The sequence below is a fragment of the Dermacentor andersoni genome, chromosome 4 (assembly GCF_023375885.2).
Source record: "Dermacentor andersoni chromosome 4, qqDerAnde1_hic_scaffold, whole genome shotgun sequence".
NCBI lineage: Eukaryota > Metazoa > Arthropoda > Arachnida > Ixodida > Ixodidae > Dermacentor > Dermacentor andersoni.
The window spans coordinates 119,775,181-120,046,137 of record NC_092817.1 but is presented as its reverse complement, the minus strand read 5'-3'; the positions used below and the strand labels follow the sequence as shown (position 1 = coordinate 120,046,137).

Here is a 270,957-nt window from a genome sequence, read left to right as displayed (position 1 = left end):
ATCATGGTTTCAGAGGCAGCACACACATACGTACGTAGTGCAACTCGAATCCATTCTATCCGCAACCAGCATTCACTTCACCGTACAGCCGCGGATACGCGACGGCGAGCGCCATCTGGTAGTGTTTCAAGGAACCAAACGGCGCGCGTGCTCCGCAGTGATTGGCTGGCCTATTCGGCAAGGGAACAGCCAGTCCGCATAGTCCACAGTTACGAAAACCGGCGAGGTCCGCAAAGTTTTGCTTTTAATACTACGCCAGATACGTTTACCGCATTTCAAATTTTAAAGGGAAGCTTTCTGTGTCGCCTAGAGCCCGGCGTGACTTCAGACGTGCGGAAGGAGAGTCATCGCGTTACCGAAAGTGAAGGTGGGCGTCTCAGAGTATGCGTTAGTTGAAGATGATACAGTTTCTGCGTCATAGAAAGCTACCAAATTCACTCTTCTAATTGTGCGCTCCTCTTAGGAACGCAGGAACACACCGCGCGCTCTTGGTTCTTGTGCCGTCGAGAGTAAACGAACTGAGCTTTTGGCAGTACGGTCATAGCATGTGTGCACGCCTCAGTGCTATCTGATACCACGTGACCAGTGAAAGAAGTTTCGTTGACGTGATAAGCTCCTCTTTCACGTCCGAAGCCACGCTGCACTTGCGTTTTGAACTGTTCCTACAAAAAGACAATCTAATTAATTATGTGTTGTGCTTTAAGACTCCACAGCGTAATTACTTGGTCCACAGCTATCTAGCAGTTAAGCTTAAAGAGGACAAAAAAGTTCCTCTCAGTACTCCTTCAGTACTTCTCAACATGCGCGTCGGCTCACGTTTAATGCTGCCTGCAAGTCCCGCAAGACGTCCAATCAGCATGCAAGTAATTGCTGCATCCAAGTCGCATTTCATGAGGTCATGTGAACTTGTGTTTACGTTTGAGGGCAACGTGTAAGCTATGCCAAAAATTGGGAATAAAAGACAATTGTACATATCATATGTAGAGAGACAAATGGACATGGAAAGTCAGGCATGTTTACAAGAGGGGACATCACGTGTAACTTTTCGCAGCATCAACTGAAACGATTTAAGAAAGCTTCGCTTAACCCAAACTCCGGAAAGTGGCTTAAATCTGCCGTATTTTATTTTTATGCTCTTAGGCTGAATTCAAAGAGCGTTTTTCCTTGCAGCAAGTATACGTCACCAGAGCACACATTCCTTTGATTAAGTAAACCTTCCTAACATTTCTATGCCTACTTTCCTAACGATTAGGTAGGCACAAAACGGCAAAGTATCACTATCTCTAGGGTTTGCATGATGGTGATTGCGTCACACACGCGGACGGGACTGAGTTGTGGTGGTGCCCGGCATAAAATCCTGACATGGTAAAAGCTCCCTGTATATCGTGGTCACGCACGCACTTTTACTTACCTCGAAGTGTTCAAAATAGACATCTTGTATTTGAATTGTATATTAACTAACATATAGTGTATGAAATCATTAAACTGAAAGTATTGACACATTTAAATTGTTTATTTTCTTAGGTGACTGTCTTGGCCGTCACTTAAAGGGGACAGTACCCTTTCAATTCTTCCCGCCACTGTATTTTTGTTTTGACGGGTATTTCTCTACTGCGTTCAGTCGCTGCCTCAAAACTAAACACGCAGTTACTGCTTTTAAAGATATCTTCGCCGCAATACAACGTTGTTATGCAATGAAGTGTATCAAGTGGCGAATGGTGCCACTGTGAAGGGACATAGCACGTGTTCCTATGGACAAGTCGATGAGGAAATTTCTTCGCGCCAATGTGACAGGCCTACCCCAGTCGTAGCGGCAAGCACGACATCGTGCATGTGTCTTGACACTACGCTGTACTCGAGAAGCTTACTTGAACCAACTAGCTCAACAACCAGTAATTATATTCAGCAACACTCCGCTGCAGTCCGCCGCAAGGACATATGGACGCGTTTTTATTGATTAGCATTCTTGTGCGACATTTGTGACTGGTTCGTACTTCTCATATTCCACTATCTTCTTCAGCTGATTGGTTCATTTGTCTGAACACTTACGTGTAGGTACGTCGTACGATATGTCTTGTCGTGCCCGCTACATTGCGCATCTCAAGCGCGCTGACGCGAAGTGCTCATCATAGTGTGCGTGCGTGTGCTCTTATTTGCGCATTTCTCTGTGTCATTTCTGTGTTTCATTACGCAATGAAATACCCACCGTGGCTGTTTCGTGGCTATGGTGTTGGCCTGCTAAGCACGAGATCGTGCCTTCGAATCCCAGCCACGGCGGCCGCATTTCGATGGAAGCGAAGACACCCGTGTACTTACATTTAGGTGCACGTTAAGGAACCCCAGGTGGTCTAAATTTCCAAGGTCCCTCACTACGGCGTGCCCCATAATTAGATCGTGACCTTGGCGCGTAAAACCCCATAATTTTTTTTTACGCAACGAAATAAGGTGGAACATCTAGTGATGCAAGTTACTGTCCAATATCACCAAATAAACCAAGTCAAATCGGCCCAGCGAATAATGCTACGCGACTCAAGACCACGGCTCGGAGGAGTAGCCATTACAGCCATACACAGCTAACCAAGAAACGAAGGAGAGATTTGAATTTGATTCGAATTGGAGTCGAAATATATTGAAAGCGTAAATCGTGTGTTTGGTTTGCCTGCGGCGCCTCCACGCGCGTTCGCACACGCGCACTCGCACACGCAGCTCTACCTCGAGCATTTCTTAATTTCTTACCTCAGCGAACTAAATAAGCACAAAAAGAAGCTTGACTGCAACAAAAGATGGCAGTTAGTGTTACTCTCAGTCTTTCTGCCGTCCTCTAAAAAATCCGAGCGTACCGATACGGCCTGTCTGCCACCGCGGCCTGCCAGCCGCGGGATGGGTCGAGGCCTCCGCCCGCAACGACAGGCAGCCAATTAAGCGCTCCAAGAGACGACAGAACAGAGATGCCAATCACCGGGAGTCGATCGGCAGCCACGTCTGGACACGACACCGACTGATGCATCGATCGGCGTATAACAACAACTGAGGGGGTGCCCACCTTCCCTCCCCCGATTTGATTTTTTCTTTGGCCCACAGCGGTCGGTTGTCGGGAGATCGAAGGCGACCCCGTCGACCGCGGGTCGGCGTGTCTTCCTGGCGCTGCTGCGGCCTTCCCTTTCTGTGTTACCGGGGGACAGACGTGACCGGGATGGATACGCTCCATCGCGCCGCTTGGCCGCGCTTGCATGGCACTCCAGCCCCCCCCCCTCCCCCCCTCCCCTTCGAACGATACGCCCTCGGTGCCTTTCGCAGTACGCCTCTGCCCGTGTATCGCCGCTGGTCCACAATAACAGCCGGTCCGTATGACGCGCCCGAGCACTGGCTTTCCCACTCCTTCTTTCTCCCCTTTTTGTTTCTTTCCCTATCGTCCCCCTCCCCTCTCTCTCTGCCCGGCTCGCTGAATTAGCCTGATACGCGACAGCCTGTATAGCATGTCGGATGGCCAAACACTGCTGCTCTAGTTTCGTGTAGTTCTCGGAACCACGTCCATCCCGTACGAGAACCAAAGGCATCTGAAGTCCGTTGTTCAAATGTTTAGGTTTGAAATCGTGGTTAGAAACCATGGTGCCTTCCCATCTCCCTGATGGATGCGTGCACTTAGTCCTCAGTGGTGTTCGCCTTAAGGGAACATGTGCCAGGCTTTATAGAATCACGCTGCGCCCGATGAAATCAGAGGTGGGTTTAGCTTCTTACGACTTGCACACATTCTGTAGTCCTATAACAATAGCGACGCCATGGAATCGTCCGATACGATAAGGTGCTATGTTAAGACGAGTTCAACCAATAGATAATTGTCGCCTTGAATCTCCCCGAAGAAGAACGGTCTTTCTTCGCGTAATACTATGGTAAACACCCCTTTCTTTAAAACTCACAAGCATTATAGAAACAAAACCCGAGGAAACCCATCTCACGATGAACGTCGCCGTTAATGCGTATTAGCATTGAAGCAATGTAGAGACACGCCGTATTGCCAACGCCGAAAGATGTCCGCAACCGGGCTCCTCTCGCGCGCTTCTTGCTGCACAAGCTAAGCCATCTAGCGGTGCCGCCGTAAAGTTCGCGTGCTGCGTGGATTAGGTTCCGCTGCGCATCGGAGAAATTCAAAGAATCATTTTTGTCATTATAGAGCGGCACATATCCAGTGGCATATAACTTGTTATCCAGAGAGAGAGAAAGCTCTTTATTGGAACGCAGAGAACTCTGCCGGTGTGCGTAAAGTCACGTACATGCTGCTCTGCGTGGGGGAGTGGTTGAAAGATTGAAAGGCCCTAAAAGAGAGATGGCGGAAGAAAAAAAAAAGTGTGACAAAGATGGACTTGGTATTTGCTTATGTTCACTATGTTGCTTTCAAACGGAAAGCTATGCGAAAATTAAGTTTGGTCATTGAAATGTGATTGTACTAAATTTTCTAAAGCTTGCCAAGCAATCCAATATCCCGAAAATAAGCAAAACAACAAGCTTAAAACATGCCGCTGCTTAGACGGACAAGGCATAGGGCCTAATGTGCTTCTTAGCATTGAGGTGCCTGACTACTTTTGCCCATTTCTGCCTTTCTATGAATCATTTTCTCTCTCTCTTTCGTCTTGATAGATATCCTTTCATTTATATTGGCTAGACATTCTAACATGGTACGCTCTACTTCACCATCTGGAAGCTCAAGGACCTTCTGCAGTCTCAATTTGTGTGCCGGTTCATAGGCCAGCTGCCGCATCGATATAGTGTGCTGCGTGCCACCCAACTGTTGGTACCTGCCGAACCTATCTTCAAGGCAGTCTGACTGAAACTTTCCTAGCAGAACGTATCTTAAACCAAGCTCTTCAAGGCAATAGTTTGCCACCTGAGCCAGAGTGCTAGATGTGTGGCGCAATACGTTACGGGTTTCATGAGTGAAGTGACTAGTGTCGTGCTTGAGGCTTTTCCAGTAGTCTAACCAACTGACTACGTTGTTCAAAAATTCGACTTGGGAGAAACACGCGGTCCTTACGGGTTCTTGGAAGTCGTCTCGAAGACGCCTTCCTTTGTTTGGCAATATAGCGTTCACTATCCGCGACCACATCGAGATAGTGCTGATAAAATCAGCCGGGCTTTTCACATGCTGTAGTTCTGCTGCATTTGCCCTGTTGAGTGCTGCGACTTCAAAATCGTTGAAAACATTGATAACAAGTTTCATATTTTGTCTTTTTTGTGTTTGCAGATCTTAGTGCATTCCAAGACAATGGCGGGGGAAGTCTTACAAGCTCATTACTCTCTTTCTCGTAAAGCTCTAGTAGTGTGCAGAACGAAGCGGTTGGCACATATGGCTTGTCGGGCATTTAATCGATGTCAGGGAAAAATATACGCTTTCCACTGTTACGCTGGTTTAATCAATTGTTCCTTATGCACTTCAGCGTATCGACAGACTCCAGAATAGAAAAACGGTGGTCTTGAGTTGTCATGGTGGATGTTTGTACACCGCGTGAACGTACGGTGGCTGTGAATAAAAATGACATTGCCTTCCCTTTAATAGAGTTGTCTGAAACAACTGCAATGACTCGAAATCCTGTAGCCTCCAGGTAGTTAATGAGCTCACGAAGAAATCGATGTAGCAGCTTTGCGCCTATTTGCGCCACTGGAAGGATGGGCAATACGTCTTTGTTTGATGACAGGAGGCTCTGAATCATAAGCGCATATGCAGTCTTCGCTGCGCTTTGACTGTTCGCAGCCATTCCCACTAGACCTCTATCCTTGTAGTCAATGTACGGCTCAGGGTGAATTTCTTCCATATCAAGTGTCACAGCCTTCTCGTCGACACCCATTGCTGCAGCCAGTCTCTTCGTTTAGGACAGAAATAAAGAATCTTGCTGTCCAATGCATGGATTCACGTGGGGCGACCAACAAACACGTCTTGTGGTGTCTGAATACAGAAGTTTCCGCTTCGACGTGCTCCTAATAAATCTGCACGCGTGTGGAGATATCGTGAACACAAGTATCCGAAATACTAACAATTACTACAACAAGGTACAACAACAAGGGTACAACAAGGGTACTTTGAAGTTCTGCATAGCTGAATATTCACCTGCTGTTTTAGGAACTTAACAATTTCCACTTGCCACTCTTGTCGGAAATTTTGTGACGATAGTTTATCCAGTATTGCCACTGTCTTCTTCAGAGCAATCTGCAAGAAGTTGCAAAGTTTCTTGCAAACTTTGCGCTACATTAAGAACATTGTCGAGCCCCCTAAGATCAGACACACAAAAAGGAAGCACGAGGGCACCAAGCTTGTCGAGCTTGGTGCCCTCGTGAAAGAAGCCCGCGAATATGCGCAATATCGTCGCGCGACTGATCGCTCGAGGCACTACTCTGCGTGTATTCGCAGGCTTCTTTCACGCTCGGAAAAACACTTTTGTCTAGCACGTATTCAGCAACAGAAAACTGTTTTTCGTGTTGCTCTAAAATTTTCTCATTGACGCTTTTAATATAACTATAATAATTGGAAGTTGATCAGTTAGTTAAGACTAATTATCTAATTAGGCGGAACGCAAAAAGAAATATTGGGTTTTACCTGCCAAAATCACTATCTGATTATACGGTGCGCCGTAGTGGGGACTGCGGAAATTTGAACCACCTGAGGTTCTTTAACGTGCACCTAAATCTAAGTGCACGGGTGATTTCGCATTTCGCCCCCATCGAAATGCGACCGCCGCGGCAATGAAAAAAAAAAGAGATAATCTGAATATCTCCAAGCGGCGGCAAACAACGTTACCTCGGTTCTGTCCAGCTACGTAGCATTTGCATATCTTTAATTTTTGGCTTGAGTTAAAAAAAATTAAATTATGGGGTTTTACGTGCCAAAACCACTTTCTGATTATGAGGCACGCCGTAGTGGAGGACTCCGGAAATTTCGACCACCAGGGGTTCTTTAACGTGCATCTAAATCTAAGTACACGGGTGTTTTCGCATTTCGCCCCCATCGAAATGCGGCCGCCGTGGCCGGGATTCGATCCCGCGACCTCGTGCTCAGCAGCCTAACACCATAGCCACTGAGCAACCACGGCGGGTGGCTTGAGTTAAGTGAAACACTCTCTATATCCGGTGTTTCTTAGCACTACGTTCTGTAGACGCCAATTGGGCTACCCTATATTCGCACTATATTTGAACTATGTCCGGCAGCGGCCAATTGTGCAACACTGTAGCCAGCAGACAGCAGGGATGACGACTACGACGGCAGAACGACGGCATCACCTTTAGTATTACTCACGTATTCGGCAAGAGCTATTCGGCAATACATTACAGAAAAAGTCGATGGAAGAGGCGATGAAAGCTTCGCTACAAAATAAGTTAACACGCACATACAGCACACGCTGGATATTACTAGCTTCCATGTAGCCTAACTGTCCACGCGCCTGTCATAGTAAGCTCGCTAGACCGTTTATAGCGTCTCCTGCTCACACTTCCAAAGAAAAACAAAAGCATGTGTTGAAGTTCGGCTCTGCTAGCAGAGATAACACTAGTTAATGGATGTTCGGACTTCGAGAGCCACACAGCTGTGTGCAAAAAAAAAAAAAAAAAAAAGGTGCGCTACTTTTGTTCCTCAGCGTGCGTGCAAAAAAAGTAAATATTGGTTTGGCGAGATAAGCAAAGGTGCAAGTACAGATCAGCATCAACGCAAGAACGAGCAGATGGGTGCCAGAGCACGAGGTTTACACTAATGGCAAGAACCGTTCCGGCCTCCTAAATGACCCGTGGTGACTGTAACGATCGAAAGAGGCCCACTGTCATTAACCCCAAGCGGTGAGATATCCAGTAGCAGTGCTCCCCGACGCCGTTAAGTATTTAGATTGTATAAATCAATGTTTCAGGGATTCTGTTAACAATTTATTAAATACGGTAGTCAATTATGGTGTTTTTAAATTGACATAACATGTGCCGCAGTGATAAATGGCATGAAACTGGTATACCTGGAGATAAAAAATAAATGAGAAAGGTTTGGAGATAAATATTGCATGTTTGCCGTTATGTTCCTTGTTGTGAGTTGGCATGGCGACGAACGCACCACCACCGTAGGGCTATCAGCTCCCTGTGCGCAAACAACAGACTTCTCCCACTTCGTCTCGGAGGTGCACTTTTGTAACGCTTCCAGAGTGGTTCCCTCCTATATAGTCCTTCTATTAGAAGGCGATAGCCCCCTAAAATGTCCGTCATCCAGCTTTGGTGTCACGTGTTCCAATTAACAGCACGAATATTCATCATCATCATGTTTTCTCGGCTGTGTAGTCGCCATTTATTTCCTTGGCATCCTTTCCCTTCCCCATGTCTTCCCCATGTCTTGGATGGCCGACGGGGGCGCGGCTCGATCAGCGACGCATGAGCCGTTATCATGCCGTCGTCTGAGTTGTCTCCGTCGTTGTGTTGCCATTGTCCTTATCGCCGTTGTCATAGAGACAGTTACGCGTTCCCCTTAAGGCTTTTGTTTCTAGTTATATGAGCAGTTAAATGACAGCAAATGGATTTTGCTGTTTCCGTCCGTCGATACCGCTCGCTGTGGTTCCCGCATGCCCAGCTTCATCCGCGCCATATCGTGAATAAGAAAACAAAAAGAACTTCATACCGCCGTCTTTACTTAACGTAGAACTACCACAGCCGAGGATGGGGGCGGGGGGGGGGGGGGTGCATTTGCGAGCAGCCGGACACTTTAACGTTAATCTGAGCTGTACCGCGTATCATTCGCGTTCGGTAATGCTTCCGGACTTTTGAGAACTACTCGTTCACAAACAACCACAATGTGACCCCAACACCATCACCTTCGTCAGCTACACTATTGCCTAGCGGGGCCTCCGAAATATGTGCACCGACACCACGAATCTTCGATTCCACGTGACGCGCGCAAACGCGGTAGCGTAAAACATCGTGCGAATCATAGCAATGGCTATATTCGTTTTTAATAAATCAGCGTATAGAGCAGTTTGGCATCATGGGCGATGCCGGCTGCAGCCTTCTCGCCTAGGCAAGCGGTACACAGCAGATGTGCCGATGATGTGGCACGGTAGCTTTGCGGCTAGCGCGTCCGACTCTCAAATGCGAATGGCCCGCAAAAGCAGGAGTTCGAAACGCAGTGCCTGTGAATATACAGTGGGAATGGTGTCCTTTGCCTTCGCAATAAGTGGTGCCTTGATCCACGCCCAAGCAACAATTACCTCTGAGTAACACGTACATATCCTAAAGCCTACGCTTTTGCAAACTGCGTGCGCCGTATACAAGTCAGGGCCGCCATGTTTTGGCCGTCACTCATATGGTGAAGGTGAATATGAGAAGTGCCTTGTGAACGACAGCGCAACAGAAAGGGCGGAGTCACTAAAACCCACTTCGGTCATCGTAACTGCTGCAAATGAAAAAGAATGCATTAAAACTTTTGGTAGCTCCTTTCCTGACTGCACACGCATTTCCGACCTTCGTATTATATTATGGGTAACAAGTCTCATACTTTGTAGATCAGTGGCAAGAAGCTTTTATTAACTGTGAGCTTCTGCCGTGAGAGAAATAAAAAGAAGAAAGAGGGATAGAGAGATTGTTCAAGGTTGCGCCCCTGTCGGCCACTTAAGACATGGGAAATGGTAACGTAAAGGGAACACGAATACAAACGCTAAGAGTGCCCACAGCTCACAGGAAAGCGCTCGCTGATGCAGCCATAGGGGGTCGTAGAGCCATATTGCCCTCCCCTCCCCCCGGAGTCTCGCGCGACGGAATACTTCCACCTCCCTTCTCTCCCTTGCGTGCGCGAGTTGAGCCGCGATCGCCGGCTCACCCTCGCGCGCTTTCAATGACGCCCTTGGACTTTACGATTAGGATTAGGATTAGGATTAGGATTAGGATTTTTCGCCCATGGACTTTACGCGGAACCGCAGGGTGACGCCGACGGCAGAAACGCGCCTGGATTGTCCACGTAATTGCTTTCGCACTAAAACTCAATCGCGACTTGGCAGCCTTAACCATACACGAGTAGGTCGATCAGGGTCCCAGAATCCTTTCTTCCGAAACCGGTTGAGGGGGTGCAGAAATTCTAGTTCACCGTGTACGGAAGTGCAAAAGGTGCTCTTTAGTTTCGTCCCACCCACTAGCAGGTCGATTTAGAAGATTGCCCCCCCCCCCCAAAAAAAAATGGAATAATAGCATAAAAAACCGAAACAACGCTATAAGAATCGACAGGCTAGGAATGTCTTATCTGCAATGTCTCCTCAAGCTTTACTCGAAAACCTAACGCACTGTGGCATGTGGCACACTTATTCCCTAAACAGACCGCATATTCAAGATACATTTCGAAAGACGCTATTCTTGCGTATCCTTAATATAATAATAATAATAATAATAATAATAATAATAATAATAATAATAATAATAATAATAATAGTATTAATATTTATTGCCACAAAATATACAAAATAACACAAGCAGGCCGGTCTAAGCCTCAGTTGGCTTGTAGGACCGTGCCTATGAATGTAATAGACAAAGCAAAAAAATATATATATATATTGCCTTTTTTAATAATGTAATAATAGTTATTATTATTATTATTATTATTATTATTATTATTATTATTATTATTATTATTATTATTATTATTATTATTATTATTATTATTATTATTATTCGCTTAATCTGTTGTTTATTTTACGTGCCCAGGAACCACCCGGAGGTCTGAGTGCAGGCGCACGGCTAAAAAAATTCAATAAAAATACAAATGCTGAGGAAGAACATGAAATAGAAAACGACAATTATCAAAAGGCACCGTTTACAGTAAACAAAAGACAAGACAAATCCACAGAAGAAAGACGGAGAAAAACGCGAACAATGCGTGAGGGACAATAAAAATAAATAAATCCATCATTTAGACTAGGTGCTCAGGAAGAAGCATGAGATGTACAGCTTACAATGTACAGCTTACAAAAACAAAACGAAGGAAAACATGCACATACAGAAAAGCTGAAAATGTAATAAACCACACGGCGACAGAGAGCCCATATTTTACGAAAAAAACTATCACACGACAATACGAAGGTATTAACAGAACGACAAAAGTGACTGACTAAAAAATATCAAGATCAGCGAAATAGGTATTATACAGATCTTGAACTCTATACACAATAGAATGTTTGCGGTGACAAACAGGAACGAAGAAGAGTGGTCGGCGTTCCCCTGTGACCTTTTGCGGAATCCGAAGCGCAACATAATTAAGTAGCTTGTCGCAGTTCGAGGTTCCGTGAAGGAGCCTGTACAAAAACAGGTCTGCACGAATACGCCGGCAGGTAAGGGATGGTAGTGAGGGTGAAGTGCAGGCGCTACAAGATTAATTGGCCAATGCCAGCGCAAAAACGATGGCGGTAAATTTCTGCGAACGTTTTATGAACTTTTTCTATTATATTACTGTGGGATTCGGAAGTTCCATTACACACCACCGATGCATATTCGAGTTGGGGAAGACATATCGCCTCATACAGCATTAAGAAAGAAGGGGGAGATTTGAATTCGCGTGAGAGGCGGCAAACAGAACCTAGAGAGCGTTGACCACGCATAGCAATGCGTTCAGTATGAGATGAGAAGCTTAGCGATGCATTAAATAGTACGCCAAGTTTATTGACCTCAGCAACCTTACTCAGAGGGAAAGAATGCACACAATAAGAAAACAGAATACTTTCAGTTTTACTGGTAAAGGTCATAATTTTGGTCTTAGGAGTGTTGAGGCTGAGACCATCATATTTGCATCATTCTGCAAATGACAAGAGGTCAGACTGGAGAACTCGACAGTCATCAAAAGTGTGAATATATTTGAAAATCTTGATGCCATCGGAATATTGAAGAAAAGACAACTTCCGGATAACAGAAGACACATCGCTGGCAAATACCAAGAATAGGAGTGGTTCTAAGAGGGATCCTTGAGCGACACCGCTAGTGACTTTGTAGACAAAAAACGACTGTTCGTCGGCGCTAGCATAGCCGGACGCCTCCAAAGGATAGCCGCGAAGGAGAGCAATAACGGAAGTATCAACATGATAACGCGTAAGCTTCAAGAAGAGCATTAGATGGCTAACCACATGAAGAGCTTTGCTCAAGTCGCAGTGCAAGGTATCCACTTTTCCCCTATGGAAAACTGCTACGACTACTACTACTTCGACTACTACTACTACTACTACTACTACTACTACTACTACTACTACTACTACTACTACTACTACTACTGCTACTACTACTACTGCTACTACTACTACTACTAATATTAATAATAATTGATTGATTGACCTTAGCACGGTACCGAGCGCTCCCTTCCTCCCCTTCTCTAGCGCACACGAGAAGGCGGCGGGCATCGTGCCGCCATCCTTCTCGGTTACAGCATACGGCGAGCTACGGCTTACGAGCTATAGCATACAGCTACAGCATACGGCGAGCTACAACTTACGAGCTATAGCATACAGCTACAGCATACGGCGAGCTACGGCTTACGAGCTGTAGCATACAGCTACAGCATACGGCGAGCTACGGCTTACGAGCTATAGCATACAGCTACAGCATACGGCGAGCTACGGCTTACGAGCTATAGCATACAGCAACAGCATACGGCGAGCTACGGCTTACGAGCTGTAGCATACAGCTACAGCATACGGCGAGCTACGGCTTACGAGCTATAGCATACAGCTACAGCATACGGCGAGCTACGGCTTACGAGCTATAGCATACAGCTACAGCATACGGCGAGCTACGGCTTACGAGCTATAGCATACAGCTACAGCATACGGCGAGCTACAACTTACGAGCTATAGCATACAGCTACAGCATACGGGGAGCTACGGCTTACGAGCTGTAGCATACAGCTACAGCATACGGCGAGCTACGGCTTACGAGCTATAGCATACAGCTACAGCATACGGCGAGCTACGGCTTACGAGCTATAGCATACAGCTACAGCATACGGCGAGCTACGGCTTACGCGCTATAGCATACAGCTACAGCATACGGCGAGCTACGGCTTACGAGCTATAGCATACAGCTACAGCATACGGCGAGCGGGCCTCGGTAGACTGCTATCGCATTTGAACTTCATATGCAATATCACGGCGACGCTGACGGCGAAAATTTGCAAGGAATGTCCATATAGTCGCTGTCGCAACAATAATAATAATAATAATAATAATAATATATCACGAGCTTGTCAGCGTCCGTGTTTCTCGAAATGAATATACAGCGTGTTTACAAACGGGGTTTCATCCCAATAGACAACATGTACAATTATCCTTGCCTGCGGGAATACAAATCGAACCTCAGGAAATCATGCTCACTAAATGCCATATTGTCATACAAGGTATTGTGTGAAAAAAAGGAAAATTCAAGGACAACTGTAGCTCGTATTCACCCAGCCCCCGGGGGAAAGGTAGCTGCACGCTCAATGGGCCATCGGCCTGGCGCACAAAACGTTCTTCAGCCTTTCGTTGAGGGCTGTAACAGCCACAACGCTGGCGCTCATATTGCATTTTGCGACGATTCCCCGCGTTGCCTTCAACATGCATACTTTAGGATTATTTATTAGGTGACGCAGCTCAGCGGCTTATCAATGACCCGGCACAGCTCAGCAACATGGATTCAGCTCTTGGACGGGAGAGTCGGATGTGGATGACCCAGGAATGGAGATCTCACAACCTTCGTCGACAGTGTCATGGCAGCAGGCGTCGACAATGTGACAGGCAAGAGGGCTCACCGAACCGGTGGCCATGCTACGACGACACTTGCATTGTCGTTCGAGGCCCTTTTGCATCTCTAGCTCAGCCATGGAGTGAAGTCGCTTTTCAATGAAGTTTTATTCTTCATTTTTACATCCACGTAAACAGCACGCGACACCGTTGGTCATGCCGATAATGAATCAATAAGCGTTCGTAAATTCGATGCTTCAAAGACCCGCAACACAATAAAGTTGTTTCAAGACGGGAGAGTCACGTTGGCAAGTGACGTCGCCAGCAATGGTCGAACGGTCAACAGGTGACATCGCACAGACTCGTGTGTCAAAGTAATGTTTCTACACCTCGCATGTGTTTCGCGATATGGGGCACGTTGGGACGCGATCGCTCGCGCCCAACGCACTTGGACCTTTCTGTTAGGTACCTCCAAAGTGGGCAAAAGCTACCCATGATGCAATAATGAACATCTGTCTTCCAGCACAGCAGCCCAATGCTCTATCCATTAGGCTACGATCGTAAGCAATCTTCTCTCGTGTCAAAGTCGCTCTTTGAAACACCTGGCGCGTGCTTCACTGGCGAATTTATTGCATTCTTGCCTTGAAACGCATCGGGAACAGAAGTGCAAGCGCTTTTCACATTTACACTCCCTACTTGATATCCACGAACATGGTATTAACAATGTGAGGTGAAAGGTAGAAAGATGGAGAGATATGGCGCTTTGCAGGAGCTCAGCAAATTTTATAAAGACGCTGACACCCTTGAGTGGCATAGCAGACGCCTAAACATTGTAATACACGAAGCCCCAAAGACTGAGGGTAAAAAAAAAGTGCTAGGTGGGGTGAATGAATTCCCACAACAGCTGAATATAGCTCGCTCGTCAGAAGAGGAGTTTTCAGCTGTCCACACTCCACAGGCTCCTAGCTGAGTCAGGAAAGATGCCTGGTATTATTGTGCACTTCGCGCGTTTCGGAGGCCAAGATCTGCGCAATGCCTGGATGGCTAAGAAAGGCCTACTAAGGAACATGATGCTCGACCAAGATTTTTAGCGAGGATGAGTTCCGCGATATTACTGAGCCATTCCTCTCTTGATTCATTTGTTGTGTTTTTTTTTTCTGATCTCGAACTTGCTATAATATCCTGACACACTTAGCGTCACTTACTAAACAGGAATGGTTTGAACCCATTGAAGCGAATCGAAATGAAATTAGTTGCGTACACATAAATGCTCATTCAGTTAACAGTAAAATAGAAAAAGAAATTGAGACCATTTTTGTTGTCATCAATAAACTTTGCGATATTGTAATGATAACTAAAAAGTGGGACACGAATAACAATACCGTATTTCCGCTCACAACAAACATTTTATCTCAGTAGGCTGACAAGAAGAGGGGAAGGTGTCTCCTTGTTGATAACTGAGCCCGTATCTTGTGACGTACTTAAGAACTACACCTGTACTACGGCTTAATATGAAGTGTTGCGTGTCAATGCTCAGGAATGAACATATGCACATATCCTTGGCAGCAGGAGATCCATATCGCTAATGGGATTTCATTACTAAAACGTATCATATTTAAAGAAAAAGGTGGAGGTGCTGGGTATCGATCCCAGTACCTCTCGCATGCTAAGCGAGCGCTCTACCATCTGAGCTACACCCCCGGATGAGAAAAAAAGGGGCACTCGAACTGCTTTTCAAACGGCAAACGAGATCGAAAGGGTGAGTGAAATAACGCGCTTTATTCGTTGTCCTTGTTCGAAGGACGCGGATGCCAACGAATGCCCGCTCGCGCGCGTTTTCAAGGACGTCCGGCTGAATGAGGAGTAGTAGCGCTCGCTACACTGCTCTATTAACTGAATACTATGGTTTCAGGTGACGACACGACAATATGGTTATGAGGCACACGCCGTAGCAGGGCACTCCATATTGTTTCGACCAGCTAGAGTTTCCTCAACGTGCGCCTAAATCTAGGCACACGAGCTTTATTGCATTTCGTCCCCGACGAAATTCGGCCGCTTGTATTTATCGCATTGACGGTGTATTTGGCAAAATGGCATGAAGGCGTTTTACGAAGATCTGTTATTAGGGAGCTTTTAGGTTCTGCGCACCCAAAGTTTGGGGAGGGGGAGACCCAAAACACCACACGCATGAAAGAACGCTAATATGTGTAAAGGAACGAAAGAGCGGCGTGGAGCTTTGGCTACGCAAAGACGCCGTTGTGTGCTGTTTCTAAAACTCCTTATTTTGTGTTTCTTTTTTTTCGTTTTCTTCTGCCTTCCTTCACTTAGGACCTTTACTGCCCTTGCAGAGTAGCACTGAAAGCATCTGCGCCGGCAGACCTCGCTGGTTTTGAATAAAGAGCTCTATCTCTAATAAAAATGTGTATATACAATGTTTGCTTAGCCGTTATATAATCCCCAAAGGATATTAGCAGTGGTAATCAGAGCGAAAGACACGAACAGCTTTCCCGTGAAGGTTTAGCGGTAAGTGCGAGAGGAATGGGTGAATATTGCGTCGCACCTGTTTGAGGTCACGAATCCGTGATTTAAAGCGTGTTCACCACGCTGCAAAATGTCGTTCAGGAGCTCACTCGACACACGTCCTGCATCTTCGAGGAGAGAAGCGCAACTGGCGGTGGTCCGGAGCAGACCAGCGTCGGTGGCCCTATATAGTATATCCACCACGTAACCGGCTTCCCACAACTTCACGCTTTTTCCCCACTTAGACGCTTTAGTATGCTAGCGCCCTCCCGATTGTGATGTACGTTAATTTCTGGATTTTCTAGAAGGTCTTCTGTCACTCAAGAAAGAAAATGCACGAAATGTAATTCTCGGGGGAGATTTTAAAGTTAAAATGGCCTCTGACACAACCCACAGTGTCCGATTTCGAGAGAGTATTCGCATCAAATGGATGAATTAACAGAATTCTTTCTAGCACTAGAAAAGAGCCACTACGGAGAGTTCTTGATTTGTTTAATACACATTACTCTCCACTCAAGGGCTTTGTTAAGCTGTGCCGTAAGTAACGATGTGCCAGTTTTCATGTTAGTTCGGAGAGCCTTGCACATAGATATAAACAGAACCTTCCAGCACATAACTAAGCAAACCATAGCAGCATTCCAAATGAAAATCACGCACATAAACTGGGACGATATTATGGAACAAGATGATGCTAAAATAGCTGATAATATGTTTCTTAGCAGGTTTCTTGGTGTGTATAAAAAAGCAATTTGTTTGACAAAGCCTACAAAAAAGGGCTAAGGAAATCATGGTTAATGAGTCCTTTCCTACAAAATTATAAAGCGTGATAAACTATCTGAAAAATTCATGAGAACTCGAGAACCTCTCGATCTGAAAGCACTTAAAATAGTTCGTAAATAATAATAGTTCGCCTGTCCCGTCTCGCTTGCTGTGTGTTGTCTTTTTCGGCGCTACAACCCTGTTCTGGAAACATGCACCAACTAGCCCCCCAACAAGTATTACTCAATTAACCAGGAATTACGGAATGTACGAGATGCCTATTACTGGCTGGTATTCAGTAACGATTCAGTTAATAAAGTTAGTCTCAATGGCCCTTTATCGGCAGGTGAAGATCTAGCATTCAAACATACCTGACTGCCTCTCGCACTTCCCAGCAACTGCAACTTATGTAACCGTAATGTTTACCCGTAAAACCTGGCGGTGAACGCCATGCACGAAGGCGAGCTTTCTGGTAGAAGCGCGGCCTCTTTCGTGGGCCCCTGATGCGCGGAGGCGAGCACCATCTGGTTTGTGCTGCTAGGAACCGGGTGCGCCGGTCTATGAATGTTAGAAACGCTGGAAAGTGGGAGTGTTTGAGTTTCCGGGTAACCGAAACATGCTTTCTCGTGTATTCAAATTGCAGTCCGACGCTCTATCATGTCCGTAGGTTGTGTGTAAAAGTCGTACTTCGCGATTTTTCTGACTCAGTTTACTTTGAGAAATTCAATTAGTTTGACGGCTCCGTGCTACGCGGAGGGCCTGCATGGTTGGGTGTGGTGGTTCGGAATGATGTTTCGCTCACAAGATGGTAGACGCAGGACACGGGACGCCGACACCGGATTTTCTGCAACACGGGGCCCTTAAAGCTGGAACCGCATAACGCGTTATGCATAACGCATAACGCATAACGCGGAGGGGCCCATGCGTCGTTTCGACGAACGCGCCCAGGAAAATCGCGAAGCCGCGGGGTGCAGTTGGCAGTAGAAAAGAACGCGTCCTGCTATCGCATTAATATATACCATTGATGGCAGCAGCGGCAGCTGCAGCAAGAGCAGAAAAGGTATCGATCCAAGGAAACAAGCAAGCAATTTGAATTGTGCCTGTCGTAAGTGTGAAAAGTCATGATGTTGACTACACATCCATGCTTTTCGCTGAAAGTGTTCAGCGGAATCGCATAAAAGACTTACTCTTTGTACGAAATGCTTCGATCTGTTTTCTTCGTTGGCGAGGCTGATAAGCGTTATGGAAGTTACATCGAAAGTATCATTGAGAAATGCTGTCCGAGGACGGGGTTTGTTTGAGACAAGATGAAGCCATGGTATGTGAGAATTTGATATGAAAAGCAGTACGTGGTGATGAAGTGGAATATTTCTGTAGGTACGGCTTGGAAAACTATCACTTTCCTAAAAGTTCACGCAGCGAGTTTGTAAAGTGAGTTCAGCGGCGTCGCTCTGGCCGCTGAAAAAGAATGCGAGGTCCAGCAAGGTCTGCCGGCGCCGATGATTTCAATGCTACTTTGCAAGGGCAATAAAGGCCCTAAGTGAAGGTAGGCAGAAATGAAAAAAAAATGAAAACAAAAGATGGATAGTTTTAGAAACAGCACACAAAGGTGTCTTTGCGTACCCAAAGCTCCACGCCACGCTTTCGTTCCTTTGCATATATTTTAGCTTTCTTTCATGCGCCTGGCGTTTTTGGTCACCCCCTCCCCCACAAACTTTGGGTGCGCAGAACCTAAAAACTCCCTAATAACACAGCTTCGTAAAGCGTCTTCATAGCGATTTGCCAAATACACCGTCAATGCGATAAATACATGCGGCCGCATTTCGACGGGGACGAAATGCAATAAAGGTCGCGTACTTAGATTTAGGCGCACGTTGAGGAAACTCTAGGTGGCTGAAACAATATGGAGTGCCCCGCTACGGCGTGTGCCTCATAACCATATTGTCGTGTCGTCACCTGAAACCCCAGTATTCAGGTAATAGAGCAGTGTAGCGAGCACCACTACTCCTCATTCAGCCCGACGTCCTTGAAGACGCGCGCGAGCGGGCATTCGTTGGCGTCCGCGTCCTTCGAACAAGGACAACGAAGAAAGCGCGTTGTTTCACCCCCCCTTTCGATCTCGTTTGCCGTTTAAAAAGCAGTTCGAGTGCCCCTTCTTTCTCGTCCGGGGGTGTAGCTCAGATGGTAGAGCGCTCGCTTAGCATGCGAGAGGTACTGGGATCGATACCCAGCACCTCCACTTCTTTTTTTAAAAATTACGATGCGTTTTATCTATGAAGGCCCATTTGCGATATGGTCTCTTGCTGCCAGGAATATGTGCAATATATGTGTGTGAATATGTGCATAAGCTGTTCGAGAGATATTGATAAGCGTTCCGTGGAATTATATAAACGACTTACTTTTTGTACCAAATGCTTGGATCTGTTTTCCTTGTTGGCGAGGCTGCTACTCAATATGGAAGTTACATTGAAAGTATCATTGACAAATGCTGTCCGAGGACGGGTTTTGTATGAGACAAGATGAAGCCATGAGATGTGAGAATTTCATATGAAAAGCAGTACGTGGTGAGGAAGTGGAATATTTCTGTAGATACGCCTTGGGAAACCATCACACGTACGAGGTCTGTCCTAAAGGTTCATGCAGTGAGTTAGCAAAGTGAGTTCAGCTGCGTTGCTCTGGCCGCTGAAGAAGAACGCGATCGAAGTGCAGTACAGGCTGGACTGCTGTACGACAAGGCAGGATTTTATGCGTGCACTTGTTGTGCGACCAAGTGTTCGTCTTTGACGAAATGCACTTCGACGAATAGATTAAACACAGAATCAATATCAAATTTCTCGGGAGCGTGGGCATTCATATTTGGGCAACAATGGATAAAATTTACGAAATGTTGCGAAACGCCTATGCCCAACCAGTTTTTACAGAAATTTCGTAAATGAAGAAGGTTTCCGCCAAAATAGTGCTGAAATTGTTCACTCCAGAGCAAAACTTGCAACGAAATAAATGTTGCTTTGATTGGCAAACTTAAGACGAAAGCGATAAATTATCGCATATGGTCGTCACCGGCGAAGTAACTTTAATAATTTGCGAATACCACAACAAGGAGCGGAAAACGAAAATTCAGCCAATGCAGTGGGGAAACAAAGAAAGAAAAAGGGCGCAATTGAACAATGCAAAAACTAAATCGTCAATATTGGTGGCGCTTTTTGTTTCTGTTTTGTTTTCTTTTTTTCTGCCGTGAAATTGTGCGCCCCGAATCTGTGCCTAAAGGTCAAACTGCCAGGGCAGCTCTCTCGTGGAGGTCCTGAAGCGTCCGAGAAATCGTGCGTGCCGCGCTTGAGCAAACTTGCAGAAAAAAAAGTAAAGCCAGTTCCACGCAATGAAAGCTATGGCAACAACAAAGGCGGTGGTCGTTTTCTCGAGCTTGAACTCGTGTGAGCGGCAGCACCGACGTCTCGCAAATCCCGAGCTTCGAGAGCGAGAAGCACAAGCAACGCGCCAGCGAAGGGAAGCCGCTACCGCCGAGGACCGAGAACGGGAAGCGAAAAGCCAATCTCCTGTGGACGCAACCCAACCCCCACATTTAAGAGAAGGCAGCCCAAACCAAGCGCCAGCAGAGCAAGCTAACCACCAACTTCGAGAGTAGGAGGCCGAGCGGAGACGTCGACGCAGAGAGATCCTCCCACGGAGGGTGCCGATGGACGGTTCAAGAGAGAATTCCTTGTGCGGTCATAGCTGCAAGGTGTCTGATAGACTGTGGTTTGATCACAAGCTCACGCAACCGAAAAGTGAGCGCAATACGGAGCCGAAGCTCGAATATAGCAAAACTACGATAACGAGACAAAAAAACTTTCATAAAAATGACGCTTAACACGAGTTCTAGCTTGAGAAAACGACCACCAGCTTCGCTGTTTTGACAGCTTTCACTGCGTGTAACTGGCTTTACTTCTTGGCTACTGGCTTGACTTTAACAGCTCCGCTGTTAAAGGGGCACTGGTTTCTCCGTAATGATAATGCCCTACAAACACAGCATTGAAGGTGCGTGAGTTTTTGGCACCCAGTTTCATCAAGGTGTTGGAAAACCGTCCCAACTTGCCGGGTTTAACCCTCTGCGAAATTTTTTTCTTTTTTTAATATTGTTCTCCGGATGCAATCTGGTGCCCTGAGTGCGGGATTGCGGGGTTGTGATGAAAATTCAAAGCGAACAACACCGCTGCTGAAGCCTTAAGCAGAAAAGGACTTTCAAGGCTGCTTCCCAAACTGATATGATAACGATAATGCTTATTGAAATCCAATAGCGGCATCCAAAAGCGCACTCGACAAAGCCAGACGAAGGATTCAGTACCAATAGCCAGAAGCAGGAGACATGAGGACGCAGTAAATGAAAATGAATAAAAAACAGGTTTAAATGCAGCAAAGTTTCAAAGGTTACTTCTTTGCATATGAAGGAATATACACCTTCGCTGTAAAAATATTGTAAATATAGGGGGCTGTAACATTCGCGAATACACTTCTTGTACCTTGGGCCACGCGAGGAACTACCAAATGCTAGCGCGGACGGAGCTCTCGGTAAGGCCTATGAGCAAGGCAAAACTATTTTGTCCAGATATACTTTAATACAATTCCTTCTTTAAACAATACCTCAAAATCAGACATCTTCAAGTGCGAAAATACACCGAATGCACCGATTATGTTTGCGGAAGCCATGGAAGATGATCGTCAATCAAGTGCACACAATAGCAATACTTCCGAAGTTTACCTCTGGTGTGTCGATGAAGGGTTGTTTGCTGATGGTAACACCAAATCTCTACATGTATTGGACGACGGCGGCGGCGGTGGCGGCACCACAACAACTGTGTGACGACGACGTAATGAGGTCGATGAAGATGACAGCGCAGCAAAAGCAGAGGTGGAGCAATGGCAGCGGAATCACGACCGTGTGACGACGTCGCCAGGTGGACGTGGTATAAGGAGGGCTGCGGACCTGCGGTTTCTTCTCCGCTTGTTTACCCCAAGGAGGTCAGATACCCCTCCAATCATTTCCTTTGGGATCACACCGATAAGACGCGCTGTGGGAGTTGGTCTCAACAAAACTTTGGCGGGACGGCGGGGCGAAAAGGTTCATCTCGACAAGAGACGCGCAGGGGACTTCGTTGACGAACGCGCCCTGCAACCACGGGCTCATATGGTGGTAGAACGCGACACAGCGCCACCATCCACCATAGCATGTAAACCACAAACCTCTCGCGTGACAGCATGTGCATATCAAAATTGGCGCATATAAACAAAGTCAACAAGAGCGGGCTCGTGGCAACAGGAAGCATAGTGTCAACGCCCACCTCCGGATGACGCGAGCTTGCAAAAAAAGAATGTGAAAGGAAGTTAAAGTACTTTGTTTCATCTTATTTTATTCCTTCCCGCTAAAACCAAGAAAGGTTTTGCATATAAATGAAGTTATAATTTGTGACATTCTTTCTTTTTTCTTTACCTCGCGGGCAAGCCAATCAAACGCCAGACATGCGCCATGCGCCAGACACGCCACCGAAGCCAGCAAGGCTGGCTGCGGCGCTGTTTTGAATGCACGCCAAGCGTGCTCTTTTTAATGCACGTCAAACGAGTCAGTCTAAAAAATCCCATGCGAAGCCAGACAATCCCTTTCCTAATACAGGGCGAGAATGCGCTTTTTAAGCCCATTGCATGCGTGCTTGATAGCTGCCATCCGGAGTACAGTGACAAACGACCCACTGTCCGTGATAGCAATAGGCGCGCCGGGGCAAAACATTTTGTGAGCCCGTTCGCTTTCGCTGTTGCCCATACGCCGTAGGTAGAAATGAGGGGTTAAACCTAGGCCATGAATGCCTAAGCCTATACTAAATAGGGATAGCAAGCACTATGAAACACCCTGGTGAACACTTGGTCAGTGAGGAAGAACCAAAAAGGGCCCAAAACAAGAGGATGTTCCACTCAAGCATTAATTACGCATGCGCGCGCAGGCGTCCTGCCTCTGCTACCTATGACGGCCTTAACGCAGGGGTATTTCACCGAAAGGATATCCACGGATATTTAAGGATATCCACGGATAAACCGAAGGGATATTCATGCCTTTGCAGTACATGTACAAAGGATATCTGCTCACTGCGGCTTTTAGGCACTTTATCGCCGCCTCAAAAATATCCACTGCTTGTGCATCGTTACTTATTGTGATGCCGATTTTGTGCATATTGTCTACGTCTCCTGGGCAACGTCGCTATATCAGCTCTCCAATGGTCGCCTTTGCTGCGCCCCGGCTGCCCGCTTCCTTGCAGTGTCAGACAATGTTTCCAATTATATTACTCCTATTCCACCAGCGTTGCACCACGCAGTGTGGCCCGTTCTTGGCTTGAGCTGGCTGAAGCCGCGATCACGCAACCACTGAAGTCACGTGCTCCCTCCGCTGCACACGTGCCCCAAGGCCCGTCAACGGTTTATTCGAATCGGCACCTGCTCTTAATTCATTGTTTCTATTTTTCAAGCACCTTTTTTTAAGAACGCAGGAAAGAGTAGACAAGTATTTGTGTATAAATAAATAAAATATCTCAACCGACAAGCTGGCGCCAAGCACAGCCGATGTCGCGGCCATCCGTGTTCGGCTAAAGACTCAAAGTATAGAGGCTGCTCTGAGCACACATTCCTGTACGATGTTTTTTTTTTTTTTTTGTATTCGATTCATTGTCGGTGTCAACGCATCTACGCGATACCAATTACGTGTTCTTCCCAAAGCGGCCAAGTTGGAGTTTGGATGCACAGATTGACCTCAGTAGTCAGGTATAGTTAGGAACAGGAAGTGGCTGGTGTTCAGGTTGGGAAGGCTGTCTTGGCATCTCGCGTCGCATTGTTTTTGTCTAACATTATAAAACAATTCGAGACATTGATATTCAAGGAATAGCTTTACACGCATGTACCTGCGGAGGTTATCTGACTGATACTTATTTCCTTATTTTTGATGTAACCATAACATAGACGGGTGTTTCTCGGTGCGGAAATGGAAACAAAAATATTTTTTCTCAGTAGTCGTATTCAAAAGTGCAAGTTACGATGATGTTTTTGTTCGTACCTCTGTTCTCGTACTTCTCACATAGTAAAGTAGAAAACTTCTTTTAAAGCATTCAATGAGGACTATATAGCGTATGCAAACGAGTTCTAGACGACAAAAGTTTACACATATTCTAATTTTATAAATGGCACGAAAGAGCGGGGAACAAAGCGAAGTGGTACAACAGGACATGTGCGATGTGTCCTGTCCACACACGGGACCTGTGATGTTTATTTGCAAGATCCCTGATTTTACGTGCAGTTTCTAGACTTGTCCAATACCAACTCGCACGGTTCGCTACTGTTGTAACTTTTACAAGCCTTAAATGAGAATTTAAGCCACTTTCGGTTGCGTTATCATGTTAATTTATACTTTCGTAACTTAAAAATGCCTCTTTATTATATTGCATTCTACGTATCCTCAATATATTTCACAGTATTTTTAGATGTTAAACAGAATTAAGCTAATTATTCATGCAGTTTAGCTAATTATTCATACAGCTATTTAAGCAGAGTCTTTGCAAAGAATAACAACATTGCTGCGGATGAATCGATTACCTAATTGAAGTTTTTATTTTTATTTTTTTTTTTTTTTACTTAGAACAAGAGTAAGTTCCTTCAAGCTTTGGAAATTACTACTACTAAAGATGTGCAAAAGATTTAGCCCATGAGCCATGTTCTTAAGAATCTCGAAAAGGCTCTTAAAAAAACGGAAAAGTATTCGAGAGCAGTAATTCCTTAGGAGGCATGAGGGGGTTACGAAACGCTCAGAAATATGGTGACCTCAGCTGCGTAGGGCATGGCTGACTGAAGATGCACAAGAACGGTTATCGAGCTGCAGTGGACGTAAATAAAATTGTGATACTGATTAAACATTCAGGGAATACTATATTTTTATTGTGATATCAAGTGTACCACCTGCTCTGTTCTAGCAAGAGGCTGCTTAATTTGCAAGTGGACGCCTAATACAAAAAGGTTTAAATTTTTTCCAACCGTTGATGTTCTCTTTTTCTTCTTCTCTCTTTAATTTGGGCTTCCTTGGTGGCCTAAATATTGTAATTATGAACCACGTGCTCACGTCTGAGTCACCCTCAAAGTTTACTATAACAGATGGGAGAAAACCAAATACCTTTTTATGAAAAATACTCTATCTGTCTTGTGCTCTCCTTTCATCGGACCAGTGAGAAAAAAAAGCAGCGAAAAACCCCCTAAATAAGACTATATAAAAGCGCAATTAAACATAAAAGGAAATGTGTAGTGGTCATGCTGTACGAAATCACGCTTTTACTCATTTGCATCTGCTCGCGTTCGTGCGCGCGCAGTGTGCGTGGGCGTCTGTATGCACGCGCACGTGCGACTCCACCAGATCTTTACACTGAAAAAAAAAGATACCTCCCTAAACTAAATCAAACTACTTGGTATTACAGAAAAGGCATTCCTGAAAACGCGGGTTTAGGAATACAATATTGGGGCAATATATTAGGGAAGAAAATATGAAGTTCGAGGGTATCTACCAGCGAAAACTTCTCACATACAAAACAAAATAACTGAAACACCGTGCGAAAAGTACGCACTCTGGAATAGTGCTAAACAGGACCATAAAAAGAAACAAGGGGCGCTATAACGTAAAGTTATTCCAAACTTTTCTATTCCACTTCTGCAATCACCCCTCCATGATTGATCAAAAAATGTTGCCCACCCCCTTCGCCTGTGTCTCACGCGACGTCACGAAATCCGCGAAAGAAAGCGGATGTGACGTGTGCGCACACATTATGCATGATTAGACAGAACGGAAGAAAAATAATTATTTTTCATTCGACGCCTTTTTCGCCATAATATTCTGCCATTGATCAAACCTTGTCCGGCTACGCCCACTTCGCTTGTCTGTCACGCGACGTCACAAAACCGCAAAAACTCATAGCGTCAAAGTGACGTGTACGCGTTAAAGGCGCATTAATATGCCGTACAAAACCGTTTTTTTTTAATAGCCGGTGACTGCCCCGTTCCGAAAGGAATAGAAAATGGCTGCCCGCCGTTTGCTCTGGCGTATAATATTTTCTTATTTGCGTATAATAATAAACATTTTTCCAGGGAAGTATGGCGTTATCGAGTACTTTCGGCGCTTATGCGACATCACTTTGCCTACTCTTCTTTGCTGAGGATTCATTCTGGCGGCATTTTTAACGTGTCGTTGCACACCGCCTCCATTTTCGACCAGCCACCGCAAGCTAAGTAAGAGGAAGCCGACCAATCACAGGCGCCGGCACCACCCTCTGCATCCGGTTAGCTAATTTCACTGTAATGGCCCGGCCCCATCGAAACCCTCTCCATTTGAGCGTGCTCCCCGCCTCTTATCAACCAATCGGATAAAGAAATCTGCTCAATGTTGGCAATGCTATTCGCTTTCAAAGCAAAAAAAAAAGAATAATTGACCTCTATAAACGAGGAGCGCGTATGATTTGGCTTTTCAAACAACACCGCAGGTTACCGCCCAATGCTTGCGTCTCTGGTTACGTAAACTTGTCGTCAGTAGATTGGAATAAAAACCGTCTGGAAAAGTCTTACGTTATAGGGCCCGAGAACTGTGTACTTGTACTTGATAAATTATACATCAGCGATTGCGACTACGTTTGCAACGAAGGGAACAAAGTAGCGATGTGTAAAAGGGAGAAAGCAGAGAAATTATTCGCTCAATAACGCTCCAGAATGCTATAGCTCTTTATAAGCGCAGATGCCAGCAGATTGTGAAGTCACATATATTATTAGCGAAGGCAGCTGGCCATAGGCAAACAGCAATTGCGAACGAACGGCTTTGTGTCTCCGGCCCCTCAATACGAAATTTAAAGCTTTGTTGCTCTAGCTTCTCGGTAATTCAGCCCAGTCCCCAAGGATGTGTTTATAGGAATCGATAAAAGTTTACAGAAACGTCCTGGCGCATTCGTGCGCTTGTGAACGTCACTAAGCACTTCAGTCGTATCGACAGGCATGCTACTGCGAACATATAAGTGCCCGCAGGGGTCAGGGGCCAATTTTGCAAAGTCTTGATGTGCAACGTCTTTAAAATATGTCTAAGAGGTCGCTTGTCGAAAACCGCATGTAACGAAAACTTGTAGTACTATTATCTCTTACATCTCAGCAATGGTATTACCCACGCGCCTTACTTTGGTATCGTTATGTAGACAAAAGAAGCCATTACTCTGTCATGCATACATGTTTCGCACGCATAGGTGGCGTGGTTTTCGGGCCACGCATGACGCAATTGGAGCTAAATTTAGCCTCTTGCTCGGCGTTCAGAGACACATGTGGCTCCGTAATGCGTTTGTTGATCCGAACAAGAGTTGCGTTTGAGCGAGTTCAACCGGCCCTTGTAGGCATAATTCATCAAACGCAAACTTTTGCTCATCAGGAGTTATAAGGCTCACAAGTAAGCAATTTGTTGCTGAAATGTCACACCTGCTCGGCTAGTGCGCTCTGCATTTAACGCGTAGGGTCCAGAATGACGTGGAGAGAACTCGGGCAACAAGACAGAAAGATGTCCAACCCCCTTTGACTACAGCAGCAGGTATCCGGCTCCATAGGGAGCGCAAGCACAGTAGATTGAGGCAAGCACAGGAACCCCAACCATCTACGAATGTGGCGTGCTCCCGCTGCGCAGGGCAGTCTCGGGCGCCTCCAGTAAGGAAAATCATTTCGGTACTGTATAGTGCTCAATTATCCACTGCGAAACCAACGGGCCCACTACGAATAGTAGGCGAGCACGATTGCAAAATTAGAACGTAACACCCTCACTAACCGTAGCCTAAGTGGGGCGTGTAAGTTTTCTAATGCGCGAATAAATGTAACTTGTGTATTTGTTTACGCCATTTATTTCTATCCTAGTGCCCATACAGCCTCAACATCCCGCACAAGTCGTTTCACGTACTCCATTGCGGCTGCGTCCACGATACAGCGCGCCCAATTTTTCTTTTTTTTTTTTTTCGTGCTTAAGCATTCGTTGAGTGCAGTGCCATTGACCAGCAGCGTTGGACGTTCGTATGTCCGGCATAAGGATTAGCATCAGGATCATAACTATTTTGCCGCAGGGCGCGGCAGCAAGTGAAGATCAGCACGCCGTCACGAGGGCGATTCGTATAGCGAGGATATCCGAGAGAATTACTAAGAGCAACGTGGGACGTCAAAGGCGACCATTCAGAGCTGCTATACAGTTCTTGAAATGGTCTGTGCTATAGCTTCATTGAGTTGCGTTGCACGTTCGCAAGCGCTCGCTACTTTTCTTTTCATCGTGTAAAGCAATCCAGATAAGTGCATTTCCCCTGTCATGGAATTGCGAGCTTGGGTAATCGAGGAGTCAATGCCCCTAAACGAGGTCAAATTTCGAGAATTTAGCGTCTGCCAAGGCGCCAGACAGTTGAAGTTGCATCAAACCATCGAGGGAACAACTCGTGCTTTCCTGGTGCTCCTGATATTAGGTTATAGTGAAACTTGCAATAAACTTTAAAAGAGCCCTGCGGCGCTTTTTTAACGCTGTGTAATATTACTAGTCCGCTGATACTGCCACCGCGTGCACATGAGTGAAAGAAAGAAAAGTAAGAAGAAATAAAAGAATTATGAGCAGAGCATTGCCTTCCAAGGCAATGCTCCATGTCTTCCAGTATTAATTCCTATGTTCTTTAGATATTTTTCTTCCCGCTCTATTCACTCCTAGTTTCACTGAAACTATATTGGTTTCTTATTTTTTAAAGCTCTCTTCTATATCTCACTTCTTAACATACATTTAATAATCTTGTTTCGGTAAGTCTGACTACTCAGCTGTGTACTATTATTGTTTCTTTTTTCCCTTCACGCATTTCTTTCTGGCCTTGGAGTATACTTCCTTGTGTTACGTTTCCTCCTCCTGCCCAGTTCTTGACATATACCCTAATGAGAGTATATGCCATCATCATCATCATAATCATCATCATCATCATCATCATCAGACAACTATAGAAGCAACAAATAAAAAGAGATGCAAAGGTTTTTTTTTTTTTTTCACAGCTTCGCTATTGCACAACGCTATCGAAAAAAATTGTGCGGGCGATATTCCTCAGGTGCTGTCCCTTCATGTCCGAGGAATTTTATAACTTCGTTTAGAGGTGTTTCTATGTCCGTGCAAGGAATTAATACTACGAGCCTTGAATTCCTCGCCGACATGAAATGTTCTGCGTCTAGAAAGCGATGTGTGTAGATGATCACTTGCTATGCATTTTTCTATAGTGCGGTATGTGGATGCGTTTTTGGGCTTATTTGTCTATTCTTTGTCCTCTCAGATCATTAAAGCAGCAAGGCCTGTCACTCGGTCTTAAAGGAGCCAATTGTAAAGTTCCTTGCTGGACTGCCGGCAGTGAAGCAAACAGGTCCTACAAATAGTGTTTACAGGCCCAGTTTCCCGTTTACTGACGATACTGTTTCACAACGACAACACGTCGTTGTACCTGTTCTGAAGAATTTCAGGGTTTTTCATCCGTCTGTGTAGTGCCTCCAGTTCGGCGTTCCTTGTTCGTGGCACACTACAACAGGATATCATGTTACAATGTAGAGCATTGTCACACAAATTCAAGCCACAGCTTTCAAAGAATTAACGAAGTAAATGAATGTGGAATTACTTTGTATGCCAAAAGCGTTTATGATGTTCTCACTATCGCTGCAGTCACCGTGCCGCCATACAAATTAGGCGTAAGGCGGGCCAGTTTAGCACCATTACTCGTGGAAACTCAGCGAACTAACAAAACCTTTTCCTTCGTAAGTGCTTCTCGCCGTCGACTGGCCGGCTCTGCTAATAATGCGCTCGACATTATGATTGCCTGACAGATGCTTCTACCTCTTTCTCTATCCCTCTCTCTACCGCAATTACTCTTTTTGTGTGTATGAATACGGGCCCAGATTTGTATGCTGTGCAAACATAACCTTTATTGGGGGACCATGCCCGCTAGTATCCGCGGCATCCAGAAAGAAGCCAGTTAAGAAGTGAAAGATGTCGATGCCTTCCACAAAGCTGGGGACAAAGTACTCAAGCGAAACGAAGGGTGTAATCGGATCAAGAACGTCTCGCGCAAGATGCGCACGCTGCAATTGATGTGTGTACTTACTAATAGCTTATTTTAGTTATTTATTTATTTCACGTACTGCATTCCTGCAAGGGCTATAGCAGGATTGCGTGCAATAGAAGATTGGCGCAGAGAGACCATCAACACAAATGTAAATACACGAGATAACGGAACACGACGTAGTAGAATCGCCTGCAGAAATAAAATCGTTTATGGTACAAGAACGCACATTAGTAGGTAACAAATGCCAAAGGTCAATTGTTCTGTGATAAAAGGTACATCTAAGTGTATTTATGCGTGAGCAGAAAGGCTGCAGATGAAGCTCGTGGGTACTTCTGGTAGTTCCGTATATTTTCTAAATTATTTACATTCTTTTTTTCGCCGACAAGGATCAAACATCGGCGTTCTCCCCATGACATCTGTGCGTTTGACATTTGACCATGAGCATCAATCTGAACTGGGCATGTATTCATGAAAAGCTCTTACGCTATGGAATTGTTCCTAAGAGCGAATTCCAGGCAATCCTGATGCCGGACATATTAGCAAAAACATCCGGCCAAAGGCAAAGAGCCTAAATTCACAAAGCTTTTCGTTCGTAAGTTATGGAATTCGCTCTTACGAGCAATTCTACAGCGTAAGAGCTTTCGTTCGCGCTCCTTCCTATTGGGTGGCCGCCTTCGCTAATAATACGTCCAGCATCAGAATTGGCTCAAAGTTGTTCTTAAGAACAATTCTATAGCGAGTGACCTTTTTGTATATACGGGCGGGACGACGACAATGACGGGATGGGATAACGACAATGAGATGTCGATTTTTAAACTATGACGATGGTAAAATGACTGCAACGCGGCGACGACGACATTATGACAGTGATGTGACGATGACTGTAAGACGAAGATGGCGTGAAGACGACGGTATGCCGACAACCGGATGGAAGAAGCTGGAATGACGACGATGGCATGATCCCGACAGTATGACAACAGATGATACATGATGGCGTCAGTCTGACGACGACGCAACAACCAAGGTGGCTATCACGATTGAATGACGCCGTCATGATTACGGCAGAATGACGAATAGTGAATGACATCGACGGATAGACGGAGGTGGTATAAGGAGAACGGCAGGACGACAATGGGATTACGAAGACGACGGTGAAACGGCAGCGTCACGGCGATGGTACGACAAATGTACGAAGACGACTGTGTGACGACGATGGCTCACGGCGACTGGTTAACAAGAGTTGAATATCAAAGTTACAACGATGACGACGGCATCCCAATGTATGACAACGAATGCATGACGACGGCTGTATGACAATGATAGTATGACAACGGCATAAGGACAATGGGATGACAACGAACGTATGAGTACAAGGGCGTGAATATGTGTGAATATATGTGAATACAGGCGTGACGAAGACGGCATGACGATGGCGGTCTGACAACGGATGCTTGATAGCGACTGTCTGACGATGACGGCATGACAAATGTGGCATAATCATGGTTGAATGATGACAGTACGTGTAATTACAATACAATGACGAATAAGATTGACGTTGTAGCAAGGACGAAGGCGGTGTGACGGTGATGGCGTGTCGTTACTGAAGTGTTGAAAATGATAAAACGACGGCATGACGACGGCTGCTTGACGACGATAGCGTAATGACGACGGCACGACAGAGCCGGAAGTCAAAGCTAGAACAACGACGATGGAACGTGCACGACTTTATCACGAACACATACCTAGTGGTCCAAGCTAATGGACAACTTAGACCACTGGGTCGGAGTAGAAGTTGTGACGACGACAGCATGGCGAGAATCGACAATTGACGAGATGATGACGACTGAATGGCCATGATGGCATCACGACGGTGGTCCGACAACGAATGCATGATGATGATGGAGTGACTAAGACGGCATGACGAGAGTCAGATGACAGAACATGAATGACGACGATACAACGTCGACGGCGGTGTCATGGCCACGAGCCCGTACTTAGTGGCCCAAGCTATTAGATAACTCGACCACTGACTGAGCGATGAACGCTTGTGTGTTTAACAGTGCAAACTGTGAACTTCTGCTTTCCTTCTCCTTTTTCAATCCCCTTTCCCCCCAAGGAGGTTAACCAGGCTCAGCCTGGTTAACCTCCTTGCCTTTCCCTTATGACTTCTCTCTCTCTCGGCCACTAGGTCGGAGTGGAAGGCGTGACGACAACGGCATGACGAGAGTAAAATCCCGAAGCTGGAATGACGACGATGGAACGACCGCAGTGGTATCACGGCCAGGAGCACAAACTTAGTGGCCCAAGTAAATAGACAACTTGGCCCACTGGGCCAGGGTAAGAAGCCAGATAGATAGATAGGTAGTCTTAGAGCGGCCGAAGTAGGCAAATAATGCTATTCGCATTTTAAAAAAAAACACCCTGTATATAGCGGCTCATGTGCGCTGACTTTTCATTGTTACTCCTTCGCGATGGTGCTTGATTCACGTGTGCTCGCGCTACCTTTATGCATAAGTGGTGGGATCGCATTGTACTCGTCGATTGATTCCGTATACGGGATGCACTCGGCAATAGCTCTGCGTATTCGTCTGTTTAGTCATCCAAGATTGTAAAATGGATCAATGTTTAACAGCGCGGCCACGCATTTATAACGCTGCACATAGGCTTGTCGGCTGTGACACTGGGGCGTTGTGTTCTTCGATAGGCTGTTGCGTCGTTGTCATTGATCAAGAAACAAGGATTCATTAATATTAATACGTTATTCTAAAATATTCTATCAAATCGATTCAGATACATTCATTTGCGCATTTCAACGGCTGTTACACTAACGTTTCTTCAGTGCAGCCTCTGTAAAGAACATGAAAAATCTGCGCCCAAAGTTTCTAAAAGCCTCCTTTCCAACTTGAATCGATTAACTATTTCTTAACATGTTCTTTTTTTAAGGCTCAAACACAGCATTGACTACATGTAGACGTTGGTCGTAATGGACAGGTCTGTCCTTTACGATTTTTTTTTTGTCTTCTTGCCACGTGACCAGTAGCATACTCGGATATAGATCGTGATAGTTATTATGCAAGTCGGAGCACTAACGACTGTTGCAGTAACAGGCAAAATGAGAATTGCCCACCCATCGCCTTTTAACAGTGCAGTGAACGGCTTTCAGAGCATTGCGTGCGAATAAACACAATGAATGAAAGAAAACCTGGCTGACGTGTTTTCGATCACTGTCCCATGGACAGAGCACGCGTTCGCTCAAGACTGGAAGACTTTCTCTGGGTCGAAGCACGTTGCACTTAGCTTTTGTAACTTGTTGGCCGAACAGGAGTTTGTTCCAGTGTATTGTCGTACAGGGTTTGCGTTAGTTGCGTTAACCATGCATATACATAGTCAAGGTCTATGCTTTACGTCTCTTTCATGCCATTGAGACTCGGAGACGACGTAACGTACAGTGAATCCGGGCTGAACAAAACGACATTTAGCCCTTATTCGTTTGCGAACAATGAACGATGTTGTCTAACGCTCTCCCATGGCGGATCGTCAGCTATGACCAGTTTTAGGAACAGCTCTATTCTAGTTTTATTTAGTTGCAGGTATGATTGTGGTCTTCAGCCTAACCAGCAGCTGACAAAGGGTGAAGCTCGATGCAACGAACACATTCCCTCGATCATTCGCTTTCCACAAAATTTGACAAGTTTTATGCTGAAAGCAATATGCGGAGTGTCGCGACGTAATTTGTCTGTTATAAGTTTTTCTTTCTTTATCTGTATGGTTGTACGGGCCATGTTGGCGCGTTTATAAGCTTCGCCCGCACTCTTCGTCGCATGACAGATAATAAATGATAGCGTAATAAGAGCCGATAATCGCTCGGTAGTGTCAAACAATATGAAAACTTCGCCACACTTGGTTCGGGAATTAACAAAAGAAAATACAAGAACGTGAAAGAACGTGTACGAACGTGCACTGTCTCGTAAACAAGTAAAAGTACCGAAAAAGTGTAAGAAACAGGCACAGAAAGAATTTCGCAGTCTTGAAAACGAGTGAACTAAATAATTCAACTGTGTGTACTTAACATGCGTGCCAACTCTCCTGATTTCTCCGGGAGACTCGAAATTCCATCAAACCTCGCGATTGTGGGGTGATAATCATAAATCACCCCAAAACTACTCCAACTGCCCGCCAACTTTATATATTTATATATATATATATATATATATACATAGGCACTTGTAGGTTGAGGACACACGTACGAAAAAAGACAAAGCATCATTTTTTACAGCCAAGCTGTATATGGCTAAGCCATTCGTCCGTCCGTTTATCGCCTGTATGCCGAAAACTCCTCCGGGCACAACAGGCTCGTGCAGCCGAGCACAAGCAGCAACTGCATACCGAGGATCCGGCAGCCTACCGAGCCTTGGTTTAATGAACCGTCGGGATTAAGCCAGTGATAAACACCGGGGCCGCACGTTTCAGCTTCGCTGGTTAACCATCTGGGCGGAGTGCTAGGGCGGTGATTTTTTTTCTTTTTCGTACGTGTGTCCTCAACCTACAAGCGCCTGTTCAACTACCGTATCCCGGCAGACTCTCACTTTATATATATTAAAACGAAGCGTAATGAAGCAAGCATCGTAATTGTCGTGACCTAAGTATCTAGCCGAAGTTAGATTTAAATCAAAGCCATTTATGTGCAGGTAGTGTAGGGTTACCTCAGTGGGCTTCAGGCGAAGATATGCGTTGAGGAGCGCGCGTCAGGCAAAGGTCTAATATGCGTTGCAGAGTGGGCGGTACGCGTAGATTCGCTTTGTCACATTACAAGACTGTAATGCAGTGAAGCATATTATAAGTCGAAAGGGACCTCTGTTACGATACGTAGTATGCGTTCCTGATATGCACGCACGCACGCGCAGTCTCCGCACACAGTATGAGTGACGATAGGTCTAATAACTGCATACTGGCAGCCATTCAAAGCTGTTGATGACGTTGTTCTGGTGATTTGAACGTTTCTTTCGACCACCTTGCTCGTTGGATAAACACGTATGGGAGACCGTAACGGGGCTACAGTACGCGGTACGAGCACGAAGAGATCTAATAACTGCACTGGCAGTCATTCACAGCTGTTTTATACGTTGCTATGGTCAACGAAAATTTGAGCAACTTTTTTTTTCATCGTTGTCGTAATTCGTTCCGTCCAATCCCCTCCATCCCCCGTCCCCCCTATGGTTCTTTTCTTTTTTTTAGGTTCGCAGGTAGGCATGCATACATATAATTACATGTCACGCCACATAACTACATATGTTCTGTGCGTGTGCCATCAAAGGTAGTATTTAGTTCGAAAACACTCTTACTTGGCAATGTAAGTCCCCGCTTGTGCAGCCTTACCTCAACACGCACACACACGCATGCACGCACGCCAAGCTGCATACTCAAGCGATTGGCCAAGTGAGCTTCGTTAATTCGTCTGCCTGTTATGGTCATGCACGGTTATAAAAAACAAAACTCGTGTCTAACTTTTGAAGTCTGGGAAATATGTTATTCGTTTCTCTATGAAAATACAGGAAGAAAAACAATGCCCGGCACTATCGACGATACAGTCCTCTACTATACCGTATAGTACCCCAACCCTTTACCGACGAACCTCTATAATTTGACTTCTTGTCCATTCCCGCGTAGTATGCGAACGCAATTATACGTCTGAAGAAAAAGCAGGCAAGCAAAAGCAAGACTGTGGTGTTTGATGTGCGAGAACACTTGCTGCTGTCGCAGTGAATGAATTCACAGCCGAAGTTGATCAGCGAAGACAACTGTTTTTTTTTCTTATTTGTTAAATATATTCGGCTTTTGACAATTATGAGGGAAGGAAGCAGAGCCACGCACCTTACGTGTTGTAAGCGAGCAGATGTCGAGAACAAAAACACACACGAAAAAAAAAAGAACAATAGGCAGTGATGGAATTGCCTTGTCGTTACGCGTACTAACCGTCAGCTCATGCTTATATCTCGAGGCCACATAAGTTGAACATTGCTCATTCATTTTTTCTTGCTGTGAGCTTGCAATCTCCGCGTCACCCTGGAAACTTGTAGCAGATCGGCACTCCGTTACACGAAGAAAGCTGAAAGCTTTTTCTCCACCGCAGGCCTGTCATTGCTAGCACTTTAGAAGCGAAATTTTTTAGCCATTGGAACCCTTCTCGCCGCCTCCGTACATCTCAGTCGAGGCCGGGATAGTGTAACGATTCTATTATTCTATCCGAATTCTTTTTTTTTTTTCGTTTTTCCATTTCCCTCTTCGTTACTGGCCCGACCGGCTCTCCGCTCATACGGTAAGCGCTATAATGCCAGGATCAGCCGGCCGCAAGCGCTGAATGCCAAGAAAAAGTACAATCGTGCAAAAGGAATCATTTCATTACACCGAGCCATGTCGAGGCCCTGCTTTTATTCACGCCAGGAAAACGCGGAAAGGGCTGAGCGTAAGAAAACCCTCGTGAGATCCGTATGCAACAAACCCGCGCCGTGTTCTCTTCTATATGTATATACACACGTGGCCATATTTGTTCGGACTCACCTTAGCGTGCTCGACAGTGCATCCAGTAGTCGCGGCGACGCATCCGAAGCGTCCCGCATCTTCAGTGACTGAGCGTTACTGCATCCGCTGTTCGTGAACATCCACAGAACGCCTTCTTTTCGCGAGCATCGGTGAATCACCAAGCGTCGAAGTCGCCGCTGCCAGCACGACGCGCGTCAGCCGCGATTTTCGCCAAATCCGAGACGTCCGCTCTAGTGACATCACTGCACAGTGGATTCCAGAAAGTTCTTGATCGTGCGCCGCACCGATCCGATTCGCTCTAGATGTGCTTCCTCCGGTTGTTGACTCTGACGTCCTCTTTCATCCCGGCTTGTGGAAGTTCCGCGAGTTACAATAAAGCGGCGACCTCCTTTCAGGACCGGGCCATCGACGCAACTCTCGCCGCAGCGTTACAGCGGAGTCATGTTTTGACGTGACCATACGCCACTACACATGGAACTTCTCGGTCGGCCCGTCGAAGAACATCGACCGGTATGCGTTCGGAGTTATCGTAGGAAGGCGAAAACAAACAGACGCTTTTCGCGACTTGATTAACTGCGCGTATGCTACGTGCATGACTCCGCACAATGCGGCTTGGACGCAAAGCGGGGAGATCTGGACTGATGATGTTGTCCTCCGCGGGAGTGGCTCGTCATTAACGCTCGCCTCGAGCGTGTTGCGGTGCGTCCATCAACGCCGTACGTGCCGAAATGTCCAGGTGAAAGAAAAACTTCGGGGAGGGGCTCGTCCCCCTTGTCGATAGCCAACGCCGCCACCGCCGCCGTTACCCGCAAGAACGGCGGGCACGAAAAGGAATACAGAAATAAAAGGAAGGGGGGCGGGGGTAGGCAGGGGAAACGGGGAAACGCAATGAAATAAAGACGAAAGCGCCGGGGAAACCGGAGCGCGCAGCGAACGACAGCGAAGAGAAAGAAAAAAAAAAGTTGGGATCGAGGGAAGCATGTCGGGAGCGAAGGAAAATACAAACAGAAGCAAAACGAAAGGGATAATAAGGGGTGAATGAGGGGAGAGAAAGGGAAACGCGTGGAAGCGAAGGGAAGGGTGCGCCTATATATGTTGTTCGTGGTTTCCACGACGACCAACCCGGCCAGCCTATTCCTCCTCTTGCCTACTATCACTGCACCCCTCTCCCACTTTCTGCCCTCGTTTTTTTTTCTTTTCTTTTATCTCTCGCGCGGTTTCCCTCTATCTCTCCTTGGTCATCCCTGCGCGTTCTTGTTGTGTTTGCTCCTGCGTTTCTTTGTCCTTTGCGTATGCAGGTGCAGCGCAGTTCGTACGGCACGCGCTTTGCTAATGAATCGAGCTGCTCGTCGTATGGTCGCGTGATATGCCCCTGGGGAGCGGTAGCGTTTCGCACCACGGGGCATCCTCGTTGACGCGACACCGTCCCACGGAGTCATGCGTAGTAGGCACGCAGAAATAAACGTATTCCGAGAACAGTAGGAAATGTAGAAGCGCGCGATCTAAAGTGCAAACTAGCCTTAATTCGGCTGTCGTGTCAGCGATAACGAGCATTGTAGAGTCGCGGGGTTTCTGCGTCCCGTTTCGTAATCTGCGTGACCGCGCGGTTTCGTGTCTTTCCGTCCGTGCAGCTAGGCGAAATCACGGAGGCATGCTTCCCGTTAGATTAATTATTCAAATATTGCTTAATGGCCTTGCGAGAACGACTCCGCAATCATCTGTCTGTTGTTTATATATACATATACATATATATATATATATATATATATATATATATATATATATATATATATATATATATATATATATGTCATATCATGAGAAGCCAACAAACACGCGAAATGCGAAGGTTGTGGGTTCGGTTCACCCCCTTTCTTCTCGTTTATATATATATATATTTATATATATACATATATATATATATATATATATATATATATATATATATATATATATATATATATATATATGTGTGTGTGTGTGTGTGTGTATGTGTGTGTGTGTGTGTGTGTGTGTGTGTGTGTGTGTGTGTGTGTGTGTGATTTAGCGCGAGCTGGGTACTCATACATATACCGTTACAATTCTGCACCTCCCTAATACTTATTCGAACTCTCATTAAATTACGCTTCGAAACATCCTCCCGGCTTAAACAAGATCGGTAAGCTTAGTTTCGTAGAAGACCTCTCAAGCCATTTGATCGATTGTTACCCAAGGGAATGTAAAATGCGATTAATCCATTATGCAAATGCTTCTATGACGATCGGAGAAAATTTAGTGCAGTGCTGGCAGAAATTAGCGCATCCGGCATTTTTAGAAAGCAAGTCAATTAAACTTGGATGTAGCGTTAAAACTGTCACATTAAAAATATTATTTCTTTTAAGAGTACATTTAGCCTCCACAAGCGATAAAGCCGACAAACTAAAGTAACCAGAGTGGTATGTGTTAATAATAGCCGAATGCGTGTTGCAACGATTATCACGAAAGGTCAAAATGAAGCCATCCTGCGCTGTTCACCCGGGGGCGGAATTCACTAAGCTGCGCTGCTTATACGCAATTCCGTAGCCAAAAACTTATTGCGCTGGGCTAAGAGTGCAACCGAAGTGGCAGCGCGTTTAGCTTACGGCACCATATGAGAGCGAGGAAGAAGCAAAGCTCGGATTAAACGACAAGAAATTAAAGAAGTGCGGTCAACTGATAGCTTGATTGTATATCATGCATTTCTAGTAGAGGCTGTTCTACATACGGCAAATCACTGCGCACCCCTATTCGACGGCTTCCTTTTCCGGGCGCCTGCCACAACGCAAACAAGCACTGCCTCGCTCGCCCAGTTACCGCACCGCCGTCAAAAGAATCGCAGTGGAAGGTTCACGCATCCCTTCCACATTTCTGCAAGAGACAGGACTGATGGGCACACGGTGACATATTTGGCGCAGAAAGAGAATCTCAGGCGGAGTAATTGTCGGCCACGTCTGTCAGGCTGTACATACATACATACATACATACATACATACATACATACATACATACATACATACACACACGCGCGCGCGCGCGCTCGCACGCACACACACACACACACACACACACACACACACACACACATATATATATATATATATATATATATGTGCATATGTATGTATGTATGTATGTATGTATGAATGTATGTATAACCCCGCTTGCAGCAACGTCGCCCGCACCACCACCACTACCATATGATAAAGCGACTGAATGTGTTTACTTCGATAGTAATTACGAAAATGAGAAAAAGCGCCATAATATATTGTTCATATATATGGCAACAAGGCAAGTGGCCCAACACTCGCACGTTCATCGGTATGATATATGATCGCGCTGCACACGGTTGCAGCTGCGGTTCTAATGCCGCCCGTAGACTCAATACCACCTCAACCTGCTGCCGGTACCGTCTATAATGTGCTGGTCGACGATGTCGTCGACCACCAGCCAACGGCGAAACGCGCTCTCCCTTAGCATGGGATCCCTGTCAAGGACGAAAGGAGCTATGAACGCAGCCCTACAAAATAGATACAGAGAGAAACCACGGCTACCGACACTCGCATATTATGACAGCAAAATTCACTGCGTAACATCCACATCTGCAGCTTTCGCTGCTTACGACACTTCGACATCGTATCAGTGTTGATCTAACCTTGTGGGCAGTCATTGAATATATAGCACGACGCGAAGGTTGGGTGGCGGTATCCAAGCAGCTCACGACGCCGTTCTGTAAACATGCGAATGTGGCCTCGCAGTACGAAGCGAACTGCGGCTGAAGAGCAACAGTGCATTAAAATTCCTGACGAGTTTCGGATGTTGCTATGCGTCATCGGCGCATTTTCATGTTCCCTGTAGGACGAAGGCCTCTATCGGCGATCTCTTATTACCCCTGGCCTGCGCTATAGCTGATTCAAAATTATGGCTGCAAATTTCCTTCTTTCAGTGCCCCGCCTAATTTTCTGCCGTCCTGCGTAATTTTATGCGTGGCTTAGCTGCTTGCCGGAGCTTTGGACAGCGGATTACAATAAATTATTTGCATGTTCTTGAAACGGGACGACGACAAATAGTCACCTTGCCGGCCTGAGCTAATCAGCTAATCTATACATGCTTAGCAGTCTGGCGTTTCGCCTACATCTCCCTATGCTTTTCTACCTTGGTGAAAACTTCTACATCTGCCTTGTACAGCTGCCTATTCCTGTAACGGATCAGCTCTCATCAGCTCTCATCAGTCTCTTCTCTGCTTTTCTTTTTCCCACCAGCACTCTAAACGTATCGTGCTTTCTCAACTGCTGACTGGTTAATGCTTCTATCCGCTCTGAATCGTAGCGCTTCTGGAAGGTGGACGTTTCCTACGAGCGTCGTTGGGTGAATGCCTTCGCATTCCATTGGGATGTGCTGAGTTGTCTCCGTATTTTCACTGCAGCACACATTCCACGTCCCGTTGAGAGTATTTGCTCCGATGCGTTTTTGTCCTTAGGAAACCGGCTTGGACTTCAAATATGAAGGCACTGCCCTTTGTGTTATCCTTTAGAATTTCCTTTTTTCAATTCTTGTAAATCTTCATGGTCTCATTTGCCTCCATCCTTTGCGTATGATTTATTGTCTGTGTTTCGTAAACATTATTTATGATGGCTTCTGGTTATCTATTTACACTTTCAATTACCTTGCATCTGGTAGCCAATTTTTTTTACCTCTTCCTACATTCTGTGTCCATGCTATGACATATATCTGCGTACTTTAGCGGCTCATTTATGTTCGTCTATGTTCCTGAGTCTTTCTCCAAAGCAATTTTTGCTCCGCGCTTTGACTTCAGAAAACTCCCATCCCATTTAACCTTGCGCTGCCCATTTGTGCTTTTACAGTAGACCCCCGAAGCCAACCACAGCGGCCTACCAGTCTTTGTTTAACTTCCAATCCAGACAAGAAGTTTAATTTCAAGCACAAGTTGGTATTTGTGGACGTTAGCGCTGACACCATTACTCTTTTCTAGATTTCTCCAACCATGTGACATTTATTGTACCCGTTAAGTGATGTTTCATCATTGCTGCATTCCCCTTCCCTTTCATTCTTAGATTATCTTGCTGAGTTCTTGAGTAAGCCTTTCCTTCGTTTATGTATACACCCGAGTATTTATATTGTTTGACTATGGGTGTCACTTGCTGTTGAATTGATACCATGTATTTACTCGTCTCTTTACTAAAAATTATCATTCCCGGTTTCTCTGTACTAAACCTAAGGTCTCGATTTGTAGCTGCGTTGCCACACATATTCGCAAGTCTCTGTAAATATCTTGCATTGGCTGCTAGTAGCACTATGTCGTCCGCATATATCAGTCCAGTGACCTTCTGCTGCCCCATTTGCCAATGCACGCATGTGAGATAAATGATTGCCTCAATCAATGTCTTTCTATGCCCTCAACATAAAGTGTAAACAACAATAGAGAAAGGAATCATTGATTTAGTCCTTCGTGATTTTGGGCAACATCATGGTATTCCCGGCATTCCCACAAGAATGCTGCCTGCCACAGCACACAATACATATAACGGGTAAGAGGCGTCTAAGATACGTGAAACTTAGTACTTAAAACTTCTGTGAACCAAGTGAAGGCAGAACTTCAGAAGGGAGTTTTTGAAGCACAAATTGATGATACCTCGCTTAATCAACTTTGTATGAGCTGATGAATACGCAAGGATGGGTTTTTTGCCTCTCGGTTTGTAATACCAACAGATATATTTACTAGCAAAAGTGAGGGTGAGATCCCAAAACCTGACAGCCCCTTAACGAGTGCTTCAGTTGTTACAACAGGAGGCCTCAGGCATTCATTAAAATTATGGGGTTTTACGTGCCAAAACCACGATATGATTGTGAGGCACGTCGTAGTGAGGAACTCCGGAATAATTTGGAACACCTGGGGTTCTTTAACGTGCACCTAAATCTAAGTACACGGATGTTCTCGCATTTGGCCCTATCAAAATGCGGCCGCCGTGGCCGGGATTTGATTCCGCGACCTCGTGCTTAGCAGCCCAACACCACAGCTACTAAGCAACTACTGCGGGTGAGGAATTCATTGCAAACGATTACAAACCATTACAAAAATTCATTACAAACGTCGCAGCTGCAGGCGTACCATTGTCGCAGTCTAATAAAACCAAGTAGGCGTCAACATACCAGAATATTCTGGTTATTCCTAGTTCCTCCAATCGAGTGCATACTTTTCTGTCTTGGTGAGCCCGAAACAAGTCGCTCAAATAAGGTGCGATGCAAGAACCTATGCAAACGCCTCTCTCTTGTATGAACTTAGAGTGACACCAAGAGACGAATTTCGACAAAAGATAAAAGTTGAGAAGTCATAAGAATTTTCGGGAGGCAAGACCTGGTTTCAGTATGGAACTTCACTACACCATGAGGGTCAATAGTCACACGTGCACTTGTTTAACTTTTCCGGGTGACCACTTTTCACCGTCTAACAAAGGTTATCGCTAAGCGTGGGACGCGCCCGTGTGTATTGGAAGTTTCTCGAATGTTATCGATGGTTGTATCTGCGGTCTGTTGTCACCGAAGCTTGTGTAATTTGATTGCATGTGCCACGCGAATTCTGTAGAACATTCTGGAAGACACGCCAGCACCACCGATTACTCTGGAACGTTCGATGACTCATTTATAAAAGCCGGCGCGCTTTGCCGGCAGATCAGATTTTCGACGATCGCCGACTGTGTTCGCCGCTATCGTTGTTCTTTGAGTGTAGCCTGTTTTTGAGGGCACACGTTCGCCCAAAAAAACGCTGGTTTTGCCAATCACAGTTTCGCTGCCTTGTTCACCGTCGTTACTACGTGACAATACCGTTTTCCTCACACAAGAGGAGATCAGTTCGTGGTATGGAATAGAAGAAGTCCTTTATGTGCAGAGAAAAGGAAGTCAAGCTGTCCTTGGCATTGTCGTTTAAAATTCGGTATGTGGGTCAGTATGTGTCACGTGTCATAATAGTTAACGTGATGCACTAAAAAATGCGATACACTACTGTCGCATTTATGTAAACGAGTCTACTGGCTTAAATATAGGCGAACAGCGCAGTGCTTTGCGTTTTTACTGGCTATACGGCCACAAATAACTCGAAAGCTTAACGCTTCTTTTTTTCCTCCTTTCGAGATGCCGTGTTCAGTAAAGGTTTCATCCCGATTGTATGTTGTCGACAATGTTACGCTTTCAGGCAGAAATATCATTCCACGTTGAATTTGTTTCCGTGTGCTACAATCTCGGAGATGTTTCCCTCAAGGAAGGTACTTTCAAGGTCAGTGGAGAAAACGAAATCAGTTCAAGGTTTCTTGTTGAGTTCTTGAATATATTACACGCTCATGGCGAGTTAGCGCTCAATAAAACTGCAGAGGACGTTCTGCGAAACCGGTGACGAAGCTGCAAGGTGTTGCTTTTCAAACACTTGTCACGTAGCGGAAAAAATAAGGGCATGGAGAAAGAGAGAGAGACAAAAGGGGAGGAAAGACATGGAGATTAACCGTGTAAATACCGGCTGGCTACTCTGTGCTTGGGAAAGGCTAAAGGGAATAAAAGTGATAGAAGAAGCAAATAAAAATTAAAGTGGAAGAAGTTCACCCCATAACGCGATGCTACGAAATACAACTTTCAAGGACGGTCACACAATTCACGAGCCCTTCAGGCCTTGAGTGCCGAACCCGTCTGGACCAGTATTCTAGAATAGTTTTCTCCGTGAAGGGGTGATCTCCCAGTCTTTAGAGCGTGTTCACGAGCACTTTTATTGATTCATTGTAACGAGGACAGTCACAGAGGAGGTGCTTGATAGTCTCCTCGCAGCCACAGTTGTCGCAAGCAGTTCTGTTTCAATGCGAAAGGAATACACGTTCGTGAATGCCACGCCGAGCCACAGGCGGTGCAGAAGTGTTGCTTCCACTCATGGTAACCCTGGTGGTAGACGTAGTTCCAGACGTGGATCCAATCTGTGTAGTCGTGCGCTGGTGAATTGACTGGTGCTCCACAAAGTCTGCGTAATCTCGCGTACAAAGGAGCGAAGCCTTGGGGTTGGTTATCTTCTAGACAGTGGTATTGGTATAATATGGGAGCCATCATGGGCCAGTCAGGCAGCGTCATTCGCACTATGATTTCCCGAAATTCCGCAATGACCCGGTAGTCACTTGTAGATGATATTCTGCCCCTTGCCGGTTCCCTGATGGTGTAGTAGCGGAATGTCAGCACTAATTTCCCGTTAGGTCCGGAGTTGCAAGGCGACAGCAGACACTGGAGAGCTGCCTTCGAGCAAGAAAAAATGGACCGTAACTCTGATGATTTGGGACCAATGAACTCCAGAGCAGCACAGATAGCTGCGAGTTCCGCAGCCGTCGATGATGTAATGTGAGATGGCTTGAATTGGATGGTGACAGATTTTGCGAGAATCACCACTGCTCCAGCTGAACTTTTGGAGGAGACAGAAACATCCGTGTAAACGTGAATGCGTTGACTGTGCTTCTCATGTAGGAATGAAAGCACGATTTGCTTGAGGGCCAAAAATGACATCTCTGTTTTCCTTTTGATGCCGGGAATGAGAAGGAGGGCTTGGAGTGGATGCAGGCACCACAGTGGTAGAGATGTAGAGATAGCAGTTCTGCAGGCATGAAGTTCGACGTAAATTTCCGATGTTGGCGGCAATAATCCTGCTGAACGCTGAAGAGGTCGAGCGACAGGAAGGTAGGCGAAATGGCACGATGGAAGTCGGCTGAAGTGCCTGAAATGCACCCTCAAGGCGTCGACTTGAATATACGTATTGATGGGGTGGGCAGGCGCGGAGGACACTAGCAGAAGTCTTGATGTATCATCACTCCTAGAAAGCGGTGCATCCTTTCGTAGGTGATAGGCTGTCCATTAATTCTGAAAATGTACGGTCTCATTGCTTTGCGCGTGAAAGCGACCATACAGCACTTCTCGCAGGACACCTTCAGACTTCGTGCTCGAAGCTAACCTGATGTTAGTGTGGCCGGTTTTTGGAGTCCGACTGCCCCTGGGGACACATCACTCCTGATGACCAAATGCATGTATCGCCTGCATAGATCGACAAATGGGCGGATTGCAGAAGGGAATGAACCAGGTTGATGAGCACGATGTTAAATAGAGTGGGGCTCAAGACTCCGCCTTGTGGTGCGCCACGGTAGGTGTTGTATTGTGATGACACACCATTCTCTGCTGACACAAAGAATGACCTATCCTTCAAGTAACTAAATATCCATCGAAAAACAAGGCCACCCTGGCCGACCTTACCCAAGGCGTCCAGGATGGCTTAATGAGTTATATCGTCATGAGCGCCTTTAACGTCCAGGAACACCGCTGACAGTCCCGTACGGCTTCTTTTCGTACTGAACAGACAATACGAGATCAATGACGTTGTCTATAGAAGAGCGCCCAAGTCGGAAGCCAGCCATAGCGTCAGGGTATAACTTGTGATGTTCTAGATACCACTCTAGACGTGTCAGCACCATTCCCTCCATCCCCTTTCCTAGACAACTGGCCAGAACAATGGGACGATAACGCGTCACCTGTATGTGTGATTTGCCTGGTTTCAGCAGAGGCACAAGGTGTCTGGACTTCCATGCAGCAGGAACCACTCCTTCAAGCCATGATTTGGTATACACGTCCAGAAGAGTATGCCAGCCTGTTCGACCAAGGTTGCCAAGAGCTGCGTCTGTTACCCCGTAAGGCCCAGGGTATGAGGAACGGCTGCACGCTGTCAACGTCGCTTGCAACTCTTTGATGGAAAACAGATTGTCCATAAGAGAATCCCGCGAGATTGGAACGTAAAAAAAATTAAATTATGGGGTTTAACGTGCCAAAACAACATTATGATTATGAGGCACGCCGTAGTGGAGGACTCCGGAAATTTCGACCACCTGGGGATCTTTAACGTGCACCTAAACTAAGTACACGGGTGTTTTCGCATTTCGCCTCCATCGAAATGCGGCCGCCATGGCCGGGATTCGATCCCGCGACCTCGTGCTCAGCAGCCTAACACCATAGCCACTGAGCAACCACAGCGGGTGAGATTGGAACGTAATGGAGATCACGTGGGGGGAACGAAAACAGTTGACCAGAAACCTTCAAACAGAAGTCCTCCGCTACGTTGATCTCTCGACGACCCTGGCATAGAACCAGGCATCTGAAGGGGTGGCGTTGCTGCGGCGATGTTCGAAGTCCACGAACTATTCTTCATATATGTGACAGGGGTTTATGTGGATCAAATGAGTCATAGAAAGTCTTCCGTCTTAGAGGTTGCAGTAGGTTGATCGAACGCTATATCTTCTGTATACGACTCGCCTCCCTTAAATTGAGATGGACTTAGTGCGCCTATATTGTCGTCCCGCGCGACGAGGAATTGCTTGTAGCTGCTCCAACTCTGCTTCGAATTCAGAAAATTAAGAATAGGCCCAAAAATGCTCGTGGCTTTATGAACAGTGTCGTTAATTAGCTCCTCGATGTTGCCAAGCAGACAGTTATGAATCTTTTGACAGTTCTCCATGAGTAACGTGTATTTAGGCCAGCCGATGCATCTAAGAACTGTGGTAGAGTGACTTGCCTATTCCTTCGACTTTAGCATGTGTTGGAGCGTGATCGGAACGTTTCGTTGCGTTTCGTTGTCCGGAAACCCTATCACACTGGCACTGAGGCATCTTGAAACCAAAGTTAAGTCCAGACAGCTGCTGTGTGTCAATAGCCGCAGAAAAGTGGGACTGCCATCATTTAGGCAGAAAATGCATTGTGCTTTGCTGTGAACACTCACTCACTGTCATCCGAGGTTTCATCACTGTTCACTGAGTAGATCACAGTGTCTTCGCGGTCGGTGTCGCTTGGGTGACCAGACTGCTTTATGAGAGTGGCTGCTCTAGACGTGGAAGGACCCGGAATACCTCCAGGTGACACCACGTCTATCGCCGTAGTTAAGGGAGTGGCGTCTCCCACAAAGTAGCTTGAAATGCGCAGAGTCAAAAAGCAGCGTTGCGCGACTCTCCCCAACCTCGTTGAAGAATGGACACAGTGGGAGAAAAGGATTCAAAGCCCATTGTTTCAGGACCAACTAAAGGCAGTCCAGAGGGCCCATGATGTAGCTGAAAGGCTTGGCCTGACAGTGCCAACGTGGGAGTCGCCCGCCTTGTCTTAAGAAGTCGAGCCTCCGGACCTCATTACAATAAAAGTTTTCACACACACACACAACGCACACTTCGTCGTGGTCCAAGGAATGGAGAAGGCTTTGCAACAAACATCAGCCTCCGTTTGTCAGTCAGCTATTAATGCGAACAGCGTCAGCATTCTTAGCCTACTTAGCCGTTGTGAATCTATCTATCTATCTATCTATCTATCTATCTATCTATCTATCTATCTATCTATCTATCTATCTATCTATCTATCTATCTATCTATCTGTCTATCTATCTATCTATCTATCTATCTATCTATCTATCTATCTATCTATCTATCTATCTGTCTGTCTGTCTGTCTGTCTGTCTGTCTGTCTGTCTGTCTGTCTGTCTGTCTGTCTGTCTGTCTGTCTGTCTGTCTGTCTGTCTGTCTGTCTGTCTGTCTGTCTGTCTGTCAATCATCTTATGCCCAACCAATACCCAAGTTGTCTACCTGCTTGGGCCACTAGGCATGTGCTCCTGGTCATGATGCTTTATGAACTCCGCGTTCGTGATGTCTTATTCTCGTCATGCCATCTCAGGCAGTGATGCTGTCATGGTCGTTTGGTCGTCATCCTTCCAGCTTTGTCATCCAACACTCATCATGCCATCGTCGCCACACCATCATCCTCATACAGACGTTATGCATTTGTTATCACACCGCCATAGTGATGCCTGCGTGGTCGTTCAATCGTCTTTATTCCAGCTTCGTGATCTGACTCTCGTCATAGTACGATCGTCCCTCTTTGTACTCTGACCCACTGGTCTAGCTTGTCTAATAGTTTGGGCCACTAGGTATGTTTTCGGGGCCGTGATGCTATGCTGTCGTGTTCGGTGCGTCGTCGTTATTCCACCTTTGTCATCCGACTCTCGTCATCACGCCATCGCCATCACACAGTCGTTTTATCATTGTCTTCAATTCAGAAAAATCCTCCCATTGTCGTCGTGCAGTCGTCGTCATGCCGCTTTCTTTGTTCCATCGACATCAATCTTTCTTCGTCATTGTATTACAATGATAATGTCGACATACAATCATTATTATGCCGCCCTTGTCATACCTTCATCATCAGGCAGACAATATTGCTACGGAACAGTATTTGCAATGACGAAGAGGCGAGCCGTGAGAAGACGACGACGACGATTGGATGCTAGCGCGGGCTGTTGTCTGTTGGCCAAATGCGGCGTATTCCCTTGTAAATATACTTGTATATAGCTTTTCGTCTGCGTCTTCCTACGTAACATATCTGGTGGAGGTGGACGCTCCCTGTACCTCGTCACGGAGCTTCACAGTGGACGGTACGTCGGGCTTTCCTTCATGGCTCCCGGCGATGAAAACACGAGTTGGCCGCCTCCGACACCTGCTGCCATTTCGACGACCTACATCACTCTCCCCGCTCCCCGTGATCCTGGTGTATTCTCGGGCAAAGATGGGGAAGACGTCGAGGACTGGATCAGCCTGTACGAACACGTCAGCCGCAATAACCGGTAGGACCCTACTATCATGCTTGCCAACGTAGTCTTTTACCTCGGTGGCACACCTCGAGTTTGGCTTCGGACGCACGAAGATGAGGACACACGTCTTCCTATGTAACAATATTATGCCTCAGTTGTCAAACCATCATCGTATTGCCGTCGTGATTGTGCCATCATTGTCACTCCAGTTTCATCATCCAGCTCTCGTGATGCCGTTGTCGTCACACCATTGTCGTACTACAGGTCTCGTCATACAGTCACTGTCACGCCATTGTCACCATACAGTCGCCGTCATTCCAATGTACTCATGTCGTTGCCATGCCATCGCCGTCACTGCATCTTCGTCATGAACACGCTGTCGCACCAGCGTCGGAATGCCGTCGCGGTCGTTTCATCGTCGTTGGCCATCTCATAGAATTTGGATATCGACAAGAGCTCCTCACCGCAGCTCGACGATGCTCCAACAAGACTGAGGAGGCACACGTCACTCGCTGAAGCACTCCAGTCAGAGAGCTTACGACTTACGCTCGACGGGCCTCGCCTGGGAGAGGAGATGTATTGCGGTAAATGTGCTCGCGTTAGCACAAGAAGGGATTGAATCGAACCAGGAAGAAGAAGGAAGTTGTTCCTATCATTGGTAAGTACAATACAATGGCCTGAATTAACATAAACCTATTCCGATATAATATTCTTTCCTAAGAGCTTTATGTGAATTCAGGCCCTTTTTTCGGGAGCACACCTTGCTTCCACATGCGGTGCGAAATTTCCAACTCAGCATAATCGCATCGAATCGAATGCCCACGTGAGCAACTGCACATGAAGGAGCGCGCACTGTCATTGGCTGAACTGCATGCGCGCAATGTCGCTAGGTCGCTCCGTCCGCTGGTATTAAATTACCCGCTGATACGTGCATCCTTCAAGATACTGATACGTTATCTAGAATATTGATTATGCAAATGTCAAGTACTCCAGTAAATATTCTGACTATCCGAAATCCGTACGATCCACAACAAAGCAAAATTGCAGCACCGATGGAGGGCAGAACATTATCGCTTAGATATGGTGATTACTTCCGTTTGAAAAAAAAAAAAACCTTGATGGCTTTCCACGCCCTTCCTTTCTAACTGTTGTGGAGGACGAGCCTCAGAATCTTCTGTAATTCGTAAAACTTTTCACTTGCTTCTTGGGCCGACTTGACAGCTAACAAAGCGCTTTAGAGTGAGATCTTTCCAAATGCCCATTTACCTTCCGGGATTACCGGGAGTTCATGCGGCGATTGCACGCAAAGTGTACGCCGCAGCCGCACTCGCCTGATCGAGAAATATTTCAGAGATTCTTATTATCAAGTGCGACGTGGCATAGTTCGTATATATCTCCAAAGAAAAGGTTTTGTACTTAAATGCATTCGTGGAGAGACTTTGTCTCAAAGTTAATGTCGTCTCGGAAATTCGAAGCAACAATTGTCTTCTGATTTAGTAAGTGAGAAATACGGGAACGTTAGCCCCGGAATGGGCCGATTATTGAAAAAAGTTTAGCTAAATTAAAATAGCAAAACTAAGCTAAAGACATTTCACAATAGTAAGATACTGTCAAAACAAGTCTATAAGTAGTGGTGTTGTATTGATCGGGTTCCTGTAAACGGTAAGCTGGTCGCACAGAGGAAACGTCCTCTAGCGAGCAGCCTCCAAAGCATGGTTTGACCCCTTCCTACACCCGCTTAGCCAGACGAGTGCAAACGAGGTCGTGCCGGTTTGGGCCATCCCAACTTATTGCTCCACTCGCTCGTGTCACGACCATGTAGGTGAGACTAAACGAATTCTCCGCACGAGCAGTTGTCCGTATACTATATATCGGTGCCAAATTTTACTTGTTGCATGGGGACCGGCGAAAATGCTGCAGTCGGTTTCCTCACCTCCTGGGTAGGCAGCCTGAAATTGGACGTTGGAACGTGCAGCGACAGTGTACGTGGTCGATACCACAGAGCTTCCCGCAAAATTTACTATAGAGAACTGGTAACTCTGGCCCATGTGTCGACGTCAGCTGAAAGTCACCTTGCATGAGAATTGTGGGCCGAACAGGGATTTACATAAACTTCGTCCTTCTTATAAAATAACTGAGAGTCGGGCTAGGTAGTCGGGATTCGTCTTTAAAAAATAGTTTTATGCAGTAAATAAATACAGGGTCGACCGAGAAACATACACGGAAGAACACAAGTACACATTTTCCGATATGTGTACAGCCACCGTCAGACTTAACCCTGATAATGAAGACCCTCCCCTAGTGGCTTAATTTCACCAAGCGCAGGCTGTAATCAGTAAACGTCGAATACTTAGGAAGGAAGACGCATTATGTTAGCACCGTACATGGTACTCCAACGAGAAACATCCGTGCATCATGCGCAGGGGAAGCAAAATGACGATTTATACGTGTTGGGGTCAAGTATGACGGTGGCAGTACTCCTCTCTTGATCGACTCTGTCCCTTTAGGGCTAGAAAATGTTTTGATAAGATGATTCGTCCTTCTGGTTTCAAAAGACTCGGTTACTTTTTAAATTGGTCATTTCCAAAAAAAAATGACGCGTTATGAATGCCACAATTCGCAATGATTATGCATTTGTGTGGATACTTACTGCCGCGCTGTGTTTATGAAACATTATTAAATGAAAATTCAGAAATGAAAATCAATATAAAAATCTCACAAGTACGTTTGAAGCCACAGGCAGGATGATTATAAAATTCCATGTGCTTACTAACAATCCTATGGAAGCTAAAGGATCCCTTCGCAAGGGTTTCTTCCAGTAATTTTCATTGGAAACTGTTATGTTTGGAGTCGGGCAAGAAATAGATGGTAGCTGGCCCATGCCGTCGTCCAACTTATCCACGCTGAGGACGTTGTTGAAGGGAGAGACTTGTTCTCATCGAGAACGAGGAATATAGGTTTATTTACAGTATTTACATGAGAACGTTACAGTTCATCAGTTTAACATGACTGCAAGAGGAATGCACACCCAGCAGCCGCACAACAGCTGCTTATAAACACTCTGTCCTCCCTAGATCCCTAGGTGAGGCAAAACGGCCGTTCAACCTGCTATCAATTCGGAGCGTTCAAAGTCATCGTAGCCGACCCGCCTCTGAGGGGGAAGATTTACACACATTTCCGCACAGGCTTCACCACGCCGAGATGAGTGGGTTCTCGCGAACACCGTGCCTTACCCGAGCAGACGCCTCTTAATCCCCGAGCTGACCTCGCACAGCGGCCGCCGCGGCTGTCCATTGTCTGGCGTCTTCAAGGACCCGTGAGAAAGCACCGCAAACCATCTCCTTCCAGGAATTCCCCCTGCTTCAATCGAACCATGGAGGCGTTGGCGATTCCACTAACAATACTTGGTCCGCCGACCGCATTTAGTCATAGCGGCGCTGAGGGGGTTGACGCGGCACATCGTCGTGCCTACAAAACGAGTCACCGTGGCAGATGAGGAAGGCTTCCATGGTCGCTTCGGGGAAGCTCGCCACGCTCGCAGCTGCGGCTGGCTGGGAAAATTTTGTAGATCGATACCCTTGCAGGCCGTTCGTAACAAAACTAAGTGGTCGGCACAGCGTTCTATACCTTGACGTACTGCACAAAGTCAAGCTAGGCAAACAAAAATGCTTTTTCTTTGAACTCATGACCCGCAATCTTTTGAAGCTGAGAGTCAACGTGCAGTCGGTTTTGAAATTTTAGGAAACTTAACCGTGCGCCTTGAATAAACATAAGACGCTGAGTCGATTGTAAAAACGAGTACAGACTAGAAATAAGTCTTCTAGGCTGCGTCCCCAATATTCATGTAAATACAAATTCTTTTTCGAGCCTTTGCGTCATAAAGTTATGCGGACGCCTGCTCTGTCGTCGGTTCCTAGCTTCCGAGCACCTGCGCTGTTCTCATATGCAGGCACAGTATCTCGAGGCTCTGATTGAAATGTTATTTTTAAGGAACCATCCTCTAAAAGTGAAGCTTCCTTTGCATGTGTGCCACTGTGACAAAAGACGTACGTAATCCATAAATTAGCCAGATATGTGTCTCATTTCTCTGTGCATACACCCGTTATCATCATTCTTCTCTCAACAAGCCTCATACGTCGCCTTCGTCCTATGGATATATATAGTGCCATCACTGCATAGACGTCTGATAATCTATATCCTCCTGATTTGCGGTTTGTGTTCGGCAAAGCTTGTGCACGGTGTGGTATACTTAAACATAAATATTGCATGAGATTGCAGTTGTGACCTTTGTGATGCACCAATCTGAACATTACATGAGACTACGCGCTGCATAGGATGAAAGTAAACATAATTGTACGCATCACCATTAGTTGTAGACCATTTAATTACTCGCTACTCCAAAGCGTCGCTTCCAGTATGATTCGAATAAGTACGTTGGATCCGCATAATTTTCTTTTCGGCCTTTTCAGCAATTGAACTGTGTATCACGTCTGCTTGGCACATATTCTGTTACAAATTGTGCGGGCGGCTATTTCCGGAAAGCTGCAGCTGTTCTTGTTTGGCAGGGAACAAAAAGAGCAAAAATAGTATGTTTTCCCTATTTTCGAGAATTCACTTACCGAATCTAAAATTATCTGCGACGCTATACATATATAATATGGTAATCTCGAAAAAACACCTGCCATTTCTTTTTTTCATTATCTTCCTTCATAATGTAATTACTCTGTGCAAGATGTTAACTCCATCTGCTGATAACACAGTAATCAAATAAAGACGAAACAAATGCATAACGCTGCATGCGTCTGCAACTTCAACACTATTGCGGCCTGCTCACGGTTGCTCAATTGTCACCCGAATACCACCCCACGCCCGTGTCACAGAACCCAGCAGCACCAGCGCTTAATCGGCCCCGCAGCAATGCGCTAGCGCCACCTGGTGAGCCTGTCTAGCACTGAGTTTAAAAAACCATGACCTCCGAGATCAGCTCGCACGCGTCGCGCGGGGGTGATCGCGGAGACATGAAAAGATCGTTGTCGTTTGTTTTGTTCTGAATTGATAGCTGGGGGGGGGGGGGGGGGAGGTACGGGTTCTCCTTTCCTCAACACTCATACAGGGAGCTGTTTCATTCGATTTCTTTTAATCCGTTCGTTTCTTCATGGTACACGTCAGTGAAGTTACAGCACCTGACGGGGGCTCCTTTACCTGCAGTGTAGAATTGCGCACCACACAGGATGGTTTAGATAAAGTTCGCAGCACAGTGCAGCAATTATTTTAGAACGCCAATAGTTCGCACACCGCACTGTAATAATATGCACAACAACACAATACCTAATCACTGCAAAATTTCAGTTTCAGTGTACCGATACGCATATCGATACACTGAAGCTTCTGTGATTACATTAATTACACTAATACGCATATAATAGTAATATTTGCACTATACGCTGAGAAAAAAAAAGGAAGAGAATAACATCTTTAGACTACATATGTCACATTCCACCTCAGTAAGGCGTCCTTACTTCGCTTTTCAAAACACCTTTCCAGCTTCTAAAAGAAGCTTAATTGCTTATCTCAATCATGATCGATGTTGCCTGGTACTACAGTGTTTGTTTTATCTAGTTTGTTTTGGTTCGTATAGACTTGATGGCTTTGTCACAGCAATCGGCGTTTTCCTCAATCTGCATGTAAGGTTGTTCTATTGGCGGCGAGGAATAAGCGGCGGAACTGACACGATTGCAATCGCTCAGTTTGCACAGTGATGTGCTGCTATTTGCTACTCCCCACTTGCCACATTTGCCGATGTGAAATAGGCCTGGGTTTTCTTTTTCCTTGTTCTTTCTTCTAGAGCGAACATATTTTTTTGATCGCGTGGGCGATATAGCGCAATTCGTTCTGTTCAGGTGGACTATCCGAAGATGCGGATGCGCACGACAGGTCGCAATGTCCAGGTAGCGAATTTAAAATCATTTACTAAATCGTTTCTTTTTGCAGGTTGAAGAACGTATTAATTTTTGTTTCTTCGCTGGAAGAATAATATACTTCCTTTTACAAACATTCAACTGCAGTTCGTTTGCGGGTATCCAAGCAAACATTTGCGCGAGTGAGGTGTCGCATTCTCTCTCCAAGCAATGACTGTTTTTTCCTCCCAAAATTAAGTTTGTGACGTCTGCATATTGAATGACTTGCTGTGTTAAAGGAACGTTATTGGTGTCATTTGCGTAATGCAGAAACAAGATGGGTCCCAGCATCGAACCTTGCCGTACGCCATATTTTACGTCACTTGTTCGCGAATTATTTCGTTCCCTTAACTACACTGACATTGGTTGGTCAAGTCTATGTTTTGCTGAGTTATTCCTCGAGCGCCATACTCTTCTATTTTATACAATAGAATACCGTGCTTAAAATAGAATCAAACCCATTCCTGTAATCAATAAATATACATATGTAGAAAGCCGCTCATCCAAGATCCTTTCAGTGATGTCTTTTTCAGTGCAATTCTTTTTTTCGTTTTCAAAAGCTGTACTGCTCGTCTGTAATTACATTGTGCTTAAGTATAAAATTTGATAGCCTCGTGTTAATGATGTGCTCGGCGGCTTTGGAGAAGAAAGGTAAAAGGGAGATTGGGCGGTAGTTATTGAAATCATTAATATATCCTCCTTTATGGATAACAATTACTCTCGCGATTTTCGTAGAGTCTGGAAACACCTCATCACAGCATACAGTTCCATATAGGCGCTAGAGGAATGCTAATGACTGAAGCTACAGTTTTTATGGGACCGGGATTTATGTTGTCAAAACCGTTTGAGCGATTAGGTCTGAGATATGTACAGTGCCTACGAAATGAAACGCGTCAATTTAGGGCTAACTATGCGCATACTTTCGTTTCCACCGGCTGCAAATCGTGTCACATCGACGTAATTTTGGCACGTGCACTTGGATCGGAGTCCGCGTCACCTTTGGTGACCATATTCTTAGCGACACGACATAATACTATCGAGTACTTTGCACCTATCCAGGGTTCTACTAAATGCTCCCTGTTGCGTTTCATTCCGTGAGCACTGTACGTATGTGGTCGTGCATACCTCTTCCCCGACTTCGACTCCCATGCTGCCTTGGTGAAATTGTATTCTGCCGTGTACCTTACACAACAAGTGCATGCATCTGTAGCTTGGGCCGGAACGTGCAAATCCAATTCTGAGCTGATTGAACGCGTCCATGATATATTTATGTCGATTTTTAAGCGCCGCTTGTGCCGTTCTGGCAACCGTGGTTCAGACCTCTCAGGTGAACCTCGACTCGCACCTCTAAAATTGAGACATAGTAAATGAGACCTTTCGTTCCTTAACCCCTTCGCGTCCCGCGTACTTCTACAAGTAACGTACCATTTTCATTTGTAAATGATTAAAGACAAAACGCACAGTGTTTCTTGGTACGCCATTTTCCTAAGAAGGGTCTTGCGAAGACGACCGCATTGTAGTTTTTTGTCAGCTACATGATGTGTTTGATCTATTCTTCACCAAACTTGGCAAAGTGCTGAACATACCAGGTGCTGCTCTACACGCAGCTTCTTTATTTTTTGTCAAGCATAACATACGCTTATCGAAGCTGAAGTTTTCGGGTAAGGTTTAGAAAAGAAATATGTGCACGATGAACGTATGACATTACATATAGAAGACATATTTATACCGTCGCAAGAAAATGAGTGCAGGCGTACTTTCTTATGTGCACTAGGCCTATGTGTATGTTAGAGGAGTGTGCTTGATCTCGAAGCACACACGACGTTTTTTTTTTTTTTTACCTGTATTTCGTCAAAATATTTTTCCCTGGCTACAAGACCTACAGTGACTGTTGCAGGAAAGAAATGTATCTAGAATTACATCAACATTGCTATTATTTCTCCTGGTTCCTTTGTTGCTGCAGACAAAGATGACGATGCTCTTGTCTTCTCATTCAATAAAATAGCGAGCAGTGTTAGAGTACATTTAGACAAATAGAAACCATTTATATATCAAATGAAGAATATTTAAAAAGAAAGGAGATTCATGCATCCTTTATTACAAATTGGAAAATGAGTCAGAGGGAACAGAAAACAACAAAGACAATGCATATTTCTATGCCAATCGACATGAGCTATGCCATAAAGGTAGGCCGACCCAGATTGATGAACCACACGTAGACCCCACGTCTTGAAATTACTGAAAATTCTAACGAAAATGAGACCTAGCAATCATACAATAGGAATGCAATACAAGAACCCACTGTCACTGGAGGTGTCACCAGTCTCCCAAATGTTTCACTTACCACTGAATCAGACGCTGAAGGCTTTAGTTTTAAATGTCTGTATTCGTCGCGGATTATCACGTCTAGATCTACGCCAGTAATATATTTGCGTTGCGCGCGCCTCTGAAAGCAACACCAAAGCCCTTTCTTGTTAGTTGATGAAGTCATGTTACACACTTGATAAGTAAAAACACCACCACAACAAAGAATATTTCCCACTAAAATGCTATTTTTGCTGCCAGAAGGTTACGCGGGCTTACACAAAATGTTGTTTGACTCTTCGCTGCAAGCCTTTTTGTTTCTGGAAGCTCCAAGATATAGCATGTACATTTCGTGACCTGCATCAGGTTTTGCTCCCATAAAGGCCCAGCATACTTCATGAAGTACACTATTCTGGCGTTTCAAAGAATAAAGCGCCACGTCACAATGTATTTACAGTGTGAAAAGATCGTCTGACACAAAAAATCAACAAAATGTAACTGGTAGAATTTTCTTGGGCCTTCAGGGGTTAATATGGATCCACAACACCATACACTGTCCAAAGGTTATTGCTCATGTTCAATTTTCTATGTGTTGCGGTAGTCACTGTCATACGGCTTGGCTTCAAAAGACGTGTAATAAGTATTCTGCCTGTATTGACATATTACAGAGTTTACTTCCTGTGTCCTGTCATGCGAGAATAGTCACCTTCTACGTTTGTCTCCTCTTTACGCCCGCTTTTTTTATTCTCTATTTGTTTCTACACCTCACATTGTTTTGTCTTCATTTTTGTATTTTCTGTACAATGTATCTTGTGCATTACTTTTTAAGTGCGCCAGTACAAATGCTCCGTAGCTGTTCTTGGGCGCTATAATGACAATTTCATTGAATGATTTATTCAGTGATTCATTCATTTACACACTCTATCCAACCTCGTCAACAACTGAGGAACTAGTAGGGGTTGATGTTGCCCTGAAATATGTGCAAGAGGAGTTAAACGCATCGAAGATTGCCATCTAAATGGGCGGATGTATGGACTCCAGCGCTGCCCTTCTCAGATTACAACGCAGTCAGATTGATTGTCCAGCTGTGCGCAGCATTACTGACTCTGCTAACAAAATTGCATCACGTTACCCTCGTTACCTCGTTACTCGTTACTCTCGTTACCCTGTAGATACCTTCACACGTAGGGATCGCCGGAAATGAATGCGCTGATCTGCTGGCTTCAACTTGCGCTCATAACGATTGTGTCGGCTCAGAAATTTTGTGCAAGCTTGGTGAAGCTTGTCTGCTGATTCGTCGCTGCCTACTCAAGCAGCATCCATACCAGCGCGTCGGAAATTGAATGTTGCAGCCCCATGTACGCGGTCGAGGCTCGCCTCTTCACTCTAGAGCACAACTACTCAGGCTAAAGATTAACTGTGTCAACGTGTGCGAACGTTTATGCCGATAAGTGCGGGTGGAAACTCCATCGTCTGCGCCTTGCGGTTGCTGCGAGGCACTTCAGCACCTACTATTGGAGTGCCCCGCATTCAGTGCGCAGCGCATGTCGCTATAGGGAGGGACTGTCATCTCCTTGGCCTGCGGTGTTACGGCACTCGATGAATGTCTTTACCCCAGTGGTTATGCGTCTCAGCGTGATCAGGCTCATCGCGCTCTCCTTAGTTTTCTAGGAGTAACTAACTTAGGTTCACGTTCGTAGCTTATTGTTGTTTTTCAAATGACAAACGACTTCAGACACTATTTCTTGCATCTTAACATTCTTTAGTGCCGTGCACGACCTGCAGTGACCGGCCATACTTTGCATGACCTGTACTGTGTGTGCTCTGCATTATTCTTTGAAATGTGCCGTCTTGCTCTTTCCTCTCCTTCTTTCTGTCTTCCATTTATGTGTTTCTGTCTCCTGCTTTCTGAAGCGTAGGCAGGCGTTGTGCCCCTTCTGGTGGCAACGGCCAGCTTGCTCCTACTCAAGCAGCCTGTCAGGTGTATATATCTTTCCAAAATAATAATAATAATAATAACTGATTAAAGGTATTACTACCATTACAATGATGACGATAACTAATTACAAAAGAAGGCGATTTAAACCCTAATTGAGGATTAAGTGTTCTCACCGCGGCGCTAAATATAAATTATATGACCCATACACCCAATCTTCCCCCCTCCCCCTATTCGCCGTGCGAATACATTGTCTTTCATCGATTTCAACTGCACTAGACGATTATTAACCTTCCAACTCTTTCTTATCGGCTAGAAGAGACCGCATTTTCAATTTTATCAGTCGCACCATGAAAGTCGCACCTTGTAATGTCGCGCCGTATATCTGCCGGCGCCGTAAAAGAGGTCAGACAGATACCGACAGAGCGCAAGTCCTTGAAATATTTAATTAATGGTAATCGCATAAATAGTCGCGAATCTCTTTATCCCGCATGGCGATGAGCCAGAGCGGTCGCGACTCCCAACTGCTTTCTCCCACAAGTGAACTGCGTGAGAATGTAGACGTAAAAATGGTGTTACGCAGCTTTCTCTTGCGTATATTGGTATTCTTATTTACTAGGCATACGCTAGTAGTGACGCAAACAGAGATAGCTTTTTATGACCTGTGATTGCTTTAGACAGTGGCAAAGTAATTTATCGGAACCTGTGTTGGTTGCTTGCGCAACAGTGACGGTTCTCATTAATGAGATACATGAAGCGTTTCGAAGTACACCGTTGGCTCGGAGGAGCGCTCGGATTCCTTGTGATTCAAAACCTACGCGAGATGATGCCTTCAGTTTTACTCCCCTCTTAGCTTTGCCCTAACCATAGCGACGATCTTGTTCGGTCTACAGGAAAGTGTTAGCACTGACCGCATGTTGATTATTGACTTCGCTTCCGATCGGCATCTCAGTCCCTTTCGTAGCGACACTCCTAAGGCGTTCGCGTTAAGAGAAAGCTTTACCTCGGGTGCTCCTATATGAGTACATGGGAAAGGAGAAATCGTTTTTCTCGCCAACCGCTGCACCGAACTTGATGGAGTTTATTGCATTTAAAAGAAAAAAAAGTTAAAGTATGTTGACCGCCGGAAGCGTATTCCTTATTTAGGTCATTGATGTACTTATAAAAATGGTCAAAATCGCAAATTATCAGAAAACAAAACTATCATGTTTCCTCATCATCGTCAGCCTATTCATGTCCACTGCAGGACGAAGGCCTCTCCCTGCGATCTCCAAGTACTCCTGTACTGCGCCAACCGATTCCAACTAGCAACCGCAAATTTCCTAATTCCGTCGCACCATCTAGACTTCTGCCGTCCTCTACTACGCTTCCCTTCTCTTCGTGCCCATTCTGTCACCCTATTGGTCCAACGGTTATATCGTCTGCGCATTACATGACCTGCCCAGCGCCATTTTTTTCTCTTGATGTCTATTAGAAGATCGTCTATGCCCGTTTGCTCTTTGATCCAAACCGCTCTCTTTCTGTCTCTTAAAGTTATGCCTAGCATTCTTCGTTCTATCGCTTTTTGCGCGGTCCTTAACTTGTTCTCAAGCTTCTTTGCCAGCCTCCAAGTCTCTGCGCCGTATGTCAGCACCGGTAAAATGCACTGATTGTGTAATTTCCTTTTCAGTGTTAACGGTAAGCTCCTAATAAGGAGCTCACGATGTCTGCCGTATGCGATCCAACCCATTTTTATTCTTCTGTGAATTTCCTTCTCATGGTCCGGGTTCCCTGTGATTAGTTGACCTAGGTAAACGCACTCCTCCATGGACTCTAGAGGCTGACTTGCGATCTTGAACTCTTGTTCCCTTGCCAGGTTATGTATCATTATCTATGTCTTCTGCATATTAATCTTCAGCCCCACTCTTACGCTCTCCTCAATCATTTGTTGTAACTCCTCTGCATTGTTGCTGCATAGAACAATGTCATCGGCAAACCGAAGGTTGTTGAGGTATTCGCCGTTGATCTTTACTCCTAAGCCTTCCCACTTTAATAGCTTGAATACTTCTTCTAAACACGCAGTGAATCATATCGGAGAGATTGTGTCTCCTTGTCTGACCCCTTTCTTTATTGGTATGTTCCTACTTTTCTTGTGAAGAATTGAGGTGGCTGTGGAATCTCTGTAGATATTTTCCAGGGTATTTACGTAAGCGGTCTGTACTTCTTGATTACGCAATACCTCTGTGAGTGCTGGTATCTCTACTTAATCAAATGCTTTTTCGTAATCTATGAAAGCCATATAAAGAGGTTTATTTTACTCTGCGGATTTTTCGATAGCCTGGTTAATGACATGGATGTGATTCATTGTAGAGTAACCTTTCCTGAAGCCAGCCTGCTCCCTTGGTTGGCTAAAGTCCAGTGTTGTCCTTATTCTATTGGAGATTATTTTGGTACATATTTTATATAGTACTGGGAGTAGGCTAATCGGCCTGCAATTTTTTTTAGTTATTTAACGACGCCCTTTTTGAGGATTAGTATAATGTTTGCATTTTTCTAGTTTTCTGGGACCCTTGCAGTCGATAAACACTTCGTATAGGGAGCCGCCAGTTTTTCTAGCATTGTGTCTCCTCCATCTTTGATTGACTGTTTTTCTATCCTCTCCTGCCGCTTTTCCCCATTTCATGCTTTGCAAGGCCTTTCTGACCTCATCTCTAGTTATAGGAGGAGTTTCTGTATAGTGTTAATTATTGTTTCGAATAGAGTGCTCCTGAGTCGTCTGGGTACTGTAAAGATCAGCATAAAATTCTTCCGCTGCTTTTACTATATCTTCGAGATTGCTGATGATATTACCCTGCTTATCTCTTAGTGCTTAGATTTTGGTTTGTCCTATGCCAAGTTTTCTTCTCACTGATTTCAGGCTGCGTCCATTTTTTACGGCTTCTTCAGTCTTTCTCACGTTATAGTTTCGAATATCACTTATTTTCGCCTTGTTGATCAGTTTTGACAGCTCCGCGAATTCTATCTTACCTCTTGAGTTGGACACTGTCATCCTTTGACAGTGTTTGATGCAACCGAGCTTAAGACAAAGCTCAGTAAGATAATCCCGCTGTCGGCTAGGCTAGCTTGTCGCCGATAGGTACGCCCCAGAGGGCCCCGCATACGTAAGAGATCCGCTAATTTGTCCGCCCTTTGCGGGTTTATGCTGATCGGCATAGGTCGCACGACAATAGTGTCAATTCTCGGTTGCCCTAGCCTCTTGTTTCCCGCATCTTACACATGCACGCTGTCTTGAGCGCGCCTAGGTGCATGATACATTTTTGCTAAATTTGAACAGTGCTTAACACTTGTGCTTAAAAATAAAAAGGGAAAAGTTTTTTTTTGTAAGTTTTGTAACTCAGCAATGAAAAATGCTATCACAATTCTGTAAATTGAATCTAATAGCACATCTAAAGCGGGCTAATTTAATATATTATAAATGGTTCTCAAGTACACTTCCAATATGTGAGTAGCACTTTACCAAAGCTTTCGTAAACATTGTAATAAATTTACATAGGTTTTAAATTAATGTATAATATTTGTCCGCTTTGTATGTTCTGATGGGTGTCTTTTACAGAACGGCGCTATCTGTTCTGGATGCAGAGGGATAAACTCGTAAAATACGGGCTTCCATTCTTTTAGACACACAGTTATATAAAAATCTTTGTAAACATAGCAGAGTGCGGGTGTAGGCCAGTTGGTGATTCATGATTTGGGAAGAGAAGAGAAAAGGGTGCATAGAGAGGCAGGGAGGTTAACTAGAGGTAGTTCCGGTTGGCTACCCTGCACGGGGGGAAGGAGTAGGAGGGTAAAAAGAGAAAAAGAATGGAAGAGGAGATAGAAATAGAGAGACCGAGACGAGTACAAACAATCCGCGTACGCTATGGAGTGGTAGGGAACCGCGTTCTTAAAGTCTGTCATGAAAGCCCATAGACTGCAGGAACCTTAGTAACGCGAGTAAGATCTTCAGCGCGGATAAGGCCGCAGGCAGCATTTTGTACTACGATTTCGAAGTATTATACCTGCCTCCCATCAGGCTTCACCCCCGCAACTAAGCCATCGATTCCTCCATGGTGTTTGGCTCGACCCGCAGTACACCTCACCGTACCAGGAATCAGGAAAAACTCTGAGCTGTCATCACCTGCTCTTAAACAACTAACTCTGCTCCTTGTGCACGAGAGGTACGCCGAACACGTACATATTTATACTGGTGGATCGGCAACTCTCCAGTGTTCCTCTGGAGCCATGGTCTTCCCAGCGAAAGCCACCACCATCAGTTTCAAGACATGTCACCCAACGACACCGATGGCCGCGGAACTTGCAGCCCTTCGCGCTGCACTTCGTCTCGTCAGCCAAGAACAACCTCGAAGATGGTCAATATTCAGTGACTCGAAGGTTGCACTGCAATCTCTGCTATCGGCCCTGCGGCGCGGACCACACGAACAACTGGTATTTGAGATTAGAGAACTCATTCATACCTTAACTGATAAAGGACACCACGTGACATTTCAGTGGCTTCCAAGTCACTGCGGAGTCATAGGGAACGAACACGCTGATAACGCTGCTCGGTCGGCTCTTCAAGGGGACGAAGAGGAGCCGATACCGTTATCAAGGACAGATGCCGCTCGAAAACTTCGATTGATCAGCCGTGACATCACGTTCTCCTTGTGGAACGCTGGAAGTTTTCACGACTACCGACTCCACAATCTTGACTCCTCTCTACGCCTTTGTATTCCACCTGGACTCTGCCGTCGCGAAGCTACCCTGCTTTGTCGACTATGGCTAGGGGTGGCTTTCACCAAGTCTTTCGCTTACCGAATTGGATGGGCCGACGACGCCTCGTGTGAGGACTGTGGTGACGAGGAGACTTTTCAACACCTTCTTTGTGACTGTCCTCGATATAATTTACAGAGACAATCACTCGCAACCGCGATAGCGCGCTTTGACCAAAGACCTCTCACAGAGGAACTTATTTTAAAATACCGCCATCATAAGCCTTCGCAGCAGAGGGCGACGAGTGCACTGTTGCGGTTCTTGAGGGCGACAGAATTGGACAGGCGGCTGTAGCCTGAACAGATGGTGATAGTGCTGCAAGTGTCACTGTGCTGTGCGATGACAGTATTCGGTGACAGTGACCGATTGTGATTGTGTGTCTATTCTCCTTCCTTTCCTTATCTCTACTTTTTTACCACTTTACCTCCCCCTCCCCTCTCTCCCCAGCGTAGGGTAGCCAACCGGACCTTTTCTCTGGTTAACCTCCCTGCCTTTCCCCTTTCCTTTCTCTCTCTCTCTCTCAGCGCGGATATTTTTTGGGAGCACTGACCTAAAGCGTTTATAGTTCTGATAGTGGACTATTGTCCAAGCAATTGTCCAAGACTGAGGAGAGCGGAGCTAAAACTGCGAAAGAACGGGAGGCCATTTCACAGAGTGAGGTAAACCGCTTGAATGAAAGGATAGCGACGCTGGAAACATCAATCGCCAATCAACGTTCTGATGAGGTCGGCACACCCGAACATGCTCTTGGTCCTGTCTCGCAGCAGCTTTCATTAATAACATCCACGTGCGATAACGCAGGGAATCGCTTGCGACGGTGCAATCTTCTTTCTTTTGGAATGGTGAATGATCGTAACGAAGACTGGGCAGCATCTGAGCAAGAAATCATCCAATTTTGTTCAGAAAAGCTCGGCATAACTACAACAACCGCACAATTTGAGCGAGTACACAGACTAGGGAAGTATGATGATATCCTTTCATGTGCACGTAAACTAAAGGGTACTTCCTTTTCCATCGGGGAAGATTTTTCGCTCGAAACCCGAAGAATAAGAAAGAAACTTTACGCGTTTGCGAAGGCGCAAAACAAGCCTTTCAGGTTGTCTTTTGATAAACTGCACATGGCAGATAAGACGTTATGCCTAGCAATCTTCGTTCCATCGCTCATTGCGCAGTCCATAACTTGTTCTCAAGCTTATTTGTAAATCTCCAAGTCTCTGCCCCATATCTCATCACCGGTAAAATGCACTGATTGTATACCTTCCTTTTCAATGATAACGGTAAGCTTCCAGTCAGGAGCTCACGATGTCTGCCGTATGCGATGCAACCCATTTTTATTCTTCTGCGAATTTCCTTCTCGTGGTCAGGGTTCCCTGTGATTAGCTGACCTAGGTAAACGTACTCCTTCACAGACTCTGGAGGCTGACTGGCGATCCTGAATTCTTGTTCCCTTGCCCGGCTATTCATCATTATCTTTGTCTTCTGCATATTAATCTTCAACCCCACTCTTACGCTCTCTCTGTTAAGGTCCTTTATCAACTGTTGCAACTCGTCTGCAGTGTTGCTGAATAGAACAATGTCATCGGCAAACCGAAGGTTGCTGAGGTATTCGCCGTCGATCCTCACTCCTAAACCTTCCCAGTTTAATAGCTTGAATATTTCTTCCAAGAGCGCAGTGAATAGCATTGGAGAGATTGTGTCTCCTTGTCTGACTCCTTTCTTTATAGGTATCTTCCTACTTCTCTTGCGTAGAATTAAGGTGGCTGTGGAATCTCTGTAGATATTTTCCAAGGTATTTACGTAAGCGGTCTGTACTTCTTGATTACGCAATACCTCTGTGAGTGCTGGCATCTCTACTGAATCAAATGCTTTTTCGTAATCTACGAAAGCCATATAGAGAGGCTTATTGTACTCTGCAGATTTCTCGATAACCTGAGTAATGACATGGATGTGATTCATGGTAGAGAATCCCTTCCTGAAGCCCGCCTGTTCCCTTGGTTGACTAGCGTCCTAATTTCTAAAGTCATAATTTCTTTGATGCGTTGTTGTTAGCAGTGTCAAACTGGGTAAAAAAAAAGTAAGTGTATGAAGCGTGGGAAGCCGGCCATGGGGTAGAGGCATATATGTATACTGGTCCGGTTACCGTTTCCCCTCAGTTATGTTGCTGGCAGGTTTTACTTGGTTCCAAAGAGTCACAAACAAGGAAACCCCGCGGCCGCCCGATTATTTCTTGGACAAGTACTGTCACTGAGAACTTATCGGGCTAGGTGGACTCTCAGATCACATAGATTTCCGGGACATTTCCGTCATTTATAGTGGACACTAATTGTCTTCAAGTCATTTTAAACCTTAGCGGTCCCTCTAATTCAATCCTCGCAAAGCTCGATGTCCCATAGCTGTATACTATAACATACCGCATGCTGATGGAATTTCCGCGGTGGTCAAGGCTTATGAAGAATCGTGTTTTGAAAAACCGATCGATAAAGAAACGTTGGTATCCTTGTTAAAGGTGATTCAAGATGTTAACAGTCCTGAATTCAAACTGTCATTACGTTCAGATTAGTGACAGTTCAGTGTGGACGAGAATAGGCCCAAATTACGCTAATATCGTCATGAGTGTTCTGGAGAATGCCTTTTTCTTTAGAACGCAGCTCTTGCGCCCCTTCATGCTGCGAACGTTGGCGTTGTCCTTCGTAACCGACCGACCGAACGAATACAGGGAAGGATGAATGCGAACGGAGAGGGCAAGATGAAATTCGGCGAAAGTGAAAAGAGCGCGAAGAGGAAAGGTGATGAGCAGGGTATGACAAAAGCGTGTGAAAAAAAGTGTAGTGCCACGCAACAGGGGCTTCGCGACATGATTGGCTGCATTGGCGCCAGAGTATTGCGCGCCGTCTGTATGGAAACAAAGCGCTGCATGAGCGGAGATCTGTCTGCGGCGGCTGCTGTGAATCATGCCCGCGCGTCACCCAGGCGCCGCTTCTCGCGATCTCCCAATTAGAGAGGCATTCGCGCCACATTTCGCTCCCTTTGCAACGTGCCGCACGAGATATATTGTCCGCGACAGCCAATATATCGCGAAATGAAAATACGTATACAGCTGCGCTCAAATTTCGTATTAGGGAATATCGTAATCGTCGGTGAAATTTTGTAACACGAACTTTCAGCCTTCCTTTTATAAGCGCTTCACTGATGATATTTTTTTTTATTTTGACACACGGTGAGACGAGCCTCTTAAGGTTTAGAGAAGCATTTAATATTTTTCATCTTGGAGCCAAGATTTCTCAATTGCTGATCTTCTGTTCATTTTCTGGACGTCACATTCCCAATATCCCAAGGGAAAAGTCTGAAAAACTGAACCGCAAACCTACTGATAAAAACAAAATTGAGGAGCCATTCCACCCTGTGAAAGTGGTAGACCAGCGAAGCTGCTATGGGGCAATAAATTATGTTGGTATAGAGTTTTGTTGGTATGTAACTGTATATAATTTTGCATAGGTCAGTTATGCGAGATACAAAGAAATATCTGGGGGCACTACGCCACTCGCTACGTCATACATAGAGAGAGCTACCGCCGAAGCGCTTTTACGACGACGCTCTAAAGACACAGGCGATCTCGACGCAGCTGCGACGGAGCGTCGTTTAGACGCAGGTAGACGCTAAACCAAGCTTCGACGCAAGCGACGATACCCGTTGATCGAGGCGCAGTCCGATGGACTGCATGAAACAAAACAAGCTTGTTTGTAATTTATAATTGACTATACTTCCTAGTTAATTAGCTGAATGAAACTTGGAAAGACTAAAGTATTATTCTAGCGGAAAAACATGGGGCTGTCCGTTTCCCTCCCGTAGAAGCTCATGTATTTACAGCAGACGGGAATTCCCGCAATATTTACAATATCACTGTGAACTACGTAGCTGTTAAAAGTAAATAAAACTCGCCATAATGTTAGAGTTTTCTTAGCGGCTAATTGGGATCTATTTTGTTTGGGGGTAGTTTCAATAAAACAAGAGTTACAGCCGTCTTCTGTAACCATAACACCTTCCGTAGATGCCCATGTATTGACAGCAGCGAGAATTCTGTGACGTTTACAACTTCACTCTGAACTAACTAATCATGACAAGTAAATGAAACTCGGTGAGATAATAGGGTCGTCTTAGCGGCCAATTTTAGAGTCATCTTTTTCCAAGGTACCTACATAAAATTGAGAGCTACAATTTATTCCCGAGAAAGTTGGCTTAGCCGCAAGGCGTTTTCTGTTCGTCACCATGATTTCTCCTGAGTGTAGCGATAGACAGCTTCGCTGTAAAATTGACTTGCCATTCAAGCCCTGCGAAAGTGGATGTGCAGACCAGAGAAGCTGTTGAAAAGCACCTTTACAACTGCTGAGAGGGTTATTGTTGATAGGCTGGTTATTTTATATACGAAAGGCTAGGGATGTCACTCCCCACGCCGCAAGCTGCCGTCGCCGCGGTGGCTTTCGCAACAGTAATAGACAGCTTTAGTTAGACGTACGTAGAGGCTTTGCGTACGTAGGGCGTCTACGTGTCAGCAGTGCGCATGCGTAGAAAGTAACGGGCGCGCGCGCGTCTCACGGACGTACGTGAGATTCAATTCTTTGCGTGCGTTTCTTGCGCACGTAGACAGCTTCGCGCGGGAGTTCCGCGAGATCACAAACAAGCGATAGCGGGCCGCGCGCGCGCAGACGGCTTGCATCGAAACACGGCGACAGGATTCAATTGGCTACCGCCGTGTCCACATTTCCCGATAGATGTAGCTACGGGGTCCCTCTTGGCGTGCGTAGCGTACGTGTAGCTAAAAGCGTTTCAGATGGCGTGCACGTAAGGCACGTAGGCTTTTCACGTTTGCGTACGTGAAGCCTCTACGTGCGTGCAACTAAAGCTGTCTACTGTCTAATATTTAGCGGGAAACGTATGCGGTGAGAGCCACGTGCTTCGCATTGCATGTAGGTGCTGGAGCGCCTTATGTGCTCCGGATGCTTGTTTTGAGCTTGTTCTTTATTGAAACGTATGGTGGCGGTGGTGGTGGTGGTGGTGGCGGTGGTGGTGGTGGTGGTGGTGGCAGTGGCGGCGGCGGTGGCGGTGGCGGTGGTGGTGGTGGTGGTGGTGGCGGTGGTGGTGGTGGTGGTGGTGATGATGATGATGATGATGATGATGACGATGATGATGCCTAGCTACTGAAGACTCCCTTCATTGTAGCCACTGTGGCTTCTAACCTTCCAACACACCGCACATTCTATGGCAATGCGATCCAAAACTGACCCTCTTCCCCAAATCCTCATCTCTCTCACCTAGCCCTTCCGCCGAGTGGCCGACCGCCGCTACCACCCTTCAGTACCAACGACTCCTTGCGGACTTTATCAGCCTTGCGCCGAAGCGCGCTGCAAGCGACGTCCTGTACAGAAGGCATCGATGCAGTCTTCTTATCGTAAAGTCATTTGTCCCTCTCTCACTCAGAGCTCTTGCGCGACAGCTATAGCCGCGCCTCGAAGAGCTAAATTAAGGTTGCGTTCGGTGGACAACGCGCCCCGCCACTGGGTTGCGCGAGAGCACGCGCGCTTTGCATAGACGGTGAAAGTCCGATTACCACCAGTGAATAGTGAATAAGCCGAACCTGCATAGACTGCAGAGTAGAGGCATAGACTAGAGGCATGGCGTAACTTTGTTTTTCTCAGCAGAATTTTGATGGCGCGTGGAGAGTCAGTTCCCACCAACGTAAAGAACCAAGGAGAGGAGAGAACATACTCGGTGGTGCATATATGGCAGCTTATGCGCCTGTCAAAGGTACGTCGCAGTTCTGTACGCGTGGTGTCTAGTGCAGAGAAAAGCAAAGTGGTGTGCGCTAGAGTTTCGGGCCCGTCATCGCAGTTTGGGACGCCCACGCCGTGAAGGCGGTGCAACACCCCTGTATCGTCCAAACACGCCCTATGCGGAGCGGGCGGAATAGATCCCGTTCGCCGCGTTGGGAAAGCGACGACACGCTGCTCTGTCAGCTGCGAGGCAGGGTCTGGGTGGCGACGGGGGGCAAGTTTGCGGCTAATGACGCGACCTGCGACGCCTAACGGGTTTATAGATTTTTTCTTGAGGAGCACTGAAGAGGCCGCATGCCTCTCTGGGGAGTCGTTCAGCCACCTCGTGTGTTCCAGACGCCTACGTAACGATGAATCCCTTAGTGGATGACATTACAGACGCGCTCGTTGAGCACCAGCAGTTTGCCGTCAAGGGCACTCACAGCAAGAACATTTCGCTGGAGGCTTGCAAGCCGTAGAAGAGCTGGTCTGGAGTCTTTCAGAACAGCAGCTTTGATTAAGGCAAGCTCCTCCTCGGGAAGAAAGAAAAATGCAGTAAGGTTAGGTGCGTGGCCAACTCCGCCGTGGTGTATGAGGCGAGCATGCTGTAAGCAGCACTACTGGTGGCGGCAAGCCCCGGCCGCAGCTTCACTGTTGCGGAAGACGGAGCTATCTGTATGCATACGTATATGTGGAGTCTGCCAGCAAGGTATTCATGAATGGTCACGACCACCCGTTGCTGGAGCGCGCAGCAAGGCATGATTTGTTTAGAGCGCACATTCCCCATGAAGCGTGGTGTACACTCACGCTGTTACACTCACGTATCATTGTGTACACTAAGGCGGCCCTTGCTCTTACATTATCCCTGTAAGCTTTCAAGTATACTCTCGCCAAATCAGACCAAAATTTTGTGAAACACGCTTGGTCGTATATTGGTAATACGGCGAAGACAATTATGTGTACTTTATAAAAGCCTGTGCTTGTGCCCCTTGATCCGCCTGAAAGCTTCGTGTAGTATTGATTTGTCCGAAAGCCTCGAGAAACGGAAGCGGTGTGCTCAGCTTCGCGTCAGCAAGCTCAGCTGCTACGATATGTATTCCTTTCTGCAATCGAGATGTCTTATTATTGGTTCTGTTAGCTATGACGTACCTCGCGAAATTCCTCAAGCATCTGTTCTTAGCCATCTTCGCACCCTGCTCATAAATAACATTTCGTCAGTAACCCAACACTTCCTTAGTGATGACTTAAACCTATGTTAGACGGTCAACAGGGTTCACGGCTGCAGTGACCTCCAAAAAGACATTTTTTGACTCTCCAACCCGTGCAGATGCAATAAGCTATACTCTTAAATGCTTCTAAATCTATAACATTGGCTTATATACGCTGAACACATCATCATCATCAGCCTGGTTACGCCCACTGCAGGGCAAAGGCCTCTCCCATACTTCTCCAACAACCCCGGTCATGTACTAATTGCGGCCATGCCGTCCCTGCAAACTTCTTAATCTCATCCGCCCACCTAACTTTCTGCCGCCCCCTGCTACGCTTCCCTTCCCTTGGGATCCAGTCCGTAACCCTTAATGACCATCGGTTATCTTCCCTCCTCATTACATGTCCTGCCCATGCCCATTTCTTTTTCTTGATTTCAACTAAGATGTCATTAACTCGCGTTTGTTCCCTCACCCAATCTGCTCTTTTCTTATCCCTTAACGTTACACCTATCATTCTTCTTTCCATAGCTCGTTGCGTCGTCCTCAATTTGAGTAGAACCCTTTTCGTAAGCCTCCAGGTTTCTGCCCCGTAGGTGAGTACTGGTAAGACACAGCACACCAGAACACATACAATGTACAATTTCCATACACCCTTCGGGATGCTCCACTACGGTCGATGAAATGAAAGATTCTGGCGTGTGCATCGACAAAACGCTAAACTTCTTTTCGCACTCTAAACATACGAAACAACGTGCCCTTCGTGCTCTTGCAATTTTTGTCGTATATCGCATGATTTCTACTCTCCTGTTGCCTTTCTGAAATTGTATTCCACTGTGTGCCTTCCACTACTACAGTATGCCTCTGTACATAGTTTGGGCAGGAACGTGTAAATATAATTGTGACCTTATTAAACGCATTCATAACCAATTTATATCTGTTTTCAAGTGCCGCTTCTGCCGCTCAGGCTACCACGGTTAAGCCCACCTCAAATATAACTCGACTCACACCTCAAAACTCAATACATATCAAATCAGACTTCTTTGTTCCGCTATATAAGGTGTTCCATGGAATTATACATTGTCCAAAGCTTCTTGATCATGTGCAATTTTCCGTGCCGCAAAGGTATACCAGGCAGCATTCCGCATTTTCTGTTCTGCGTCGTTGTATTGAAGATTCTCCTATATTTGGCTCGACTCCAGAAAAAACATTTCTCTATCACATTCGTCTTCACTGTAGATTTTGTTTGGGGCATTACTTTTTAAGTGCACCAGTGCGAAGGCTCCGTAGCAGTTCCTGAGCGCAATATTTATTATTATTATTATTATTATTATTATTATTATTATTATTATTATTATTATTATTATTATGTTAGCTTTCTTTATTTAGCCATTATGGCGTCCACGCTCTCCACTGAAACCGCGTCTGCTGACTACTGCGCACCTCTCAAACGTCGGAGCATCGCCCATTGCCTGCAAACGCCTCAAGAGGAAGCATGATTCGTATGCCTCGTTTCACGACGGTGCAGATGAAGTCGTCAATGACGAAGCCATTAAGCGCTTAAACGACCCGTCAATGTGGCCAATGGGGTGCCTGTTCAAGCGGTTCCGTGTGGTGCTACACGACGACATGCTTTATGCTTGCTTCCTAGATCAACCTATCGAATTGGTGTGCAATTTGTACAATCGTTTACACGCTCGTGGACTTCGCAACAATGCACTTTAATTTTTCTCCAATGTCATTTCGACTTCTTTTTCCATTTCTGTCATTTCCAAAAATTGGAGCTGCAGTGAAATTTCCTCTTGCGACTTTTTCCGCCCCACCTCAACAACCTTCCGCAGTGACCGTCAGTGGATCTAAACATGAAGATGGTGGCGTACTGATTGCTGTTCACAGTTCACTCAGATGTATTCGGTGCAACGACGCAGAAAGTGTACAGGGGTCGGTCTGGCTAGAAGTGAGCCTAGTGCGCTGTGAAAAATTGTTGATTGGATATTTCTATGTACCGCTTAATATTTGCCCGGTCTTGTTTGACGAGTTCATCTCTTCTATTGAAAGTGTAACATCTTCCCATAGCAAGTGCAGAGTAATCCCTTTCGATATTTTTAATACACCTGCAATTGATTGGAACGCGCTTGAACATTCACATTACAACCATTACACAGAGAACAAATGCAGCCTGCTGTTGGACTTTCTGTCCTTCTGTTCCCTTCAGCAGCATTACCTGATCGCCAATTCCTGCGACAATGTCTTAGACCGTTACCTCTCGAATGCTCAAGTTATCGATGTCTCTCGTTCGGTCATTGCCCTTGTGCCACCCGACAAGTTTCACCCGTCATGCACTAAAGATAACCGCGTCTGCGTGAATACTGAGGCCGCGCTCCTCCAGTGGCATAAATGAATCCTCTCACTTTGTTTACAAGCTTGGTGATTATCTTGGTTTATATGACGCATTGTCCACCAGCGATTGGTAATTGCATGGTTACAGATAAGAACAATGTTGATGACCCAGTAGATAAGTTTACGGAGCTTGCCTTGAGCAGTATGCGCAAATACCTACCCCACTACTGACCTAAGCACTCTAAATGTCCGCACTGGTTTTCATTTGAACTTATAAGTGCCCTAAAGTATAAAGATCGCGCGCACCGAAAATCCAAAAGTCTTGTGCCTGAGTGGAGAGAAGAATTCCGGTTTTTTCGGACTCTCTGCAAACGCCTCTATAAACGGCATCACGACTAATATATTGCATTCCTTGAAAAAAGCGCCTCCGACCAGCCGGCGGAATTTTGGAAGTATATATACACAAGCGCTCTAGCAAACGTGAAGAGTGTTTTCGCTTGCTCGACGGTAGCGGAGTAGAAGTCGAAGCAGTCGGGGAATGTTTTGTTGCCAATTTCTCATCCTCGTATAATGCTTCATGTTTCAACGCTGGTGCCACTGAGCAGTACATGGCGGTTCCGACATCTAGGGCTGCGTTTGATGAGAAGCTCCTCAGCGAGTGCCTTAATTGATTAGAGCCTTCCATATATCCTGCAACCCTGATGGCATGCCCCTCCGGAATTCCAAAAGCTTACGGCAGTATATCTGCCCCAGTATTGACATCTATCTATAATAACTCTTTGAATACTTCCAGTTTCCCTCACAAGTGGAAAACTGCTCGTCTTTTTTTCCTTTGTTTAAGTGTGACTGTAAAACACGTCTCCAATTATCGCCCGATTTCTCTTCTCTGCGCCATCTCTAAGATTCTTGAGCTTGCTCTTCGCAGCAAGTTGTCTTTTATTGTGAAGAACTCATTTATTTCGAATCAGCATGGATTTCTTACCTGCGACTCCAATATCACAAACATGGCGAGTTTCGTGACAGAAATCTCCGCGCCGGTACTTGAATTGGGGCAAGTTGACATCATTTACTGTGACATCAGCGAAGCGTTTGATGTATTCAGCCACTCGCTGCTGCTGACCAAGGTTACGCACTTTGGTTTTGATTCGTCAGTTGTCAATCTGTTGCGCAGTTATCTTCTTGATGGTTCATGCTATGTAAACGTCACTGGTGTAGTAATCGCACCGCTGGCACGAGTTGATGGGGTCTCGGTGCTGGCGCCCGTTATTGCGAATGGGTCGCAAGCCCCAAGGGTAGCGTTGGCCTGGCGGCCTGGGGCACTGGAAGCATCCGAAGGTCCCGGCAAAGCAAGAGAAGACTGGTAACAGAACAACTTGTTTATTCTAACATAGCAAAAGAGCGGCCGGTCAGTTCGACCGAAGTGGAGAGACGGGAGAGCACGTAACTCAACAGTACAAATCGGAGCCTCTCTCCTGGCGTCCGGGGGCAGCTGCTCTTATACTCTCGGCGTCGCGGTCCAAAAGGGAAGGTCACGGGAAGAGCCCACGCGACGGCGGAGCATGAGCCCACGACGGCGCGCACGGTCGAGCCGAGAGACATGGCGAACCGAGTGCAGTGACGCATCGCCAACCCGCCCACACGACGGCGCGCACGGTTGAGCCGAGAGACCTCCTGGCTCCTCATTTGGGGAACTCCGCTCCCCGGCTGCCGCGCTTTGACAAGCGAGGGCACACACACACACACGCACACACGAAGACACGTGGCACTGAAACACGCCTGGACACGCTTGGCGGGTAGGCGTTGCGGCGGCGTTGAACGGGCCAAAATGTCCGCCGCTTTGAACAAAGCCCCGGCGTCCGTTGCATCCGCGCCGGCATTACCCCGCGTTGTAGGCGAAACGTAACAGACCGCCCCGCCGGGGGAAGGAGATCCCGATGGTCAGGGCACTGCATCCGCTGTCCGGAGGGATGTCGCTCGATGATGCTCATAACCGAAGTCGGGCGTCCTTTGGCGTTTCTTGAGCGCAGCGCACAGAGAAGGCCTCGTTCTCACGTTCAGGTGCACACAGGACACTGCAAAGTGACTTCGGGAGAGTTGACATTTTTGTTCTCGTTTCCGGCAAGCGTTAGAACTACGCCGAAAGTCAACCGCTCAGTCAGCAAGCACGGCACAACCCTCACTAAGCCCTGCCAGGCTCTTTCCCCTTTTATACTGCTGCCTAGTTCCTTACAGTAGTTTAGCAGCACTCAGAACGCGTCCACAAATCGGAAAAATTGCACTAAAAAGCACATCATCACTTTGAAACACTACACAAAAGCAATAAGTTAAAAAAAATCCTGCCTCAGGAAGAAAAACATCAGTAACAAGCAATTTTGAGGCTGATTCCCACGTTAGGGGCTTCGACTTAAGCCATCGGCGTTACCGTTGAGACTCCCCTTTTTGTAACGCACCTCAAAGGAATATTGTTGCAAAGCGAGGCTCCAGCGCAGGAGGCGGCCATTTTTGGGAGAGATGGTCTGCAGCCATTGGAGAGGGCAGTGATCCGTTTCAATGATAAACCTCGAGCCGGCAAGGTAACATGACAATTTCTGAACGGCCCACACGATACACGCACACTCTTTCTCGGTGGCGCTATACGCCTGCTCACGACTGGTCAGCTTACGACTAGCATACAGGACGGGGTGTTCTACTTCTCCATTTTCCCGTTGGCACAGTACAACGCCCATGCCTCGCTCACTAGCATCACACTGAACAACGAACCCTTTTGTGTAGTCGGGCGATCGTAGCACAGGCTGGCTTGTTAGGGCGCTCTTTAGGGCGCTAAAAGCTCTTTCCTTCGTCTCATCCCAGACGACTGTTTGCGGCTCTGTCTTTCTTAGAGCATCCGTCAAGGGAGCCGCGATATCAGAGTACCTGGGGATGTACCTCTGATAGTAGCCGGCGACACCTAAGAACGACCGAATATCGGTCTTCGTGCGCGGTTGCGGGAAGTCTCGCACAGCGGCCACCTTTATTTCAGAGGGGCGGCGACGACCCCGACCAATCACGTGTCCGAGGTAGACAACCTCGGCCTGTGCTAACTGGCACTTGGGAGCCTTGACTGTCAAGCCCGCATCGCGCAGGCGGGTTAGCACTGCCCGCAAGTGCGCCATATGCTCAGGCCAGGATGCGGAGAATATCGCTACGTCGTCTAGATACGGTAAAGCGAATTCTTGCTGTCCCCGCAACACTTTATCCATGAGGCTTGAAAAGCAGTATGGCGCGTTCTTCAAACCAAAACTCAAAACTTTAGGACGGAATGTCCCCATTGGTGAAATGAACGCCGCATACCTACTAGCCTCTTCTGTAAGTGGAACCTGCCAATAACCCCTGACAAGATCTAGGGTGGAAATAAACTGAGCGCTACTCACTCTCTCAAGGCGCTCCTCGATGTTAGGGATCGGATAAATTTGATCCTTAGTGATGGAATTAAGCCTGCGGTAGTCGACGCAAGGACGAGGTTCCTTGCCCGGTACCTCAACTAAAATCAAAGGGGAGGTATAATCACTCTCACCCGCTTCAATAACACCGAGCTGTAGCATTTTCTTTACCTCAGCCTCCATAATATCGCTCTGGCGGGGTGATACCCGGTACGCCTTGGATCGTACTGGCTCTGGGGAGGTAAGTTCTATGTCATGAGTAAGGACAGAAGTCCTACCAGGCCTCTCAGAGAACAGACCTTGAAACTCTTGTAAGAGCTGGTGTAGTTCGGTTTTCTGCTCAGGCGACAGCGATGCTTTACTTATTAAGTCACTAATGACTTGATCGGTGTCTTTCCTGTTCGTCACTGAGCCTAGTCCCGGAAGCTCGACCGGAAGCTCTTCGGGCACGTTTACCATCATGCACACCACTGCTTCCCGTTGCTTATAGGGTTTGAGCAGATTACAGTGGTAAACCTGCTGTGCTTTCCGCTTTCCTGGCAGACTCACCACGTAGTTAACGTCCGACAGTTTTTGAACAATCCGTGCTGGGCCCTCCCACTGCACGTCGAGTTTGTTCTTTAGCGATGTGCGCAATATCATGACCTCATCGCCCACCTCAAAACGACGGGCCCTGGCTGTCCGATCATAATAAACCTTGGCCCTCTGCTGGGCCTCTGCCATTGCTTCACCTGACAACTCCTGTGCCCTTCTTAAGCGTTCGAGGAGCTTAAGCACGTACTCTACCACGACTGGGTCGTCGCCCCTGCCTTCCCATGATTCTCGAAGCATGCGAAGCGGAGATCGCAGCGAGCGACCGTACACCAGCTCAGCTGGCGAGAACCCCGTAGCCGCATGCGGCGCGGTTCTTAAAGCAAACATCGCTCCAGGCAGACACAGCTCCCAGTCAGTTTGATGTTCAAAACACAATGCTCTCAACACGCGCTTCATGACGGAGTGGAGCTTCTCCACGGAATTCGACTGGGGGTGGTGCACTGAGCTGTGTAACAGCCTTACCCCGCACCTTTCGAGAAAGGCTGTCGTCAAAGCGCTAGTAAACACTGTACCCTGATCTGACTGGATTTCTGCAGGAAAACCAACTCGCGCAAATATGGACAGTAGTGCATTGACTATCTCAACTGAGCTGAGTTCTTTAAGCGGCACTGCTTCAGGGAACTTTGTCGCTGGGCAGATCACAGTCAAAATGTGTCGGTACCCCGTGGCTGTTACCGGCAGAGGTCCCACTGTATCAATAACGAGCCGTCTAAAAGGCTCCGTAATGATAGGTACCAACTTCAACGGCGCCCTCGATTTGTCCCCTGGCTTGCCCACCCGCTGACAGGTGTCGCATGTCTTCACAAAGTGGTCTGCGTCCCGAAAACACCCTGGCCAATAGTACTCTTGCAAGAGACGGTCCTTAGTTTTCTTAACTCCTAGGTGTCCGGACCACGAACCCCCATGCGACAAGCGCAACAGATCCTGACGATAGCATTGAGGCACGATCAGCTGATCGAACTCCACTCCCCTGCGGTCTAGATACTTCCGGTACAGGACCCCACCTCTTTCCACAAAGCGAGCATTTTTTTTGGCGATACCTTCCTTGATAATGCAGCGTATGTTTTCTAGGCTGCCATCCTTCTTTTGCTCGGCTATCAAAGCCGACCGGCTGACTTTTAGCAACCTGTTAAGTCCGTCTGACGTAGGCGCGATGAGCAAATCTGGAGACAGCTCTTCTAACTTTCCCGTGTCGGGAATTTCCTCTCCAGTATCTGCTGCCTTTAACGCTACAGGCTCAATTTTATTCAGTTCGGGCGTGCTCTGAATACCAGCTTGCTGCGCCTCTGACCCTTTTTCATCGTTCAACAACGTCGGCCCCGCAACTACCGCCTTTGCAGCGAGCTCCCGAACCTTCGATCTGGTTAAGGCCTGAACGCTAGCCTCACCAAACAAAAGCCCCTTCTCGCGCAGGAGGTGATCGGACCTGTTCGAAAATAGGTACGGGTACTGGGGGGGCAGCATAGATGACACTGCGGCCTCCGTCTCAAGTGCTCCGAAAGGTCCTTCAATAAGCACTTTTGCTACCGGCAGACACACGCTATGAGCTTCCACTGCTTGCTTGATCCATGCGCACTCGCCCGTGAACATATCGGGTTCTACGTAAGAGGGGTGAACTACATCCATTGTAGCTGAGGAATCGCGAAGCACTCGGCACTCTTTCCTGTTCACGAGGAGGTCTCGCATGTAAGGCTCGAGAAGCTTCATGTTCTCGTCAGTGCTGCATATAGACAAAAACACGACTTGTGTTTTTGTTTCTGGACACTGCGCCGAAAAGTGACCCGGCTTCTGGCACGTATAACAAACGCGCGCTTGCCTCGTCTCGAACCGCTTTCTGCGTTCGGCTTCGGTTGCCGCCGTCTCCTTACGTTCGGTCGGACTGCTTTCACTCGCATCCGCACTACGTGTATCCCCCTTTGCTCTCATGGGTGTGAACTTCGGCCTCTCAAACTTGGAGCCAAATTCACCCTTTTGACCGTCCTTAGCTCCGCGAGCCCGACGCGTCACAAACTCCTCGGCTAACTCAGCGGCTCTAGCCACCGTACTAACGTCTGGCCTATCCAAGACCCAGTACCGCACGTTCTCAGGTAACCGACTATAAAACTGTTCTAGCCCGAAACACTGCAGAACTTTCTCGTGGTCACCAAACGCTTTCTCTTCTTTGAGCCACTCCTGCATGTTTGACATAAGCCTGTACGCAAACTCTGTATATGATTCACTTCTGCCTTTCTCATTTTCCCGAAACTTCCGACGGAACGCCTCCGCTGACAGCCGGTACTTTTTTAGCAGACTCGATTTCACTTTGTCGAAATCCTCTGCCTCCTCTCTCTCCAAGCGAGCGACTACGTCGGCCGCCTCGCCGGGTAGCAAAGTGAGCAAGCGCTGTGGCCACGTTTCCCGAGAGAACCCCTGCTTCTCGCACGTTCGCTCAAAGTTAACCAGGAACAAACCAATGTCCTCTCCAAGCTTAAACGGCCGCATCAGGTCAGTCATTTTGAACAATACTCGTTCTCCTGCACCGTGTGCCTGACTTCCATTACGAGCGCGTTCCATCTCTAACTCGAGACGCTTCATTTCCAAAGCGTGTTGACGGTCACGCTCTTCCTTTTCTTTTTCTTTTTGTTCTTTTAGTTCGCGCTCCTGTTTCTCTTTTTGCTCTTTAAGTTCGCGCTCCTGTTTCTCTTTTTGTTCTTTAAGTTCGCGCTCCTGTCTTTTTGCCGTCTCCCTCTCCTCAATGGTCTCAAGGCATTCCGACAGCTCGTCATCCTCAGCTTCTAACTCAAGAATAGCCCTTAGCAGTTCTGGTTTTCTGAGTTTGTCTGAGACATCCAGACCCAACTCTCTCGCAAGCTCCAGCAATTTCGGTTTGCGCAACGACTTCAAATCCATGGCTGCTCTGAATGCTGCTTTCTCTACTGCCTACTATTGTCTTGCCGCAAACTAACCCGGTAGCAACGACAACCACAATTACCAGCTCTGTTTCTAACACTAACAAAAGCCTGGCAAAACTCAGAAGAAGAAAGTCCCGCACTCACCAAACCTTGCAGCCAAGACTTCAGCGCAGTCGTTCCGCTGCAGGCAACCAGTCATCACACAGGGCTCGTTGCGCTGCTCCCGGATGGTCGTTGTGCTGCTCAGCATACAGTCAACCGCATCTCTTCGCTGCTGGCCTCCGTTGTCGCGATCTCACCGCTGGCAACCAGATGTTGGAATCGCACCGCTGGCACGAGTTGATGGGGTCTCGGTGCTGGCGCCCGTTATTGCGAATGGGTCGCAAGCCCCAAGGGTAGCGTTGGCCTGGCGGCCTGGGGCACTGGAAGCATCCGAAGGTCCCGGCAAAGCAAGAGAAGACTGGTAACAGAACAACTTGTTTATTCTAACATAGCAAAAGAGCGGCCGGTCAGTTCGACCGAAGTGGAGAGACGGGAGAGCACGTAACTCAACAGTACAAATCGGAGCCTCTCTCCTGGCGTCCGGGGGCAGCTGCTCTTATACTCTCGGCGTCGCGGTCCAAAAGGGAAGGTCACGGGAAGAGCCCACGCGACGGCGGAGCATGAGCCCACGACGGCGCGCACGGTCGAGCCGAGAGACATGGCGAACCGAGTGCAGTGACGCATCGCCAACCCGCCCACACGACGGCGCGCACGGTTGAGCCGAGAGACCTCCTGGCTCCTCATTTGGGGAACTCCGCTCCCCGGCTGCCGCGCTTTGACAAGCGAGGGCACACACACACACACGCACACACGAAGACACGTGGCACTGAAACACGCCTGGACACGCTTGGCGGGTAGGCGTTGCGGCGGCGTTGAACGGGCCAAAATGTCCGCCGCTTTGAACAAAGCCCCGGCGTCCGTTGCATCCGCGCCGGCATTACCGCGCGTTGTAGGCGAAACGTAACACTGGCCAAACGTCTTCTTTTTAGATGGGAAATGGCGGCCATATAAAAGGACCTAGCCGCTAGTAGTACTAATGCTGATCCTCTAAGGATCAGTATTAGGACCACTCCTTTTTTTAATTGTCAATAATGGCATTCTTTCCGCTATTCGTATTTCTTCGTTCCTTCTATATGCCGTCGACATCAGGATATTTAAGGAAACTTGTGCTGTAGATAACTGTCTCATCATGCAGTCTGACGTGCTTTCTTTTTCTGAATTGTGCAGAAATAGTAACCTCACCTTGAACGCTGCCAAGCGAAAGCAATGACTTTCACAGCCAAAACAGCAACCATTTCTTTTTCTTATTCTGTAGATTCTGTGCCATTGTGTAAGGGCTTTGACATCAATGATCTCGGTATATTTTTTTATACAACTTTACACATTTCTACTCACACTAAACCCCTTGCAATGCGGGGTATGGGCTCTGTTGGTTCTGTTTGCAGACTATTAAGGGAATTCAATTCTCCTACACCGTTCTATAAGTTGTACACGACAATATGTCTTCCTTAACTCGAATACGTGTCGGTCGTCTGGAATGGCATTTCTATATAGATCCAACAGTGACATTGCAGATCGGGTCCAGAAAAAGTTTCTGAGCGTATATCATCACCGGTTTGTTTAGACGGACACTGGACCTTGTTCATGCAGTGTTGGATTATTGTAATTTCCTTTACTTTGCTGCCGACGTAATCGCGCTGACCTGCTGTTTCTTTTCAAACTATTTCACGGTATCCTCACCTACCCCCAACTCCTCAGTTGAAGCGCGTTTCGTATTCCGCGCAAGATCACCAGAGAACATAAATCTTTCGATGTTCCTGCCGGTCATCACCAGCACTCGACCGTCCACAGAAAACGGAGTCTTTATAACGCTTACTTGCATGACCTCGATATTTTTGGTAAGTGGCTGTCATTGATCTTTTCCGACCTTTGCTTTGTTCTGTCATAGTTTCACACATTGCTCAATCGTCCTTCTCCTCCTTTTTCTTTTGTATTCGTCTTGCGCCTTGCTGTATGTACACTCTTCTTTTCAAGACTGTTTTTGTTGATTGTACTTATATTCCCCTGTAGATTTCTGTATTTCTTTTTGCTTTTTTTAATGCATGTGTGCGCCAGCACTCGGACCTTATAGGGGTTCCAGGGCACAGTAAATAATTGATTGATTGATTGATTGATTGATTGATTGATTGATTGATTGATTGATTGATTGATTGATTGATTGATGTGCTTAGCACGAATCACTAATACGGTTAAGCCGCACTTCTGCCAGCCGCCTCTGACACCTGCTACTTGGCTCAACGAGATAGCTGGTTTGCTTATGTGAACCTAAACAGCTTTTCCAGCGTTGACGAAACATGCAGGGCTCACACCACGCAAACACTAATTGAGGTGGTCCCAGATGCTGTCTATGTATGCTTGTAATTAGGCGAGAGCATTTCGCAGGAAGTACAAGAACCAGTCTCACACGTGACGCAGCTTATTACGCTCCGAGTACACTTCGATGCGTCTTAACAGCTGGAGAATTCTTAAGCAAACTAAGTGACATGTTAGCTTTTTGATAGCGCACAGAGGTGCACAGCGCGCAGTTACTGAGTAGGTTAAGCAAGGAGTGCATTAAGCAACACTTCGTATCATGCAAATCCAACAAATGTCTCTTTTTACGTCTCCCTTTCATATATAAAGCTGTTCTGTTTATTTTGTCGTGGATATGTGGGAACGCACCAGGAGAATATATTTTGAGTACTGTGGATTGCTTCTGTTAAGACCGATTTGAGATAATACGAATACATTTCCGCGTTCCCTTCGCGTTCGTTTTTGCGTCCTCCCCCCCCCCCCCCCCCCTACACACACACGCGCGCACACACATTTGCATTTTACTTTCCCAGGCACTCATTCTAGTACAATAGTGGACCACGATTCACGTGACCTGCTCAACTTCATTTCTTCTTCCCATTGTCGCCTAGAATATCAGTCACACGCGTTTGCTCTCTGAATATCGACTCTACCGATCGGTACGGGCCATCTCCCGGTATCAGTTACAGGCTCTGCCTGCTTCGCGCCCACGCGTCGCTATAGTCTTTCTTTCCACCGCTCCATCAGCGCGTCTTGCCCCATTCGCTTCAGTTCGGCCGCGCGTGTGTTTCGCCCGCATGCAGTGGCGCCCATTGTCTGAGCAATGCACCGCTTCGGCAGCGGCGGGGGTGTATAGCTGTCAAAGCAAAACAATGGGGGCTCAGCGAACACGATGCAGGCGGCGAGTACGCGCTTACGTGTCGACGACACCCCCCCTGGGCAGGATGGGCTCGCTTCACAGCGGGGCCGCGGCGTCTAGTGTAGCCCCGTGACCCGACATCGCATCCCCAATTAGGCGACGTCTGCTCCTCCCCGAGCACCTTGCGTTCTTGCGCGTGCGGTGACGCGAAGACGGACAGCTCGAGGTTGACTGTAAAACTAAACTCGCCTGCGTCAGCGATGATTTGCGCCTCGAGCGTTGTAGTCTTTTGCCCCTCTTCAATGCGCTTGTCAGTCACGGGTCTCGCGTTACTTTTACCGCGCGTCGCCGGCAGTGTCAGGGACTTTTTGGAAGCAAGTAAATGAGATGGAGGCGTCAACCTTGAACTGACGCCCTTGCGAAAAATTTATCTTTTTCGGTAGCTTTTAGAAAGTTAATGGGAATATTTGTCTGTGAAACCTATTTATCACCGTTACGATCATCATCATATAAGACGAAGGCCTCTCCCACAATTACCTTTGTCTTGCGCCAGCTGACGCCATCTTATGCCTGCGAATTTCCTCATTTCGTTCCACTATCTAATTCTCTGCCGTCCCCGACTGCACGTCTCTTCCCTTGGCACCTATTCTGCAACTCTATTGGACTACCGCTTATCGGCCCTACATATTAGATGTCCTGCCTGAGACAGCGAGCGAGAGAGGAAAGACAGGGAGGTTAACTAGAGGCGAGTATCTGGTTTGTTACCCTGCACTGCGGTGGGGGATATGGGAGTTGGAAAGAGAACAAATAAACTCTATGTACAGACTACCACCAGCATATACGTTAAACATCTTGTGCGTGCTGCTGAGGTTGTATGGGCATGCACTAGGGCAAAGAAACCACGTAACCAAATACACAAGCTGCATTTGTTTACGCATTACGAAGCTTACATAACATACAAATTAATTACATTAACATACAAATAGGGGGTGGGGAGGGGGTGGTCATACTGTTTAATTTTGCAATCTTACTCGCTCTCTATTCGTAGTCTGCATGTCGTTGTTGAAGGTCGCGGGCTCGAATTGCCATCCGTCTGTCTTGCTGACCGAGTCTCCTCACCGTGTTTCTGCAAGTGAGTGCACACTTGTAGGCCTTATAACTCCCTATGAGCACGGATTTAAATAAGATGGAATGTACCTGCGATGGCAGAGGGAGCTTTTTCAAACGAGACCACTTCTGCTCGGATCGACAAACGTACTGCCGAGCTGCGCCTCTTTGAACGTCGTGCAAGGGGCTAAATTTAGTTTCGATCGCGTCATGCGTGGCGTGACAACAGCGCCATCTGTGCACGCGAACTGTAAATGATTGAGTAATGGCTTATTTCCTCTATACATGACGATATACTAATGTAAGCCGTGTGGACAGTGTGGTTGCAAACATATAAGCGATGAGAACAAAAGTTTTCGTTAAATGCGGTTTTCGCAAGCGACCCCTTATGCTGGCCGAACTGAGAGAAGTTTCACACAAAATTATAGCTACGCCTATAGTGACATTGAAAGTTGCGTTGCAAAACAGGTGTTAGTGTTAACAAATTGTTTTATTTTATTTCTAATCGTATATGTTATCTGTGAATTTGGCGTTATGTAAGCGGGATGGAATAAAAAATTTTTAGCATAATAGAACGGGCTGTCCAGTGCGACATACAATAGCTTAAGTGCTTTTGTGGATTTGCATGATGTAGTACTGTTTTGTGTCGAATTAAAGAATAAGAGAGGTAATTTAGGCACTATTATTAAAGAGGTATTATTATAAACGAATAATAATAAGAGGTACTGGGATCGATAGCACCGTCATCGGATGTCACGTTGTAGTGACTGTGTAGAACACAGCAGCTAAAACTGCGTATATTGCGAAACTGACTCTTTATTGGGCACAAATACAGGCTACACTCAAAGCACTACGATAGCGGCGAGCACCGTCGGCGATCGGCCAAATCTGATGAGCGGGTCAAGCGCGTCGGCTCTTTAACATGAGTCATCGAAGGTCCCAGAGTAATCGCTAGTGCCCGTGTGTCTTCCAAGGAGTACCACACAATTCGCGTCGCGCATACATTCAGATTACACAAGGTTTTTTTATTGATTTATTTATTGTACCTTCAAGGCCCGAAGGCTCAGTGACAACAGACAACGGATAGAACCGTCGATAACATTCGAGTAACTTACGATACATGCAGGCACGTACTGCGCGGAGTGATCACTTCTAACATTTCTTTAGCCAGTGAAAAGCGGTCACCAGAGAAAGGTAACCAAGTACACGTGTAAAAACGAATATACAGGTATTTTTTTTTAGGCAATACAGATTTTTTTTATCAAGCAGCTATGACCGTAAGACACCTGTCGTCTTAGCATACAAGCTCTACGGCGAGACGGAAATTGCCGCAGCTGTAGGGTACTACAGTATGGCGTATGTCTTCAAGGAGGACTCACGGCTGCCGTATTTGATACCGAAAGCCATGAGATGGACTGTCACATCATGCAGGGCTTCCGATGCGCTACGGTGCCTTGCATATATTGCGCTCATTTCTTCATCAAGCTATGCATTGCCCAAGCTGACTGCTTTGGCGAAGTTGTAAAATGACAAGCAGTTTACAGTAATCAGGAACTGCGATAGTGTGGGATGATCATTTGACCCACCTGATTGTCGGACAATCCCGAAGAAATTCTCTAATGGATCCTGGCTGAAACAGGATCCTCAAGAGAACTGCTTGAAAATGCACAGAGAAAAAGTGTCGAAATACGCATGCTAATTTTGCAATTACGTGTTACACTTGAAGAAAATGTACCAATGCAAACCTACTCTTTTGTAGGCAGATATCACTCAAACAATACATGAATATTATGCAAAGAGACTGGTTACCTTATTTCTAAGTGCCGCAGGATGAGCAATCTATTCGATATAGCAAAAGTTATTAATTACAAAATTATTTACGCAGTATGCGTGTTGCAAACCGACAGTACAGTTATTTAAATGAATTGCTTATTTAATGATCATAAGCTTTAATTACTTGAGGTATTTCAAAGTTGGAAAATGAGAATCGATTAATTAAGTAATTATTTAGACGCATTCAGCTGTTTAATTGCGGCGACTTCGCTGTGTATAAATCAAACCGGAATACCTCAGGGAAAATCAAGTCATTATTTTAAACAATGCGTTGTTTGAACTACATAAACTACAAAAGAAATCACGAACAACACAAACTTCGACGTACGCACTAGCGGTGTGCAATCAGCACAACCGACAACAACAGGAATGAGCGACGGATTGACGGATGCTTTCGGCGGCGCATGAGCGAAGTGACGTGGTTTTATTGCATATTCCGTGGCCTTACTTCAAACGCCTAAAGAAGAGAGAGAGAGAGAGAGGGAAAGGAAAAATAGGGAGGTTAAGCCGAGATTATCTCCGGTTGGCTACCCTGCACTTGGGGAGGGGCAAGCGGATGAAATAGGTGAGAGAGAGAAGGATAAAAAAGATAAAAGAAAAACCTAAACACACACACGCACGTACACACGAACTGTTTCTGTGGGCACTGTCACGCAGCCCGCAAAGGCGTTCCTAGTCTTTGTACAATAAAAAAAAAAAAAAAAAAGATCACCACGCAGCCTGTACGCTGCGAAAAAAATTGGATCAGCCGTTCCTGAACCTACAACGTAAGGAAACGCACTTGGTCCTAAGGTGAATATTACATTTTTTTAGCAATTTATCTCAGTTAACTATGCGGAATATAAAAAAATATTTTGAGGAACGCAACATGACGGCAACCCGCATATCCTTGGTTTCACCCATTTTAAAATCCTCGGTTCAAGTTACGTGAAACGTTCTGCATATCTGGGTATCTGGCCGTCACTTCCTGAGCACTTCCGTCAAAATAGGGCGATTTCAGAATTCCTAGCGCAGGTAGGACAATAACGAAGGCGTCCACATTAAGCTTGGAATGAAAAAGAAGCCCTAAGTTAACGTAGAGCCATCTACGAAACAGTAATAATGCGTGATCCAAGATCGCTCGTATGCTTTGCATTAGGTACGCGTTAACGAATCCCGAGTCTTCCATTGCTACGTCCCTCAAAATCAGATTGTGGTCCTGGCGCGTAAAACTAGGGAACTTATTTATTTTAATTTGTCGAACAAATTAATCTACATTTTCAACTTTAAAATTTCAGCGTGAAGTAAAAAAAAGAATACTTGTAGGAATGAATCGCTTGTAGATAACGTGAAATCTGAACCAGTAATAAAGAAATGAAGTGCGCGAGAATAAAGCATCGCACATCGATTTTCTTTGTAGCGCTTTTCTTTTTTTCAATTCCCCAGAAAAAAAACCACCACACGAGCCACAGCCGCGCTCGAGAAAACGAAACTGAAACCGTTCTAGCGGAGGCGGGCAACCCTGTATTTAAAGGCTCTTTCGGATTCCGTGAAGTGCCGACAGGCGGAGCGAGGCGTGTGCCGCGGAGCGCTGGTCGGATGAAGGCGTCCCTCCGTCCGCAAAACATCCGCTAGGCGGCTAGGCCTCTTAGTAGCGCGGTTGAAATATCAAGAAGCGGCAATGGTGACTGAATAGTTTGCTGGTTGTGCGTGTGCTGTGTGTTGCTTATGGTCGCAAGTGGAGGGCGGAGGTGGATACTCGATTCCTAGGTGGAAGCACGCCATCGCAGCCCACTGCTCGCCCGGGGAACTTTCGTGGACCGTCTTACACGGATTATCATCTACGCCTAGTCGGAGGAATGTGGAAAGCGACGCTTGTTATCCTACTACTGCTCGCCGTCAATGGAGTACTACTCGCAGCCGAAAAGGTACTGTGCCCGACAATTGGACGCTTCCATTGAGCTGTCGCTTCGCAAATTGGCGTGTCGCGGCAGCCTCCCTTTCACGGTAGCGTCGGCTACTTTTGACCGAAGCCGGGTTGCGCTTACTGGAGAGCAACAGCTGCGCTTGGCGCAGTTTCTTTCTCTAATGCTTTGCCAAGGTTAGTGACCGAAGCAAGGCAGCCGGGGCTCACGCGCGCGCGAGACAGTTTTCAAAGTCGTGAAGTTTTACCAGTGTGCCCTCTTGCCTTGACAGGCGATGCTGCTTTCGCGGGTTCTCGAGCGTTCTCAAAGCAGAAACCGGAGGTTGTTTAGCTGTTCCCGTGAGCCGCGCTGGGCACTCGAAAAAGCTGCTGCCGGTTTTGTTAGCTTCGGGGCGTTATCAGACGCACTTCGTGCTAGCAGTCATTCCGTTGTGGCACTGTGCCGCCGCTGATAAGCGAGCCGAGCACAGTTTTCTGTCGTGTTTTGCGGCGCTTTGGCTTCTCGTTCGACACACCCTTCAAGAGTCGTCGTTCTGTCTCACGCCTCCCTCCCTTGAAGGGCCCCCGACGGACGGGGATTGCTAGTTTGGGTCGGCGTCCTACCGGCGGCAATGCGTTGCTAGCCGTCGTAACGTAGCGTGTTTGTTGTGCGTCCACGAAAGCGCGTAGTTTTCGGTTATGTTCGAGTGCTGTCTAGGACCGTGTAGTTCGTGACAGTCACCGCGCAACTCATGACTTCCTCATTTATGTAACCCGGCTTTGTTCGAGACATTACGTTAACCTGAACTCCGCTGCCTAAGCCTAATGCCTGCTTTGCTATCGATTCAATAAGCCGAGCGCCCTTGTTTTCACTGCACACGTTTGCATGATTTGTTCGCAAGCACCGGGCGTTTCACTGAGTATTATCTAAACATTGTACGGCGCATCTGTGATGCAGCCTAGGGCTCTGAATGCGATAACGGCGCCCCCGGTTGCGTTGTTGCAATGAGCTGTCATATCCTTCTGCTGCTGTACTACACACGCCGGTGTTTGCTTTCCAACGGCACACGCTGTTCGCGGGTTGTTCGTGCTCCGCGTAAAAAGGCACTAGCGCACATGGACGCCATGTGTGCCGCCGGGAATCGTCGTGCCGGGTAGTTGGGTGCATCGCTTGCGCGCGTGCAGCAAGCCGGTCCTGCGAGGGCGGAGCAGTTCGACCACGCTGTATTCCGGCCCGGCCCTAAATGGAGCGGTCTCCTTCTGAACTGATCAAATTGGGTGCACTGGGTCGCCGCGCAGCTTAACGGTAGCCATCGGTTACCTGTCGGCTTGTCGCTTCTTCCCGTCTTTTGTTGGTTCCTACTTCACGCCTGGCGGTACTTGGGCCATAATCCTATTACCTTCTCTCGTGCCTGCTTGCCTAGGTGACTGCCGACAGGCGCGTCGGACGTAGCGCAAGCTTGTCTCGTATATCCTTTGTTGGTATTTGGCTTATGTCCGCCTTTCTTTTTTTTTCTTTGTTCGCGCTGGTAAGCTGTGCTCTCTAAAAGACGAGCATAGCAGTAGCAGACGCAAGCTTGGACGCGAGTGGCAATATTGTCACTTAAGCGACAGGCCACCTTTCCTTTGACTTTAAGACATCAGGCCCGGCAATATCGCAAGTTGTACTGCTAGTTGTGGTGCTAGAGCGTGATCTAGACGGTTTTTGCGCCTCTTTTGACATGGGCGCCTGTACTACACAAATGAGCAATATCTGAGCTCAACGGTATACGGGATCTTATACGGCTGTCGCGCAGCGCACTTTTTATCGCGATGAAGCCCGACCCAGCTCGAAGTTCTCGATCGCGATTGGTTCCTTTGCGCAAAGGAGTCAATCGTGGTCGAGAATTTCGATCCGCATCGGGCATGATCGCGACCGAAAGCGGTTCTGCGACACCGGTATTACCCACGCTTGTTTTTTGGTAGTTCTATCCGCTTTGGTCTTGCACTGTCCTTGAACTTTAAGGAAAGCACAGGTTACTCAGGCGCATGACAATGATATTCAAATCGAGCAGTTTCACTTTAAAACGGGGTTCACTCGTTATCATCGCCCATTGACGTTCATTTGGATCCAAGTGGTATAACACTGCGAGGTCTGTCCAATTGTTGAAAATGCTGCATTCGATTTCTTTTCTTTCTGCCAAGATTTATACGAATGACGGACTTAGACATTATTTTTAGTCGCCGTTGTGCCCTTCGGTGAACTAATTTCACAAACACTACTTTTATTTACGGACTTCGGAACAAATCTTGCAATTGGAAAATTAAAGCCAATTAGTGGTGTTGGCATATGTGAACTTGACAGAAATCCTGAGATCGGCACCGGTTTTGAACCATACTGTTCTCAAACTTTCGGTGAAAAGCTGCGTTCCGTTCTACGCATTACGTTTCCACAAAACATTCTTTGAAATTAATGAGAGCAGCATTCCGGGCAAGTTGGTAATCTATTACTCAAGTAATTCTTCGAGCACTGCGGGTGAAAACACTCATGTTTTCTCGGCGATCTTGGAAAAGTCGAATATATCTATAAACCGACGGTAGGCTTATCCCTGAATATCGGTATTAATATTTGTCGCAAGGCACTCCAAAAAATTGGCTCTTCAACCAACTCTGCGTTGTCATTCGCCGTATCTCCGTGATGGTGCGTTCACAACGTGCCATGTACCGACCAGCGCTATACTTTGCCTGCGATGCTTCCATAAAAAGAAAAAAACGGGGGGGTTTAACATCTCGTAATCTCTCCCAAACGTCTCCAAATAAAAATTTTTTTTCATCGTTAGCGAAGTCGTTGGGAGAAGCGGCACAAAGATGGCGTGAAATTTTTTTTAGGTCTGGGCCAACACTAGCTTCTCGCCTTCCAATTAACTGAACGCATAATCCGGGTCGTCCGCCCGTTCCTCATTGACACGGGACAGAAAGGAACTTCTCAAAAGTGATTACAGTGGGTGTAGATATATTTCAGCCACTCGGGCGAATTCTTTTCTTTTTCGCTTCCAAAATGTCAACTAACTTTAGTTCTCCGGAGCGTCGTGCCTTTGCCCTTCACATCGTGGCGTTAATTGGATTACGGCCTCCACTTAGTGCCGCGCGCGCCTCTGTTCGCGATACCAGCGCACTATTTATATGAAGGCCTGCACTTAGCGGTGCTCTTCCGAGACCAAGGCCGGGTTGGTCTTGCTGTAGGCGTTCCCAGTAAATGGTAATCTCTCAGCGAAACGATGGTCTGGTTGGTCTTTGCGCGGCCCCTATATCAGCCGGCAGTGTGGCGCATCCTTGGGTAGACGCACCGAACAAAGTTGGCCGGCCAGTTTCCAACGATGTTGTTGGGACTACCTCCCCCCCCCCCCCCCCTTGACTCTCCTCTCCCCGTGTCCGTCCGGACGTTCTCATTAAATCTATCGCGCCGAATGAGCCATGGTACTTTTTTCCTGTCCACCTTTTTATTTTTCACGTCCTCATTTGCACGATTCGAGCCGCCTTATCTGACAGTCCAATCCAATCTAGTTCACGCTCGATCAGTTCCAAGCTCGGCAACAACGAGATTTCTCGTTTGTGGTGTTTTTGTGTCCGGGGGCCGGTGCTCACTCGGTGTTGCCGCCTCTCGTGCTTGCTTTTCCGGGTCCGGCGTTTTCGGCCCCATGATTTCCTGCCAGCGTTCATTTGCTTCTCTCCTAACATCTCCAGTAACCACTGATGGCCTTGGCATTCTCCCTCATCAGCGTGTGGGCAGTGTTTTCCTGCTTGAGAAAAGCGTAAACGCATACGTAGCGGCTGTTAATCATGCATTAAAGATGAACAATATACAAGTTTAGTTTAATATAGTATTATCTCTATCTTCTTTAAGGTCGCGGTAATAGGTTCATTAGAAAAAAGAATGGACGCTAGTTTCGTATATTTTTTAACATTTCGCGCCGAATCCATGGGACGGGGCATCAGTGTGACGTCAAAGTATATTTCCTCTACTTTTAGTCGTTGTGGCTTAATAAATGTTCTTCAAGCTAGCCAAGTTCAGTCCTGGGCTGTATTGTAGAACACATTGCAGTCCGTTACTATAGATAAGCAGTTAACTATGGGCTTCACTGCGACTGCGTGATGCGGTAAAGGCGGCGGCGTTGCCACACTTCTCCCGTCTTTTCTAGCATATGTATACCATGCCCTCCCTTTATGGTACGAGCAGCTTATTTATTTTCCTATTGTAGAAGGGCAATTTACTGGTTCAGTTATTTTTTCTGTCTAACGTCTCATTAATATTTATAGCCTTTTTAAACCAATTGGCACGCGAACTTACAAGGCTCTCCAGTCTAGAAATGAGCGCGATTGACCGATGCGCACACGTAAACGGCGCCGAAGTAAGAGTGTGCATTTATAGGCACCTTATACTGAGAAATGTTGAATAGAATTAGGCTGTATTAGTGTAATGAGCTTCCGCATTAGCAAAACGGCAAATCGCGCTGTGACGGAACTTTTGCTGTAAGCAAGAAGGGGGCGTTAAGAACACGAGTGGCGCCGCCGCCGCCAAGCTCCCGCACCAACTCGCCGTGACGTCACAGAGCACTCGTCCGCACCAGGGCGGTCGAGGGCGTATTGGCAAACGCTGCGTACACTACAGCCGGCGAAGCTTTCGGAGCACTGAAGTCGCTCTATCTTGTGCGTTCTGTTGTCACGTCTCTTTGCGTATGGGAAAAACCAACCGGTTCAACGGCGCGTTCTCGCAAGAGGTTGTTGCCTCGCAACATGTCTATTCAGCTGCGAATACCTTAGGTTAACCGTTCTAGTTGCGTATACGCACAAAAAAAATTTCGACAACAAGCTTGTTTGTTGGATTCGGCGTATTCCGAAAGCTTTTCATACTGGTTGAGGAAAGCGTATACCGTGTGTGTGTATATAGTCATGCAACCGTCCTGGACTGTGTGAAATGTTCGCTGTGCCCCCACTTGACTCTCATTACTTTCTACACAGGGCAGCGCTGCACTGACAAGTTTCTCTTGTCTGAAATGGTGAATCGCGTTCACAAGAAACGTGCGTTGCGTTTTCGGGTGTGTTCGAGTTCTGTCCCAACGCGTGACTCCCGCATTCCCCCGTTTCATGACTATACACCACTACGCTGCACAGCATTTCTTGGGGGACCACCTAGAAGTCGTCGAGGCGCAATCGGCGTCCCATCAGCCGACCTCGCTCGCGCCTGTAGTTGGTGCTGATGAGTTTCCTGCGTGCTGATCGCTTTCGCGGCCCCATCTTTTCCCCCCACGTGGGTCGGCTACACTATCCGCATCTGCTGCCCTCGACGATAATGCGCAACAACTCGGTTCGGCGCCGATGCCATGACTGACCTTATCTGTTTGCTTGTTTGCTTACTCGCTCGCTCGCTGTCTTGCCGTCATCTCGTGCATCTTCGTCGCCGCCGGTGTGCTTACGCGTGCGAGATTAGAGACGTCGCGTACTCTCCCCCCCCCCCCCCCCCCCATTTTCTCTTGGGGCGCTTAGCTGATGGGCGCTCCTTACCCCGTTCGTGCGGTCTCTTTCCTGCAGCACCGCGATGACGCAATCTTAAACTTTTGGGATTTAGTTTAACTTTTTTGACTGCTGGATGGTGTGCTCGGCGGTAGTGGCAAATGCGCAGTTTAGTTGAGTAGAACGTTCTGTTTTCTTTTTCTTTTTATCGGAAATCGCGTTTAGCCCTCGCTTCTGTGCACATGGTTGAGTTACGCTATAAGCGGTGTAACAGCGTTTGGTGTACTACTTCAAGGCAAAGCATTGCTTCATTCTCAGCCCGTTTTGCCGACTGCCGGCGTTCGAATTAGGGGTATTTTAGGATTGTATACTACGCTAAAAATTTCGAAGACGTAGGAAGGGAACTTACTGAAGCAATGAGACGAACATTGCCACATTTCTTCAGACAGGCTTGCTTACTTTTTTTTTTAATATTGCAGAATATAACATTAGATTAGAAAGTTCGGCTATTCGAAAAGCCAGTTCACTTCCTCCAATATTACATTCAGTGCTGTCTCCAAGTTTGGATTCCACTGGGCGCCTTGTAAAATGCACAAATTGTGAAAGACAACTATACCATTCCTTAGATTACAACTGGCACTTGAAAAGGCCGATGGACCTTCTTTGTCACATTTGTTTCCTCGGGCTCCGGTAACTATAGTAGCCCTTGATATTCGGTTCTTATGAAACGTTGGAATGACCCCAATATCCAATTTTTCGAAATGAACTTCCAGCCGTAAAATCGCCAGTCGATTCGTACTCGCACCGAGCGTTCGCGCTCCCGTATTTCGGCGCCATTTCCGTCGCGCTGGATGTTTCTTTCGGGCCCGAGCGGACCCTTTGTTTAAAATGCTACCTAGACTGACCATGCGTCTAGATTTTTGGCCTCTGGCCGTTAAAGTTTGGAAACTGCCCCGGTGAGGAGGGGGCTGCTATAGCTACTAGCGGATCTAGCTGCCAATTGCTTGGCGTACAAGTGCCCGCCTCGTTTTAAACTTTAGGGTAAATGTGCTGCATTGTTCTGTGGTGTCAGTATGTCGCTTATCGCTGTTAAACACCCGCCGCGGTTGCTCAGTGGCTATGGTGTTGGGCTGCTGAGCACGAGGTCGCGGGATCGAATCCCGGCCACTGCGGCCGCATTTCGATGGGGGCGAAATGCGAAAACACCCGTGTACTTAGATTTAGGTGCACGTTAAAGAACCCCAGGTGGTCGAAATTTCCTGAGTTCTCCACTACGGCGTGCCTCATAATCAGAAAGTGGTTCTGGCACGTAAAACCCCATAAAAAAAATCGCTGTTAAACGTAAATGAACAAGGCGTCCAAATGCAGCAGAATTAGCATGTCTATAGGCGGCACCAAATCCAGTCTTGCATCAAGCGATGGTCTGTTATTAGGAAATACTGCCAAGCGTCGTCGCCACTTATTGTCGTTGCGTCTTTGCTTCGCAAAATGTGTGGATACTTCTAATGTACAAGGCTGGTCGGGGAATAGGTTGCCAGCTTTGTTGCACGTGGTCGTATAGCTGCGATTACGTTCGGACCGGGCACGTTTCACGCACATCGCGCTATTATAGGCGCGGGGCGCAAAGGTGGCTCGTGTTGAACGATCCTACATCGTTATAACCCGTCATATTCGAGGCATCGTTAAATGCTCTTATTTCCTTGATCGCGACGCGTTCGCTGCCGTGAACTGAAGCGAGGGAAGGTCAGTAAAGCTCTATAGGCTGAGCGAAGTCACTTACGCGGAAAGTTACTCTGTAATTGCCTATGAAGCGTCCAACGATGTTGTCGCGGTCTCTTCGCTCACGCTTGAAACGCTGCAACACTTCTATCGTTGAACTGGCGGATGTGCGTCAGAGCTAACGTCGGCTCGTTCCTTACGAAGTATTAGAAGTGTAACCGCATTTAGTCCGAACGTATAGCACCGTTTGTGTTTTGAGTCAATCGCTTTTAGGTGTTTCAGTTTATAGTGATGCAACTCCCAGGGCGACTCCTCGCTGGAGCGATGTCTCACTATTCCGTTAATCTACCAATAGCTATGGGCCTCTTCCAGGGTACGCTATTCTGGCCTTTCTCCGCATTCTTTTCCATTGACTTCGTTTTCAGGCATCTGCCTTCTATACGGGGCGGGCAGTGTCGAAAGAACCTCTGCGTGGCGTGTAACGTTACGCTCAATTTTTTTTTTTAGTCCTTGACAACCTTTCTCTCCCGTCGTATTGCTCTGCGCAGAGCACTTCGCGCGGGCCATAGAACGGGGGTGCCCAGACATACTTCAAGGAGCCGTTGCTCCAGAGCTGCTGCAAAGATGCGTGAGCTCTAGGCGTTGCCGCGCATAGCTAGCCTTTTGACTAGAGCTCCCTGTTGTGTCGGCAGCGGCAGGCAAGCGGGGGGCCCCGACGGGCGAACGCGCGGCTAGCGCCGGCGCAGTAAAGGAGACACGGAGCTAACTGCTCCCGATGAAAACCTGAACGAAGACTCCGCCGACCCGCGGCTGTTTATTACTTATAAAGGCTTCACACGCTAGATGACACCTCCCGATTGGTCCAAGCTTGTCACATGACAGAAGGGGGGTGCGCCATCTAGCTAAACAACTACAAAACATACATGTACGATGACACAGAGATCTGACAGGGGGCGACACTATACTACACTCCCTAACTACGAAGATGCAGAAGTTAATGAAGACCGTCCGATTCGGAGAAAGCTAGCGCGACATATCATCTGGATCGCATCATCGAACAGCTGGCTGCGAGCCGCAGCTATATATACCCACGAAGAGCGGCGCGTACCACTCGCGAGGTGCAGTGCGTCCACACCTGCGCATGCGCGAGCTCGGGTCCCTCCTCTCGGCCTTCTCTATAGTTTGTCTCGCTGCAGACTAACTTAAAACCCGAACGCCGGCACTCATTATTCCGCCGCACTGTTCTTACGATAGTTCTAACAGGCTCTCGATTTCCTTTTCTATTTTTTTTTTTTTTTCGACGCTCGGTTTAGTCAACGCTGCGGCTTCCCGGTGTTTCGATCGTTCACTGCAAGTCGAAACAATTCGGCACTGCAGTGCGAAAAGTGGCAAGTGGTGATGTTCCATTTCAATTCCTCGCCGCAGCTGACGCCTGAAGCTGGTCGCTTTGAGAGCGCGCGTAAGGGCGGATGTATTTTGTCAAAATAGGGGGTGTGGTCGTGGCGGGCTCTAATGCTCTTCTCCTGCGAACGTCGCTAACACGCGCACACGCACGCACGCGCGCCTGCATGCCCCTCTGTGTTTTACCGTGATTGCTTCGTCTTTCTTTTTTTTTTCTTCGGTCACTACAACGCTGCATTTTTGATCCCTCTTTCACGACGCAGCCGCCGCGTTCTTCTATTCAGGAAATGCAAAGTGCCTGTTGTTGGGGCCGTTCCTCGGGCGACCGCGCAAACCCGCGCTTTGTCCAATGTGCTTGCCGTCCCTGTCAAGTCCAACCGCGCCGCAGCCCGCGGAGCGGGCTCATGCTATCCCGGTGGACGCGTATGAAGGGGGAAAAAAGAAAGAAAAAGAAACTCTGTGCAGAGTTGTAGGTTTTCTTGCTCGCAGCGTAAGCGCCCCTGCCCCAGCTTTCGCCGCGATCTGCCAGGAGTGAACTTCTGCGAGGACTTTTTTCATTTCGTTTCGGTTCTACAGACGTGAACGCCGATTTGCGTGGTCGAAAAATTAAAGGGAACCGTGTGCTTTCGACTTCACAATTTATCGAGCCGACATAATCTGCAGCACCGCTCCCGAGGGTGCCCAGCCTTTATGACGCGTGAGAAAAGTTGTCGCGGCACTGCGCACGCACGAATATTCGTGCGCCAGTGGCCTTGCGAGCAGAGTGTGACTTTGGCTTTAGTGTTGCAGCAGTTAATAAGGTACGTGCTCAGCTCAATAATTTGCCACATCACGATCGCGGTTCGGTTTGGAAAATACTCCATACCAAATTTGATGTATGTTTAGTAATAATATAACCACTATACTATGGCCAGCAGTCCGGCGTCTGGTCCTCTTCGACATGAGCTGTTACCACGCACATGGCGAGCGAAATGGCAGCTGCCGTCTCACTTCGTAGGACGACGAGGTGTCCCGCGGACTTCCATTTAATACACTGCGGATAACTTCCTAAACCGGTGCGTGTGGCACACGAACGTGCGGACACTGCACACAATTTGAACGTGTGCGCATCGCTTTGAGCGTAAAAGTTTAAAAGAGTGCGCGTTCACGAAGCCGGCGAAAAGGAAGGTGTACACGAAACGCGACTTGTGTAACCGTTCATAGCCCAACCATATCTTCACTGTTTCAGAGTTGTTTACTCATACCAGGAAAGTCCGCGCTAAGTCACTGTTGTGCAAATTTGGGCCTCGCGAATCGTAAACTGTTCCGAATGTTCTGCCGCAACAACTCGCGAGAACACACGGCGCATGCTCGACGATCGGAGTGCGACGCCGATTGGAGGTTATTTCGGGGACGCGGTTCTCAACTGCGTAGCAATTAACCGTGGCAGAATCCGAGCGTCGAAGTCCTGGCATAATTATACGCCGGTGTCTTTTGTGATCGTCGAGCATTCATCAGTGCTCAGTGCAGTTGCCAAGTTCGTTGGTCCTGTACCTGCGTCGTTTCCCTGCCCTGCGCGATGACTCGGCATCATTAGGGGGAGCCGGCGTCCTCCAGGGCGTGTATAAGAGTGGTCGGGGACGTTGCCATGGAGGTACGTTGATTGTAAACACGTGCAGACTTTGTAGACTGTTCTCGGTATGCATTAGAATGATTGTTTGCTGGGCCTGTTATTCCATGCTTGAGGCGAGCAGCCCAGAAAAGGAGACTTCATACTAAGGTAAAGAAGACGAACGCAGCTCTTTTCGTACACTTCGCTGCTAGCTTTAGTCAGTTTGGGTCACCTGCACTAGTGGCTTGGTGCCAGTTACGTTGTTCTGTTGCACTCAAGATGGCGGTTTGGAATCGCAGCTGTTCAGATGCGTGTTCCTGTAATGTAGTCAGTGGAAAAAGATTCAAGATGCACGAGCTTCTAGATAAATTTATTTCGTACATGGGAATGGATGAGCAATGGCTGGTGGCAGCAGGGTATGAGTGCTGGTTCTTGGATCCTTGGGGGGCATAATTCAAAGCCACTGGAAAGGCAACAAGTTATGAAGAGTAACAGGTTATTTTTATTGGACTAATCACATAAGATAACAAACTGGCAAAGTAATTATTCACACATTGCAGACTGTAATATGACAGCACATTTCTCTGTATCTCTTCATACTACTCAGGTTAATTTACTATAACACAGCGCTTACTAAACGTACAAAAATAATTTCACATTCCTCACGTCGACTTAGGCTGATCGAACAAGTAACATATTGCGGGCGGTAAATGCTGAAGCTATCGCAGCTTTCTGATAAGCGGGATCGCACGGTGTTTTCGCTTACTACAAAACAAAGAACACCAGCGCGTCAATCGACTTTACGTGAAAAATCAGAACGCAGACAAAAAAAAAAAGATACGAAGCAGGGAAACCAGGGTGCAGCGGGCAAATTGTACCTGCTAGTATTCATTCTTTTCTGAACTTTTCTGGAGCCGCATAGTCAGAACAATCATACAAGCAACAAGGCTAAATGAGTGAGTTGTTCAGTTAACATTCTTGGCCTATATGCGCAGCGCGACACTGACATGTCGTCCTTTCTTTGTACCGCGTCTGTGTCGCGCTGCACATATACACCGAAAATTGCACAACAACCTTTCATGCCAGGCGTACGCATTTCAGCGTGTACAGGAGTGTTACTCGCGATAAATGTCGCTTTATTGTAAACAAGTCGAACTCATCTCTGTAAATAAGGCGAAAGGACCTCGCTTATCCTGGTCCCTTTCGGAGCCGGCCGGTCTCGTACGTCCGCACGGCACCGCGTAAAAGCTTTGCTATACCTTCCGTGCGATTTGCGCAGTTTGATGCGCTGCAACCCGTCATACTGGAATACAAGTGTCAAAATGATCTGCTTCTTAGCACTTAACCAAAGTCATTAACTTAGTATCCTCGAATACCGTACTTGCAACCCGGAGCCCATCGTTGCTACTCACGCTCGACGGTCCGCTGATTGCAATTTCGATGGCACAGACGGAAACGAGTCGGCGCCGTTTCCGTAAAGTTGGCTTCGGAGCGCGCAATTGATCATTTGACGTCATTTTTGCACCATGTGATCGCGCTCGGCGAATAGCGGTGCGAGCGGCGCCGGAAAAGTAATGAGCAACTCTGCTTGCTCCCTGCGGGAGCATATACAGGAACGCTACTTTCGCCCACTCTGCTCCGTCGAGGCACGCACATGGCATGGCGCCGCAGCCAATGGCAATGCGAGTTTAGGTGCCGTTTCACTGCGACAGACGACAGACGCCGGCTATTTGACGCTTTCGCATCAATAATAATCCGCTTCGGCCCGTCATCACATGTCAAATATTGGAGGTGTCGCCTCGGTACAGATATTCGACTTGCTGAGTCAAATAGTTCATACGCTGTAACCTTTCAACGCGCATATGTATACAAGCTAAGATCAAATAAGCAAGGCAGAGGCCGCACTTATTGCATGCGCTCAAGTGTATGCAAGAGTGTGCGTAACTTCTCGTGTTCCCTCTGTGCATTGCAGGCCTCCATCTCAATATTTTTTTTTTCAGAATATGTCACCGCCCACCAACTAACCATGCTGTGCCCCTAATGCGGAAGTAGTAAACGCTTCGCCAACGTTGCAGTTTTCGGGGAAGCGGCGGAGTGGTCGTAAACACGCAGTCTCGCGTTGACCATTAAGTTGGCGCCAGCGTGTGAATCGATAATAGTGCTCTTAGTATTGTTTTCCGAGGTGACAGTGACCGTGGGCCTCAGACTTGAAATGGTTTGTGTATAATCTATTTCGATGTTTTCAAGCATTACCGCGGTACGCCTCCTGTGTAGCCTTCTACAACACGCACAATATAGAGCGGGCTAAGAAAACAATGGCGGCTGTACAATAGTGCCGCGTGATAGGCTTTCTTCACATTTTGTTATCGCTTCCGTCCCGCCGTCATATCGTTTCGTGCGTCGCAGCTCGAGTTCTGGCATCATACCAGCTGCATGATGCGCGCCTATTGTTATTGAACCCGTGTTTGTTTTGTTTCACTTAATTACCAGGTTTTTAGAAGTGTACGACAGAATACGCAAGAAATGGAACATTGAACTCGAGGATTTGTAATTGAGCCAATGTAAAAAAGAAACGCATGTCAAGAGTTGAACGGAAGAGTGCAACGTATACAGTCCACCACAAGTTCACGGTCCACCGGACCTCGACTATACTATCTCAGCCATAGAACCTACTTCGTTCCTCATCCGCGGCTCAATAGAGCTCAAGCATTGACGCTCCGTCTACTACAAACGAATACGTATCCTAACCCGTCGCTCTTCCATAAAATCTATCCGGATACTTACACCAATGGTATTTGCGGTGATAAGGAAGAAATAGCCACGTTAGAACACATGCTCTGGCGGTGTGCCCAGTCGCGCTCTGTCATCGATAACAGCTCGGCCAGGTGGGAGGCGGTTCTGCGCAGCCCTCTTCTGGCTGACCAACTCTGGGCTGTCCAGCAGGCCCACGACGCGGATGAGAGGCTCGGCCTCCCGGTTCCCACGTGGAAGCGGCCCGGCCGCTTCGTGAAGACTCACGATCTTCAGGACTTCAATAAAGTTTTACCATACCATACCGGATCTCGAAGTGCTAAATTTCCAAGCACTCTGCAACATTAGCCATTAACACAGTACATGACAATGTTGTTCGCTGGAAAAGCGAATACCCGGCTGCGGCGTGTTTAGGCTGCGGAGATGTTAAACGTTTTCTCAGGTCCCGCGTGGTCCGTAGAATTTCGTGCTTGGCTGTACGGGCTTGGCGCAGCGAGGTAACAGTGCCAAAACCCCGTGACTTGATGTTCGGTCGGGTTGCACGCAGACTGAGTGCTGGCGCAAAGGTGTGTCCCCACGCGTCAAAATGTGAGGCTGCGAGAATTCTGACAGCGGAGGTGCAAGCAGGCTTATTCCGGTTGCTTCAGGCGCACGAATGATCTGGCGCGCGCTGTTAGCGTAATTGTATCTAATTTCGCGCGGAAGGCATGGAAGTTATTCAGGTGCGATGCTAAATTTTTCACCATGATGTGAATGGCGAAAAGGCAGAAAGTCGTTTTACCGTTACTTCAAAGAACTGGAACGGTCTTTTTCTTGACAAAGGACGTTTTTTTCTCCTGTATACCCGCCTTTTCTTATTTTTTTTTTCTATAAGCTGCGTGTTCGAAACAGAGCCGTGGATAGGCGTGGAACGGGAGACGGAAGACCAACACCTCGACACTGCCTTTTAATATAGCTAGCCTTCGTCTGCAGAGTGGCGTCCAGCAATAGGGACCCTTGAATATTTCAACGCTGTCTTCCGTGGAAAACTCTACCCGGGAGTTGCATTTCGTAATTCGTCTTCCGTTATGTATAATATACGGCGAAACTGCCGGCTTCGCAGCCACACAATTCATGACGTCGCGTGCTCTTGCAGGAGCGTCTTGATTTCTCCACTTTCGTCGCCCAGTGATTGACGTTCCCCACGCGTCGTCTTCTACTCGCGTGACATCGTGGTAACGACGCGGTGCACGTGGGCTGACGCGGAGTCTTATCTCGTGTTCGCTTTTGCTGCTGCTGGTGGTGCTTCGGCTGCTGTTGCATGGCTGGGAGGAGTGCGTGCGCCAATTTGGAAAGCCCCGACGAAATCAGACGCTCGTGTGGCGGCGCCGGTTGCAGCGCGGCTTGTTTATTGGCGACACGCTGCTGCCGCCTGGAAAGATGTTCCTTTGCATTTTTTTTTCCGCACTCGCCGTTACGGAGGCCAATCTCGTCCAAGTCTAGAGCCGCGTTTCGCACGCGTCATCTCAACTATAGAGAAATAGGGAGAGGGTGTAGTGATATATTGTACATGCTGCTCACTTAATCTGGTCTCCCTCCTGTACCCCCTCCCTTTCTCTTGCTTTTTTTCATTTCCCAACTATCTTGTCTGTGCGCTTTAGGTCTTGGCGTATTTAGCGCAATCGCCGAGCGAGCTTGCCTGCTCGCTTGCCTACTCGCGGCTGGATGTTTCGCTGACCTTGCTAAACGTTTTCAGCCCTCCGTCAGGGCTGTTTCCATCGATTACGGTGTAACGTTATGCCCGCGGTCCCTGCTATATTGTAGCCTAGCTATAGGCGTCGCGTATAGTGGCGCCCTGTGTGCTTAGCTGCGTCGTTACGCAATGGTGCTGACGCTGTCAAATTTCGCAGTATTATCAGATTCTTCAGTAGCTGCATTTGGGGCCAATTGGAGCTGAGACGACTCTCGACGATACTTCCAAAATATCCAGTAGGGGTCCAGAATAGCACCCCTGGTGGGTTCAACCGCATGGCTGCATTCCACGACGGAGCGGCTGCCGGCTAAAAACTTATCGCACCTTCGCTTTCTCGTCTTTACGTGAAGTGTACACGGGCGAACATTTCAGAATGTCTGATCTGCTGTTCAGTGTATATTCAGTGTTCACTGTGCTTCCAGTTGCCGATCAAATTGGCGTCGCTCTATACGACCTACTACAGCCGCCTGGTTAGCTCAGTTCGTAAGGTGACCACCCCAGAAATGCGTTGGTCCCGGGTTCGATCCCTGAATCAACAATTTCTCCTCAATTTCGGCGCTGTCCTTCCGAGAAACCCGTATTGGTGTCCTTTGCACCTTCGTGCTACAGTCGGGTGAAAGTTCCATTTCAAGAACCTTCGATCATCCACCTTACGGGTTTCCGCAGGGGTGCTTTGCTATCAACTATGACAGATGGAAGCCTTCGCAGCATCTGAATCGATGATTGCATAAAAGCTGCGCCGTGATATGCTGATATAGATGCAACACTTTTCCGAAACCGCGCCACCGTTTCTGTAATGCGCCGCCGTTCGCAGTCATTTTTGTTCCTTCGCTGAAAAGCTGTTCTCAAGAGTGTGCTATCGACGGGGCGAATAATGCTTTCCGCTGCTCCCGTGTTTCGCCTTAATTCTCATTACGCACAGAATTGCGCTGACTCTAGACGTCGACCCTATAGCGTTTATATATTTCTTGTTGTCGCATCCGAGCTGGCATCGTGCCAACAAGGGGCTTTCGTGCGGTATTCCAGTTAAAAATATACCTGCCTTTCTTTTACTCTCCCCGCTGTGTACCGTCATTTAATGACCCGCGATGTAAGCATCTGAGCGCCACGACTTGGGCCGTACGCATATAGTAAACAATGCGACGAAACCGACCGTGTGCTTCGATCGAAGTCCGCGCCTCGCTGTTCGAAATTATTTATCTCGGATGAGCTATTTGTTTACGGGGCTAATGACATACCAGGTCCCCGACTGGGCATAGCCGCGGACCCGCAGGGTGAACTTTGCCTGCTTGGTGAAGTTCGAATCAATCTATACATATATACGGAAGCACCGCCTTCCGGCGATTGTCTCGTTCCTTTCCCCATTTTTGTTTGTTTTTGTTTGCTTGTTTGTCTGCGTTTGTGTCGCGCGCCTCGATCATTCTGCGCCGCAGTTTTATTCACTATACCATCGCCGCTGGTCTGCATGGATTGCCCATTACTCCGCACTGTTGCCCGCTGCTTTGGGTTTCCTTTGGCTTTTCCTAGCTTTCCCTTTTTTATGAGCGCCTCGTTCATTTCGCCTTCGTCGAGTGTGTTTTTGTTAGCCGCTCTTAGCTTGGGCGTCAGCGAATGAGAATAAAATGCGAAAAAAAGTGATAGAGCAGATCGTCCTGTTCGAGCTGCCCCACCCCTCCTCCTTCTCTTCTGCGCGCGAACAAAAGCGTTCCGCCGTGGCATCGACCGCGAGGTCTGCAGTGCATGGCGGGCTGCATCTGTGGTGCGTGTACGGCAAAATAGCGGGAGTGCAAGGGCGGAAGCATGCGAGGGAAGTAGTGAATCATCGCAGCATAAGGGAAATTGGGAACGCGAGGCGAAGGCACGAGACGCCTTCTCCCTCGCCATCTTTTCTTCAAGCCCCTGCCCCCTCCCTCCCTCCGGCCTCTCCCGGAGCATATCAAATCCAATCTACTTCTCGCACCGTCTTTGGTTTATTTTCTACTTTTGGCTCCGTGCCGACACGAGTGTCGTACCCGCTAACAAATTGCCTCTCCCTATGTTCGCCGTACCGTGACTCTGGGCTTGCTTTATTGCGTAATTTTACCTTTACGCGATCGCTACGGCGGTGACATCTTGCGCTTGGAAGCGGCAATCCCTATTCGCCGTGCTAAAGCGCTATAAGTACTAAAAGATAAGCACTAGGAAGATGCCGATGGTGAAAAGAAGATAAACAAATGGTTAACTCGGTAGCTTAAGCAAAGTTCAAACGCAGGGACACTGTCGGTGCCTTGCAGTGTGTATCGGCGAATAATTTTCAGTTCTAAAAATTGTCTAACAGACAGCACAATTCTAGTCAGTGATATGGTCTACTGGAAGAGGCGGACATTACTGGCACAAGAAATTGAAATGCATAATCGACGAATTCAAATAATTGAGTAGTTAAGTTTGACTAATTGCGTAGTGACACATTCAGTTTACACATTCTAACGGGTGAGACTGCCAGGCATATCCACTTGAAAAGAACTGTTTGGATGACTCCATTTACGAGATATGCGCCATCACACTTGCAGTAAAGGAGAGCACTGTCGTTCTTTTTATTTCACAAAGCGTCGTTTTTTTTGTGTGTGCATTGAAACACGAAAGTAACGGGAACGCAAATGCATTTCTCCGCAAAGTTCAGAAATTAATGTCTCGAAACTGGTGCCGTCCTGAGAATACGTTCCAAGTGTATCCGCCTTGCGAGCTCCTTCACTAGAATTCGTAAATTTCAATATGTGTCCTAAGGTAATTCGTTAACACTTAATTAGTGAACGTTTGTTAGTAGATTATGTATTTCACGTTTCTGTGCAAGTAATGTCCGGCTCTTCGAGTAGACTGCAGCTCATGGACTAAATCGTGCTGTCTGCCACACAGTATGTACAAATTTTTGAGTGTTTGCTGAAACACCCGGTGTACATGTATGCATGAATCCTCTGCATAACCTTGTGCGAACTCTAATGCTATACTCGCAGTAACTAAATGCATCTTCTCGCGCCTGTATCGCTCCGCTAACTCTGTTATATCTGCACATCGTGCCACTACAAGCACTCGTTAACTAGAGCTATATCTCTTCACTCATTTTATTTTCTCTTGTACCTCAAGGGACACTGCATCATGGGTGCATGGGCACAATAACAGGAATTAACATAATGAGCGGAGTATTACGCGCCTTCGTTCGCTTGTTCGCCTACAGACAAAATGCGCACATACTATATACGCTGTTAGACCTTCGTCTTTAGATATGGTTCAAAGTGTGTTTGCAGATACGGTGGTAACAGGCGCCAGTGTTTTTCGAAATGGCTTCGCGCATATCGACCGGAACTAAAAATGGACGCGGAACATGGGCCTGGGTAGCGCTGGCCATTTGGCAATGCTCGTTAGTGTTAGCTCTGCGTACGTGTGAATCATCGAACGCACATACGGGTCTTATCTCGGCGTTTCTCGCATTTGTGAGGCGTATATAGGCGGTAATTAGTTATCCTCACTGGAGGATGACATTGACTTAAACCTTTAGAGAGGGAGTAAGGAGCTTGTCCACTACATGCTCGTACTTGTCTTGCTGACTATACGCGGTGTTCTTATTTTGTCGTTAGCAGAATTTTTAATAAATTGCCCGTGCCATGTCGAGCTATTCTACTTGCTGGATTAGGTTACTCTGCGGCGGACATTATTTGCACGATAAATCAATGAATATTTGACTAATTAACGGTGTTTGTTTGCTAATTATCCTTTAAACAAGTTTCTTTACGGCGCATGTTAAGATTTACGAATTGCAGCCTGTTAATTCGCAAGGCGTATCCACTTCGAGCGAATTTTCAATGTGACACAGGCTTCGAGATATCCATTCCCAGAGTGCACGATGAAATACGTGGGCTCTCCAGTTCTGTGCTTCAATGCATAAAGCGGTGGTTTGCCGAAATAGAGTATACATTTTTACCGTAATAAAGTTTCACGGCGCATATCTCGAAATCTGTGCGATCGTTGGAAGTCTTCCAGAATTTCATAATATTCATAAATTGCACTGTGTGCTGCAAAATTAATAAACAAGTTGCGCAATGCGCATCTAGAATTTCCAACAGCCACGAGTTTGTTAGTGTGTGTATATGCATCAGTTTTATCCTCGAAACGGCGAAAGGTAATGGCTCGCCGCGCTTCGCATTATGGGTGAAGCGGCAATTGTTCTTGGTTTTAACACGATTGTGTCGGGATATTGAAATCGGCTCGTTGAATCGAATTTCATAAACTCGAATTTCGTTAAATCGAATTTCGTCGTATTTGCTCCGCCATAACTGTACTTCTGAACATTCTGTACATCGATGCATCAGCAAAGTTTACGGACCACGGGGTCTCGGAAAACGTTCAATTTCCGAGCAGCCTGTGACAGTAGTCTGTAAAACCGAGCATAACGATGTTCTTCACATATGCTAGAAGAAGCTGTAAATGTGAATACTATATGCTGCGTTGTGATGCTGCGCAGATACTCGGCTTTTTTTCTTCGCAGATCTCGCGTTCCGTGAAATATTGCGGTTGTCTCTCGGTTGTGGGTTTTCTTACATTGATCGCATTACTGGGGCTAACCTAATGTGGGCAATGCTGTCTTCCTCTTTCAACGCTGCTTCGAGGCCCGTCCTGAAGACTGGTCCAGACGGCGTTATAGAAAAAAGAAAAAAAAGGAACTTTAGAAGAGCAGCGAGAGGCCACGTTGTTTGGTCATTCACTGCACACCATAGAAAAAAAAAACGAACTTGAGACGTGTCCGCTGATAGTGGAATGTGCATACGTGGTTTTACGGTCGTCGTCGGCTGCTGCAGCGGCGCGTCTGGCCGCTCAAGGTGGCTATTTTTGTTCAAACTCGCGCCTCGGTTTCTTCTCGGTGCCGCCTTCGCGTGTGCTGCCCCAGCGCGTACGCTCTCGAGGCCGCCGCTCGGCTTTTATCTCGGCTCGCTGTCTGGCGGCCTCCCTATCCTCACGGGTGTGACGCGAAGTGAGCCTCTCCGTGGTTGGTATATGTTCTGCTCTGGTTTCTTTCTTCTTTTTTTTTTTCCTTGCGATTTCGAGCGCACTTGTTCACTCTCCTATCGCTCTCGGCCGGAAGGCGTAGATCGTCGGTGCGCGTCGGCGCGTGTCTTGAATTTGCGTCCGTCGCGGAGTTCCTCTTGAACCGTCACTGTCCTTCTATAGGTTCCACGTGGGCACAAGCCTGCTCCTTTTTTTTCGTTTTTTCCATTGGTGTGAGCCACTGCAATCGTCATATGCGATTTCAAGTCGTAGCCGATTGATTGCGCTCGCTGCGTTAACCTGTTTTGTAGTGCACCGATATTCCGATGCGTGAAGCATAGCGCGGGCGTCGTGCACTGCGTGCGTGAGGCGCCAGTGGATGCTCGCTGGGAAAATCACGTGCCTCGCGAGAACGGCGCCAAGACGTGGCTTGAGCATGGGGCGACACTTTCCTAAGGTTGTGCTTAGGCCCTCCCAAAATTTATCTTTTAGTTGCCTAATGATTCGTTTCGAATGTTTGCCTTTACCCATTTTGGTATTTTGTTGGGCGTATACTTTTCTATCAACCCAGTGTGGCCACGGTGCAAGCAATGTTCTGAGGCAACATCGCGAGCTGTCATGTTCGCACACTAACTAGCCCTGCACACCAAACCTGCTGCTCAGCGTGAGATTCGTTATGTAGCTATCTTGTCTCCGGACTTTGTCTCTCCGCATCAAATCCAGAGCAATTTAATGCCGCGGGCTATGAATTTCCCCCGCATGTTTTTCTTTAAATTTTTTGCCTTCGCTAAAATTTTGGGATAGGCCATTGTATTTTACGCAAAAGCTGGTGGTGCGGATCGAATTCGGTTAAAGATCGATAACGTATGGTACAACTGTAGTGCGCTTGTCACGTGTCAAAAGCCGAATGTGACGCGCCAGAGGAATCAATGCCGCGTTTAGTTTTCCAGTTGGATTACCCTCGCCACTGCCCCTTCCATGCACGCTTCGGAAGTACTTCTGTTCGCACCGCCCAGCTGGCGTGGTCGATCAGTACCATTTCATCTGAACATCATAGGAGCAGGTTTAACTTAAGTGAGATGGGCCCTTCTTGGTCAATTTTGCTTGAGTTACCTGCGTCACTCGGTCAGAATGACATCATAGGTCATCGTCGTTGACCCACTCCGTCATCGTCCACAGCGCTCCGCCTATCCGGGGCAGGGCACCCACGGCATCTGACTCGCCCCGTTCATGCATGTTTGATCGCGAGTCTACAGCACCGCTTATAATCTACTGTTGGGCGGTGACCCGCTGTCTGCTGCTGAACGTCAATCTACGTGCCGTCGCTATTTCGGCACTGTGTTCCAAAGAGCACCCCCCCCCCCCTTCCCCCTTCGCCTCGTTGCCCTAACTTGCCGCGCAGCGCGTTATGTAAAGACAGTGGCGTCAGCGCTCACGTGACCAGTCGCCCATTCGCACTGCTTTCCTTCTATGCGCTCTCTCCCGCACCTCTGAAAGTGGTTCACTGTAGTGCGCTTTCTCTGCCGACCCCGACGTACGGGTTGCGTGCACGTTTCTCCGGTGGCTCGTGCGTGCGCCAGCGCACGTTGTGGCACCCCCCCCCCCCCCCCCCTTTTTGCCTCTACGTCTGCGACGAGCTTTTACTTGCATTTTGCTGGGCTCGTTGCGAGAGCGGCCATAAATGTCGGTGGCGGAGAGCAAGGCCCGCCAGGTGACCTTGGACGTCCTTACGGAGCTCGCCTTTCGGTCGCTTTCGATCCGTTCGCTTTTACGCTCGCAGGGAGACCACCTGCCCTGTCGGGCGTGAATTATGGCAGCGTATAGCGATTCTGGAGCGTCGTTGCGCCGGCGGAGCTGTGCGTTCGCGAGTTCGCTTGAGATTGAATGGTCCTACGTGGCAGTACGAAGTCCATGGTTTGTACGGCTATCGCTTTTAACCTGGCGTTACATATTGTCGTTGCTGCCGTAGTACCGGAGAGAAAGAAGGCTGCAGGTTTGCTCATCGTTCGTGGAGCTACACCGAGCGCGGCGAACGGAATAGAAAAAAACTGTGTATAGAGGAAGACGTTCAAAATGCACCCTTCGTTGTGCTTGTGTCCGTGTTAACGTTTTCAATTCGGCTGATTACGAACGGTGATGCTCACAATTCAGACCTCGGCCCTATTTCACGCTAACTTGTTCGTTAGATACAGCAGCGCACGAATTGTTGCCAGCTTAGTATTTTGTTCCCCGACAACAGCGTACTGCCGCCATAGAACAAAACCATGTAATATGGCTTTTCTTGTTTTCGTGCAGGTGTGTTAGGTGATCGCTGTTATCTTCGACAGCGTATCGACCTTTGAGTTCACAAACGGAGATATATGATACGCTACGTCACTTGAACGCTGGTGCAGACATGACTGCGTGGGCAAGAATACTAAGAATGATCATCGCTGTTACGAGTTGCGCTGGCTTCGTCGATTCCACGGCAGAAGCCGTGTAGCTTTTCTATACATCACGTAACCGCGGCACCGCCTCGTCCGTGTCTGGCATCTGCCACAAGGTTTCGGAATAACTGGTTGTCGTGGTGAATCGCTTTTTATTTCGCAAGCGACCATCTACAATTCTTTTTATGCCTGCGCAAAAATATTTTTTTCTACGCACCAGCTTACGCTCATCCCTCTGACTTCAAGCGTCGTCTACTCGGGCAAGCGCAGCGGCCAGCAAGTGTGCCAGCACGTACAGTTTTGACATGCAAGATCGGCTGAACTACGCCTTATTCTCTCACCGCAGTAGTAGTCTCTCGCGCACTTCCGTGCAAGCGCTATTTATCCGAGAAGCCGCTCTAGCTACGTGGATAAAAACTAGATCTCGTCTTCTCGTTACACCGACCGTAGGCGCCGCGAAAATCGAGACGTGTTTCCATAGTATCGTATACCGTTCAGGCAGCGCCGTGTGGTTTCTAGACACGAAAGCTGTCTGCCCCGTTTCAGCCGGCAACTCGCAACTCTCCTAACTTGCCATGCGCCTCACGAAATGTTACTCGGTCGTCCGTCGGCCCTCCTTCTGCCACCTCCGCGTCCCCCCGTTCCCTGCGTGTCTCGCGATTTAATGTGCCGACCTTCGGCGTCCTTCAGCTGTAGGTTCGGTTCCTCGCCGGCACTTCGCCGTCGCATGCTGCGAAGCGGCGGTCCTTTCGTTCTCGGTGCCGCTTGCCGTGTCGCGAGCTTCCTTCTCCTCCTTCGTCGCCGCTCGACTAGCTTCGACAAAGGGCGTCCTCGCGGAACGGCGGCCGTTCGCCGTAACGGCCGTGCCACGGCTACGAGTGCGACGCCGGCTTTGCTGCCGAGACAAGTCGGCCGAACGCGGGCTTTCCTCCCTTCTCTTTTCAGGTCGTTTCTCCATTCATGCCCTCGCCTGGACGCTTGCCGCGTCGTAAATATCTCGCGGCGGCGATTGCTCGGCCTGTTTATTCTCTGGCACTGCTTTTGCTCCGGGACCGTCGAGCCGAGTTTAACGGGCTCCGCTACGGAGTGAGCGGGAGTCTCCTGCACTGTGCGCTGCGAGGCCGAGTCGTCTCGCGTCAGGACCGTGGAGAGAGCGTACATTTTGTTCCTCGCGCACGTGAATGACTTTCTTGCCTGGAAACGGGAAGGGGTTGTGTTGGGTGTTTTCCTACTCGCGTTTTCTTCTTTCCTGCGAGGTTACTTGGACCACGCTACGTAACTCTGTGCCGCCTAAGAGCGACAAGCTTGTACAGGCTTATGCATGCTGCAAAAGCTACGACGCATTACGATTTAGTCCCGCCAAGTGTCGTGTTACGAAACCCGACGTTATTCTAGCTGGCGAAGCATGCACGAAGGTTTGAGAATGTCATTTCCGAACCCTAACGGCTTCCTTAATCGCTGCGTCACCCCTTTTTTTTTATGCTCACGAAAGGTATAGTCGACTTCACTTCGACGAGAGGGTGATAAACTCGAAAGACGCGTGAAATCTACGTGCCGCGAAAGCTAGAGCGATGCGCAATAAAATTCGCCATGAGCCTCGAGAGCTAGACTTCGTTCTTTGTCCACGTCTTTCAAGTCGGCGTGCGTGAATTGTTGCCAGCAGCCAGCCTATGAAACGTATGCAGTCTTAGTAAGCGTCTGCGTTCGTTTATATTGGTAGCCTTAATTTTTCTAGCGTCAGCTGGGAAAGTCCTATGATTGTTCAAAAAAATATCCATATTTGCTAACGTTGCTGTCTCTGAGATCAAGGCTCCCATAGAGCCCCCGATTTCGTTACACGTCGCACGTCTGAGAATCATTAAATCAGCGGGGAATAAAATGGGCGCTCCGCCAAGGAAGGCAAGTCCTTGCAGATAAGCGATCCATAAGGGGATAGCTGTACCATTGTAAGATGGTAATAATGCGATGCAATTTCTCACGATTGTGATGGCGGAAATGGACAATAAAGCGCAGAAAATGAACAGATGGTGGTAATCAAATCCAGGTACCTTTGTTCCACTTGCACTGTTTTACGCCAAGCAGACTTGGACGTTTAGCGAACGTTCTACATATGTTCATACCGACGCGCTCCTTTCGTTACGGTTTCACGTGAGAAATACGACCATGGACTCGGCATTCACCGTACGTACGGAGCTCAATCCTTGTCCCTCCAAACTTTCACTTTGGTTTCAGATTTATTGGCGCCTCTCAACCTGTTTGAAGCGAAACCTGATAACTCGCGAGGACCAATAATTGCTCGCGCCCTCTATTCCCGTCACTATAACAGCACGGCTGGAAGCTTTTCGGTGGTTGGTCCCGACCGCCCCAGCGTGCCCCAGCTTTTGTCATGGCACTTCCATTGTTTCTCGGCTCGAACCTGTTATATCGTACACAAAGCGCGTGCTGCGCTGGGCGGTCGTCTCGCGTGCGCGCATAGTAAAAGTGGAACACACCCGTGGCGTCCTTTTTCCGAATGCCGCCGGCGCGTCGTCGCACACAATGGCGCCCCTCCCCTTCCCTGCCCCCCAACGTCTTGTCTTCTCGTGGTGTTCTTGCTCTTAGCGCGTGGTTGTTGCTTCAGAAAACGCGCCACAACAATTGCGTCTCCCACCGAATCCTCTAACCATCTCTCGTACTACCTTTGTTTTGGTCTTCGCTGCAGCTTGAATGCGCCTGGTGAAGTGGAAAACCCCCGTAAGCTAACACTTGGAGGAATAAGTACGTGAAGCACGTGCATTGAAGGTTCTCGGAATCAAAACGTTCCAGATGCGCTTGAGGACCCTTTTTGCAACGCCTTGAACGTAGTCTCCCACGTAACTTGAGCGAAACATTAAGATATACAAATGCCACGTAGCTGGACAAAACAAAGGTAATGTTGTTTGTCTTTTGGAGATACTCACTTTTTCATTCCGCCTAATTGTCTAATTATTTAAGACCAATTATGCAACTTCTCATACATTATTATGTGAAATGTGTCGATGAGAACATTGTAGAGCAACATGACAAACTCCAGATAAGGCTTTCTGTTGCTCAATACGTGCTACATAAGTCTTTTTCCGAGCGTGAAGGAAGCCCGCGAATACACGCAAACTGCCTCGAGGGGACAGTCGCGCGGCAATTTTGCGTGTATTTTCCAGGCCCACCATGCGCATTCCACATCTGTCTGGCTGAAAGCTTCTCTGGGACTGAAAGCTTGTGGGACTAAGTTAGCACGTGACGCAATGAATGTTAGCGATCCTGTTAAGTAACCGAGCGTATATACATATTGTTTTTTTTCCTGTTTGTAGCGGTTCTTCAAGCTATCCCAATCAAAACCTCCGTGGAGTTTATTTCTCGCGTAACTACAGTGTGTTACGTCTTGGCGCAGTTTTGTGTCGTGTCACTGCACCAGGTGGCCTCACTGAGCGGTAACCGGGACGCGTACTGTAGTTACAGGTGGGTTCAACCTGACCCTGTAATTGCTCGGCGTGAGCTGCTCCTTGCACCTTGTCTTGCGTCGTTCCCTCCACGCGTACGTGCGGCGCCATTTGCGCGTTATATGTGCTTCAATTTCCCCACGCTACATGGTGTACGGTTTTGAATGGCCGTTTTCACCCGCTGTCTTCGATAAGTGGAAGAATCAAGTACAAACTTGTTAAAATAAATACTTAATAATAAATTCCTTACGGTGGGGTTCCGGCTAGCTTCCTTTATCTCTTCTCTCTGTATGCGCCCGCGTAGTCCGGTTAAAGATGTAAGGGCAGGGAAAAAAATAAGCATTAAGGAAACAACTTTTTTTTTTCAGCACAGGGAAAGGAAAATAACAATTTAAATTTCCATATACTTATACTTGCCATTCTATCCTGTGCAGCATACGATTTTAGATGCGACAAGAAAACGGCAACACAGTTATCGAGTAGTGTAATTATGATTTCCGTTCCATTTTGAACACGTAGCTTTCAACCGTACTGGAATACAGGAGCGTCCTCTAGATTGTATGCAGGACTGGTGCCTGAGGTGAAGCGCGTGGAACTGTCAATCTGGTGGTAATTACGGTATTTGCACTAATCAGCAGCGGGCACCTATAGCTTCTGGGCTATACCTTCACTATCTACCAGTTGTGAATGACACTATTTTTTGTTTGAAAATGTTCATAACAAGCTTCACAACAGGCTCGCAAGTAAACGTGTTCGAAGACTAGTCCGCGTACATCAAATTTGAATGCGGAAGCAGCCGCGATCGATGAAAGTGCGAGTGCGCCCAGCGACAGTGCGTCGGACATATTTTAAGTGATCTGTTTCTCAGTTATCAGATTTAGCAATCTTTGTTATCAGATTTAGAAGAGAATAATCTGTTCGTTCCAATCAAGCCGCATTCTGTGCGTAATTATTGCATGTGTTTGAGGATAATCTTGTATTGCTTCAATAATTTACATATAGTATTCTTGCTAGTTTAACATTTTTTCAGTGTTGAAATTTTCCTCCGCTCAAAATTTCCGGACATCTTGAGCAGTAGGAGCTGGTACCGGTGCGACGACAGCGCCACCGTTACTGCGCGGCTTCCCTCCGTCGGCGGACGACCTCCCCCTTGGTGCCATGTCGTTAGGGGTTCCTCTTCCCTCGGTTCCTTCATTTTAATTTTTTGTCTCCAAGGTTTGCGTTGTGGAGGCCTCTTGAGTAATCACTTTCACTCCGTCGGGGACCTAGAGCGCACGTGCACAGAGGGAGCCCGAACCGTCCACGACGCCTCCCCTGGCCCTAGTGAAACGGCCCGCCCATTTTTTTTTTCCTGGGAGAAGCGGGTGAGAAAGGGGGCTTAGTAGCTCTCTCCTCCCTCTAATTAACCATGACGTAGGCTAGGGTAAGGGGCGCACGTCGGATTCTCTCGAGCACGCATGCTCTCCAATCTGCACTAGAACACACTTATAAAAAAAGCAAAAAATCTCGTTTCACCCCCCTCCCTGCCAGTAGCTGGCCACGCGTTGTGCTTGGGTTCGCTGGCTGTGTAGTACCACGAATCTCATGCAACGCGGTGCGGGCTGTTTTGAAACTGGCCGACGTGCGCATATGGAGTTCCTCGGATAGCGTGCACACCTCGTCAGAAGCTTGGCTGGTCTGGTGTTTTCTTTTTTGTGTGTGCACTCGTTCTTGGTTGCGCCTGCCCCGCTTGTGCGCATCCAGATTCTTGCGCGCGGCCGTTGCATCAGAATGTTGCCGGCGTCCCGAGCCGTTTGCATAATGCTGTAGCGCCGACGTGCGTGCGGTGGTGCTGCAGCAGTTTATATGTGCCTCTGTGTTTGCGTGTTCTTCTCGGCACCGTTGCAGTCCCCGATGTTTACAATACGCTGTTCGCTTTGTAGGCCTCTCACGGTCTTCCTTTCCTCCAACGGTGTGCGTGCCTTTTTTCTTCATTCGCTGGGCTCTCCGCTCTGATTGTTCCTCGTTTGCCGTGACATTTCACTATCTTGCGCTAGAGCTTCTGTGAAGGTGCGGACATAGGGGGACTGCTTTTAGCGCCCGAAAGGTCTAAGTATCTTTCGTCGCTTCCTTATCTGTGCGGTAAGCGCGCGGGCTTTTTATCGTCGATGTTTGAGCGACTCTTACCTGGCGGAGTGAGGGGTGCCGAGCGAATCCGCGTGCGTGCCCGTCCTCACCTGAGACAGTTACTGCGCTGCACTTTACCCCAATTTTTCCTTCCAACAAGAATCTCTCTCTCTCTCTCTCTCCCGAGAGCTCCTTCAACCGTAAACTTTCGCACGGGCTCGCTCTGCGTGCCGCAGTGGCAATTATTTGCAGCTCCATGTGTCGCGATAAGGTGTCGGGGTGCAGAGTTCAATGACGTGCGGGTTGAACACCGCAGTCGTTCGAGTCGGGCACGTGCTTTAGTAGAGCATCTCGTTTTTTTGTTTTTTTTTTTTCGTTACGCTCACAAAACTGACTACCTGAGCAGTCCCACATCACCACTCGGCTGCCCTACGAGACCCAACAGTGCAGCTGTGCGTGGTTGGGTGACTCGCCTGAGAGTCACTCCAGAAGCGAACAATCTCTTACATAGTCGCTCCGCTGTGCATATGTAGATAGTTTTGTTTGCTCCGTCATCCGTTCTTGCCCGTTCACTCCCCTATCCTGCGTACAACACTAACTTGCAGATCTGTCTCCTCTGTGTCCGGCTTTTCGTTATTTTATCGAAATATGCAACGTTTATTACAGTTACGCTGGTTGGGTCATTTTCGAAGGCTTAGGTAAAGTTAAACGCAATATATGACAACGTACAAGAGCACGCAGGACGTGTCCATGCCCAGTCCCTTTTTACTAGTGAGTTTTCATTTTAGCGCCTTCATTTCCCCCAACATTCGAGTACGCCATTGTGCAGCAGCCTCCACTGAGTCAATGATCTTAAGTAAACACAAAGCTTTCACCGTGGCATTCACGTGTTTCGCACGTAGACGTTGTTTGTCACCCCGCTTCTCAAACTGCTACAGAGCAATCAAAGCGGCACGACGTACGTGTTTCGTTTAGCCTTCCTAATATGCACTTTCAGAGAACGGTAACCGTCTCGAGGCGTCCTGAATCCGAGAGATCGCGATTCCGCTGCAATGACCCCCCCTCGCCCAAACACAAGCGCACTTTCTCTCCTTTCCGAGAAGCGGCGGCGCTTTACAACCGGGGGGCGCGGCAGGGGGGTGGGGGGTGAAGCGGTACCGCATGCGCGTGTCGGTGGCAGCAGTGAACACGGCGCCACACGTGACCTCCTCGACACGTCCACACGACCGCCGTGTTGCGGTGTCCCGTCGCAATGCGCGTGTGTATGTACGTGGTCGGAATCGGGAACGTGCGACACGGCCATTTTTACGGACAGGAAGAGAGCCCCTCACCCGTGCACCAGCGGTCGCCGCGTTGCTTGCCCGTCGTGTGGCGTCGCGCGGCACGAATGGCCCCTCGCCGTCGGCTTTAGCGAAGGAACCGTACGCTACCCATATACCGGATAGCCGCATTTGAACTTTCCCTCCCGTCCGCCCACTTGGCATTCTTTTCTCTTACGCTGCCGTCGCCCTTCTCTTTAAAAGCCGGACCTTTATTTCTGGAGAACCGCTTACGAGCGCGTGTTCTGTTTAGCCTCTGCCGCCCCCCCCCCCCCCGCCTCTCCCTCCTAAACGGCGTTGCCCGCTGCAGAGCTGGTGTTTATTTTCTCCTTATCTCGACGGCCTGCTTGCCGCCGCGTCTTGGATGGACCTTTCCGTCGTTGTTGCGCGCTGTTTATCGGCGCGGCCGCTCGGTTTTCTCCGGCGCGATGTGAAAGGGAGCTCCTCTTTTTACGCACTCGAGGTGCATGCAGCCGGTGTGCTGCTCGGTCAACAGACGCATCCTTCCTTCCTTGCGCGAGAGAGAATGCATATACCGTCTCCGCCTGGAGCAAGTCACTTTTTTTTTTCGCCGAGCAAAAGTTTCAATGAGAAATCTGAAGGCCACATTGAAATATATAATTAAAGTAGTTTAAGTGTAACTAATTACCCAATTAATCGAAATACAAAACTAGTCTGACTAGCTCGAAGCGACGGCAAGCATTACCTCGGTTCTGTCCACGTCCTAAAGCCCCTCCATACAAGTTTCCGCCGACCAGGTTGCGCGTGGATTAAGGGGCTTTACACGTCCTAGCACGCGCACAAATTTTTTCCCAATTTGGCACAAGTTGTTTGCGACACCCTGTACATGGGGTGGCGCCTAACTTGGCCAACATCGCAAAACAGCGTAGATATCTCGAGAGGAATCGGTGATGGTTTTTCGGGCAACATGCGAGAAAAACGGGACTGGGCTTCTCCTGTGACGTCACTCTACATAAATTGTGGCAGACTTACCAATCCTCAATCGATTTCGTCGGTTCCTTCGTTTTCCTTTTCTTTCTTTCTTGTTTGCGACAGCTTGAAAAAGTTAAAGGAGGGCTAGGAAGTAGCTGTAAACGAACTAAGCGATTGGTGGAGGCATTGAATCTTCTGCAAGACTAGATATCAAACGAGAAAAAGTTCTAGCGAGGTATAGACAAACGCAACCTCATAAAAAGCTTTAGCGACTACAGCGCTGTGAAGCTGACCCGAAACGTTGTACAGCATCTATTAACTCGTTAATGATGGAAATTACGCGAAAACAGCAAGGGCGTATTGCAAAACTGCTTTCTGCGACACCGTCGGGTCGATCGGTTCACGCTGTCTTCTTGCCCCAGTACGGAAATACTGGGAGAGAAAGGCGGGCAAACGAGTGTGGTGCGCATCTTTTCTTACATGGCGTAAGAAGTGTGACCAGGCAGCCATCAACTATAGGCCCCTTCATCGCCCCCTTTTGAACGATACGTTTGACTTAAGCTTAGTGCAACTATTAGCAAGACCCGTGCTAACGTTTACACAGTGCAGCGGTACCACTGCTGCAGATGTAGCGTAACGGCATTTGCCTACGCCGTTAGTAGACAATTTTAGTGCGTCCAGTATTCCGGCAAGCGCGGGTGGTTCGCCATATGAGCTGGGACGTAAACGTGAGCGGCCAGATTGGTGGCGCCAGCTGGCGTTGCAAAGCCCAACCACTTAAACACAGAGCCAATTACAATATTCTTCTTAGCTGCTGGCGTAATCGTGTTTACAATTCGCCGCTGCTGAAAAATAGGACCAGCAGCTAAGCAGGCTATAGTGGGTTACTTCAATTTTAGCTGTGTTTGTCTGGTTCAGCTCTACGCCACCGGGCGGCTGCACCGCTCCGGCCGCTCACGTTTACGCCCCCGACCATCCGGCAATCCACCCAAACCACCTCCGCTTGCCGGAGTAGCGGACGCACTAAAAGTCTCTAGTCTTTGAATTGAACGGGAAAAGATTTCTCGTTCTACGTAAGACTCATTAGGTTATAGGATGGGCCGGAACCGTCGCACCTTATCGGAAAATAGTACTCCAAGGCGCTGTGTGGGGTGCTTTAGCATTAGTGTCTGTGTAATACCTGCACAGATATTTAATGTGATAGTATTACAGGCTGACCTCACACACTTCGTGTATCCGCCTGACGAAAGAAATGTGGGCTCAGATTGCTTGCTGGTGTTTTTTTGGCCACAATCACACATATTTTGGTGTGTGATCTCAGACCTAGCGGTCAGAAAAGGAATAATGCGAGACACAGGCACGGGAGAGGCTATCGCGCGATCATGGCCTAATGGTTGGTTCATTGAGCTGCTGTCCTCGAAGACTGGTTCGATCCCATGATCGGTCACAAATTTCTTCATAGCATTATAGGCACACTGTGCTATTCAAATCAATATTTTTAGTACGTTTGCATAATTATATATGTGTGTGTGTATGTGTATGGATGTGTATGTATGTATATGTGTATGTATGTAAATTGATGACCTTCATTGAATATTCTCAACGAAGTCACTTTGTTTTTGTTATTGAAATGAATATTAGAAGTTCGCGCCTTTATGGCGGCACCGGCTACTCCTTGTCACTTCCCAAAGGAAACAAATGTGCGCAAAAACGGGAAAATGTCAAGATATGGCACTCAGTAGAACGCCAGATGAATGAAAACTATACAGTACATCAATTGCAAAGTTTTGTGCATGAGTTCAGTGCACATTCGCATAGACAGATATTTTCACTAGCCAAATCACACGACACAATGTAATGAAACTGCAAGGACAGATTTTTACCCAACAATCACTAGCTTCTTTTTATTTTAAATACAGAGCAAACCTCGCCAAATCTTGTCCAGTGGTTGCCGAGAAAAACCGATTTCTCCTTTGCCATGTATTTTATATTGGAGCCCGCGAGTTTCGCTCGGGTGCTCCCATCTAAATACGTGCAAAAGGGGAATTCGTTTTTCTCGACAACCACTGCATTAAATTTGAGTTTTATTGCATTTAAAAGAAAAACTTAATATCTAGTGACTGTTGGTTTCGAATTTTTCATTCAGGTCTTCAAATTTTTGTTGAACATCGCAAAAATCGCAAATTTTCAGAAAACGACTGTCAACTTTAACTCAGAAATGAAAAATGATATCGCAATGTCGTGAATTGCGTCTAATATGACACATAAAGCGGACAGAATGTTACACTTCAATATAAAAAATATCTAGTAATAGGGGAATATAGCTTTTGCATAACCCTTCTACACAACGTAACCAATTCACGTAAGATATAAATTGACACATATAATCTGTCCGCTTTGAATGATCTAATGGATGCCGTTTACAGAACCGCGATAGCTGTTCTTCATGCAGAGCTAATTTGAAAACTTTCTGCTTTTCTTTTTAGAGCTTTCGAAATCTCGAAAATCATTGTAACAAAATTCAGGCCCTAAATCGAAATCCCGCTTTCAGCAGTAAGTAGAATTTCTTAGTCTCTCAAATGCAACAAATTTCATTAAAATCGATCCAGGGGTTCTCATGAAAGCGTTTCACATGTATTTGAATAGGCCATGTCGGAATTGGGCCCGAACTGAAGCTTCCTCTTAAATGTTTCGTTTTCAAATCAGTTCTTTTTATTATTTTTATCATTATTATACCACACTCGGCTAAAGCTTTCCGTTCTCCCACTTTAACCTGCATTACGAACAAGCTTCAACATTCTGTCAAAAGGACTGTCGCCAATGCTTGTCGGGGCTTCTGTCTGGTTGCTACTCTGCTGTCGGTTGCCCCCTTTTCAGGTGCAACGAGAACCCAGCCTCGGATCGGTTGCCCCCTTTTCAGGTGCAACCAGAACCCAGCCTCTGATCGCTTCGAGTGCCGCGAAAAAGTTGTATTTTACTGCCTAGCACTACGCGGTGACACTTGTGGAGTTACTGCAGTGGTTGTACCCGCAGTGTGTAACTTCATGACGGAACTTTACGACAAGAGGGGCAAGAACAGCCTTTGCCGAGGGAGCGGGCGGCCTTCCCTCGTCCTGTTTCGGAGCGGCTTGCACGATAATTTAATCACAAAAATAATGAATTTAAACACGCGCTCTTAAATATTCCGTAGACAACTCCTGGTCCGCACTGTAATGCGTTCTTAAATTCGTTGTTAAATGTTAGTGCAAGCCGCCCCTGGTCCGGGTGCGCGGAACCTTCGCGTCGCTCAGCAAGAAGCTGTTCTGTACTCGAAAACGGCGCAGAAAGCGAAAACGAGTGGGGGCAGACGATGCAAGCGCTTGTGTCGTCTGCTCACTTTGCGTTGCGTTTCTTCCGTTTTCCAATGGCCCTTCCAAACACCTAGCTATTCGGTTCTTTGAGTGCCTAGGTACGTACTTATCGCTTTCGCGGCGTGTCGTCGGTGTGCCAGTCGGTAAAGCCACGCTGTCTGCATCCCCTTTTCAGCTTCCCGTCACCTGAGGCGGCGGCTAGCTTTCCGCTTGCCGCTGTTTCGCTCACCTTCCCCTTCCTTTACTTTCTCCGGGGAGCCTTACTTCCTTCCGTAGGCGTGCTTTCCTTGTCCTTGATTCTTTCTTTATTCTTTACTCCCTCCACGCTGTCTGGGAGGGCGTCTCGCGCTCTCACCTGGCGGCACGTCGTCTCCGCGGGACAACAGTGCGTGGAATGGCGAAAAGCGTGAAGCCGTAACCGCTTACCATAACTCGGCCGCTGCCTGCCCTTGCTTCACCAACCTCGATGGGCCATTCTTTGCCCCGCTCCCGCTCTTTCTCTGCACCACTGCTGTGTCCGAGAGGGAATGCTATTTTTGCTTTATTTCCGCTCTGGGCTTTGGCTGCACCTCCTACCTGGGTGGGCTGAGCAGACATCGCTGCTACTTTGGGGAAACGTGTTTCCGTCGTCGTCGCGCCTTTGCGGCTTGAGAAGAGCGGTGGTTGTAGAGTAGCGCGGCCGCCGATCCTGTTTTTTTCCGGACAGAGTTTTGACGAGCGGCGTGGTGACGCGTGCCATTCTCACTTTTATAGAGGGCAAAAGTCGCATGGCGAGGCTCTAAGTTGTATGCCAGTGATCGTTCTCGCTTCCATACCTCCCCCTTTGTTTAATCAATAAAAGTGAAATAAACATTTCTTTTGTGACCAGTTAGGCCCTTGCTTGCGTTCATGGCTGCAGCCGTGCACAAAGACGTTCAATACAATAGGAAGAAAAGTAAGGGGGTCGCTTTTCTGCAAGTTGTCGACGAGCACTTCTCAACTTGGAAGGCGAGGGTAGACGAAGTGATGTATATTTAAAGGGACACTAAAGGTTAATATTAAGTCAACGTTAACTGTTGAAATACCATCCCAGAAACCTCGAAACGCTTGTTTCGTGCGAAGAAACTTCTTTTAAGAGAAAACGCGTTCTGAAGCGTCCGCGTACCTCTAGCGCAGTTCAAATCACCCGCCCTCCGATCGAGGAGTATTGACGTCATGGTCTCATAGTGACGTTGCGCCGTCGGTGAGTAAAACTGCTCCCGCAGACGGCGCTACGGCTTTTCTGCACAAAACGCAAACGCGCGGCCAGAAACAAAGCCGACAGCTGCGCGAAAGCGGAACTATGGTGGCTAGCGGAAGGAAAAGCGCACGACGATAAGCTGGTTCTTTATTTTATGACGCCAACTTCGACGCTCGTTGCAATGGATGACCCTGACACATTAGCTCGCGATGCTGGGCTCGAGTTCAGCGATTTAAGCACTGATGAACGTGACCTGCTGTTGAGGGCTCGCGCTGCCGGCGTCGTTGCGTACTACTACGACGAAGGCCTGCTTTGAAAGGCACTTCACGCGACTTCAGTAAGTCGGCGTTGAACTCGTAATCCTCTGGACGAAAGTGCAGCGAGCACACTACGTGAGTTTTCGGCGCTTCGCCAGCGCTCTGTGGCCGAGGTACGGCACTTAACTACTTCGAACGGAGAGGTTCACTCGATGGCAGACAGTGATAAGTAACGTTGGATTCGCCGCTGCAACTGCCCTTGGCCAAGTTCCGCGGACCGTTAGCGCATCCCACGACATCACATGGACGTGGCATTCTCGCTGCTTGTTCCACATGCAAGTTTCGCGAGCCAGCAGGACCACCGTAGCACGACGCGATAAAGAAACAACTGAAACTCCAAAGCGCGCGCGACGCAAAGTCGAGCGCGCAGAGTCGAGCGAAAACGAAACCTTTCGATCACCCATACTATTCAAGGGTAACGTCAAAATGTTATTTTTTCTTAGAATCGAATAAAAGTAGACAAGTAGCATTTTCTTCCGTCTCATAATCTAATGAAATGATCATTTTAATACGAGTAGTTGAGTTCTAGTGACATAAATTATGATGAGTGCTTTCGTCATCGGGCTAGTACCGGAATGTCGCTGGGGGGTCTCAAATCGTGTCGTGCATTCACCTCAATTTCTCGGTTACTGAAGCTCTGTTCGCGATTATATTGACGCCTCAGGCGTTCTAGAGCATTGCTTTATCATTTTAACTTCACTTTCTGGTAACCTTTAGTGTCCCTTTAACTAAGGGATCAACTGGAGAGGTTCGGAGCCCGTGTGTCCTGCTGCTCCGTTTCACTTGTACAGGAACAAAGTGCTGTGAATGAAAAAATAATGTAGTCTGCGGTATTTCCAACGCTTAACATGCAACCTGAAGTGACCATTCATAAATTACGTGCTGTGTAGGAGAGGTGGCGCTAACAGCTTAAAAGAATGGAGCCTCTTTACGAGCCTTCGGAGAGTTGGAGCACATATATGATATTGGAAGGTGACGGAGACAGAACAGGCTGTCGCCCCGCAACGGTGTGACCACAGATTTTGGCTTTTAACTCAATTTCGCGCTCGACTATAGTTCAGCGTATAATTCTTGTGAACGTGTATTATGATCTCGCGTTGCTCTCGTTGTATGCGCGTGGGCATTACGGGCGCGCTAGGGTACGGTATTTCGCACTTTTTTTTTTTTTTTTCGTTGTCATCAGGCCTTTTCTGTGCCACAACCCTCGCCTCGCTCGTCGGGGAGGAGCCGAGGCTGGTAGCGCGGGTCAAGCGATCCCAGCTGAGGCCTTCGAGGGGTCCTGTGGCTGGCCCGGTTTTTGCCCTGCCCTCCCGTCGCCTTCCTGGCAGCTGTTTGCCTCACGGCTCGCGGGATGAAGCGTGGTGCGCTTGTCTCCACGTGTTTTGCCCTCTGAGCGCTTCGCCGCGGCTCGGCCGATGTTCGTTTTAGTTGTGGGGGGTTCTTCTTGTTTCCAAGCTGCCCGCCCTACTTCCTCACCCGTTTGCTGGATGTGGTTCTGAGAACCACTTCGGGACGCGCGCCGGCGTTTTTGGAACTTGACAGCCCCTTCGCACTTTAAAATATAAGCCTGTTTTCCCGCCTTGCAACACGTCCTTTTCTCATCAGTGCCTGCGCTTCGCCGGAAAAAAACTGTGCGAACGGACCTTGCGGCATTGCTGGCGTCGCCTTTGGACAGTGTGAGCCTTCCCTTGTGGCGGTACTGACATGAGTGGATGGTTTAATTATAGGAATCATGACCTGCTCTATATGCAGGCGACAAAAAACGTGTCACCGTTTATTGCTGCTTATCATTAAGCAGCAGAATAATCGCGGCCGCCTTTGGCCGTTTGAAAACTCGCGGCGAGTACATGCGAGCGAGGGTGAAGTTCTCGGGCTATGTCCAATGAAGCAGCAAGCTGTACCAAACATATAGTAATTGCGACATTATACGCCTTCTGAAGAGTTGCTTTCTGCGCTCTCTTCGGGGTGCGATGGAGACCGCTCGGTCAGTTTGTCGCAGAGTGCAGTGAGCCGATCGTGGAGACTATGCAATTAGTAACCTGGGCAGGTCCCGGAGACGGTGTGATGAAAACTGGGCCGATTTCGTTGACAGTGTAATCGAACGAAGGTCGCGTGGTCCATGCGTATTGCCAAACAGGCACGTTACCACTGTGCTGCAACTCCCGGTACAGATAACGAATGGCTTTATACCATTTAATGAACAGCTTCGCGTAGTTGCTAACATCTGCGTTGGATCTGCATATTTATTTGTTTACATTGCCACTAAGTTGCCTGTACGATCGTGCTTGTGTATGCCTTATCGAACATCAATGACGATTGCTCCTGTTGTGGAGACGGTGATTTACTCCACAGCTGACTGTTCCGGACTGTTCTGGACTGAAATACAAACTTGTCAAACAACGGCGCCGATAGAAGCGGCCCCAGTATGAAGCACGTGCACTGTTATTTAAAGGAAAGATGCATTGCCACTTCGGAACACACCTAATGCGGTGCCGTGCTGTCGTAAGGCGATGAGGTGCCACCAACAGTTGTATTTGGCGTGTCAAGCTCGAGCCAAGCCTTTTTTGCTACTTACTTCTACGGGCCAACCACCTCCATTTTTGTCCTTCAACAGAAGTCACTGCCCCGTGCGCGCGCCGCCGCTTCGGGAAAGTTCTCTGGCAACGACGTATAACTTTCCCCACAATGGAAGGTTGTTGCTGCTGCTCCTACATTATACGCCTTCTACGACACGTCGTTTCTTTTTCAGAGGAAAGCGAGCTGTTTTGTGCAAGTTTGTTGCTGTCACTGCTCGGTGTTCCTTTCGTTCGTCGCTCCTTTTAACCTTTTCTTGACGAACGGCGCCAACGGTCACGTTGACGTTCCGTAGCGTTCCCCTTTCGTGTCTATTTCGGTGGCCTCGCGCTTGGTTACTTTGTAGCGCCTTGCCTCTCATACGTTATCGCCCGTGTTCGCATCGTGCCCCCGGGACGGGCCCTTCCCTTCTGCCCACGCCGCCACTTTTCGTACCACCCATCGCGTGCACGTTTTCTCCTCTCAGCCTATGTCGTTCTACCCGCGTCCGCATGCAACATCGCTATATAGCGCGAGCGTCTGCGCAAGAATGCAGGTTAGTTCCCGGACGAGTCGTGATCTGGAGTGCCGAAGAGGTGTGGCCACGGGCCCCTCTCGGGTCCCGGGGAGAAGACATCTTGTACACTCCGTCTCGCCAGTTACGTGCAGTGCGGCGAACGTTATATGGTTGGCCAATCAGCAACGACTCGGTTTGAGCGTTCTTGGGAAAGTGGCTCGCTCGTCGTGCGCTCCGCGAAGCTTTCTCTCTACTGCACGTATAGTTTGCGGGACGGAAGTATAAGAGGCCGCTACCGCGGCTTGCTTTAGTAGCTTTTCCCACCTTAATCTTTCTTGTTGTTGCTGCTGTTTCTCTTTGTAGCGACGCATGCGGGCTGCTTGCTTACTTGCTTGCTTAGTGGGGAAAATTGGCCCAATCTGTGTTGCACATTTTTTTCCTCGACGTATCTCCCTCCGCCCCGTGCCGCCTCCGGGGAAGCAGAGCCCTAATGACGACTACCTTTGACTCTGGCGAGCGTGGCTGGAGGGAGATCGGAGGAGCGAGCTCTTCTTCAAAAACAATGGACGAGTATGTAAGAGGGGGGTTGAGGGAAGTCGATCGCGGTTGCGAGTGAGCCGCGCTGTGCATCGGCGACCAGCATGCGTGCTGCGTTCGCGCTCCCCCCCCCCTCTTCCTTCTCCCCAGTCGCCGCGCTGTGTAGTAGGTCCCGAGGCCTTCACGCGGTCCTAAAGACTAGCTCTTTAATTGCTAGGTGTCGGCGTGCCTTTTTGCGGTGTGCTCTTCTTTTCCAACTTCCTCCGGTGGTCGCCCCTCCCCCCCCCCATCTTCGGCTCTGGCGGCGGCAATGCTGTAGGAATGCAAGGGGAGGATTGAATGAAAGCCGACTTTTCCGTGAGTGGCGCGACGTTGCCGCGCCCCCCAGAAAGGAACGGCGAGAAAGACTCAATGAGAAAGAACCTGCACTGCTTTCTTTCCTTCCTTTTTTTTTTTAACCTCATCTTTTCTTTGGCAGAGTATCGTTGTTGCCTGTGCCGTTTCTTTCCGTCCTTTGAGAACGGGGAGGAGGTGGTCTCGTAGCTCTGTGTTGCGAGCCCTCAAAGCACCCGTAGATCGTGAGATTCCGATCTTGCGGCGGATCTTTTCTTTGAGCCCCGTGGGAATCTCTTCCCTGGCGGAGTGGTGCTTTGGCACCGGGTCGGGTGGCGGAAAACGAAACCGCGTACGCTTCTGTCAAGTTAGAGAGTCCACTTGACGGACGCAGCACGTGTCCTTTCATTCCCTTCCTGTTCATTTGTTCGCACGTTTTTCCGTTTCTACGGTGATAAAATAGTGTTAATGCGCCGCGGAGATTTAACAATGGTTGCTGTTAATAAACTGCGGTTTTATTAGTACTGTTTAGGCAAATCGGCGTGATTGCCTATGGGATGGTCGTGCAAGGCCGTTTTACCTTAAGCGCGCGCGCGTAATATAAGCTACTTTCTTAATGCCTTTGTCATGCACGGCCGGAATTCGCCGTTCGAATCACAACCAGACGCCCTCCGCATTACCGTGCCCACTTCGCAGAACCGAACTCTGCTTAAAGGTTGTACTTTTATGCGGTATGTAGATTAAAGGTGGCCGCTAACCAGGCCGACGCGTAACTAGGCTTCTTGCTGCTGCATCCCTAATCGCCGCGCTTTCTGAACGGGTTACTGCGTCATACGGGAGCGTGCCTACATGCTTTCCAAGTGCTTTCGTCATGCTACTGAACAAGCCTCTGACAAGTTAAACCGTAATACGCGCGCACCGGTCGCGTGACGTATATAGCGGTCCGCCTTTGTAATTTTATTTCTTCTCTTCGCGGTGACCCTTTTGCAGATACGATCGATTTGTCCGGCGCGAAGCTAGCTAGCTCGGCTGCTGGTTGCAACGAGCCCGCGATGACTGCCGGGTAAAAACCGGCTAGGTTTCTCCCTTGCAACACCGCTTTGCTTGCCGTTATTTGATTTCCTTTTTTTTTTCTTCAAGTTTTGGTAGCGTTTCTAATCTTCTCGCGATGTCGCAGAACGAAGCGCTTGCTCAAACTTTTGAGGGGGTCTGCTTTCTTCTCCCGCCTCGTGTTTGTTCTTTTCTGAGAGCATCCTCCAGCGCAAGTGCGTGCCTGACCCCTGAATTATCGTGTGGCTCCCAAAGAGCGGAGAGGGAGGTGCGTCTCTGCTGAATTATCGAATATTGTTTTGAAAAAACTTCGACGCGCTATCTTCGGTTCATTTGCCTATGTTTCTCTTGCAGGGGCGCGCGCACCACGTGTGACGTTTTTTTTGTGTGAGGCTGCTTGGCTTTTGCGTAATATTTTGTGGTCCGGACTTTCTCTCTCCCTTTATCCCTCCCCTCGCTGCCTGCCTCCTTCCTGTCTGCGCGTTTCGCGGTGCCCGTGCGCCTGATTTATTAAAGCGCGGGACTCTGTCTCTCTCTCTCCCTCTCTCTCTCTGTTTAGCTTTGCATTTTGTATGGTCTGCATATATTGCGTCGCTGTCCTCACCGGCCCCGCATCAATACTGCACGAGGGCCCCCGACCCGATTCCGCGCTTGGCCTTGCAGCTTCGATAAAGGGAGTCCCCCCGCTAAGGTTCACTGTCGTCTTTCTAAAAGCGTGCAGTACTGTGGAAGCCAGAGCTGGCGCTGGGTAATTCCGGAGCCATCAGGGTGACTTGGTGGCTGTTCCTTACCGCTGCTCATCACGAGGTCGCCGGCTAGATTGTCTGCCATGAGGAAAGAATATTGTTTGCGGCAGGATGGAATGCTCCAGGGTTACGTGTACCGTTGTTTCAACACACGGACGTTCCCTCGTCGGTGTTCAAGGTTTGCGAGGGTCCCCCAACAACGGCGTACCCGGCCAATACCGGGTGCGTAGTTCGGGAGGTGCTAACTGATCCATGTATCAAAACTTCGGCGCTGCAACGCGGACACATCAAAACACCGTGATTAAGCGAGGCTACACAGCATCAGGACGCGAAGAAGACAGGCGTGTCGCAACTCCTTTTCGAAAGCGGTCGAGGCGCCAATCGCCCCTATACAGTATACAATTTTCATAGACGTTTCGTCTCGGAACTCGTGGTGTGTTGCCATTCCTGGATATAGCGCGCTTGACGGCCGGTGGCAACCAGCAAGGCAGCGACCAGTCGATATATCCATTCTTACGTCCCAACGCCCTCGTGCATTGCTCCATTGATTAGCGGACGTCGGCTGTATATAGCTTCGAGGACGCTGCACACCAGTCGTTTTGGTGAGAGGCTGAGCACAAATGGCGTTCCCATTTTCCCTCTCGGCCCCCTTCCCCCCCACCTCCAACAGGGGAACTCTGGGAATGCTTGTGCTCATCGCGCGCGCTGGGACTTCGCTAATCCTATTCCAAGACGTCCGCACAATTCCCCTCCCATCCGGGCAATCTTTCTTCTGCTAGGGAACTGAACTCGGTCGCGCAGACCTCGGAAGTCGCTCTCCGGCCGGGATCCCTAGGGACGAAGCTGGCACCGGGGGAGGCAGCGGGGTATCTGTCTCTCTCTCCTTCCTCATGCTTTTCATTTGAGATGCTTTTGCGCGTGTACTTCGCTTTTCGTTTTCGCTTCGCTCCGCTGTTGCCGTTTCTATAGCTGCCTCGTGTGAGCGCGCCATATTCAGCGGCTCAGGTGTCGGGGGAGGGGGAATAACGTTTCCCGGGTGGTTTCCCTTTATATATATATGTGTGTATATACATGCACACATTTGTTCTTTGTCGCTTCTCGAAGGTGCGCTTATTAGCTGTTCTGCGCGCATATAACCGTGACTGTTATCTGCCTCTTGCCTTACGTGGTTGTTTTATGGAAACTCCAGCTTTAATTGCCTTTCCTCGAATTGTAACTAGCGTGCGACGGCTGAACGTCCGACTGCCTCGCAGCACGTTTTTTTGTTTTTCATTCTTATTCGGGCATGCTCGTTCTTGCGCGGCAGGCTTTTCTTTTGTGTAGTTTCCAGGACAGCTTCTGACTGCACTTGGGCGCTCGTCGGTGCGGTCGTGCAGCATTAAGTTTCCTTCTGTCTTCGTTTTTATTTGTGCGTGTTCTCGTACTTGCGGAAGAGTACTTCATTGGTCCACCACGTGCTACATTATTCCTGTGCCTTCATTTGAGGAAATTCCCAGGCAATCTACAATCCTGGAAGCCAGCCCAGTTACTGCTGCGCCTTGAGAGCGTTTTTACTTGCTTTCCAGGAACAAATGACGTTTGGCGGGCTTTTTTATTTGCTTGTCTCATTATAAGACTGCACGACTTCATTGTTGCGGCAGCGATTCATAATTCTTATCTTTGTTCGCACATTGTAGCAGCGTCTGTGCAGCTTAAGTAGCTTGACCGACATGCTCCACATACGAAGGCGGCATACGACGACAAAAAAATAAAACCGGCAAATCCCACACCCTGTGGGAATCAATGTTATGCCAAGCAGTGTGCGGGGAGCCTACCAAGTTAACGAAGCGACCATGATAGCACCAGATGTAGGCGGCTGTTTCATGACCTACATGACTCGCAAGTCATGACATTCATGTCATGACCTATCATTAATGTTCGTCATGCACTCTTATACTACGCCGCTTTTGGTACCTACCAAATAATGAAACGGCCATGAGAAAAAAGAAAGAAAAAAAAAAAGTTGACGCGTACGTTGTCCGCATACTCTCCCAAAGACGTACAATGACATTCTTTAGTTAGGTACCTTTCTCTTGCCCCACCTTAAGCGCCATCTGATCAACAAAATGCATGGTGTTCCCGCCAACGAGGGTGTTAAGCAATGTTAAGAAGGCAGAAGATTGCACAGGGCATCTATATCAAGGGCAGAGAAAGTGCCTCACTTACGTGCCGGCGTTTCGGCACGAGAGCTTGTCTTCGGGGCGCCGATCCCTTTTGTTAATATCCCATAATATTTCGTGCATAAGCGCTCCAGTACATCCACCATACCTTTACCGTCATTATTGGCCAGTAGCAAGGCGGACGTCTCGGCTTCACAAAACTATAGTGTCTCTTTGTCGCAGGTATCATTCCCGTTACGTTTATCGTTCACCTGTCGCCACTCTGCATGAGCGTGTATTTACACACTTCGTCTCACCCGCTCCGAAGGTCTCTGTAACGCCGGTGCAAGGGCAGCGTATATACAAAACCGCATACGCGTTCCGCGTTGCTTGCACGCTCTGCGCGCATGCGTGGGGCGCTCGCCCTCGAGCGCACTTTATGCCCTTGCGCAGCTGCCGTTGACGTCACACCGGATCGCGTGCTGCACAGCTCACGGCACGCGTGCCTCTTCGCGCTCCTCGATTCGTTTAGCCGCACTGCACTGGCGAACCCGCCGCCTCGTACGCTTGCTCGCGTGCGACGCGCCAAAGCGCGCGTTCAAGGCGTGCTTCGGTTGATCGCTTCGCTGGCTCCGCGAGTGCCCCCAGGCGCGTCTCTTGAACCACACGAAGTGTGCGGGTAATGGTTTTCCGAGCGCGTTCTAACCTGGCCGACGCCGCGCTCGGCTTGCCAAGAAAGCGAGCTATTTTCTCGCTACATACGAAGGTGCGTGGTGGAATGGCGCCCATACTTTGCAGGCCCTGCTGCGCGTTCGTTCTATAACTTGACGGGATAACGATGACAGCATTCCTCTCGGGCTGTCATTGACACGCGTCGTTTTCGCTCGCAGCCCGCGCACGGATGTTCACTCTTTCTTCTTTCTTGGCATTCGCGTTGCTGCAGCGCTCGTTCCTGCAGCGTGAAGACGAGTATCAGTGCAGGGCACAGTGTGAACCGGAATGGCAGTAAGGGCGGGAGTGGGACGTATGCACGCGCGAGGCTCGTCCCTTGGACGGCTGCCTTCGCTCTTTTCAGCGACACGGGGACTCTTGGCAGAGCCACCGGAGAACGGTGTCCGTCGCTGATCCGTCTTTTCCGACGTCTCGTCTCGTTAGACGACGGGTTCCCATTGTTACCGGTTGCGGACGCGCCGCCAGAACGTGCGGCTCGGGTCTCGTCCTTGCAGCGACCGCCCGCCCTCACTTCCTCCGGTGACGCGGCGCGACAGTGCATTCGAGAAAGCGTTTCCTTTCCTGTCCGAGGAGCCGGTTGATGCCGTGTCGGTGGCATATCCTTTTTTTTTTTTTTTTTTCGGTAGCGGCTGCAGTATATAGTAGACGCGCAGTGCGATGCAAGCTGCGGCAAAGCAGTTCTCCGACAAAACTGACTCTTCGCGCTATATAGCACCCGCGGGCGACTGATGTCACTTTTGCCCTCCTCTCCCTCCCCCCTTTTCTCCAATAGAGTAACCAGCCGGTGAACCTGGTTAGCCCATCTTTCGTCTAGCTCACCCCCCTCCCCCTCCCCCCCTTTTTTTTCTGTGGAAACCATCACGCGCAGTGTGCAATATCCTGTTTAGAAAGACAGACGAGTTCTGTGTCGGAGAGCTCGCCGTCAAGTACGTTCCTCTACCTACAGCTACTTATACGCTATAGGGTAAGAGCGAAACGGTGGTGGCGATGACAGAGGAAGCAGGTGAAGCACGTAATTATAAGGTCTACTCAAATAAAACCTCTTAACACAAAACAATTAATAAAAAAACATTCGGCAGTATATTTGTCATTTTACACATGTGCATGGAACAAGCAATTGAGGAAAACCATTGACAGATGGGCCCATGCAAGTTTAGATAGGACTGCCCCTTACGATGGAGGGTTTAGTTTAACGTGGGGGTTAAGAAACGTGGCACCATGCCCGAAGGCAAGGTAGCATGAATTTTTAAAGTAAGGTTGCTGCTTTTGTTGCCGAAAGCTTGGTGCCTGCCAAGCCTTTGCGCTCTCACTTTGATTTGAACTCGGCCATCTACAGCGCCTTCCGATAGCTCGCGGTACCCGTACGCAGGCCTGCGTCCCCGTCTCACTGCGAGGGGCCCCTCGGAGGTCCCTTGTGGTGCTGCAAATATGTCGGCACAGCGAGGACATCATCGCTCATGTACTGCGCTCTCTCTCTCTCTCCCTCATCCTTGCATGTTCCTCCAAAAGCCGCTTGAAAAGACGCCGGCGGAAGTCGGGCAAAGCGGAACTGCGGGGAGGGGCGACCAGCATCCGTGTTCGCTTTCTGGGCATCCTCCTCCTCCTCTACGTAAGTCATGGTGGGTGAGGCCAGGGGTTCCGTCTTGCTCTCTGCCTTTACGGGCGCCATGCTGTATAGGACTGCGCCCGGCAGGTCTTCCTCGGCTCTCGCACGTCAAGAGGCGCGAAAAGTCTTTTTGTTGTTGTTGTTGTTGTTGTTGGCTGTACATTTCTCTTCGTTCTATTTTTGAGTATTTCATTCCATTTCCTGGGCACAGCCTCAGGACGTATGTGTTCCGCGCGCAGTTGCCATTGCTTGTTTTGTCGGCTCGTTGTCGCGACAGCCCTTGTGCGCGTACTCTACGTTCTGTAGCTGCATATGCCACTCTGTATACCCAAACACCGTCCGTGTTGGGTGTGATGCCTTCTCCGCTCTCTCCTCGACGTGCGGTGATAATGGCGTTGTTGCCAAGAAACGCCGGCGCGAATTAGACCATGAGACCCTCGCGGGTTCATTTTTCACTCCTTGACGTCTTGTGCCTGCACCCCCCCCCCCCCCCCCTTGCCTCAGTGCTATTTAATCTCGGATAAACTTTTCAGACATATTTTTGTGTTCGTGTTCTATGTGGTTGTTTATTTCCTTGGTGCGTGATGCGTGTCTCCTTGCCTTTTAATCTCGGAGCTCGCCGCCTGTTGCGCACTTAATTTTGAGGCGGCTTCAAAGCGACGCGCGATATTTCTGGCTCCTTCCCCCCCCCCCTCTTTCCCCCAACTATGGGAGTACATCCTGTCCTCGGCTGTCTTTTCTCTTCAAAACCAGGCGTTTCTCGTCCTCTTGTCCTCCGCGTCAACTTCATTTCTCTGTAACAGCTTTCTTCCTCGCTTTTTCAACGCCCGTTTTTCTCTTCCTCGTCCCCCACTTCCTGTATAGTGTGTAGCCTCGTCCAAATAAGTCCTTCCAGGAGCTAGCTGCTTCCACGGCCAACATATTTTCGCATCGTGCTTGAGGTAGTGGCAGTTGCTGCTGCTTTCTATAGGAGTCTCTTAGGAATACAGGATGTCTCGTGACGTCTGTCGCGCAGTGTGACTTTACAATGCGAAAGCGCCGTTCGCTCAAGCGCATCCTTCGCTGCCAAGACTCGTTTGCGCTTGCTTGTGACTGAAAAAAAGAAGATAAAAAACAACTTGCTTGTCTCCGTGGATGTTTACGCAAGAATGTTGTCAGGCTGCTCGTCGCGGGCTTTGAAATTGGTTTTACACCGGGTGCACTTTAGGCCTGCACTCAGTATTGTACTGCTCACGCGTTTCTTTACGGTTGACGGAAACGGTAATTTGCTGAAGTAGTAGTTACTACGTTAAAGTAAACGAGGCGCCACCGTTGTTGCGAACTTACAAGGGCGCTCCGACCACCGCGCGAATGTTGGGATATGAAAAGTTCTGCTTGTATTAAATTATAGTCGGGCAGTCTCCTCTTCCCTGACGGTTCCAACTATTCTGACGCGTAAAATAATTTTGAGCATACTGTCTTCTTTTTTTTTCTAAATTGTGCATCGGTCTCTTAAATAACTCCTGTTTGAATTTTTCCTTGCCCTGTGCACCTTTCAGTAACGAGAACAGGATGAGTTCGTATATCGACCTCACTTGCGACATCACTTTTATTCGTAGTGATCGTTCTTTGTTGCATAAACACTAGTAGTTTACAGCTTCCTATCGTTGTGTACACTGCCGCTGCGCGGAACTGAACTGCTGTAAACGTGTGATGCAATGAACAACCATTTCTTAATATGTATTCTATGCGAGGGCATTCTCTGTTTGCGTTTTCAGATAGCGGTAGGGAAGTTCCAATGTTTTTAGATGCATATTTGCCACTCTGAAATTCCATTTCACGATATGCGATAAAAGGAAATACGTACGTTGTCTCAAAGCACATACGAATTTCGGACATGTATTTCGATCAGTTATTTACTAAACGACGGCTAGAATTATCAGCGTCCACTCTAATTAAACAAACAAGACTGATAATCGCGTTGGCTTGACGATAGCGAGTTCTCTGTGCCACTGCTTACATGAAGAGGCCTTCACGCTTCCGTTTATACCCTATATGGTGCAGAGCGAGATATTAGAATTAGAAAAAAAAAAGCCTGTAGTCAAGTTCTTCCAGTGACGGCCTATACCAAAGATACAGGGAGTCCCGCTCCCTGCATAATCCTGCTCTGCATAATCCCGCTCTCAGTCGTTGATAATCCTGCTCCAAGCCATATATATTGTATATATTCAATCATTTTATTCAAGGAAAACCACTTGGATCATTTGTTCCTCGAATGTGGCATGTGACCCACCAGGAAACACGGTGCAAGATAGTGTTGCGTCTCAACACCACAATGGCGTTAATTGGACGTTTGTCACGTGTCAAACCACCGCCCCTCCTATCCAGACGTCAACGCAGCGTGGACCCCTGTAGGACCCCACGAAAGGCGTTCACCTCCACCATTACCTAGAAATCTGAGCAAAGGATGAAAAAGACGGAACCACGACGACGAACTCGGTGTCGCAGGTTGCTTTCTTGTCACAGATTCCAAACCAGTCTCTTCAGAGTTCCTGCGGGTTGCTTCTAGTATCGGCGTGGTATCGCAACGGAGTCAACGATTGTCCACCAGCAAATCAGTCGAGATTCAGAAGACGACGGTATTAAAAGCGGAGACTTTTCGAAAGTGGGACAGCGGATCCGGATGTGAACCGAGACCTTCAACTTGCTCCTGCGTGGAGTGGTCTCCCGTAGCTGGAGCCGTGTAATGACGTTAATAAGCCCCCTTTTCCTTAATTTTCCGCAACCTGACGTAGCAATCGATGGGCTTGGTGGATTCCATGCCCTGAACGCCACCCTAGCCGCAACAGTTGTTATAAAACCTATCGTCTTCTACCGTAAGAGGCCTTGCGATCTAACACCGTAGGCATTAATATTTGCATTTTGCACCGTGTTAAACCTTTCTGTTGAATTTTTTTTTTCCTTTGACCAGCTTGAGTAACGTTAGTTGGGATACCCTATATATGTATATATATGTATCCTGCTCTGTGTTCACTCTCGATGTCAGCACTTTGGTTTGTTTTATTTTTCTTTCCTCCGCGTTTACTGACTTAATAACCCGACCGGCCTTGGAGGGGACCACTAAAGATATCAGCTCTCATTCTTAATTTAGCTTTTCACTATTTATATTTATACATGTACCTACAGCGCCCTCTCGGGGCATTGTTGTAGGGGTGTTTACAATACAAAAGTACATTGCTAAATACAATACTAAAGGAACCAATCTTGCCGCCAGAGCAGCCTATAGTAAGCCAGCAAAAAAAGAAAAAAAAAAGACCGCGGAAATGAATCGCGAACAGTTGCGCCGCGTTGAAGTGTTCGCGCCGGATCGCCGTGAGGTCACGGATTTTGAGTCTCTGCCTGGGGCTTGCGTTCGTTCCTTGTGAACTAAGATGGACTGCATTATATACTGGCGAAGCCAAAGACTCAATTTGGTGAGTTTCGAAAGATTTTGCTTCACCACAACGGCGCCTGCGCGAAATATAGTTAGAAATCCGTGTCGACGTATCTTCACTTCGTCTAATAAGCTATTACCGTGAAATCGGCAAAAGATGTCCTCAAAGAGTAATTTATCAGTCCAAAACTGATTTTGTCCCCATCTTTAGTGCCCATTCAGTGTAAGCAAAACGAAAGAAAAGTTAATAAAAAAAGTGCATAAATTACGTCGTAGTGCGTGAGCCAATGTTTCGAAATCTTGTCGCCGAGCTGTCGCTGGTTGGTGTGACCGGGCGACGCACGAGGATTTTCGTAAATCTCTCCCGTTACGCGTCGTTTCGCATTTCGTCTAAGCTTTCTCAATGATCCAGAGCCCGTCTCGCATTCCCGTCGCCGGCCGTCTTTACCGCGGCTTATAGTTGTTCTACTTGCTTTCTTCTAAATTTTTCTTCGCGTGAGTATTCGCGGCGGTGTCCCCATTTCTGCGATATTACATTTGTTCGTTGCCGTTGGAGAAGCATCGACTCGTCCGGTGTCGTGAAAAATGACGCCGGAATGTCAGTAACGACTGCAGTGTGCGCGGGCTCTCCGAATACCCCTTAGGTATCTTAGGCAAACTTTTGTTGTTCTTTCCGGTTCTCTCGTCTTTTTTAACTTTATTTTTCGGGCTTAAGACGACGACGTCGTCTACAGGATTCCATTTGCCGCGGCTTCGTCATTTTTGTCTTTCTTTGCGGCGTTCGCGTCTCAACATTTGGACGTCCCTTTTTCTTTTTTCTTTCGCGTGGCGAATTCCCCGAGTTCGCCATTTTTTTTTCCTCTCGTTTCTTCGTGTCCTCTCGAGCCCGCGGCGCCTGGCTTGCGCTATGGTTGGCGGATCATAAAAGCAATCCCCTTTGCCTATATGCTATAGGGGTGGCTAGAACTGGCCACCTATACCTACGGCATACCCTCGTCACGTAAATGTAACGCAGTCGACATCTCGGTCCATCGCAAATTCCACAGCTCCTGCTCCATTTTTTTTTCTCCATTCTCTTGTTTTTTGGTTCAGTGTGTTCCCTTTCTTGGTTCTTCTTACGCAACATCCCTTCGCCTGTCGCAGCGTCAGTGCCTACGACGATTTTTTTTTATGCAGCCGTGCGCTACAATGCTCACGGGAGGCTCCGTACAGACAGCCGGCAGCACTTCGGGGAATTGTTTCTCCGGTATGCATCGCGCCTTCGCGCGTGTCTATAGCACATGTACAAAAACGCAGCATACGATGGCGCATCCACTAAGACCGAGTGTCGTCGGGAGGTGCGTTGCGAAATGCGATATCCCTCACCCGGCTTGTCTACCTACACTGTATATATTTTTTTCCTTCATTGTACACGCCATAAAACACAACAGCTCGTGTATAACAGCCGGCTGCGCGTACGCTTACCCGGACGCTGCACTCTTAATCTTAAGCCCGCGTACGCTTGACGCTTCCTGTCGGCATGTGTTTGTATATATGCTTCTTTCGCGGGTCTCTGGGCGACAAAAAGTTCGCGACAGCGTATGCGAAAGGCTCGCCTGTAGTAGTACTCTTTCTCGAGCATGCAGCGAGGCCCCCTTTTGGTTTCCGAATTTCCTGAGCACCTTGGAAAGCTTGTACTGAGCGTATAGTTTACTATTTACTATTCAAAAAGATGTTTCTCACACACACGCGCGCACCTTGTACTGCAATAGTAATGCGAAGTTGTACTCGGCGGAAATTGGAAACGTCCGCTGTACTTCACCCATTGTTGGTCCCAGTGGGGAATGTATTGAAATGTAGATGCACTGGGCGATGGAAACTGCTAGGTATAGCAAGCGCGCTTTTGGATCCCCCCCCCCGCCCCCGCCTGCCATTCCTTTTTTTTTTTCTCCTTCTGAACTTGTTTAATGTAACTCAGCCGGTGACAAGCTTTCTTGGGTGTTTGGAAGCACATCTGCTAGCGTTTCTTTATTTTTTCCTGAAGTGGTCTACTTCTCGTTAGCAATACGCCTCCTCGGCTTGCGTATGCAGTTGTCGCAGCCTGTATATTTTGGAACTGGTACTGTCCAGCGAATTCGTTACAAATGGATACGCCGTGAACTCAACGGCTACAATTCGTAGATTGATGTATGTGGCGTAAAGAAATTACAACACTAATTAGCGTAATTATATTAATTCAACTCAACCTTTGGATTTCTCGTGGAAGTGTTTTCAAGGGTTAGAATTGTGCTATCTGCCATAGGCAATCTTAAAAAAATTAGATGCAGCTCAAAAAAACACCCTGTATACTGTTTTGGTGTTACGAAATAATTACTTTTTTGTTCCTACAGTACATTCCGGAGACATCGACCAGCTAGACATGAAGTCTCCTGACTGCTGACTGTTCTTTGAGAATGGTGTATATACTTCTGAGTCACTGGTCGAAGTTCGCTCATTTCGTGTGTGGGTGTTACACGCACGGCCATGTGCTTAGTTCATAATGTCGTAGTAGTTAAGAGTAATAGCACTGGTCTCACTTATTCGCGTAGCTGTCTTACTTTATTTTTTTTTCGAGCACTGTCCAACTGAGGCCAAGCCAGTGTAAACAGAAACGCGGCAGTTGACAGCCATACAATAATAACATTAGCGCAACCGTTTCCTTCCGCAGAAATCGCATTCGTATTCAGTTTACTCATGCGCGCTTAGACATTCTTGCAAGTTGCTCCCTGTAGGCCATTTTCGACCTCGTGCATGATTTCTCTCATTAGTAAGTTTCTTTGCTGATCTTCTGCGGTAAAGAATGGCACAAAACTCCCGCTTGCGTTGAATGCGTGACACAGGTTCCTCGCTTAAAGGGACACTAAAGTGAAAAATGATTTCTTCTGCATCAGTAAATTACCGTTCTACACCACCAAAACACCACTCTTACAACGATAAGACGTTTGGTAAGCCAGAAAAGGCGCAAGAACGAAATATGGGTCGCGACGCCTACTTAAGTTCCCCGCACCTGGGGGCTGTGACGTCTTGGATTTTGATGGCATCTTCTAGGGCCTACTAACTATATATAGCGGTACAGATTGGCTACATTGTGTTCTAAAAGAACCAAATATTAAACATGTCAAGTTTCGGGAGCCTTTACTCAGCCAACGGGATCCACATGCGAAAGCATACTTTGGAATCCCTGACGTCACGCTGACGTACCGGCGCTGGGGTTCCGGCGCGAAATTCAAATACTGATACTTGGACCTTCATTTTCTCATCTAATAGTCAAACTATTTCTTTGAAATGACTGCCTGCAGGGTTCTCAAACAATGCTTCATTAGTCTAAACTGATTTATTGTTTCACTTTAGTGTCCCTTTAAGAATGATCCTCGTTAAAAAACGCATTCGCGCGCCGCACTTTTCCTTAGGGAATCGTTCCTATAACAAACTCTTTCGCAGACGTGGCCTTGCCGTAATCGGTGCCTACAGCGAACTGATAGTACGTTTTCTTAGATGCCACAGTAATGGTTGTTCTTCGGAGTATTTCAGAGGCGGGTGGGTTCGGCTCCCAGCCCCGGCGGCCGCATCTAGATTGGAGCGAAATGTAAAGACGCCCGTGCATGCCGTATATATGCATCGGGTGCAGGGTAAGGAACCCCCGGGGTGATCAAAATTAACCTGGAGACCCCCGCTATACGGCGTGCCTCATAACCAGATCGTGATTTTGGCACGTAAAACTCCACAACCTAATGTAAGCATGCCCGCGGCTTCAGAACCGCTGCTCTGAGCGTGCAGTGCGATGATTGTTTTGCCGCTTTTCGCGATTGCGAAGGTACCTTCGATACATTCTTTTTCTTAATGCACAACTGTCACCAATATTTGCGAGCTATATATGCTCAGACGTAGCTAACTTGGAGCACATGCGTAAACGCGGGGCACACCGCCAGAGCAACGGCGACACGTCGTCCAAATGGGAGGCTGCCCTAAGGCAGCCCCGATCTTGGAAGCACAGCTACGGGCTCTCCATATAGGGCCCGCGACGCAGCCGAGAGGCTCTGCTTTTCTGTACCGACGTGGCAGCGGCCCGATACGTGCCGACGGGACCAGAATGAAGTTTTACCATACCATACCACAACTATTGGGCTGTCGTTCTATAGGGCTGTACGCGCCTCCTGGGCTTTCGTACCGACATTCCGCTCGTGCAATCGGTTTGTCGGGCTTGCTTACAACTTACTCGTGCGCTTAAAACGGCGCGTTATAGTTACGCGCGCATTATCGCGGGACCAATCATGTGTGTGCTCGGCGACTGATATGTATATGTATCTATATATGTGCATATATATGTATGTATATATGTATGTTTCCGGCCAGTGGCTGACAAACAGGAGATTCCCCTGCTATTACGCGTCTTTTGCCGTCATTTCCTCGCGGTACGACTGCTGGCATCATTCGCGGTGCCCCGCCAGTCTGCTCGGCGCCAGATATAGATCGCGCCGATGAGCTTCCGCGATCTCCTTAATGGTGTATCCACACGACGGACGGCTCCGCGCAAATCTGTGCCGCGGACGCTTATTCCGCCGCCCGTCCGGCTGCGAAGCGCATCCAGACGACGGACGGACTGAGTAGACGACCGCGCCGGAAAAATAAAGATGGCGGCTACGCCCGAAGCGACTGCCGTACGCCTCGAACCTGTCAAGTCGTCGTCGTCCACTGTGTGGCCCGTAACTTTCAAACTGAGGATTGTATTTGGTTTAAATTTGTGTCCAGAAGCTTCGTCAGCAATGTATTCGTGATGAGTGGACACCGTTTCCGAAAGCGATACTCAGATTCTCGGCGTGTAGGCTTAGAGTGGCTGTATTGGCTGAACATGGCCTCGAAGATGTTGCGGCGGCCCGGGCGGATCTCAGTGGCCGTAAGTTAATATAATTGCTTGTTTTTACTCACTCTAGATGGCGCCATCGGTGTAACAGAGACTTTGTCATAGGTGTTTTCACTCTGAATGAAAATGGAGATCGAAAGGAAACGACGGCTGGCCGCAATGGCTGTTGTTTTGTCCGAATTGGACACGAATGGTGTCAGCAGCGATGAAGCTGTTTCAGAAAGATCCCAAAGCCGCGCTTGTTGCCAGACTGTAGAGCATGCTAAGCTAAATCCGCAGCATTCGACCCCCAAAATCCGGATGCGAAAAATAGCTCGGCATTTTCCGTCCGTGGGGGTCGCGGACGACTCGCGGACGGCACAAATCCGTGACGCGTAGTCACGTGATGCGCAGTCCGTCGCGAAAAAGACGGATTTCGTCCGTCGTGTGGATCCACCATAACCGACAGGAAAAGGGGTATTGCACGCTTCTTACATCCGAGAGCATCCGCTCGAGAGGCAATATGCGTGCGGCTCTGTCGCTTCCCAGGACATAGTTCAGTGCAGCATTATCTGGGCTGTAACTGGGCCATCGCGTCATTGTTAAACAGCGTGGACAGGAGGCGGAACAGGCGGGACCAGCACTTGACTGAAGGTTTGTTTGGAAGCCTTCAGGAAATCGCCGTTCATTCTCTGTCTCTCTCTGTATCTGTCTTTTTTTTCTCTTTCTTTCTGTCTCGTTTTTTTTCTCTTTCTTTCTGTCTCGTTTTTTGTCTCTTTTTTTCTCTTTTTCTTGTCTCTCCCCTCTCTCTCTCTCTCTCTGTTTTTGTTACCGAGGCTTTCTTTGTACCACCTCCCGGACGTTCCTAACGCTTGCTGCTGTTTGGTGCTGTCTTGCTAACTTGAATTACGCGCCCTACGGTGGGATCGAACGACCTGTTCACCAGCACTGGAGCCCCTATTTGGCAACAATCGCACGCGTACTTCTATTGCCAACGCCAAGCAGCTCTTTGAGGTCGTCGCGTGTCACATTGCGTGGCACGGGTGCGTGAGAGCACGTGGGTGCGTGCCAGTTTCCTTTACGCCAAAGGCACAGGTATTACACGGGGCATATTCGTAGCATTAGCCGCTTCACGAAAGTTTCGTGTCACATAAATTCTACATAATTTTCTTTCTTTCAGATAAATCTTTAGTTGTTCGTGAACGCTCGTCCGGCCGGTTCCTCTTCGTGCGTCTTGTTACTGCTTTTATCTTTATTTTAATCCGTCTTTTTTTTTTTTGGTATCGACACTCTCCATGGCGCAAGTTACTCGTCAGATTCTCGAATTGAGCGTTGTTCAGGCCCAGACTCCAGCTTTATAAAAGCCGCACTTGGCCCTGTGATGGGTCCGAAACTTGTGACGAGCAGTTATCGGCGGCCAGTCAGGCGCAGCTGGATGTGCAAGTTTCCTCTAAAGCACGCCGGCCGCGTGATCGAAGCACTCTGCGAAATCGCAAGGAAAAAAAACAGAGAAACTCCATGTTCCTCCTATAGCGCAGCTGCATGCGACGTCTGTTCGATGCTGAGTCGTTAAAATGACCATTCAGAGATTGGCGGATAATTACTTGCTACGACGTCAAACAAACGCGCCTCGAGTTTTTCGTCGACAGTTGCCGGAGCCAGTCGTAACGTTCATGCCAGAACTTCTGTCTGTGAACTTTTCGCTTCCGTCAATTGCAGTGGATGGCGGCTATATAGCGGTTTATTATAGCCCGGTTTATTTCTAAGTCATTTTAAACTTTGTTATTGCTTACTGCTTGAACGCTAGAATCTCGATGAGTTTACTCCTTGTTCGTCCTGCAGGCGCTAAGTTAATGTACTTTAGACAGCACTAGATGGTCCGGAGCTGCTCGCATATAATCGTAGCATAGTGCGTTGCACAACATATTCGGCAAGCTCAACGAGACGAGACGCTTGCCCTATGCCGCGCCCGATTAATTCTAAGCACATTACGCAACTTCCGTAGTTGATCCGGGTACTTTCATGAATACTGCTTATAAATCACTCTTATAAAACCATAAAGCGATAGACGTCTAGCAGGGGTGTATTTCTTTTAACCTTATAGCCTTTGTAATACTGTCGTTATAGAAACCACAAAGACTCCAATGGTCAACTGCAGTGTAACTTAAACCAGACTGATATGTATGTAAGCGAACGTAATAGAAGTCCGGTATATGACACCTTGCTTAACAGTGTAGCGCGTAAAGCCATCGTGCAAAATATATAAACGGCCGCCAGAGAAGGGCCATGGGTTTCGAGCTATTCGTCTGGTTGCCATAGCGACAGTTGATGGCGACGAGCCAATGAAGCATGTTTTTGCTAAAGTAATGCGGGCCAAAAGCACTGAGGTTGTGCTTACCTTACTTAGCTTACCTGCTTACTGCTGCTTACCTGCTTACTTACTGCTTACCCCTTACCTGTTCCGCTCTCATCATTCACATTGTTTAGATCTACCAGTTGAGCAGATACCGCGGGCTGGGACTGCGGACTACCGACCCTGGTATACGTGCTGGTGGTAGCCCAATATATATACCTTTTTTCTCCATCCATATCTGCTTTCCTTTCGTATTTAGATCTGCCTGTTTAAATTCTCACGGCTTTTCGTGTACTCTAGTCTAGGCCCTCAGCTTTTACAAGGTCTCTTTTCACTCTCCTTTTCTTCTGTCCGTGATCTTTTTGGGCATGTCTTTCCTTCCTCCTCTCCGTTTTGCAATCGTCGCAAGGGGGCTTGTCGTTGCAAGCCTATATCTACCCCACCGTTCTCTTGCATGCCGCAACGACTCCGTATCGCGGCTGACCTCACTCGGCCAACGTATAACGAACGCTCTGCAGTGCGCAGAACTGGCGGAGGAACACTGCAACGGAACGCCACGTATACGTCGCGCGCCGCGTCGCGCCGGCTTCTGAGACGGCGTCTTCTCTTTCCCGACTCGCTCCCCTCGCAAGGCCGCCGTCCTCCGATTTCAAAGTTCCTTCGTCGCGCCGTGCCACGCGCCGCTGCCAGCATCGGTTCGCGTTTACGCGCGGCCCGAGATCTTGTTGATTGCATGGCACGCAGCGCGCGCGCTATACGGAATCTGCGTCCTTGCCCAATGACTCGATGCCACCGCCGGATGCTGCAAGCCTCCCACTTCCTCTGACGACCCCCCTTCCTTCGCTGTACGCTTACGTGCTTGCCTATTTGTCACCATTGCAACGACGACGTAAAACGATCCGTAATCGGGGCCTCGCGGTTCCCGAGGCCAGATTGAGCAGACGAAAGCGCGCGACGCAAGTTTTGGTTGCGGGTCGTGTGAAATCGGACTTCCCTTGCAGCATCCGGGCATCGGCGGACTTCTCTCGTCCGCGCGCTGCAGGCGACTACTTCCTTGCTGTGTTCTCTTATTTCGGAACGCGGAGTTCCGCTTCTGTAGGCGGCCACCGCGCATGCAGCGATTGTAGGCTGTCGCTGGTCGCGAAACCGCGATCGGAGAAATTCCCGAGTGTGGGCGCTGTTTGAGTCGATACTCGCATTTACTTGTTGGATGCCCGTACGTATACTGAGACGCTATATACACACACTATACACACAGGTGCTAGATTTGCACATCTTGTGTTCGGAGTAATTATAAGGCACTAAGTGCTGACAAAATTCATTACGGGCTATTTCTCTTGACCACCGACGAGTTGTGCATGCGCGTTTATTGCGCGTTCTAAACGAAGTCGCGCAATTAAATCTTCAGCCTGTTGTAGTTGTGATATAGTAAACACATTGTCAACAATGAGTGCTGACGGCGTGTACCAATAGTATACATGCTTGTTTGAAGCTAGTGACGCAGTAAAGTCCCCTGTTCGATCAGTGCAGCATTCTGGTAGCTTTCTCTTTACGCCATGGATAACGCGTTTGGCTTGACCCGTGCACCAGTGCGTCAACGCAAGCGCGTCAATAATATACTTTCGTTTAGCGGACGCTTGCGTACGCTAGAACTAGGGGCCACGGTACTGCGCATGCGTAGACCGCTACGTCTGGGTCTGCGCATGCGCAGTAGCGTTGCCCCTAGTTGCGTACGCAAGCCGCTTGCGTCCCCTAAACTAACTTTCTAATGCTTTGTTAGAGAGCTTTAGGGGGACTCAAGGCGTTTCAGGCCACCCCTGCGCAAAGGTCCGCGCATGCGCCGTACCGTGGCCCCATGCGCCAGGTGGCCCCACAATGCCTTGCGTCCTCCTAGTTATATAACTTTGTAGTTACCTCTGTTGCGCATTGCGCCGCAAGTCGGCGCGCTTGGCCGCATATCCATCTTATTTTTGCTGTTTGCCCCTAAACCTAACCGTTACACTGTTGTTGCTCGCGCGTGTATGCTTGCTCACTCCAAGCGCGTAGCGCATCTCGTCTCTGTCTGGCAGTAAACTGCAGTACACCGTGCAGTTCCTGCTAATATCAACATGCATGGTCGGCTGAAGTTCACCAAAGTCCGCAATTTCAAAAAAAGAATAAAGACATTGGCACGCTAAAAGCCTTTGTTGCCCTTGGGACGTGATATTTATGGAGGCCTTCTATAGTCTTGCTTGTGATTGTATTTGCCAGGGTAATTAACATGTATCATGACTCGCACCAAGTGGCTCTTTGTCGTCGCACTGCCTAATACTTTTAATAGGCCTTATCAGAATGAAAGGTTATCGGCTGTCGCTTTCTTTCGCCCGGCTCCTCTTGTTAAGTACTAGTGCAGCAGCCTAAGACATTAACCAATTTATAAAAATTACCTGCGGCAGAAAACACGATTCTAATCATTCAGCTCGATTGCGCAAACAGGCGTACATTATTTGCATGAGAAATCGAAACTTGTAATTGCGTAATTAACAATCATTCACTAATTGATTTTCGGACTTGTTATTTTATTACCTTTCTTTAGAAAATGTTATTTTCTGCAATTTACTAATTGTAGCCGGAAAACTTGCAAGGCGGATCCACTTGGAACGAAGTTGGTGTAAACGCGCGGTGTAAACGCGGTGTAAACGCGCGCATTGGAAAAACAATGCGTGTTAGTCGGGCGCATCTCTAGTTGGTTGAAAGCAACATATGTTTTATAGACGCGCTACAGATTTTGTATGGCTTCAGATAAGCGACTGTCGCTGGCTCAACGACAGTACCGCCGGGCATTGAACTTTCACACCAGTAAGCGTTTCATAACGTATACGAACAGATATTTTGCTGGAGCCGGTCATGTACAGCGCGACCATATTGCGGCTTTCTGTAATGTTTATGTACCAGTAAGAGTTCCTGCGGTCTCTACCGCCTTCATCCGGACAGAACTCCTTGTTGACATTCAGTATATACTTTTCACGGAGTTACCATGGCCTTCAATAGAAAAGCTGGCGAAATTACAGCCGTCCGATTTCGCCTTCAACATTTCTGAGGAAGTCGCTCGAATCGCAAGTCCGCAATCCATTCCACGATTCCGTCCTTGGCAACCTTCTGCAGCTCGTAGCAGTACTCCCTCTAATAGCTCTTGCTTTAGGTATATAAAAGCCGAGGACCAAACAACCCTAATCTGAGAACGTCCAAAATATTTTCACCGTATGCCGAGCGTATACAGCTTGCATAATTGCAACGCGTAGCGAAGTCGCCCGGTCTGCCATGTTATGTGCCGCTCTTATGGCTTTCTATCGTATAGTGAGTCTCCTTATTAGCTTATTCTGGCAGGAAGGAGACGCACTCCCCCCCCCCCCCCCCCTCGTCTTCTATTCCGCTAACACTCGCAGCTTATCGCACACACGCCTTGCCCGGTTTGCTTGACTTAGGTTGCTCCTCGAAAAAAAAAAAAGAAAAAACATGTGCGCGAAGTGGGTGGCGATTCGGGGTTGCATGCGTGCCTCCGAGACTTAATTCTGCCCCGCTTGCCTCAATCCTCTTCGAAGTCCACTCCCAAAATGCACGCCTGCGCGTATGTGTAGACCGGATGGAGTGCGCAATGTGCGCCTATACTTGCGAGCGTGCGGGCATATGTGAAGGGCGCGAGCGCGCGCCTCTGGTTGTGCGAATTCAATGCGCAGGCTCACGTCGGCGCATGCTATAGCAGAGTACTCTTTGGTCTCCTACACAGTCGGCCACAACCGCTCTGTACCTGTGCTTAGCGCTATTGCTCGTACTAAAAAGGAGTTCTGTCATTCGTTTCGTCGCAATCTGTTCTTAGACGCGTGTCCTACGCGGGTAGTTCATATACTCCTGTATATATCCCCACCTCATCTCACTGTCGCATTTCGCGGTCGCAATAGCCTGCAATGAGATCGGGGGAAAGAAAAGGCAACGTCCTTGAGCTCATGGTAGACTAGATGTGATCCAGGTCTGACCACCTTGACTACCGGCCGACCCGTCCCGGTGGCCTATATAGTGGATACGGCGTCGCGCCGCTATGTACGCGAGGTCACGCGTTCGAGCCCCGGCTCGGCCTCATTCCGGTGTGGGGGCGAAATGCAGAAACGCCTTTGTCACTTCGATTTAGATGCACGTTGAAGAACCCCGGGTGGTCAAATTCAGCCACTATACACAAATTGATTCGTAATCGTATCTTGGTTTTGACATGCCAAATGCCCGGAATTCAATTTCACCTTGCTACAGGCAGCACGAACGTAACAGCGCTGAATCTTTGGAGTAACACCCATCCCCTCTCGTTCCTTAAACAAGTTTTTCAATCGTCTCGCGCTGGGACTTGGATTCTTCGCCGTTCGCTTATAGCTCGTTTCTATTCAGTTTCCAACGTATACGACTCGTGTGCGTGTCACAAAGACCGGATGGACTCCGTCAAAATGGATGCACACGCTCACTCCAACGCATTGCGAAGTGCATGCGTGCGCCTGCAGATGCACGTACACGTCGCTCGAGAAGGCAAGCAAAGCGCGTTATCCGCTTGCGTGGTCTCCCAGTCAGGTTCTCCCACCACCGCAGCAGCAGCCACCACCGCCAGAGTTGCATTTCCGTCCGGTCCGCTCGTTCGTTTCGTTCATGCGCGTAAATATACCTGTACCTCTCCATACAGCGTGAACTGCTTTCGGGCAGAGGCACCTGAAGCAGCAGCAGTGGTAGGGGTGGGGAAAGGGAGCCGCACTGCATAAAGCACACTCGCTCGAGTGCACGCGCCCTCGTTGCCGGCTATATATGGACCGGTCGAAAAAGAACCTTCACACCCGCGGGGCTGTACACATACGACGCGCCTTGCTGAGGGCGAAGGGTGATGGCTTCGAGCGCGGCTCGAAGCGCGCGTCGGGCGCGTTCCGGAATATATGCGCACGCTTGCGCGAGCGTGCAAGCCCTGCAGCGCAGCGCGGCGCTTTGAAATATTGACGTCCGCTGCCCGAAGGGAGGGGGCCGTTCACTGCGTTTTGCATTTTGTTTTGCATTTCGCGTTTGCATCCTCTTATCTTAAATCGGAACGTGCGCGAAGGAGTCTGCAGCTTCTGCTGCTCCCATTTGTATACTATATTTTCGTGAGTATGACTGCTGCAGGTGCTCCGCTGCTAGCTGTTTGCTTCCGAATGCGCGCGGGCGCGCTTCTGCTTTTCTATCAGCCTTGTCGGTATACATAGCGCTGGTAATATAGCCGCGAACTTCACGAACGCGTTCTTACCTTTTCTTTTTCTTTTTTTGCTATATTTACCTTTGCTATTCGCCTGTCTGTCTGCATCTCGTTTAGCATTGCATAACAGGTCCGTGCGCGCGCTGTTTTTTTTTTTCCTGAACTCGCAGACTAGTAAGCTATGCATTTGGTTTACCTGCACATCTCAAGTTCTCGCGCCCTGTCCGCCCTATGTGGTCCTTGCTTGAGCAGGAATTTCGGAACGCGCACCGAGCTGTCGCGCACCGCGTAGGCAAACCGACCGCTTTCTCTTGCTTCGTGCATTGCATAATGTGCGCGTGCCGTTGACCTTTTCCTTTTCTTTACCTTTTTCTTTATTTCATGCAAGGGTCGAGGATATTACGATTGCTGAAAACAGGAAGCGTTGATTTGTATAGGCGCGCTACCGCACACCATCCGCATTCCGCACGTCGCCACGCGAATCTCAAGCGTTCGCGAACGAGTGCAATGCAACCGTTGAGGTCTCTCGACCCCCTTAGTCTCGCGACGTCATTGAAACGAAGAAAACCGATGGATTGGTCCGGATGTTCTGGCCCACATGAATTCCTCCCCCCCCCCCCCCCCAAAGAAAAAAAAAGAAAGCCACTTTCCATCTCGGTATAACTCTCTCCGAGCTTTATCTAGCCTCCTTCGCTTCCGCGGCTTTTTGCTGTTTTTTTTGTATGCTGCATCTCCTTGCCCGGCAAATTGAGGAATGTGGACACAGAGGCATTGACGATGTGCTGCTCTTGGAGAACGCGCGCTGGAAAAACCAAACAGCGCGCAAGTGGGGCCGCGCGGTGTTTGTCCACCTCGTAAGCGTATACGACTTGCCGCGCCAACCGGCGGTGGCGCTGAACGAATCACGTGGTGCAGCAGGCGGGGAAGCGAATCTACGCAGTTGCTTCCTTTCGTTTCTTTTATTGCGGGCAACGTGACTTTGCATCGCGGCTCTCACGCCGAGCGTACTGTTAATATTGACCCGCCCACCGTTCAGAATCCCTCTTGAGCTCTACAGCGCGGTTCCTCGGAACAACTCCTTTGCGTTGGTCTTTCGTCTTCACCTGATGTCTTCTTCAGTTCATTTCTCAGTGCCCGTTGCATTCTCTGTATACGCCACTGGTACGAAGCAATCGACAAATTTCTGCGGAGGAACGCGACGGACTCGAGCGAGTCCGCAGCAGTGCATATATACCTTGCGCAACTCCGACGAGGAATGTGAATGCCTGTCTGCTTTCATTTGAGCGCAGTTTAGGGTAGGCTGCATCGCTCAGGTCAAAAGCGGAGGAAGGCTCTCTCTCTCTCTCTCTCTCTCTCTCTCTCTCTCTCTCTCTCTCTCTCTTGCGTTCGCTTTAGTAACGCCGGCGATCGAGAGCTGATGCCTCGTTTGAAGATCTGCCAACAAGCGGCCTTACTATATAGCTGCTTTCCAGTGTACCTATGCTATGACGAGTCCTTAATGTGCATTCCATCGCATGCACATGTTTAGCCAGAATTAGCGGTCGCCTGCCTCCGCGTCCTTCTCTCTTTACACATAAAATACGCGGGCTTCATTTTGTGTTTACCTTTAACCGCTGCAGTAGTGGTCGTATAGCAACCACGTTGGGCGACAGGGAAGGATTCATCTCGCGCGACCAGCACTATTCCTTAATCACTCACCGCCCACGACCTTCCGGACCTGGTAATGGCGTAGGCAGAGCGCCGCTCAAACCACTGAAGATACTGAAGTCCTTGTGACTGAGCGTGTGGACCTTGGTGTGTATGTATCCTCTGATCATATGTTGGCCTTATGAACCAAGAAGCGACACGCCTGTCCTTTCCTACATTCAAAGCTTGTGAAAAGGGCGATTGTCCACTCTTGCTTCTTTAGCGCACTGCAAAAATCATGCCATCACAAATATGAAACCAGCTTCACAAACCAGGTAACCTACCTCAGGAGCTCCGGGTATCCATCGAAGCTATTAATATCAGTTTCAAAATGCTTATTAAAGAAACGAAAAAGGCACTCGGATCCATGCGCAATTGCGAGGACCGTCAATACAAGGTGGTCATACTACACGCAATTTCCAATAATCTGCGAAAGATAGGTCAAAGGGCCGGCGTGGATGTGTTTTCCCGCACCTGTGCGATTGTAGAGCCTGCGCAAAAGAAGCTGCCAGTCTCTGTGCAGTCAACCACCGAAAGGGTCACTTGTACAGAATTGTTTATAAAATCCCTCTGTCCTGTAACAATGTATACATTGGGCAGACGGGCAGGTGCTTGAATACGAGGCTAACTGAGCAGTTATCACTACACGGCTAAAGATTCGGGTCATTTGGCCTTTCATTGCAGGGATTGTGGCGGCAAACTCGTCCTGAAAGATACGGAAGTTGTGCACAGGGAACACAATAAAACCAACACGGGAAGTTCTTGAAGCAACCGAAATTGACAAATGGAAAGATAGGTGTATCAGTTGCCCCTCAGTATCATTCTCTGAATAAGCGCGCCGCTATCTTGGACTTTGATTATTCATAGTGTGGGATTCCAAAAATGTCATCTTTATTTGTTTTTGTTTTTGTTTTACTCTGGCTCTCGTCACGCCTTACTGTCATCAGAGCACGTGCGCATCTCTATGGACACTACAAAAGACGGATCTTGGAGCAATAAAGCAGTCCAGCGCCTGTGTCTGTCCTTTCTATGTGTACGTGTCAGATGTAAGTGCGCTGCTTCAATATCATAAATACGAGTTTGTCCTCCCGGCGATGCCTGTCAGTATGCACTGCAGCTCATCTGCGAAGACTGAAAGACTTACAGCGTGCTTGCATGCCGTACATTTAGGGCGATGGGAGTTCAGTTCACGTCATCCAGCTTTTATGCGTTCGTCGCAGGTTTTCTCTTTCGCCACGCGGTACCTTTTCACAGGTGTCTTCGACCCACTCCAATCGTTTCTCGTGGCACATGCAGAGCTACTTTGTTGACTTGGATATATATATTTGGTAATTTCGCACCAGCTGATCAGGGAAGTTGCTTATTGATCTATATGTATATAGTACAGACTATATTATACGGCTTTTCTTTGACACAGGCCGCACGTGCACACCGGAAGCGCTGTGCGCGCGCCGTTTGCGGACTGGCCTCGATCCTCTGCTGCACGGAAGTATATATGACCGTCACTGTGGTGGCGTACAGAGCGCGTAGCCTCGAAAGCTTGTACCGCGGCTGAAACCCGGGACCGCACGGGTCCACGGATGAACCCTATTGGTGGGGAACCGCGGTTGCGTGCGCGCCGAGCTAATTACGTCGGCTTCCTCCGAGGCGGTGGGCAGGCACGATGACGAATGCGCGCACCCCGTCGCCACGAAGCTGGGTTACCATTAGCGAAAGGTTGTACTGCCGCGTAATGAGCGAAACTTGGGAATGGGAGAGGACCGTCCGCCTGAGAAATTCGAGTGTCGCGTGTGGGCGTATACTTTGAGCTGGCTGTGGCTGTGCGAGCCCCCTTGCGGTATGCGCTCGTAATCCTGTGCGGTCGTCAGCCCGGCCTATCCCTCCACACGAGTGTGACTCACAGCGGCGTGGAATATTTGCCGTGTCATTACGTCATAGCGCCGAGGAGAACGCGTTCAACCGCTGCAGCGCACCGCCACTCGGCCTGTTGCAGTCCTTTAATCATTCGTGTTTCTGTCGAATTCGTGAAATGCGCTTTTAAGTCCGTGGAACAAACCGTGTAGCTAGGCACCTTGTCGCGAGAAAGAGGATTTAAAGCAGTGTAAAGACGCGGTTAATGATTCAAACACTGTGCATGGAACGGCACCGCACGCACCTAATTAACATTTAGTTGTGCTTTTTCATTGCGAGTTCCGTCAAAGAGTTTGATAAGTTATGTGCTGTTCAGTTACAGTTGTGCTTGATGCCGGGTGAGCGTTTTGCTGAATTGCGTTGGTACGGCTTCCGTTCTCGATTTTTTTTTAAAATCGAGGGATTCGAAGAGGAACTCAAAGCAGTATATTCAAATGGCGCGTTAGGATGGCCTGTGTAATTTCACGAGTGTAAAATATGGCAACATTGTTGAAGTGATTGTCATGAATGCATATATAGTAGCAGTGATTGGTTCCCCCGCTCAAAGCATTTATTGTTTTGTACTTAGATTATTAGCTCGGGCCCGCAACCATCAAAAGCCAATGTACCGCTTGTGCGCCGCTGAAGCAGTGCGTTGTTATCGCCTTTTTCTCCGCTATATAGTATAACTGCGATGGGTAACTACGGCGACACAATACTTCCCTTTTTTTCACTTTTGGGGAAACTATTCATTCCTTTGTGTCCGAACGCTCACCGCAAAGCACTTTGCGCCCCCACTCTTTTGGGCGCCCTATTCTAAAGCTCTTATATGTAGCTGAAAGGGCTCTCGACACATTCGTTTCTGGTCTCGACTGCCGCACGTCGCGAATATTTGGCGCCAGCAGCTATAGGAAAGGAACAAGGAGAATGGTACTTTAAAAGGACACGAAGAGGTGAGCGGAGGCAGAGAACGCGTTGGAGTACTGCGCCTGTTATCGGTGGGACATTAGAATTGGCCGCGCCAAATTGATTACGATCGACGGGTCGGCGCTCCTGTATATTCTACTGCGTGGTCACAGGCACAGATCTAATGCCCTAAAAGCGCATGACAATATCTGGGGAAGTAGGTAGGGGAAATGATCTGATCAAGTATGGCTCATTATAGCTCATACGAAGCTCCATAGTGAGTCGAGTCTTTATCACAATAGCCCATGGCCGCCAGTCCTCAGATGTCACCGCCCTGTGTAGTGTTGCCTGTAGCAACCGTTATTTGCCAGCTGAGGTGCATGCAAAGGTCCGCCTTGTGTTTCACGGGTCTTGTATGACGTTTATTGGGCTAGCAATTATATACACTCCAGGCGCACCTCTGCCGTCGCCGTGAGGTTCCCTTTAAAGTCCAAGGGAGGTAACGTCGTTGTCGCACGCCGTATATTGTATGTGCGCGTGAAAGCGTGCGAGGGTGAGCCGGCCTTGGCGGCTCAATCTCCCGCAGGCAAGGGAGAGAGGGAAAGTGCAGGGAGCGCGTCGTCTTCCATCGCGCCCAAGGCTCCAACGGGAGGGTAGGGATGAGGAGAGGGGGTGTACCACTCCGAGTAGCCCGGGCGGCCGTGTGCTCACGCCCGAGCCTCTTTATGTTGAAGGCCATCTGCGACGGGGACAGTCCCCCGAGCGCTGCTTCCCAGGCTTAGTTCGCGCTGATGAGACGGACCACGGTGAATTCGCTCGCTGCTGCTGCTGCGCTTCTTCACTCCAGCGTTCTGATGGAGTTTCCGCAGTCATCGAGTGAGATATGTTCATGTTTGCTTGTTCGCGCGTGGCATCATGCTTCTTAATTTAGTTAGCATGTTTACGTTTAGAAGTTCATACGGCCGATAAAACTATCCTTACTTCGTATTACGACTAATTTGCTATCGCAATCGATGCCTCGCCTTTCGGGCGAAACTGCGCCTTCTTAGCACAGCGTTACTGTTACGGGTGCTGCGATATCGGAGTATCGGTAACGCCAGCGTAACAGTACAAGGCTAACGCAATGCTAAAATACTGCTTTAACGTGCATGCTATACCGCAGCCAGCTGTGTTCTCTAACTGCCGGGGCGGTGCGTTCCTTCTAGGCGCGTCTTCAGTTTCCCGACGACACGGAGCGTGATCGTATAGGCTTTCAAGTTAAACGTTTTCGTCTCCATTTTCAATGGTCCCTCAAGAACGTAGAATTAGGTCGATATTCATAAATTGACGGAAAAACATCGCTGCGGAGGGTGACACATTCTCGTTTGCAAAGAGCATTACAGCGCTTTCGCTGTAGCACCAATCGCTTAGAGTCCGATTCGACGCTGACGCGGCAAAGTAGAAATCTCGGGCGTGCACGCGTTGCGGCAATTCGACGCAGGGAATGCAGGAACGACATGCACGCAACGACATCCTGTCGTGTGATTCGTTCGCCGCCCTGTAAGGCGCGTGCCTCGCGGATGTGCGCGTGTGTTGCCAGCGCTTCATCTTCTCCCGTGCGTCTCGCATGGCGTGCGTCACCGAGCGCCGCACGCACTCACGCGGCTGCGTGCGTTTGTGCACCCGCTTGCGCGCTCGCGTCGAACATGATCCGCCTCGCGAGCCGCGCGGCCCGTTCCCATAGAGGTTTCGTTTCTCTTTTGCACATAACGGCGTTGATGACGCCGCTCGTAATCAGAACCCCCCTTCATTTTTATACTTGTTTTTGCAGTTGCCGTTCCTTCCCTTGCGCAGTAGTCTTTTCTTTCGTTCTTGCTTGTTTTTCATTCTTCCGTCGGCCGGAAGTTCCCAACCTTGAACTTGGTTCTCCGTCCCCCTCATCCTCTTTCGCTGCATGTGCTTCTAATCTGCTTCACCATATCCCTCGCCCTTTTTTCCTTCGCTCTGCTCTAATTCGCTTCCTTTCGTCTTGCTTGCGCGCAGCTGACTGCCTCTTAAAAAAAAAAAAAGACGCACAGAATGAACAAAAGCAAGACGAGCAATAAATTGTAGTAAAGTTTGCGCAGCGCCTCAGAAATCCTCCCCTTGGATCCGTCTGGCTCGGCTGGGCTCCCCCTCTTTTCGCATCGGGGAAGCCTTGTCCCAGTGGTATCGTGACCTCCGCCTCTTCGTTGTTGTTCCGCGAAATAAATTCCCGGAAGCCCGCCTTTTCGATGCTACGGCACGGCCGCGCCGAGGTCCTGCGCCTTCTGTCCACGTCTGACCGCAACGCCGCCGATATCCTCCTCTCCCCTTCATTCTGGCGGTCCCCGCCGTGTAGCTCAGCAGCAAAGCCGGCGAGCCCGCAAGGAGCTGCCTGTCCGTACTTCACGTACTTTGTCTTGCACGCGCGCCCTCTCCCGCCACTTCCTCAGTCTGCTTCTCGTTCCTACTTCGTTCGCTTCCTGTGCTCCCCTTCTGCACTGCGCTTTGTATTTTAATCTCTCACCCAAACTATGGGTGTGAACTGGCTTGTTGCCACAGCTGTTTTATGGTCCCGCTGCGCGGCCTGTGTGCGCTGCAGGGTCGGCGCGATTCCCTTTGTAGATAAACCTGCCCGCGTTGTATTAGTTTCGTCGCCGAGCCTCGGACGGGGCGGGCGAAATCTACTCGTGCGCGTTCGAGATCCTCTAGAGGGCGTTTGCAGGGCTGTATCCTAAATCTGCACCCGAGGGAGCGGTCAGCAGCAGCGACTTCCAATCTTTCGGCGTATAAGCTGCACTATACTGCACCAGCCGGCTGTCCACGTGCACGCACACGTACAGGCGCACGCACCAGAGTCGATTGGGAAGAGCTCCGGTTTCGAGCGGCGTACGCCGGTTCCTGGGTCTGCTCGTGTTGAATGCCTGCGTACGCGCCAGTTGAAATCAGGTTGAACAATGTCACCGACGATTGCGATACTCCCTAACGAGAAGTTTGAGCGCAGCTCTGTGCGTTTTTTTTTTTTTTTTTCATTTCGCGATATATTGGTTGGCACGGACAACCTGGCTCGTATGGCACGTTGGAGCGAAGTGCGGCGCGACTGCCTCGCCAATCTATAGATCGCGAGTGCCAGCGCGTGGGGGACGCGTGGGCGTGATTCACAGCGGCTGCCGCCGCCGACAGACCCCTTTGACGACGCGTGCTACTGGCGCCATCTTGTAGCCATCGTCGCCGCACTACGCTTTCCTCACGCTTTCGCCATACCCTCCTCCGCTTTCTGCCTCATGGTTCCACTGCACCCTCCTCTCCGCTTTCCTCTTCGCGTCTTTAATGCCCCCGCGTTTGCCTTTATACTTCGCAGTGCTCGTTCGCTTGGTTATGCCGCCGACGCTCACCGCAGGAACAGGCGCCCAAGAGCTGCGCTCTAAAGAAAAAATTCCAATTACAGTTGACTCGCGTTAATTTGACCTTGTGTAAACCGACGCCTTGCTTGATTCGAACACACTGGAAAGCCCCGCCGAAAAACATGCATTGCTTTGGAAACTCGTTTCTTTCGAACTCGAAAGCATGCGCCGCTTCGGTTATAGTTCGACCCCGAGAGGGCTCATGCGCGCAGCATTTACTAAAAGCTTGAAAACAGTCGGCAGACAGTGATACTACTTCCCTTGGCACCAAGCGGCTTTCGTTTTCTTTTAGTGCCTGACGCTTATTCCGCCCGTTCCCACTTGTTTCGTGTTGTCTCACGCTGAGCATGTCGGCGCTTTTCGCAATATGCAGGTTGCGCTGCGCTTCAAGAACAAGAAACACGGGTTAGACCACTTTAAGCGATAAAAGCAACTTGAATTTGTTCATTTTACAGCAGTTTGCTAATTCGACCTTTCGGATAATTCGACCAAATATTGCGTTTCGGCAAGGCCCAACTGTCAGGAGTAAAGGGATGTTAACTATCAGCACATACCCGGCAATTTAAGGGAGCCTGTAGAAATCCTACGGCTTTATTCTCTATAGTAGTGTGTGTTGAGGAATAGTAACCAGCCGTTCGGGTAACTCTGGCAGGCGAGGGGCCATGGCGGCATTTTGGGAGATGCCGTGCGAACATTCAGCCTCGGATAATCGCATAATCGCGCTTCAGAACTGACGAACAAAGGCGCGCAGACCTGTAAGTTTATGCGCGCTATTCAGGAGAGTTAATTTTACCTCCTTCCAAGTTCTGAGCACCTGGACTCGGCCACTGTGTGACGAAAATGTTTTCTGGGCTGCATTTGGTCGAGGACGGGAAGCCGCGCGCTTTGATCCCATCTCGATCATTGATCAATTTTGTGAAACTTCATTCAGGGGTATGTTGGTGCCTTTATATAAGGCCGGCGGCTCCTTTTCTGACTTAGGTCTGCTCAAGGCGATCATAATATAAGCGACAATTAAAAGAAATCGGATGACATAAATTCTAATCTTAATGTAGAAGGCAGTGTTCAGTTATTTCTAAGCTTTCCTTAGATAAAGGAAACCTTCCTGGAAGTTAACGAATATAAACATTCCTAGCAGACCGGTGCAGATACAGGCCCCTCTTTGGTGTCTCATTACGACTTCCAAGCCCAACATAAACGAACACCATACAATCTCAGAAGCACGAAAGAACACGAAAAGACGGACATCTGCCACTCGAAAAAAACAAGAACGCGGCTCAACATTCGATTCGTCCAGAAACTACTTCGCCTGTAGCGTCGTCTCGCAGTTTTTCTGTCGGCTATATAGGCCTCAGGTTTCTTCTTTTTTTTTTTTCCTAATTCGCGGGTGCTTTTCCTCAGGTTGCACGAGTCTTTTGCTTACCTTTGATAGCGAGAGACCAGGCGTCCGATTCTCGGCGGCTGTTCTGAAGGATCAATGCAGGAAAACGGCTATTCAACTGCATTGTATTTCACCTGAATGCTTCGACTTCGGAGCCTCCCATTCCAATATGCGGCATTTATACGGCGTGTCTGTAGGATATGAACTTGGTCGCCATTCTTCGGAGCTTATTGCTACGCTGTATACCACTTGTGTGTTGGTGGGCGTGCGCTCAAATTCAAAGCAAGTTTTGGTCTAACCTTGGCACGCATCAGCTCAACTACAACCTGCGAATGTCCTCGAGTAAACTATACCATCAATCAGAAATTCATTTATTTGGGCTCTCTGCATGGTCTAACTGGTAAATATTTGCGTGGCCGATCGTGGTTCGAAACACGCAGCTGAAGCTGCGACATTCAGTTGTTGAGCACCAATATTCTCGTCTCCTGGGCCGCAACTCATCGGATCCCACCCTGACAGAACGTAGCGCTTCGCTTGAGGCATGCCTGGTACACTGCAATTTCTTCCCGTAACAATATACACGTAGTAAATGTTGCTAGCCCAATGTTTATTTTGTATATTCACATTACTAAAAGTTGTTTCACTGTTCTCATCTGCGAGGTATAAATTGCCCGAAGGGAAAACGAGCGTCAACTCGGCGTACACGACTTGCATTGAGCACCGAAGCGTAGCCCTCTATTTGTACAGTGCCTACCCAACCTCTCTTCAGTGCATGGGAGGCAGTGTTCTCGCTTCAGCGGTGCCACATTCCCCAGTCGGATTATGTATACATGTTGTGGCTAGAGCCTGGACAGCTTAGGCCGGGCGATGCTGCCGTTCCGCGCCCTCGGTCTGCTTTGCTTCCGCATGACCTGCGAAAAAGTAAAGTTGACGGGATCACAACCACGCCCGACGAACTGCGACAAACCACTGGGAAAGTGGGGGCCCTCTATGTGTCCGCAGGCTTTCAGCGTCACCCGAGCTGTCATCGAAAAAAAAAAAAATGCAGAAGGCTATGGCCGAAGTTAAACCGACAGTGACGCGCGTGGATGCGGATGTATTTGTAAGGTTATGCAGATTCTAGTAATGTAGGTTTACTGTGCGTACTCTCGCTTGTGGGCGTGCATTTTTTTTTTTGCGTGTCCTGCGCTAGTGGCGGAAGTGAGCTTGTTAAGGCGCCTCGCACTAATCAGCTCACGTATCAGCGAGAGCTCGCCGCTTCGTCGTCCATCGCGTGCGCTGACCGCCGTTCTCGATTAACGACGCCCCACTCCGATGGCCATTACCGACGGCGACGCTCCTCGCACTCGCCATCTGTGTTTCGCGATGCCCCCGTATCCAGATGTTACTCTGTAACGACCACGGAGGCGGCCATCATGGCCTTGCCGACGGAAAGAGTCGCCTTGCAAGCTTCCGTGCCTCGTCGGCGCCTGCGTGAAATTCGCGTTGCTTCATCGAGCTCCCCCCCCCCCCCCCCCCGTATTTTTCCTTCCTATATCTGATACTCCCTTGTACGGTGCTGTTAAGATGTCCTTACACCGGATAGCATACAGGGAAGAAAAAAAAAATTGAATGGCCTCACATGGCAATCTTCCCAGAAAAGAGGAATTGTGTAAAAATCACCTAAGCACGTGATCGCAAGCGGCCCTGCAATAATGGCTGTCGTGTACACCGAAAAATGGATGTATATAAAACCGAATTTTTTTTTTAGCTACGGCCCCCGCGGTGTATACACTTTGAAGGACGTTTACTTTGTCGTCCCGTAATGGACCGTGTCGTGCTACTTTCGGACGTAATAACTGCATTAATCTAGCACATGCCTATGCGAGCAACAGATTTTTCCCATCTGTGAACGTCGCCATTCTTTTGCATTAGAATACGGTCTCTCCTTGCGTTGAGCCTATGTAGCAAATGGTGGGTGCAAGACATCGATTCCCAGGCCGAGCTACGTGTGTAAACGGGCGAAAGTGTTCCGCCCTGGAACCAGAACCTAACGCGTCGCCAGGTCTTCACTGTGTTGCCTATACGTCCTCGAGCTACTCGCTGTCCGACCATATACCCACCCGCCAGCCTCTTCCCGGTATGGGGGAAAAAAAAGTCCTTCGCGAAAAGGGGCGTTTCTCCATTTCGTCGCCATGGAAACGGCGGTTTATACTACGCGGTGGCCTGCAATTGAATTTCGAAAAGCTCGGTTGCGGTCGCCCGTCGCAGCTTCCCCACCCGTTATCGTTCGTGTACGCGTTTCCCTATACTATATATTTTCAACGCTCCCGTGTTCTCTCATACGGTTCGCGTCACGCTCTCGCATCAGCTTTTTCCCAGTGCGCCCGTCGTATCTATCTTTCAAAAACACTGTGGTTTGCGGCGGGGCGTCGAATCTCGTGTTTTCGTGTCCATTTTATTTCTCGCATTTGGTATCAGCTGTTGCGGCGGCGTCCACTGCCGCCGTCCGTCCTCGCTGCGTGCAGTATATTATTGCGGAGGTCTATTCGCGCCAGCTGCTCGGGATTTTCTCCCAGACGCCCTGCGTGCCACATTATTTTCCTTATTTTTTTTTCCTCTCGCTTTTTCTTTTTTTTTGGTCTGTCACATCCCTTAGTCCGAGGCGTCGCGGTTGCTCGCCGGCGCACCCAAATGGTCGTCCGTCGACGTCGTTTACGCGCCGGAATTGCCCCTTTCACTGAGTCGTGATTGCATTCTCTCCTCGGTTGCCTCCCCCTCCTCATGGTATCTTTCTCTCTCTCTCTCTCTCTCTCTCTCTACCTTGCTTTCCGTTGGGCTGCCGTGCTATGGCCTCAAGAGAGCAGCAGCAGCAGTTCTTTGTGTATACCCCCGTGAGACCCCCCGAAGTCGTGCTGCGATGGGCAGTTCCTATCTCTATACCGCTGGAATCGTTCGTGTTCTCGGGAAGTCTTGCTGCGCAGTTTCTCTCCCCCCCCCCCCCCCCCTCTTTAAACTATTGCTGCTGCTGTTTCTTCGGTGACTTCCGTGGGAGCATGTTTTTTTTTATTCGCGGCAGTCCATTGTTGAGTCCGCCACTGCGCAGATCGTTGCCTCAGAGGCCCGGCAGTCCCCTTGTATGCCTTCAGGCGTTCGTCTTTCCGAGTTCTTTTCTTTTTTTCTCTCTCTCCCTCCGTAGAGCTACGACTCTTCCGTAATCGCTCACGCAATACCCTTCTCTTTGTGTGCCCCAATTGGTTTCTGGCCTTTAACTTCTTCCGAGCCTACTTATGTCACCCTCTGGCAGTCCTTTCTTCGTTACTTCAGCGGTGCTTCCTTTTTTGCGACATTTTGATGTCTCTCATGGGCGGAACGCCAATGCGAGGTTTGACATAATCAATACGTTCGTAGATTCAACAGGAATCTGCGATAGTGAAATTTCTCTGCACATGCGTATGCCTTTTCCTTTAGGAACGCGATTATCTCGTGGGCACGAAACTGCAAGTTCCCTTCAACTAGTTTTCTATCGTTTCAAGACCCTTTTTATGTTTACAGAGCTCCCAAAGTACTTCCGGTTAAGCACTCTGAAACAATACAAGTTACAATAACTCATAACTACATAGTACTCTCCTGCTGGCACTAGTTTTGCTGCAGAGTTACAGAATGTTTGAAAAGTGAATTTTACTGATAAGTACAGCGAGAAAGCTGCATGCATGAGCTCGACACATGGAACACATTTCTTATATCTGAACACAACAATAACGTGTGCCTATAGTATACTATAGGACAAAAGACTTAGATTTGCTTGGCTAACTTGAGTGTCAAAAATGCGTGACTGGAAGCTTTCTGTTGTCATGAAAGCACTGCTGCATCAGCTCTGACCAAAATCTTGGCTTCATTGGTGCCAGCTAGTCTCTGTTCGGGAATGGCGACCGGGAATGGCGACGTCACGTCAGAGTGACTTGACCTAATTGTCCGACTTGCGTTAGTTCAACCTGCATGCAGTCCTACACCACGGAGTTCTTGCAACAAGTGAAGTCCCGGTTCCCAAATGTCCCTCCCCCCCCCCTTTTTTTTAACCATTCTTCCCTCGAGCCATTGTTTTCCAAACTTACGATCGACCGAAGCTGTATAGGGACCGTGACCTACGACCACGGCTTTTCGCACTGCCAGTCGATTTGAACGTGTAAGCGTTAATGCAGAAAAGGAGTTATCTTGTCAGAACATTGGCCCCGCAGAATAAAAGCGTGTGCCGGTAGGATTGACTTGCTAATTATCAGAACGAACGCGCATGTTGGTTCATAATGAGGGTATATAGGCTTGAATCTGGAAGTGGGACTTGACCTTGCTTTTAAGCTGAGCTCGTGCCTCTACTTCGCCTTCATTGTTAATATTTTTTGCGGTCCCGTTGTTCAAGATATATCGAACTTATCTATGCCTCGAGTTCGTGTGTTCAGTAATAGGTGGCAGCAGACTAGACATGGCAAGCGCTATACCGACCCGTAAGCAACTTGACCGCTGCTTCATGCAGTCTGTGCTCGACTCTCGCCCAGCGAGAGGTCCATCGGTAGTGCGCACGCTTAGTTTCACGTGGTGCACCTATAGGTCACTCCTTCGCACGCGCACAGGTGGCCGTTGGCCAACATATGGCTCACGTTGACGGGACATTGGGACACGGACCGTTCACTGCAGTATCGCCGCCATTGCCTTCCGTGCACACGTCGCGCGCCTCATCGGGACTTGGGTGGCACGCCCGGCGAGCTCGTCCGGGTTTCGCGGCCGGTAGCTCGTTGCCATGGGTCCTTGGGCGATTTCGGCGCACCCGTGAAACGTCGAGTTCGACGGCACTGCGCAAAAGTTCAGACTAGCTTAGCGCGATGCTTGTGAGGCTGACTCATGGGCGCGCGCGTTTCGTCAGCCGGGTTCCTTCGTCGCTTCAAGTGGTTCGATCGCGGCTAGTTGCAAGCCGGTTACAAAAGCTTACATCCATTTCTGTGTGTGCGTGTGCGCGTGTGGCAGCTCTACTTCGTGATGGATGGATGGATGGATGGATGCAAAACTTTAATAAGGTCCTGAGGTACGCGACTCAGCGCGCTGCGGGCCGCTCCCACATTAAACATTAAACAAAAATTCTCCCAGTTCGGCGATGGGAATTCGCATTTGTATTTAAACCTGTGTCCCGTTAGCTTTTCTGGCTGGCTGTGCAGGTCGTGCACCGAATCCAGAGGCCCTCGGTTTAACGCAGTGCGCTAACGGCGCATATAAATATAACAAAACATCTATTTCGAGAATTCGGCGCATAGCTGTTGCACGTGGGTGGTTTCGTTATACTGATGATCGATTCTCCCGCAGTGCGTGTCGCTGTCCAGTCGCAAGTGCCGGTCAATTCGTATTCGGTGATCGTGCTCGCTTGCACATAGCGGCCCAGTCGTTAGGTCCAGGGGCCCATCCAGTGATAGGTTTGCATACGACACAAGACTTACGGGACAAGTATGCAGCGGAGACAAACTTAACCACATTAACTGTTACCACTAGCTGCGCTCAGTAATCGCGCTCGCCGGGGCGTCAGCGTGGTGTCTTCTGTGTTCTTCTTTTGTTCTGAGGAGAATCCTGTCTCGTGCGGCCGTTCGCTAAACAAGAAAAACGATTTTAAAACCACCGTTGGCGAAGCGAGGCGAAAACACTGGTTCCGAAAGCGGTTCTCCCACCCCGTGTGCCGCCGTTAGTCTTCTGTACGTACCCCCTACGGCCGGCGCGGTCTGCATGTGACGGCCATGCTTTATCTCGCAGCCGAGTCCGCGCGCGGCCTCAACGAAGGAGGGAGCGATTTGGGGGGAGGCCGTGCGATTGCACCATCGCTCCGGCACGATTAATTTTCGCGTATCTGACCGTTCGTTCCGTTCGTTTTTGTTCCTCTTGCCTCCAACCCATCCGTGCCAGGCGCTTCGCGGCTGCGTTTCGTTCGCCCAGCGATCTCTCTCCCTTTCTCTTATTTTTTTTTTTTTTTAAATTGCCGTTTCGACCTCGTTCTCTGGGTCGATGTCGTTGGCCGCGGCTGTCACTCCGCGGACCGCGTTCGCCGAAACGCGATAAACAGTCCCACTCCTCTTCGTATTACTGTCCGCTATACCCTTATATCATTCGCTCGTTAAATTCCTTATCGATGCCCGCTGCCCTTAAATGCGAAATATGTGGCCGTCGTCGGCTCATCCTGGTTTAATCAACCGTCGCCTTGTTAATCGGTATGCATTTAACCCTGTAATGCCTAACGTATCATATATATACGCTAACTACGCTGTTTGATGGCTGAAAACGCTACGAGAGCGATAACCTTAGCTCAAAGCCTATATGTTGTGTTCTTTATATGCTGGAGGGAAGCTCTGGCTTTAGATAGTTAAAAAAAGTCGTACCGATTAAGTAATTGCCATAACTAGGTTCCAACTCGACGCATTTAATCGTGTTTTTTTTTTTTTTTTTGGTACGAATGTACTCTCCATGCACAAAACTAAAGTTGCCAAATTTTTTCATCTAGAACTGTCGGCATTACAGGGTTAAGGACCTCCGCTATCTTGTTTTCGACCGTCTATCCCGCATGTTATTCACGTTATGCCGCGAGATTATAGATACAGCTGAGGCTGTAGCTTTATGGCACAGAAAGCGCAAAATCCGCGCGTTGGGCGCGCTTGCGCGGCTCCGCGCATGCATGTGAACGGCGTTCCCTGACTTAACCGTGCAATCTCTCGCGTTCGTATTTACGTGCAATGACCCATTAGCGAACGAGCAGCCTTTCGGCCTATCAGTCTTGTAATTGGACGAGTTGTGTCCGTGAGATATGTCGTATAAACGTGCTCGCTAAAGCGTTTTTCGAAGGCACGCATAATGGCGTATGTAATTGAATTAATTAAGCGCGCGATTACACTCGGTGACAAAGCAGCGCGTTAATATAACGACCGCGGCAAACAGGCGACCGTCAATGCGTGCTTCCCGCGGCGCTGAATTTCGTGTGCGTGTACACGCTTGAACGTGAATTATTCGCGTTTGTAGGGAAAACCCTTCATCGGAGCGCTTCGCCGGAAAGCCTCGTACATTGCCCCAGTTCGATCGATGGACCCCCCGTTCGTTCCTGCTTATATCGGCAGTTCCGTGCAGCGTTCTGTGGTGAGCGACGACGTCGCGTTTGGGTGGCAGTGCACGAAAATTCGGAACCGCGTTTGCGCGTGATCGTTGCCACGCGTCTCGCTGGAGCATTCTGCCACATAAGGGCCTTGTGTAAGAAATCTGTGGCCAGTGTTTTTGCGTACGTATAGGAAGCGCGCAGAATCTTGTATAGCTGCGCCTAGCAACGGATGCTGACAAAACCGCGCCACGCGTTCGCAGGAGCTGTTATAATTGCGCTACCGCCTTGGGTTCTGCGCATGCGTACGCATGTGGTAATTTTGTCGCTCCTAGCTCGGGTTGTTTCAAAAAATTTGCACTAATTCAATTTAGACTTGACAAGTATTCATTCTTTCGAAGCTCTATATCCATTGGTTCGGTTGCAAAATGTTTATTGCTGCAGAATGAGTAACATTCGTTTCTTCTACAAAACATGCAGGAGGGTACGTCCCCCTTCCGTTGACGTGCTGTTCCCTTCAATACGTTAATCCGGAGCCCTCCAGTGCGTCGCATAGGCCCGTTGTTGATTGCATGGGACCTTAGGCCCCGTGAGTCAGCATTCACACCGCAAACGCAAGGCTCCTCCCGGTTTCGTTCACAATGCACGCAACTGCGCGCCGCGGAAGCGATGGCGAGCGCGAGCGTGCGCGTGGGCGACGTTGTTTCGTCGGACTGAGCGCGTGTCCACATTATATCCCGGTAGTGGCGATGTCGTCGCGCGACATCGTCTCTCGTTTTCCTGCTGCGTGCTAGCGCTCCCCTTCGTGGAACTCGTCTGGTGACGTCACTTTGCGACGGCTCTCCCTCTGGCGCGCTCTGCCCGCTTAATGCGAGGATAATGGCAGCCCCGAGGACGACGTGGCGTCGAGAGCGGCGAGCGTGCGGGGCGGTGTTCGCGCCGCGGTCGGCCTGCATCGCGCGGAACGCGATGGACTCGCAGCATTTCAGCGGTTCCGCACGGGTGCAGCGGCGCTTTCCGGCGCTGTGTCTGTTGCGTGCATTGGAAACGCGGCGACGCTGTCGGCCACGCGAGTTCTGCATCCCGTAGATATAGTTCGCGATTCTTCTGAGAAGGTCTCGTTTCGAAGCGGAGCTTTCTTGACAAGCCCTCCCGGCCAGTATACCTGACGGCGGCTGCTGAGCGCTGCTGCTGCTACTGCTTGCTGCGTTGCCGAATAGCTGCAGACCGCGGTGGAATCGCGAACATGCCTCCTAGCACAGCAGCCCGTCGCTTTAACCGTTGTAGATGACATTCGCATGTGTGTGTTTATATCGTGCGAACGCCTGCTATAACTACGAGATGATCGCCGCGCGCATGTGCGCGATAAGAGCGCGAGCGCGCGCGCCAATTTTATACGATAAAGACGCAGCAATGAAACGAGGGCGGATTTCCAGCATCTGATTATGGGCAGTGATCGAAGATTCCGCGTAACGATCATATTCCAAAAATCTGCGTTTGATCTGCATAATTTGTTTACTGGTGTTTCCTCTGCTGAACCTGACGGTTCAGGACGCGCGTTTGTGCAATGTTGTCGCCCGGCATTGCGGTGTGGTGCTTAATCACTGCAACGCCACTACTGTGTACTAAAATATTGCATTCTAGGCGATTCCACGGTTGACATTCAAAGTGACAGACGGGCCCACGTATGCCAGACAGGATGGCGCACTTTGAAATGCATCTCGTCTTGGCGAGTTCCCTAGCTTGTAGCTTTAAAGCTTGTGCACGCAACTCACCGTGGAGTTGGCAGGTGGCGTGAATCTGGGTGGGGGAGGGAAAGTGAGACCTGGAAGAACTTGGAAGTTATACCGGGAATTGCGTAAATGCGCCGTCGTGGCCGTTTTCGGAGAACCATGCAGAACAGAACTCTCGATGAGACGTAATATTTTCTTCATAACCCACCACTGCCGCGTACTGTTGTGAAAGCCATTGGTGGGGAGACTGCAGTCTGCTGGTATCTGATAATGCGGCCGCGCTGTTCGCGTGACTGCTTCACTGTTTCTGGTATACTTTGATATACGCATTTTAACGTGTCGTTTCACTCGGGGGGGGGGGGGGGGGAAATGCTCGGGTAGTATCTGCAGCGATTTAATGTCTGCCTACGGCCGCTTTTTCGTTTTCCTGCATGCGTGTGTTCAGAATATGCGAAGTACACTCGCGATGTGGTGGCTGGAAGAACTGAGATTACGCTGCGGTCGCAGTAACCTATCAACTGCGCTGTTCGGCTTCTGATATTTCCGCGGTGAATTACGTTTGTCGTTGTTCGGAAAGACTCGCGTTATTTTTGCTTATGGCGGCAGCACGTGTGCGCGCATACATTATCTGGCATTGGCGTAGCCAGACGCAAGCTTGCGAATCGCCTTACGTGGAATGCTGTAATACGGTATACGCTCAAGCATTAGGCGATACACAACATTCGTGGCAGAACAGGTTGCGGTTCATCGGGACTGTTCGGTCGCGTAAAGTGGCCGTCAAGAGACGCTTGTCCGCAGTGGTTGAACTACAGCGTTCAGAAGAGACTAGAATGCTCTATTGCGCAGAAAGGTTCTTTTCACTGTAATTAAACTGCGTATGCGATTACAAGGCACAGCGCAACAGGCCAATATGTTTGATACGCCGACGCAGAGCTGTTCAGTGAATCTGAAGGTTTGGCTGCAGATCGATTTGAGAGCCCATCGTGCTGTGGACATGGGGATCGATCATTAGTTGAATCTTGGTTAGTGTCTCACTCGCATGTGGCTACCCGTATACATTCAACAGCTGTTGTGCAGTTCATTGACGTGCACGAAATACTAGCACTAAAGCCAAGACTGCATCTTTGATGCACTTACGCATGCTTCAAATCCAAGGCGCAGCCATCGTTGACCCACACCTGCAGTCGGCTAATAGCCTCCAATATTAGTGGCGCGTGAACTTTTACTATATAACGGAGTAACACTAGTATTTATTTAGCCATGCCGTGTAAACCATGCGTAAAAAAATTTTACCATTCGGTAGATTTCTCTCTCCGGCAAAATTCAGCGGGAACATTATGCTGTGCTTGAGGCCGTGGGACATCCGTACGGCTAGTATACCGCCGAGCGGCGGCGGCAGGACAACTAATTTTGGAAACCTGTGCGTGCCGGATACCTCGGAGTGCATACCGTTTCGCCCACGAATGCATTCCATTTGTACCGCACTCATTGCAGCCCTGCATCGCCGAGCGCTTCGCGCGTATGCAAGGCCCCCTTGATTATCGTTCCACAAATGCACTCCACGTGCCTGGTCACCCGCGTCGTCTTTCATAAACCGGGACGACGGCAATTCATCTGGCGGTGACCTCGGGGACGCTCGCTATGTACGTCATGCTCGCTGCTACGCATCGCGTCCATTATCTCTGCAGCAGCAGCGGTCGTCGTCGGCGTATTATGTACTGGGGCGCTCCTTGTTTCTTTTCGAACCGGGCGGGCCTCCGCGGCGGTCATTCAACGCTCCTCTTGCACGCTCTCGGGCATACTTCTTTCTCGGCTCGTTATCTGCGCCTCCATCCCACGCACCTGCATACACACGCACGCACGCACACACTCGGGCACGCGCTATTAGCGCGGTGCTCAGCGATGCGACTTTTCGAACAGTACGTGGGCCGACGGCGAAACAAGCGACCAACACTGGTCCACGCATGACGAGGCCTCCACTGCGCTGCGCCTGCCAACTCTACTCTTATTTCCATTTCTCAGTGAACGCGGTGAAGAGCGACTGGCTGCCATCTTCCGGCCGCTTCGTCCTGGCCCTGCACTCTATAGCAGGTCCTTCCTTCTCTTCACTGCCGCGCGCTTATTCATCCCACTCTCCCGTCGACTTGGTCTTTATCTACACTTGAAGTTGTGGTATTTATATATATGAAGTCGTGGGCGTTTGTTGCCAAACGAGGCGGGTGGCGGCGCTGCTCCCTTCACCCTTTGTCTTGAGCCTCGCTCTTTCTTTCCTCCTCCTCCTCTTGGCTTCGTGTCTGCGGCGAGTAAACGTCCCTCCGTCCTCTGGTGGTCATTCCCGTTTATTTGCGTCGATTGCAGTCTTCCACTCTGCCTGCGCGTTGAATTGACCGCTGCTTTCGAGCCGCGCGTCTCCCTGAACCGAGTCCTTCGTGCCCTCCCATTGGTGGGTTATTCTTTTTCTTTTGGTTGGAAGGCCCTCGATTTGCATGCGCTTTCGCCTGCCGCTGGTGGGGCCGAGAATGCATCTGAGTCAAGGTTGCCGCTCTCGCGTTTTCCCCTCCCGATCCTCTCGTCCTTCCTTGTCTGCGCGATGGAGTTGCCTATTCAATTTCTCGTGCACTGCTGGTTGTATTGTTAAAGAGCACAAATTGGTGAACAAAAGCCGCTCATGGTTAGCTTTTTCCGCAGCGTTAATCGCGCGAAGTATGCCTCTCCCCCTCCATCGTTCCTTCCGTTCTCGCTAACCGTCGGTTGACGAAGAATAAAAGTTGGATAACCTTTAAGCCCGTCCCTCTGCAGCTTCCAACGCGTTTCTCGGCATTCTTCGCTCGCCACGTACTCGGCCTCGACTCATTCAAGGCTAGCGTACAGTCGTTCCCGTCAAAGTGGAAGACTCAGTACTCGCCGGCACAGATGGTTTTCGTTAAGGCGCTGTTGGAGGAATTTGCCTGGTTTTGCTCGTCTGCGGTCGGACAGGCCGTTGTCGGAGAGGAGGATACGTTCCCGCAGGGTAATAGGAACGAGCGTATATAGCTTCGTCCAGCAGCGGATGTCGGCGACAGCCGCGCGGATCGAATGTCGTATGGGCAGCTGGCGCTCTTTGGACGTAGCGGCGCCGAGGCTACGTCTCAAGTTTTTTGAAGCTCTACGTCGGGAGGGCGCTTCCACGGCGCGCGGGTGCTGTCGCCAGCGTAGTTTTCTACAGAATTTACTAGAGGAAACATTGGCGCTGTGATCCTTCAGCTATTATGGGAATGACTAGGAACACGTGCATTTGTCTAAAATTCGTGCCTTTGGCTTCAGACGTTCTTGTGCGTTCTTGTGGCATTGTGCTATAACCATAGAAATATTTTAAGAGTTTGCGCTCGGGCGCAATCGTTGAAATTATTGTTCAAAAATAACGTCGAGTCTAATGTATTCCCAATTTGCCTTCAGACTTCCGCGGCGGCCCGATAAATTTTGACTAATCCCACAGGGCTGATAGCGGATATTGAATAACAAATGGAAGGAAGGAAGGAAGGAAAAAGTGGAGAAGGAAGGCAGGGAGGTTAACCAGTTTTGCCTAACCGGTTTGCTACCCGGTAATTTACCAAATGGAAATAGTCGTAAGTATTACTGAAGCACCTCGTAATGGAGTAGCGCATTATGTTAAAGGACTTCGTTCATTTTCTTACATAATATTTGGGCTAGCTCCCGTGGCGACCGGCACCTGTCACCAGTTTCTTGCGTCGAAGTCATGGTCTGAGATTTGCGTCATATCGGCCAACCACTAGTCCACGCGTCGTCTCATTAGGTGCCATGCATGAAGGATCTTCAAGGGGACCCTGAGCCAATTTTCTGTCGATACACCATTTCACTTAAACCGAATCACGCCTTTTCACCGTCACACTTTTCTGTCGAAAATACACCATTTCGGACACTTTGCTGCAGAAAGTACTTCAATGCGTTCAGCCGAAGCGGAGTTATCGGCAATCAAAGGTCTCCTATGATCCCCTTCGCGGTGCTCCCGCTCCTTCAATGTCTTGCACTGCGAAGGCTACGGCGTAGTGGGGTTGTACCCACAACGCTTCGTACAGAACGTCACTGTGGCGCGCCGTTAAAATTTCATTTCGTGCGTTCACGTTACACGCCACATTTCCGATTTCGGCGCCTACGACGCCGCTTGCACTGCTTATTTAGTCGATTTAGCCAGTATGAAATTTCATTGCCGTTTGCCTTTAAGCGTCCCCTTATGTATAGGTTTCCAGATACAGTATTTCGCGACAACCGGCTTATAGAATAGGATGTGTGTCACGACGCGAGAGGTGATCGGAATGGCTTCTACAATCCTCCGCTGGCGCCCTTCTTGGCGGCATCGCCCGCGGCTCTGCATGCGCGTGTCCTGATTGGGTCGTCCTTGACGTCACTCTACTTCGCGCGCTGCCTGGAAGCGTGCCGCCTGGGCGATCGCCTCGTTCGGTGACGGATACGCCACGCCTTGCGCCCCTTTGCTGCCGGAAGTGCTCGGGTCTTTGGCAGCACTACCGCGATGAGTCTCCCTTCTTCGCGGGTGCACTTGTATGGCACTCTGTGGCGTCGCTCACACCTTCAAAAAGAAACGTTGCGTTGTCTTTGCACGTGCCGTCCCACCTCGGTCACAATTAGTGGTCCGTCTCACCAAATGAGTGCATGGAGTGGAAACAACTGGTATACTAAGTAATCAGCTTCGTTCGAATTTACCAAATTTCTTATGTACACGGGGAGCACGAAGCTTGTGAGGCGCTGGTGTATATACCGTAATGCAGGCACTTGGAAACCAATTGCTACGAATCGGACTCGCCTGCGGTCACTTGCATACTTCAAGTAGGGCCGCTGCGCGAGACGGCACGATCGTGAACCACTGATCGTAAATCGTCCGCGCTTTGCGTAGTCCGCTCATAAGAGGAAGCTTTAGCTCGGGCCCAGCTCCGGCGCGGCCAGTTCAAATACGTGAAGAACGCAGAAACGCTTCTTCCGAGATAACCCCTGCATCGATATCAATGAAATTCGTTGCATTTGAGAAAGTTAAATTCTAGTGACTGGTGGAAACGTTATTTCGATTTAGGGCCTGAATTTCGGCAAAGAATTTAAAAATTTTCAAACTTCGAAAAATAGAAACACGGAGTTTACAAATTCATACTAAATTCTAAAGCTGATACAGCGCAACATAGAAAGGAAGAAAGAAGCCGAGCCGGCCAGATAAAGGAACAGCGCTCTGTTCCTTTATCTGGCCGGCTCGGCTTGTTTCTTCCTTTCTATGTTCCGCTGTACCAGTTTTAGAACTCAATAGCAACGCGCCCAATCCTCAACACTTGTGAAAAAATTCATAGCTGTGCATCAAGAACAGATATCGCCGTTCTGTAAATAGCATCCATTAGATCATCCCAAGCGAATTCGTTACGTTGTGTACAAGGGTTCTGCAAAAGCTGTATTTCCATATTACTAATTTTCTGCGATTCACGTGTAACATTACTTTTGTCTTCTTTAAATCTGCTATTAGATGCAATTCACAGAATTGGGATGTCACTTTTCATTGCTGAATTACTGAGTTGTACACTTCAGTTTCATTGTCTAAAATTTGCGATTTTTGCCAAAATGTAATAAAAATTCGAAACCAACTGTCACTAGATTCTAAGGCTTTCTTTTAAATGCCTCAAATGTAAAGTTCGGTGCAGTGGTTGCCGAGAAAAACGAATTCTCCTATTACGTCTATTTAGATAGCAGCACCCGAGCTAAAGCTTCCTCTTCAAGTGACTCCTCCGATCGAATCGGGTAAGAGGAAGGGCGCGTTCGAGTGAAGTTATTTGTTGCAGACGCAAACTCACTGATGCCACATCAGGTTGGTAAAAATTTATAAGTAGCATGACGTGATATATTCCAGATTCCACCGGCGACACGGTTTTTTTTAACTTTTTTAATGTCGACACCCTGAAATATTCCCACCGCCTGCCCACCATTTGAACAGAAAACTCGCCTAAATTTGCGTATGCTTCTAATTGCTTCGAGGGAATTTCGGCAGCGATCCTGCTTGTCGCTTTTCAGTCGGTAATGGCTTTCAAAACAAAACGCATCTACGCAATTTGTTGCAAGGGCCAATGTAGTTACCTTCTAGAATACTCTTTATAGGCCCGCTGACCGGGATTCATCTGTGCCTGTAATGAATGCATCGTAAACATGCGACATCGCAGTCGTGTTTCGACGACCAGGGACAGCTTCTCGTCGAACGTGCGTCGTCTTGAGATCGACCGTGTACTACACGCCTGGGAATGGCCTCCCAGCTAGCAGTCTCGAGGCTTAACTCAAAGAGAAAATAAGCGAAGCCCGCGCAGCCACCCGTGAGTATTCGAAGCCTTCACGGTGCTTGAAACCGGGGCGCCGCGCCAAGGGCGCGCTGTTTTTTCCGGTACTATCTCAGATAAGGGTGACGCACCTCGATTCTGCGAAGGCTCCGTTCTGAGAGGAGCGATGAGCGCAGTGGCTCGGAATGCGGGCTGCTTCGCGTGAGACTCTCGCTTTTAAACAGAGTAGGCCCACATGGCGGCTTTCCTTTCTTCTCCTTCATTTTTTATCCGAGTACCACTATAGACGGTTTAAAGCATAGGGGAAATGACGTTCAATTGCAATTCAGAAACAAGGTAAAGGGCGCTGAAAGTGCACGAACAGATCACTCGATGCTGCCATGAGAGCCGCACCCTCGATTGTCGGCTGCATTACGCGTGCGGTATCTTATCCAGATATTTCGCAAACGGTTTCCGTACTGCGAGTAATGGGTTGCAGGGGTTCAAGCTTGGGCCCGTTTAGCTTTAGTGTGCGTTGGCGAATGCATTTCTTGACGGTTATTATTGCAAGCGCCTTCTCCGAGTAGCTTGAATGTATTGCAACTTCTTTCTACATGGCCCGTAGAAAGAGCATGAGAATGACACATCTGGACAGTAACGTATGCGCGCCTGTATCAACGTTTAATTTGCTTAGCCCAGATGCGTCTAGCCAAGTTCGGTCCACGGTCATGCGCTTTGCGGGGAGCAAATGCGCATCTAAATTTTAGCACGCCGTGGTGCCCAGTCAGGTTAGAAGTTGCTCGCCTGTCTCGTTATGAGCGGTGGAATCAGCTGCCGCGTAATCAGGACACGTGCTAATGGAAACTCTCATCCCCTCGCTGAAGGGTTTGTTGTACGGTACGGTTCGCGCTAGAAGTTTCAACGCTCGTTGCCGAAACCTGAGCGGTGAAAAATTCATACGTATAGGTAACTTAACGTATAGTTGTGCATAGCCGATAACATGGAAAACGGACAGGGCGAACGCGTGCCGGCCGCTCCTTTCTCACATTAAGGCCAGAGGCTTCATTTTTTTTTTCTATGCAAGGTTCTATAGTTATCATCACTGTTACTCGATAGAAAGGAATGTGGTTGTATAAACACGGCGGCTTGATGCCAGCTGAATCTTCATCGAGCAGCCGTGCGTGCGAGTCTGTATACGTATATGCTTTCGGAGCCAGGATGATGATGATGACGCAGCGGCGCTCAATCTTCGCGGCCCTCCGGTCAGACGGTGGCAACAGCGTGCTCCGTGCGTGGATGCCTCCTGCTCAAATTTCTGGTGTCCCTTCAGCCGTGGACCACGCACTGCAGGGCGCGCGCGCGTTTTCTTTTTGACGAGTAGCAGATGCCTTCGTTCGCTGTCTCCTCGTGTTTACACGCCGCACTAGCGTGTGAGTAGGCCATGTTTTTTTTTCGTAGTTATCTTCTTCTTTCATCCTCGTCGGCCGTTCTGAGTGTTACTGCGCTCCCGCCTCGGTCGGTCGTCACTCGCGGTCTCATCCCGCTGTGTCTCCGCGGCGCGCGTCGAGCGACGGAGAATTTGTGGCCAATTTCTAGCGTCGTTACACATTTCGACAGGACAGGCGCCCCGCTGGCCGGCGGCTTGTCGGCTGTCTCCCCTCCTGTTTCTGACTTGCGACCCATCGGGGAGAGGGCAGCTCGCACGTCAGTCATACGTGTACCCAGTGCGCCCGTGGGCGTTGCTTCTGCGCATCGTTCCTTCGCACACCCTTGAGGCCGCCGGCATGGTTGGCTGTTCGGATTCGCGTGGCGCATGGTACTGCTGTAAACGCCGTGACGTTTACGGCGTTTTCGTTTTTTTGTAGTTATTATTGCAGATGGTGTGTGTGATGTCGCTCACGTGTGCTACATGTGCGAATCTTTTTTGTTTCTGCTTGTGCAGTCCGCCCCGAGAGTGAGCGCCACCGCTCTTAACGCTAGAGCAAGTTAGCTATAGCTGTGGTCGCCCGCCGTGTTTCGTTGACAGCAACACAACCTCGGCATAAGTTGGTACCCTCGGTATAGAGGCAGTACAAGCATACTGCGGGTGATCACGTATACGTTTGCTCTGCGCTTACCGGCCGGTGCAGGAGAAAAGAAGCGATCCGGTGGCGAGAGCGGTACCCTTCACGCTCCTTGCATCGGATGGCATTTGGAATACTGTCAGCGTTACATGTGTACGATTGTGCACACAAGCTTTGAACCATTCGTCAATTTGTTTTGTGTTATACGAGCGGTGTATGCCGGCGTGAGTGAACTGGCGAACTTTTGCGACGCCTTTGAATTCGCGGGAATCACTCGGATTTGTGGCACTGATTGCACGCAGCCGATTTTTTCCTAAAAGAAAAATCTTGTTCGCGTGTCGTCACTTTCCTTTTTTTTTCTTCTTGGGTCCCACCGTGTTGATGAATGGTGAGTGGCTGCAATCGCGATGTTGCGACTTTGTCGTTGAACTTCTATTTGGAGCCGATCCATTGGAAACCTTAAGCAAAGCTGGAGCAGCTAGCTGAACATGTCCTGTGGTAATGGTAGCACAGTGCTGTATCCTTCAGCTGAAGCACTTCTGTGGTTCAAGCTCCTGTATATGATTAAAAAGTGTGAGCGGGGTGTAAGCACTCGGCTTCTCGTTCCGTTTAGCGCTCGTTATTTCCAGACCTGGGCTCACAGGTTGTATTCTGTCCTCAGTGTATAGCCCACTACCTGTTCCGCAACTCCGCCTCAATCTCCGCTCATGTTCTGGGTGTCAGCCGGTGAGGGATCAGTCGACTTACGCGCCACCACCATGCATGCATGTAGTCGGCAGCCCAATAACTTTTTGATCTGCCGTGGCCTAACGCCTGTTTGCTGTTTATCCCTCTGTGTTTTTCTTGTCGCTTCGCCGGCGGTAAGTCGGTGGCGCTTCAATCTCACCTCAGTTTAAGGAAACCTCATTTTACAAATATTTTCGACTAAATGTCGTTCGCGTGAGCTCCATTATTTTCGGTATAACGAAGCCCTCGCTTTCACATTCTCGGATCCCATAGTCTTCTTCAAATCGAGATTAAGCTGTAGGTAGGCAGGTAGGTTTGTTGTTCATAGCTGACGGGAAGATCAACAGATCCCGCGCTCTTTCCACCAGTCGACTTGTCTCGATTCTGAAGCATCACCAGTGTGGAGAGGAGTGTTGCAACTGCGTGCTTTGATCGGGTTTCGTAGCGTACAGCGTGCGGGAAACGCTATATGCCGCGCGTACTACGTTTAGCCTTGGCCCGTGTCAAGTGGCCTCCCCGCAAACGCGGCCCCCATGATCAGCAGAAGGTCAACGATGGAGCTCGCACACACACACGCGGGCGCCTATAAATATCGATTTGTCGTGGCAAGGAGGGCTACCGCATCGCTGCACCCCTCTTCTTTGGGTGCGTCGTCGTGACACCGGAGGCGTATGCATTTCTCTCCCTCTTTCTCTCTCTCTCTCTCAGCTGAGACAACGATGTTGGCAGCTTCATCATTTGGGTCGGTCAATTAAAAGCCTTTTTCGTACTGATAATTGATTCAACTCGTATCGCTCTTCGCCTGTCATTTCTGTAGGGTTCCATATTCCTATATCTAACAGTCTGTAAGCCAATGAGGGTAGCTTATATTGCCTTCTTGGTAGGCCTTCTAATTAGATGCAGCGCAGGCAGGACGATGCGGACATGAAAGACACGCGGGACAACGCAAAGCGCTAGCTCGCAACTATCTAGAATAAATGAGGTGTTCGATATTCGCTATATCCAACAGTCTGTACATGTAGTTGGCAACGGTGTATAGAGCACTTGCGTATTAAAGTACCAGTGCCTGTTTCAGTCCCGTCGTTCTACAGCTTGCACACACCTTGCAAGGCACAATGTCGAACTACCACAGTCTATAGCGCTGTCGCTGTGGGGGAAGGGTAGCGGCAACTTGTGGCGCGATGATCGGTATGCGACGAACAGCGATACACGTGACACCCCGCTTCTTTGTCGCCAGCCGTTTCGGGTGATCGTGAGACAGCTGTCATATTTCATCTAGCACACTCGTCCTTCGATAGAAGTACGAGTGGAGTATGTGCACATCGCACATTCGTGCGTGTCGCGCTGTTGGGAGTTGCATTGACAGGCTCCTCTGTCTTAAGAAAACGCATACAAAGCGCAGACTATCATCTGAGGATTTGTTCGTAACATTTGTTGCTTAAATAACAGTGATTGACCACAAAGCTTCCTTGAGGGGACAGCCGTGTCCACTTATCATTACATTGTCAGGAATGCGACTGCGCACCTTTGTTTGCAGAAACAAGGGTACTCTCGAGAATCGAACCCTAAGTGGCAACGGCAAATAGAAGCATTTTTTATAAGTAAATCAGCTGAAACGTGTGTCGCGAGGCCATCCTTTATGCTGCATGACGCCGAGCTATAGATTACCTAGACGTCGACCACTAAGTGACGTAGGGACAAATGTTTTTCTGACTTCTTGGAACCACGTGTCTTCCAGCGCCTCTATACATGTGTTTCTAATTAAATGATCGGTTACCACCTCGCCCAGCTAAGCACCCTCCGGGAGCTCCTGCCTGCCTAACCCAGAAACTGCCAACGTGCTCGACGGTTTTTCTTTTTCAGCCGCTCGTTGTGTGAAGCCGACTTCGTTATCTCGTAAGGACTTGAACAGTTAGCGGCGGACGGGCTTACAGGTCAGCGGGACCAACGAGCGTGGGTTTCACCAGGACGGTGCACAGCCCTCACCTCCGACCGCTCAATTCTTCCTCGTATAGCGTGCTTCGGATGGCAAGTTATCGTTCAAATGCGCCCTCATCTATTTTTCACCGCTCGCACACCGCCCTCCCACCTTCCAAATCGGGCACTTGGTGGCAGAAGAGCGGTGGTTAAAAAGCGAGAAAATAAAAAAAGGACGGAAGCTCTGGTCTCTTTCAGTGGCTCGCCAATGGTGCCGTTCAGCTGTTCCGGAGTTTCGTTGCGAAATGAGACGTCTAGGGAGGTCGTGGCTGGCCCCTTGATGCGGTATTGATTTGTTGCTTTCTAAGGCTGTCTGCACTATATTGTAATAGGGGATAACTTAATCCGCGTCGGTTCCGCTTGCGCTCACCCATGGGCCTTGGGATGCTGCCGCGCTTTCGGCTTTACATTTGTGGCATCTAGCGAGAAAGTAATTGTCGCCTAGACGACAGAAGAAAAGAACCAAGATGCGCTCCTATTCCATGGCTGTGTGTGACCGAGGTGGGGGTTGGACAAGTGTGCCTGTAATCGTGTTTCGACGCTGCGCCAACTTCAAGCCGCGCGATGCCCAAGCTAGCGACTATATGGCAGGAATGTATTTTGAGTGGCTCTGCGTGGGTAATGCTCGCGCGAAACGCAGTTACAGTCACGTCGGACGACATTAATTCGGCCACGCTTTTACGGGTTGGGCAGCGCAACTTGCAGATGGAAGCGTACATAGCGGTTTGCGGTTGCGCACACCGTTTCATGTCGAAGTTCAAAATTAGCCTTGAATACAACGCTTGCGACTTGTGATGTTTCAACAAAATCGGTCCACGACGTGCGGCTGCTAGGCAACAGACATCGAGAAAAGCCAGGCGCCATAACGGGCCTTTTATTCGCGAGCCTGGTGCCACGAGGCAATATCACTTGTCTCTGAGGCATGCGGGCTGCTTCGCCTTAACGTCCTCAACAATCTCCCTGTCCCCCCCTCCGCGAACTTTCGTACGCGGCTGCCTCCTTTTATAGTTGCCCCAAGGTTCCAAAGGGTTATAGCGTGCGCCCTTCTTGTTATGTCTATACATTCCTGACGCCGGTGTTTCGGTTATTTTCTCAAGAAGCAGTGCCAGTGGCAGCTGCCCTCGCAATATTACGCAAGCGAGCTGTTTTTCTCCTGGACCTCGGGGCGATCTAGAACAACAGAAGGCTATACTTTAAGCGTCGGTCTTTTGTTCTCCTCCGTGTCCGGCAAAAGACGAGAGGATAAAGGTTCCGTGTTCCCCCTGTTCTGCTGATTCAAGCCTTGCCACGCGGGTGCCCTCCTCGTCTGAAGCGCTCGCGTCAAGATGGCGGCGTCGTTGTCGCAGGCATCTCCTGGAATCCCGCTATATTGGCCCCTTCGCTGTCCGGGGCGCCCCTGTCGCCCCCACTGACAACAAACACTGGCTTCCTCGCGAAAGCCCGGTGGCTTTTTTCCTATTCCCTTTATGTCTGGTGGCAGTTAGCTTCTGTGTCCCTTCGCCTGCTTGTCGTCTGTTCTTGTCTGCTCCAACCGCGCGGAGCGGGAAGGGACGAGCTTTACTTGGGCTTCGGGCCGTTGCGCGGCTGAGGCGTCGGGGATTCAAAACGAAGGAACCGCGGCTCGAGGAGGTGCGTAGATGCGGCGAATGAGAACGGTGGTGGTGGGGGAGGGTAGAGAGTGCTGCGGGGGACCTCGTGCTGCTTCCTCGCTTGTCGGCCTTTCTTTCGTGTTCGCTTGTGTGGCGCCGCGAGAGATGGGAGGGCGTCCGCGTCCGGTGCGTCCTCCATTGTTCGCATCGTGCAGCTCGACGTCGTGACGCCGGAGAGAGCCTTCCCGGCGACTGCTTCTTGGGGCCTCGTGCTGGGGATTCGCTCCCCCTCCTCCCGCCCCCCACTCCCGTCTTATTGAGCGCGGGTTGCCACTTTTCACTATGGCTGCCGATCCGCCTCTCTGCACTCTCGGTGGTGAAAATCAGTCGGTGTCGCCTTTTCACGTATACACCGACCTGAAAGCCCACCCCTTCTCGTCGTATTCATCCGCCTTTTATCCGAGTTGGATCGGTTTTCAGAAACGTTTCTCTCCGTTGTTGTCGGCGCTGTCCGAACAGTTCCTCACAGTTCAGCACAAAACGTCGCACTCCCACGAACCTCGTCTTGCATTTTTTTTTTTTTTTTTCGCGCATTGGTAAGGTTTCCATAGGTTGGTGCGCCTGCGTCACCTTGTAGACTTCCGTAGTCGGTAAACGGGAACGTGTTGCTGGCGATCGATGATCACAGCGTCAGCTTTCGATCTAAATGCGCTTTGTCACGTGTCTAGATTCAAACTGACTTTGAAGAACCCGTTTCTCTTCCGATGTCTTCATATGTCTATCCTTAAGCTGAACTTGCGCATTCTTCTGCGCTGAACGTTAATGCGCTGCTACATGTCTAGACACTTCACAAATCACTGCTTGTCTACGTACTAGACGAGTAAACAATTTTTGCGCCAGCAATTAAATTCCTGTTCTGGGAACCTTTATACACATACACGGCTCATGCGAGAAACAGGGCGTAGCCACGAAGTGTTCAGATTTCTCACGCCACAGTTGAGCTTTTTTACCTATAGAAATAAAGGGCCCTCGATGTAATCTGCGGGAACTGTAATACAACTATAGGCCCGCGCCTCAGAATTGTCCATCTGCATTGGCCGCGCGCTGCGTCGTATACTGACTGCATTTTAACATGGTCGTGTGCACGAATTCGGGGACACTTCACATGAGTTTGGGGACATCAACAATTCAAAAATTCTTCCAACCAGCCACGGTACATCTGTGTGAAGACATCAAAAGTTGTCCCTGCTAAAACAAAGTGATAATACCATCTTGCCCGAAACATCGCCGCTCTTTGTGATTTACAAGCACAATATTCAACTCTCGACGAGAACACTTGGGCAGCGGAATGCCATATTTCGCTCATGTCGCGTCTGATGGATTAAGGCAGGTAGCATTGGAACTATCGACTCAGATTACATACCCAGATCGCAGTTATTGTGCAGGCAATTCTTCTATTTAAGCAGCAAAATAAATCTCATCCTAATTCATACGGTGTCAAGTGACTGCATATTCCCCGTTATCGTGGAGAGGCGGGCTTTTTGGTGCGGTTCACGATGGTTGGTCTTCTTGTGGGCAAGGGGGCGAGGGGTCCGAGGAGCTCTGTCGCGGTCGATGATTTTTTTTCCCCTTTTTCTGGAGCGCAACTTGACTGGGTGGGTGGCGCTCACAATGCCGACGGCGGGGGAGAACATCTTGGCACTTCCCTCTTCATCCTCGTCCTCCCCGTTGTGTCGGCTACTGCGCGGCACACGTCAGCCGGGTGAGGACACCGGGAGCCGTCGGGGCAGAAGTCGGCGTTGTTGCGGCTGTCGTCGCCGCCTCCTCGTATAGGTTCGTTCGGCGCAGGGAGCTAGCAGCAGTTTTTGGGGCAGGAAGTGGCTCGATTACGCAGCGCGGACACGGGCCCCCGGTGTGAAAGAGTGCGAGGGAGGGCAGGACGATGAGGAAGAGGAGAGCCCGCGGCTATTGCCCTCGATCCCGCCCGGCGCGGCGCTCTCCCAGCGGCTTTTTTGTGGGGCGAGTGAAGTTTGCGGGGGCATCGGACGGGCCAGCCTGCGCCTCCTGCTCCGCTTCTTTTTCGAACCCCATTCCAGACCCTCGCCGTTCTTTGTTCCCCCTGCACCCATACTGCACTTCTCGTGCTTCCTTCACTTTTTTTGTATGTTCTTGTTTCGTCCATCTTCCCTGGCTTGCGGACTTTACCCTGGTGTTCCTTCCTCCTCGCCCTTATTTCGCGCGGTTGGCCGTTGCAGCTTTCACTTCCGGTATTTTGTCCATCTTTCCGTTTCTTCCTTAGTTATGTTGTCGTGGTTCTCCTGTACTCTTGTTCATTTACGTCACTCTTCTTGCCGTTTCCGGCTTTTATTTATTACTTTTTTTTTTCTGTATTGTCATTCATTCTTACTAACGTTTCCGCGGCTTTCCTTTCCTGCTTGCTTGCACAAGTCGCTTATTTAGCGTAATTTTCTTTTCCGGCTGTTGATATTATTCACAAATAGTTCGATGTACATTGTTGATACGGTGCACGTAAAGATTGATTCTGATTCTGATCATTCATGTGTTGTGGGGCTTACAGAACCACATCCATGAAGCGCCCAAAGTCGCCGCACAATAAACCATTGTGTGCTGCAGTCAGTTTGCGTTCTGGTGTGCATGCGCACATGTGTTTACGTGCGCTGTTGCGTTCAGTCAGTTACAACATGATGCCTGTAGTACAAGCGCCTGCGTAACTGCATGGCAGCGCTGACACACTAAAAATTGAACTAAATACTGGAAATAGCCACAGTGTTAAATTTTTTGCTTGGCAGTACCACCATGCAGTCTCGAAGGCCTTACCATGGACCCTGTGTTTCAGCTTGCATTAAGTGCAACAGTATGTATCGAGTGTGTAGAAGCTTTGTTGTGTGCTTCACTTGTGCTCAATTTTGTGAGTGTTCCGCAAAATATTTGCCATGTTTCATTCAAACAGGGCAAATCGCTTGCCGGCTTTCATTAGTGTAGCGCATGATTAGTAAGCTTTTGTGCAGTGTTGCCACAAAATTGTGTTTTCGAGTTAACTTTTGTGTAACCCAGAACTCGTCATGTTTGTATGCACATGTGTACACTTGTCTAAAATTTTCTTTATCTTGTTTGTTTGCAGGTGCAAAGCACAACAGAAAAGCATGGCGATAACGGCATGTTCTTCATTGATGATCCCCAGGTATTACCCCCTAACACCCTTGTACCTTATAATGTGGTGTGTGCATTTTGGATGTGGCACCTTCCCACACACTTTCCAATCAACCACAAATATGGTCGATGCAATTGATTTTAGCTGAAATTGCCAGTTCACAAAATATTTCAAATCTCCAAGAACTCCTCAGAAGCAATTTACTTTTCACACACGTACAGAGGGGTCCACTGTTAAAGGGAACTTTAGGGTGCAGAGCACGTGTAGAATTTCCTCTCCCAAGCGTGGTACTTGTTGTTTGTAGTTCTGACTCCCTTCAACACACCCGTGCAGTGCGATGGCATTGCTTCCACAGCCAATTACAGCAAGGATGCCAGCAAAGTGAGCTGCACGTTTGAGTGTTTCATTTAACAGTGGACTGTACCGTGCATCCATTATGGTTGCCTGTAACGCGTTGGTACTGGTTTCAAATCTCGGACCAAATGTTTTGGGAGGCATTTAAATATAATGAAACTTTTAGAGAAGCAGTGCATATGAGATGCTTTTCATAAATGAGATTAGCAAAATTTTGCTTGGAATTCAAGACACCCAGGTAGTTAGAAGCAGACGGCAACAGATACATATTAGTTGGTGGCTGATGTTACAGCCATATATGCATGGCCAATTAGTTATAGCAGCTAAATGAACAAATGACAAGTGGTTGTTTAGATAAAATCTTGCTAAAAATATACTGGATTTCTGCACCATTTGAGACAATAAAAGCATATCCGCATATCATTGCACTGAAATGATCTGAATACTTTAATTCTGGAAAGTGTTATTGGGATGGTAATGACATTAGTGAACATAGCAAATGACCTGCTAATACCATTATGTCTAAACAGGTATAGCAGTCCAGTAAACTTTTGTGGTTGTTTGAGGGCTGTGTCATTACTTCTATGCATGTCGGGTTTTAAGGTCACATCCAAACGAATCTTTATTAATATGCTTTTTATGGTTTGTAAATTAACAGCTGCGCACTGTATGCAACAAAAAAAAAAACAAGTGAACATGGTACTTTGGCTTGTTCATAACATTGTTCATAACACACTTAAAGGATCAATTGCAACACAGAATGGAGACACTCATTATCGCAACCTTTCTTTTTGTGTGTTCTCTTAAAGCTGTCATACTGAATTTGCACCAACTAGCCCTGGCTGAATGTTACATGCTTTGACCCAAACCTGTGTGCGTTGCATAAGAAGTGCTTTATTGCTGCATTCAGTGCATTAATCCAGGCGCGGTGTTCAGTGTTGCACTTTGGAGTACATTGTTGCAGAGAACATGACCAGTGGCTTCGGAATTCTACTGCAGAAGGTTGTGGCAGCTGCATTGTAATGGGGCTAGAATGCAAAGCACTCAGTTACTTTACGTTTAGGTACACATCTGCCAACTCCACGTGGTCGATATTGTTCTGGAAGGCTCTACTAGAGTGTCTTATAACCTGGATGTTGCAATGGGACATCACGAAAACAAAGTTGTACCATGAACTGTTCCTATTTATGCGAACAACGAAATACAACCAAATTGTTACTTATATTTGTAGTATTGTTTATATTTATAGTATAGTTATTATAATATAGTATTACAGCTGGCTAGCTTAATCTCGATGGATGCGACGGACTTGAACAGTTGAGTGCTTAACTCTACCTGGCTTGCCAATAAATGCATTTCATGGGCATAACAGAGTGGGGGAGTGTGCTATGTACAATGCAGTCTACCACGGAGTCTCGACACCTAGAACTTTGCCAGAGCAGCCATCTTGCCGGTTTATTGCCAACGACCTTCCCCATGGCTTTAGGAGGTGGACAAGCTCTAGTTGTACCTGCTCTAAAGTCAACACGGGTTGCACTTTGCAGCACTATATGGAACTGCACTCATTTGCGGGAAAAGCGGGCAAAGATGTCGGTGAGTGGCTGACACACTACGCAAGGATGAGCCACTACAACTGTTGGGACCGTTACTCAGCTTGAATATGTCGTACTGTTTCTCAGTGAGACAGCACTGATGCGGCACAAAAACCACGAAGGCTCCCTAACAACGTGGGAGCGCTTCGTTGAGGAAATTAACAAGCATTTTGGTGACTCATACACCAAACGGAAACACACGGAGCGAACACTGGCTCCAAGAGCTCAAGCTCCTGGAGAAACGTGCAGTACGTACGTACAAGATATCCTCAAGCTGTGCAAAATAGTGAATTCACAGATGACTGAAGAGTCCGACATCTTTTCAACGGAATCGCAGGAGATGTCCACAATTTGTTCATAAGCAGGGAACACGTTCATTCCTTCTCGGATGTTGTACATCACTGCCGTGTGTTTGAGACGAAGACTCATCCCATTGTGCCAAAATTTGGACACCTGGCGAACGTGACAACCGTTGCCAGCATAGACGAGAGCCCGTCCGCCGATCTTTCGTCTACTATATGGCAGACCTTGCGTGCAGGTGCTTGCCTGTAATGTCATGCAACAACCTGATGCTTATTTCCCGTAACACAAGGCACCTGCAGCACCCCGCACTTCATGGCAACGGGCAGTATGTGTCACGGACCCCAACCCCAGGGGAGTGCCATGCCGACTGTTGGCATCTGCTGCAGACGTTAACTATGGAGGAGCTCCATGGCAACGTGAGGGCACATTTACACTTGAACACCGATTTGGAGAGCACCCTCTCCCCAGCAGGCTCGGCCACATCACTCTGCTACATGACCCCCCACATCTGAGCGCTTTGAAGAGCAGTTCATCAATCGTCATTTACCTGTGCTATAGCTGCGGTGACGTGAGTCAAATTGCCTGGTAGTTAGACGCAAAGGCCTTGAACAGCTGAACTCCTATCGAGATTCAGCTAGCCAGCCGCACATTCTTACTCCTTCACCTGTCTTGGCTGCCTAACATACTGTAAAGGTAAACCCATTAAGGCGTAAACCTTAATTTTTCTGCGCATAAAGTTGGGAAAAGTACTGAGGTTGCTAAAGGGATTTGTATCCATTACGTACATACTATGCAAGTTAAGCTTCACACCCTGGTCAGACAACCTTTATGCAAAGCGCAGGTTGCAACAAATCTTTCATCATTGCTGTGTCTTTAAAAGATGCCTAAAGGGACTAAATAGGTGTGACGTCAATGGCTGCATATGGTTAGACAGCTACACCTTGTATCGTTTGCAACAGGAACAACAGGAAATATGCTGCAGAGGAACACGCATGGGGAGCTCTACTAGGAAGAAGCTTTGCCTTAATAGCCGTGGAAGTTTCCAGAAATCTCTCTAACTTAAATTGCATTGCTGATTAGGTTCATATAAGTTAACTTGTGATAAGGCTTTTGGTGCTTTCTTGATAGCTGCCTCTGTCAGTCCACATACAGTGCTTACTGCAGCAATGAATTTGTGTTAAGGTAATCTCGAGATGAGTGACATGAGGTCTGTCTTCAACTTCCTGGGTAAAATGCCTAGAATCTATCATTTCTTTGCAGCACGCAAGTGTAACATGAAGCTGCAAATTGAAAATAACAATTGTTACGTCCTCAGCTTGAATGGTTTGGCTTAAATGTGATGTATGGAAATAAAGTTGTTATAGTGTTTTTTTTAATCTTTTTTCTTGTTTTGCGCATTGCATTCACTTAGCGCTAACAGCACATGCTGTTAGTTGCTGTTACGGTTAGTCACTAAGTGGCTTCCCATTCTCCTTGAGACGCAGCTGCTTGAAGTCCCCCTTATTAGATTTAGCAATGAAGGGGTAAGCTAGTGCTGATGTGTACAGACACACGTAGGCACTTGTAGTTCTGTTGACATTGGTATACTGCTTAAGCTAATATTCATCAGGAGCTGTATAGTTGCAATGGCTATTACATTTAGTGGTTGGTGTAAATGTGCTAGCTGTAACATTTGTCCTGAGTGTATCTTTGCACATTTTTCTTTATCAAAGAAAAGAGGTGCACTACACAAGAACACTTCTAGCTCAAGATGGTGTTGATCACTCGCACTATTTTGCTGCCAGTACCATTGCTGCTGTTGGATCCGTCCTCGGATATTATGCTATACAGCTATGCTGCCATGTCTTCATTGCTAACACTCGTGCACGGCAATCACCGCTAATGAGTGTACAGTGTGATAAATGCATAGGGGTTTAACTTCCTGGCTTATTAGGTGTTTATGAAGATGCTGTGTACACTTGTACCAGTTCTTCGGGCCATGTAGACACAATGGCACTACGTGTGTGCGTGCATTTTTGCATGGCACAGTACAAGTGCATATATTCACACGCAGATATGCTGGAATGTACCCTATTAAAATATCTCAACAAATAATATTCAGCTTGTAAAATAACTTAAATAACAAAGTAGTTAAATGGTCAAGCTAAAAGTTTAGTTAACAGCTTAACATTTAATTTACGTTTAACAACTAATGCGAGGTTTTCCTAGTTTGGGACACAGTGATTTGTGCCTGCCTCCCCTGTTGCATCGCCAGTGTGATCTACTCAGCTTCTCTATTTCGTTTTCAAAGGGGGCCATCAGTGGTACAAGTACTCTTGGGAGGGCATTTATGTTGCAATTTTATCGTTCTTTAACTTGCCAATTGTGCTCATTCCTAACGAACATCACTCTTGACTCGCTCTTTCATTGTTAAAATTTTATGTGCTGCAAGATGTCTTCAAGTTATATGTGTGTACCACATTGCATTTGCTGATTGTTTACTGTTAATTTACATTGAGGTGAGCCTGATCTGCTTGCGCCTTCCATCACGAGGCTGGTACTTCAGGACTTGGTTGCTAAAATTTTCTTTGTTATGCAATCAAACTTGCCCCTCCGTTATGCAGAGTGACCAGACTGTGGAAGGCAGTGCAGATTTTGAAGACACGGACTCGTCCTCTGGGATAGGAGACGATGAAGATGCTGAGGGCTCTGGGGATGAACATCTGTCCGAGGAGGAAATGGGCTCTGGGACAGTAGGACCAGGTGAGTGTGGGGAAAATATCGCAGTTGCTTTCATGAAGTGTTGTCAGACATTACAAACATTCCGGGGCATGATGTCTTCAGAGCGGGTGTTGAAATTCTTATTGGGACTTCAAAGTTCAAAAACTGCCATTGTGCCGGCTTTCACACAAGTGATACTACTTGTGGCCCTCTAAATGATAGAGAATCATGTCATCGTGATACTATAGGGCAATAGCTTGGTTCAGACCAATCGGTTTCCTGTAGTAATTACGAGCAGGAACTCTGGTGCTGCAATCGTTCAGCCATCATGTGAATGATGGTTAGTACATGGATTTGTCTGATCTTTGTGCTTGTGGCTTGAGACGTTCTTCTGGCTTTGTTTATTAGACTGTATCTGCCATCATTGGCTTAAATTTCAAAGCAAACTATTCTTTTTTTTTTTTAAGTGCAGAAGACAATAAGACTATGAAATGCATAATCGCTGCCACTTGCAGCGGCTCGGCATGTCCACGCGTCCATATCACAATCGTTTCACTATCAAGCTCCTGTGCCACACTGAACAGGTTCTGTGTTCGAATCCTGCTCTCGAACAATTTCATGAATGTTTATTCAATTATTCATAAAGCAGTGCTCTCTCGAAAATTGTGAGTTTGCAAAGTCTGAAAGCCGTATAAGCCAAAAGGACGAAGTTAAGGCTAATCCATGTACTACCCATCATTCCCGTACTGGCTGAACCGCTCTGCTTGCATCTCCCGTAGACAGTAGCGCCACAGTTCCCTCTAGTAATTGTATGAAACTTCGAGACTGACCATACACAAGGAATAGATGCACATAAACTGCTAGAGCCAGGCCAACCCAGGTGCGTAGCACTGCAAGTGGTTATGCCGAGTTTAACTGCATGAATATTGCTCGTGTCCTCAACATTCCGCATGTATCTTCGCTCGGCAAGTAAAGGAAGCAAGTTGCTTGTTTGCGTTCTTCTTTTCAATGAGATCTGACGGCCCTTGCAATTAGAATGCCACCACTGTACATTGTGTACTACACAATTGAACTGTAGGCATGTCCTTCTGGGCGTGCCTTCCTAAAATCGACTGAATGCTGTATGGAGAGTTCCTTGCAAGTGAACTGCAGAGGAATTTCACTTAAGCCAAATTGGTTATACATGAGTAGTATGCGTGATCAGACGATTGACAGCCTTCACCAAAATTGTGCTAATTTTCTTGTTCACATCTTTAGATATTACCTAAGTAGACGATGTGGGTGTATGATGATAAGAGGACATATCGCAAATTACAGAATGCTCCCTGCAAGATTTCCAATACTCCATGACCACCGCCAGGTCTCCAAGGTTCACTTCCAGTTGCTGATAATTTTTCTCGACGTTCCAGTTCTGCATTATATCTTGCGTAATGTTGGCTTTTTTTCTATGTGAAAAAAGAAATCAGTTCTTGTAATCTTTTTGTGGGTCATCCATTGTTATTTCAAGTGCAAATTTTCGCAAGGAGGCTGCCCTTACTCTGTACTGTCTCTAACTAGCCTCCTTATGCAGTCCATGATTTCATTGCACTCGGCTTTCAAAGGAGTGCTGATGTTTGCTGGTTGTAGAAACTCTACCGCACTCTTCTCACCAGTATTGTAGTCTTGGCAAGTATCGTGGCTGGAAGTTATAGGATATTTCGTACTGAAGTTAACCTCTAAATGCCGGAGCAGGTGTTGTGGCATTATCGCGATGTCTTGACACAGAAAAATTTTCTGGTGTCGTGTAACAGTAAGGCTAGATTGCTGCACATGTTTCTTCAGGCTGCACCCTCGTGTGGCAGCTGCAGCAGTCGAACAGGGCGATCAAATGTCATCGTGCAACCACCGCTTGCGTATCGAAACAAGCTGGTTCATAGAAACTGCTGTTACAGAAAATTTGTAGCATTCAGAAGCTTGCCAGTATGTTTAGAGGGTTGGGTGTCTTAGCCCTCATTCAACAAGAAAATGGGGAAGTGTAAATGTCGCATCAGTACGCCTTTTAATGTTCGTTATGTTTCAGCACGCTCATTTCACTGCACGAGCCGATGCTGCCACATACCTGTGCACCCATGCGATGTGCTTTAGCGAACAGCAGGACATTAGTGTTGTTGAAACTTGAGCACCTCGTTAGAAACTTGCCTGTATGACATAAGAGGCACCTGCTTTGATGGATAGGTCTTTGTTAGGCCTCCGACTTCAGTGGCAGCTCTCCCAGCAGCTGTCGGCAGAATATCTGGATGGATTACTGTCTGCGGCATAGCCCGTAGTTGGCCATTGTTCTTGCTTGATTGAACTTGCCTTGCCTCGGAGCTCATGTTGCCCTTGTTTGCAGTGTTTGTCACACCCAAAGTCACGGTGGTCACGGACACGAAACACGCTCCCAAATACGAAGCCAAGCCAAAGGGCACCTCTCACAGTCCTGAGGTGAGTTCATAAGCATGCAGGTTAGTTTTGTTAAGCGACATACCCTGTCCATACTTTTTTCTTGTTCCTTATAGCTTATCTGTCTTGTGTTTAAATCGTCAGAATTAACGGCAGGAAATCTGATCACATTGGGGGCATTCAAATATTGAGATATTGAAATAGTGTAATTGCAAATTGAATATTTGCTTGCCTCTTATCAGTGATATGTAAAGTGTGTGCAGATTGCATTTCGTTTACATATCTTTTACATTTACATATCCGATACATTCATGTAATGCCATTCTCAATTGGACTACTTGTCGAGAAGTTTATAAATAAGAAACAGCCGCTACCAATATCTGGTGCACCATGACAATGGCATCAATGAAACGAGACCAACACATCAGATGTACGCAGTGTTCGTTGAATGAGAGAACTGTATTACTGCTGCATCATACATTATTTTGGAGATGTCAGTATACTTAGACTGGTTAAGTAATAGCTTGCTTTCCATAAATGAAGGTGACATTAACATATCAGCTGCCTTAAAAGCGAGGCATTTTCATTAAACGACCAATTTATTGAGCAGAAGTTACCTGCAACTTGATTTTGCTCGGGGTTTGGTGCTTCCGCAAACCAACCGCTGCTTTCCAGCAGCACAAATCATTAGGGACAGACCCCGCTTGCTCCGACATCTCTCTGAAGGCTTTATTATCGGTTATATCGAGGATGCTCTACTGTATTCGTTACTGCTCAGTTATAACAAACACATATATATTGAGCTGTTAAATATAACCATTACATTAAATGTTCCTCACCAGTACTATTAGTGGGTAAAGAATGTATTCACCACATGAATATGGGATAACGCGAAGGTACTACTCTTGAGTTAAAGGTGATGTCCTTGTAACAAGGTTCAACCGCTGAGTGTCGAATGAGTTCTCAAATCATATATGTTGCAAGGACTATTTGATTCACTTTTGAAATTTTAAATGCTTCCTTACCTTTAATGAAGATGCGCATGCGAGAACAATCCACTCCATGATTTGTTCTCTGATCATTGTGTTATGTTTATGAGAAAAATGTAATAGTGCTGCAATGCAAGAACAATGCAAAACTTTAAGCATAAACTATCTAGTTGAAATTGGATTTTGTAAATACTGTACTTAAGTGTTGTTATTTACTCTGTTGCTTCCCAGTTGGCTGCACTAAAAGTTGGGGTCTACTTCTTCGTGACATCAGGCCACAATTATGGCCTTTTTCAAGGGAGGAAATTAACTTGTGCTAGGGAGTCGGTTGCACATGGAGGGCATCCTTATAACGAATCATTTGAAATGATTGGGTACAGTTTCATTGCTTTCGTGAAACATATGCAGACTACACTTCCTGTGCGAATCTGCTTAAGCGAAGCTTCCTGTCTTGTTTGCGAGGAACACTGTTCTTTTCTTTTTAATGAGTTTGTCAGTAAAAAAAAACGAAATGACGAAGTTGGGCATGCTTTAACTCCAAAACTCTTCGCTCAACATAGACCTGTGGCACTTAAATACTGTGTACATGTTCGACACTCTATAGCACACACTACACACTGAACTGAACTAGGCTTGCTCGAAGTGTTTATCAAGTGCTTTTGCACTCATAAATGACACCGTTCTATTGTGCTGCTGTCTCATCGCAGCATATTGACCATTCCTGGCTTCGCGTTTACAAGCAGGCACACACTTGCGTTCCAACCAACTCGTCTGTCGGTGCTTACCAAGCCTGCTCTGTTTAGTGTTTGTGGGCAAAACGTTCAGAGATCCTTGTGGCTCATTGCCGCTATTTGACGCTGTTTTACGTCTCGTTTAAGAGCCGGACTGCAGTTGAATTCTAAACCACTGTGCTGAACAAAGTACGCCCGACAATAAGCACTGCCGCATTATCAATGAAGATGGTTTCAACTCTGACACTTCCTGACCCATTGCACAAGACAGCAGCCAGCGCCTGTAATGTCTAGGGGAAAGGTAGAAGGAGCTTTGCTTTAAGAACAACCCGCCCTCATCTGCCAGCTTAGATGCCACCAGTTAACATATTGGTGAAACAGCAGTATGGGCAATGTTTTGCGGACTGACAGTGAACCTAATTTGTCAGAACACGCAACAGTTTTAAAAAATGCTGCCAATGCTGGGTAACACAAGTACATCCTGGTTGCATACAAAAGTTTTTGCTTGTTGAAGTTCGCAACTTTTTGACGGCCAGGCTTCGTGGCAAACAATGTGTGTACTGGTGTGGACTATACCATGTACGTCGGCTTAACCATGTTAACATTGCCTGTGCTCGAATCTGTGGCAGGGAGCAGCCACATCATCACTGCAGTGGACATGCATGTTTCTAGGCATTGTAAAACAGTGCTGATATTGTAGCGGGCTAGTTGGTAGCGGGCTTGTAGGTATTCCATGGTATCAATCGTACCAATCGTATCAATCGTGACATTGTACCATGGCAGTGACACCCATGCAGAGCCATCATTGTACATGTTGTCTTTTTTTGTAATTTTCCCTGTTAAACTTAGCCAGTCTAATACTATGCAAACTTAATCCAATTGGGTAGGCCAGCAATGCTTGGTGCAATCAAGTGGTGTGTAATTGGCGAGAATATGCGCCTGCGCACAAATGGAGAGCTGTTGTCATCTGCTCTGCTGTTCTTTGCAACCATATGTCGGGTCGAGTGCGGCACTGGTTGACCCTTTCCAAGTCATTGCAATCGCTGCTGACATCTCTGCCTCAAGAATTCAGTGTCTGAATCTGCAACTTCTTTTAGGTGTCTTGCTTTCAATTTTTGGCGTGTGGGGCACGTGAGCTTGCCTTTCCTCGGCTAGCCTGGCCATGGCTGTCAGCTTGGCTGAGTGCTTACGCAGCCTACATTTGCCTTGTACTGCCGATGTGAAGATACCGTTGGCACGGCATGAAACCATATCTTTGGTCGCTGACTCAACTTCACCAAAATTAAGTTTTTTTTAAATTTTTTTTTCGTGATTGCCCGATAATTCGGACAATTTTACTGTCCATTACATGCAAGAAAAGTCTGTCGAGAACTTTACTCATTCGCACGATAGGTTGAAATTGAATGTATAATGAAATTTCAATACCATAACAAAGTGCCTTATTTAGACTTCGTTATATCAAAGTTTAGCTGTAATATGTATAGTAGTTATCCTGCAGAATGCATTGCAGAGGTAAGGAAATTGTGTAGTGAAATGCATGGTGCGAGACTTTCGCAATGGCACACTTGCATTGCCTGCCAAGTACGAAACGGAGTTGTAAGCACCAGGGACGGCAGCAGTCCAACAGCCTTGCAGGCGGCACGAGTATAGTGTTTGCAAACATTTTTTTCATCGGTTTCACAGCTGCTCTCCTTCATACAGCACTGATGAACTTGCCAATACCTGCCGTGGTGGTGTAGTTGCTTTGGCATGGCGCTGCTAAGCCAGAGGGCGGGGGATCAAAACCCAGCCGCTGCAGCCACATTTCAATGGGGGCAAAATGCAAAATCGCCAGTGTACTGCGCATCGGGTGCATATCAAAGAAAACCCCAGGCGGTCAAAATTAACCTGGAGATGCCCCACTATGGCGTGCCTTATAATCGTACTGTGGCTCAGGCACGTAAAACCACAGAATTTAGCCAACGTTTCGCTTGCTGATTTTCTGCACGAGACAACTTCCTTTAATACCATTGCATGAATATCGAACTCGTCTTGCCTTTTACCTATCACAATAGCTCGCTGGCTATGTGCCTATGCGCATGGCTTTAGCCATGCGTGTTGTCACGAGTTCGATTGCCGGCTACGGCGGCTGCATTTCAGTGAGTAAACTCAAGAACGCTCGTGTCGTTGTCACTGTGCGCTCTCAAGGGGTACATTAAGGAACTAGAGGCAATTAAAATTATATAGTCCAGAGCCTTCTATTGCAACACTTAAGTTTATCTCATTAATCCCAATTTTAAGCACAATTTCCTAATGCACCAGCACAGAGTGCACGGCAGCTCCTTGGGTTTGCATGAGGTCCTAGTTTTGTCAATGAACTCCGAGGTGGTGTCATCCCAAAACACTAGTGCATTGGGTCAGTCAGCCCCAGTGCAGTAGTTGCATGTCACACTGACATTCTCTCTCATATCAGTGTATTGAGTGCTAGGGATAATAGGGATGAGAAGGCAGAAGTGTTTGCTGTTCCCAAAGAAGCAATGGCAGAAGACGAAGCCTTTCCTGTGTCAGACTCGAGGTAGCTCGTAGTGAAAGAGGAAACAAAGGTCAATGTGGCGGCTTGTTCCTAACTGCTGGCTATACTGCTAAGGTGTGGTTTGCGACTATTGCCGCAGACTGACAGCCAGTTTTTCAGTGGCTTGTGATGCCATGTGCCACCTCCACTTTCTGTAACGTAACAAACAATCCTACTCGAAGCATAAAGCCAAATTGCACTCGGCAGGCATTTCTAATTCGTCATGTGAAAATAAACATTTGTTGTGATCCTGAGAAATCAAGCCTGTAATCATTCAGGATATTTGTTCTAACAAAGACTAAAACTGTCTTTGCGGCTTTATGGTATTTGTACACAAGTTCTGGTTCTGATGTAACCTGCTGGCATGTAGTGTTAGAAATTCCGTTTGATTACGTAATTGTGAGAACAGGTTCTTGTTTTGCTTTCCACACGTTTTCTCGCCGTTCTTGTTGTAGCTGTCACATAGCATGTGAATTTTTTTTAGTACAGACATTTGCAATAACGTGCAGGTGAATGGAACCATGTGCACTTCACCTGATGTTGCCAGTTGTGTGCAACGTTGGGCAGTGTGTAGCTCTCCTTACCAAATTTGCCTTCCCATTAAGATGTACATTGGCAACATGCAGCAAAAGGGGAAATCTACAATTGTCTTTATTCAAACAGGACGCAGTCTTATTGGATTGCTTCAACACAGTGGTTCCACAGCAAACTGTTTAGCATGATCAGCACAAGAAAACACGAAACAAGGAAACAGTGGGCAAAACTTCTCTCGGCCAAGATTGGCAAATACATGCATGCAATTGAAACATATTTTTTTTTTCTATGCTTCCAAGTGGTAATTTAAGATGTTGCGGCCTTGCAATCGTAGTGCCATCTAAAAGCTGCACTGTTTTTGCAAATGCAAGACTTCATGCTTTGTGGGGCGATGGGAGCGAGAGGGATACGCGTTTATAAACTACCTTCAAGACTGACATGAATGTACCATGTTCATCTGTTTGTGTGACCATTTCGCAGACCTGTTTCCGTAACGCCAGTGCATTTCTGTTAATTCAGCAGGGCATTGAACTTGGTTTGTCTGAAGAAAGTACCCGCCGCAGTAGCCCAGTGGCTGTTGTTGCACTTCTGAGGTCAAGGTTGCAAGCGCCATCCTGGCTGCCGCAGCCGCGTTTCGATCAGGCCAAAATGGAAAAATGCTTGTGCACTTATATTGGTGAACGTTAAAGAGAGATACCCGCCGTGGTTGCTCAGTGGCTATGGTGTTAGGCTGCTGAGCACGAGGTCGCGGGATCGAATCCCGGTCACGGCGGCCGCATTTCGATGGGGGCGAAATGCGAAAACACCCGTGTACTTAGATTTAGGTGCACGTTAAAGAACCCCAGGTGGTCGAAATTTCCGGAGTCCTCCACTACGGCGTGCCTCATAATCAGTAAGTGGTTTTGGCACGTAAAACCCCATAACTTAACTTAAACGTTAAAGAGCCCCTGTGTTCAATTTCTTAAGAGCTCCCATTGTGGCATGCCTCGTAATCGGATCATATTTTTGATACACACAAAACCCCAGAATTCTTTCCTTAAGAAAGCTTACTGTGTTCGTAATCATGAAGTTATGACTGTGAAAGCTACAATTTTGCTAGCATCATCGTGGTACATATGTGCAGCAACTGTGCATTGTTAACTTTCTAATGACACTCTCTGCTTACTGCTTGCCTTGCTTCACAGGAAGGAAACGAGATTCCAGAGTTGTCCGGTCCGGTGACATCAACCAAGGGCCCTAGCGTCAACGTGGCACACGGTCCCCCAAGCAGTGGCCACGACGACGATAATCGGCAAAGCAACAATATACCCTTGGGGCGCAAGCAGGACAACCGACCGTCCTCCTTTTTTGCTCAGCCTGGCATTTTGGCAGGTGGGTGGTTCGCATGGCCTGTCTATGTAGACGGGCTACTCTGAGACTGCTACTGTCGCGTTGTGGTGACTGTGAAGAACCAGATAGTACCGGAACTATGAGCCAAGAAAACTAAGTTTTCATGGGGCAAACTTGTGGCCAGAACATGAGCAACACTCAAAGCACAATAATAGCTGCTAGTGTAGTCATCGAAAATCTGATCTACAGACCAAGGGCAGTGGCTATTTATACATAACTCTTCATAGGTTCCACCATAAAATTCCTGATTATTCATTCCAGCATAACCTCTGAATGTACACCAGCATTTGCCTTGCACATGACGCCTGATTAGACAAATTCTTTTGCGGTGGAGCTTTCGGGAAAGTTTGTTTGGACACATGTAAAAGCCTCAAAAATAACTTGGAACGAGTGTAGTACCGAAATAATTTTTTTAGAAAGACCTAGTAAGAGTTTCAATACTTGAGTGTGGTATTTACCTTTCTCATTTGCCCTCAACGTGGAATGAAGGAGCACCAGCAGCGGTTGAGTAGGCTGAGTGCTGACGCTCTGCCTACGGTGTTATATGACATTAAGTCTGCACATGGTGCAGACTGGCTTTGTCCTGTACAGATAACCAAATCCAGATTGTGCACTTTGTAGCACTCAATACGTAACGTGTATAATGAGTAGCAGGGGTAAGACTCCTGCACCAATTGCACCATTTTGATACAAACGCCAATGCCTGTGCCAAACCGCGCCGAACACAGAAAATCGACTGAAATTGTGCCATGGTGCACCAGAACGGCTTCGACATGTGTGCTCCAACAGCGGCCATGAACAGCAAATGGATTCGTTCTTCGAAAGAGTGCAGCCATTCACATTCCGCACACCGCGTGACGGCTCCTCCCACAGTTTCTTGTAATTTTTGTGCTTGCAACACTGGACTTCGTGGTGCTTCCCACAAATGGCCGTAGTGCGCGCGGTCACTCCCGGCTGCCATTGCTGCTTTGGGAACAGCCAGGGCGGCTGTATTTATCGGCAAGCTGCTCCCTGGCTGAGGCAGAAAACAATGAAAAGTAAACTGAGGGTGCTGCGAATGAACAAGCTTTTTTACCTATTCTTTCCTCACATCCAGTGCTTCATTATCTTGTTGCCACTGGGGTCTCTGGTTTTGCTCTTGTACTGTTGGCATGAATACAAACTCGTACCGTAACAAATGCCGTTGAGGTGCATTCACAGTCAACGATGGATTTTTTTTACATGCTTCATAATTCGGATGCCTTGCAGAGCCGCCACGTACCTCATTGAGTCAATGTATAAGAATGTGTGGAATTTTGTATGTAAAACTATCGGCTATTTGATTTTCTCTACTTTTTTGGCATGACTGCAGGTCCAAAAGGCATTAATCGAAGCCATAATCGAATGTGGGAGAGGGTTGGAATAGTTTGGAATGGCTTTGCATTATACCAGCCCAGGGTCAATTGGAGCTCTCGGGGTCTGCGGTGACATATGGTGACCCAGAAATTATGTTGCCACATCGACTGGACTGCATAATTTGAGTACGTTTACCACTATCCTCATGAGCATCAAATAATAGTTCAATCATAGTGCCACCGATGTTTACAGCATTACAGGAAAGTATTCGCCGTGCCGCCGCTGGACCCATTTTTCCATATTCTAGTACGCTATAGCTACAAAGCATTCTTCTACTGCTCTGAATTCTGATTGAGTTACGTCAAGGTAAAACTATTAGGCAGAAATCGCTTTCAATAAACCACAGTACTAGTACATAACTCTGGCTTCTCCGTACGGTCTGCTGGTGAAGCGCATTCCCAGGTACTTCACCCACGCTACCGAGAGATTAAAGCAAAATGCACTTGTAAAAAAATTTCTTGGCAGACAAGGGGGGCAGAGGGGTAGAGGCGTAAACGGTGCGTGGCCCCCATGGTGCAGCCGCTTGGTCGCGCAGAGCTCGGACAAAAACGGCTAATATTGGAGCAACCAAGTGCACTTCACCTTTGCTGCGGGTGTATACTTTCGGCAGCAACACGATTACACCACTGCCAAAAATTCACACCAGCAGCAGAGTAGAATGCACTTCGCTACTGCAACATTCGCTGTTTTAGTCGGAGCTCTGCGCCACCAGGTGGCTGCACCATGCAGGTCGCTCACGTTTGCACCTCTGCCCCAACACCTCATCTGCCTGAGTTTGCCCGAACAGCGGACAAGCTGAAACTCTCTATTAAGCAGTGTTACATGGCAGTGTGCGAAGTGCACGTGCCGCTGATGCATTAAGACGGCCCGAGGCTGTTTCTGTGCGGGCTTCCCATCTCGTTCAATTGCCTTGACCATGTATTCGTAGACAACTGAAATCGGAGAGAAATTTGTACTGCAGTAATGAAAAAAAAAACTATTAACGGAAACTGATTTTTACTTACTCCTAGAGACATCTGCAGACATTTGAAAGAACTAAAGGAACACAATAGTCTGATAATCAACTGATCGTTTGGATTTCTAAGTTATAGTAAGAGTATCAATAACCAATAAATTTTGATTGGATTACTAAGATAGTGTTGCTGTCCTATGAAGAGCTTAAGAACTTCATAGGTGAACTCTCATTTATAAAGCACTTCAGTTACAGTTAAAGTTATGCCCCTGTCACGTGGGCACTTTCGATCACGATCGAGCCTCAATCTGGCTCACTTGTGATTTTGATCAAAAATGATTGCTACTACACAGTCCAAGGATCAGGATCATGTTGTTTGGGCTGTAACGCTTAAAGTATAACTGAGTAAATACGAAGCAAATAATAAACATGCCTAATAAATAACGGTAGTTGCACGAAACCTTTTTCAGAAAAATAACTTTTTATTCCTTATTTTAGGTAAACGATGTGCCATGTCTGCTGATTCTGATAATCTGCAACTCTCAAAACTACATGCGTGGTGTTAACGCTGCAGACAGATTTGCGAAATTATATTTGAATTAAAAAGATTTTTTTTTTGTTCGTTAAAACAGCCGTTTTAAGGCGTTATTGCTTGGGCTCTTTCTTTCTTGTCGTACCTCGATTACGTCGGTTTCCGATTGCAATCGGGCAGTTAGGTCACGACACGCATTGGCGATCAACTGGATTCTGATTGAGGCTCCATCACGATTGAAAGTAGGCTTGTGACAGGGGTTTTACTATGAAACAACACCCGTTTGGGGCATCCAGTTAGTATAACCAAAAAGCGCAATCTGAAGCTCTGAAGCCAACTGTGTGAAGGTATTGCATTCCCACTGCTCTGGTGAATTCTGCAGAGATCATTGCACCAGTATCTGTGCCAGTATCGAGGTAAACGCTTACCTTAACATATGTGGGAAGCTAAAATACCAGTGAGCGCGATATCAACACTCAAGCAGACAAAATTTTTCACTTGGTGCTCAAGCATACACATTCGAGGCCATCAAGCAAAATGCAAGAGGCTGTACAACCACTTCAAACAGATCCTGGCTTAAGTACACCGCACCAAGTACAAAAGAAAAAAAACGGCAATTGACGAGTGAACTGACGTGAATGGTGCACAAGAAGCCTTCATGAGCTTGAATTGCAAGTCGCAGGAGGGACGCGCATGCACGATGATCGAGTGCCAGAGCGCTCCAGTGCGAGCACATACGTTACAACAACGGTTCAATTACATGCTCGTTGAACCACGGAGCTCTGCGTCGTCAATCCAGCTGCTGTCCATCAGTGCACCCGAAGCAACAGCACTTGCCGCACCATCGCCCATGCCTACAGTTGCACAGCCACTTAGCTGGCCTTCATACATTATGCCAGTCATGCCGGCAGGATTACGTGATCAAACATGGCCGCACCTGGGTGCTGCTGCTGAACAGTCTGTAGATGCTAACCCGCCTTCATCGCAAGGCATGGCTGGCATAGCGCATGCGTGGTCTGGGTATAAGTTCCTCATAGTTTGAGGCTAGTTGATTGTTCCAGACTGATCTAAATTAGCGAGACACGTTGGCTACGAAGCCCAGTGCGATCGTGCTTCAGTGCTTTGCAACTTCACGTGGGCCCTCCTTCTACAGTGACTAGATTTGAAGTCTTCATTGTAACAGTGCAGGTGCTTTTCAAATGTTTGTTTTATCTGGACTCGGCTTCAATAGGCAGGTTCAGAAAATCTCAAATGCCATGGAATGTGGTTATAAACAATAGATCGTTATATCTGGGATCGTAAGGGGTTTCAATTGTAGTTGAAGTTTTATTCAAGAATCTAATTATTCTAAGATTCGCTGTTTCATTTGTGTATCCAAGTTAAAATATTTCCACACTCCTATTAAGAAGTGTTAGCGTGTATACATTTGGCTTCCATTAGTTCCACTGTTAATTCAAATTAGCAGTTCATTCAACCTCTACTGAAGGTACTTTCCAACACCAATACATTTCCAGGGCCCAGAACTTTGGTTCCATCCCAAAGTTTACTTTCACTGGATAAGTTGAGCTTGACTATAGTCGGATACAACTAGAGAAAAAAGGGGAGGCCCCGCCCAGATGACCGAAGCTTGACAGCCAATTGCCTCCGTGACTAAAATAGTCCCGCTCAAAAAATCGTGCTCCTGAAATGCGGAATTCTTGGTATAAATAAAGACTTTTGTATTTTGATGACTGGTTTAGTAGAGTTCTCATGCGCTACAGCACATGCCGGATAGCGACAGAAAAATAACCCCATGCCTTCTACAACACTGCCCGTCGTCTGCTTTGTAGCTTCATTGCAATTGACAAAAGTAGAAAGAGCAGCTCTGCATGGCTCTTGCGCTTGTTCACATGTACGTGGCGTATCTACTACTCATTTTCCAAGCTTAAAATGAATCTGTTGCTATTGAAAAAGTACTTATATAAAACAATGCATTTATCGCTGAAGCACACAGCTGATGGGACTTGGCCCAGTTCAAAGCGCGGGCGGCCATCTTCTTGGTCGGCGGGGTCACCGGCCGTCCGGGTTATGACGTCAGTCCAGAGTGCACTCCCATTGGTGGATGCTCGTGTGCATCCGCTTCGAAGGAGTAAACGCCCCCTTTTTTCTAAAGTTGTATCCGACTATAGTCGGCACTTGTGCCTGATCCTAGTGGGGACCCTTATTGTGACCCTAGCTGCTACAGCAGCTAGGGCCTGCAGGACAGTGTGCTGAAGAAACGTTATATGCCACCAAAAACATTGGTCGCTGACCAGCCTTTGGCAGATTTCAAAGTGAAAAGAGCAGCTCAAAGGGGTAAATTATATCTGCTCTATTCAAATGCATACTTTTTTCCAAGGAAGTTGGTCCTGAAGTTGCCTGTGCATAAGTGCAATGTAAAACTGTTTTTATGCCATTAGTAACAACGTACTGCCAAAGCCAGTGTCATTTCTATTGTGGCAGATCAAGTATTCACATAAAATACAGCAGCTTATTGAAAAGGTAAGGTATTTTGCAGGCTAGACTAGTAAAAAGTCACAGCAAATGTTTTTGGCATTCCGGATATTTGCATGCATTCCGTGATGAACTGGCAAATTGGTGAATAGTTTAGGTGTGAACCTTCATGTCATTTGCGATCTTAGCGCAGTGGTTCAATAAAAGTGGTGCTATCACTTGCTGTGGACTTCAAGGAGGGCAATGCGTTGCAGCCTGTAGCGATAAAGAGCAGATTGAGAACGATAGACATCAAGCATAAATTTCCATTCTGTAAAGGGTAAACTGCAGGCAGGGGCCCCAGAAATGTATCTTGAGTGTATTTTTTTTTTTCGGTAATAACAAAAGCTTAATCTACTAGTATTAAAAAGGTGTCAGCTCTTGGGACTGGGAGTGCCTTCCTTCCAGTTGAGGGGAAGAGGTGCCAGTACTTCCCTGCAATGGAATTTGTGCAGGAGCTCTCTCCCACTTGCCCCCCTTCATTTCTGGAGTTCCTGATTGTAGGTGTCATCTTACTACCAGAATATTTGAAAGCTTGCTACATTTCTTCTTATATAATTTGGTGTGTGTTAGGCTTGGGAGCACATTAGTCTGGTAATTACAGCCATATGAACCAGCAGTCTGCGTGGACGCTTTTTTGGCTTGTTTGAATTGCATCAACTTAATCACTCCTGTCAAGGTCAAATTAATAGAAAGCAACTGGACATGCAAATCGTGGTCGATAAAGAATTGATGTTTACTGAGTGCTATATTGGCTGCCGCAGTGCACTCGGCATGTGGCAGTGTTTTTACTGGCAGACTCGGTTATGTGAAAACTGGCAATCTACACAAGTGTGGCAATCTACACAAGTGTGGAAATGGTAGTCTTAAGCTTCTTAATGTTTGGTATTGTTTACAAGATGAATTTAATTGTTCTTCCATTCTGCTGAAGCCCAGACCGCGCATACACTTGACACATGCAAGCTCGTCTGTGCCTTGCCTCTGCCACAGCTCGCGAGGAATGGCGGTTTGCATCTACAATTAGATGAACAGCAGCGCATGCTGAATCCTGGTACAGTGGTTAAACACCTTGCCAAACATCACTTGATAGATATTCAGCTTTGAAAGAGCTTCAAAATGCGCAATCTGGATTTGGCCACTATCCTTTGATCGAGCTGCTACAGGACAAACCTAGACAAGCACACGAACATCAGCATGTGCTCCGGCCCCCTCCTGCACATAGCAAACATAGCTGCTACGTCGTTCCAGGCACATGGCGATGCAAGCCAGTCCAAGCCGCCGATCTGTCAAATTTCTATACTCGTGCCATGCTTCAACACGCAGGAGCTGTCTCGCACCGTCTGTGTATGCATAGGCAATGGTACATGACGAACGAGACCCATCGACATCATCAGGCAGCTGGTGAAGCAGACAGGGACATGTCATCTTTGTGTTTCTAATTCTTCTAATGTTAGCTGGTGCTAGCACGCATCAGGTGAAGCACTAGCTTGCGTAGTAATGCGAATATGCTGTAGCTCGGGTCATTGCAGTGCCAATGCTACCGCTACATACCCAGGTATGCTGCCTTGCATGGCTTCTTGCCTTGCTTGTTTAGGTGGCATGGGGAAAAAGGACCCAGCATTATATGCACTGAATCTAAGGAGCAGTTTCTACAGCTTTTAATTATGCGAACTAGCCAGCTGGCTTGTGACAGAAGAAACTTTTTAAGTGTTTCGGAAAGGTCCCTTTGTTTTCCTCAAGGCTATGCTGAACCGTATGCCAAAACAATTTAAGATGGTTTCAGTTTCGTGCTGAACCGTTCGGTAGACTCGGTTGGAAAAGTTGCACTATGCATTCACACGAACCCATTTGTTTGAATTCGTTTGTGGTTTGTTAAGGATGAGCGGTTGAGTTATGGTTCAGTTCCACTTTAGGTTCCACTGTCCCAATGCTTTCAAGAGCGAGTTTGCAACAGTCTAGTGCAGATTATGGTAGTGCCCTGATATGAACCCAGGGAGCAAGAATTTGCAACATTGTTGTGCAGTCTCAAGAAGATCAAGCAATGAAATGGGGCTGATGTGGAACCATCCTTCAGATAGCAAGAAGATCAGAAAACATTGTTGGAGCTCAAACACACAAGAGGGATGGTGCCGATTCTGCATGCCATTGTCCATGTAATTCGAAGTTGCTGCTGAAAGTGGGCTACAACGCACCGGCTGAAGAATCCACACCAGTGGTGGTGTTAGATGTATGACAAAAGGCTTGAGTAGTGAGAATAGCATTCTATACTCCATCTTGCAAATACCTTGCAGCACTGCAGAAGGTACGAGGCAAACATAAGCAATATCCTTTTTTTTTTTTTTTTTTTCGTGTGAGTGCATAGTGTAACTTTTCCAACTGAGTCTGCCGAACGGTTCAGCACGAAACTGAAACCATCTTAAGTATACCTTGTGCAGCGGTATATAGTTTAGGGCGTCACTGGCCGATTATTGGCTGCACTAGTTTTATTTTTCTTGCTAGATGATCCGGTACAGCGATACGTGACATGTTATTGCCTTTGCATATGCCCGTCGTATACCGAGAGTTACGGTAGCAGTTACCGCGGGTAACCGTAATAGCCATCTTAACTGTGATCAACTATAGCAACATGGCAGCGCCCTTACAGCGCCAGCTCGCCGCTTTGCACTGAATTTGCGCTTGTTACTGGCTCTCTGCCCTATAAGTAACTAGCAACATCTGTCATTGCCGAGGTCAAAGAATTAGGTATGTTTTGTCGTAAGTATTGAGATCGACTGTTTGTTTTCACGCTACTAAGACTACAGACGCATCGCCAAGCCGTGAAACTGGTTTGATTTCTAGTTAGCAGATGGAGCCACACCAACACTGGTGATGCGTTGACGATGCGGAATGCTATGAAGGCCTACTTGTTCATTGTATCGTTAATTTGCTGCCAAGCTCTAGCATGGTACTCGATGACGGTAGCGAGCAAACTCCAAGTAGACGCTGTGCCACACGTGAACATTTGATGGCGTTCGCCCTTACCACTTGCTAAGGAGGGTGCAAAGTAAGTGCAGGGAAAGCACACAGCTGAATCGAAGCCCTGCTGTCGCATGCATGTAAACAAAACTTATGGATATGGCATCAAAAATTTTTTTTTGTGTCAGCTCATCAAACATGGAGCATGAACCGTCAGGATGGCAAGCAGACGCTTGGCAGATGCTGCGCAGATGAGCACATCTCGAGGGACATTCAGCCTTCTTATTGATTAAGTATTTGTGTAACTTCCACCGCGACTTGGTGGGCACTACATAGAAGTCGGAACAGGTGGATGTCTGAAATATTGGATTTTCTGGGAAATAAAGGTCTTTATTTCACTAAGTGGCCAAAAAAAAAAAAACAAACTTGTCAATGAGTCGCTACAAGCACGTATGCTTTCTGGAAATCTGGTTAGTCCATACTTCGACCGTTGTCGCACTGTTGCCACAGGTGAACAAAAGTAGTTGATGCATCCACAAAATCTGTCCCCTGCCAACCTAGCGAGGTCAAGACTTGTATATTGAATGATCGCAAGTTTTTGATTATGCTGCGCTTCCCTCGCTTAATTGCTGCCCTCGTCGAGGACCAATTCGCACCATTTCAGCTGCTCGATTATGAGACAAAAATTTATAGTAGCAATCGAAAGTCACCTGGGACCATGTCGCTGTTAAACATGTAGTGTAAAAATTGCTAGACACTCGGAACTCGCGCCTTTGCACAACAAAACTGCAAATGCAGCCTTAACAACTTCGCGGCTTAATATGGCTTGTCTTGTGCAGTCAGACTACCGGATCGACGAAGCATTGCTCGGCTTTGCTAGGACAATCTCTTTCTGCTTCACTTGGTGGCCAAATTAAGGCACAGTTGTGCATGTGGAGTCCGAATTATTGAACAGTGCACTGATGGTGTCCGAAATTTCAGTCGTCCTTATACACTAAGCCTATGAGGCCTGTGGCGGTGCTATGAAGCTGTCTGAATGATCAAGCATGTCCGAAGTATCATTCGGAAACTCCTTTTCTGAACATCTCGTCATCTGGCTAGATATCAAAGATGGGCTTCATTACCTTTACCTTCATTACCTCTGTCCTTTTTTGCTCGTCCTGAGCGGCGCTACTAGCCTTAAACAGTTGACAGAGATGTTCACAGCAGCGTATGCCATCCGTAGACGAAGCCCAAGGGGTGGTTCAGGGCCCCTCTAAGCCTTGATACAGTTGGAGTATACAACATTGATCCCACGTCTTGAAGCAATCTTAAGATTGTTAATCAGCATATGGATGTAAGGCATGATGTAGTACCTTCCGTTTTCTCGTGAGCAATTTTCATCAGTCGTAGGCCTTTACCATGAACTTACTTGCATGACTAAGTATTTGCCATGTTCCAGCTGAATTCCTATCCTTCTTATACATCGTGAATGCCTCTACCATTGAGCAAGCATTTTTCAGAGTGCGGAATGGCACTCGCTCTGGTGTCCCAATAAAGTCTTGGCACGAGCTGACGCGCCCTCAGTGGTTCGAGCTGGCTACGGAGAATAGGAAGACTCGTGCAGCATAGACCATAGAGGCTCGCCAGTTCAAGGCCATCTGGGACGATCTACCGCTAGCTGCTTCTAGATGTGAATGGATGTGCTCATTTCTGTTACCGGCACTTGCTAAACCGAATTTCGAAGCAGTGACACAAACACGGCAATTCGCACGCTCTTGGGAAATGGCTCATCTTACTCACTATTGCAAGCAGCGTACATGCTCGTATTTTGACCAACCGAAGACTTCACTTCAGGCTTCACTTCATATTGCAGCATGTGTGTGGGACAGTCCAGAAGTATTGACTGCATGGCATCTGGCAACAATACCAGCTGTTTCGGCTTGTCTACAAGTACCTCATCCCATAGTTCGTTGTAATGCTATGGTCCCCGCCTTCTACATATGTCTCTCTCGGAGAAGTGCTTCTCGCAAAAATAGTTGCCAGATCTTTCCTTGAAATTGCACGAGCCCGCGCTTAAATCGTACCAGGTTACTAGGAATCTTGAAGGCAATTACGTCATCCTTGCAGGATTCATAGCCACTGCTGTAGTTCAGCATGACAAATTTCTGCCCCATCCTCAAATGGCATGGATTGAAAGCACTCGCCTTTGTACCTACTTGAAAAGCACACTCAGTCTGGGAAACTGGCACCGTGCATTGTGGAAGCCCGTGAGAGCAAGAGAGATGGAAAGCTTGCAAACTGCAAACAAAACCACTACAGTTTACTCGTCGGAGCACATCGTGCCCGAACTTATCCGAGGTTTGCCTCTCGAAGTCACCTGCGCGCCCGCAATGCATGCAAGAAAAATTAATGCCTCCCGTTCTGCCCATTCAGTGCTCCACTGCGCCTGCTGCTCCATCGCACATTTTCCTGCTTTGCTGAGGGAGTGGTCCACATTCTAAGAAACCTGCTCTGAAATCTCCTACAGACATTGCATTTACAAAATGTCAGATTTATTTTGTTTGCAAAAGGCTTCCACGTCCATTGCAGTAAAAAATGACTAGAAAGTAAGCATAAAAAAAGTTTAAAACATGCAGAAGGTTTGAGTGCACTTGTTTTTTGAACTCTGAAAGCTTCTTGGACTTCTGAACTTGACCCTTGAAAACTAAGCACAGCAAAGTATGGTTCCGCCTCAGTTTTCGGTGGTATGTGTTGAAAAAATTAGCAGACTTGGAAGCCTGTATGCTTTTTTTTTAGCCTGATACTCTGGTTGCAACTGCTACAAGAGAGCAGGCTAGCAGGAAGCTTTCCATTGTTTTACATACAACTGCCGAAAGTGTAGACAAACATGTCCATCTAGTGTGCGAAGCCTAAAACTAAGATGCCTGTGCCTGCAATGTGCTGCCATCTATGGCCCGAAACAGCCGTTCTTTGAGCAATGGGCAGATCGCCGATCACTCGGACTTTGGCCTTGACAGTCGCAGTCGGCAATCACCGGCTGTGGGAACGATTTGTGGCGCCAGCAGCCATTGTCTGGTTGGGGACACTGCTGGTAGCTTGTTTTAGGGGCAGTGCATGATGTAAGTTGAGCAGTACTAAGCAATTGCTTCTAGAATGTCCGTCCCATCTCTTTATTGACATTATTGATGTAATCGAGGGAAATTTACGTAATGTGGGATAATAAGTTAGCCTTTTGTGCTTCGTGCCCATACAAGAGCACCTAAACGATGGGACACACCTGCCAAGTCAGCTGTCGTGCTGCGACAAGCACTGCATTTCGTCCTTGCCAAACTGTGACGCCTGCCCGCACTTATTGTGGCTGCTGCAAAGAATTCCCCTCCTAAGATACTTCTTTCTCCTTGGCCTCTACAGCAAAAACCACATTAACGCATTCACCTATACAATGAATAAACTTGGGTATCAACGAGATATGGTGCACCCAGCGTGCTTGTCAATAGCAGAACAAAGACCACACAGGAGGGTCTCAACTATGCTGCAGCTATGGTAACCAGGTTTCACCATGAATTGTGCCGTGAACCTCGAGGCCATGTGAGGTCACCTGCAGTTGCACATTCTGTTGTAAAGTGTGTGGAACAAACTGCCGACTTACTTAATTATATATTTCTTGAATTCAGGATAATATAAAGATTCTTTTATTACATGTGCTTAGCCAACATTATTTCGATATGTGCAGCACAGGCCTTTGCAATAATGTAACCTGTACAACGAAAGATTTTGGAGGTCCCTATTGCTTCATTGTAGAGGTGTCTGACTGTACTTTGATTACACATAGTTGAAGTATTCATTGCTGTAATCATTGACGACTGTTGCTACTCGTTCTCTAGCAAATCTAAGCAGGTTGCTCACTGCTGAGATGAACTTGTGAATACTGCGACATGTGTTGTCTCATTAATTATTTTTAGCAGCACAGAATACTGATTTGTTGGTGCGGGGTGAGCGGGACTAGGGGTGAGCGGGACTAGGGGTGAGCGGGACTAGGGGTGAGCGGGACTAGGGGTGAGCGGGACTAGGGGTGAGCGGGACTAGGGGTGAGCGGGACTAGGGGTGAGCGGGACTAGGGGTGAGCGGGACTAGGGGTGAGCGGGACTAGGGGTGAGCGGGACTAGGGGTGAGCGGGACTAGGGGTGAGCGGGATTTAAAAAAAAAAAAACACCTGAGGACTCAGTGCGACATGAACAGCATTTGGTATCTGTTTTTCAGCATGCAGTCTAGAACCACAGTCACACTGTGGAGTGCAGTTTTCATTTAGCAGCTGCTGTTATTGCTTTGCTCATGCTATCAAGAATGTGCCAGTGAAGTGCACACTGGGCAAGTTGAAAAATTCTTGTGCAGTCATTTTGTTCTAAGGACATCACATGAGACATGAAATTATCTTTAATACATCCATAATTTATATTGATCGTTATTACAATTCATATGTACTGTGTGGAGTAGCCACAGCTATGCATTAGACATGTTCTGCACAATTTGTGCTCTATTGCCAACCTTTGTTTGTTGTTCCTCTGTGCAGCGGTGATCGGTGGTGCCGTCGTGGGCCTGTTGTGTGCCATCCTGCTTGTCATGTTCATTGTCTACCGGATGCGCAAGAAGGACGAAGGAAGCTACGCCCTGGACGAACCCAAGCGGTCACCGACAGTTAACTCGTACATGCGCAGCAGCAACAAGGAGTTCTACGCCTAGAGAGAGATCGCCACCGACACTCGTGCAAAAGAGACGCCTCTCCTCCTCTTTCCCACTTGCCTGTACCCTCGGCTCGCGCAACACCAGCACCAAAGGGCAAGCCACAAACTTCTCACGTGAAAGCGTCGTCGAATGCTGCAGCTGCGGAAGTGTGCAACTAGAAATTTGTGCGGTTTGCCGTGTGGGTTCCCAAGCTCCATCCTGTTATTTTTTTCCCTCTCCACGTATAGTAACTCTTTTAACAACTTCTTTTTTTTCCTAGTTGCCTTCTTGTGTTCCTTGACACTGTTTTAACGTGAAGCGCATTCTTAAAAAAAATGACATTTTAAATACAATGTTCGGTTTGTTGTGCCTTATAGTTGTCACTCGATGTAACGAAATTTTTTCTTACATTAGTTGACTTTTTTAACACCGTGTGTCATCGTCCTGGTATAGTGCAGTCAATGACAGCTCCTTCCTGTCAGCCCTGCTTGCAGTAATACCATGTCAGCTGGAACTGAAGGGCCTTCCATTCAATGCTGCCTGTCAAATGCTGTCTGAGAGGTGTCTCTCCTAGTGCCATTTATTTAAGCCTTCTTACTTATAGACCATTGCTTTGGCGCTGTGGTTTTATTTGATGCAAGCTCACTGTCGGGGTGTAAGCAGCGGGAAAAGGTCTAGTGCCAGGACTCGTGGTTGTCCCCACGTTTCACATGTAAAGTTGCATTGGCAGTCAAAACAGGAAAACTTAAATTGGGTGCTTTGCAGATGTCCCTGCTGTCGCATTAAGGCACCAACAAAGGAATGCTTGTAGAAGCAAGCTATTTACTTTGTTCTTGGCTGGGGTAGTGGTGCAGCATTCAACTTGAACCACTCTTTACCTGTGTGTTCCATCTTGACAGCAGTGTCATAGAGATGTCTTGTTTGTACATTCCAGCTGCTGTTCGGGATGGGTTTTCTGTCGTCCGCTTTCCGTACAGTGACAACGTTCCTTGCATTTGCAATTCTCTGCTGGCAATTGGTCCTTTGTGGGATTTAGTTCCAGACTAGCCAAAAGCTGCAAGATGTTGCTAATCCATGTGCAATTACATTTCTAAGTTCTGTGGGTTTTCGGGTTGGTGTCTCATCGATGACAAAGCAGACTACCCACTGTAGAACACTCAGCTTGTTTCATGGAACCACCCAGTCTCTTGTCGGAGTTCTACTAAGGCCCCAATGCTCGGTTCCCTGCCAAGAGTGCACGTTGGTGAGCTCGTATAGGCTCTGCGCGTGTTCACAGACCAACGGTGTGTGTGTATGTGTAAGGCTTTGGCGTGTTGCCACAAAATGAGTGCAAAGTATATTGTTCCTCTTTTTCCACTGTTCCTCATTGCGCAACTTTGTACTGTTGTGTTGTCCACCAGAAGGCCTCCTCACCCTGACCAAAAGTCTACATTGCTGCACACCAACACTGAGTAACAAGCGATTGCACGTCAGCTCCAGCATGAAACGCGCATCAAGTTATCTTGACAAGCATCTATATACTTTCAAAAGGCTCGCAAACTTTCTGTTGCATTTATTGCTTATTTAGTGCTGTTGCCCCCGGGATAAAAAGATGCCTTGGGAGCGTAGTGTTCACAAATAAGTGGTCAGATGCAAGCGTTCAGCAGGCAGCAGCACTGGATAAGTAAATCTGCTACATTTGTGGTGTGTAGCAGTGCTCTCTGAAGTCTTCAGTTGAAGCTACAATTGGTAAACTCACCTTGTGGCTTAGGATGGGCTGGCCTTTCTAAGCTTTGTGGACAACACTTGCGTGTCTTCAACCTGCCCAAGACGTCTTTTTTACGTTTACCCCTGTGTACCCCCCACTCTCCCCTCACTTGAAGTGCTTATAGAGTTTCGTATTGCCCATTTTCTTTTTCTATACGATATACACATATACACGAATGGGATGTCGTGAAAGTTTGTGTGTGTCACTCTGTGCAAGAAGGGTATGGCTGTAGCTTTGAAATCTGGGATTGAATGGAACATCGGTGCTTTCAAGTGGAGAGCATTTCCATTGTCTCAACGGAGCCCACCTGCCCACGCATTCTGGGCCCTCTTATGCATCTAGCTTGTATGGAACTACAGCTTCCTTGGCTGTCTCGCCGACAGCCCTCTTTCTCGGTTTGTCTCAGTGTCTTTCCCCATTCATTTTTTTAGCATGCATGTTTAGCCTTCAACAGGCCTCACCAGCGTCCTCTCACTTTCCTTTTTCTTGTACATACTTCACAAACCGAGTCACCCCATGTGTCCTGAGGGAAATGAATGCAAAAGAACCGAACAGCCATGGGAGCATCCGGTACGAAGTTTGGCGTGCTTTGCACGCTCTTGCCTTGATTTAAATGCTTTGGGCTCCTTTCTCTTTTGCTTTTTTTTTATGTACCATGCCTGTTGTTGTTGGTTTTAGTGCATAGTGTGTTCAAAAGAGCCTGTAAATACTGTACACTTTTCCAAAATTTGCTTAAGGGATACCCAAGCTTGTCTTCAACATTGCAAGAGTAGTATTCTTTTATCGAACTTTGTATGTGTGACCACTGGATGTTCTAGCAGTTTGTGTGTCTTCATAAAGGTGGGGTCATCAAGAAATTCCTTTTTTTTAACTGAGCATCAGATGGCCTCCCCATTTACAATTTTAACTTCCTTGGAACTTGCAGTCCTGAACTACTGCTTTCTTTTCTTTGCTGTTACCTTTTCATTATGTGACCCTACCATGGGTTTCTATCTGGGCTGCAGTATATGAACAATACACAGGATATTTTAATTCAATGCCTTACAATTCCAGCCCTGCTCTTGAACCATATTTCTCAATGCTGGTCCGTTGTTTTGTCGTTCCGTAAAATTTTTTTTTACTACAGTGTGTTAACTGCGACCTGTGCTTGATGCTAAAATTTACCATTTCTTGCATTTCAAATAACCTTTAAAGTTTCCAGTAGACACTTTCTTTTTTTTTTCTGTTCACTGCTAGAATCTTAATATATTATATGCAAAGAGTGCGTGTTGTTGTAAGGTGTTTTCACACATCCACATACAACTGCTGCAAAGCATTTTTTTGTACATGTTTAATTTAAGACGTCGCTGCATCAAAGACCAAACAGTAGCTTCCAAATGTACCAAAACTGTGGTGTGTCCGCATTAGTCATCTTGGCTGCCTGTCAGCGCAACTGCAGACAGGCTCCAAAGAGTGGCACAGTTGAAGACACTGGTCTCGACCTTGTATTGCTGCGAAAACATTTTTGTACAGAGGTTTTCATAGTTGTCAATACAATAAATTGATGGATTTACAAAAAAAGCAAAGGTGTTTGTTGGCAAGTTAATCGCCGGTGAGGAGTGGTCTACTTGTCACACTCTTGGCTTGTGTCTGGGTGGTCAACAGGATTCGTCGGCATGTGCACGGAAACTAGCCAGCAGGGAACTGTTGATTGAAGATGGAAATGCCGTAATTACAACCACTCGCAAAAAATCCTTCATGTCAACAAAAATGAAGGCAGGAGGGGGGCAGTGGATGGGGCGAGGATAACGTTTGGCGGCGCCCTTGCTTTCACAAGAGCTAATATTGTACAGACTTGCTGAGAGAACAAATTTAGTTTTTGCAGTCAAGGATGGCCGCTTTCCTGGGTAAAAATTTCAGCAGCTGGCGAAAGTATTCGATTAGGTCTTCACACCGTGTTGTGCCGCACAGGCGAGTACAAGCTTGCGTTACTTAGCGAGTACGCAGCGAAGGGCCAACAGGGCCCTCTCTCAAAACAGTCTCCATCACTCCTTTTACGGAACATCTTCACAAATTTGTCCAGCTTGAGCAGCAAGAGCCCCCTACTTATGCAGATGTGCGCCACTGTCGAGACTTGCCATGAAAGGGTGAACGAACCAATTGACCCTTTCGGAGGGATCTCTCATTCCTGATGCCCTTGGCAGTAGAGAGGTTTCGTGGCAAGGAAGTGTCGGACAAAAGTGAAAACTAACATGGACGCGATGCATGGGAAAGTAGGACTATAGGCAAGGTAATTTGCTGGCACATGAACACATGGTTCATTTCATAGACGCGTGCCGCTGCATTTTTGATGTGTCTGCTTAAACACGCATGCATCTTAAAGGAAGGCGCTCTTGCGCGCCCCGTCTGCTAGCGGCAACAGCATCTACTCAGACTGCAACTGCGCAGCAAGATCGGCTGTTGTGAGAGCAGCAGACGAAAAATATGTTGTATATTTGCTGTGACACCAGAAAGACGCGAGTCTAAGGTATTTTGAGATGCAGAGGCAAAGGAGGGCTGCAGAGACTGCGGTAGGGTGAGTCTGAGCTATTCCTTAATAAGAAAGTGATGAATTGTGTGGTCTCGCGACGGCAAGAAGTTGCGAATAAGATGCGCTTGCAACAATTGACTAGTTATCTATGCATGGTCGAGGGAGGGAAAAGTGCCAAATGGAGTGCCGGTGGTTCACCGGCACTCCATTTGGCACTCCACTCCAAATTGCAGGCCTCCCTCAGAAAATGCAAATTTATTTTTAACAGAATTAAATGATCTTCACTCCTTATCACCAAATAGTCTACTTTGTCTGATTGGGGACATTAATATTAACACTCTATCGCCATCAAGGCCAGTGGTTTGCGAGTACCTTAACATTCTGTCAAAATGGGGAGTCAGTCCAACCATTAGTGCCTACACGCGAGAGGAATACATTGGAAGCAAAATGGTGTCATCTTGCCTTGACCATGTGAATGTAAGAGCCCCATTGGCTAGCACCGTTTCAGCGGTAGTAAAGTGTAAACTGGCCGATCATTATATTGTAGGCTGTCATCTTGCGTTTCAAGCTCCCTTTAGATCCCGCCCTAACCTTCATCGCCTAAACGTCCTTGATATCGCTAAATTTGACAGTCTTGTGGCCAATTATGACTGGACCAAATTTTTACGTAATGTCACGACGTCCACCGCTTATATGCGTTTTGTTGATGCAATCCGTTCTTTAAATATTACCGCCCAGAAAACAATCGCCGTGAAAAAACGCAACCCCGAACTTCCATGGCTAACGTGCGATATACTGACGGCTATTAAAGAAAAAGATGCCCTTTGGTCACGTTGTAAGCGTTGCCCAAACAATACACACCTTAGAGATCTGTACAGATCGCTCCGGAACAGGGTAAACGCGATGATTCGGTCGGCAAGGCGTCAGTATTACACTAAGACCTTTTATGAAAGCAAACACTCCCCCAAAAAGACATGGTCAGCCATTAATGAAGTATTCAGACGAAACACCAATCAACCTTTAGAAGATGTATTCGCAAAACATTTCAGCAACCTTACGTCAGCCGTTCAAGAATTTAATTACTCTTTTTCTATAGTGTCTTCACATCTTCAGCCTTTTGCTCCAGATGCGTCTAGCGCTGTTTCTAATACTGTACGATCGGCATTCTTGCCACCGGTTACTGCAGGAGACTTGCACAGCATCTTATTTAGCTTTAGACCTAAGGAACCACCTGGTATAGACGGTATCTCCATACATGATATTCAACGTAATTTTTCTGCGCTTGAATTCGTCCTTCTCTTCATTATTAATGGGTATATGGATCATTGCGTTATTCCCGGCGATTTAAAAGTGGCTGTGGTTAAGCCGCTCTATAAGAGTGGTTCTCATAGCAAAGTAGAGAACTACAGACCGATTTCCATTCTGCCTGCAATCAGTCAAATAAATGAAAAACACCTCCTCGTAACGATGACAAATTTTCTGAATAAATATAATGCTCTGTCACAAGCACAGTTTGGTTTCATCCAGGGAAAAAGCACTATTTCACTACTAGAAGAATTTACGGACACTATCTATTCAGCTTTTGATAATAATGAATTCGTATGTGCTCTTTTTTTTAGATGCAAGTAAGGCTTTCGATTCCGTTATTCACACATTACTTCTTGATAAGCTGGAACAAATTGGCTTCAGGGGCCCATTTATAAAGTTATTGTCTAGTTATTTTAGCAATCGCTCTCACGTGGTGCGCATAGGTGACTATTCCAGTACAAAAATAATGTTAAAGTCGGGTGTTTCCCAGGGGTCTGTTTTGTCTCCACTTTTATTTAACCTGTACGTCAATGATTTGCCTCAATTTGTATCAAAATGCCGCATATTCCAGTACACCGACGACACTGTCCTTCTATCAACTCGTGCATCATTTAATACATGCGTTTATAACCTTCAAGCAGATTCCACGTCTGTAATGGATTGGTGTACAAGTAACGGAATTGGAATTAATAGACAAAAGACAAAACTAGTTTCCTTTCATAATCCCCATAAAAAAAAATTGATCGTCCTGTGCCATATTTTGTTCCAGACTCTAATTGTATAAACTGCAAATGCATACCATTAGAGTTCGCAACTAATGTAAAATATTTAGGCATCATGTTTGATTCTCATATGACATGGAACACTCATTTTACAGGTATTAGCAAAAAGCTACGTTCAGTATCCTGTCTTCTGTATAACTCTAGATACCTGTTCCAGCTTTCTGTCCGGAAAGTCATTGTTCACGCACTTGTGTACAGCTATCTTAGATACGGAATTACCACATTTTATCACTGTTCATTTACATGGTGCGCAAAATTGAATTCTATTCTGAAATCTGTTCTTCGCAACGTTGCATACAATGAGACCATTCTCCCTAATAATAGTCTATTTTCCTTTTTGCAGTTACACTCATTTGAAGCATTATTTTTTCAAACTGTGGTGATAAAGCATTTTTGGAAGAGTGATTTTCTTTTTCCGTTGATTCCTGCCAGACCACTGAGATACCATAATACGTTCACTACCCCGCGGTGTTATACCCGTTTTGGTCGTTATACCTGAAAATATTATGTTCCTAACGTTTTTAATTCTGTACCCACTAAACTGTACTCTATCTCATCAAAACGGACACTCAAACTGTACCTCAAAACTAATTATTCCTCTGTTTAGTTGTCATTCATTAGAGCCCGTCCTATAGTTTCGATTAGTTTCGTTTGGTCTAGATTGGTGTGTATCCTTGTCTGTTTCACTTTGTATCTTTTCTAGCTTGCGTTTGCTCATAGCTAACGTTTTGTTTGTGGTACTTTGCTTTTGTGTTGTAGCCTCCTTTTTCGTTGTAGTTTGCTTTTTGTTTTGTAAATTGCTTCAGTTTATAGCTTGCTAACCTTGCTTTATTTTTATTTTTTTTTTGAGTACTTGTCGCTGACTGCCGAGTACAGCCCGACAAGCCTCCATGGCTTGAACTGACCGGTTTTTTGAATGTGTAATATTTTCATGAAATAAAGGACATTATTATTATTATGATTATTAACCGGCAGCAAGCACAGTGAGGGAATCGGCTGTGCAGGTGGAAAGCCACTCAAATGGGAACCCTATAATATACCGGTGACAGACTCGGTGATTTTAGCCTCTTTATTTCGGGACCAGCAGCCATCTCAGCCTAGTCATATTGCTCGTGTTAAAGTAAAGCACGGTGAAATGCCTTTTGGTTGAACACCGCTCGAACGAACTCCTTCGCTGTACAAGATGCTCTCGTCCACGCAGCGTTGTGGCACATTCTGGATGGACAGATGGATGCTATCAGCGTCCCCTTTGGAACGGGCTGGTGGGTTGCCTCACCAAGCTCTTCTTGTGTTGCCTAATGTCCTACCTATGTTAAAAAAGGACAGGAAAAAATATGCAAATTCCCATAACCAAATCTTCTGTACCCGTATTGTGAACTTTGCTTTTGCACGCTTCCTTGTTGTTTCCCTGCTTCCACCAATCTTCCACTTGCTGCTTACTAATCTCTACTGCAGACATGTTTACTTTCTTCCTGCTTTTGTGAACCCAAGGGCTTCAAGGAGGCCAGAGATGCCTAAATCGACTGCCGGGCAGGTATCTTCATACTAATAAATCATGCTTCATAGTTTTCGTAGCTTTACCGCAGCAAGCACATGCTTCTTCCTTCTTATATCTTGCTTTACAAGTGCGGGTTCTTGGGCATCCTGATCTCGCTTTGAAAAGTAATAAGCGTCCCTTTGAGTTATCGTAAATTGTGGCTTTCCCGATTTCATTTTTCCCTCTTAAGTAGTTATCATAGATTGTTTCTTTTCCATTACTGCCACCCATGAGATTATCTCAGCTCCTCCGACTTTCCACTTGACGTCCGTTGTTGCTGTGTTGCTCACCATACAGGTCGAATACTAATACTTGCTGCTAAACTTCCTAGTTCTTTTCATCCACTGTGAATCGATGCTATTCCTGTACAAATACCTGAACACTCTCCCAGCCCATTTAATTTCTTCTAAATTCCTCAGTCGTTCTTCATAATTAATTTTACTGTGAGCTTCCCTCACTTCAAAACTTGTTCAGCCCATATCATCCTGCCTGCACAGCTTCATTTGTAGTCTTCCCGTGAGCACCCAATGCAAGGCGTCCCACTGACCTTTGGTTGCCATCAAGTCCTGATTGTACACCTGATTTCAAGAAAACAACCGCATTTCCAAACGCAAGTCCTGGAACCATTACACCATTCCACATACCCTGGAGCACCTCGTATCTTTTGTATCACCATAGCACTCTGTGTTTCGTTATGGCCGCATTTCTCTTCCTTTTTGCTGTTATTTTTTACTATGTTTCTATATATCTATCGCCTTTGTTTATTGATATACCAACGTATTTATATTCTTTTACCCGAGGTATTTCCTGGCCCTGAATTGAGTCAGTTCACTGTTTTCATTGAATACCATAATACCCAATTTTTAACACTAAATTTCAGACCTAGTTTCTTGCCTTCCTTCCCACAGATATTAGCCAGACATTGCAAATCACTTTGCTTGTTAGCTATCAATACAATGTCGTCCGCATAAAATAATCCTGAGAGTTGCTGCTCTACTACTGTACCCGCCTGTTTGTATGAGAGATTAAACCCGATATTACTTCCTTCTAGCGCCCTCTTCATCCTCACCATGTACATCATAAACAGCAGCGGGGATAAAGGGCACCCCTGCCTCAGTCCCTTGTTGATATCAACTTTCTCCTTGCTCCTCATCTCTTCCCATTCAATGCAAGCGGTATTTTCTAGGTAAATCTCTCTCAAAAGCTGTATACAATCTTCACCCAAGCCTTCCCCTTCCAGAATATCCCACAAAATGTTGCGGTCTACGTTGTGATGCGCTCCTGTAATGTCTATGAAGGCTACATATAACCGTCTCCTTTATACTCTGTATATTTCAATAAACTGAGTAAGGACAAATAAGTTATCATCTAAACGCCTACCTATTCTGAAGCCATTCTGAAGCTCTCCCAAAGTGTCATTATTCTCTGCCCATGCTTGCAGCTTTAATTTAATTGCCTGCATTGCTAACCTGTATATTACCGATGTGATGGTCAACGGTCTATACGAGTGAATTCTGTCTTTATTCCCCCTGCCTTTATAAATTTGATTCATTCTACTTTATTGCCAGCTGTCTGGTATTCGCCTATCTTTTAAACTATTTTCGGCTGCTTTCAACTCAGGTTCCTTACTTTTTAGACCTAGTTCATTGATCAGACTAACGGGAACCTCGTCTAGCCCTGTGTCTCAGCGCTTAAGAATTTTCTCTTCGGCTTTCTTTCAGTTGAAATTTGTCAGCACCAGCTCCTTGTACATCTGGCTATTTCATGTTTTTCCTCAAGTGAAACCTCGTCATTGACTTGGAAAGATTCGGCTGTTATTTTTCGGATGTAATGTAATGCCGCATCCTCCTCCAGTTTGTTTCCATCTTCATCTAGAATATACTGTTGTATTGTTCCAGACATCCTGCCTAATAAGTTTATGTGGTTCCAAAATATTCTAGGTGCGGCCTTCTTTTTCTCACGTATTTCTGACACACAACGTTAGCTTTCACCTACCTTTTATCTTTGTTTGAATCAGTATTTGCAGCATAGATTTCTTTCTCCCGGTATATTTCCCGTTTTCTGGCTATTCATTCTGCGGCAACTGTGCTTTTTTTGCCTGCATGTGCTCTTGGGAGGCTTTCTGTCGTTTGGCGATAGCTTCTCGTATTACCCTGTTCCACCAGCTTTTCGGTTTTTTCCCTTTCGATCGAGCCATGTTGGTTCTTTTTCCGTATTTCCAGTCATTTGCCAAGTTCTTCCTTGACTCTTGTGACTATATTTGTTATTTGCTCAGCGTTCAAATTTGGACTGGCCATTTTGTGCTCCTTCGTCTCTTTCGCAACTACATATCCCATTTTCAAAATGATGCGTTTATGGTCACTCCCTATGCTGGTATACCCTTCCTCATCAATGGCCATTTCTCTCAACTTATCATGAATTTCTTCTGTCATCAGACAGTAATCAATGGTTGATTGCCAGTTTCCCACTTCCCACGTAGTCTGCCCGTCACACTTATTTATTTATTTGTGATACCCTCAAGGTACATAGTTGTACATTGCAGCGGATAGGGGCGAGGATACATTCCAAAAGTAAAAAAATACAGGATTAGTTCTAGGAATTCACAAAGCAGAGAACAAGAGATATGAAAAACTAGTAATGTATTCATAACAACCAAGAGAGAGACTTCAATAATATGAAAATACAGAAAGCGTACACTTTACCAAGCAGACAAAGTTCACGAATAAGTACGTAATTATGCCATTTGCCACCATACATTAGGCCCTATATTCATGACAACGAGGTTATGTTGCTCGCAGAGATCTAGCATTGTTTTTCCGTTGTCGCTACAGCAATCTAGACCCTGTACGTGGGCAGTCATGTCGCCTAATATGATAATTTCGGCATCATTCCTGAAACTATTAATATCGGCACTTAGACATTCTACTAACTCTTGATTCTTCTCTGTGTAATTATTTCTGATCCACAAATACGTTGCACCCAGCCAAGTTCTCTTTCCACTCATTGTGCGTGATAAACAAAGATGCTTTTGACATTTTGAAATTACTTTTTTCCATTTGGCTCCCTGATGGATGCGCATTCAGACTCCCCTCCTTTTCTTTCCGATTTAGTTCTGTCGCACCTTTCCCAAACATATTTCTCAATCACTGGCAGCTCTTCAGAGTCTCCAAGGTGCGTTTCAGTAACCGCATACACCCCTATTTGTTCTCTATTTAACTGCTCCTCAATCTCTACCCACTTTTTCTTTCTTCTGCCGCCCTGCATGTTTATGTAGCCTGTTGCATGGCGAGCTCTCTTTCTTGTTTTCCTCCTTTTTCTCTTATTGACGGCGATACTATACCGAGGTTCCCCTACTTCTTCATTACTACCTACACTGGCCTCCTGATTGCCCGTGGGGCCCCCAAAAAAAGCAACCGTGCGACCAGCAAGTCGCCAGCCCACATCTCGTCCAAGCCTGTGATTGAAGTCGATGCTGTCTCGTTGGAAGCCACCAGACCTTCTCGCTTCCCTGTTTACTTCAACAACCTCGAAACCTTTCTCTCGGCTCATTGCCTATGTACCCTCATAAGTAGCCACTACAGCTCTTCGTACGTGACTGTCACGTGCAGGCACCTCCGGCACCGTGCACACCACGATCTGCACTTGAGGGGACAGCTCGTGCAAGTCGTCTACCCCCTTTGCCTAGTGCTGGGCTAGCCCTGTCCCTTTTTTGTTTAGGACGTCATTTAGCCCACCTGCTACTACGAAAAGGTTGCGTCCGTGGGCATTTTCCGCGAGCTTTGTTTTGGCTCGCTCCATGACAACGCCCAATGTCCGTCCTGGAAATGTACCTTTCGCCACTCTTTGTCACCTTTCAGCCCTCCACAGTTACCTCTGAGCACCTAGCCAGGTTTGAGTCGCCGGCGATAATCACCTTTTCACTCTCTCTTACTGCCGAGGCCTCTCCCTACTTCCTTTTGCCATCCTTTTCTGTATGGTTTGGACTTGACAAGGGGCTATAACTCCTGCGTTCCTGCCTTTCCTTAGTGGCCGCATCATGGTAGGTGCAGCGCTTTCCCGCTACCCCCTCCCCACATTGCATGCATTCCACGTGCTTTGTTGACACTCCCTCTCCTGTCAAGTCAGCAGACTACGCTGCATTGTCACGACCATTCTCGTTCACGATGGCGGCCCTGTCCTGTAACATCATTCTCGGCACATGGCAAAGCGCCACCTGCACGCTAGGCGCCACGAAAGTGCTATTGGTGTTTCAGAAGACTACCGGCCTTCACGAAGCTCGCTGAATTGAGTATGTGTGTGTCTGTGACTGTATATGTGCCATTTGTGTGCTTACGTGCATATCGTAATTATCGACCCGCCGGGGTGGCTTAGCAGCTATGGCGTTGCGCTGCTAAGCACGAGATCGCGGGGTCGAACCCCGGCCGCGGCGGCCGCATTTAGATGGGGGCTAAATGAAAGAACGCGCGTGTACCGCGCAATTATTGGTTGCACGTTAAAGAATCCCAGGCGGTCAAATTTCACCCGGAGTCCCCCACTACGGCGTGCCTCGTAATCAGGTCGTGTTTTTAGTCCGTTAAACGCCTGAATGGAATGTAATAATTATAACCCAACGCCTACAGTAACACGCAAGTTGATTAGCCAGGCTAACGTCTCTGAGCATATCATTTAAGTTTGTATCTCTTTCTCTCGTCTACAGAAACCTCGCGTGTATTTCGTTTTGCTTGCATGAACTTGTGAGAAGTTCAGGGTGTCTACCAACCGGGAAAACCGGGAATTCTCAGGGATTTTGAGTAGTCTGGAAAAGCTCAGGGAAATCTCAGGGAATTTGTGCTTCTATCAGGGAAAATTAGCTGCAAATTTGTTGAAAGGGAACGAAAGTTGCGGTAATGCTGGCTTGGAATAACAGACAGCAATCTTAACGAATCGTCTTCCTTGACGGCCTTTCGTCAGCTGGAGGAGTTGCCAGTGTACAGCCAACGACCCACTTTGCGGATGCCCGATAATTCGGGCGGTTTCGCGGCACCACCACGTACGCCGTAGAATCACTGTGTCAGAACGTCTGAAATTTCGCACTCAAGAACCCTTCGCCTTCCGATTTTCTGGACTTCTTGCCGTGACCGCAGGTCCGAAACGGCATTAATCAAAGCCACCACCACTGCCATTTTGATTACCTGGCCACCTCGAACCGGCGCTGAAAGAATTATATCGAAAGAATTCGCCGCTGTAAGCAATGGCATTGACTCCGCCTTTGTGGTTCTCGCGATTGGCTTAGAAGCGTGCAAAGCACGTAGCGTTGCATAATGCTGGTTTCCGAAAGTCAGCTTCGCCTCTGTAAAGAAATGTCACTTCGTGAAGTATACACAAAAGTATTGCGGTGAAGCGTAACACGCGTGGGAAGGGGCAATTGCCACGGGACACAGTATGTATTCCTTAATTATACACGTGCGCACCCGGTATCTCCTGTCACAGTACGATCACCAATATGCCTAATAAGTGTACCGACAGGTCTTCAGAGCTTTTTCGAATGTGCCTGTGGCGGTTTGAGCCCTTAAGGGTAGTAGAAGACATGCATTTATTTTTTCGAACTGGCCGACTTTTCGGACGTTTTCGCGACCCCTAGGGACCAAGAAGATGCTTAAATGGTCCGTGGGGGGAACGCGCGGCGGAAAGAGGACGCGAACAGAAAGGACCTACGCATTGAGGAATGAACGGGAAAGGAAACGTGCTGCGGCCGCCTTGAAGGAGCTTGAGCTCAAAAAACGAAGTTTTGGCTAACGCCCAGATGCAGGTGTCCCTCATACAAACCAAAATAAACTCTTTAGAGCAGTGAAGCACAACACTGAGGCGTCGTACGCGGGCTGAAAGTGTCAGGACAGTTGAGGATGACTTACGAGCTGTTGCGAGAGAATCTAAATTATGACAAAGTTTGGTCCTCATACCACTGAGCTTGCTATCAGTTCATTGAAATAGCTCATATACGAAAATACTTGCTTCTGTGTGCATCTCCTTTTTATTTGTATTTGAGACTGTCCAACTTGATTTGCAATTTTTTTCGAAGACATTTTATTTGCTGCGCACTTTATTAACCCCTCCCTTCTGTTCCCTTTCTGAATATAGTAAGCACTGCTCCTTATTATTCAAACTGGATTAAGGAGGAGGAAATAACTTTATTGTGAGCCCTGCGAGTTGGTGGGGAGGGCCAAAGGCCCCGCTTAGGTGACGGCCAGGAGTTCGTGGCTCCTGGCGGCATCCCCGGCCCGCTGGACGGCTCATAGTTGATCCTCGAGGGCGGGGCTGAGCAGCGCGGCTTCCCAGCGCGTGCGAAGGCTGCTGCTCGAGGCCGCGTTCTCTTTATTATGTATCCCTCGGAATTCCCTTAATATATGCTCCCAAGTGGCTCTGGATTCACATGTTTTGCATTTGTCCGTTGGATATACATCCGGATATATGATGTGCGAGAGCGCAGGATTCGGATACGTCCTAGTTTGTAAGTGCCGCCATGCGACAGACTGCTTTTTTGTCAATTTTGCGTGAGGTCGCGGGAATATGCCCCTCTGTAACCTATAGTGTTTCGTGATGTCATTATATGCGGTCATTCTGTCCTCCCCTTACCACTCATTTACCGCACCGTCACGTCCGGAGGGTGTCGGGGCGTCACCTGCGACTGCGACTCGGTCCGTAAGCCCTCGAGCCACTTCGTGTGCCGCCTCGTTGTTGCCGTCCTCCGCGAGAATGTGAGCGGGTGTCCAGGTGATGTACAGTCTAGCCCAGTTATAACGAAGCCACTTATAGCGAAATAGCGCTTATAACGAAGGGATTTCAATTTTCCATTCCAATTTTTGCATTTTCAATACATTTTGGGTCCGGTTTTAACGAAGTAAATATGAGCGCGTCAGCGGATATAACGAAGAGATTTAATACCAACCGAAAAATAATCTGTCAGTCAACACGTTTTTGCGTCCTTGAGGCGATTTTTTCCGCGAAAATGAGAGCAAAATTCGGCTGACGGCGTCCTTTCGTGGCGTCGTTTGCTCTCCCGCGGAGCGAAAGGTTGCTTCACTGCATCGCATGGCACGCCGGTCTCGTGTTGTGTCCCTAAGCCGGTCACCTCCGCAGCAGCTATCGCAGCTGTTGACACGCTACGGATGTACCTCGGGAGTCCGGAGTTCGACCAGATCTTTGGTTCGCAGTTGGATGGTATGGAAGCCGCAATCCTGAAGTCCGCACTCGCGAAACGTGTTCAGTGGACGCTGGACCACTTATTTCAGCGGCAATAAATCAGTATGCCCATGTTTGCATTTTTTTTCATAGTCCACATATTACGAATTAGCGGATATAGCGAAGTGATTTCCGATTCCCGCCGACTTCGTTATAACCGGGCTAGACTGTATATCTTTATTTTGCAATTTTGACCTCCTGCAAGAAGAATGCGTAGTGCCTTCGGGGAGATTCGGCCGTTGTCAAAGTTTATTATTGCCGTCTGAGAGTCGCTGACTATCATGGTTGCGTTAGTCTGAGCTACTGCGAGCGCTATGGCTACTTCTTCCGCTATCTCGTTGCTTGTGGTGCGTATCGTCGTGCACGTGTTGCACCGTTTCTCCCTATCGATTACGGCTGCCGTAAACCCCCGTCTGCGACTGTATCGAGCCGCGTCTAACGAACACTGCGTCCTTGTCGCTGCCGAATTTCTTCTGTATTTGCTTCGCTCTGTTCTCTCGTCTGTCCTTATTGTGTTCTGGGTGCATGTTCTTTGGTATTGGGGGTATTACCATTGTTTCCTTCGTCTCTCTCGGGATGTCCACCTTGACACCGTGCTGTGTGTGGTAACATATGTCTAGTCTCTCTAGGATGTCTCTGCCTGCTCCAGACTTAGAGAGGCGTTCATATTGTGCCTTACATTGCGCTTCAATGAGCTCGTTTGTCGTGTTGAGCAACTTGTCCGTGCTGGTGCTGATCGGTAGTCCTATGGCTAGTTTGTATATTTTCCGAATGAGGCATTCTAGTTTGATCAAGTCGTTTTTTTTCTCACATGCTTAATAGAGAGTGACAGCATCGGGCGACATGGTTTCCCGTCTTGAAATGTGTCAATAAGAAAATTGTAGAGCAAAATGAAATATTTCCGATACAACTTTCTTTTGCTCAATACGTACTACATAAAAGTTTTCTTTTTTTTTTTTTTTTCGAGCGTGAAGCAGCCCGCGAATGCTCGCAAAATTGTCGCGCGACTGGCCGCTCGAGGCACTTTGCGTGTATTCGCGGACTTCTTTCACGCTCGGAAAAAAATTCCCCGGCGATTACGATACTCACTAATGCGAATTTTGAGCGCAGCTGTTTAGGTGTTTTGAATTCGCGATATATTGTGACAAAGAATTTGATTCTGAACGACAGGGTCCTCTCGGCGGCGGCGCTGAACCTCTGCTCGGGCAGCTAGTTTAGCAGCTGCGGCAGACGAAGTACTTCCACAGGTTGTGTCGCTCGTTGTGCAGAAAGAACTGGCTGACGCTATTTTGTATTACGATTATATTGTCGCGTGGTAGTAACAGTGGAAGACGACACAGTGTCGCAACTGTGAGTTACAAAGTTACCTCTTTATTGGGCGAACTTGTGCCCAGCGAAACAAGTAACACTCAAGCACGACAGCGGCGAGCAGAGTCCGCGATCGTCGGAAATCTGACCTGCGCACGTCAAGCGCATCGCGTCGGCTTTTATTTATGACTCGTCCAAGGTACCGGTGTAATCGCTGGTGCCCGCGTGGCTTAATTCCAGAAAGCACTAAACAACTCGCGTCGCGCATACAACCAGATTAGAAAAGTCGCAAACCATGACAATCGAAACAAACGCGAACGATAACAAGGAAGCGCGAGCGAGAGCTGACACAAGCAGACGATAGTACGAAACGAGCGGTCGGGCGGTTCCGCATGACACCAGTTTCCCCGCGTACACGTCGCTGAAGGGGCCACTCTCATTGGTCTCCGCCGATCGCGGCTCGCCTCTTTCATCCCACGCTGCGCGTTTGCTCTTTGATCTTTCGTTGTGCTCGTTCGTTCAGTTACGCCGCCGACGCCGACGTTCGCCGCAGGAACGGGCGCCTAAAAGCTGCGCTCTAAAACACTTTTATGTAACACGTATTGAGCAACAGAAAATGGTATCTGGAGTTTTTCATGTTGCTCTACAACACAGAAGGTGAACGTTGCTTCTAAGTAATGCGCCAGAACGGCCAGCGATACAGAGCGCTACCCTAATCTAACAGAAAAAAAAATACCGTTTAGAACCAAACGCGCAACTGAGGAGCCACTCTACAGGGTGATCATTTCTAAGTTTTAAGAAACTTTCAAAAGTCGCCTGTGCCGGTTAGCATAATTCTTGTCCGTGAGCTGGATTGTTCGAAGACGCGTACATTACCAGCACGAGAAGTGGAAGCACATTAACAAACAATACATTAACAAAAGTTTACTAATTAACTTCTTAATTAATCGCTTTGCTGCACATATTGCAATTTACGTATTGTAGCCGGTGAGCTTTCACGACGTGTCCACTTGAAACAAACTTCTAAGACGGCAGTGGTTTCGAAATATCTTCCACATTGCGGAACGGTATACATGGGCTTTCCGGTTACTTTCGTACAGCAGTGAATAAAAGAGCGTTTGTTAAAAAAAGTAAGTGGAACAACAGTGCACGTTTACGGCACGTTTGATGCCGCATATATAGAAACTGACGTCATTGTGTAAATTTTAAGTGAATACGCCTTGCAACCTCACCGGTTACAATTCGTAAATTGCAATATATGCCTGAAAGTAATTAATTCAAAAGATAATTAGGGGATGTTATTAATTTGTTAAATATGTGTTTCGATTTCTCGTGCGAGTAATGTCCGCATCTCTGAATATCCAGACCACGGAATAGATTTGTGTTATCTGCCACTTCATATTTCTAAAAATTCCATACAATTTACAAATGTTCACCCTGTATAATGCTTCGCACCACGATAATTCGCCTTAAGAGTTTTGACTGTACATATTATAGGGATGTAAGGAGTAGTATTCCTCTTGCCGAAACTGCTACAGACACTACAGAAGTATCTCTTGTTCGACTACAATTGATCAGAGAAGCTGCTCGGCTTAGAAAGAAAAATGAATGTGTACGAGGCGGGCATGGCGAAATAGACTTCTATCAGTGGCGACTGAAGTGGAGCAGTACCCGCATTTTAGCCCTCGCAATGACCAGTGCACGGGTGGGTAAGTATAGTCGCAGTTCTGTAACTTGCATTTTACTGTTAGCATTAACACACAGACGCTAAAGGGCTTTTGGGTAATTTCTTCTGCAACTGGAGATGTTCGTTGCGCCGAATTATCGTCAGTTGCTGACGCCGGAGCATTAAACGGTAGCAAAATCAAATTTCAAACGTCGTTTGATGGCTAAAGGTCAACAGGCGAGATAAAGCCAATAACTTGGTGGGGCGGCCCGCACGAAGCATTTTGACAATGATGAAATTTACCCACACCTCGCGCTGTAGTGGCGGTAATCTGTCTCACTAAGTTGTGTGAAAGACATCTTTTTGAGAAAGTGTTTATCACTGTCACTATACAGCCTAGTGTGTGCTAATTTACTGCCGTTTATCGCGGTGCTTAGGTAAATCCACCCTCAAAGGATAAAACGCTTAGGACAAATATGACTTCGCAGGGAATTTCCAGGAGTGTATACGGAGAGCGCAGCGAATCACTTTTAGCCAGGAGCGTATTAAAAGGCCACTAAGATTAGTTTATACACTCAGGGATAACACATTATTTAAAATCTATTTTCATTGATTTGATGCAGTAAGGTCTATTGTTATTGACGAAAATTTAAATGGTAGAACTTTCCTTTTATGAATTTCGCTCCAATACCTCAGTGCCGATACGCCAGTGGGTCGTCACAGATGCAAAGTATTAACGCGAAAGCGTTGAGGGCCCCGTGTCACAGAGAGCCCGGCGTCGGACGTCGCTTCGGCAAAAAGAAGTTTGAACTACGCATACCCAGCTACGCAGGCCCTCCATGTGGCGCAAGGAAATGACTGAACAAATTGATTTTTTCAAGGTAAAATACATAGAAAAATCGTAAAGTATGACTTACACACAACCTACAGACATGATAGCGTCTGATTGTAATTTGAATGTACGAGAAAACAAGTCATTTACGCGGAAACTCAAACACAAACACCTTTTAGCGCGATAGCGTTTTCCAGCTGCTGTTTGAGGTCTGTTTTTGAAGGAGCGACACAGCCCACTTGGTTCCTAGCACAACATAAAAAAACAAACACAAAGCTCGCCTTTGTGCATAGCGTTCGCCGCCAGCGTTTCCCTGTGAACATTGCAGTTACATAAACTGCAGTCGCCGGGAAGCGTGAGAAGCACTCGGGGATCTTTGAATGCTGTGGCGTTTCACTCTTAACGGGGAAGCTTAAGCGTCCTCCAAATTTTTTCTCTGGCCTTGAATCACTTTGCCGTAGGAAAACGTTCTTTAAAATTGCTAGGCTGAGTGCTTGATTTCTTTATAAAGCACTGTAGTTGTCCTTTGCTGATAAAGAATGAGGAGTCTTTGTCATAATCCGTGACGTAACGGCGTGCTTGTGCTGGAACTTCAAGGTGGCGCCGCCACCCGTATTTTGTTTTAGCGCCTTTTCCGACCTAATAAGCCCACTCTGTGATGGTAAGAGCGATGTTTTGCTAATGGTAGAATCATAATTGATTAATTCAGCTTAGGCTAATACTTCCATTTAGTGTTCTTCTACACGCGTATACACTGTTCTTGCAGTACGCTTTTAGCACGCCTCTATTGACTTCCATCCCTGCTTTGCCCATTGAGCCGTTCGCCTGCAGGATTTGCATGATAGACGAAGAAGACGGCGGTGTCTCGTGCCTCGTGTCGGCTGCAGCGTGACCTATAGCTCGCGCATGCGATTCTGAAAGATTACCCATCGTGTCGGGCTTCGCTAGCACCAAGAAGACATGGCAAGCAAATGGAGCGGATTACTCGTGCTTACCTTCTACTTCAGTGTGGCTCTCCTGGCGGAAGGTAAGTGCTTCTGCCCCCGGGGGTTGGATCCGTGACCTCGTGCTCAGCAGCGCAACGCCATAGCCACTAAGCCACCACGGCGTCTCGCTAGCAAGTGAACCTCGCCTTTCGTGTGTTTTGCACGAAGCTGCAGCCACGTACATTATTTACTTCGGTGAGCCAGGCATCGTCGCACCAACTTGTGAGAGAGACAGGACCCAAGTGATCCAAGACAACCACGTTCGTGCTAACGAATTGCAAAACCGAGCAGCAAAGTTGGAGAGGATAGCTGCTTCCTTGTTTGTATTGCGACAAGTAGTCAGACTGCGTCTTCTTAAACAGCTGAATAGACTGTTTACGAGACTCACTTGTCGAAAGGGATTTGTACAATTGCCTCTAATGACTAGCTCATTGACGGAAGTACGCTAACTCGACGTTTACGCCCAAAGGCACTAGGTTCTCTGTTATTTCTCAGTTTCACTTTTTTTTTTATTAGGAACGCAAGGAACAAATAAATGTGGCGGTTGTTTCCGCGCATTAGCCCTTAACAGCATGTTATGTATACTTTCTATGCTAACACAATGAACTTGTCTTAGAATGCACCAAATGAAAACATAGGATCATGCTCGAAGCACCCACTTTGAGATATCAGTATTTGTATGAATACCTAATCGAAGCAGACCACGTGACAAAAACAAAGGCCGGAAACATTGCGGGAACGATCTCGAGTGAGCAAGAACGTGATGCAAAAGTAGATTGTGCGCCCTGGGCTGGCATGAAGGCATCTTCAACATCCTTGTTATGGTTCCCGCAGCGCGACGGTTGAACGAGTTCGTGCGTTACTTCGAGCCGCTCTCGTACCCGCCGTACCAGGTGCGTCGGGATCACGTGAGACTCCGGAGGTCTCTCAACCAAGGGGCTCAGCATGACCGCCGCCACGTCTACCTGCGCTTTCAGGGATTCAACAGGCAAGCATGCCTACACGTGCCCCCTGCCTTCATCATGCGCGTGCTCAATTGTAGCTTGTAGCTCCAGCCACGCGAAGAAGAAAAGCAATGAAGTCAGGGAAGGCATATGGGAAATTAGCCGTAACGTTAGCTCAAATTTAGAAATAATATGGAGAATGGAAATCAAAGTGGACGAAAAGACAACTTGCCGCAGGTGGGAGTCCAGCCCACACCTTCCGCATTACATGTGCGGTGTTTTATCAATTATGCTATGCTGCGGCCATCTTACCGCATCTACTTCCTAGGTTTTTGTGTACCTGTATGTGAAAAGTACGTCTTAGAGTTATTTTCCTCGTACGGACTCACACTGGAACACTCCCCAAGAGCAAATGTTTCAGACGGCTAACTTTGATGAAGCCGTTGAATCGCATTAATTTTTTCAATCATTTTATCTTCTTACTTTACAGTCGAAATGACTGTTGCGCAAAGTATTGTAGAACGCTTTTGTGTTTTTGTCTTTTTTTTTCGCTTTCAGAACGCTGGCGTGAGGAATAGCGACAGCAGCAGTGAGCGAATTTCCGTACGCGTGCTGCCTCTCCAGCGCGAACTAAGCGGCGAGAACACAGCGCACACAAAGCTATCAGCCCTCGGCACGTCTATAATCTGTACCCACCGCAGGTAGCTTTCAAGATTGGGCCCGCGCGGCCGCGCCGTAGGCAACCGCCGCCGGAGTGCAACCTCAACCGCCCCCCCCCCCCCCTCAATTACATAGACACTCCCCGCGCATTTCCACCATCGTCGCCGTCACCGTCGCCGTGATGTTCCGTATAAAGTCCATCTGCAAAAATATTGTCACCGTGCGCCGTAGGCTGTAGGTGCGAGTGAAAGCGTGCGAGGATGAGCATATAATAGTGGTTCGATCTTGCGCGTGCAAGGGAGGAAGGCGAGGAGGAAGCACGTCGACTTCCATCGCGCGCAAGGCACCGGGAGGGAGGGAGGAGGGGGCGGGGGCGTTCTACTCCGACGGCGGCTGCGCATCACGCGGCCGTGAGGGCCCTGTCTTGAAAGTGATCTGCGATGGGCACAGAGTGCGCCGAGTACTGATAGCTTCGTGTAGTACGCTGTGTTCTAGCCGCTTAGTTCGCATTGAAACGAGAGACAGCACGCTGCTGCTGTCGCGCTTCCCCACGCCAGTGAGGTGAGTTCATGTTTGCTTGTGCGCGCATAGTACTACGCTTGTTAATTTAGGTAGTAAGCGAATGTTTACAAGTCTATACGGCCGATAAAACTAGTACCGTTACTTCGTATGGCTGTCTAATAGTTAGCTATCGAAATCGATGTTTCGCCTTCAGGGCGAAACTACGGCTTTTTTATTTGTAGTAAGTACATGGAAATGCAGAAACCCTTTTTTTTCTGCGTCTACTATACCAATATTGATGGAATTTATTGCACTGAAAACTTAAAATATACTGACTGTAAGGAGGTTTTTATTTATGTCATCAGTTTTTTTTTTTTTTTTGCAAGAGCTCGTGACAATTGCAAACTGAGTCAACTTACCGACTGTAACTCAGCAAATAAGAATATCACAATTCTGTAAACTTCAGCTAATGGGAGATCTAGCTGATGTATCACACACTGCTCTGAAATTTATTACTAGTCTGCGAGCACGGCTTTTCCAAAACTCTCGTAAGCATTGTTTCACGTAAACTGTAAACTTATGTCATATTTGCCCGCTGTAGAAGCTCTAACAGATGCCGTTTACAACTTTCGGTGAAGAATTACGAACATGTAGACTTTGCGTTTCAACTTCTTCAACAACGGCTTCCAGCAACTTCCTCTGAAAAAAAAAATCCCCTAAATTTGGATTTTGCTTCATGCTGTCAGCAGAATTATAATTTCTCTCTTAAGTGCAACAAATTTCATTCAGGTTGGCTGCGCAGACTAATAAGAACATTTCTGCATTTTACGTGGGTGTAAATATGGACCTAATATGTTACGTGAGTGTTAATATGGAAGAGTTGACTGCGAGGTAGAGCGTTGTCTTAGCGGTAATGGATTAAGTGGAATAGACCGAGAAAATTCATGATTTCACGCTGAGCTGGCGCGCGCACTCCATGGTGGCGTCTACAGCTCTCTCGCTTTTTTCTTCTTTGTCCTTTTACCAAGCTTCCCCTCGTGGTAAGACTGACAGCTTCGCTACTGTATAAGCGTAATTTACTGATATATAAGTAAACGTAGGTTACCTCAGTGTCCATTCCAGGTCGCTTTAAAAATTATCGCTCTGGTTTTTACTATCGTTTACAAACAACACCCATTTGGGGAATTGAGATGGTAGGCAATTTTGCCATTTGCAGGCTGTTCCACTTGAAGCTAAGTCCGGACGCGTCTGTTTTTCACAAGGACCTCGTGGTGGAGACGGCACAGCTTGGCCGAATCAAGCCGGAAATCGGCCACATATACAGCGGAGAACTTGTTGGTGAGATGAAATCCACATTCCGGCTTTTCTTATTAAAAAAAGGGGCAGGATAAAAAAACTGCACTTTCTCCTGTCGTGCCACGCTTTCGTTCAAAACATTTGCTTGTGAAAAATGAATTGTCGCTTAGTATAATTTAACAAAATAGCATATGAGTTTCATCATTTCAACTAACTGTAACACACAACGGTAAGCTTTTCTTCAAAACTCGATAAGTGTGACTGTATAAAAGTGCTGGAAACACATATGTACTCTGACATTGCGGAGTATCGATTAACAACCATGTGCTGCCAACAGAGAAAGACGCCAAGGAAAGCATACAGGCAATAACTGTTTCCTTATGTGCAGCTAAACGTGAAGGATCGTTCAATTAGCGATGAGCTTCACGTTCCTAATAAAAGAAAGAGGAAAGTGGAAGACCTTTCCTCGTATACTGCTTTAAGGCATCAAGGCTGATTCGATACTTTCATATGGTTGTTTCAGAAAAATCTAGCCGCTCGGTTTCTCTAGCTCCTATAAGCACATTGCACAGCGAGGGGCTTGACTCTAACATCCTTAATGCATAGAGATAGCGTGCGAGGACACAATTGCCAGTTGCATGCTCCCGAATTTCTCGTGCTACGTGACAACTGAGGCTGAGAGGATGTTCCAGCATCCGCCACAATGGTTGGGACTGGCACTGGCCAACACTCAAGGGCTAAATTTGATCATCATCGTCATCAGCCTATTTTATGTCCAATGCAGGACGAATGCTTCTCCTAGCAGCCTCTAAGTGTCCCTGTTTTGCACCACCTGGCACCATCCTATGCCTTCAAATTTCATAATGTCTACACGCAATCCAGTTCCCTGCTGTCCTCGACTGCACTTCCCTTGCATTGACACCCATTCTGTAACTCCATGAGAGCGTCAGCTATCTTCCGCAGACATTTGGGGCCTGCCCAGCCCAATTGTGTGCTCTTAATCTCAACTAGAATATCGGGCACCCCTGTTTTCTCTGTAAACAACACCACTGTCTTAATGTCTCTTAACGTCACGCCTATCAAATTTAGTTATGTCGCTCTTTGCGTCGCCCTGAGCTTCTTCTCAAGCTTCTTTGTTAGCTGCCCAGTTTCTGCTTGATATATGTCAATAACGGTAGATTGCAACGATTATATACTTGTATTGGCAGAGCATTCGTATCGAGCACGCGTCGTGCGGAGTTTGCGGGTTTGACTCCCACTGATGGGAAGCCGTGCGTTCTTCCACGTCCATTTCTCTTTGCAGGAATATGAACACTATAGCAAAGTGAGCCCACATTCACAAATAATCAGAAATTTCAATTAAGGAAAAAAAAAACATTTATTATCCACTGTGATTTTCTTCATTGTCTGTTTGCTTCAAATGATTTCAGATAATACCTCTGACTCCTTGCTCGATTCTATTGTTTAGCGTATCATTTCTGCTCACGTACACAGCGCTATCGTGCAGAAATTCACGACGCCGTTGAAACGCGTTGTGTAATTCACAGGCGAGCCCTCGAGTAACGTGTATGGCGCCCTGGTAGACGGCGTGTTCCACGGCGCCATCCAGTCGCCGTGGGGCCGCTACTACGTTGAAAGCGCTCGACGCTTCTTCTCGGGGCCCAAACCCTTCCACTCGGTGCTGTACAACGCGAGGGACGCGCGCTTTCCGAACACCAGCACGCCTGGCGGCTGGTGTGGAGTGCGCGGCGAAACCGAGCGCTGGATGGACTCCGTGATGAAGAGCCGTGCGACCCTGGCCGCCGCCGCCGCACCGCCGCGCGCCGCTCGTCCTAAGGTAACCTAGTCTGCGCGCGCACAGACACGTTGAACGGCTACACGTTAAAAGGCGTGAATAGAGAGATTAAGGTTAGGGGACGCAAGCGGCTTGCGTACGCAAGAACTAGGGCTGACGGTACTGCGCATGCGCAGACACAGGCGTAGGGGTCTGCGCGTGCGCATTACCCTGGTCTCTAGTTCTTGCATACGCAAGCCGCTTGCGTCCCCTTACCTAAAACTCTCTATTAGAGAGTTTTAGTTTAGGGGACGCAAGCGCTTTGCGTACGCAAGAACTAGGGGCGACGCTACTGCGCATGCGCAGACCCCTACGTCAGTGTCTACGCATGCGCAGTACCGTCGCCCCTAGTCTTCCGTACGCAAGCCTAGTCTGCGCGCTCACGGACGTGTTGAACGGCTTACCCTATACACGTTAAAACGCGTTAATAGAGAGATTTAGGTTAGGGGACGCAAGCGGCTTACGTACACAAGAACTAGGGGCCACGGTACTGCGCATGCGCAGGAACACTCGTCTGTGTCTGCGCATGCGCAGTACCATCGCCCCTAGTTCTTGTTTACGCAAGCCGCTTGCGTCTCCTAACCTAAAACTCTCCAATGCGGGCTTTAAAGTTGTACAGTGCAAAAGATTTGTTGATAGAAAGGAGAGATAGAACGTGCGTGGTCATTCCTTTAGCACTATTGAGTTATAATTTGATGCAAGAATAATTAATAAAAAACACGATGACGGTGACGAAATGTGTACTTAAGCAGTTAGCGAACACTACAAAGGGTTCCCGCGAAGTGGGAGACGAAGTGATCAATAGTGCGGGCGTGCAAAGCTGAGGAGCCAATGTATGCTGGAGCCAACGAAATGTCTCCTTGTCGAGCACACGCTTTTAGCAAGCGAGCAAGTGTTTGTGTTGTCTTTTCAGTAACTAATAAGTTGTCCGAGTCCGCGCTTCCCTACGTCTATACCTTTCTGCCTTTGAATCCTTTGTCCGGTTTAGCGCTGTTTAACAAGAAGGAACGCCAACTAGCCCGGCCTCATACCATCCTTGTCGAAACCAAACTAGTCCAACCAACCGCCCAGCAGTACGTTTTGACCTTATCGAAATATTGACTCCAGGCCGGGGCTTCCTTTGTTCAACAAAAAAAGTTTTTTTTTCACATTAAAGTTATTTTCTTTTTCATGCATCCTTTATTTGTTCTACCACTGTTAATCCGTTTGAACAGATTGACATTTTGGACTTCTGTACGTGGAACACGGGGGTGGGACAAGTTCCATGTTGTCTCGTTAAGAGCAAGCGTGGCCCAGGGGCGGCATCCATACGACCGGTGTAATGTAGCCTAGAAAGCCGAGAGAGAGGGAAAGTTGTAGGTCGCACGGCGGTTCTCTAGAACCACGCTTTGCTTTACTTCGCACTTCGCTCGCGACCTCTTCATGCCGAAGGTGTGTGCGTGCCATCGTGGGACTCGTATTCCGAAACGACATGATGGAATACGCGGTAGGTTTACCGGACAATCCGCAGTCATCTATAGGCGTAGCAGTGTGTGAAAAAGAGGCACTAAGAAACAGAAACAACAAGAAAGTAAAGCAGAAACGTCGTACCTAACTGTTTCCTAAAATGACTTCACACGCTATCGTTAGCTATAGCGTTGTCCCTGGTATAATAGAACTCTCAGCTGTACAGGGCTCTATCAGCCGGCGCCTTTCGGCTAGGCGCGTCGGTTATTTTCGCTAAGTGGAACTCATTGTAACAAACTAGTAGTGACGGTGCTGTCATATTGGATGGTACTGAACGTATGTGAAGTACTGGGGAAGGCCGCATTTTTGTCACACACGTTCGAGCTATAGGCTTCATTTAGTGCTATAATTAGACGACGGTCTTTAGGAAGAGGGGCGGAGTCATTTTGCTGCCAGCAACGCGCTGCACCGTATAGACCCTGTATACGAGACTTTATGTATGAATTCTTTAGCCCTTCGCTTTATTCACGAACTTAGGTAAACCAACAGGAGATGTTCGCGAGTTCCAGTAGACTTGCCGAGTGGCTGAACTTAATGCAACGAACTCTATTATTGGACAGAACCTATAGAGAGTCCAACACAGCAGCGTACCTTGAGCTCCGTCATGAACACTGTGGCTTCTGTGCACGTCGACTCCCCTCGCAGTGTGATTGCATATCAGCGCAGCAAACAAAGGTGACCAACACGTGCGCGGTGCTTTCCTCGGATGTTTAATAGACTCCGCGTACATATTAAGCAGATATGTACGAAAGGAAAATTATCTTTACGCTTTGATTTCACTTAGAATCAAGAAGAAAAACAAAGGAATCAAGAGAGTAGCAGGAAATTACCGTACGTCTCAAAAACGAACAAGGCAAAAAAAAAAAAGGATCTATGGCAAGTGCAAGAAACACAAGTACGCAAGGTCACGCAGACGCCCGCAGAAGCATCAGCTCGCGTTCAAGCAAGACAGGAAATTGCTATTGTCAGGCAAAGTAGCGAAGGCGCGCTATATCGAACACAGCCAACGCGTGACCTCAGTGCCAAATCACCAGGTCGCCCAAAACTGTAGCGCGTCATTGGCCCTCTCAGGTCCGCCGACGTCGGGACGCAGTCGAGCGTTGGACGGCGAGCCCGAAGCGAGACCAGCAGGCGTCCTCCACCCGCGGCGAAGCCAAGTTGCGCGACGCTCGCTCCGACGACGAGGGCGAGACGGGCAACGCGTCGGCGCGCGCTTTGCCCCTGCACTCGCGGCGCGTGTGCAACCTGAAGGTGTCCGTGGACCACCTGCTGTACGAGCACATCTTCAGGGTGGAGGAGCACCCGTCGCGGGCGCGCGCCCGCGTCACGGCTCTCATCGCAGCGCACGTGAGCCGCGCCAGCTCCGTCTACCGGCGCACCAACTTCGGGGGCATCCAGGACATCAGCTTCATCGTACAGAAGATCAGGGTGAGCGCGAACGAACGAATGTGTGCGTAAATGGATGAGCCTCATCAGTGCCGGGGTGTGCCCTAAGGGCGCTGATTAGCTCGTGGTCCTTCATTGAAGCAAATATCGATACGATACTTTGTTTTGCTTGATATTATGCTGTGACTCTACTATGCGCGCAACAGGCTGTCACGAAACGTAGATACAGTGAAACAACCTTGTAACGAGACGAGATATAACGAAATAACGGCTACAACGAAGTAAGTGAAATTCGCTATAAAATCCGCGTAATTGCAATGTTATATTGCATTACATGTAAACATTGATATAACGAAATAATGGGTATAATGAACTAATTATAGCTCCTCCAACTTCGTTATAACGAGGTTTTATAATGTATATGATCATACATCCTTTAAGGCTCATTCCCACTAGGCCAATACGACACCGATTTCGGTCTGCCGATTGTCGGCGACAGCGTATTTTCTTTCGTGTCGGCGTCTCTGTCACACTGTACCGACGCTGAGCTCTCCACCGACCGTCGGGAGGTTGTCTGCGTCGGCACAGTGTAACAGAGGCGCACTTTACATGTATTTGTCGCGCTCTATGCGAAAGGCAATGATTTATTGACATGTTATTAATGTCTTTTGACTAAATATTGTCCTCGCGCAGAGAGTGAGAAAAAGGAGGGAGCAATAAAGGAAATCCGCAATAGCAATAAAAAAAGAAATAAAGAAAAATCTTGCAAATCTGTGCACGTTTCAAAGAATGGAGAAATGAGTGGATAAGTGTGTCGGCATCGCAAAACAGTGATCCACACAGCTTTATTGGCCCCAGGTTTATCCCACTGCAGCGCATACTTAGCACCAGCTGTTGACTCCATTAGTGTGACGTAAACGGCGTAAGTTCATAGCTCCGGGTTGACAAAGCATTGTCAAAGCATGTATAGGCTGTTCGCGGCAGTACGCACTATAGCTAGCGCGGATTGGTGCCAAATGAGGGCATCAAAATAGCTTTAGTTATTTAATCAGCAATAAATTTCAGTTGTGAAGTGACGCCTGACACCGGCAAAAAAAAAAAAAGAAAAGCCGAGAGTTAGTGGGGCTATACTAGTCCTGGTGAAACCATATTAAGAAGGCCCACTAAGCTTCAACAAAAGACGCTCCCTCACCAGAACAGCAATTGGCCTCCCTGGTGCAGTATTCGGCCACTACCTCCTTCACGACTCCTACATTAACCCACGGACCTCAGTGACCAGCAGCTACAGAGCACCTGACCAAGGCGGCGGTAAGACCTACAACGCAGCAGAGGGTGCTAAGAATTTCTGGACCCGGACAGGCCGCCACCGAAAACTGAACCTGGCAACGGTCAGCACACGATCTCTCTCGAGTGAAGCTAGCTTAGCAGAACTATCAGGCATTGGGTGGGATATTATTGGCCTAAATGAGGTTAAAACTGGTGAGGTTTACGCAGTGATGACCCTCTGCTATAGAGGACTCCCACATAAGAAGCAATACGGGGTAGGATTCCTAATTCGTAAGGACATAGCGGGTAACATTGACGAATTCTACAGCATTAATGAGAGGGTAGCGGTAGTCGTAATGAAGCTAAATAGGAGTTACAGAATAAAGTTAGTACAAGTCTACCCTCTAACCTCCAGTCACGATGATGATGAAATAGAGCAGTTTTATGAAGGTGTTTAGTTAGCGATGAGAAAAGTGCCAACTCAGCATACTGTAGTCATGGGCGACTTTAATGCAAAAGGGGGGTGGGTGAAGCCGGCTGGTGAACAAACAATTGGCAACTACAGCACCGATTCAAGCAACCCTAGAGTAGAGATGTTGGTAGAATTCGCGGAAAGGAATAAGCTACGAATAATAAACACCTTCAGGTAGCGTAGCAACACAAAGTGGACCTAGAGAAACCCTAATGGTGAAACAAGAAATGAAATAGATTTCACACTTTCTGCAGATTTCAGCATATAGTGCAAGACGTAGAAGTGCTAGGTAGGGTAAAGTACAGTGATATAAGTTAAGGATTCGCCTCAATATGAAAAGAGAAAGATTAAAATTGGTCAAGAAGAAACAGGCCAACCTAGACGCAGTAAGGGTAAAAACAGACCAATTTAGGCTGGTGCTTGCAAACAAATATTCAGCCTTAGAACAGAGGGATGAAGCTGACATAGAGGTAATGAATGAAATCGTAACTAGGCTGGATTCAGAAGCAGCAATTGAAGTGGGAGTTAAGACACCAAGGCAAGCAGTAGGTAAGCTCTCCCAATTAACGAAAGACCTCATATAGAAACGACAAAAAATGAAAGAGTCCAACTCAAGAGATCAGATGGAATTCGCGAAACTGTCGAAACTGATCAACAAGGACAAAGTAAGGGATATTCGAAATTATAACCCCATAAAGACTGAGGAAGCGGCAAAATATGCACGCAGCATGAAATCTGAGAAGAAAACATGGCATAGGACAAGCCGCGATGTATACACTGAAAGATAAGCAGGGTAATATCATCAGCAATTTAAGAGATATAGTAAACGCATCGTAAGAATTCTAAACTTACCTGTACAGTAGCCAGAGCAGCCACGCTACCTTCATTTGAAGTAGTAATGGACAGGATACAGAGGCTCCTTCTATAACTAGCGACGAGGTCAGAAGGGCCTTGCAAGTCATGAAGCAGGGAAACGCGGTAGCAGAAGATGGAATAACAGTTGATTTAATCAGAGATGGAGGGGATATCACGCTTGAAGAGCTTGCGGCCCTTTATAACTATTACGCTTTATTTATTACGCGTGCAGTGATCGCGTTATGCGAAGACGTGGGGTCATTCACCACCTGCGGCAAGTTGTTTTTTCATCCACTTTCATTGCCGTTAATCTATCATTTCTTTAATTATGTTAGAAAGTACAAGTAATTTCGCCTATGTTTTCCTTGGTGTCTTTGTTTGTAGGGTTCTCATGATATAAATAATAAAAATCGGGCCCCTCGGTTACCCTCCTTTCTTCTCGTTCAAATATCATGCAACATAACACTCACAGTACATGCCTTTTACCTTAAATGTTTTCAGTCTATCAAATATGAAATGTACAAAACAATATCAGTGCTCAAACCCGAAAGTGACCTAATTTTACTGGCGCGGCTCTTTAAAGGCAGTGTAGTGGCGCCTGTGTGACGTCATTACAGGCCCTGCATGGCACGTTAAAGCTTTTAATGGTGCCAGAAATATTGGCACACCCGCCTATGTCACGTCCACGTTAGTCGGACCCCCCGTAGAGTTACGACGCCGTCCGAGAAGTTCAGGCGCGACGCTAAACCTTGCTGTCGTAGTAAGTGCTTCTCCCTTTGGGGGGCGAAACTGCCAAATTTTGTCTACCCGGGGTATCAGCACGCGCTCCCAGTTCGCCAGTACCTGAGGGTCCTTGCATTCTGCGTCCGTCGGAATACGACCGCGGCGGCCGAATTTTAAACTGGGCAAAAGGTAAAAACGCTCGCTTACTTTGACTTATGTGCACCTTAAAAAAAAAAAAAAAAAGTCAGCACTGTAGCTGGTCAAAATTAACGCTGTGGTGTAACTCATAATCAGATTGTGATTTCGGCACGTGAAACCCTAGAACATTTTTTTTTTACACTGGGGCGCCTAAATTTGGTTTCCTGAATGTCCGCCTGGAACTCTCTTCAGCCACATTATTTGCAATGTAAAGAACTGCGGGCATTTCTCGATGAACAGTAGATGCATCCCTTTGCTTAGCCTACTCTAATACACGCAAAATGGCGTGCATGACTACATAAAGCTGAGCTAGTTGGTATGGATTCGTCGTAAAAGGAGGTAAGGCGTGCAGACACGGACACAAGTGAACTAGACAGCACAAACGCCGTTTCTGTCGTCTGGTTCTTTAACGTCCGTGTATGCCCGCTTTACATTCTTTCACAATGGGGCATAAAGTCTCATACTAGCACTACTGGCGATATAGTGTGAGTACGAGTGCCGTTTTTGCAACGCTTCATTCAACATGGAGGCGATGGATATACCGCAGACGGATTTGTCGAAAGTTTGGCGCCTTCGCTTTGAAGAGCCTTCTGGTTTCTCATTGTAACCTGATTTTTCTGATCGGAAGTTGGCTTTGTGACAACAATTAGTTTCATTTGGTGTTTCAATGGTGTTATTGTGCTGTCTAAAAAGAATAAAGGCGTGTAAAACATGAAAAATAATGAACTGGTGCACATTACATCCCAAATGTCTCCATTAAGCGAGTGTGTTCGCGAGTGTTCAGTGTTTGCGACCTTGACGCGCGTGCGACCAAGTGTAGAGAAATGCAGATAAGATCGCAAGAAAGTTGTATTTCTCTAGATATTTTAAGCATTCATCTATTCATGCGTTTACTGCGGTACTTTACACCGGGATGTGCTTTGAACATATTTTCAGTATATCATTCACCGGTGCACAACATATAGGCATATTAAACGTGCCGGCGCTCGTTAGCCTTAGTCGCCCTTGCGCCACTAAACAACGCTAATCATCGTTAAAAGAAAAGAGGGAGTAACTATGCAGTGAATGTAACTGGCTTGCAGATCAACGACAGCCGCAGCTGTGCCGAAGGCGTGAGGGAGAACAACCCGTTCTGCTCGGATGGCATAGACGCGGGCTACCTGCTCCACCTCACCTCGAAGGAGAACAACGACGACTTCTGCTTGGCCTTCACCTGGACTTTCCGAGACTTCGCCGATGGCATCCTAGGGCTCGCGTGGATTGCGAGGCCGCAACGTAAGCAGGCCTCTCTCCATTGTAACCTTAGCACATCAAGACTAGCATATAAGTTTAAAAAATAAAGTGAACCCCACAAAGTCCAAAAGTTGTATTCCGCATGAAAGAAAATTAGATAAACTTATCAACGTTTTTTTTTTTTTCGCCACGAGAGTGAATTCGTACGAGTGAAGAAAAAGTTACGTGAGATAAAAATTCCAGCTGAACCCATCTCGGGATAACGGCTGACGTTAAAGCTATTAGGATTCAAATAACGTGGCAATACACCATATTGCCACCGCCGCAAAGCGTCATGTATATACGATGTGTGCACTGCAGCCGGGTTCACTCTCTCGCGCTTCCTTCTGAACACGGTGCGCCATCTAGCGTCGCCCCCACGAAACCCGCGCATACAAGATTGACTGTATATATATATATATATATATATATATATATATATATACATGCTGACCATGCAGCACTGGAGAAATATATATATATTTTGTCATTGAAGAGTGGTGCATACCACGTGACACAAGTTGCCAAGAAAGAGGTTTATTTAAGAGCGGTACATACCTAATGTCGCCCAGCCAGTGATCCAAGTTATCCGAGAAAACTGTTAAATCGTCATGGACGTAGATACACGCCAGAAAGTGCATGAAGTATCCTAAGAATGCTAATTGAAATAAAACGTAATTACTTTTGGGATTGATTAGGTAGTAATTCGTTTCGTGAACCACTCACAACTGAAACTTCTCTCCAGCATATCAAAAGAGCTGCTATAGGTTTTGCATTAGGTTTTACGCCGCTGAAGTCAGCATTTTAAGGTATCGAACTCAGCGTATAACAAAAGAAGAGATACGTCGGGCTTTGTGGGTTTAATAAATAGTTGGGAACAGTTAAAAATGAAAAATGACAGCGCAATACGAAGCTCAACTATTGGCCTCTGTAATGAGTGCTTTAAAAAAATAAGCAACTTTTTTTTGGGGGGGGGGGGGCGAGAAGGGGGTTGATTTAAATAAAGGTAACTGTGTGTAAAGAAGATAAAAGCATTCGGAAAATCTACAGGCCTCAAATGTCGCATGAAAAATCGCCAAACAACTTAAATCTGACAAAAAAAAAACATGTTATTCGCAACTCCGTTTCCTAATAAATCCGATAACGTAGGTTTAAAGGCTTCGCAATCAAACAGCGCTAAAATGGGGACACAGAGCAAGACACCTAGTCGCGTTATTGCTCCATAGCTTGATACCTGCAGAATATTAAAGGAGTGCAACAAGTGCTTGCTGACACTATCCTTTGTGCAAATGGGAATGTTCTTAAAGATACTTTAACACCCTACGCTTCCCGAAGCCATGGGCTGGTTGCGAAAAACAGATTGCATTTCGGGGTGTCATTAGGATCCGAAAAGCGTAACGTTGGATATCATTGAAGCAGTGTTCATTGCAAAGCTGGACCCCGCATGTCGTCCACGTTAACTTATGCCTACAAGTGGGCTGTTTGGCATCGTTGGAAATGCCGCTTGCAGAATGAACACTGCTTATTCCACGCGCCAGTTGCGTAGAAAGCGGCATTATCATTTTTTTTTTTTGTCGAGATAAAATACTTTTTATCTTTGGTTGCATTCGCGCTTATGTAAACAAGACGGAGGGGTCACGAGAAATTTGTGAGGTCATCGATATGTGTCCTTGTCCAAACGGTGGCTCCAAGGTCAAGAGCTTCCTTTGTTCGGCTACTGTTGACTGTTTATGTAGAAGTGTAGTACATTGTAAACAGCGATAAGCGAGGGAGGTTGCGATTGCACGCTGGCGTAAGAGAGAAGTCTAAGGCTAGTGCTGCCTCAGGCGAAAAAAATTCTTTTGTTTATCGACGCTATATCGTCATGTAGCTCGTGCCTTCGGAAGTGCTTTTTTACGGCAGTGTGTGGAAGCTTTTCTTAGGTATTGTCAAACTGACACTGACATTTTCACTACTACAGTATCAACCTTCTTTCAACTGTTAACGGTTTTTGAAAACAAAACGGCGCTATTGCGCTTGACTGCCCAGTTCATACTTTGGCAGTGCCGGCGCCTCGTTCATGGCACAGCGAGTGGACGGCATCTTGCAGTTGACACAACAACGGCAGAATCGTGAACTGGCATGGTTGCAAAAATAGTTGATCGCGTGGCCGTACAACGATGGTCGCCGCTCTATAGCAAGACCACCACCACGGTTTTGCTGTTTCAGTTGCTCAGGCGAAGCCAGCTCAGAGGCGCAGTCGCGTTCAATATCAGCTGCAACACGGTGGCCGTGGTCGAAGGGGCTGCAAGACTGCGCGGCCGTGCTGACATGCACACAATTTATTGCTGCATAATTTGAATGTTGTTTAGTTCTACAATTGTTCCTACGCACCTGCTTCGGTGCAGTCTTGGAGCCCTTTCGAACATGGACACCACACCGTGTTGTGGCTTATACTGAACGGAACTGTGCCTTCTCGTATTTCCTTGCAGTGGCTGGCCCCTTAAGCGTCCGTTGTAACAATGTTAACCTCGTTCGGCGTGCAGTGGGACAGGGTGGAATCTGCGAGAAGAACCGCCCATCTGTGGACCAGAAGCCCGGCACGAAGGAGTTTCGCCAATACTACCTGAGCCTCAACGCGGGCATCTTGACGTTCCTCAACTACAACAGCCCGGTGTCGCAGGCCGTCTCGGAAATCACGTTCTGTCACGAAATCGGCCACAACTTCGGATCACCCGTGAGTGCAAAAGAGTGCTTTCTGTTGTTTCTGTTATTTTAAACCGAGGCGCTGCAACAAATGACCGGCAAACAAAGGCGTTGAACACAATTAACTGTATATGAATATTTGCCTGGGAGATATCGAGATATCGACGTCGGCGGGTGAAGCTATATAGAAAGGAAGTAAGCGCTGCACGCATGCTTTGGACGAGAGCAATGGCAACGCTTTCGATAGTTCAGTCAAAGTCAGTTATTGTTAAATGATGGAGTTTACTTCCGAAAGCCGCTTGTACGTAGCAGTAGCGTCGTAGTTGGGTGTCTCCGATTTCATTTTGGACATCTGGGGTTCTTAACGTACGCTGAAATCGTGGTGCACGAGCCTTTTTGCATTCCACTCTTATCCGATTGCGACCGTCTCGGCCGGCGATCGAACACGTGATCTCGTGCTCGGCAGGAGGACGCCGAAGCCACGTATAGCCATAGCGGACGGTCACGGGCGTCAAGCCATGTCTATCGCAACAGCACTGCACAGCAAACCCTGCACTCGCAATACATGTATATAGTTTCCGTTCTCTAATGCTGGCGGTAAGGTCACCATCGCTCTCTTTGTAGATATAGGAACGAGTCATTTAGCGGTAGACACAGGCTCCAAAAATAATAATAAATACGTGCGAAGTGGCCCGGTGGCGTAGCCAGAAAATTTTTTTTCGGGGGTAGGGGCACCCTATTACTAACGCAGAAACTTGGTGGAGGAGGAGGTACATGGCCGGTGTGCCCTCTCAGTGAACTGGCCATCTCCGCCTATGAAGACGAGCCCTTATGCAGCCACACGGAAGCAGCTTAGTTGCATATATGCCAATATGTGCCCACATACGCCATATATGCTAATATACGCAGTTTGGCGTTTGTGTCCACGCTAAGCGCAATTGTGTCACTCGGAATTTAGCAGCGTGCAGGTCCTGGCTGTAACAATTTCGAGCCTTCTTGTTCCTCGCAATGCCAATGTAGCGCACAGAATTATGGTTTACATTTGCAAACTTTGTGCCCATTCATTGGCATATATGCCAAGGTGTTATATGACTTTATGACATTGCAAGGAACAAGAAGGCTCGGAATTGTTGCAGCCAGGACCTGCAAGCTGCTAAGTTCCGAGTGACACAACTGCAGCGCTTTGTGCGAGCACATGCGCCAATCTGCTTTAACTGGCTGCAAATATATCCTGTATGCCGCATTCTAAAGCCATTAGTTGCCGCAACGCCAGGCTTGGGGCTAAACAGGCCGGTCGCGCTGTAATGAACCTGAAAACAAGTGCGTGCCCGCGAGGCTTGGCTGCGTTCAACTAAGGTCATCCCCGGCGCGTTGAGTATTCAGGGTAAGCACGCAGTAAAGGAGCAACGACGCCATGCGCCCTTCGATTTGTTGAATGGAGGAACTCTTGCATTTTCTAGCAAAGTTTACTTTTCGTCGATGTCATTGTAAAAGTTTCGGAAAAAAATTAACCATTACGTCAAGAGTAACGAGTTGTTTCACTAGAAGGCTACCGCATAACAATGTAAAATTGGGCATTTTTTGTATTTCTCTGGCTTCGTCGTCCCTTTTCTCCGTATCGTTGTAAGGGGTTACTAAAAAAAGGAGCATCTCGGATTCCCGTATTGTTCTGGCACTTCGCATATCGAGGGGCGTTAGCGTTGGCAGCCTCGATTCCATTAGGTAACAAGCGAGATTTTATTACTCAGCTGCCTGCTCTTAAGTTCACGTACAACTTGACGCCTGCAATTGAAAGGATGTCATCCGCCGCCATGGCTTTGAGGAGCACTGGCCAACACTCATAGCTAAAATCTTGATACACATACGCATATGCCCAAGAAAGTTGACGGCAAGATGGCCGACGCGGTAGCATAACTATAAAAGTTCCGCGCGAAATTCGGAAATTGTAGGTTAGACTCCTACCTGCGTCAAGTTCTTCTTGTCCCCTTTGATTTCCTTTTCCTTATTATTTCCACCTTTCAGTCAAAACATGACCAGTTACCTTTATACCCTCTCTAAATTTGTCGTCCGTTTTCTTCATGTGATTATAGCTAACAAAGAATGGACATGAGCTTCTTTGCCACTATGCAAGCAACAAACTGATGGTATAGGACTGCAGATAAAAGCTGGAGTCATGCAGCCTTGAAGTCCCTTGAATACATTTATTCTTACCGCAATAATAGTTTGCATTTACTTCAGAAGATTGACGTAGACAGCAACTAGAACATTCAGATGTGTGCTATTGATTGGCCCTGTTTGTACGTTATTAACGGCAACGGTTGTGCTGACGCGTTACTGCGCAGCATGACGCACCACCCGGCGTCAGCTGCTTCGGCGCGTGCGCTCCTTGCGGTTCGCGCGGCAACTACATCATGTTCCCGTCGGCGACCAAGGGCTCCGAGTTCAACAACGACAAGTTCTCACCCTGCAGCATACGCAACATCACCAATGTCCTCAAGCCGATGTTCGAAGGGCGAAGCAACCGCGAGAATTGCTTTCAGGGTGAGTTCGGACAGCGTCCTGTAGATTCCAGTATATTGACACGTGTACTTGTTTACCTTTTTCGGGTGACTGCTTTTCACCGTCTAACAAACATTATCGCTCAGCGCGGGACACCGCGCAATGGATGCATGGTAAAGCACCCCAGGGGGATAAAAATCCGGAGTTCCCCACTATAACGGCGTGCCTTATAATCAGATGGTGGGTCTGGCACGCAAAACCCCAAGATTTTTTGTTTTTACTAAGTGGATAGATTAATAGCATCTTAAGATTTGACAATCATTTTTCTAGGATTGACTTGGTTTAGTCCTGTGCCATTTTCTTTTTTTTTTTCCGGTGTCTGTCTTGTCAAATCTTATTAGGTAGCGTAATCAGGGTTGTCTCCAGACTGCAAGGCTTCAACGCATTCCCGCTGGTGGTTGTTCCAAAACATGTTAGAGAGCAAAGCATGAGCTCATTTCTTTCGCCGTTCATTTATATCTAAAAAAAAAGCTGTGTGCAGTGCTGTACACTAGTAGAGGAAACACTCCAACGCGCGGCTTTCGCTTTTCTGGGTGTCTAAAATAAATTATGGGGTTTTACGTGCCAAAACCACTTTCTGATTGAGCCACGCCGTAGTAGAGGACTCCGGAAATTTCGACCACCTGGGGTTCTTTAACGTGCACCTAAATCTAAGTACACGGATGTTTTCGCATTTCGCCCCCATCGAAATGCGGCCGCCGCGGCCGGTATTCGATCCCGCGTCCTCGTGCTCAGCAGCCCAACGCCACAGCCACTGAGCAACCACGGCGGGTATCTGGGTGTCTTGTTGCAAGTGCCGGCTGTAGCCATATGTCGGCGTACTAGTACACAGGGGCGCAGAAAAAATGCCAGCGTCACCAACCACGAACCACCTGCTGCAAAGCCGGGCGACTGTGCCCTCGCCAGATAGAAAATAAGTGTTCGTGCTCTTCACTGATATGTTTCCATTAACATTAGACCGCACTCTACTTACAAAGATGACAACTCAGAGTAACAGGCAACTTTGAAGTCATAAGAACCCAAAGGCGTCGCAAACGCTTTATATATGGCATACTTGAATTTCCTCTTGGCCCTTTGAAAAATTTCGTAGCTCAGTGGAACAGTATTGAACCTCGTTGTTCAGATTATCGAGATCAAACAGAAGTGGAACCAACAAAGAACTGTCAACGTAAATATATTACGCCCGACCCGGATCTATATGGTGGAACTGACAACGTGACATGAGTGGATCCGATATCTAGGATGAAGGCTAATTGTTGGCTTTAAAGAAGCACTGAGGCGAACCTGACGGGATCAAAATCCAAACGCGATCTTGTCTGATTCAATTATTACTTCAGCAAAACTACCATGAACAGGTATCGGTTGAAGAGTACTTAATTGCCTGAAGACTGACAAGGAAGGGCAAGCCAACTGTCTTGAACCATGAGGCACATATAGAATCAGTAGAAGATATGCCGTAGTCGAAATCGCCGGATTTTCGCTTAGTGGAGGATGTATTGCTTCCAGTTTTGGATTCTATGTAGAGTTATCTAGATATCTCTCCTGAAAAATGTGCAGCACCCTCACCCCGCTCTTCCTTCCCACTTGGCGGAATACCACCGAAGGCATGGCACCAACGTGATGTTTATTTGTGTGAAGTCGACGTCTGGCGGCTTCGATCCTCCGTCAAATCATAGTATAGTCGGGTCACGAAAGTTTCAGCAAATTAGAGAGTAAAAAGTAGAGAGTGTTTCCCGGATGTCTTATATGTGGTTGGTTTCAATATTAAACGTGAAGAGCTCCACCCACAAAGCTGAAGTCGGCGCCGCGAGCAAATTCTTATACGTTGCTTTTTTATGTTGCTACTGAAGTGCCCAAAGAGAACTTTGGGTCTCGATTTCTTAATCACTTCTGTTGTAATCCTGCTTGATGTCATCGCTTGATGTATATTTCACAATGTCAGCACCTAGCTAACAGCTAAATACGGGTCAACTCGGCTCGCGTCATCTCTGCACCACCAGCCGAGATTTTTGTTGCCTTAATTTGCTATTAGCATACCGTTGTGGCACCGGTGTACAACAATCATACCGGTAGGCTGCGTTTCTACGTTGCTACAAATATTTACCAACACCCAGAACTGACGATTGGCCGAGAATGGGAATAAAAGCGAGAGACGTGTGATGACGCCACCTTAAAGCTCTCGCATTATACGTCCCTCTAACATCACAGATAGGGTGGAGTATATGATCGAGACCAGGTAACTGCTGATTTTTTAAAGGTCGTATTACGTTCGTAAGTGAACGAAAGCCCAACCGCTATACGTAAGAGTCATATTACGTGAAAAAAAAAAAAGAATTGTCTGTCGCTTCAGTTCATTTTCTATCACAGCCAGCAGCAAGTGGCCGATAGCGAAGAAAATAAAGGCTTGGCGTCATGTCAGCCAATAGCACAGGTCTAAAGAAATGGAAAAAAAAAAGAAAACAGTAGTGAGCGCCGAGGACCCCGTTTCTCAGGATATGTTCGGCTTTGTGTTGGCACGCAGTCGACAGCGGTCCCATCTGCGGCAACAACATCGTGGAAGACGCCGAAGAGTGCGACTGCGGCTTCTTCGTCAACGACTGCCAGGAGAGCTGTTGCTACCCGCGCCACAACACACTCGGTGCGCCAGGATGCACGCTCCGCAAGGGCAAAGACTGCAGGTTCTTTTTTTTTTTTTTTTTTTGAGATATATATACACTTGACAAGCAGTGACTGCAGGGCCCGCACATATATTAGCAATAAAAAAAAACCACTTGGCGTCGTATCATCTAGCGTATGTACCAGATAACGTTAGCCATGTTGTAAAAAACAAAACAAAGGAACTTAAAAGAATACGTGGTGCCGGATACAACTATAAGTATTACGGTATTCGGTCATCAGAGGTCTGACGACATCGAAGGTCATAGAATCGTAACTTGCGCCGTGTTCTTTTCTTGTCTTTCATTTGATCAGTTTGGCTAACGTTAGCTACAGGACGCCCTATATACGTATACTACAAAGCACGATAAACAAAAGGCAAACCTTTCTGTAGTGTTCGCAGCAGATTTGTTGAGACTGAGATGAACCAGAGGTAATGCTACATAATGCGCCATCAATGGTCGCATTTTTATTACTATTATTATTATTATTATTATTTGCGGGTGTGCGGTTGCGCCAAAGCTCAGGTCTCGGAATCCTTGACATTGATTTTCAAAGCTCTGCAGCAATAGGAAGGAATGCATAAACTAAACTACCTTGGAAATGTTTTATGAACACTTCCATACATGGTGTGATGGATACGCTCATCAGATTGGTTCGAAGCCGGCATAGCAGTACGTATCTAGGAATAAAATTCCACCCCATTTCCACTTGCTATTCATCCGGATATTCTTTTCACATCACGATGAACCCATTTCATTGCACCTACGGCTGCTCACGTATTTCTAGGTGCTAAACTCTTCGGAGTGTGGCCCAGCGCTGCTCTAGCCTCACTTTCGACTCCAAGATCAGGATGATCCTTATTTTAGGGGGGAGGTATACACGTTTGTTTTTACGTTAATTGATACGGAATTAATTGTCATGGAAGCGTTGCGCTGGAAGAAGGTCGATGAGAAATGTTAAAGGTTAAAAAGTAAACTGGCCTATGGCTAACTGATAAATCAAGGTTGCGCCGACGTTGATAAAGAGCAGAAAAAAGTGCAGCTAAAAGTGCCCTAATATTTTCTGCGGGCTGTGAACCTGCAGGGCTGGTTTTGACCGGAACGTGAGACGGCCGCAACTACTTGCTGTTAACTTCTTTGTAAGTGTGTGCAAATTGTGCTTGTCGCTCTGTCGCAGTCCGTCGTCCGGACCGTGCTGCAACAGTGAATGTCGGCTGCACGACTCTAGCGTGATGTGCAGCACAGACAGCCTGTGCCGGAACGTGTCGTACTGCGAGTATCCTTTTGCCCCTCGGCTATGGCTACAGACATGGCCGGCGTACTGTTTATAAGAGTGAGGTTGTGAGCTCGATTCCACGCCAAGACGATCGCAATTTCAAGGATGCAAAATGCTGGAACACTTGGGCACTTAAATTTACCCGTGTGTGGAAAAAAAAAAAGCCAGGTTGTCAAACCTAGCTATTCTGCAATCTCTGTAGTGATGACCCTCATAGCCATTGTGGTAAGCAGCCCTGGAGTTTAGAGTGAGAAATCTGCGTATTCTGCGGTCGATTACACCGTCGCTAGACATTCGCAGTCGAATTCGTTTGCAGCTGCGGCAGTTTTCGTATTTCTTTATGTAAGGGGTACTAATGCCAACCATTACTACCACGAAGTATGCACAGCATGAATTTACATCTTGACTGTGTACATACCTCTTCAGCTTGTGACTGTTTCAGATAAACATATTCTTGGGGGGGTACTTTTTTTACATGACCCGTTGTGTCGGTGCTTACCTGGCTAAGGCGCGCACATAGAACGCACATAAGATTCCCTGCGGAAGCCCCCCCCCCCCCCCCCTCCTCCAAAAAAAGAAAAAAAAGAAAAGTTGTTTACATGACGATGACAATAATTGCTGCTAGACAAAATTACACCTTAATGTGTGTAATATTTGTTGTGTGATGAATATCCCAGCGTTCATTCCGCAAAAAAAGAAAAAAAATTACAAGTTACTTTTCGCCTTTTATGCGCTCTTCTGTGGTGTCTCCACAACCTTTTTATTATTTCCTCCTGTCGTTCCTCACTGTTGGCCTCTCGAACAGGAAATCTTAGAAATAGGGGACCCAAAGTTAGGACACATTATCGGCCAGGCCGACAAAATAACGTAGAAGGTCATACGAATTACTTCGAGTTTTTGGTGCGCAAAGCAGTTTGGGGACCCTATTTCTAAAACTCCCTCATATTTATTGGTGTAGCGTGTGCAGGCGGTGGGGTGTGTTTCAGCTAGCTCATTTATTCGAAGTTCGTTTTTTTTATCGTATTCTTATGTTCAGTGCTATTGTGAAGTAGTATTTGTTGTATTCGTGCTGTGTAGTTGTTGTGACAGCGGGTCGTGCAAAGTCTTAATCTCTTAATGGGCAGCGCAAATACGTAACCATGGCAAGAAATTGGAGACACGATTTTGTGGCAGCCTTCCAACAGCGTCATTGCTACATACGCTGAAAACGATATCGCAAAAAGTTTACGCGAAAGAAAGAAGCTGCACAGCATATCACAATTTGCCAGCACACACTGAGGCATGCATTGGGGGTTAAGTATAGTTTACGTGAGTTCTGATGTTAAGTAGGTGCGATGTTTAGTGTCTATTTAGCAAGCTTTGGTCGCGATAACCACGTGAGATCCTGTGCGGGAGGCAAACAACTTAATACTTTAGGCTCGGAAGGCCACTTCAAACTGCGTCGAAACAGGATGATGGCACCACGAACCCTGCGTTTCTCTCCCGTACTTTGGCCGTCTTCCCATAGTACGGAAGTCGCCACCGCTGGCAGCGCTGTTGGCTAAAACACAATCAGGCTAGGTGACTATTTGTCACCGCCTCGTTTCAAGGGGGATGTCACTAAATCATCATCATCATCATCATCATATGGTTGCGCCGCACTAGAGCCGCACGGCGCGCATACATTGCATACCTTTATGCTTTAACCCTTGAACGATAGGCCGGTTGGCATTTCGGTTCGTGGCTCGCCCTTAGTCGGCCGAAGGTGGCAGTGGATATAGAAACGAAGGTCAAAGATTATTCTGTCGAGGTAAATGGCGCTAGCTACGCGTCCGTATTTTGCTCGGTATCCTTGACAATTACAATCGTGGCTCTGAGGTATCCGCGAAGTTGGGACTATATCATAGGCTGGAAGACGCGCACATAGTTTTGCAACTTCATTTTTGTTTCAATAATATTAAACAATCTCTCTGATTGCACTTACCGAAGCTTATGTTTAGTTATCTTATGATCGACTGCATTTCCCATGAAACGGATTCACACTACACGCCACAAATTAATATAAATGCATATGAACGCTCCTTTTCCTGCATGTTATATATATTTTTTTCGATTGCGTGTTTAACTGTTTAAAGCTACCACAAGCCTAAAGAACGATGTCACTGCTCTTAGCACTGAGTCACTGTCTCCTGGTGGTAAAGCAATCAAACCGGTGTCAAGTGCTGCGGAAGAATTTAGGAGGACGGCGCGCGCCAGGTCTCAACTGACGCATGGACAGACGTATACTTACAAGTTTGCCATAAGACCGCCATAAGGTTAGTCCGTTTCCCCCGTGTTCGAAGAGAGGTGCCTCCCTTAACCGTCGTGCGCTAAAGCGGCCTCAACGCCACCTGCCCGCCGGGGCCTCCGAAGCCGGACTTGACGCCATGCAACGAGGGCACCCAGGTGTGCCTGGCCGGCGAGTGCGCGGCGTCCATCTGCACCAAGTACGGGCTCAAGGAGTGCACGCTCACCGGACCCGGATACTCGGTGGACGAGCTCTGCCTGCTCGCCTGCGAGGGATCGTCGGGTGAGGAGCGCGTTCTGTGCGTGTACATACACACCCTCCGTGCGGGTGGTTTCTTTATTCGATGAGGAGGGCACAGCGCGTGGTGGAAACGAAAACGAAACCAATGACAAAGAACGCACGTCGACAGGGGACACGTCCAGCTCCTCGTTTTCTTTTGCATCCTAGTCATTCCACTAGTGCGTCACGTTCGATAAACTAACTTCAACGGAAGTTGCAATGCCGTAGGGTTAATTTCAGTAGAAAAGAAACGCTAGTCGATATTTGTATTTGAAGCTAATACTAGAAATATATCGCGTCCAGTGCGACAGAAGATTAAACGGGGCGATGAGGTTAGGCAATTTGCAGAAAGGACTTCGATGACGCAAGGCGCCGTAACGATAGATCTGTGGACGTGAGCCCACTTCCGCAATGGACGTTTATTTGATGATAGCGACAGTGACGTAATATCACGTGCCGTCGAGACGTCTGAGCACGGAAGTAAAAGAGCTCATACAAACACGGCTGTTTCTCCCCATTGATCCCGAGTGCTGCTTACGTGATCTTTGAAGTAGACGAATACCTATTTTGAAACAGCAACGAAGGTAAAAGGAAGTAAAAAAAAACTTAGCGCACATTCCACGCTTTGTGGGAATCTATGTTAATGTGAAGCGTATGCCGCACGCCGCACGTGAAGTGTTTTAAAGTATCGGCTTATGTTTACTTCACTTGTGCTGTTGGGACTCAATGAGGGGCTTTCTGAAACATACTGACGCATCTGCCGCTGGCTCATATCCGCTCAAATTTCGCCCAAGGGTACCATTTTTCATGAAGTTCAGTTCCACACCACGGTGTTCCCGGGCATGCCGCGCGACTGACCGCTCGAGGCACTTTGCGTATATTCGCGGGCTTCTTTCACGCTCGGAAAAACACTTAAACGTAGCATGTACAGAGCAACAGAAAGCTGTTTCGGGAGCTTTTTATGTTGCCCTACAATTTTATCATTGGCACTATTGAGAATATTTGAGAAGTTGATTTGTTAAGAGTAATTATTTAATTAGGCGGAATTAAAAAGATAAACTGAGTATCTCCAAGCGATGGCAAACAACATTGCCTTAGTTCTTTTCAGTTTCATGGCATTTGCCCATTTTTAATGTTTGGGTCAAGTTACGTGGGGCATCCCGTATAGGCAAAACAATGAGCATTATTGAGCGAGGAACTCCTTCATGCACTGGATGATGAGAGGATGCCCTGCTGCTGCTTACAATATATTGAAGATGGCTTCAAAGAAACGCAGCTGTCGAGATGATAGCAGAGGAATCAATGGTCATTGCTTTCCCTTCAAAGATGAAGCGTTTTTGATGTACCTTGATGAAGGCTTTAACACAATCAAATGTAGTGTGTAGATGTCTACAATCGAATGTGTGGTAGAATGTAAGTCAATGAAGATATTGAATTTCAACACAAATTACATTCCACGTTCAGCAGTCACACACATATAATTTGTGGCTTCCTTCAGGGGCAGACGTGGGCTTTAGGGTTGATGTTTGCTGCTGCATTTGGTGCAAGAATACAGTTAGGAGCAGGCACAGCTTATGCGTACACATATCATTTCCTCAGAAGGTCACGCTGAGCACGGGTAGCGCGAGGATCTCGTTGCGCTGACAGGACGACTTTGCTGCAGCCGAATACTCACTATACGGTGAGGGCATAGCTATATGGGCTTGTTGATGGGTCATATTGTAATTTGCTGTAGCGCAGGCAGAACGGCACGGACATAGAAGGCACGTGAGACAACACGCAGCAGTGAACGACCGAGTGCCAATTAAGAGCTGTTTACGCACGTCGTGTCTCTTTGCACTGGAGTTTAGGAACCACCGCTGCGCACTTCAAAACAAAATTAAACTTGGAAGCGTCTTTAAATCACAAAACACGCGTATTATTTGCTCTTCATAAAGACTGGTCACTAATATTATAGCGTAAACGTTTTTTTTTTCATTACATTAAAATAATAATGCGGCGTGTGCCACAAAACCTGGCAGCAAGCGATCCTGGGGGTCGCACAGTGAGTCGCATTGTTGAAATCACAATCGTGTGAAATGAGCCCTCTAAAAATTGCGTTGCGACACTTGCGATTGCACCGATTTTTTTTTTCGCTCCCGCCGCAGCATGTGAAACAGGCTTTAAGGTGTGGACCCTGATTAGCCAACGAGGACTTAGTGAGAAACTTTTGTGACGCTGTTTCGAACCCTACAAGATCAAGGCTATGATGTCGCTTGTTATATTTATTTACAACGTGGGCTTCAGTTTCAGTTTCTGCTCTCGTGTTTGTAGCATCGGGGCGATGTTTTTTTTACAGCAAAACTGTATATAGCTATACCTCCGGCGGTGGTCGATGTCCGTCAACGTACGCGTCAAAAACAACAACAACAAAAATAGTTTCCAGTTTCTCGCGAATGCTCTGTATCTCTCAATCTAATGTATGGATCTTGAAAAAAATGATACTGAAATTGGCCGCAAGGACGCGTCATAATTAGGTCACAGTGAAGTTGTAAACGTTACAGAATTCTTGTCTGCTATCAATACGTCGCCGTCTACGGAGGGAGTATGGTTATAAAAAACGGCTGCAACTTTTCTTTATTCGAAACTATCCCGAAAAAAATTATATTGCAATGAGCCGCTAAGACGACTCTAACATTGCGCCGAGTTTCATCGACTTTTCTTAATTACGTAGTTCACAGAAAAGTTGTAAATATGGTGGAATTCCCGTCTAATGTCGATACAAGGGCTTCTACGGGAGGGAGACGGACGGCGTCACGTTTTTCTGCTAGAATAAAACTCTAGTCCTTCCAAGTTTCATTAAGCTAATTAACCAGTAAGTACGCTCAATCTCAAATTACAGGCAAACGTGTTTTGCTTCGTGCACGCCCTTGAGTGCGCCCCGGTCAACGTTTCTATACATGTCATCGCTCGCGTAGAGGCTCTGTTTAACGACCACCTGCGTCCTATACACACTGTTACCACCAGTGGGCGTTGTGTGTTGTGGTTATGTCACAGTCGCCTAGGCGACCTTATTGGCAGTTTCCACAGAGCTCTGGTATGGGCTGGACGCGTGTTGAGCGTGATACCTATATATACATAGATGCGTCGATTGGGGCAAAACACATCACAGCTACGCTGTTCATCCTTCTTGGCAGAGTGAAAGGGCTGATGAACTTTTTATAGGGGCCCTGTCAAAAATGCGACTTGAAAATGTTAACTTCAACCATTCAGCAAGTGGCACTCAAAGCACAACTATAGCGGCGAACACAGTCGGCGATCGTCGCAACCTGATTCCGCAGATCAAGCGCGTCGGCTTTTAAACATGACTCGCCGAACGTACCAGCGTAATCACTGGTGCCCGCGTGCCTTCCAGAAAGTACTACGCAATTCGTGCCACGCATACAATATATGCAGAATGTTTGGCGAGAACATACACAACAGATCGAATGAACGATAGCATTCGCGTTCCAAAATATGCTGGCGCGTCGTGCGCTGAGCGATAACATTAGGCTGTTAGCGTGTGAAATGTAGTCACCAGAAGAAGGATAAGTACACGCGTAATGCCGGTTGTTCTGTGCCCTCCCGACAACGTGGCAATAAGGGAGCTAGTCTCCAATACGACACTCATCTGTGACGGTTTCTGCAGCTAATTCTAGAGCGCACCTCTTAAGGCTCAACCAGACGTACGCGTTCCAATGCGTCCGCACACGCCGCGCTGACTCGACGTCGCGCCGCGCCCGACGGAGGAAGACGGCGCGCACCCAAACGATGCACGAGTTGCCGCGCGTAGCCGCGCGTCTCGTAGCGGCGGCGCAGTGTTGCTAGCTTGCCATGTTCAAGGCAGTCTAGCCTTCGCTTAACGGCCACATTAAGCAATGTGTTACATATTGCAAGAAAACAATAATTTTAGCTTAAAACTTGTTTTTATATTTCAGAAACATGTTTTACGACTCCTTGTGGGTCATTCAGCTCAACTGCGACCTAATATGAGTATTGTGAGCCCGGCGAAACCTGCAGCAGCATCGGCATAGCATCACTCGTGTGCTACGTGCCATAGAGTTTCCTACAAAATTACTAGAGGGAACTCTGGCGCTGCAGTCGTTGTCCTACCATGGAAATGATGGGCAGTACATGGATTTGTCTGATCTTCGTGCTTGTGGATTCAGACGTTCTTGTGGCTTTGTATATTACGCTATATGAATATTATTGTCGTATATTTCGGCGCAATCTATATTCTTCGAAGTGCAGAAGACGCCGGGAACGCGTACAGTTTCTATTAATTGCAACGATTGAGCTTGTCCAGGAGGCCAAATCGAAACGCGCCAAGCGACTCAAGGCACTGGCATGCCCGCGATAAATTCATAAGGGCGTTTCATTCGCTTGTCGATACGTGCGTCCGTGGCTTAGTGGTTTCAATATCAGGCTTCTGTGCTAGAGTCCCTGTGTTCGTATCCTGCCGTCGGGCAATTTTAATGATGTTTATTTAATTATTTATTCCGCAATATACTATTCAAAATGACGAGTTAACAAAGTCACAATGCCGTTTGAAGCCAAAAGGACGAAGTTTAGGCAAATCCATGTACTTCCCATAATTCCCATGCTGGGACAACCGCTCCCATTGCAGCTCCCGTAGGATGGATGGATGGATGTTATGAGCGTCCCCTTTGGAACGGGGCGGTGGGTTGCGCCACCAAGCTCTTGCTGCTATGCTGCCTAATATCCTACCTAGGTTAACCAATGAAAAAAGAAAAAAAAAACACTATGAACTACCACGTCCAAACTTTCTGATCCCCTATTGCGAATTGTGCTTTTGTACGTCTCCGTCTTTTGTCGTTTCCCTACTTTTCTTCCACCAATCCTCCAATCGCCTCTTACTAATTTCTATTGCGGACCTGTTTGCTTTACCACTGCTCCCGCTGAACCCAAGGGCTTCAAGGAGGCCAGTGGTGCCTAAATCGACCGCTGGGTAGACGTCTTCACACTCTAATAAAATATGCTCCGTCGTTTCCCTAGCTTTACCGCAGCAAGCACATGCTTCTCCTTCCTTCTTATATCTCGCTTTATAGGTGCGTGTTCTAAGGCATCCCGATCTCGCTTCGAAAAGTAATGAGCTTCCCTTTGAGTTATCATAAATGGTTTCTTTCCTGATTTCGTTTTTTCCTCTTAAGTAGTTACTCATGGCAGGTTTCTTTTCCATTGCCGCCACCCATGAGATTAATTCAGCCTCTCTGACTTTCCGCTTGACCTTCCTTGTTGCTGTGTTGCCCACCCCACAGGCGGCATACTTGCTGGTAAGCTTCCTAGTTCTTTTCCTCCACTGTGAATCAATGTTTTGCCTGTACAGATACCTGAATACTCTCCCAGCCCATTAACTTTCTTCCATATTCCTCAGCCGTTCTTCATACTCAATTTTACTGCGAGCTTCCCTCACTTCAAAACTAGTCCAGCCCATATCCCCCTGCACAGCTTCATTTATAGTCTTCCCGTGAGCGCCCAATGCGAGGCGACCCACTGACCTTTGGTTCCCGTCGAGTCCTGCTTGTACCCCTGATTTAAAGCAAACAACCGCATTTCCAAAAGTAAGTCCTGGAACTATTACCCCTTTCCACATACCTCGGAGGACCTCGTACCTATTGTATCCCCATAGCGCTCTGTGCTTCATTATGGCTGCATTTCTCTTCCCCTTGACTGTTATGGTTTTTTCCTGTGTTTCCATATATCCATTGCCTTCGTTTATCCATATACCAAGGTATTTATATTCTGTTACCCGAGGTATTTCTTGGCCCTGTATCTCCACTGTCTGTTCACTGTTTTCATTGAATACCATAACACCTGATTTTCTAACACTAAATTTCAAACCTAAATTGTTGCCTTCCTGTCCACAGATATTAGCCAGACGTTGCAAATCGCTTTGCTTGTTAGCGAGCAACACAATGTCGTCCGCATAAAATAAACCTGGGAGTTGCTGCTCTATTACTGTACCTGCCTGTTTGTATGAGAGATTAAACCCGATATTACTTCCTTCCAGCGCCCTCTCCATCCTCACCATGTACATCATAAACAGCAGCGGGGATAAAGGGCATCCTTGCCTCAGTCCCTTGTTGATATGAACTTTCTCCGCGCTCCTCATCCCTTCCCATTCAACGCAAACGGTGTTTTCTAGGTAAATCTCTCTCAAAAGCTGTATACAATCGTTACCTAAGCCTTCCCCTTCCAGAATATCCCACAAAATGTTGCGGTCTACGTTGTCGTAGGCTCCTGTAATGTCTAAAAAGGCCACATACAACGGTCTGCTTTCTGCTTTTGATATTTCAATACACTGAGTAAGAACAAACAAGTTATCGTCCAAACGCCTACCTATTCTGAAGCCATTCTGAAGCACTCCCAAAATGCCATTATTCTTTGTCCATGCTTGAAGCTTTAATTTGATTGCCTGCATTGCTAGCCTGTATATTACCGATGTAATGGTTAACGGTCTATACGAGTGAATTCTGTCTTTCTCCCCCTTACCTTTATAAATTAAATTCATTCTACTTTGTCGCCAACTGTCTGGTATCCGTCTATCTTTTATTTTTTCCACTGCTTTCACCAGAGCTTCCTTACTTTTTGGTCCTAGTTCATTTATCAGCTTAACGGGAACCTCGTCTAGCCTTGTGGCTGTGCGCTTAGGAATTTTCTCTTCCGCTTTCTTCCAGTTTAAATTTGTGAAAACCAGCTCCTTTTCCTGGGTCTCTTTCATGCTCTTTTTTTCCTCAAATACAACCTCGTCATTGCCTTGGAAAAATTCGGCTGTTATTTTTCGGATGTAATTTATTGCCGCATCTCCTTCCAGTCTGCTTTCATCTTCGTCTAGGATATGTTGTTGTGTTGTTGTTGACTTCCTGCCTAATAATTTTATGTGGTTCCAAAATATTCTAGGTGCGGCCTTCTTTTTCTCACGTATTTCTGACAACCAACGTTCACTTTCATCTTTTAATTTTGATTGCACCAGTATTTGAACCATAGACTTTTTCTCCCGGTATGTTTCCCATTTACTAGTTACTTCATCCTGTGACAACTGCGCCTTCTTTGCCTGCCTGTGCTCTCGAGATGCTTTCTGTCGTTCGGCGATTGCTTCTCGTATCTCCTTGTTCCACCAGCTTTTTGGTTTCTTTTTTCCTTTCCAACAGTTGTTTCCAACAGTTGTTGTTTTTCCTTTCCAATGTTGTTTCTCTTTCCGTATTTCTGTCGTTATTACACTTAGAAGCTCACCATATTCCCACTCTTTACTTGGCCATTTGCCAAGTTCTTCCTCAACTCTAGTGATTGTGTTTGCTATTTGTTCAGCGTTCAAATTTGGACTGGCCATTTTGCTCTCCTTGCTCTCTTTCCCAACTACATATCCCATTTTCAATATGATGCGTTTATGGTCACTCCCTATGCTGTTAAACCCTTCCTCATCGATGACCATTTCTCTCAACTTATCATGAATTCCTTCTGTCATCAGACAGTAATCAATGGTTGATTGCCGGTTTCCCACTGCCCACGTGACCTGTCCTTCACACTTAGGCCCTGTATTCACGATCACGAGGTTATGTTGCTCACAAAGGTCCAGCATTGACTTCCCGTTATTGTCGGTATAGCCATCTAAATCCTGTATGTGGGCATTCATGTCACCTAATAGGACAATTTCAGCACCACTCCCGAAACCCTTAATATCAGCGCTTATGCATTCCACTAACTCTTTATTCTTCTCTGTGCAATTTTTTCCGGTCCACAAATACGTAACGCCCAGCCAAGTTTCTTTCCCACTCATTGTACCTGATAACCAAAGATGCTCTTGGCATTGTGAATTTACTCTTTTCCATTTGGCTCCCTGATGGATGAGCGTTCCGACTCCCCCTCCCTTTCTTTCCGACTTAGTTCTGTTGCACCCTTCCCAAACATAATTCTCAATAACTGGCGGCTCTTCTGAGTCTCTAAGGTGCGTTTCTGTAACCACATACACCCCTATTTGTTCTCTGTGTAACTGCTCTTCAATCTCTGCCCACTTTTTCTTTCTTCTGCCGCCCTGCATGTTTATGTAGCCTATTGCATGGCGAGCTCTTTTTCTTGTTTTCCTCCTTTTTCTATTATCGACGGCGATGCTCTTCTGATGTTCCCCTAGGGGACCTTCTTCATTACTATCTACTCCGACCTCCTGAGCGCCTGCGGGCCCCCTAAAAAAGCAACAGCGCGACCACCAAGTCGCCAGCCCACTTCTCGTGCTAACCTGTAATTGAAGTGGATCCCGTCTCGTTTAAAACCACCACAACTTCTCACTTCCCTGTTTACTTCGACAACCTCGAAGCCTTTCTCTCGGCTCATTTTCCAGATTGCCTCATTAGCAGCCACTACGCCTCTTTGTACGTGACTGTCACGCACAGGCACCTCCGGTACCGTGCACACCACGATCTGCACCTGAGGGGATAGCTCACGCAAGTCGTCCACCCCCTTCGCCAAGCGCTGGGCTAGTCCTGGCCCTTTCCTGTTTAGGACGTCATTTAGCCCACCTGCTACTATGACGAGGTTGCGCCTTTGGGCATTTTCCGCGAGCTTTTCTTTTGCTCGCTCCATGATAGAACCAAGTGTGCGCCCTGGAAATGCCCCTACCGCCACTCTTCTGTCGTCTTTCACCCTCTCCACAATTGCTTTTGAGCACCCAGCCAGGTTTGAATCGCCAGCGATAATGACCATTTCACTTTCTCCTACCTCTCCCTGCTTCCCTTTGTCATTTTCCGCGTGATTCGGACTCGACAAGGGGGATTGTCCCCTGGGCTTCTGCTTTTTCCGCGTAGCGGCCTCAAGGTAGGTGCTGCTCTTTCCAGCTAACCCTTCATCACCCTGCCAGCGTTCGACGTATTTCTCTGACCCTGCCTCGCGTGTCGTGTCGGGGGTCTGCGTTCCATTGTCACGCACATCGTCGTTCACAATGGCGGCCCTGTTCAGCTTTTCCTCGGCTGCTTCAAGCCTTTTTTCGACTACCTTCCGTGCCTCACGCTCACTGTTTAGCTCATTTTTGAGCTCTTGCACCTGTTTGAGAAGCTCTTCCTGGAAAGCCTCCATTTTCTGCAGCCTAGTATCGACATCACATTGTGTGCCGGTTGTTTCGACGCCCTCTCCATTCTCACGCGTCTCCTCATCTGCCTTGAGGGACCCCCCCCCCCTTCCCCGTACTGGCTGCTTTACCGGCTTTCTCGCCATGTATTGCACGGCTTTTTGCAAATACTATAATACTATATCAATGCAGAGCACGTGCCTTTTAGAAAAAAACGATACGCACAGGGTCCAAATCCTCAAAATGCCGCAAAGCAACTGTCACCACTGTTTCAAAAATAAACAATGTCGCGGAGACCGAAGGTATGACACGCTCTCGCACGCGCTCAACCACGCGGCCACGCTCTCACTTTTCTACCAGAGTTCTACCACTAGCGCCAGAGTTCCCTCTAGTAATTCTTGTAGGAAACTTTATGCTACGTGCCGCGCGTGTTGTACGGTGTGTCAGACCTCGAACTGCGCTGCAAGCTTTCGACCTTTGTGCTAACTGCTGAATCATGAGACCGTTGTCCAGAAAAAAGAAAGTGTTCCTCGTCATGAAAATGATGACGTTGCTGCTAATGCTGAAGAGAAGGCGACGTCAGTACCAGCAGTACCAATGGTTGGCGACGTTGCACTTCGGCGATCAAAGTTTCATTGTTAATGCAGCCGTCACGGCTGAAGATTTCCGCACCTGCCATGAAGAACGTCGATCTCAACGCGCACAGCCAACAAGGTGCTGAAGCAGCTTGCCCGGGCTTGCCTGAACGTCGTGCGAAGAGTCGTTCCGGAAGTGACGTTGGCTCGCCGTGGTCATGTGAGGTGCGTCATGCTACTGACGCGAGCGGCAGCTTCCGGCGCGGTTCCAGAAATCCTAGCGGTTGTAGGTCTCCACGCCGCCGCGCGCCGACACGCGAAACAGCCTCCGCGCCTGACGCCGTACGCGCCCAGGCGTGGTGCGGCGCGTGCGGGAGCATTGGAACGCGTACGTCTGGTTGAGCCTTTAGGCTCCGTTTCCTTCGGCGAGCGTAGGCGTCCCTCGTAACTGAGCGAACGAGCACAGTGAAAGATGAAAGAGGGAACGCGGAGCGCAACGGGGGCTGAAAGACGGCGATATCAAAGAGAGCGCGAAGGGTAAGCGGCGGAGGAGGCTGCAGCGGAACTATGAAGCGGAAAGCGGACGAGGAGGGTATGGCGAAAGCGGGAGATGAAAAGCTTAGTGCCGCACAAGACGGGCTCTACGCCGACGGTGGCTGCGAGATGGCGCCATAATAGCGCGCGTCGTCTGTTCACCGATGACGCCATCGATGCCACCTATATATGGAAACAAAGCATCCCATGAGCGGAGGTCTGTCTGCGGCAGCTGCTGTGAGTCGCGCCCTCGTGTCGCCCATGCGTCACCCACGCGTTGCCTCTCGCGATCTCCCGGTTAGCGAGGTTGTCGCGCCCGACTTCGCTCCGTTTGCAACGTGCAACGTACGGAGTATCGTAATCGAAGGTGGATTTTTTTGTATGAAATGTGTATTTCTGTTGTTTTTGGTACATTCGTATACGTAGCTTTCTGTTTGTTCTTCTCAAGCATTTTTTTTACCATGGTGCCATACCTAACGCACAACCAAGCGCTATACACCTGCGCTCACCGCAGTTCTAAACCTCCCGTCTACCTCCGCATATAAGAACAGCCAACCAAAAGCGGCGTGAGAACTCTGTGTTTCGCGGCCCCACTTAACAAAACTCTCTAGTAGCAACTACTAAATCGCTTAATCAAATCTCCCGGATGCGTTATTTTATTGTACGGATCGTGCTACGGCGACCATGCATAGTGAAGGGCGAATAAATGAAGACAAGAGCAAGAATTCAAAAGGACACAGCGTTGACTATTTACTGGATGTTTGTGTTTATGCTTTTAAATAGATAACAAATGTGAGTAATATTTAACAAGGTAGAAGGGGTGCTTGAATGCGAGACCATTTCACGCATCGAAACTGGTCGCTGACGTTTACCTATAGGTTTGTAACACGAGTCGATCTGGGTACCTGCGCGCGATGTGTGTCTTTGCAAGGGCTTTAAGGCGATCCTATATACAGACCAATATTTGGCCTTCGGCATTGTGGGGAGGTAAAGCCCCGGCGAGGGCAGGTGAAGGGGAGAACGCGGTGGAGGGGTCGAGGAGGAGGAGTATTGTGACGTAAAAGGCGCATGACGGGAGCAGGGGCGTTGGTTGCACACGTGTGCGGCAGGCGTGCTGGATTGTGTAATAAGCTCTCCACCATCCTGCTCTGGTGAAGGTTGTAATAAAGTAATGGCTGTTGTTGGCATAGATATAAGAGTGCGCGTACGATTATGCATTTAGCGATATAGGTATAGTGAATGTGCAGTGAACTCTACTGTAGGGAAAGATGCATGGTATGTAATACAGAATTAGCTGTGGCGTATGTGTGTCACGTTTAAGAGCAAAAAATAAAAAGCTGTCGGACTGCTGTATTCCAGATGACCGTAGGTGACGTAGACTGACAGACAGCAGTGTAAATGGTCATTACATAACTCTCGGATCGCCGTGACGCTGGAGGCGTCGTAACCGAATGATAGTGTATCGTAATGCTATATCGCATTAGTCATTCGAGTGTAACGTGAGTGCCCGTGGACTTCTTCCTCGTTTTCGAGTACACGGCCCACGCCTGCAAGAAGAAAACTGCTTGTTTATCAAGGAAGCAAGGAGTCAGAATTTTAGGGAGCTTTGAGCATCTGGAAGCGGTTTTGGGCACCCGGAACCGTTTGGGGACTTTAGGTCCAAAGCTCTCTAAAGACTTTTCCGAAGACCCAAACATTGCACATTTTGCGTTCTTCTGTACTGTCTTCGCGTTCTCTTGCACTCCTGGCCAATATATAGCGTACCCTAACTTTATGTCCCATATATTTACAACTCGTTGTTATTTAAAATTCGTAACCATGCCGCTGGAGTGTTTTCCCTATGTTTGACTCTGTCGTGGGGTCTCCTTTCTTTTTGTGACAGGGAGCTGCCTCCCAGCATGTGATTTTCCAGCCATGAAGGCACACTGCGGCGCCATGATGACCCCCGGTGCTCCATGCAACGGATTGCGAGGCTACTGCGACGTCTTCCGCAAGTGCCGTGACGTGGACGCCGAGGGGCCGCTGGCACGCCTGCAGCGCATCTTCTTCGGCGAAAAGTCCGTCAACAAGATCAAGGAGTTCATCACGGTACGTACGCCCCGCCGCGACCCGGCTCACATTTAGCGCCTCAAGAGAGAGAGGGGTCGGCATGGGGAGGGGGGGGGGGGCGAGCGTGCACATGCGCTGAACTATATAGGTGGCCTAGAAAACACGAAATCGAGAGGGTCGAGATTTTAAGTACAGAGTGACACATCTGAATTCTTGCATGGTTGCACCATAGCCCTTAAATACTAACACTAGCCTTTTAACACTTCTTGCCATGTTTGTACCCCCCCCCCCGTCCTCTCATACTAATATAACTGCGCAGCTCTTCCCCGGCACTGCGCAGTTGCTTTCATCGACGTCTTTAGCATGGTTGTTCCTATTCCCAGCTTAACTGTGATGCCGATCAACGTACCTGAAAGTAAACTTGTAAAGCAAGATCTGTCAGAAATATCTATAGGTGTAGCGCAGGAGGTCGCTTTAGGACAAAGATTTCAACACACCACCAATACATCGTCACAAATGAGCGTCTTCTCGTCACTCGAGTGCTCTGCAAGCTGTAATTCCACCGCGAAGGTTTGAACATAGTGTACTTGCTCCATGCAATAGAGGTTAAGACCAGAGACTGAATTCCCAAAGCTTTTTTTTTACGCAAATGCTATTCGCCATTGGCCGGTTGCCTTCGCCAATAGTATCTCCAGCGTCAGGATTGACTCGGATTTTTTCTTACGAACAATTCTAGTGTAAGAGCTTTTGTGAATGCGGGACCATAGTGTGGAACAGCTATAAAAGGCAATCGCGAAACAATGTGATTGACTTTTTGTGAGAAATACCGGCGGCGATTGTAGCCTGATGATGATGATTTATTGGCATCCCCTTTCAAACGCGGCGGTGTTATATAGTCACCTAGCCTTGAAGAATTTTCGTTCTACCATTTTTATCCGCCGTGGTTGCTCAGTGGCTATGGTGTCGGGCTGCTGAGCACGAGGTCGCGGGATCGAATCCCGGCCAAGGCGGCCGCATTTCGATGGGGGCGAAATGCGAAAACACCCGTGTACTTAGATTTAGGGGCACGTTAAAGATCCCGGGGTGGTGTAAATTTCCGGAGTCCTCCACTACGCGTGCCTCATAATCAGAAAGTGGTTTTGGCACGTAAAACCCCATAATTAAAAAAAAAAGAGATATATGTAGTGGGCACGAAATAAAGCCAGTTTTAAAAACCATACAGTTGACAAGCTCTGAAGCTGGCCACTTGACGATCGCGCCGCGATCTGCAGGTGCACCCTCTGCTGTCAGTGTTCCTGGCGCTGGGCTCAATGTGGCTGATGATAGTCGTGTTCCGCTGCCTTGCGGTCCACACGCCCACCAGCAACCCGAACAAGAAGCCGGCCCACAAGCTCAAGGACACGCTCAGGCAACCTTGGAAGCTTTAGGTGAGGGTGTAGAGCGTGGCTCGTCTGCTGTAGATACAAGTACTGACAGCCACTTTTACAAACGTACTCGCCTGCACCGTATGTAAAATTCAGCACTTTGACCTACTAAATCCGATTTTGCCAGTTTTTTCCCCCAGAAAGCCCTAACATAGTTTCAAATGAAGAAAAATCAGGACAGTTCTAATACCGTCATTTTTTTTTTCAATGGAGAAGACATTCGTACAAAAAGAAACTAAAAAGAAATTTTAGAAATTAGTAGAAAAAATATTTATTCGCCTAGAACAACTAATACAACGCACGACTAAAATAAGGACTCGCTACGGAATGCAGGCATCTGAATACCAATCTACAAAAATGCATAATCATTGTAAAAAAAAATAATACGCGAACAGATACGTTGGTGAAAGCACGCGCCACGCACACACACACGCATGCGCATGCGCACGCGCGCACTTTGCTGGTAATTTCGTGCATACCTTACTGTTATACGCGACACCACGCGACTTTTGCAACGGCGCCTTTCTATTGGCGGTGAAATTCCGACTACCACTAACCACTACACAAAAACCAAACGATCGAAAGAAAAGTATGTTCGTTTTGAACGTCGCGCATTGCTGATGCAAATCCGAACACGAATGAAACCTTCAGGCATCTTGCGCCGTGTGTTGCAAGCGTGTGTAATTTGTTTCAGCGGACCACGGCCCCGGGCTGCGGAGCATCGGCGACGAGGAGGAAGGTCTGGTCCGTACGGCAGCCGGCTGTGCGGGGAAGAGATCGCGTCTCTATTTTTTTTCTTATTTTCTTCAGCGCAGCACGTTATCGTCGCTGTCTGAAAAGGTGTCTTAATTGTTTTTATTAGATGCTCCATTGAAAGGGGCGAACATATAGTGTTTCGCTGTAATAAAGCTCTTATAATATCGAAATTGCTTACAAACGTGAATCGGTCGCTGTGGCGAGCTGCGAATGTATAGTGGCGTTGGCTCCATGGATTGGCTCTCACCACCGTTCGCTCCGTCGGCTCTTAGCGAGTGCCGTTTGCCATCGGCTGGCCATCCTTGCTAATATGTCCATTTCGATTGGCGGTCACGAGCCCTTTCTAAAAGTTCTGTAGCGTAAGTACTTCTTTTGCGAATACGAGTCCTGGCAAACCTCATCAACGATGCGCTGAAAGAAATGCGCATCGCTGGTGAGAAATTTAAATGTCGCGTCACCACGGTACCAAGAAGCGAGTTTCACTGCCAACAGAAACACACTCTTCCTTTGCTCTGACTGGTGTCCGCAAGTGACACTCCTTCCTTCCCTATCCTGTTATCTGAAGCGACGGACGGCATCACGTTTACACCAAGGTAAACGTATACGTATTTGCGAAGCTTTCATGGAATCCTGTGCCTTCAGAAAATGGCAGTTCATCAGCGGTTTATGGGGGCTTAGTAGTAAGGGAATTTATGAAGTAGAGCTATCAGGCAACCGAAAAAAAAAAGTGGGAATCGCAGACGTGAACTTCAGCTGTTTTTGCTGCAAATTGTTTTGTGCTATACTGCATGCCGAGTGTACTCTTGAAGCGCCCGCTAGGTGGTTATCAGTGGCGGCTCTATAGGCGGTGAACTAAACCTATGTGGCGCCAAGTGTTGTTACTAGAAGCGTGAAAGTGGAGTCCCGCTGCAGTATACGCCTCATACGTAACTCGTTTCGACGGTGGGAATACACGCAAAATTGCCGCGCGACTGGCCGCTCGAGGCCCTTTGCGTGTATTCGCGGGTTTCTTTCGTGCAACAGAAAGCTGTATCGGGACTTCTTTATATTGCTGTCGCATGGCGGCAGTTACAAACTAGGACGTGTGCGAATCCTGCGCTCTCGCACATCATATATCCGGATGTATATCCAACGGACAAACGCAACACAAGTGAATCCAGAGCCACTCCGGAGCATATATTATGGGAATGCCGAGAGATATATAACAAAGAAAACGCGGCCTCTATCAGCAGCCTTCGCACGCACTGGGAAGCCGCGATGCTCAGCCCCGCCCTCGAGGATCAGCTATGGGCCGTCCAGCGGGCCGAGGATGCCGCCAGGACCCACGAACTCCTGGCCGTCACCTAGGCGGGGCCTTTGGCCCTCCCCACCAACTCGCAGGGCACACAATAAAGTTCTTTCCTCGTCCTCTACAATATTCTCGTTGACACTCTCAATCTAATTATAATTATATTTGAGAAGTTCATAAGTGAATTGAGACTGCTGTAATTAGGCGGAATGCAAAAAAAATAATAATAATTTGAGCATTTCCAAGCGACGGCAAACAGTACACTGGCTCTGTCGAGCTACTTGGCATTTGCACATCTTAAAGTATTGGTGCATGATAGTCGCGACACCCTGTATACACGCCAATAGTGTGTCTGGTACCATGAGTCTGCTACATGAGGCTCCAGAGACTTGCCTTTTCGTGTCCGAAGCCGCGCTGCATTCAGCACGCGTTTTGAACTGGTCACAATAAAGCGTAACGCAAATAAGTATTTGCTGCGTTTTCCAGGAATCAAAGTTCCACAGTGTAAGTACTGAGTTGACAGCTGTCCAATACGGAACAAAGGCAAAACATTTCTTTCACTGCTTCGTTAAAAACGACGAATTCTGTACTGTGTGCCTATCCAACCCAGACGTCCATAGACAGATTAGGCAAG

General features: G+C 47.6%; 2 protein-coding genes and 2 non-coding genes across 4 annotated transcripts; 3 read left to right on the top strand and 1 right to left on the bottom strand.

Annotated features, from left to right (window-relative positions):
• Positions 1–15,325: 15,325 nt before the first annotated feature.
• Positions 15,326–15,398, bottom strand: TRNAA-AGC (transfer RNA alanine (anticodon AGC)). Its single transcript has one exon. It is a non-coding gene; the product is annotated as a tRNA-Ala (tRNA).
• Positions 15,399–19,142: 3,744 nt separating this feature from the next.
• Positions 19,143–19,215, top strand: TRNAA-AGC (transfer RNA alanine (anticodon AGC)). The gene has a single exon. It is a non-coding gene; the product is annotated as a tRNA-Ala (tRNA).
• A 69,133-nt stretch (positions 19,216–88,348) lies between these two features.
• Positions 88,349–213,384, top strand: Sdc (Syndecan). The gene is made up of 6 exons (XM_050184643.2): positions 88,349–88,672; positions 183,430–183,489; positions 188,312–188,450; positions 190,780–190,871; positions 196,819–197,005; positions 209,921–213,384. The coding sequence occupies exons 1-6, from the start codon at positions 88,604–88,606 to the stop codon at positions 210,088–210,090; spliced, it is 717 nt and encodes a 238-aa protein (XP_050040600.1). The 5' UTR covers positions 88,349–88,603; the 3' UTR covers positions 210,091–213,384.
• A 19,876-nt stretch (positions 213,385–233,260) lies between these two features.
• LOC126537540 (disintegrin and metalloproteinase domain-containing protein 10-like) lies at positions 233,261–269,205 on the top strand. The gene is made up of 12 exons (XM_050184635.2): positions 233,261–233,408; positions 234,914–235,203; positions 237,778–238,134; positions 242,689–242,881; positions 245,404–245,594; positions 247,906–248,104; positions 250,644–250,800; positions 251,957–252,055; positions 254,410–254,603; positions 266,689–266,894; positions 268,127–268,282; positions 268,974–269,205. Exons 1-11 carry the CDS (start codon positions 233,261–233,263, stop codon positions 268,280–268,282), a joined length of 2,190 nt encoding a protein of 729 aa, XP_050040592.2. The 3' UTR covers positions 268,974–269,205.
• Positions 269,206–270,957: the final 1,752 nt, after the last annotated feature.

Bases quoted from the DNA above. Each gene is read 5' to 3' on its own strand.
- LOC126537540 (XM_050184635.2), top strand. From the start codon at position 233,261: ATGGTAGGCAATTTTGCCATTTGCAGGCTGTTCCACTTGAAGCTAAGT. The intron at 233,409-234,913 runs GTGAGATGAAAT...TGTAATTCACAG, and splicing joins ATACAGCGGAGAACTTGTTG to GCGAGCCCTCGAGTAACGTG. The intron at 248,105-250,643 runs GTGAGTTCGGAC...GTTGGCACGCAG, and splicing joins CCGCGAGAATTGCTTTCAGG to TCGACAGCGGTCCCATCTGC.
- Sdc (XM_050184643.2), top strand. From the start codon at position 88,604: ATGTGGAAAGCGACGCTTGTTATCCTACTACTGCTCGCCGTCAATGGA. The intron at 183,490-188,311 runs GTATTACCCCCT...TCCGTTATGCAG, and splicing joins TCTTCATTGATGATCCCCAG to AGTGACCAGACTGTGGAAGG. The intron at 188,451-190,779 runs GTGAGTGTGGGG...CCTTGTTTGCAG, and splicing joins CTCTGGGACAGTAGGACCAG to TGTTTGTCACACCCAAAGTC.